This window comes from Didymosphaeria variabile (assembly GCF_027946475.1).
Source record: "Didymosphaeria variabile strain IMI 356815 chromosome Unknown scaffold_4, whole genome shotgun sequence".
In the NCBI taxonomy this organism is placed as follows: Eukaryota; Fungi; Ascomycota; class Dothideomycetes; order Pleosporales; family Didymosphaeriaceae; genus Didymosphaeria; species Didymosphaeria variabile.
This window is the reverse complement of record NW_026611623.1, coordinates 3,594,530-3,821,602: the sequence shown is the minus strand read 5'-3', so window position 1 is coordinate 3,821,602 and position 227,073 is coordinate 3,594,530. Positions and strand designations below refer to the sequence as shown.

The window sequence follows — 227,073 nt, the reverse complement described above, 5'->3', positions numbered from 1 at the left end:
GACCGAAGGCCCTGGAAAAGGAAAAAGAAATCGATGCGCTGCTTCTCCGCTGCCTCAAGACTGCTACTGTGACTGTTCGGTTCTATCCTTAATCATATCCTACACCTCTTACAGATCTGCGCGCACATTACGGCATCGTAGCGCCCGTCTCGTTGTCTTTGCGCCGGCCGCAACCTCTTCCTTGACCCACTCGCTCCCCGCCACCACAACGGCCGACAGCAGCTCACCATGAGCGCCATTCTCTCCGCAGACGACCTAAACGACTTCATATCGCCGGGCGTCGCATGCATAAAACCTATAGAAACCCTGCCTGCGGCAAACTCGGAGGATAATTCTGTAGGACAACGCTCGCGTGCACATGCCGTCATCGGCCCATACTGACAAATGCTAGAATGCATACGAAGTAACCACCGAAGACAAAGTCGCAGCCTCACAACCACCGCCGCCCGCTACTATATCGCTTACAGACTGCCTGGCATGCTCAGGATGCGTGACCAGCGCAGAGGCTATGCTGGTCTCGCTCCAGTCGCATACTGAGGTCCTTACTACGCTCGATACCTACCGCTCGTTACGTGCGCCGTGGGAAACAAAAAATGGCAAGAGTAATGGGATATCAAACGGCGTCAATGGACATCACCATGAGGGGAAGCTCTTTGTGGCAAGCGTATCACCGCAGACCCGCGCAAGCTTGGCCGCGGTATTCAGCGTCTCCGAGTCTGAGGTGGGCAACATGATCGCACAACTGCTGAGCGGTCCGTCTGGGTTGCAGTCTGGTGGGCACAATGGTAGCGATTTCATTTGGGTCATCGACACCAATGTCGTCCGGGAGGCGTGTCTTGTTGCAGCGGCTGATGAGGTTGCCATGGCCCTTTCACCCGAGACTTCGAATGCGCCCTCCGAGCCTGGTTCAGAGGGAGCGATCAACAACACGCCGAAGAAGCCCATCCTCACATCGGCTTGTCCTGGGTGGATATGCTACGCCGAAAAAACACATCCTTACGTCCTCCCACACCTGTCGCGCATGAAGTCCCCACAGGCTTTGACCGGAACACTGCTCAAGTCGGTACTGAGCCAGCGTTACAATGTTTCCCCCTCTCAGATATGGCATCTAGCGATAATGCCATGCTTTGACAAGAAACTTGAGGCCAGCAGGAGCGAGCTCACGTCCTCCGTATGGCTTCCTAATCATGACTCCACACATGACCCCGTACGAGACACCGACTGCGTCATCACTGCCCGCGAACTGCTGCACCTTGCTGCTGCGCGCAACATCAACTTCGCAAACCTCCCACGCACACCTCTCCCATCCTCCCAGCGAACACCCTTCCCCGATCCGAAGCTCGACGCTTTCCTCTTCCCACCTTCGCGCCGAAAGAACCAGAATCCAGACGCTGGACCATCGGGCGGTTATCTCCACCACATACTGCACACGTATCAAGCTCAGCATCCCGGCTCAGAAATCGTAGTAAAGCAGGGAAGGAACACAGACGTAATCGACTACTCGCTTGTCCGTGGCTCAGAGACTATCGTCAAGATGGCGCGGTATTACGGTTTCCGTAACATCCAGAACCTCGTGCGACGACTGAAGCCCGCGAAGATCAGCAAGATGCCAGGCGCAAGAGTGGGCGGAAGCCGGAAACCGAACGGTGCGGCAGTGGAAACGGTGAAGGACTACGCGTACGTAGAAGTTATGGCATGTCCTGGCGGTTGCACCAACGGCGGCGGCCAGGTCAAGGTTAGCGAGGTGGAGGAAGTGCGAGCGTACGAGGGTGTTCAAGTTGTCAACGGTGACGTGGTCTCATCTAAACCTGGTCCCAAGGAGCAGAAAGAATGGCAGGGCCGGGTAGATGAAGCCTACTTCTCCGGCTCAGAGGACGAAGTAGATGTCGACGGCGACCAGGAGATGCAGGACGTCGATGTCAACGGGGTGAACGGTACCGGTGACCAAGACGTTGTCAACGGTATCTCGAGGAAGTACATCCAGGGCATTCTGAGCCATTGGTCCGCCATCACCGGAGTAGACACACAGAATCTGGTATACACCTCCTACCGCAAAGTAGAAAGCGACGTGGGCAAGAAGCAGAACGACGTGGAGAGGGTCGCTGGACTCGCAAGCAGCATTGGCGGGGGTTGGTAGTCTATCCACGATGAACATGATTATGAACAGGATATAGAACGGCGTTACATACGAAATTGGGCATTTACAGGCGTCAGAGCCTTCGTACTCGCGCATAGAAGACAACAATGAACAATGTACAACTAATCATCATACATTAGCAAGGTTCGCTCAATCACGGCCGATATCGCTTCGATACATCCCATCTCAACAGCACAACTTGAGCAAAAGCTCTTCCTCAAGAACCTGTCCCAAGTCCAACGTCCTTTTCCAAGCACCCTAGCATCGCCCCGCCAGCCACATGGCTCATCCACGTCACATGCGCACGCGCTTTGGCGCAGTTCTGCGCTAGCCCAGACCCGCCGCGACTTCCCGAACGTGGTACACTAAAACGCGCAGCCGCATTCGCACGCAGCGGGCCGCTCCCTCCCTCGCATCCAAGCCCTGCGAAACGCCGGTACCCTACCTTTAGAGCAACCACACGGGTGTGCGCACGACGACATCCCGTCTGCCGTGCGACTGCGGGAGCATGCGCGCAAGGACGTTGCACCCGTGCGATGCGCAGACGCGTGGTGCGCGTGGTGGCGAGAAAGGGGGATCCAGCGCCAGCCATGGACGAGGTCTTCTATTTCGCTGGGATGATACCTGTAGGTAGGGGAGGCGTGATCGCCGTGTTCAATTCACTCGAACTCAGTGTCTCCAGAATCTGGTATTAGTCTTGCATTACGTTCCGTTCCAATAGGTGGAACCGCCGTCCGGTCCAGCCAGAATGTCTGTCTGCTATATACACGCTTTCCGCCCACCCATTATCGATATATGAATCTTTCCGATCCATGTGGTATCTCAGTATTTTTTTTGCAATCCCCAAACCCAAATATAGATAGACGGCGAGTAGCTTGGACCCTGCCACGGAACGTAAGTGGTGAAGTGTACAAGGTACGACATGCCAATCCTGGGCAGTCAGAGTGCGTATTATAAGATTACAAGGTACAATCTGGGAGCCATTCAGGCAAGGAAAATCTCCCGGAGCCGATCCGATCCGTCTGCTAACGCAAAGCACGAACAAAGGAAAAGAGGAGAGTAGGTATCACAAAGGAGATATGTAGGGAAGTGTGGTAGTCTGGAGGGGACGAAAGCAAGGAGAAATGTTGGCTCTAGCTACAATGGTTTTGGCTTTTTGCCTCCTGTCCCTCGTCGCCAATAATCCAACTTCTGAATCGCTCAAACCGCTCAATCCAAGTCGAGTAATGTGATGTACTGTGGTATGGTGATGATATGCGGAAACGCAATATGCCAAATTTGGGGGTATTCGCCAATCGAGAAAGGAAATGATCCAAGAAACAACGCGCGGTCTAGCAAGGTATTCTTACAAAGCGGTCGCTGTCGAATGAAACTGAAAAGGAAATTGGGTGATTATGCGGCGGGGGTCCGTCCACGCGCGAACAGACGGAAATGACCACAATAATTCCCACTCCTGCAAAGAAAATCCTTGCTGAAAATGCAGCTTAGATGCTGTACCCTTGGAAGATCAGAAAGCGAGCGAAAGCTGAAAATGTTGGCTGAAGTGCGGCAACACCAAATGACGAGTAAAAAGCGAGTGGATGAACATGATGCAGTGCGCCCCAGACACCATAAAAACAAAATTGCGGTTGTTGTTCCGCTTTTCCAGATGCGACGTGCGTGCGTCTAACAACCTCCTTGACTCGTGCACCGTTCCTGACGGGTTGTGGTCGTCAACCGTGAATGTTTAGTGCGGCGCGAGCCCCGAATTGTATCCGACGATAAACGGTAGTATATGAAAGCCGCAGAGAGACCCGAGTTACACTGATTATAGAGCTGAAGAAGGCGTAGAGAATGTAGATCCAGGTATATATGGAGATAAGAAGGAGTCGACGATGATCACCTGTACATGGACTGGGTGGCCATAAGACTAGCTGCCACACTTGATGCCCAATCATTGGGATCGTCGGGCGGTGTGGCATACTTTGCCGAAGCCCCTTGGTCTTTGGCAGAACGCATCTTCGAGATCTCGAGCGGCTTGGTAGGAGTCATATAAGGCGATTGTCCGAATCCCACGCCATTGCGGTTGGCGGATGGTGATGGAGTGAGATAGGAGGCGGCAGCGTTGCCATCAACGTACGCTGGTTGCTGGGCGGCCTGAGAGTTCCTGTCAAGCTTCTTCACTGCCTTGTGCGTAGAGGCAAGCACTTCGCTCAAGAGCTCTTCCTCCTCATTGGGAGTTTCGTAGTTGTTTGAAGGGTTGGACTTGGTTTGGACAGCGCGCCTTGTCCTGCTTGAAATCGGGCCAGGTCCTTGAGTGGAGCCGGGGTGTGATGTACGGTTCTCTGATCCGTGGTTTAGTGAATGGCCTCGCTTGAGCATCGGGTTGGCAGCAACGCGCTGTGTACTCTTTGTCACGTTGCTGGGTTGCGGTGGGCCTTCCATGCTGCATCTCACATTTTGCAAAGCCTTGTCGAGATCAGAGAAATCAGAGTTGGTCGATGGAGTCGGGGCAAGAGGTGGGTCTACCATCATTGACTGTCGGTTGTTGCCAGACGCCCAGGGTGCGCAACCCGCATTTGCTTCGATATCATCCGAGTTGGGTGACATTGGCGTTTGGTACCGTCCAGACAGACGGCGGGCCCGTTTCCGGAGATGCGAAAAGAAGCCCTCTTTCTGTCCACTTGACGGTGACGCAAGGCCTGATTGGCCGTTCAAGGCTCTCTCCGCTTCTTGGCGGTGGATGTCTGCATAATGGTTACCGTGCGAGGCAACGGAGAGTTGGCGGCCAATCTTCTTCGCAGCCTTTTCGTCGCTTTCTGCAGCGCGTACGCTCGCTTGCGCAGTCACTTCTGCCGACAGAGGTGATACTGGCCGAATCGAAGGCAAGATTGGAATGGGCGCTCCGTTAGCAGGGACTCCATTCGTCCACGTAGCTCGCTTCGTCGGATTAGGGCGCTGCTTGGCTGGTGCTTCTGCAGGACTTGCGTGTGCAGGTGATGGCCGCGGCGACCCTGTCTGCGTTGAGGTGTGTTGTGGTACAGCCGGAGCACTCTCTCGTGCCACAAGTGACCGTCGTAGCCATGAAGAGGTCTTGGATGTTAGACTGGGAGACGCGTCGGGTGAGTCCTTTCCGGAAATGTCGGACTGCTTGCGTCCCAGTAAGCGGGAAGAAGACGACTTGAGTCGGAGAGGATCGAAAGCGTCCTGGAAGTATTCGTGGGACAAGGCCTGCGTAGATGTTGGCCTGCCCCGTGGGTCCCACATGAGGCACCACGTGACAAAATTGGCCAAGCTGGCGGGCCATTGCGGCGGTTGCAGGATTGTGTCAAGAGAGTGAGGTGCCATCTTGGGGAATGAGAAGCCGAGCTTTTGAGCGAGGCGCACACCGTCCTTCCATTCACCACCGCCCACTCGATGGCCATATTTGTTGACCCAGCTACCTGGGCTACCCATAATCTCGCAAACCCGCCACACCTGGTCGACCTCATTGCCGCCAGGGAACAAAGGCTTCAAAGTAGCGATCTCAACAGCCATGGCGCCGACTGCCCAGATGTCGACCGGTGCGGAGTAGGATCCTGCGCGTAGCAGGACTTCGGGTGCGCGATACCATCTTGTCGAGACGTATGTAGTGTATGGCAACTTGGAGTGGGTCTCGCGGGCGAGACCGAAATCAGCGATCTTAATTGTGTACACTGGAGGCGTCGATGGAGGCGTCATAAGTGCAGAGTACCTCCGGAAGGGATGCGACGTATCGTTTTGTTGCGAGGTTGATACAAGAATGTTCTCGGGCTTAATGTCGCGATGGAAGAACTCGCGCTGGTGGATGTGTTCCAAGCCCGAGAGGATCTGGAAGAGAACGCTCTTCACACTGTGCGCGTCCATTGGCTTGTGGTCCCGCGCCTTCATCAGTTGGTACAGGTTGCCGTCCATGAACTCCATGGCAATGTGAAGTCGCCTGCTGTAAGGGTCCAGAAAGATGTCCAATGCGGGAACGAGATGGGGGTGCGGAGGTAGTGACCGGAGGAAGATCACCTCTCTCAACTCCAGGCAAGACTGAAATGAGTCGAACGTCTTCTTCATTGTCTTGATGGCGACCTATCCATCATTAGTTACTGGTCCATGCAATCATGATCGTGATACATACGAGTGTGCCACGACGAGCAACGTGTGCGCCCGCCGTCCGTACTCGGGCAAGAGCGACGCTGCCGAAGCTGCCGTCGCCAATCTCCTTCATCACCTCATATCTCTCCTCCAACGACGCCCAACCCTGCGGCTGGCTTTGCGTGTCGGGGTACATATTAGATGATTTGGAGAACTATACGAATCAGTTTTGTTTGTTCGAGCCAGTGAGGGGCGCGTACGCACCGCTGGTAGCGTTCTTTTGCGATCAATGACAGATTCTACAGCTCACTTTGGTTCATCTCAGGTTGGTGTTTGATTAGATTGGATGTCGATGGTGAATGAAGGTTACACGGCGGGGAGTCGAGTCCAGCTGAGGGGTGTGAAGTGCTTATCGACAAGTCAAGGTTCGATAGCAGGAGAAGTAAGGGTCCAGGTTGACGCAGATGCGGGAGAGACGAAGAAATGAGGGACGACGGTTGGAAAAGGGCGTGCGGTGGACGGTCCAGGGACACGGTCGGCGGATAGGTTCCACGGGATAGGATCGTTCTAGCGGCAGCAGAGGAATTACTTGTTGACCATAGCTCGTGTGGCTTGTAAATCAGGATAAGTGACAGAGGACGTGCGTCCGGGGAGAGAGGCAAGTGGAACAGAACTAGAAAGGAGGTCGGAGGGCAGAGTAATGCGCTCCAGTCGATCGTTGAGAGGCCGTGCTGGTGTGGCGGTCAAACAAGGTCGGCGACGTTGTGAATGGCCAAATGGGGCGTCGGCGCACAACAACACGACTGTGTTGACAGAAGGAGGGCCAGGCAGGTGCAATGCTCTGTGATTGATGGAGGGTTTCCTGAGGGAAAGCTACGCGGCGGGCCTGTGGGCTTGAGCATGAATCGGTAATGGCAATTTCGGGTAAGGCCAGGGCCGTTGGGCAGATTAGAGGGGAAAAGGAGCGGCGTGGCCAGTTGGTAAGAATGGAGATGGTGAGGCTGCAAAGGGTAAAGCTGCGACGAGGCCAGGGGATGGCCGTTGCTGAGGAGAGCAGCTGGCGGTCGCGGCGTTGGTGTGCTGGCACGCTCGCAGGCCGGTAGATTTGGTGAGCCGCGGCGAGACGCGCTGCAGGACGCGGCAGGGCAGCGGGACAAGAGAGCAGGTTAAGAGAGCGGTGAATGCTAGCGAGCGTTGGACGGTGAAGGCTAACAGTACAGTACCTTACGAGGGACGTTGGGCGTTGGGCGCGAGGGCCATGGCGACGTCGTGGGTTTTGAGAGGGGGCGTGGACAGTGTGCACGCCGGCGCAGGCTCTCGTTGGGGGCGCGAGATTGCGTCGACGGGGGGCTGAAGCTTCGCGACAGGCGAGGTGTTGACTGAGACTAGACTACTACCGACGGGGATGCGAGGAAGGAAGGCACAATCGGCTGGATCCGCCTGCCACGACCCAGCGCCCTAGCCCACACCATGCTTCATGTGCAGCGGCGTGCAGCCACTGCTGTGCCCACCAACCGCCGACGAAATGTTCGACGAAATGCGGCCAAAAGGCACCCGCGCCGCCCGGCTCATTAGCCGTCGCCGGCCCCCCTTTTTGCATTTATTGACGCTGTTTCCCCTTTGGCGCCCGCTGCGGTTGTGCACCCACGTGACGCTTATGCCAGCCGCACGTACTTGTGCGCTGCGGCGCGTCCAATTTTATCCCCTCGCACATCTCTGCGCTGAGCCCAAGGCTGACCCGACGTGCGTCGAGCGCAACAGCGACGGCGCGCGACGGCCACGGATGGGACGGCGCGTCGTTCGCTCGCGCCCTGGACGGCGTGTGTACCTGTCTGCGACGCGGGCGGCATCGCAAATTCAGCATGACATCGCGGGTGCGCCAGCCTGCTCGACCACGTTTCTGCTGCAAACTGACAGCGTCGGCCCATCTGCCCCTTTTCCCCTCGCACCGTCGCAGCTCGGCGCCCGGGATGGCCTCTGCTCTGCAACCTTGTTCTGGACGCTGTCCCTGAGCGGCCTGCAGCCTTGTTCGCGTGGTGCCTCGGCGGCCACGCCTGATTGGCCGCCGCCGTCCATAGAGTTCCGCGGTGGTGGTTTTGCTCTCGAGGCGTCCTCTAGTGCACCTCCGGGAGCCACGGGAAAGCAGGCGGTCGTGCTTGGTCACAGGAACTGCCGGCGATGCGGTCATCTCACCGACGATCACCTGTGACCGTGACAATTCTCTCTGCTGCAACCATTATTGTTCACGCCATGGACGATGATGGCTGCAATGTAGTCCTCCGTCATCGCATGTCCACAGTGTATTGGATCGACTGAACCAGACCCGGCAACTGGCGCGCCGACTGGTAAGGCCCGAACCGCTGCAGTTTGTAAACCACCACAAACAGGCCTGACAAAACTCAATAGTAGTGTGTCTTAGAATCCCTTTTGCAACATTCACCACTGGACAGCAGCGAACTCTCCGTCTGTCCAGCACGAGAGAGGGGTCTGACGCAACGGCGACATGTTCGTACGTCTCCTGCGTTGTTAGCGTCGTCCCTCCCACTATCTTAGCGACAATGCGCGCGTCTTTGCAACGGCCGCCTCCAGTGATTTCGCCAGCTGCTACGCAAATCTTGCTTTCAGGTTGCGTTTTGATATGCCTCCACCATTACGGCTCTGTGCATTTCGCACCCCCGTCTTCTAGAAACCTTCTCCCGTCTGCGCAATCCCCGACCTCCATCAAAATATAGTACCTACCCACCTTCACCCCCGGCAGGATTGCATCAGCTCTAGCTAGCCAAGTTTCAAAACACCCAAGTACGTGACTGTGCCTTTGGTACATCTGCAAAGCCCTACGTCACGACTGTTTCGCCTGGACTGTGCGAACGTGCCGTTGAAAGGCTTGAAGAACATTGCGCAACGTTCGGTGAGGCCGCTAGATATCCAGGGATTGATTGCGTAACGTCCGGATGCCTCGACTATACGCGCATTCAGGCAGTAGATCCACCGGTAATGACAACCATCGTCGACCAATCAGTCTTGACAAAGATAAAGAACATCAAACCGAACTGTCCAGCTCCCCAGCAACGGACGTTGCATTCACACCCTGGACCCGATTGCATGTGCGCTCACGCTGTAAGCACGAGATTGGCTCGTCACTACCGTTTACACGGTGTAGATCCTGCAGGCCACTCGTAAACAACGCCAGCTCACTCCATTTACAGCTTTCGACGGCTTCCTCTCCCTCTTTCGTCGCTGCTTCGTATGCTCCGTTCCTATTTCGGCCCGCAAGCCACCAGTAACGTCTTCTTAGCATTCACCAGCCCGTGACGCCGGCTATTCCTGCTCCGCCAACGCACACTGCAGGAACGCGTTCGTATGCCATGCCAAACCTGTTTGGCGCTCCTTCTCACAAGTCTACCCCGCTTGCCGAGGTGTTGGGCGCATCACCACCAACATCCTTCGAACGTGTGCCCGGGTTTTCGGCGAGGACGAGGCCGCGAAAACAGGACCTGGAAGGCACGAGCAGCAAGGCCAGCGATACCTGCGTGCGACGTCTCACCGCGACGATAATCGTAGGCGCGTGTCTGCCATCTCCTCTTCCAGCAGTCAGCTCATGCAGTGCTCGAATAAGCAAGAACGATTACGCACGAAAAGCAATCTCGTGGGATGAGCGCTCAGGACCCGAACACTGCACTAATGTCACTCCAGTAAAGTATGTCTAGAGCACTGTATCCGCCGAGCGTGGGATGTAAGACCGTCCTCCATCTATGCTCACTGGACACCAATATTCTTGTTCAACCACTCATCGTAGGACAGCGTGGCTGAGGCCAGTACCCTCGAAGGTACGCGAATGCAGCTGTCATCGACCCTCGCCTTGCGATACTGTCGATCGACAACTAAAACGTGTCCCACTTAGATGACGACTTTCATCTCTGTCATGATGTGCTGACTGTACATCCGCCTTGATATCCTGATCCACGTCGTGGGCAGCCACCAATCCAATCCATCCCACGCGCAACAGTCCGCTAGGAGCCTGCGTACCGGGCCATAAATCGCCTCTAGGAACAGCATCCTTTGACTCAATTCCAAGAAACGCTCCCACACCAATTTGTCTCAGGCCATCGCGCATCTACGGTCTCCGACTCACGGGGCGCCCATCGCGCCTTCCTCCTCTACCTCAGATAATTCCACCTTTGTAGATTACGCCGCACCGCGTAAACTTCCTCCACGCACGGTAAGGAACATTCCTCCGGCCCCATCGCAAAGGACCGTCCCGAACGATGAGATGTGGACTCACTACTAGGGGCTTACGTGGGATGATCCCCGATCTGACGTGGTCGTGAGGCACACCTTCAGGAACACCAGCCTCGCAAGGCGAAGAACCCTGAACATCTGCAGAAGGATATTGCTGATATGTAGGGCCGGTTCATTTGCAGGGCTGAATTGAAGTCGAGAGGAGTGCAGTGGTGAGCGTAAGCCTGTACGATGCCCTCTGACCTGAGGCAGTACAATGACCAGGCCAAGGGAGGCCGGAGTTGCAAACGAGAACCGAATGCGGATCATCTTGGTGAATGTTGTTCGGGTCAATCCAACGCATTGGAGAAGCACGTGGGTCCCTGATCGAAAGGTCCGACGGTGTCGCGTACTCGCGCGAGGCGTCGATTTGTTAGACATCACGCCGTATGGTCTCATTCCAAGACCTGATACTGAACAGTCGACTTTACTCTTGACAGATTTAGATCGCAGCCAATTTTGCCTGGCTTTGTGGACGAAGGTCGCCTAGATGGGTTTAGCACGTGTTCAACGCCTCGTGACATTTCCGTCCATGTAGCGTTAGACATAGTTGACGTGTCGATGGGAACTCTCATCAAATAGCCACCGTCACACCAAGCAAGTATACAGCGAAGAAATCAACGGGCATTCCGATTTTATATCGAAATCTCAAAACTTTGCCTAACAGCTGAACCGGATTATACCTTGAGCACTTGAATCCATCAGAAGCACCCGACGCCCGTGATCTAGACTTACAGATTCGCACTCCAACTCTACAAGGTCCACTCTATGCTTGCAATTCCATTGTACAAGCATATCGAGCAACCTCACGATACTCCTCAGTCTTCAGCCACACTTGGCCACCCAATCGTCAAATTGCTCCCGTCTACTAGTAATGTACCAGGCACTGCCCATCATCGCGCTTCACACAACTCCGCATACATCCCACTCCCTCAAGCTACAAAGTCCAATAAAGAATAGCCCGCCCTCTCCCGCCCCTCCACTCATGATACACCGCTGTCTGTTTCCACAGCTACCGCCTCTACCTCAGACTACTCCACTGTGGATACACTAGCCAAAAGCAAGTATATACCCTTCGCAAGCACGCACGCAACCGCGCATACGCACACTAGCATAGCACACGCATTAGCCTCCGGATCCTCGCTCACAAAACAACTGTACTGTACAGTACCGCTAGCGCGTCGCGTTGCTGTGGCAGAACAGACGTGGCCGTTCAACTGACCGCCTTTTGCTCGCGAAAAAGCAAGCGAGCAAGCGAGCGAGTCTGTTCCAAAGCGGACTTCCCCCACCGAACACCGACAATCGCAGTTCGAGACCAACGTGGAGAAAGAGCGGTGCGGGAAAAGACGGGTAGACGGGGACCAGGGCTGGATATAGGTGTGTTAGGCGTCACGGAATGAGTGGGTACGTAAACAGACGAAGGCTCCACGGGTACCGACATCGAGACGAGACAGTGCCACGCTGGCATGCGCAAGATCTGGAACATATGCACGATTGACTTGATATTGAGATACATGGACTAAACTAGGGATTATAGTGATATTGCAATCGATGGCTCCTGTGGTACTGAAAGACCTGATGTCCGTTAGCGCGAATCCTCACAGTGATGGCGAGGAAAGCGGGGACAGGAGAGGGTATCAGTTCTCCAAGGTGATTGGTTTGTTTCTTCAACGATGAACTCTGTAAGAACACAGCGAAAAAGGTTGTTCATCAGGTGAGGTGGGTGGGAGGTGGAGATGGGTGTACGTACCATTTGAGAGGATTAGTATTCTAGCATCACATACGGTGTGTAGATATCTGCGATCAAATGTGGTCAGCTGGGAACTGAAAAGTTGATCGGTCATTCTCGTTGGGAAGAGAAGGTAGCCTCCATCTGAGATCAGCCTGCTCCCTGTTAGCTGACGCGCATCTCAGATATCGTGCGCAGCTTACCTCATTAAATCAGATTTGTTTGTAAGATCAATACGGCAGAAACCGCTCACACAGTGTGAATATCGAAGTATCATCATAACATAGATGGAGCACCGAGCATAATAGCAAATTGAGCATACCTACAGCTGAAATTAGCCTGGTATCATAAAGGTGCATCAACCGAATCTTGTGGTATGCTGGCGATCAGAAGATGCGTTATCAACAAGCAACTCTCCTCCCAAACACCCACAGGTTTGTACGTCCTGTTGTAAACGAGTGCCGGTCGAAGAGCGCAATCTGTCCGCCCGTTGCATCGGAGATGTTTCATCAAGAAAGAGCGAGGAAAGGTGGCGTAGTAGAGGGATATGTACCTGTGAGACGCGTGGTTAGCTCGCGTCCAATATTTGTGTGCGATAAGTGAGAAAGATTTGAGGGCACAATCAGACAAGGCTGAAACTTAAGTATGACAAGATCGACATCGTATATTCAGGTCGAGGAATGCCTTTCCGGTGTCACAATATCATCACTGTGCCGTGGGATATGCGGAGCGAGGGATGGGGAAGCCGTACCTTTTGAAAATATTCAACGGACGCGGTTTACGCGCGTAGATCGATAATTGTGAACCTATCAGCGCGTTAGCAACGTCTCTCAACTAGAGCTGACGACCATGCGGTGGGGCAATGTGCATCATTGTAATTCTAGAGTATTTATGTCCATCACGGAGCTATAGGAGTTGGATTGTTATGAAGTGTAATCTTCTGCTTCGGGACCGATGGGCAGAGAGGAACTTACTGTGCGCTGTAGCTGAACAGCCAGAAGTAGTCAGTGAGTTATATTCACACAGAGATCAAAACAGCGCGGGTGCGCGCGTTGCGTCCTCGGTGCAAACATCCATGAGGTGTGGAAAGCAGAAGTTCGTGGAGCTCGCAGAAGTTTTAGGGCAAGAGCGGGGCCGGAGCCACTATGAGCCGAGGCTAATTACGTAATCGAAACACTTGCTTTTCACGACCCTTCCCCAACACCAGATATTGATCAAACATCAGAGTTGTTGAATCCTAAAATGCTTAAATATGATTAGTGCTAGTACGGACTGCCGATTTGAGTTCTCCCTCAAACATAGGTAAGATCTTCTCTTGACACCTTACTAACGCTCTAGAGCAGCCTTTATCGCGAGATCTTTCTCTACCTTCCTCATTTCACACGTATATGCTCCGTCCCGCTCTAACTAACAGGAGAATTAATTCTATGCTGCCGACTGGTCTGCATCTTTCATTTGGCACTCAAAGTAGTAGTGCAAAGCTCTCACGAAGCCTACTACCATATGTAGGGACGACTGATAGTGTAGCGCACTATACTGGTACTGGACTTAGGCATTGTACCGCGTGTTTGCCTATGTGATAAGAGAACCGTTCGCCGACTCAGCCTCAAACTTTAGTGGTGTCCACGATACGTCGCAGCTTTTTGCTGGTTATTCGTTGGACGACACACCTACTACGATCACGACTCTCTGTTTCCATAGACAACGATGGCTGTTCGGAAACTTGTTGCGTAGAGAAGGAATGATGACCTTGTACCGCGCAAGAAACGATTTTGTCACAAATCTTGCTGAACACTTTTCCAGGACCGAGAGAAGACAGTGGTTGTGGCATCGATGGGGCCTGACGGTCGGACTTGCTAATGCTGGTATTGACGTTCGACCCCCTGCGGCTCATTATCTTGAGCGTCTGCGAAACGACCGCCTCGGGAAGTCGAGTACGAATAGCCGAGTCACCAATAACATGGAAGCGCTCACGAGTAATTCAACTCTGCTTGGTGTAGAACCCCTTTCACCGCTACTGCCCAAACGGGCAATTCCAAAGATGTATGCCCATCTCTCAGGAAGACTCCTCCTATCATCGGAACCGTATTTATGGCGTGAGGAAGTATAATATCAACCCGCCAACGATGATGCCCGATTTTCTTCAAATTATAGTTGGGATTCCCCCATGAAGAATTGACGTGTGTGGCACGCAATGCTTTCTAGATGTCGGACCGGATGGTGGACGCTGTTAAATAATTAGCAGACACTACGATTGGCTCCGAAATACGGCTTTACAGAAGGAACTAGCGCGTGATATAATTTGGATTTGCTATTTGCATGGACCTAGTCTTTGGTGGTACGCTACTAGATGAGTCACGAGCTCCAATGTAAGTTTGAGTGGTCGCACACTTTGCAGCTCTGCGATGCTGTCCGCTTTTTATAACTATAGAATTGGACTTGCACTATTCTGAGGTGCCCACAAACTGTGCCAGGCGACACATTCTCTACAAACCTACAAAGTCTTCTCACAGTCTCTAATTTTGTAGGAATCCAGCAATGCATCCCGCAATGGCTTCTGGAATGGCTAGACCGCTGTTTCTCTTGATTTTCGCACACAGCGCTGGCATCGGAATAGATAAAGTCGTTCACCTGTCAGCTCCCAAAATTGATCCTCACTAGTAGATTGCGCCGAACATAAAGGACCGACCATTATTCAAACAATCATGTTTGTGCCACACCTGATCATTGTACTTCGGCAGCTATGTCGGCTCAAAATCAAAGAAACCCTGCACATCCAATAATCTCAATAGCCAAAGTATTTCGGAGGTGGATTTATTTAACAGGACTATCACCTTTTCAATCTACTGACTACTAGCATGCCGGTTGCTAGACCCTACACTACGCTAATCCTTAGTCGACTCAGATACAGTAACATTTTCCATATCCTCTTCAGCGTCGTCCGCATCGTCAACGTCGTCGTCTAACTTGTCACGGGACATGAGTTCAGTCGCAACATTAGGCAGTGCTTTTATCATCCCTGCATCCGCTCCTTGTAATGCAATTCCATCGCCATCGCCAACGCCTGCATCATTATTAACGGCAGAGTCGAAAGAAGACGCTTCACCTCCAAAGAAGATCAATGCTGTGGTCATTGCCGCCATCGTCACCCTTCCGACCGTAGTCACCACCATAGCCATCGCCGCCTTTGTAATTCTCAGGAAAAGATATTAGCAGTCATCGGGGAGTGTTACGATGTACAAGATTCATCAACCAGCAAACGAGCTACCAGCCCGTTTCTCGCGGACGTAAGCACATTCGTGTAACTTCTAAAGTGATGGATGGTATAAAGGCATTGATATTAGTCGACGGCTATGATGGAATGATCTTCTGAAGGACCAGGCTATCAACTCAGATGTTTGAGGCTTGATCCCAATACACGATCTAAAATTTCTCGCAAGCAGGCCGCATGTCTGGCTAACGGTCAGCGTTGCATTTCCACAACAATGTGACTTGAGACTTACCTAGCTCGTGTGTCCAAAGACAGGGCTTTTGGTTGTGCAACCACAAATAGGTCTCGCCGACCGCATCTGCGCTCATTTTCTTGCCTGTTTTCTGGTCTTCTCCATCTGCGTCCGCAATACCACCATTGGCGATAGTATGCACAACATGGACCCCCTTCTCGCTCATCTCGCGCGCAAGTGTCTGTGCAAGCTGGCGCACTGACGCACGACCAGCTCCATACGCAGCAAACTGCGCGCTGCAGCGGAGCGCTCCGAGCGTGCCAGTAAAGATGAGTGTCTGTAATATACGTGTCAGGTAAGTGCTGTAGAAGGAGACGATAGCCACTTACGCCCTTCTTTTCGCCACCCTCGGCCAGGCCCTTCTCCCCGTGATCCACAAAAAATCGCTTCAGTGACTCTTGTGAGAATGTGAACGCACCACCGACATATGACTCCAGTGAGTCTTCGAAATCTTCGCGGGTCTCCTCTAAGAATGGTTTCTTCGAAGAGTGTTTAATGCTGTAAACAGACATCTTTAGCTTGAGATCTTTGAAGCTTTGGTGTTTCTGGATCTCTTGAAATGTCTTCTCGAGAGATGCTTTTGACGTATCTGTAGGGAAGGTCTCTAGGACGGCATTGGGGCTTGTCTTGCGCACTGTGCTGACGACCTCGTTGAGTGACTCTGGACGGCGCGCAAGAAGAGCGACAGCTAGATTCCCATGCGACGGATGGGAGAGAATTCGAGCAATTCCAGTCCCCTAAAGAATATATCAGCCATGTAAAAGCGAGGCCGATGTGCGGCTCACAGTATTTGGGCCTGCCCCGATTAGAATCGCAAGACCTGACGGAGGCATTTTGCTTTTTCGTGTCGGTTTATGGATTGTACGTCTTTTTGAATACAGTAGCGGTTTCGGGTTGAGTTCACAATATGTTACTGTTGTTGCTGCTGAATATTCGATTACAGCATGGTGGACCCATTGCATCATCATCGAGGATGTACCCTATGAGCTATGTGCGGGGCTAATCCCGCGGGCCCTGGTGTGGGTATGCAACTTCAAGCGATTCAACACTCGACATCCGAAAGACAACCAGTTTTAAAAGCCCTACACAATGCGGACTTTGTCATGCGATACGTTTACTCTTTTTGAGTTCGTCTCCCCTTAGACATTGAGCATGACCGACGGAAAAAGTTCCTTGAACGCGAGTGATGTATTGCAGGTACTGTTACACAGATCTACGAATAAGGGCCAAAATCGACTGCTACAGAATTTGATCGATGGGGACAAAGCGTGCGCCATGCGTTGCAAACGAGAGAAGTTAGGTCATCGAATAAAAGCTTACGAGACTGTGGCTTCGTTCGCGTAAAGAAAGTCATTCACAACGAAGTCCGATTAGACTAGGCGATTGATGCACACCGTAGATGGTCATTTAGATTGACAATATCAAACGCTGCAAGATAAAAAAGGCGACGGAGACGGTGGATGGGTATATTAAAGCTCTGAGCTGAATGCATGGCGACGCTGCACGCATAGACCGGTGGAACACTGGCTGTTCGGGATCTCGAGCTCCTCAATGGTCCGTCGTAGGAAGATCGGTTGTTCCGGAGCAACTATGCGAACGTGATCGCTAAGAAGATACAGATAGCTAAGCACGCGTACACGTCCATGATGCCACCGAGTCAGTCGGGTAATTTGCTACGTGGCAGCCTGTAGGTCAACCGGGCGGCCAGCGAGTTTTCCTGAAGGACTTGGGTCGAAATAAGGTTCCATGCATCGACAAGGCGATCGGGTAAAACACTTGCATGTATTCCTGCAGGAAATCGCCATCATCTGAGCTGTATTTGGCCCTGCAGTACTCGTTGATCTTGTCAAACGCAACAGACTGGGAGTTGGACGATCGTGATTGGGTAGATTCACTGCTGGGTCGCAGGCGTCGCAAACCTTTTGGGATAGGTCGGAGGCCGCCCTCACGACGCAGTCCCGACCGTCTATTGACGTACGGTCTTCTGGTTTTAGTGTGTCCTCCGCGAACGCCGTATTACAAACGATGAGGCGGACAATGCATACGCACCAACAGAATGTGTGCACCGCACAGGAGGACGAGGCACCTGCAGATTCACGTGCATAGGCGGCGCCAACGTCTAAATATCACTGATCAGATGTGCAGTGGCACACAGAGCGGATACCTGCTCGCGCTCTATGAAACGAGAAAGCGCTTCTGGCGGTACAAGTCTGCGTTAAGGAAGGGGGGACAAGGCGAGCTGAGGAGGGACGGTTCCAAGGACCTGGTTCGAATGTTGGCAGCGCTCGAGCCAGAGCGCGGCAACTCCCGGCCCGTGCTTACGATACACGCACGCTAAGATCTTGTTTAGACGACAGGGCAACGTCTTCACCCCGCCTTTCATCGTGCCCTCATGATTCTTACATCGGAACGGCATCTTTTGCGAGGCCATGTGTTGTACCATTCTCTCTATGCCCCAATAATGAGGCTGTCGGGACGACGGGGCTGCAGGTGAGCCTGACCATCACAGCACGGGATGCAAAGCCTGACCGGAGGCCGCCCGTAAACTGATACGAGAAGGCGAAAGAGGTCGAGGCGACGCTCCTGGGTTCGAATCGTTACGCTAGTCCTCGAGGACATCAATCAGAGTGATCCGATATTGACAAGCCGTGGCTCACGACAGCCTAGCCTCCCCCCTCCCCCCGCTGGTATGTCTTCGGTAGCCGAAGTGCCAAAATGGATTCAGTGTGAAGCTATAGCCGTCTAACTTCTTGTTGCACGCCTGTTACGCATGGTGCATGACTCAGAAAGATAACGCTGGGCGTCGCTAGCTATGACAAAATCTCCCCAGACACAGATCGATCCAGACGTGCCGGCACACTGCCAGTCTACCGCGAGATGAGTGGGTCACGCTCCTTACATGTGATTGGTCAGTTTCTTGGAAACTCTTACTTTTCCGGGAAATGCAGTGAAGGGTCGTTCGCCGAAAACGTGTTCGATCTTCGGCATCTCGTATACAGCCGACGGTCGGGCAGCCACTTAGGACCACCCCTGACATAGCCACACGTGAATACAGGTGAATCTGTTGGAATCTGCCTTGAGAGAGCCTTGTCAGTGACGGTTGGGGGCTGGGCTGTTCTTGAATGAGGCCCGACAACGACTCCGCCTCCTACAACATATGTATAAGTGAAAATGTTCCCAGCACTCCGTGAAAAAGTTCTGCGCGAAATGAAAACCCGACGGTGCCAATATTTTCCAGTCTTGTCGCCGTAATTTCACGTTCAGTGATCGCCAAAAACCGGTCAAGAGATATTCAAGCTGTTCCTCCAACCATTTGGCTTTGTCAGCATCCAAGATACACATTGACAGAACCTCGTTGCCGGCGGCGTCGAGCGAAAGATACCGGTGCCGCCTCATTCTTTCCTCCGACCTCGCTTACGAATTCGGTGTGTCCGATCTGGATACCTGCGAAGCTCCCAATCTTCGATTACCCGATGCAGCGTGGACGTGTACCGCTCAATGTAACAATCAATCAACCATCAACCGCATGTCTGCAATCTCCCAGGTCAGACATGTGATTGCACGTTGCTGAGTCGCGGACAATGACCGCTAGGGTAAGCAAAAACCAAATCATGGCTGCGTGCTCACAATTGTCATGGCTGATAGCCAAATTTAGCGACGCACGCTAAAAGTTCTGCGACTAAATGCCAGGAACACTTCGGATATATTTGTTCCAGCAGGGGTCCGATTGGGAGGACTGTCATGTACATCGATCCAGTTTCCGAAGGTATTGGCGCCCGGTGAGACCATGCTCCATGCTTCGATATCCTCGGCGGTCCATCCTAGTCTGCACATCGAGCAGGGCCACCACTCCGATCACGAATCTAGTCAACTATGCCGAGTGAACCGTACCCGGGGCCCAACAGCACACTGCGGTGTGACCATGTCCTTGCCTTCTTCAAGGCGATTGATGGCGTTGCCCCTTCCTGTCGCACACCAATCTGGTCGCCGTATTCCGTTCGTGGATGCTGCTGTATCCGGAAGGAATACTTTCTCATGGGCGTGCGCGCGACGTACGGTTACGTGTCACTCGAAGGTTCGGATCGTAGTCCTGCTGCATGCGACGATTCCAGCGGGAATGAGGGCACGGCAACCCCCCGCAATGTCATTTTGACCTTCCCATGGGGAGCGGGCGGGATAAAGTCCTCCGCATACGCTCTGATTTATGTTCAGATAACCTAGACTGACGCCCAGATTGTGCAAGATGCGCTTCTTGGTTGAGCTACACTGGTCTTGCGAGTGAGTAACAGTTCGTACGACCCCTCCGACTACTCTCCATGCAAGAGGAGCTAGACTAATTGGTCGCAGACTCAGAACTTCTAGTCACAAGAGTATCGCCCAGCGAATCTCACACACTCCCACATCACCCACCAAGGAGTCTTACGCCCCGCCTCTGGATCCGCCGACTTACGACTTCGCTTCACCCTTAACAGAGCATTGCCTAAATCACGACTTGCATCTAAAACAGGGCTGTATATCTTTACGGACGCATAGTATCCGCAAGTCGCTCAAAAAAATGATGTCTCATTTCTCACGAGAGCGTTCTTCCAAATCCTCAGCAGACGCGTCCGGCATGGGTTCTTCAATATATTCAGCGCAGGATTACGGCCGCATAAGCCCAGTGGAATTACCGGAAGGTCGGGAACCTTGCGAATTACCGACAGATCCTTTTCCGGCTGCTGATCAACAGATGTATCGCCACGGAAATGCGGATTGTTATGCAACGCCGGGAGATGCCGTAGCTTGGCAGAGGCATCAACCTTACCCTTGGGTTCATGATAGCCCTACGAACGCCGATTCCGTATTGTGCACCCCGCCAACATCATCACGCGCTCTGACACCCATTGATACCTCAGTGAAGATGGTGCGAGCGTCGCCTTCGTATGCGAGCGGTCACTATGTTTCCCCAAGTAACAGCAACAGTCACCACCACCGGCCAATGAACCTAGCTGGTGCCTCTTTGCTGAGCCCTCCATCAGCTCTCAGCCCTTCTTCGTTTCATACATCTCCTTCCAAATCTGTCTCACCCAATGGTTCAGTTGTCTCTGATCCCGGGGATTTCAGCGCTGCAAGATACACCACGCATATAATGGCAACTGCGAATAGTCCCATAAAATACGGTTACGGATATGCCAACACTTACTCCGACTTGTATACCCACGGCCAACACCCTTACAATACTATCGCGTCCACTGTGTCACCCACTTCTCGCCATGTCGACAACATCGTGCTTGCAGATCATGTGTCTCATTCCCCACTCGCTACGACGACTATTAACTCACATTATCGTGCCAGCCGATTTACAGGTGCCTATGAACATTCCGTCCGTTCCTTTCATGCAGGTCAAAACCAGTCCGCTCCTCATCGATTACAATGCGCGCACTTCGGCCCCGCCAATGACTCCTTCCAATTTGCTCCGACGAGGCTCTTTGCTTCGGAACGATATATCAACGCCTTATCACCACATACTTCAATGGAGTCTCGTTATGGTGATTCAATTTCACAGCATACAACATGCGACTCGTTCAGCCTAGACGAGTCATTGCCACCTTATGAAGAGAGGCGGAGCGTGCCACGATACCTGGAAAATCAGGTGGCCCAGGAAGTTCAAGAAGGCCCCCGTCCGCTCAGTCGACAAGGCAGGTTAAAACGCACTACAGCCACGGCCGCTCGGGCACTCATGAAGGTGTTACCGCTCCCTTGTCCCTACTGTGGCGTACAGTTCAATGGAAAATACCAAAAAGCGAACCAGAACCGCCACGTGAACTCGTTCCATGCAAACTTGGAGCTGGGTGTAGATGATGGCAGAGACTGTCGGACCTGCCGCCAGCGTTTCAGGAGGGCAGACGCTCGGAGGAAGCATGAATGGAAAATCCATAGGACGGAAGATTGTCAGCCCATCAAACGACGGATCGAAAAGCGGGGCGGGGAAAGGAGGATATACATGGCACCGATGCCAGACGAACACTTGGATTGGCAGTGAGTGATTCGACTTCGCTCAAGTTCTTGTTATGCAGCTGCAGTTCTACACCCGGCCTGGCGACTACAGCTGGCACGGGCTGTGTCAAATCTGGAAGTAATATACGCAAGCCTTGCAATGCGACCGAATGTTTTCTCTGTTCTTGTATATACTTTAGGTGCTTATCACATGAGAATAAAGGAAGCGGAGCGACGCTGAACATGGCCACAATAATTACCCCTTCATCGATTCCAGTCAAACTCCCTAGCACTGTTTCTTCAACAACATCTCCAGCAGGCATCCCTCGATTGCGCAAAGACCTGAACTTCCAAAATCGGTATTTCACTATCGATGCATTAGAAGCCCTTTTCCGGAAGACGTGGAAACATAGGGCATAAGGTCGGGCGGACCGCCGTCGTCCTGCATGTAGGTGTTTCCGCCATGACGGTAAACGTGCGCATCCTATAGGGCTAATAATCGAATATAGGGTCGCGTCATACGCACAGAGCGCTATTAGTAGATCGAATGCCAGGGTAAGGCTGATGTCACGTGTTGCATCTAGATCAGACTCTTGTGTAAATCTCATAATTTTAGATATCCTCAAGTATAAGCGGTAACCAGGAAGGATCAACTCGGTGCTCTAGTGGTGGGAAATCGAGAAGATATAGTACTGCAGGTGTGCACGCGGTACATTTGCCCTGGGCGAGGGAAAGCGGAAGACCTTGACAATTGCGGCACAATTAGATCAGTGATCTACAATGTGACGAGCGAAGCATTGGCGCATAATTTGCAAGATTGGCCAAGAGATGGAGGACGATGGATTGACATCTCGAATGCTGGCCCATGTCCAGATTTTCCGGTGAAGCCCTTGCATATCCACACCGTACCGCATTCGAGCGGAAGGTCCGGGTGAATGTGAGAACAAGCTGTGACACCTCCGCCTGATCATGGACGACGCCGAGGCCTGATTGTTATGATCGGACACGCGTCTTACTCATGATGAGAACACTCAGAGCTGCTGAGAGCTGATGCGTTGCGCATCCTAGGGCAAAGGGGCGCGTCTGACCAGTATTTGTTTTGTTTAAACCCCGGGTACCGGTATACGAGGATTTTAGCGGCTCTTCGTTCGTTTTGCTCTCATACGAGGGGCAAATGGGGCAAAACAACCCCCGCACATGCGGCTCTGCTCTTCTCAATAGAGCAAGCTGGGCATTGCAGATGGAGTGCAAGCCCGGCCCGGAGCTTTGGCATGGAGTGCGGCATCGGTGACGACATGAGTGACACCTGCGCTACCATAGGTAGAAACTCGGACCTTGCCAGGCCGTGTTGACGACCACATCGATCCCTCCGGATGCGGCTCCGACATGGCCCAGACTACCCTGGGGTAACGCAGAGGTCCGGAACTGCCGCTCGTACAGCCTTGGTTGTTGCATACGTGTTGCGAGGTCTTGCAACCTGCAGAAAAGAGGGCTAAGATCACATGCGACAGAAGTATTGAACTCTTCATAGCCTACCATAGCATCCACGTCGGTTTCCTTACAATACGAGCGCAATGCCTTCTTGCAAGTACTGAGAATGCCCTCCATGTGTCGGGTGCATGCAACTCGGAGGTGGATGCACGTGACCTACCGGGCCGTTGCCGCGGTTCGGGGCTTGTTTCGGTGCACAAACGACGACATGGTCGCACGCGGCTGCAACTCGACATCACTTGATCAATCCATTTTGCAGCCTTCGCTAATTTTGCGCATTATTCCAAAGATGCAGATTCAGCCCAAATCCTAGCATCCAGATCAGCACTGCAACGATTGCTACCCGGAGGACAGCGGACGCGTACACGCCCGAGTCGCGCTAGCATTCACTATACCGATAAGGGACTGAAGGACCTCATGGTTAGGGTAACAGTTTCCAAATATATCAATGATAGGGCAAGCAATCTATCATTGGACTTGAATGCTAACAAGGAAACAGGTAATGGAGCTACGAGTTGATCATACATTTCCCCCGTGTTTCCAGCCTGCGCTCCGCCTCATTGTTACAGAAATTCTACTATCCGGTAATGACTCGATACGACTAAGCGGATATCTTGCATATAACCGCAAAAAATGGGGGCTGCACATTCTGTACGTCCGTACAGCCTTCAGACTTCTGTCACGTCGAATCATACTAACAGAAGCAGACCAGCCGGACGCTGGCCCTCCTTTGCATCAACCAGTCGCAGTGGCTGTCATCATATCTACGGCTAATTATATAGTTGTCTTTGTGGCTATGTCTTACGGTGTGCCATTGCGATGCTCTGTTTTCAGGCAATTCGTCGTGGGGCAGGAGACACGTAGCTCTCAGCAGAAGTTTCGGTACCCGTACCGAGACCAAAGCACGTAAAGCATAAAGGCTGAGCGATTACTGATGGTGTGTTGGGGTCCAACATGAACACTAGCGAAAATTAGCCCCCAATGATCGATCCAGGCACATCAAGTGAGGCTAGTATAAGGAACCAACATACTGCAATGATGGTTAAAAGTGGACGGATTTCTTCTTTGCAAATGCGGATTCTTGTTTCTTGCTTCTTTTGACTTCGTTTTGCGTAAAGCATCAAATACACTCTTGTTATCCCGTAATGGACCTCTGAAAAAGCTACACTGCGAAACGAGACGAAGGCATGTCACTCCTTCATTTGTGTGACAAACGCAGATTTCTGCCATCAGAATGACCTTCAGGCTTGTTCGAGAAGCAAAGATTAGAAACTTCCGCGGTCCTCGAGTATGTTTCCAACTGTAAAGCTTTCGCCCGTATCTGCATACAGTGTTGAAGCCAAATGAGAATTCGCCAGTATCTACCATCCTCATTACAAGCGCAGAGCCAAGTTACGGATTCAATACGTTTCTGATACATCAAGACTAAGTCTGTTTCGATACGTTCCCCCAACGTGTATCGGTTGGGGGTAACAATGGAAAAGCCCTCTGTCAGTGAAACCACAATCGGATCCGGACTGCTGCATTGGCATTGGGAGGACCGCTCCCAGAAAAACAAAAGCAGCTTGCAAACCGGTGAGAGCACCTGCATGTTCAGGGGTTTCGCGGTACACCAACAATCTCGCAAGTTTGCGAGCAGACTCTGGCCTGCCCACCTACCATTTCCGGCACAGTTCATGAACGTTATTTTACGAGCACCTAGTGCTTCGCCTTCGACGCGCAACCGTCAGGTCCTCCAGCTGCATATACTCTCCACCAATATTACCATATTGCGTCCTCCACGGAATATGCCACAAACATGTGGATTCGTGCGTGCGTCTACTACCGCACCGCACGCAGCTGCAGCTTGCTTCTGCCGCCATCACCAAAGAGTCCTCCGTCCACTCCACAGAGACTCCAAGCTGACAGACCCTGTTGTCCCTCGAGGCATACAGAGGTGGCATCGTACATGTCGCCGGGCGAACAGGATGCGGTCGCCACCCCCGCCAATCGAGACCCAACATACGGTCAATGTTTAGCTCAGCGAAGGGCGACATCTTAGCAGCAGTCCCTCGCCTTCGTCCTTTCCATTTCTTTGGGAAGCTGTTGCGTCTTTCTTCTTGGTTTTTGTGGTTGATCAGACGACGACGCTGGGATCATTGGCGGACGCTTCAAGCGAACACTCTGGTGGACAACTTGAATCAATCCTGGTGGCCAACGCTCTCGTCAGGCTTGCGATCTGATGCCATAAAAGTCCTCCGAATCTCAAACATCTTCTGATAACCAGCATCGGCCGCCTCAGATCCTACAATATGCACATCTTCTTCAAGTGTCCTGGCTTAACACTACAGTCTGTTCACCCTTTCTGCGGCTCAACCATGAATTGATTGCTGATCTTGATTAGGATTACGAGCTCTGGCCACAACAAGAGAAACGGCGGAGCCATTGTGTCTGGCGTTGGGGAACAAGCCTTAATCGTTGCCTCACCAAGCTCACCCCAGGGTTCTCTAAGCATTGGGATTGGTATTTGCGATACTCGCAGTCCGACACTATCAGAGACACCGAAGTCAACGCTGAAGCGCGATCCTTCTAGACGCCGGGAGACTGGAGAATTCGAGTTACCGGGGTATTCCGTCAACGAACTGCCTCAACTGCCTCAACGATACCAACGGTACCCAACCCCACGTAGATCTCATCCCTACAGAGACGAAAAGGCTGCTCAGAAGCCGTGGTCTCAGGGCTCTGTAAGTATTCGATGCTCCTGGGCTATCGTCTGAATTAAACTACATTGGGGCACCCCTTCCAACACGGAAAAGCATCGCAAGTTGGATATGGATATGCGATGGTCGCTGTGCTTTAGGCTAACCTCGTGTCTGCACCAGTTCTGTGCCGAACTCGAAAGCCCTGCTAAGAGCACTGATCAGTGCAATACACCCTCATCCACGACCATCCAATGTACAACCCCGAACATGCAAAAAGAAAAAAGTACTACAAGACCACCGCATCTGAGGGTGGATACACAGCCGCCATCGAACAACAGTTCGCCGATCCGAATGAATGGTGTAGTTGGCCACTCACCCTCGCAACACAGCAACCCAATCCGATATTCCCAGCTGCAGCAATACCACAGCATAGCCCCTCCACGAGACCCTTCAATAGTCTAGACTCCAATCAATTCGAATGCCCAGTGCCTAACCCATCCGACTTCTACAGCCCCTACCCGGGCTTTCAGCGTCGACATACTGTCCATGTACCCCAGACAATGGAACAGGACTATGGTTTCCAACAAGAAGTATACTTCGCGGCGAGCTTCCCACCTGTGATGCCTGCCCCCCAAAACTTGCCTCCAACCTTCAATTACGGCTTTTGGTCACCACCAGCAACGACGCCGAGTTCACGCACATCCATTACATCTTTACATACCGATCCATACCCACAAAGCCCGATGGCCTCAGACAAATACCCCAATCAGACGGCTCCCAACGCACAGAGCTCACCCGTGTCTGTTGCCCCCTTTCATACAGATCCATACTCGTACAGTCCGCCCATCTCGGACGGCTGTCCACCCCAGCCCCAGCTCGATACACAGGGCACAAGACCTCCGCAAGTGGATGATCCTGATGATCCTGAACCCATCATGTGTTATTCTCCAGGTTGTATGGCTGAGTTTACCGGGGAATATCAGAAAGGGAATCTGAAACGCCATATGAAATCAAACCATCCCGAGCTGCTGGTCCAGAACGGTGAAAGCCTAGGTGACCTAGAGAAGCTGAGGTGCAGGCGCTGCCCACAGGTATTCAAGAGATCCGACGCAAGGAAGAAGCATGAGTGGCGCGCGCACCATGTGCCGGGGACCAAGCCTACGAAGAAATACCGACCAGTTGTTTGAGACCGAACACGGCGACTTGGGGGTACGAGCAGGCTTATCGGTACCTCATCTCTTATGATTTTATTTCTTTTGGGGGAGTCGAGCTGGCTCTGAACTTTCCTAAAGTAGGTGCGAGACCTCGCTCTATGCGCTTTCCTCTTTAATGTCTCTTTGGTACCTTCCACTGTCGTGTCTTCTAATATCTCCTGTCTCCTAGGCTCTCAATGGAAGGGTAAATCCTCCGCAATGGTCGACGCGCGTTGAGTACGACTTCCTGTTGTGGGTATGTCGTCGTTGTCTCGTACGTAGCCATCTCATAGCTTCAATATCACATATGCTTGAATGACCCATCCTCCGCCAAACAACCTCAACCATCATAGCACCTCGTAAATTATGGGCACATCGCATTTACTTTGTTCCACATGGTTACCGGAACCCTACTGTCACTATAAACTTCACACGAAGTCTACATAAGCATTGAGGCTCTAGCTGCTGCCTATCTGCGACACATCCTATGGGGACGCAGGGCGTACAACTGGTTGCATGATCGGCCTATGGTAGTGCATGCCTGTCTCGGCACCGCTGCACACTGTATGGTTGCCTTACCGTGACTCTGTGAGGCTGCAGTGGGGTAGGGTAAGGCGCCTGATGGTTCGCACGTCGGTTTCCTAAGATTCCGTATTGGTATCGGTCGCAGGAGGGTATACTTGTAGTGAATTAGAAGCGTGCCTGCGCATGCGGTATTCACAAAGATCCTCTGCTTCTGTTAGCATAGACGAGTGAGTGATAGTAGACAACGTAGTGAATTCGACATGCGGAGAAACAATATTTCGAGGTCGACTTCGTTGGTACGAGAATTTTCTGCATTTTATGATGTTAGTTGTATAGTGACGAGATTGTATGTAGCGTTGAGGATCGCAACAAGCCCGAAGATACGCAAGCACGTGACACACTTACTGGAGCTTGCACGGACGTAATGAAGTGTGGCCTCTATCGTGTCGATATTGAAGACTTATCGGTTGCGATCGCCACAGTAGAATGTATAATCAAGTGCTCTGCATAACAAAGTTTTGGGCGTTCTGAAGATATTTGGCATTCTTGCTCAGGAAGATCTAACAAGCCAACGCCGAAACACCAGCCTTCTGCTTCCCAGTGAGAGTAGCGCGAAGCGGTGCGATGCATGCCGCATAATCGCAAAGACATTGAGTGCATACCAGCATTGAGCATGGCTAACATGTATGTATGCCACTGTACCACTGTCTCCACCAGCACTCGGTGCAGCATCACAAGCTTTTGCAGCGTTGTGTGGGCTCTGCTCCGGTCCGTCACTCTTGGCGTGCGGTTGAGGCGTCCTGTAGGTAAGTGCCCGAGGCTCAAGAAACCTCATAGCCCATTTCAGTAGCCATGCGATCCTCTTCCTTCTTCGCACGCGCTGCTTCCGTCTCTCTTCGCAGTGCTTCGAGGTTCCAAGCGCCATCGTCTTCTCCTTCAGATTCGTCCTCGTCGCCGCTGACCTGCCAGTCTCCCTTCTCAAACATGGCCCTACCCGTGGCTTCTCTCATCTTCTTGGCTTGCTCTTCCGCAGCCTTCTTGTCCATGCGCTCCTTCTTCCACTTAGCAAAGGTCTCTTCCGTGACGGGCGTGAGTGTTCCAGAGAGTTTATGACGTTCCGATTCCAAGAAGTCTTCAAGCGTAAGCGTGGCCAAGGGCGAATTTTCCATAAGTGCCTTTTCGGCAGCGCGCTGTTCTTTGGTTTTGAGTACGAAACTGAGAAGATTAGCATGTGGGCATCCAAGGCGTGTAACATGGGCACATACCCAGGTGGCAGCGAGTGCTTGTACATGCACTTGTCGCCTCCGTTCGGACATATCCAGAACCAGCCGTACTTTTGGTTCTCCACAGCGTCAATGAAATACTTGCACACTTTATCCGTCGTCGTCTTGGGATTACCATGCTTGCTCATCACCACATTCCTCAGCTTTTCCTCGTCCCAATCGTCCATCTTATCTTTCTCCTTCTCCTCCTTCTCAATCTCTCTATTGTCCGTATACAGACTCCTCTTCTCTGTTTTACGCTCCACCGCCAGATCGTGCGAGAACTTGCATTTGCGTCCCTTGTCGCAGTGACCTTTCTTGTAGAATTGGCAGAGCACAGTCTTCGGATCGACACCGAAGGGAACCTTCTGGGTTTGTACAGGCTTGAAGAGCTCAGCAGCTTCCTTTGCGGCATCCTCGGCAGCCTTCTTCTCCTTCTCGCGTTGTAGCTTTTCGGCTTCCTTCTTTTTCTCGGCGGGGGATTTGGCGCCTGCGGCTGCCTGCTGGAGATATTTGATCTGCTTTTGTGCGGCTCCACCCTTCTTATTTTTCATGCCAAACGACTAGCACCAGTCAGTATGGGGTTACCACAGCAGTGCAGCGTAGTGAACGCACCTTGTCGACGGCCACCTTGTTAGCCTTCGGCTGGTCCTTGCCCTTTGGCGGCATGTTGAAAGATCGTTCTCGCCCGAGCAAAAATTCGGTTGTTGCAGAGAGATACGCGGGAAGTTTAGAGACAGTGGGTAGAGTCGGTGGTGGGTGCCTACCGGCGGTTTGTCTTGAATATGTCGAGGCTGCGCAAAGTGAGAATGACGCCGTCGGTTTTGGTGGGGAGCGGAAGTGGTGGCGGCGGAAGGCACGGTCCAGGAACAAGCGCCAAGATGCAACCGCGGAAGCTCAAGGTGTCTTTACCATCTCCACAAAGTGCAGAATCCACAACTATCGTCTCTCCCAATTGAGTCTCCCGCTAGCTTTGACACACCCGCTACGAAACGTAAGTAACTTTGCATGTGTACCAAATACTCACCTAACCTCACCAGAACGATCCATCAACAAACACACATCTCACATTGCGAACGCGCGGCCAAGATGATAACAGACAACCAACTCTACACGCTCGCCATCTTCCTCGGAAGCGCTTCCATGCTCCTTATTGTGCTGTACCACTTTCTAGAAGTCAATTCGGAGGACCATGTTCCGGAAGAGAAGCCTCGGGCTGTAGCGGGCAAGGCGAAGGCATGAAGGAGCTATAGAGAGCGCATGATACCACGCGGGAAGAGCAGCTCATTTCCGTGCACCACGGATGGGCAGGGCGATCATGGTGATAACAGGGAGGCCAGCAACAATTAAATGGGCATTGACACGGTCTATGGGCGGCACAAGAGCAAGTGCTTATGGAGTCTGGAGTTAAAATCGCAGAAGCTGTAGTATGCTTCTAATTGATTATACTATTGCCTCGTCAGCCTTCCGAGGATGCGTCTACCAAATGGTGGCGTCGCCTCAGGATACTCTGCGCGACTTTTCACCCCTGACAATGCATATATGCAAGTAGTCAAAGACAGCTATAGCAAGATAGAGCGGTCCAAGACTACTATTGCCCTCCTTGCCTCTCTTGTTCCCTGGGCTGTGAAAACTGGATATTATAGCCTTCGCCCTAATCCTCCGCGTCGACGAGCTCCTCCTCCGAGTCGTCGTTCTCGATGAAGCCTCTTCGTCGCTTCTCGTTAACAAGCGTTGCGCCTCCGCGATCCATTCCTGGACCTCCAATGCGCCTTTTCTGCTGAACCAACCGCTTTTGTACATCTCCAGCCTCCTGTTCTACGTCATGCTTCGGTGGCCGTCCGCGACCACGGGTTACTGAAGGCCCTGGAACACTAGTACTATCGGGAGTATTGACGCGGCTGTTTTCGAGATAATCTGTACGAGGGGTGAGCTTCGGGGTTACACGACGTCCATGAGCATCACTAAGGTATGCTTCAGAGTCAGTCGCATCTATTTAATCTGTTAACATCAGTATCTATGCGCGGAGAAGAGTGATTGTGCAAACCTGATACTCCGCTAGCCGGTCCATCGCCCAGCTCCCAGGATAGCGGACTGAAGTGCAACTGCTCCAAATGTTGCATCCAGTTGGCTAGTGTCGTGAACGACTTGGGTTTGGGCTGCTCAGTGCGCATGCCAGTCATAGCATCCTCATTTGTCACCTCCATGGCGCAATTCGCCCAATGACACTCGATAAAGCCGCTGTTATTGATAGAGCTCCGATGCACTTTGGAGACGTGCTTCTTCAGCGTATCAAGATTGTGTAGTTCCGCCTTACAGCCTTGCCACGTGCAATTGAAGGACTGATATCGATTTGTCTTGTTTGGAACGCTAGGCGAGCGGGAGTCGATGCGAATTGGTTCATTGTCTCTCGAAGTCGGGTTGCGCATTGTACTCGGTTGGGAAGAATTTAATTGAAGCGGGCGAGGAACGGTATGTCCATTTGCGCTTGGTTGGGCTTGGGCTTGCGCAGAGCCATGGATATTCTTGCGCCAGCCGACCGGGCGACCTCGCTTCTTCGGTATCGGATTGCCATTGGCATCGTACTGTGTCGCAGTACGGAAGGCGGAGTAGCCGACCCCAGCAGAAGTGGCGCGCGGTGCGCTTACACTCATTGTTTTCGGGGGCGGGCGCGCCGGCGTCGATGGTGTTGTGGTTTGGTCAGGCCCGAAAGAGCTTCGCGGGGGACGGCCGGGGCGTCTGTGCTTCTGTTTGAACGGGTTGATTGCTTCAGCGAGCGGTGGCGCTTGGACCTTCTCCTGGTCTGTGCTCTCTCCTGACTGCAGGGACAACTTTTGCGACCGCGTGTTCTCGTCCTCTTCCTCTGAGCCCTCATCATCAGCGTCTTCGGCCAGACCTTGGGTACTGTCCCTGAAATAACCTCGCGGTGGCTTTCCGGGGTCGATGAGGTCCCAACGTAACGTGCTCAGGTCAGCATCTTGGTGTACCTGGGGCAGAGTCGTCCTCAGTATCTCCAAATGCTGATTCAACTGCCGCTGTTCCGGATGTCTACCACACGCCAATAATACATCTCGCGCGATGGTCTTGATGTTATAGGTATTACGACGCAAAGCCTTCTTGCGGTCAAGAGAGTCCACGACACCAGTGTGCCGTAGATCACGAGCGTGCGGCGCCGGCGGAATAGATTGGTGAACGACAGGTTGCGGACTGTCATGATCTGGAAGATGTATGCTGGTAGCAGGACCTTCGTCCAAGTCCATGTAATTGGGGGGACTGTAGCCAGTAGGGGTGAACGATGACGTTGACCCAATATGCGTTCTCTTTGGAGGGGGCCCGAAGTCGTCCTCGTCCGCCTGCGTTAAGTCAATAAGGTCACTAAAATCACGCTTTCTTGCGGCTTCCTCCTTGTTGGCAGGTCTCTTTAATTCTGGTTTGATAGGTACCATTTCCGCGACAGGAGCAGCGACAGGAGCCGCCATAGGAGCCGCCGGCGGATATGAATTTGGAAAAGGTGATGCAGGAGATGGTGCCGCAGAAGGGTAGTTCGCGATCGGGGTTGCGGGCGTGCCAATGTCTCGCTTCATGACAGCTGGACGCGCGACCGGCGCACTTGGGGCAACTGCTCCGTTGCTGGGAAGTTGCACGGTTTTAGCTCGAGACGAAGAGTTTACATCCGGTACAGCTGTGAGTAAATTCTTTGCAAAAGCTGCTCGGTCTAGCCTTATGCCTATATTCTCCAGTTGTTCGCATAATTCGATATACGATGGGTTTCCGTCAAGCATGATGAGAATTTGGTCAGGATGTACGGGCATCTGCGGATTTTGGCCATTCAAGTAGACAGCCGCCGCGGACGCCAGAGTCACCTTCTTTTCTGGAGGCCAGATGGTATTGCCGCCAGTCCGGTTGGATGCAATTGCAGCGGCAACAGCAGGTCTTGCCAAGTGTTGAGTGGTAACGGGAGTTGCTGGCTTTGCGACTACCACTGCAGATGGCTCTCTCACCGCGAAAACCTTTTTACTCTGGTTTGCAGCTTGGCGAGCGTTTGCTTGACTCGGCTGAGCTATAGGCACTGCTTGGGGTGCCGATTTTAGGGGAACAACTGGTGACTTGGGCGCCTTTGCTCGCCTTTCCTCTTCCCAAATGCGCGCCAGCATAGCCGGGTCCTTTGAATTTAGCTCCCTCATCTTCGCCATCAAAGCCCGGATCTCAGCTTCCATACCTCCTTCCATTGCACCATCCTCTGCACCACCACCAGCAGAAATGGCAGAGCTAGCCTCAGTGGGTGCTGCGGGTGCTGTTTGTTGAGACTTGCGGCTTTTCTGCGTCGGCTTGCTCTGCTTTGCCTGCCGTGACCTCTCTTCTTCTTCCTGTCGCATCCGCTCTTCATCCTTCTTCTCCTCCTCCTGTTTGCGCGTCTGTTCAGCTATTCGCTCTTCTTCGGCGCGTTCGGCATCTTCGACGGCTTTCTGCGCACGGAGTGCTTCCTGTTTCCGTTGGTATTCCGGCCATGGGTCGTAGACGGCCATTGGATCCACAGTAGTTGCACCTTGATTGTATGTATCCGCAGCATTGCTGTTAGGAGCTTGTGGGACTGGAGCTGGTGCTTGAGTGTCACTATAATTATACGACGAAGAGGCAGTTGCTGTCCCGCTACGTATGGCGTCGAGAGTGGGCAGCTGCCGATTGTTGTAATCATTGTAGTGGGAAGCCGCCGTCATTGCTGCGCTTCTCGCTGAACTGGCTGGGGTTTGCGAGTTGTGATTGTACTGGGCTTGCGCTTGCGCTTGCGCTGGTGACGCAGAGTATTGCGACTGCTGATTGAACGCAGTTGCCGCCCGCTTTGAGGGATATCCACTGGCCATTGCCGGCGAAGTAATCCCACGAGAAGTAGGAGTCTGCCCACGGTTGGCATTCACACTACGAGGCCGCGATTGCGATTGCGCTTGCGCATACGTTGACGAGGTCGCATGGGTTTTGTGTACCTGGTGCGAGTGTCCTTGGTAAGTGTTGCTCGAGTAACGCTGTGCCGTGGGAGCGTTTTTTGCAGTGAACCCAGCCTGGCTCACCGGTGTCGCGTCGCTTGGCGCAACGGCCGTGTTGCTCATGTTGCGCAGAACCTCAGCAGCTCGACTCGTTGTTTCCCGATTGCCACCATAGTTACTGCCGCCCCAGTCGCTGTCTAGAGTCCTGCCGTATGCATTTCCTTGGTCGTTGTGAGATTGCGCCTGGTATGACATATAGTCTGTCGCCTGCGAGGTGGCAGGTGTCGACTGGTACTGGCGCGACGACTGGGAGATATTGTTCGTGGCTGGCGCCGTTTGATATCCAGAGTACTGTTGCGCAGAGCTCTGTTGGTACGGGTAATTGTAAGGGTTGTAGTTGTTCGAAGCCATGACTGCAAGGCCTACAGAGCCTCAGCCCCGCCTAATACCCCTTCCCTCGAGTGTCTGAGCAAGCGCATTAAGATGGCGGACCGTGGCTAAACGCCGGATTGGGTAGATGGAGTTCGACGAGGCAGATTTTGCTGCAGACTGGTCGCCAGTCGGAAGCTTCGTATTATTTAAAGGTGGAAAAAGAAACAGATCGCAAAAATCAGGTCCAACGGGTGCGCGCGGCGCGTGCGATCGTTACAGCTGGTGCGAGTTCATCAACGCGTCGTCCGTTTCGCCGAAGAAGTCGCGAATGAGCGCCGCGCCAAGGCGTACCAAGCCACTTGGGCAGGTACGGCTAGCGCACCTTCTGTAAGCGAATTTTCGACCTTCGTCCACACACCACGACAAATCTAGCCTGCGGAACCCTCGTCACAACACCACCGTCGACTAACCACCAGCACAATGACCAAGGTTCAAGCAAACGTCGCGAGCTCGCGCCGCAAGTCGCGGAAGGCGCACTTCAGCGCTCCCAGCAGCGTCCGCCGTGTCATCATGTCGGTTCGTGGACCCCAGAGAAAGAAGGCAACGTTGGCAGGATGGTACTGACGTTGGCAGGCGCCGCTCAGCAAGGAGCTCCGCGAGAAGCACAACGTGCGCAGGTAGTTCTCTCCTGCTCAATTGATTGACGTATCGCTAATTTCAACAGCATCCCGATCCGAAAAGACGTATGCATCCTCGAACCACGCGTAGCCCCCGAAAGTATACTGAACAGTGCCAGGACGAGATCATGATCGTGCGCGGAACCAACAAGGGTCGTGAGGGCAAGGTCACCTCCGTCTACCGTCTCAAATACGCCCTTCACATCAACGGTGGTGCGTAAACATTCATTCACGCACGTTTGGACCAACACTTACAACGACACAGTTGTCCGCGAGAAGAGCAACGGCCAGTCCGTCCCGATCCCCATCGCCGCCTCCAAGGTCGTCGTTACAAAGCTCAAGCTCGACAAGGTAGGCTAATGGCAGACATGTCACAACGATGCAAACTGACGTTGGGCAGGATCGCGAGAACATTCTGGAGAGGATAAGCCAGGGCCGTGAGGCTCAGAAGAAGAAGTCGGAGGCATAGACGGTGGCGTGCTTTTCTCTGGTTGACGACAAATTCATGGCTGGGATGCCCGGGGAATAGGCGCGGGCTGTACCTTCTTACATCGAGCGGACGGAATGCATAACATGTCTTCACCACCTTCGATATGCCACAATGCATGGAAAAGTAGGGGCGTTATATCAGTTCAGCTCGGGCAATGGACACGCCTACGATGGCATGTAACAACGACATAGGTTACGATCATAAGCGATACCACCTTGAGCGTACCGTGCAGTCTCCCTTGCTACCGCCCGTTCTCATTGACTCCTCCCGCACGCTAGGATATCTACTTTTCAACCCTTCTCGATGGTTGCATTAAGTTATACGACTAGCGGAGATTGAATATCCATGGCTTCACAGAAGCTATGCTCGCCTGCAGACCGTTTCCAAGTTGACGATGAAGTTGCGGTTTGATGGTGAGAGACATTTGTTGTTGCCAGTGTTAGTGCTGTTGATCAGCACGTCATGTGACTGGCTGAGTAGGCACGTGGATTCTATGCTCACAATTGATTAGGAATATTCTGTAGCATCGACCCGAGGATGACACACGAGCTTAAACATAATCGCCCGATTGGAAGCACGAGAACTCGCTTTCTATGAGACGGGATCCATCATCGCGATCATACGTACGTAGCTCAGTAGCTATGGATGCACGAAGTTTGCTCTATTCGATTTTACTTTTTCTTAACAGCAGCGACCGAGGGACAGTCTCATATCGCTTGTCCAATACGCTCTAGTTTACATCCATAGAAATAATTACACCATGTTCGCAGAGTAATTCCACCAATTCGTCCAATGCAGTATATATGTGGGGCCAAAATGGTCAGCAAGCGAGACCTTCCAGACATGCTGCCGGATTAGGGATCCAGCCAATGCTCATGCTATTGTCGTTTTCATTGATGCATTACACTCAGTTCATCCATTCTTTCCCATTAGTAGCGGCGGGCGTTCTGGATTTCTGGATTTCCGCTCACCCCTCTGAGTGGTACAATCACTGGATGTAAACAGCTCACCCGACATCGGCTCGGCAATGTTATCAATTGGCACGGCTGGGAGGCGACACTACCCGCTGCGTTCTATAAAAGGTCTTCCGGTCCTCGTTGGAAATGGTGTTCTCCCATACCCCGCTTCTACCTCAGCCCACTGCTTTGGCAACAACACCATATCCGTTTCCACCACTTTCCTACTCGAATTGGACAGTCTCGAACATGACTGCGGTCCGAGACCTCCTCACAATTTTCTTCTCATTGCTTTTTCCCTGGCAGTTCTTAGGCATAGCTATATCGTACCTGCCTGGGGCCATCAAGCACTTGGTGCAAACGGAGCAACTCCAAAACATCACGCCCTCTCGAATTCGAGATGCTTGGTTCAATGCATTTTGGGCTCGGGCTGGTGCGAATATTCGAGTTGGGAACGGGCCACGCATTACAGCGCTTCTGGAAGGTCGCGTGAGTCAGGCGCAGGTGGTCGATAAGCCTGTAATCCCCCCGGTCAGTGGCGTTGTATTGGATGTCGGGCCGGGACCCGGATTCTGGGTTGACTTGTATGCGAAAAGCAACACTGGAGACCTTAAAGTGTATGGGGTCGAACCGAACGCGGCGGCACATTCAGAGCTGCGGATGCGGGCCCACCAGGCAGGTCTTGACGGCGTTTACAACATTATCCCAGCAGGAATACAGGACATCTCGAAAATCGAAGTTACTGAAATGGACGGTAGCGCCAGCAAGATTGAAAAGGGAAGCGTCGACTGTATCGTCACCCTTCTTTGTCTGTGCGGCATTCCTGAGCCCGAAAAGAACATTGCAGAGCTCTACCAATACCTGAAGAAAGATGGGAGATGGTATGTATTTGAGCATGTCAGAACAAACAGGAACTGGTTTATGCGTTTTTACCAAGGTGCGTGGCGTTCAATTTCCTCGCAGGTTCCCAGCTTACGTTTCGGTTAGCGTTCGTCAATCTGTTTTGGCCGCATATCATAGGAGGTTGCGAGCTTTGCAGAGGTAAGCTAGTCTATTTCGCACTCCACTGCAAACATCAATGAGACGCCTACTAATCGCATGCCCGTTCTCAGATACAAAAAAGAGCCTGATGCAAGCGGGTACTTGGGAGAAAGTTGACCTCGTGCAACCCCCCGAAGAGACATGGTTCGCGACGATTCCTCATATTTTCGGAACCCTCACCAAGTAAACCAAGTCTGCGCTACGTATCGGGTGAGCGATACGGTTTAATCTACGTTTTGTATACGAATTTTGGAGTGCATCGGTATGGTGGTTGAGCCATGGAGGTTGAGGTTCACTAGTGCACGCTCGCTTAACAATCGTGACGTTGCTCGGTCTCCGACCAGCTCCGTTCTGCGCAATACGTCTCCAAGCATTGCACCACCCCAGATCTTACTAAACAGCTGTGAATATCTAATCATCAAAGCCCATAAAGGTGTGACCTTCAACCTTCTGCCCCGCTCAAACATTGCTCTTCTGTTTTGCACTTACTACTTTGACCACTTTGCCTCATACCATACTGCCAGCCAATCATGTCCAAGTTGATCGCCATTGTTGCCGGTGTTGGTGCTGGTACCGGCGCCGCTGTTGCACGCAAGTTCGCAGCAACATACCCAGTCGTGTTGCTGGCAAGAAACCCAGATAGCTTCAAGAGCCTCGCCGAGGAGATCAATTCAAGCGGCGGCAAAGCCTTCGGTATCAGCACCGACGTCTCAGACTCAAAGAGCGTCCAGAATGCCGTTAATGCCATCAAGAAAGAGTTCGGATCCGATGTGGGAGCTGCAGTGCGTTGTTCCTACGCCTTCACTAGAGCCAGCAACTAAACTTGCAAACAGGCAGCCATCTTCAATGCCAGTGGAGGCTTCACGCGAGCGCCGTTCCTCGAGCTGCCAGAAGAAGCTTTCACTCAGTCGCTAGCTGTCAGTGCAACGGGCGGGTTTCTCTTTTCCAAAGCTACACTTCCCTTCCTCCTGCAGGGTGTGAATCAAAAGTCTCAGCACCCTCCATCGCTTATTTTCACTGGTGCTACCGCTTCTCTGAAGAGCAGCGCGCAAATGTCGTCCTTCTCGACCGGTAAGTGGGCGCTCCGAGCACTCTCGCAAAGTTTGGCAAAGGAGTTCGGACCACAGGGTGTGCACGTTAGTCATGCAATCATCGACGGTATTATTGACATCCCTCGAACGAGGGAGTGGATGAAAGAGGCGGGTCCAGATGCCAAGTTGAGCCCAGATGGAGTAAGTATCAGTCTTCAGCAAGACAACTCGAAGCTAATATATGCAGATTGCGAACGACTACTGGTACCTGCACACACAACCGAGAAGCAACTTTACATGGGAACTTGACCTGAGGCCCGCTGTGGAGAAGTGGTAAGATGCTCGCTGCAAGCATAGACGGGCGCTAAGGATCTGAGGGATGATCAACCTCAAATTCGTGAGCCCAGGGTTACTGATGCTCGATTGTAGTTCTAAAGTATAGGTCAAAGTCTGTTTCAACGTCTTGGAAGGTTCACGTTGTTTCCATGTGCGCATTCCGCTTCCTCCCCCGCATTCTTCACTTGTTTCAGGCTCTAGATCATCAGAGTACCCCTTGCATTGCCGTATTACGTACCCGGGCGCATCAGATCCTTGAACATTAACATCGCTCTACCTTTGCTACGCAGCGCTGTCTCTTTGTATCCTCCGCAACTATGCATCCTCTTCTCGTCCTTTGCGTCCTGCCTTTCACGACTCCCTCGCCTATAAAGTATCCACCCGAATGCCGCAACATCGAAGCAAGATCAGTCACTCACCCCTTGCCCCGACAAGATCCCAATTCAGATCCATACGCAGGCCCAAACTACACTCCATGTCCAGACTGGTCACCTATTCCTCAGAATCACACTCCCATTGCACTCGACCCGATATCACCTCTCAACGACAACGGTCGATCGCAAATGGTCGACAACTTCTTACCAGTGCGGAACAGCTACCCTGAGCGAGTACTCAACTGCGACCGCCGGCCAAGCGATTTCCGCTGTGCCCGAACTCTCTCTTTGACGGCGACCACGATTGTCCAGCCTACACTACAACCTGCAGGTGTGGGTGAATGGAAACCGATAACCGGCCAAAACGACTCTAACGTCACCGTTGCTGCGGGACAGCAACCCCCGCCGTGTCCTCTTTGCGAAACACCTTTGGATACCATATTTTGCAGTGAGGGGAAGATGCGACGTGGGTGCGAAGAGTTACAAACCTTGAAGTCAGGCCGTGTCAACGACACACTGTCGGACATCATTGCTGCGCAGATCAATACCACCTTGGTTACTTCGGTATCCCAAAGTCGTATTATCCAAACGTCGCTATCGACATTGCAAGAGAGCATCGTAACCTCAACGTCGGCATGGCAGGACCAGAGTTTCACGACGGCGAGAAATGTTTCAACACGTTCGGTATCTCAGGTAAGTCTTGTGCTACCTCTGCTACCTCCAAACACTGTAAGCATGGTTCTACCGACTAGGAGCGTTGCACATGATGATATGGAGCTGCCGGTTATGCCTGGTGGTATGGGAGCTATACATTTACCAGGAATACCGGAGGCACGGTCAGAAGCCAGCGCGGACTACGGTGCTGGAGTTGAAATTCTTGAGCGTGTTGGGGAGAACGTATGATGTTTGTGTCTATGTTTGAAGCTGTATTCCCTTTGGAGGCTTTTTATCTGACACACTATTTGCTGGACGTAGTCTTCGAAACTAGCTACATCAAGCAGTTCTCATTCGGGAAGTTGGACACAGATTAACGTCATGTGATTTTCCTGTATTGTTGGTTTCTCTGTTACTCAAGAAAATCCTGTAGTTTCACCCAGAGTTTCTTCTAGCTTTAGCAATACAGACGCTCAATCAAGCCACTGTTGACTATGCTCAACGAGCCTTGAACCTGTCAACACGCAGACTTTAGCTCGCCATTACGAAGCTTTATTGAGACATACAGGCTGACAAGGTCGGAAATAATAAGACCTGTTCTGCGGTATCTCGCTAGAGGTAGAATCAGCACTGAGCCTTTAGAATTGTTGAATCTCCACGTCGTTTACATCGCTGCAATCTTGTCCCCATATGGCTCCGTTGCCCGCCTTTGCTTGTTTCACGGAGTGTGAAGAGATGCATACTCCCGCCTCTGCAGATGTACCTTGTCCATGCTGCACACCCTCAGCTATCGCGGCGATAAAGAAGCAATATACATAATACAACAAAATCGGCGGTTTAGTCACATCAGTCTCGGGAAAAACCTTGTAAGGAATGTCGCTATCCGTCGGAAGACAGCATGTATTGATCGTGATTCAATGTTAGGATGCCCTTGAACGCGTGTTCCACGACCTTATATTGATTCGCTAACGGAGATTGAGTATGATAAGAGAGTGTCTCATTGCTGTCATTGGTGGAACCCCATGCCAAGAGATAGATCGGAGGGGGGATATTTGACCACAGACTTAGAGCCAATGATTCCGAATATGCATCTATCAATACAAGGTTTACATACGGGGCTGTAGTTTCATTGTCTGTACAGCGCCACGAAGGCACAATAGGCGCGCAAGCATGATAAGGTTGAATGCATCAATTCGGTATGCTGTATGAAGGAAGGGTATCATCGACAGTGTGAAAAGTTCCATCGTCCGTTACCTGCGACCTAGCTCAACCTGAGCCAACCCATCCAGAAACCTAGCATTCTGGAAAGCCTCGCTCATATAGAATTGCGTCATCGCTACCCACTCATCCTGCCACTCTTTCTTCATCCATGCCCGGTCTTCGGTCCAGATCTTCTCATGCACCACTTTCACATTCCCCCTCGTCATCTTCGGTCGGAAACGCGGCATTCCACTCCCTCTCTAGCAGCTGGGCCGGGAAAGCGCCATTGGGCTCGAATTGCCAGTTCAAGAAAGCTTGCTCGACCAGTTTGACATCATACTTTTCGAACTTGAGATAATTCTGTAGAAAACGCTGATGCATGCGCGTTGAAGGCGAGAACACAAGAGCACCTCCGTTGATGCTTTTGGACACGGGATTGAAAGGGTCTTGTGGGATGCCTGCGAACACAAAAGGCTCGCAGAAAGATGTACCGTCAAGCAGATAGTCCTCCGGGGTAAGTTTCGATTCTATGCAGTTCTGTTCAGTGGCGACATCGAATATACCATCGATGTTCGCGACTGGGAACGCATCAGCGTCCAGGGAGAAAATCTTTGAGAACTCTGTCTCTTTCCACATGTTGAGTTTAGCGAAGAGGTCTTTCCAGCGGTTCTGGATGCCCTCGACTTGAGGATTCCATTCAAGCATTTCGAGCTCTCGAACGATGGCACCGGCTCCAGCGAGGAGCTGCCGCTGTTCGGGTGTAACGAAGTCAGCGACATAGACAACGAAGGCGTACTTCTCGCTTCGGGATTTGGGAGACCAGAGAAGGCGGTATACTAGCGAGTGAATGGCCATATAGTAGGGGTCTTTTATCGAAGGATTTCTGGTCGCCATGAATGTGGCATACACATTTGTCTTGGGTCCATTAGGATCGTAGTTGTGCGGTTTGTTGTTGATGAATTGCTTCAGAGCTTCCACAGGTAAGTCTAATTCTAGGTCTTGCTGAAAGCTGAACTCGGCTTGAAAGCCTGCTTGTACGGGCTCAGCTGGTGGAGGTAGCTGTACTTCCTTCGGTGGTGACAGGCCTTCGTTGAGAGATGGAGGACTCGCTTCCTGCGGTGTCGCTTCGTTCCCTATTGGTAATGGTGGTGGGTGTAGCTCTGTATCCGAAGGCGCTTTCACAGCTTCCGAGTTGCTCGAGTCTGTTAGTCCTTCCTGCGTTTTGCCGCTTCCGAGCTCACGTTGTTCAGATTCTGTGAACGGTATACCAAACGAGTAATCATCTGATAAAGCCTCCTGATTCTGGGCGACAAAGTAGGTTATAATTATGAGTATGAGTGTCGCTGTCGCGACGTTGCGCCAGCGCCGCATGCTTGTGAAAGTGTTCAAAAGAAAAGCTAACGACTTTCAGATGCCTTGATGCATCGGACACGGCTCAATTTCGAGTCTAACCTCTTTCTATCTCGTCTCGGGCGGCTGAAAGAATGTATGTTGGCTGGGGTGAACGATCTCAACAATTTTGAAAGGGATCGGTAAACGGCCACTGCTATGAGCGACATCTGATGAGATGCACTTAAGTTTCCTGAGCATACTAGGGGAGCGATAAACGCCTTGGAAACCCACGTGAGATGACGATCCTCGAGATGCCGCGGCATTGTAGATTCAACATGCTCCGGATTCTCACGATTCTCGGATGCCCGACAAATACGTAGCGCATTGAGTGGCTGCTCGGTCATCCGTACCGAGTGACGATGCTGATCCAGCGGCGTAGCAGGGGCCCGTAAACTTACCCCGCTAACGGGACACCCCAAGGGGGAATGGGTATGGGGTATGGGGTTGTTAGCGCCGGACGCAGCACCGTTTATGGATAGCCAATAACCCCATCCCATGTTGGTGGCAGGGGTGTGAGCAATTTTCGAGGCTGGAGGTTGCGGCGTCCAGCCCGAATCATTGTCCGAGGTACATGTGAAATGGCGGCACACGAGCACATCGTACGTTATGCACGGGAAGTAGCGATGTCGGGAATCAGGGGTTGGCGACCCAAATCATGTCATTTCTATGGATTGTTTTCGCGTCGCTGAGATCAAGCTACAGGTTTCGGTGAAACAGGAGGTGCCAATGACTTGTTGTAGAGCCAGTTGGCGAACTTGACGCTTGGCTCATCAAACAGCTTGGTGGCCACTTCTGCTGCCCACAGTGTAATCGGGAAGATAATCAACTGTGCTGCCCAAAAAGCCACTTCCAATCCCATTGGCCCACTCTTGGAAATGGGGAACTTGTCCATCCAACCTGGAATGTTGTCCTTGTGATCGTCTCTCGTGAAGCCGACCACAGCGTAGATGCGGTCACCTAGAAACCATATAACCGGACCGTGTACGAGATAAAGCGCGAACGAAACGCGAGCGAGGTACTGACAGAAGCGGAGTTCGAAGAATTGCTTCAGCCATGGCAATCGTGGGATCGACGCGACGGTAAAAATAGCCGCCCAGAATAGGTAGAACCATTTTCCGTCGAAGACAGCTTGAGGTTTGAAATGTGACAGCCACTTCCAGCCTGGAGATTTCTTCAAGACAGTCACGAAGTCCTCCCCGTCACACGATGGCACTCCCCCAAGGTACATCGCAGCGATAAAAAGATGGAAGAATATCAACTCTTTAAAGTTGTCGAGCATCGAGAAAACGCGCGGCAATTTGTCGTTGAGTGCGAGGAGCTCCAGGTCACACAACAGCATCCCAGCCATAAACAAGGCGCCATACCATCCATCGACGATGTACAGGAAATAGAAGATGAGTCCTGTCTCAAGCCATAATCGGGCATTCCTGGTACACTTGGAAAGGGCCAACAAGGCGGTGTAGATAATGATCGATCCTTTGAACTCAATCGGAATTGACCATGAGTGCGGGTGAAACAGCAGAGGAAACTCGTACACGTTACCAGTCAGAAATACAAAACTGTAGTTCTTGAAGGTCGTGTAGTAGAGCCAAAGATCCTCGCGGAAGGAATCTTTCTTTTCACCATATGCGGCAAAGATGCCTGGATAGTGTCGCAAAATCAAACACAGTAGAGTGACCGCAATAACTGGAATGTAGAGTCGAACCCAGCGCCGAAAGAGGGCTGAGCCGACACTGTCCGCTACGTTCTGGTGTTGGCCTTTGTGGATCAGACTGAGTGACTTCACGGAGAGTACGTATCCCGAGATGACGAAGAAGATGGAAACCGCGAAATGGCCACCCGAGAAGAAGTGTCGAACAAAAGGCAATGCAGCGAAATAATGTCTGCCTTCAAAACCGAACGAGTTTTCGTAGACTGTGTTTCCGGTGAGTCCGTGTGCCCAGAGCTGATTGTGGTGGAAGTAAACGAGCAAAGCTGCAAAGCCTCGAAGGCCATCAAGCCAAGCTGTCGGTCGCAAACGTTTTTTCGGACTACTAGGACGAATAGTAAGGAATGCAGGTCGAACAACGTCAAGGCTCCATCGTCCTGGTCGTACGGATTTCCATGTTGCGGATTTCAAATTGACTTCCTGCAAGTGCTCCTGGTCGAGAAGACCTTCATACTTTGCAGGCATCGTGTAAGTGTTTGTTGGAGCGAGGTGCCAAAGATGCCGCAACGGTGGTCGGCGCTGGAGTATGAAGAGAAAGACCTTCACCACAGGGGACGCGATGAGATTGCGAAGGAATTGCAATGTCCCCAAAAGCTTTCACTATTCGATGGGCACGTTTGCTTGCGTGACAAGAGCATGGATTGCATGGTGAGGAGGCATAAGAGCGGGACGTTGCGGCCAGATGATGGTGATTGGTCGGGTTGCTGGTATCTCGGGAGGGGTTTACTGCATATGCGGGGATAAAGTTCGCTAACATGGGGTCAGGATCGGCGACAATTTGGCTCGGGCCTTCACATGCGGGACACGGACGCAGAGTTCTTCCAAGCATGTGAGTGGCTCATCCGGGCAGTCCCTGGCAGCATCACGTTGCCGCATTTCGAAAACGTTGTGGTGGCGTCCTGCAATCGCGGAGCCTACCCGTGTAAGCTTTAGCTTGGCGGTAGCACTATCCAACTTTGCTCATTGTGCCGATGGGGCCTGTGAGGTGTTAGCAGGCACATGCAGTGTTCGATGTTCTTCCTTGTCGGACGAAATAGTGACCTGCCTTTCACGTACGTACCGAGCGTCTATCGCTCCTTCATGGCCTTTTGAATCGACGTCATGCCACCGGCTGGCCGAGGCTCTTCGTCCCCGGACGCGGATCATGCTAGGTAAGGATTAGGGAAATGAAAGCTTGGGCAGCAGGGGCCTAGCTGTTGAATCCCCATTGCTCCTTGTATCTCGAGATTGGCAAAAAGGTGCATAGCTGCAATCTCCCATTGATACCAGCATGCCAAAGCGGTCCTTCAGACCTCCACCGCTGAAGCTCCATCTTGACACAAAGATGCCCGTCCATTCGCCAATTGCCTCACACTTCAGGAGCAGACTGACCACTCAAGTCCGAAGAGTGCTCCCGGCATACCTGGCTCTTTTGTTCATCTTCCTCTTCTTCGCCAATACCCATTTCTTCACTGCACCTCTTCGGGCGGCGCACAAGTACAGGAGGGAGCTCAAGTATCAGCAGCCCTTGCAAGCATCCACAACCACCATTCCAAAGAAGATATGGCAGACATGGAAACAAGGGCCGCTCGCCTTCGAACAGCGGGATTCGGACACAGCGAAGACATGGCCGGCAAAGAATCCGAACTATCGATACGAGGTCCTAACAGATGATAACGCACTTGAATACGTCGAGGAGCACTATGGCGTCCATGGATTCAACCGACCAGACATCATTGATCTCTATCGAGAGCTCAACATAACGATCATACGAGCAGACCTTCTTCGTTACCTGATCATGTATGCCGAGGGTGGGGTGTATGCGGATATCGACGTGGAGTGCTTGCGACCAGTCGAACGCTTCATCCCTGAGCGCTATAACGAGCTCGAGGTCGACATGATCATCGGGGTTGAGATTGATGAACCAGCTTTTGGGAACCATCCTGTCCTAGGATCTAAGTGTAAATCTTTCTGCCAATGGACGTTCGCAGCTAAGCCTCGTCTTCCCGTCATGATGAGGTTGATTGAAAACATCCAAGAGTGGATCCATGGTCTGTCCAAGAAGAAAGGTGTGCCCGTCGGACAGCTTCAGCTTGACTTCAATGAGGTCATCAGTGGAACTGGACCTTCGGCTTTCACGGATGCGGTCCTTGCGCAGATGACTACAATGAATGGTGGTAAAGAAGTAACCTGGGATCCTTTCCATAATCTGGCCGAGTCAAGGCTTGTCAATGGTATACTGGTACTGAATGTAGAAGCTTTTGCCGCAGGCCAAGGGCATTCTGACTCAGGCAACCACGACTCCAGGGGAGCGTTGGTCAAACACCACTACCATGCGTCCGGGTGGCCGACACTGCACCCACGCCGCAACCATCCTATGTACGGTGAGGTAGAGCAATGTAACTGGAAGCCTGAATGCGTTGCCGAATGGGTAAGTGTTACTCCTGCAAAGGTATTCCGTTTGGACATCTTGCTAATCTTCCGCATAGGATAAGAATGTAGCTGAGTGGGACAAACTTCCCAAAGAAGAACAAGACAAGGCTCTTGCAAGCAAGCCGCCACAACACTCTCTCTGATCGATGATCGTCTCTAGAAGATGGCTGAACTACTTTCATAAGACACCTCTTCCGGATGGAAACTGGTGGTTCGGCGCAGTTGGAGCGTGCAGCGGGTGCTGCAATATGGCTGCTGCGAATCTATCAGTGGAACAAGGCAGAGAAGGTATTGCAGGATTGAAGAGGCGGCTGCATTGTCGTGTGATAGCATGTTGTTGCATCGTTACGCCGAGGCAGGCGCTGCCAGTTTGGAGCGCGTAACTTGGGAGTTCGGGCGGCGTTCAAGGAGCAGACAGTTTACGGAGCCACAATACCCATACATGGAATACGAATACATATCGATCAACAATTGCGATGGCCGCGTTGAGATGTCATAAAGAAGGTGATGGCATCGACTGCAATGTAGCCTGTGATCAATTTGCTAGTGATGCCCCTCCTTACGTAAGGGTCTATTGTTATTCACTGATTGGCTCAATACTAGCGCCTTGTCGTGGAAACGTTCAGTCCACAACCATCATCGATCTACCCCCTTCCAGTTGACGTACAACATAGTGAATCATGCAGACTACTATAGGGAGAGTCTCTTTGTTTCTGCTTTTGGTCTCTCATCGCGGCGTTGGTCTTAGCATTGCTTATCTCCTAGCCGTGCCATTAGTTGAATCATCCTACTCGGTCTTTTGGCTCGCTACTATTCTCGCGATCATGTCAACAAGCCCGAATCCATACGATAGTAAATTGCTTGAGCCGCAAGGCGTACTGTACCGCTCATGGAAATTTTCGCAGGTCAACGAACTTCTCAGGAATCATACCCGGGCGCAAACAGACGACGCCGGTACAGCGCGAATACTCTCATTGAAGAGATATTCATCTGCAAAGTTCCGTCTTTCATATTTGATTCAATGCTCGCGGACCCCAAGAAAGTATGGTTTGGGGGTGTAAAACTGCGGGGTACTCAGGCAGCCGTGGCTGTGCCGCCAAGCCTGGGTAACAGGCGTACCATTAGGCAGATATCTCTACTTGGAGTCGACTCAAGCGAATGCATATCGTAATAGGCTACTGCCTAAAGTCTTCTTGAGAACGTGCCTCTCGATTGGACAGAAACGTACGTGTAGGTACCAGGCGTGGGTTCACAGATATTCCTACGGGTCAGCTTCTTATCCGTGCGAGTTACTATCGCCGTCTATAAAACATGAAGATCTCTCAATTTCCATCGAGTAGTTAGATATATCTCATTCGATCAGCAAACCGGCATTCTGAGAGTACTCATTTCCATGCTCTAGCGTCTGCATGATGCTAATCACGTATAGGGCCTGATTTGACAACACACGTCTTTCTTCACGATGACTCAACAAGTACAGGAAGTTCAGATCGGATCGATCCGTGCCGTCAAGAACCTTTACAATCACTCCACGTCCCGCTCTCGAAGCTCTGCGAAATGGTCAGAAATCAAGGATTCTATCCTCGAGGAGCGCCGGATCAAGGAGCTTGGCCAGTCTCACTTCATCGTACGCCGCTACTCGAAGCAGAAGACTGATGATGATGATTACACATGGACAATCTCTGCTATCGAGATCAAAAGCCCCACGCTACAGTCCTTCCTCGACAAAATCTTCCATGATTATCCGAATCCGTACGCAGATGACAGCCCGTACACTTTCTTCCCGCCATACAATCCTCTAGTCCATCGGTGGGAGGCAATCCAACATGCCGTCAAGGCGGAAGGGAACAATGATCTTCGAGAAGAATTGCACATGTTTCATGAGGAAATCGAGCCGCTTCTCACTAATCACATCTCTGCGCTCGCGGAAGTGAAGCGCACTTCGCTTCTGACATTTGATCAGCTGTGGCTTGTGCTCGCTCCTGGGGAGTTTGCGGTGTCCAACATCGGAGGCAATACCTGCTTGTTCAAGATTGTAGCAGCGAAGCGTTACAACTTTGGCGACGATGACTACGATGGCGATAAACTTGATAACGAAAAACCGTACTGGATCTTGACCATCGGACAGATCGATTGGAACGGCAGCCAACATGGCTTTACTATTGGATCCACCAAGCTTCGCTACTTCGAAGGTTCCAAGCTTATCCAGAAGCTGAATTACTACCCTTTTGAGTTCACTCCGGATCACGCAAACCTACGTGAAAAGCTCCTTCAGCGTGGACGAAAGTTTGAGTCACTGCGCGGATTTCATGTGACGAACGTTCACGGGAAGAAGTTCGTGCCCACACCTTGTGGTCTTTCTGTTGAGCCTGTAAGTACAGTCTAACACCGAGATCATAAAGGCAGGTTGACTGAAATCTGGTTAGATTGCTGGTCGGTTTGTCGTGGATGCTCACGCCTATTACTTCTGCCAAAGCGAAGTCGCTCCGAAATTGATTGACAGCATCCTGGAAGCCCCGGGGCAGAAGAATGAGGATGACAACGAAGATGACGATGAAGATCTCTGCGATGAAGATCTATACGATGGAAAGGAAGACGAGGACAGCGGAAAGATCACGCCAGCTGAAATCGAAGCAAGCAACGACCAGAGCCAAAGGAACGAGGACCTGAAGCCTCTCACTGATGATGAATGCCTGCTGGCTGTCCCTCGCGTGAAAGGCTTTGACTTGCAAGGAAAAGAGTGGTGTAAGTCTTCGGTGGATAACACTCCTATGATGTGCTGATGAGATTGTAGGTCTGGTCAATGTTGACGACATTCGGGACCCAGAGTGGAATGATCACCCCTACGACAACCTTGTCCTGAAGGAGGAGCAGAAAACGCTTCTGATGGCATTTGCGGACAATCAAGTTCGCAACACCGGTTTTGATGACTTCGTGAAACACAAAGGTAGGCCTCTCCTGCTAAAATCAGAGTAACAAGAAGCTAAACATCGGACTGTAGGAGAGGGAACGATTATCCTCCTTGCTGGACCTCCTGGAGTCGGAAAGACTCTTACTTCTGAGGCAGGCAAGTAAACCTTTTATCCTAGGGTCACATAAAGATAGCATATCTGACCATGCACAGTTGCGGAGAAGTCTCGAGTCCCTCTATACATGCTCAGTGCGGGAGAGCTTGGCAGTAAGCCTAATGATCTTGAGGCTGGTCTGAAACGAGCTTTGACTTGCTGCCAACTGTGGGGCGCTGTGCTCTTGATAGACGAAGCGGACGTGTTCATGGAGTCTCGGTCATCGAACAATTTGATTCGCAATGAGCTGGTTTCCAGTAAGTTCTCCAGATGTCACTTGTACCTCTCAAGTTACTTATAGTATTTCCAGTCTTCCTTCGGCAGCTGGAGTACTACCAAGGCCTGTTGTTCTTGACTACGAATCGACTCAGTACCATCGATCCTGCCTTTAGGTCGCGTGTTGACTTAATCCTCCCATACCATGATCTCGACGAGGCAGCCCGAAAACAAGTCTGGAAGAACTTCATTCGCAGGCTACCTGCAAATGACGTGCAGATGAACGACAGCGATTTCGACGAATTGGCCAAGACGGCTATGAATGGGAGAGAGATCAAGAATCTGATCAAGACTGCACTGGTGCTGGGCGCGCGTGACAAGCCTTTGAAGATGAACCATTTCAACGTGGTTTTGGGCATCCGTAAAGAGGTGGACCAATTGGAATTCGGCGGACGTGATTGAAAGTAATCGTAGACGTTCCATATATCGTTCTCCTAGTCTCTGGGTCATTGCGCTGATTTCCGTCATGATGTTTGGTCTGAATAGCTATACCAGTCTGTGTCATCTTGAATGCAATGATTACACAATGTCTCTGCGATTACTTGCTGGTAGTCTTTGTTGAAATCAGATCAAGTTGATCAATCGATTCATTCAATGACGAGCTCGATCGATGTACAAGGCATGGTCATCAAAAAGAACTCACTTCTAGCGAACGGGCATTCACCCTCTCAATCGGGACCACAACTTTCTGCATATCACTGATTTTCGGCTTGGCACCTCGCCGCGTTCCATCACTGTGCTCACGCATTGGATCTATATTCTGGTGTACGTCCTGTATTAGACTTTGTGTCGATATTTTGCATTGGATATCTTCATCCCTACTGCAAAACAAGACTGTTGCTGAAGGCCAGATTCCATGGCCCATCTTCGCATTACGTCTTCTTCGCAGCTTATGCTCTCCTTATCTCCCATTTGACATTCGTGATGCTCACTTCCTCGCCCGCCTTCTCGTCGTAATCGAACCATTCTCCCTCGGAAAGATCGATGGAAGCGAACTTGGTGTTCGAATCTGCTCCCTTTGCTTCGAAGTCGCCCTATGCCTGCTTAGCACTATCGCTGTCTCCCCCAAAGCATTCACTTACCTCAGCCTTGAAGTCAGTGAACTCCAACCCTCTGCAATCAAACTCCAATATGTTCACCTTCTTGGGTGGGTCGGACTGCTCATATGTTGCCGGCGCTGCCTTGATATTCGCTGAGTGTTCCCTCTAAATATACACTTAGTGCAAGTATAAATTACTGGGGAGGGGCAGTATCGACCTTACAATTCTTGCACTTCCAGACGAAGTTGGCCTCGCCTCTGCTACCGCTCATCTCATTCATGTCCTGCTTGGAGGTGAGAAGAGCTTTTGACGTTTGCGGGTATGAGCGGTCATACGAATCGGGTCATGGTGACAAAATTCGGGTGCGTCTCGCGACATGATGTACATTGCACCTTGAAGGTGTAGTGGAAGGGCGAGTCTTCGGTGTCGGTAGGACGCAGGTCGGTGACGCTGCTTTGTGTCAGGAAGATGTGATGAAGCGGGAAGAGGACTTCTTACCCGTTAAGCTCAGCGGAAAGCGCAAGTGCGAGCACCATGTTGGCAAAGATTGCGATTAAGCCGGTTCAGAGGAGTTTCACGGCGAGCTTCGAGCAATGAAGCTCTTTGCGGGGGCGGGGTGCTTGCTTGTGTCTGATTGGCCGCGGAATTTGGGCTTGGCATATACTTTCTCTGGCGACAAGCTCTCACCGCGCGCAACACCTACGGTCGCATGCAGCGATATTCCTCCACACCTTTTCACCTATTTACAGAGAGCACTTTACTGCCCCAATCATGAGTGTAAGGCCCTGGTTCAATTGAAATGTGCTCGTCGTAGCGCTAACCCACTCCCAGGCTCCAGTCGCGCCCTTCAACCCCCGGCCTATGCTCCAGAGCTTGTACGATATCCCCGTCGCCTACTCGATATGGACAGTCGCTGACCTCTAGCAGGGTCGACAAGGACATCCTCGTGCGCCTCAAGTGGGGCGAGACCGAATACAAGGGCCGCCTTGTCTCCGTCGACCTTTACATGAACATCCAGCTCAACAATACGGAGGAATTCATCAACGGACAAAGCTCAGGGCAATTGGGACAGGTGCTGATAAGGTGCGCATCCTCAAGATAGCTGGATCGCTAGGAAAACGCTCACGGTGGATAGGTGTAACAACGTACTTTGGATCGGCGCGGCAGACCAGGTAGAACCAAAGGCACCAAAAGATACAGCCATGTCGGGTTGAGAGGATCTCGTTGGCTCAGGCATATTTTCTTCGTCCAGAAAAGATAGTGAGGATTCAAGGTCGCCACGCAGAAACGATGTATGCAACAACAGGGTCTTGACACTGCAGAAGGCGAAGCACGAACGGCGACGATACGACACGCGAAAATACTTTGATACCACAAGAATAGTTGGCGTATGAGAGGCAAATAGGCGGCGTCAGTGGCATTGGGCCTACAGAGCCCGAAAGAATCTACTCAATCTCTTCTACAATTGGTCCCTTCCTCCCCGTGTCCCGTTGCCCCGACAGAGGCTGTACGTTCAGCCCTTGCAGGTTTCCCTCAAAACCGAGGTCAGGTCCAAGTCTCAGCCCTTCATCCCGAATTCTGTACAACTTCTTCATACGCCATGTCTCCAAGCCCTCGACCACATTAGTCGCATGGTCTCTGACCAGCCCATCTACATCCTCGTCTCTTGCCCACCGCAATACTCTCTCCACCTCCTCCGTCTGACGAGCTCCCAAACCAGCTACGCTCTCCTTCCCATCTTGAAGCAACCCATCCATGCCCCTCAATAGCCCCATAACGGCCAGCACCGCGGCCCGCCTCAAGATGCCCTTCGCCTCAGCAGTCTCCATGGTAACAATAAGCAGGACAATCTGCAACGCAGCATCCACCGTGACCTGACTTAGCAACTCAAGCCTCTTCTCCAGAACACTGCTGAGAACACTAAGCGCAGAAGCGCGAATTCTTACATCCTCTTCTATACCTGTGTCTTCCCAGCCCTGCACGATCTTGAACAGCGCATTGCGCTCCGCTTGTTCGGCAGGGTTGTCTGCATCTGGATCGAGCAGGTTCGGAATCGGACCGCCCCATGCAGCCTCGCCTTCTTCCTGCTGTTCGCGTTCTGCTTCAAAGAGCTCGTTGCGCTTCGCTAGCGTCTTCTTGCGCTGGCCGCGGCGTGAAGCAAGCGATAAAGTTGCTTCAACGATCAATTTCAGACTCGCATGTTTCGCTGATACAGCTGTGCTGGAAAGCCAAAACGCATCTTCTAATACAAAGTTATTTAGTGTTTCGCCGAGGCGGAGCCGGAAGTTGAGCGCTTCTTCAACTTCCTGCTCTTTCCTGAGCCGCAGCGAGCGCTCGTCAATGTCAACGAAGGCATCGACGATGATGCGGACGGTGGGGTTGGGGGCGCGGACTGCGACGTCGACGACGACGGGAATGGCGGCTGTGTAGACGTAGGATTCGGTGTCTGCTACGGATGCGGAGAGTAGCGTGTGTGTCATGGAAGGTACGTCGATGATGGGGAATGCGACAGGGTCCTGGATCAGTTTGCGTATCGTTGATAGAGCCCAGACACGGTTGGGTGGCTCAGGAGAGGTGAGGTCTGTAAGCGCGGTCTTCAAAATTGCGCGATGCTGAACTTGTGGGTCTATTGCAGGCGTCGGTACGGTGGCAGGCTGGATGATCTGAAGTATGTTTGTCGCCGCGTTACTGATTAAGGGCGGTATTGAAACCTCGTAGTTGGCCTGAGAGAGGTATTGTAGGGAAGGAAGCATCGCATCTATGACTTTGGCGATCTCTGGCGTTCGTTTGAAATCAGGCGATGAGATGAGGGTGCTTGTGATGCTGATGGCAAACGATACAATATCCTCGGAGCCACCATCATTCCCCTCCACTTGAGTTGCGGACGCGTGCTGCACGAGCTTGCCCAAGTTTGCTCGACTAGGCTCGTCTCTGTTCTTTAGATTCCTTGTTCTTGTCTGATGCTCTGCGACAAAGTTCTGCAAAAGCTGGCCCATGAGCTCAATGATATGCTGGGGACTGCGAGCAAATTTCTCTTTGAACTGTGTCGCCAGTGCTTCCGAGAACTTTGCGTTTATTAGGGCCGAAAGCGGATCCAGGTCAGGCTCGTTTGTCAACGACGTCGCTGATTGTGATCCTGGGGACAGCCATTGCCTGGTGGACTGTATGAATATCGCACCCGCAGTGGAGTCTTCAACGTTGGCTTCCACCAACAACGAAACGAGGAGGCCGACATATTGGTCGACATTGGCCATTCGTGCAAGTAGATCTCCCATGTTCCCCACGTCATCGTTGGCCTGAATTCGCTTTCGGATCTCGACACCGCCTTGGGAACCCGGCGCGAACGTCCAGTACGGTTTACCATGCCAGAAGAGATTCTTCGAAAGACGACCGATTCGTGGTACTTCGCATGCGAGCGCGAGATACCGGAGGATGATTGCACGAGGAAGCATCGACCATCCCTTGTCAAGGGACGGATGTGAAGATGTGTAAGTGATCAGTCCCCAAAGAGGTAAGATAATCGGGCTAACGAGTCTTTTCAAGAGACCACGGTGTGAGTATGAAGAAGTCAAAGTAGCCAATCGACTCAAAGCACGACGCAGATCCTGTTCACCTACAATGGTCTGTGATGCACTTTCTTCCGAGCTGTGTGCACTCGGAGAGATTGTCTCAAGTAATGGGGTGGCAAATAGGTCCCAACCAATCATCTTTGGTGCACCGGTGCTTTTCTTGTTCAGTATGCCTCCTGCGATGATCTGACCAGCTGCGCGGCTAAGCTCTTTACCTTCTTTTCCATCCAGCAAAGCACTTAATTGGGGTGCGAGCCGTATGAACCATTCATCCTGACTCATCTCGATAGGAACAGAGGATAGTAATCGTGCGGCTTGCGTGATGGACTCAAGGGGTAGCGGCAGCCTCGACTGTGGTCCTGAAGCGTCTTGCGGCACCTGAGAGTTCTTGGACAAGTATGACAGTGCAAGAAACTCGATGGTATGCCGAACTCCATGAGGACGAAGGGGGATCATGGTGAGCTCTTTTGTAAGCTGCGATTTCCACCACAGTGGGACTTCCTGTTGAAGCAGAGAAGTGAAGACGGGCAGTAAGCGGGAAACAGGTGTGATAGTAAGTATCCTCTTATATATTGGTGCATATTTGGCATGTAACTTTCCACTCGGTTGTGGTGAAAAGGAGAGTTCTGCAAGCGCGGATAAGACATCTGGAAAAATTCGCTGGCTCAGGAGCGGTTGCACGCCCGTACCATCTTGCTCAAGGATCGGGATCAAGACATCGATCACTTGAGCAAGAGGTCTCCGGTCAGGACTAGGGTGGATTGGTATGGACACCACTAGAACGGATTGCGGGCGCTGAGCGAAGACGGTGCCGCGGGAGAGATGAGGTAGGATTCCAGTGAAGGTGACCAGATCGAGCAAGCCGTAAACAATACCTACGAGGGACGCATCATACGGCTCGTCCGGAGAAGCAGCTTGTTCGGCCGAATTTATTGCTTGTAGATGGCCGAGCGACTCTTGAAGAAGGCGTGGAACATCGCTGGGTTCTTGGTGGGGTATTGTTCCTTTACCCAGGAACGGCCCAACGAACTGGATGGCTCCATCTATGGCGTCCTCTACCGCACCCATATCGTCGCGTGCGATTAGTGCTGCACTCTGATGAAGGTGTTGAAGCGGTGGCGGAGGACGGCGGCCGTTGATAGTTCATCTTACCGAGGTCTGAAATTGAAAGCGTGACGACGCGAACACGCTATGCCTAATTCGATTGGCGCGCTCCAACGCGTCCGCCAGCCACCCCCAGGGTTGATGCGGCGCTCCTGCTTCCTCTCGCCAGCAACAATCTCGTTCGATTCGACACTGCATGGCGTCTCTTCTCTGCATCTGTCGCCGCTTTCTCAATTGCACTGCTACTGGAACCTGGATCGCGACAAGTCATTGCCAACTTCTGACCATGTCAACAACGGTGGGACGGCGCACAACGACCTTTCCATTCACATTTCTTCTCTCGCTTGCAGTGCAAGCTGCTATCGCATGTCACTTTCCCTATAGTTGCCGAAGTCCGTCTTCCACTTGGAATGCTTCACGGCGCCTCGCGTACGTGCATTGGTGCGCACACACTCGAGCCTCTTAGTACGGCATCAATGGGTTGTCTGCATGCTTGGCCTTTGCGCTCTGGCGGCAACGCTAGGGTAGTACGTGAGGAGGGCGGGCTCGGATCTTAACCCTAATCATCTTTCGGTATTCGTCGCGTCTTGTACGTGCGCGAACAGCATCGCGGTCATGTCGCCGACCTTCCGATTAGACGCTGGACGGCTGCCGAAGTGCCTCACGGTGCAACGACATGCAAGAAAGCTCAAAAGGGAGACTCGAGGTACGGGAAGTCACGAGCTTCGAGATTGAGGTTTCATGTGCCTGTCGGGGTTTTAAAATTCTCACGCGAGAACCACGTCGACTCCTCAACTGTACAACAGACTCTGGCCAGTACGGATAGCTTCATCGACAGTCATCATGGCGTCCAAGAGGAGAGACCTGGAGGGAGATGCCGGACACCTCGTATGAGGATTGTCTTCGGGAACTTAAATACCGCAGGCGCACTGAACACTCTGTTTTGAAAGCTAAAGGGGAGCTGCGACACCAGGTGCCAACACAAACCATGTCTCCGTGGACGCCTTCGATGGGCCGGATAGGTGGAAGGAGAGCACAGTTTTGACCTCTCGGTCGAGTCTTACAAACAGACGCATCGAATTGGATACTGCAGAGATCCACTCGTCGGAAAGGTGTCTTGCATGCCCAGCGAGGTCTCAACGCAGTCCAGTTCGTTGTAGTCCTCTTTTGACAAACTGTCACGCTCCGGACCAGAAGCCTTGATCTTCCACGAAGAGTCGTTTCCGAGGTTCCACATGGATTTGGACATGGTATGCAACGTTTGTACCCTATAGTGGAAGGAACAGAGCTGTTTGTTGCGACCTCGATGAAGATACCCGTGCATCTGTCAGTAATTGGGTTCTATGCCCATTCTGATTACCCCAACATGGACGCAAGTCCTAACCCAGTCTTCAACCTTTTGCGCTATCTTGATGTTGCGAAGCCTGTGTCACAGATTTTATCACCGACACTTGTTACCCTTGGTAATATCCGGCCAGTCGCGTCAATCGCCAGCCTGTACGTCCAGCGTGCAGCTGCCTTGGCGAGCGTATACCTATCACTTCATTCGAATAGCTACCTCGCTATTACGGGTGCGACCATGCGGTTTTTGAGGATGTTATTTGTCCGCATCACATGCCCCCCAATACCTTACAAGGAACCGGGGAGGAAACAAAGACTAGTCTCAGAGAGTCATGCTTCAACACACAGAGAGAAGCAACTGCAGAGGGAAACCCTCAGTTGATGGCGTTTGGAAAGAGAATTGCGCGCTCGTTGTGCTGTTCTGACTAGGAACTTGTCAGTTGGTGCGTCACCGTCTATGATGACGAAGGTCTCGGTGCAATGAGAAGCAAGGCAGAGCCAGAGAACATGACGAGTGGCTTGTTCTGAAGCGTCGCGAACAGGGAATACCACCGGTCAAGATACGTCGTGCACTCTTCTGGGAAAGGCTACAACGACAAGGGCACACCTGCTGGAAGAGCGCGGTCGATCAAACACAACAGTCGCAACAGAGGCTTGCAGAAAGCAACAAGAGGCACAACGCACATCTCGAAGACCTCGGCGACGGGACCTCTCTGGAGTGAGGATCAAGGCTTCGACCTGTCTGTCAACGTTGTCCACGAGATCGTGTAGCCGCTTGAACTGCACCGCAACGCTTTCTGGACGAGACTATTTGCTGATCATCGGACCACACTTTCTGCTGTAAGCTTTTGGCCGGACCTGGGGTTGTGTCATCGACATATTTGGGACGGAGGTCATTGCTCGTGCGTTGGCGTAGAAGAGGGAGTCTGTGGTGAAGACTCGCGTGGGTCGTTCCACAAGCCGTCTGCGCACGCAGGCGGCAATGTTCTTTTTTATAAGTTACTCTTCCACATAGAGCAGATCCTACAGCTAACCTTCGTAGTTCGTATTTATCCCCTTGTCGCCCAAAAGTGGCTGCATGAGCGCGATGACTCATCACTCCCGCCTTATGACGAGAACATACACGTGTATATATCTTCAGCTCTCGACCAGTTGACGAGTTTTCTCTGCCATGAGTTCGAAACGGACAGTGCAAATATGGCCGCGGCTCCTTCTTACTCGATCGTGCGTCTCCCAAAATCACACTCCCACCCTCCAACCTGGAAAGCCCTCATCGCAAAACAGAAAACCCTCCGTCTCCAGTCCCTGCTCACCTCACCCGACTCCTTCTCATCAACCTACGAAAGGGAGATCGCCTTCACGGATGCAGACTGGGAAGCCCGCCTGCAGAACCCATCGGCCTACACTTTGATCGCCGTGAAGTCCACCGCGAGCCGCGCAGGGAATGACAGAGACGAGGGAAGACTAGATAGCGACTACCTCGACGGCGAGTGGGTCGGCAGCGTGGTCCTCGTCGGACCAGAAGAGAAGCATGGGAGTCCCTTCGCTACTTTCGACATCTGCGCTCTTTTCGTCCTGCCCGAAGCGAGGGGCACGGGTCTGGGCGGCAAATTGATCGAGAGCGCTGCGTCTGAAGCGCAGAGGCTCGCAGGGGTTGCCAGCAAGGTCTTGATAAGAGCTGGAGTTGCACGCGGGAACGAGCGGGTGCTGAAGCTGTACGAGAGAGCTGGGTTCTTGGAGAGAGGTATTGAAGCCGAGGCGGGCTTAGAGATGGATGCAAGGGTTTTGATAAAGGAGAATAATGCGTGATGAGTTTGATTTGGTCAGTTTCGTATACGCAGGAGCATGTTATTCTCCAGAGTTTCAGGAACGCAGATTTTTCGAGTAATGGAATTACTGGCTGGTGTCACCTTATCGTCCAACGACGTCCAAGATGCTGATCATGCTGTCGCGTCTTCTATATGGTAGTCCTCTGGTAGTGACCTACGCATTGGCCAGCCAAGGATGACTCCGCCTATAACGCAGCTACGACTTCTCCTCTTGTTCGTCTAGCCTAGCTCGACTCAAATCCTGCCGACCGGTCGATGCTGTACATTGTTCATGAGACCTTGCCCGCGTGCGGCAAGTGACAGAAAAACTTTCAAATGACAGCGTCGACGTTGGCTCAGTATGTTCTCAAGTGTTGCAAGTACAAAATCGTTGAATAGAAAGCTAATTGGTATCTACCGGATCCCATGGGTATTGTTCCCTGCTCATTAGATTACCACGCCCAAGAGGGCTCCAAAATTATACACCCGACGTAGCCGAGCTACGTCGAAGTTTTTGCCCGAAATAACGCCAAAATGCAACCATATCCATGAACACATGTCTAGCTCGTCAAGAACCTCCTGGTAATGCTGGCTTAGAGCATCAAGGCAGCCGCGAAAGCGAAGATGGCTGCTCCGCTGACTGCCACCTTGCCAGCGGCGCCTGGTGTGTTGGTAGGGCTGGAAGTCTGGGAAGCGGTCGGCTGGATAGGAGCACCAGTGGAGGACCCTCCAGTTGCTGTAGCGGAAGTAGTGGCATTGTGGCCCTGGCTTGCAGATCCAGAAGGCAGTGCGGTTCCATAAGAGGTGCCAACGGAGGTGACGGTGGTGTTGACAGCGCCAGGGGACAATTCCTTGAAGTTGGCGCAGGCGATGCGGGTCTTGTTGGCCAGGTGGACGACAATAGACTTATCGCCGAAGAAGGACTTGTCGTCCGTAGAGGTTGCAATGTAAGCGTCATTGTAACTGCGTAATGCGTTAGCTCGACGTGACTTGGTGAGATCAAGGCCAAGACTTACGTAGCAGAGAACGAAGTTTGAGTGATTTTACCATGTTTACCAGAGAGATCGCCCACTTGGCAAGATTCTGGCTTCGTAGCGTCACAAGCGGGATCTTCGCCGCGCTTGTACGGGTCAAGATGCGCGCCAGTGGCAGTGCAGTTGCCATCCTCAGGAACGGACTTCTCATGAATGTGGTATATGAAGGGGCCGCCCTCGGCAGGCAGATTGGCAAGGGCGATCTCGACCGAGACACCCATTCCAGCAGCACCACTGGCGATCTTGACGGAGCCAGAGACTTCGTATGGCGCCTTGCCCTTGATGAGGGCTTCGTACTGTGCGCCGACGGGATTGCTATCTACGACGGGAGCATCCTCGGCGAAGACAGCTGTGGCCACAGCGAGTAGAGAGAAGATAGACTGAGTACGCATGGTAGCGATTGTTGTGGATCAATGCAGAGAGGTCGGTATTATCGAGTCAGCAGTCGAAGAAGCCGAGCGAGTGTGGTCAAGGTTGGAGCGAAGGTAGGTCTGAGTGAAGAAAGCAGAGTGAGGGGGTGTGACGAAATAAAAGGCAGTGGAATGTGGGAGGTGGAAACGGGGCAGGGGCGGATGTAAATACGTGATGGGGCCTGTGAAGCGGTCGCACCTGCAGCACAAACGACCAGCCATGCGCCACACGCACCCCAGCCCGAGCCTGGAGGACGGCATTCCTCTGGCTTGTGGCCCAAGCAGCGGGCGAAGTCTGACGCGCCCAATTGGCATGTTTAGGCCTGTCTGGTCAGTGTCTTTCCCGATGGAATTGCCAACGACTTGGGCCGTATGGAATAAAACACGATGCATGGCATGCCTGTGCAGCGAGTTCCTGTGGCACAGAGCCCTCCGTGCCTCCCCCTGGCCTGTTGATCGCACCTCTGCCACGGATAATTGGCGACCCGTAGAGCACCTCGTTTCCCCAAACGACTGGTGATAGCGTTTTGGAACGTGAACTTGGCGCCCACCCCCATGCCACATGCACAATCAAGCTTTACGCCAGGGCCACAGGTTTCGAAACACGTCTAGCTCGACGAATCTGCAGCCAGGATGCTCAGCCCTGGTGGTTGGGGCAGCCCTTGGCGCTCAGCTGAACGCCCAGCAACAATGACAGCGCCTACAGGTGGCAGTTGGAGGAGCGCTGAGCCTCTCCGTGCGACACCGCCTCTTTGCGCGCGATTCATCCCGTAAGCCATGTTGATGCAGGAGTTGAGCATGGCTGGCGCAGTGGTCGTCTGGGAAATCAAGCTTCGGCTACTGCACACCGGCTGCTAGACTACCGGGCTATCTACATCTCCATTTACATTTACCCCAAATAGATCGCCGACGAACCACGCCCGATCGCTTCCCACCTCCGAACACGATGCTGACCGTGCTATCGTTTCAGCGCACGCAGATAGCACAGCCCGCTGTCCCTGAGGCCTTCGCACGACTGTCTCCGCGACGTCTCCACTCGAGTTGCGAAACTACCGCACGAAAAGAACGCGGATAAGACGGGCCATCTTCGAGCATCGCGAAATGAGCGCCGAGGCCGAGAGCTCGCGGCTGACGCAGTGCAATATCGATCCCATGCTGTGCCAATAACCAACAGATTAAATAAGCATCGGCGCGGGGAATTGAGATTGGCAGGACATGTGCATGTGCCGTGCATCGACATCGAGAGACATGCATCACGACGACGCCGTGACGACCGTTGTTGGTCACACTGGTAGGCGGCACAGCATGCAAACACCTTTGTCCGCGGGCCGCACGTGAGCGCTGCACCTCCAGGATTGGACAGAGCCATGCTACCAGATACGAACTGGAATAGGCTCGCTTCATGTTTTCTTTTGCGCGCTTCTGGGCTAACGACGCACAGTCATGAATGAATACATGCATGACGGTGCAGCTGGAGTAAACGAATCATCGTTCACTAAATCACAATGTAGTCAACGAACGCGCATTGAAGCACTACTGAACAGTGGGAAGACTAATTCTGGTCTGCTTTGGCTCAAGTCACACAATACAGTGTCCGAGCGGTACGTCGACACCTATACGACTGATATAGTACTCTCTATTCGATTCACCTTGAAACAGTCGGTACGCTCCTAGTCAACTCTTCAGCACCTTCCTGTTGGTCATCTTCTCACTTGCCCTTCATCACCCTTCGACCCTCTCTCATCCCTACACTTATAACTGACCCGCGCTCTGCAAAAACCCACCCTCTTCGCCGCCCCAACACTCACCAGATCTTCCCCCACAGCCTCAACGTCTTTATACGCCTCCGGCGCTTCCTCAAACACCAAATCCTTACTTTCGCACACCACCCACGTGCCTGTTCCTCCTCTCGGCTCGAGCAGACTTGAAGCCTTGTACTTGTGGCTGAGCGTGGATAGCGCTTTAGCCCGCGACATGCTTCTGCCGGCGCCGTGAGCGAGGGAGAGCGCATTCGTAAGACCATAGGAGGTTGAGGGGCCGAGTTGTGGGGTAAGGATGAGCGTCGGGGTTCCGCGGGAGCCGGGGAGTGGGAGGATGGGAAGCGGTAGGGATGTGGAAGGGTCCTGGGTTGGTGCAGCACCTTTGCGGTGGATGTAGGCGTGTCTTTGTGAGGAGGTGGAAGCGGTCGCTCCAAAAGCCGTCTCTTCGGCCGTGGATGTTGCTGGAGAAGTCGGTGGCCACTTGACGCGATCCACGTTGTTGTGCCATATATCGACCACGCGTCGAGCACAGAGTTCGGCTTTGGCGCAAGGGATAACATCGTGGACCTCCGCTACATCTGCGTCATTCTTACCCAAACTCCAGACTGGCTCTCCGGGTTCAAGACAACTCAGGAAACGTAGAGCAATGAGGTCGCGGTTCGCCTTAGCCCATCGACAAGCTCGATCATGTTCCTCGAGATACTCCCTTGCCTCCGCGCTATCCTCTTTCAAGCTGACCTGGCCTCCAGAAGTGTATTTCTTCAAGATACTCGACCCGAACCCTCTGGAGCCGGAATGAACCAACAGGACCTGCAAAATCAGCACACACCTCCACCCCACACGACGAGGGCCAACTCACCACCTCTCCCTCGTGAAGCCCACACCCTCCTCCGCCTCCTCGACAACCTGAATCTCCGCAAAATGATTCCCCGCCCCTATCGTCCCTACACTCCCATCCCACTCCTCCCCGCACCACACCCTCCTCCTCATCCACCAACCACGTTTCCCGTTCCTCTTGCGTCCGCCACACCCCTCCAACCCCTCAACTTCTCAGCAACCTTTCTCGCCTTATCCCCTTCGACCTGCCCCCTCGACAACCGCGTCCTATACCACGCCATCCCGCACCCAATATCCCCGCCTATCAGCGGCGGATGGATCCAGCCCTGAGAGACGAAGACCGCACCAATGGGGAACTTAGTACCAGGGTGAATGTCAGGCTGTCCGACGGCGTGAACAAGACCGGGAAGCGTGCGTGCCGTAGTCTCAAGTTGGTCAATGGAGAGCTTGTCGACCGCTGCAGCGTCGGCGAGGACATGCACAGGGCAGTTGGGATTTGCTTCCGCTATCGATAGACGCCTTGTTAGTCTTCGCATTCAGCCAGGCCGGGGAAATCGAAAGATCTTACCGTGTATGCCGGCGTCTCTGTTTACCCCGACGTACTCCTCTCCCGCGGATATGAGCAGCGACACATCGTTCCGTATGCCGCGCTTCCAGTCGTCTTCGTGTATGAGTTCTGCGCCGGAACCAGCGATGAAGATCCGCGAGGGCTTCTTGATACGCAACTTCGAGCATGCGGCTTTGAAGACTAGATTGCGGAGTGAGGTTGGCGAGTGTGGATCTGTGCACGCGCTGGGGGGTATGAGGAGCGGCGCTCTTTGCGACTGGTTGGTGTTTAGGGCTATTGTTATGCGTGTTGGTGCCATCTTTGTGGCGGGTGAGCTCAATCTGGGCGAGTCGTGGTCTGGAATGATGGATCGCTTTGTGTACTTGATCGTGAAATGCTTTCTGCACTCGAAAAGTGCAAAGAGGAATCGACTTATGCTGGTGTGAAGAGTTTGAAGATTGTGATTCACAGCCTCTTATTGTAGCAGTACATCTGTGGCTGTGCGCGCGACCGTGAACTTGCTCAGTTCGACTCATTTGAGGCTGAACGCCTGACCATTTCCTAATTCGGCAAATACTGTAGACGCAGCCACCGCAAGCGAGCGTCTGCACATTGACTGTAAAACAGTCTTGATTTTCATTTGATTGATGGAATGATATACAACACGCTACATTAAAACAAGTTTAGTCCGTTTAAGAAGTCCAGTGAGGCACCTGAGCCTTGTCGCCAATGACCCCATCCTTTCCATCCACACCATTGTCGATCTTCGCCGGAGTCGGTCTCTTGAAGTGCGGTTTCAGCGGCTCCCAGCTCTCCGCATTGTACCCTTCCTGCACCTTTTTGCACTTCTTCAGGCCCCAGTCAGTCACGCCGACCATCAGGCAACTCTCAAACATGAAGGCCATACTACCCTCGCCAACCTTGCGGGGCTGCAACTCAGCATTAGACGCTTTCTCATGCGTAGAAGCATCTGGACCGTGGCCGGCCATTACATTGTGGAGCGATGCGCCAGCGGGCTGAAACCCACCACCGGTTTTGGCGTCGTATTGACCTTGGATCAGACCCATAAACTCAGACATGGTGTTGCGGTGGTACCACGGCGGCCGGAATGTATCCTCGGCGACCAGCCACCTGGGTGGGAAGATAACAAAGTCTGCTACTGCCGTGCCTGGGTGGTCCGACTGCGCGGTCAATACAGTGTAGATGGAGGGGTCTGGGTGATCAAACGAGACGCTGCCCATTGTGTTGAAGCGAGCAAGATCGTACTTGTATGGGTAATAGAGACCATGCCATGCCACAACATCGAAAGGAGTATGACCCTGTCTGGCAGAGAAGAGGTGGCCAGCAAACTTGCACAAGACGTGCCATTCGGTCTCAGTGTCCTCGTCGAAGTCTGCTATGGGTGCCTGGAAGTCACGCGCGTTCGCGAGGCAATTGGAGCCAATCGGGCCCAACTCTGGCAGCTGGAAGTGCCCTTGGTATAGTTCAAGGATGTACCCTCGCACAGGGCCATCTGGAAGATCGACGCGATACTTGATGCCGCGTGGGATAACGGCGATCTCGTTTGGCCGTACTAGTAGACGGCCTAGCTCTGTGCGAATATCCAGCACGCCGTGCTGAGGTACTATGAGGAAGTCTCCATCGGCGGAGTAGAAGGCCTCTTTCGCATCCATGCTCTTTCCTGCTGCATAGATGTACATGCCAAGGCCCTGCTTCATTGTAGGATCACCAGCGCCAGCTACAAGATGTAGCGAGTGCACCCAATCCACCGTCTCGTCAAGGTCGAAGGGGTCCCATCGTAGCTGGTTTGGGATATGGTGGATCTTCTCGTATGGCTTGTTCTCAGGGTTGGTGTTGTATGTGGAGGATTCGCGGGGCTCGAAGTTGCTGTGCCCGCACGAGGGCAGCACGCGGTACAACCACGTTTGCTGGTTCTCATGTCGCGGTGCAGTGAAGGCAGTCCCGGATAGCTTCTCAGCGTAGAGGCCGTATGGTGGTTTCTGAGGAGAGTTTGCGCCGATGGGCAATGCTCCCTCTACGGCTTCTGACCTTTTCACGTGTCAGCCAATGTGTCAGTGGTGAAGTATGAACAGGAACGCACTCATGGTAGGAGTTGAAGCCATTCTGGTACCGATACTTTTCTTTGTGGGCGAACTGTGAGGAAGGCATGGTGAATGTCTGTGTAGTCTGGATTGAAGAACTCCTCGAGGTTGCGCTTGGTCAAGGGCACAGTGCTCTTGGGGACCTTCTTTCCGCGGATGGGCAGTTTTTTAAGAATCGTCTGCAGCTTGTTCCTCGGGTGCCGTGGGGTATGAGGATCGTCATACGCGTCGGCCGACGGTAAGGCCATGGTTCTTGGAATAGCGGCTTGGGGCGGCTTGAGATTCCGTACACAAAGCGGAGACGTGGAGTGTCCGGCAGCTCACGTCTGGCGCATGCGATGAGGCAGCGGAATTGTTGCGCGCGGCCCCTGCACTCATGCCTGCGAACCCTGGTCTAGTCGCTAGCGCCCGCGCATATCCCCCGCCTTCCACCGGCGTTCCGTCACCAACCGCCGTTGTCGGCTTGTGACAAGATGACCGCGTCGGGGTTGTACTTGTGCGAGGGTTGGCCTTCATGAAAAAGAATCAACCTACTCGAAACACAGCCGCTGCTATCCTCACCATGCCTGCTCTTCGCTCGTGGTTCAACATTCCTCGCGGCTCGCACTTCTCGCTTGCCAACATCCCCTTCGGTATCATCTCAACCGCGACTTCTGAATCACCGCGTGTTGCAGTTGCCATTGGAGACCATGCATTAGATCTCGAGGCGTTCGCTGCCCACAATGGCTTCTCGGCCCTCTCTACGATCCAGCCGTATCAAGCTGTATTCTCCGAACCCTCGTTGAACGCATTCGCTGCCCTTGGCCGGCCAATTCACTCCGTCGTGCGGAAGTACATCCAGAGCGTATTCGCCGAGGACACACCATATCCCGACGTGCTGAAGAACAATTCAGCGCTGCAAAAGGACGCATTGTTTGCTTTGAAAGATGTTCAAAACCATTTGCCGTTCAAGATTGGTGACTACACAGACTTCTTCGTGGGCATGAACCACGCCTACAATTGCGGCGTCATGTTTCGTGGGGCGGCGAACGCCTTGAACCCCAACTACAAGCACCTCCCTGTGGGCTACCACGGTCGAGCCTCTTCAATTGTTCCCTCGGGCACCCCGATTCGTCGACCGCACGGCCAGTTCCTGCCAAACCCAGCGGCAGAGGAGAAGGTACCCGTCTACACGCAGATAAAGAAGCTTGACTACGAGCTAGAGCTGGGCGCGTTCGTCTGCAAACCGAACAAGATGGGAGAACCTGTGCCGATTGGCGAAGCTGAAGACCACTTGTTTGGTCTGGTCATGTTGAACGACTGGTCGGCAAGAGACGTGCAGTCCTGGGAGTACATTCCTTTGGGCCCTTTCAACGCAAAGAACTTCGGTAGCAGCATTAGCCCCTGGGTTGTGCTGATAGATGCCCTTGAGCCTTTCAAGGCGAAGGGCATCCCGAATGACAAGGAGGTACTGCCTTACCTTAAAGAGAAAGATGACAAGACCGTCTACGACATTCAATTGAAGGTCGATCTGAAGAGTGAGCATCCTAGGCCATTCAGCCATAATCTTGACTGACGCATCACAGCAAAATCCGGCAGTACAGGCACCGTTGCTAACTCGAACGGCAAGCATCTGCTCTGGTCCTTTCCCCAGTGTCTAGCCCACCATACATCCACTGGGTGTAACCTACAACCCGGTGACCTGCTCGGCTCAGGAACGATAAGCGGCACGTCCGCAGGAGAATATGGCTGCCTGCTTGAGCAAACTGAAGGTGGCAAGAACTCTATCAAGGTGGGCGACGAAGAGCGCACATTCTTGCAGGATGGTGATGAGGTTACTTTCACAGGTGTCTGCGGTACTGATGAAGAGGCTCTGGTTGGTTTCGGTCAAGTCACTGGCAGAATAGAGCCAGCGCTAAACCTTGGCTACTAGTCGTTCTCATATAGATTCAACCACCAATAGATTCGTTGTAATACAGCATATACCTAACTTAAGAGCATTCCATAAAAGCTACCATCAAACATACACTTTAACGTTTACCGACCGTTGTTCCCAAAGCTCAAATAGGTTAGCCAGCGCATTGCTACAGACATCTTGCTGTCCGTCCACAACGTCGGAAGTTCTTCGCACGCCACGATATGCCTAGTGCTTGAGATATTTACCTCGTACGAACTTACCATCGCGTCTACGAGAGGCCGATGCGAGCAAGACACAACGCAAAACAAACGATCAGGGCCTTGCCCCACCACGTGCCTGTTATTCCTCCGCATCGCGCTAGTGAGCGGCCAAATTCCGTTGTAGCTCCATCGCACCTTTCCCCGCCTTTGAATGGCATCGGATATCATTCGGTCGCAGACGATCAAGGCGGCCATCCGAGGCCACAATCGATCAAATGAGAAGGCAGCAAATGCCCTTGAGTAAGGAAGCCGTGTTACTGTGTGCCTTAGCCGCACACTGACGCATCGGAAGGTGATGCCGCGAGGTTATAGCCAAACTTTCTCCACTTCACATTTGGAGACGGACTATAAGATCAAGTGGCCTCCTACATGGCACTAAATCCTTCAAGCCCCTTCGTATCTTCCTTTCTTTCTTTCCCCGCATTTTTCTCAGCGTCACAGAAGAGATCATGACTTTGGCTATCTACGTTGCGGCTGCGGCCGTGGTAACGTTCTTTGCATACCGTTTGCTCTATGGCACGGATACTCCGCACATCAAGGGACTGCCTGAAGTTAGAGGTCTGCCGTTGTTTGGCAGTCTGTACGAGCTTGGGGAAGACCATGCGAAAGTAGCTCAGGGATGGGTGAAGAAGTACGGACCAGTCTTCCAGGTTCGAATGGGCAACAGGGTACGTTCCTCCATCTGATTCCCTCTCGAATCTCCATGCACATAAAAAAAGTCCAACTCTAAATTCTCATAGAGAATCGTCTTTGCAAACACCTTCGACTCCGTCCGTCACTTTTGGATCACGCACCAATCCGCCCTGATCTCGCGTCCGACCCTTCACACCTTCCACACCGTCGTCTCTTCGTCCCAAGGCTTCACCATCGGAACTTCACCATGGGATGACTCCTGCAAGAACCGCCGCAAGGCCGCCGCAACCGCGCTCAACCGCCCTGCGGTCCAGTCCTACATGCCGCACATCGACCTCGAATCCATGGTCAGCATTAAAGAACTGCTTTCCGACTCAAAGGGTGGGGAAATCGACCTCGATCCGCGCGCGTACTGGCAGCGGTATGCGCTCAACACTTCACTCACACTGAATTACGGTTACAGGATTGATGGCGACAAGGATGACAAGTTGCTGCATGAGATCACCGATGTGGAGCGCGGTGTGAGCAACTTCAGGAGCACGAGCAACAACTGGCAAGATTACATTCCGCTGCTGAGAATCTTCCCGAAGAAATCCAGCGAGGCGATCACGTTCAGGGAGAGGAGGGATGTGTACTTGGAGTACTTGCTCAAGGGGCTGAAGGAGCGCATTGCCAACGGCACAGATAAGCCATGCATCACTGGAAACATTCTCAAAGACCCTGAAGCCAAGTTGAACGATGGTGCGTTGACCCCCTTACACTTTCCTCCTAATTGAAACGACCCATCACTGACACCTTCCCAGCGGAAATCGATTCCATCTGCCTAACCATGGTCTCCGCCGGCCTCGACACCGTCCCTGGCAACCTCATCATGGGCATCGCCTACCTCGCCTCCCCCGAAGGCCAAGCCATCCAGCAACGCGCCTACGCCGAAATCAAGAAAGTCTACCCCAACAACGACGCCTGGGAGCGCTGTCTGCACGAGGAGAAAATCCCCTACGTCACCGCCCTCTACAAGGAGATCCTCCGCTTCTGGACCGTCATCCCCATCTGCTTGCCGAGGGTTAGCATCAAGGATATCCCCTGGAACGGCGTGGTCATCCCTGCGGGTACTACTTTCTATATGAACGCGTATGCTGCGGACTACGATGAGACGCACTTTAAGAACGCGGAGAAGTTCGATCCCGAGAGGTACTTGGATGTGCCCGATGGTGCGGGGACACCTCACTACGGTTACGGAGCTGGCAGCCGCATGTGCGTCGGCTCGCATCTTGCGAACCGCGAGCTTTACACTGCTTTTGTGCGGTTGATTAGCGCTTTTGAATTCACGCCGCCAAAGGATCCGAGGGATGCGCCGATCCTCGACTGTCTGAAGGCGAATGCGATCCCCACGAGTTTGACGATGGAGCCGAAGTACTTCAAGGTCGGGTTCAAGCCCAGGAATAGGCCGCTGTTGGAGAAGTGGATAAAGCAGAGTGAGGAGGCAACGAAGGAGTTGATGTAGTTTGCGGTCGAAAGAGTGTATCAGTGTATCTTGTTCTGTAGCAACACACAGCAGAATATGTACACAGTTCACATGCATGTGTCTTCTTTGAAGATGATATCCTAGGTAGAGACCTGGGAATGAACCTTGTATTATACTAGAATCCATGAACGCCCTTATCCCCGATTCAAACCGATGACTGTTTTCGTCATTAGGGTATCATAAAGAGGCACCAAGGTGCTTGGAAATAGTCAAGAAGCTAGACACTGCAGCTCGCAAAGTGTCTTCGACTGTGGACATGGTAGCTTGGCCAGTGACTGGACGGTCAGTCATATATGGCCTACTTATCGTCCTCATCGTCCTCATCGGTCTTGTCGCCATCCATGTACGCCTCCATTCGGCGCACGTTGTCCTCGACATCTGAAGTATCCTCCCTGCCGGTCTTCTGGAACCTCGGGCGGTCATCAGCGACGGCAAGCTGAAGCTTCTCGTTATTGTATCCCTTGCCGTTGAAGGCGTTGACGAAAGCCTCGGCCTCTTCGAACTCCTTGAACCGAACAGTCAAGACGCCCTCTGGTTCTTTGTCATAGAGGACCACCTTCGTGACCTCACCAAACTGACCAGCCGCCTCGCGCATATCCTCCTTGATCTCCAGCACGGCGCCCGTATCCTCCTCATCATTGATCTGTTCGAGGGTGAAGGCCTTCTTGATGATCACAAACTTCGCCCATTTATTCTTCTTTGGAGCGAAGGTCTTCTGCACCTCCTCCTCGTCATCGTCGGACCACTCAGCAAGTTTGCTAAAGACTCATCAGAAAGGCGCTCAATCGGAACCACGAGGGCATCACTTACCGGTTCATCTCGGCGCGATTGCGCTCAGCAGCCTTGCGATCCTTGCGAACAAGCTTGTTCTTAACAACCTCGCCGTCAGTGATCTTCTTGTAAGACATGTCGGCCTCTTGGACCTTCACGACGCCCTCGGAGGTTTGGCCGGGACGGAACTCCCAACCGTCAATCCTCAGAATGGCCTGCTGGATGGACTCCTTCTTGAAGTACACAACGAGGACATCGCCATTGAAGTCGCCGTCCTCATCAGCGTATATCTTGATGCGGGGCTTGCCATCGACACCTTGCTCAATGATGCCGGCCTTCTTGAAGGTATCCTCGATCTCCTCAATGGTAGCATCGCGAGGGATATTAGTGGCATACACGGCTCGGTTCTCGATCACCTTCTGCTGTTTCTTGGAAGGAGCCTATCATGTGTTAGCCATGGGATGAAGAGAATGCCGTAACAACATACATCTCCGGTGGTCGGAGCCTCCTTGCGCTTGTTGCCAGGTCCGACATCAGTGCCATCTTGGGACACGGCGTTCTGCACTTCCTGATCTCCACCATTAGCAGCAACCGGCGCAACTAGATCTTCCAAGTCCTGACGGTCGGACATTTTGGATCAAGTTGGGGTTGTAAGATTTGGTTTTCGTTGCTTGGTCCTAGGGGACACGCGTGATATGAAGATTTGGTTTTTGAGCCCTCAGAAGGTATCGCTAAACGGCCTCGCGATCCTGCAGATTCACAGCAAGTTGCTCAAGTACCTTGCGCCGGCGTATGAGCAGCTGTGGTGACCCCACGAAAAGTAAACCTTTGTTTGTGATCGATTGACAGTCGAGTATGAGCGTGCGACGGAGAAAATTTGCGCTCGAAAATTGCAAGTGCGACTGCAAGCGGAAGGCAGCGAGGTGAAGCAGTCGAGCGCCGTTGCGATCAAAATATATGCGCACGGACGCTGTCGTAGGCGTGGCGACGGCAGTCACGCGTTTGTTTGGTGCCTGGTGGGGCCTAATCGTTCTGCGGCAGGCAGCGAGATGGATTGAACGTCTGTATACACTTAGGAGATGCTTTTGGGGGACGAAGGGGGTACTGACCTGAACTGAGGAGCTCAGTGGGTGGCTGCATGGCGGGCCTCCATCGTTAGTCAACTGAAGGGTGGATGCCGTACAGCATCGCCATTCCCGAGGGCGTAGAGGAACCTACACTGAGCGTCGCTATGCATTGAAGTTGTTCCGTGGGCTTCCAAGGTGGTAGGCTGACCAGTGTGTGTCGTCCAGCGGTGCGAGTGATGTGGAGAGGTCGGGCTCAAGCTCGCGCAAGCTCTCCCTCTGGGAAGGATGGCGCGCACGGGCGTGGGGTAGCGTCTGACGGCATCGCCGTTTCCGAGCTCTTCTCAAACAAGCACACGACTCGAACGTGAAGCTGCCTGGGTGCGCTTCCTGCGGCAGGCATTTAATGATCATGATCCGACCACCGTAGCTCTTGCTGCTCATCGTACTCCGTCCCTTCTACACAACACACTCTACCTCACCATGCGCGACCCTATACCGGCCCCTACGCTCTTCAGAGAGCTCACAGAACCCCTCGCTAATAAGCTCTCGCTGAGCACGTTGCCATACCACGCGCACGAGATTGCACTCGGTTTCTTTGGGTATCACTTCATCCTCTACTATCTCTCGCCCACCTTGTCACGGGTAATATGTCCGCAAAGATACAGTGGCTTCAACAAGCGCACCCGCTTGAACTGGGACATCCACTGGGTCTCCATGATCCAGGCTTTGTTCGTCAATACTGCGGCGCTGTATGTAATCTTCAGTGACCCTCAGCGCAAAGAGATGGACTGGAAGGGTCGGCTCTGGGGATATACACCAGCTAGTGGCATGGTGCAAGGTTTCGCTGCAGGTGCGTAAGCTCCCTGCTAGGATTGGCACGATTCGGAAACGTCTAGCTTTTGAATTGGGGAAACATGTCGGAGATCTTATCTACACATTCACATCGTGCTGACATGTGCCCAGGATACTTCCTTTGGGATCTCCAGATCTCATCGCAATACATTTCACTTTCCGGGGTTAGCGCACTAGTGCATGCTATTGGTGCTCTGGCAGTAACATGCATTGGCTTTGTATGTTTTCCCCTAAGCACAAGACACTTGATCTGACTAGCTTCAGAGACCCTTTGGAAATTACTACGGCCTCTCTTTCGTTCTCTACGAACTCTCCACGCCCTTCCTCAACATCCACTGGTTCTGCGACAAGCTGGATCTCACCGGCTCCAGGATTCAACTATACAACGGAATTGCGCTGCTCGCCACGTTCTTCGGATGCCGAATTGTCTGGGGAACGTACCAATCCGTACTGATCTATTCGGACATCTACACGGCTTTGACGACGTCCCCTTCGGATCCACTAGCATCGCCGTTAGATGAAGGAAAGTGCATTAGCAACGCAAGTTCCGTTAGTCCTGGCTATATCAGCGGTTGTGAGGCTGGAGAACTGCCGCTGTGGCTGGTTAGCATATACCTCGTTGGCAACACTGCTTTAAGTTTGTTGAACTTCTACTGGTTCAGCCAGATGGTGAAGGCCGTGAGAAAGAGGTTTGTGGCGCAACCGGGAAGCGAGGCGAAGGCGAAGGCGAAGGCGAAGAAAGGACAGTAGGTGTTTCAAGGGTTAAGGTAATATGAGCACTATCAGCCTACACCGTCTCTCAGAATCTGACCTGTTTGTACATCTGGCGAAGCCTGGCAGTGACAATCCTACACTACTACATACTCAAGCGGCAATCAATCGCAATCTTATTATCCATATCAGTGCGACCCTCCCATTGCAACCAAGTATGGACCTCCAATCTCTTCATGCAGTTAAGATAATGTGTCCCGCTTTACGAGTACGGCGAACTATAACTCGATGAAGGATAATTGTCACCCTGCCCTTCATATGTTGATGTGGAGTTCCAAATCATTGCATTTGAGGAAGCAGGCGTGCAGTAGAAGGCTGCCGCATATGGCATGGAGCTGGTACGCATCATCAGCAACCACCAGAGAACAGAAGTAGAACCACTCACATCTCTGAAGGCCCATCATAGGAGGATGCCGACTCCCAAGCAAGGGAACCTGGCGTATGCGACCTCATCAACACTGGGCGGATAGGGAATTGCGCCGGAGCGTTTGCTGTCGTCAAGAGCTCCGAAATACAGTCGGTTTCGCAGAATGAAGCTGACGACTCGAAGAGGTAGGACTGTGGATCCATATTGCCGTACTCGATTGACATCGGCAAGCTTGGGACACAGTTGCCCCATTGCTCCGCAGTCTTCTGATTACTGAACAGGCTACTACTCGGAGTCGCACTTTGGTCGCCGTCGACCCCGATCGCTACATGCTCGAAGAGATAAGGGCTCGGCGACCTCGCGTAGGAGGAGACACTGTCGTGCTGGAGGCGGGGCGTTTGGGGTAACGCGGGCTGAGATGAAAGGCGACTGTAACTTCGCGTAACGTCGGTTCTACCTGCGGAAAGCAGTTCAGCGAGAGATAGTAGAGAAGCGTGGCAAGAAGTATACCTGGCTGAGAACTGAAGGTCCTGAGATGCTGCAACCACTCACTTTTCGTCCGCTGGTTTCTTCCTCGAACGTATCGACAGGGCGTACCATTCCTATGACATCGCTTGCAACCCGGCTTTCCACCGTCGCACTTGACCTTCCTATCTCTGCACCGGGCACAAGCAACGTGCTTCATCTCCGGTACTACTGAGATCATCCTTTTGAAGACTTTCGATGGATCGACTCAAGTCATTGAACTATCAAGTATGGGTTGAATGAATCGGAGTGGAATCGTCCACGGGTCTCAAAATATCCGAATAGATTGCTGACACGTCCCTTGACCTCCAGCCAATGTTTAAGTAGGCAACCCTCATCCCATCTCATCGCAGCACTAAACATCTCAGACCCAGCACACTGGCATGGCAATCCATCTCGTTCTAAAGCACCCAGTAACCATAGGAACGCAGTGCTCTTGGCCTGAAGCTGAGCCTCAGTAAGCCACCACACCAAGGAATGAACAGGCTGCGGCTCGCATTGTATGTGGTTGAGTTTCAGTGCAGGCACCGTTGACCGCAAAAGGGACTCAGACCGACTTGAGGTCAGGTAGCATGCGGACCATGGGCCGCCGGGGCTTGGCAACTTCTTTGTGGCAGCCGCCTCACCGACTATGATGAGCGTCTGATGAGGGCTCGGAGGTATGAGCTTTGTTGTACGGAAGGTGCCAGCGGCTGGCTGTGCAGGGTGGAGGGGTCTTCAAATGTCTTTTGAACGGCGCTCACCGCCCCTTACTGCGGTGTAGCCGCAGCTTGTGGTACAGCATTGCTCGACGTGACGCAGCCCAAGGCCACGACTTGCGCACTTCCGCAAGCTGCAATCAAGACGAATTGCACGCGTGAAGCTTCGCGGTGTAGTACAAAGAAATATTTCACTTCAGACACCGGCCAGCAAGGATCCGACGTGTATGTAGGGAGCTTCTCCTTGGGAAGGTGAGATCCTGTGGAGGGGTCGAATATTTCAAGCTGTTCTCAAGAAGCAGGCGCGTCCCGTTGAGCTTGGAAGGTTTGCTATCCCAGTGGCGTCTGCATGGCACGTCTTTCTGGAAGGTCAACAAGCCGCCGTGTGACCACACGAGAATAGGACAGTGGGTACATCTGCGGTCAACATTTGCAGCGTGCAACCGCGCACAAAAACGGACTTCGTGGCAGAGATGTAAGATGCCCTTGGATCTGGAACAGTCAAGTGGAGCGCATCTTATGCCCTTTGTTGGTGGGTTATTTATCGTGATCGGCTCCTGGAAGCAGTGCCATGGTACCTTCTACCAAGCAACGCACAATGAGATTAGATCTGGAAGTGAAGCTGTGACACCTCGGAATGGCAATAGCTCGCTTCCCCCACAATGGGTGTTCAGCGTGGCGATAGTCGTAGGGCTGACCGAGACGGTGCCGCAGTACTCAAGGAGGCTCTGTTTGCTACGCTTGTGAAAGGTAGGATCAACGTCGTCAATGACGTTTAGGAGTAGCACGCGAGCCTGCGATGGGTGAAGCATTTGCTGGTATGATCTCGCTCTATGTTGCCTGCATTAGGCAAACATCGCGGCACTCGGGACGAAACCTTAGACGGGCCGTGGTCCGCAAGAGGTCTGATGTCCGTGGAGATGGTAGGCGCCATGCACACAGGCGTGAACGGGTGGATTCCAAAGTAAGTTGACAGATCGAGATTCCGGGGGCCGAAGCTTAAGTTCTGTCATCTCTAGCAGAAGAAGGCACGATGGGTACAGTCCGCTCTTGCGCCTGGAAGCTTATGAGGAGGATATGCAAAAAAGGGGCCGGAACTTGGTGCTTCGTTTAAGGCCTGATTGTTAGCTGTAGCCAATCATAGGAGACGATGTCCAATCCCAGGACTTCCTCGAGGCACGCGCGCAGTGATGAGCAAAGTGTTTCCTGGCAGAGCGATCAGAGCGCGAGTCAAGCAGAGTTCTCACCAAGGCACGGCTCGTGAATACACACTTCACATGCACATCATTCTTACCGAATGACAGGGGTCAGGGTATTCCACGACTCGCGCCAGTCACGGAAGATAACATGACACCGAAAGTAGGCGCGTGTTTCAGGATCTCTAGGGTATTGTCTGGTAGACAGACAGCCTGTAGGAGAGGTGATCTGTCAAGTAGTCTATTCCTATATCTGCCGGATTTGCACGCAACTGCGGAGATGCGAGATACGAAAAAGCTTATCCCTAGAAGCGTGCAGCGGCGCGCGCCTCCCCGCTTTTTAGATCTGCCGATCTTTCCAAACTTTGGTCTGTTTCAGGACAAGGCACAAACTTGTTCATGGTTTAGGCTTGAGAGTTTAGGCTAGTGGCAACGATGTGCAAGTTCATCAATCTGAGGCAACGAACACACGGGTCCTTGAGGGTCCGAATACAAAATGCAAAGCTAACTAAAAGTGGTATTCAATGTCGTGATAGGAATACAGATTGATGGAAACATTGACCAAGCACCAAATCAGCTGCCGCAAGGCCTCCAAAGTGAATGGTATTTGCCTATGCAGCATAGCAGCACTTGCAGCCCCCCAAAGCCCAAGACAAGGGCCAAGAAACCTTAACTCCATCTCCACTATCATGAGCTTCCGCGTCTAGATCTTACGGAAAACCTTTTCGTCCTGAGGATCCCTGGGCATCACGATAACGGTGTCGAGCTCGCGATTCGTGTCCTGCGATCGGCTGCGGAACCGTTCCTGAGAGGTCCCGCTTTTGAGTGACGCGCTGTCCTGCTTGAGGTCATGGGTACTTCCGTGCCCGAAACGGGAAACGATGGCCTGACTGGCTGTGAGGAACCAAGGAAGTCTGCCGTGGGGTTTGACTGCATGCACTGTTAGTCCGGCAATTGCAATTGACCAATTATGGTACTCACTTGTCCAGTACTCGCGGTGGTCCTCATCGTCGGGAACAAGGTGTCCACGGCTAATGATCTTAGTGATGTAGATCAATCCGTTTAAGACTGTGTACACCAGAAGCCCGGCAATCAAGCCGTACGCAGCGCTGTAGCCTAACGGGATGAACATGACAGTAACGAAGGCTGGAACAGCATCGCCAATGTATCGCCAATTGATCATGACGATCTGGCGCATCATCAAACAGCCGACCTGAGGAGGGGTTAGCGAGGATGGCTTGCTGATCTGGGGGTTGCGCTTACCAAGATCAAAGTGCAACCAGTGGCCCATGGAGGAATTGATGCGAAGATCGGAGCGAAGAACATAGAAACGAAGAAGCAGATACCGCAGGTCATGGCTGTCAAGCCTGTCTTTCCACCTTCGGCAATGCCAGCTCCCGACTCGATGAAAGCTGTGACAGGAGAAACGCCAAGGAGAGAACCGACGGAGATGCACAACGCATCCGTGCAATAGGCGAGCGTAGATCTGGGGAAATCTCCAGTGTCCGGGTCAACGACCCCGGAGAAACGCGCCATACTATAGAGTGTGGCCGTGCAATCGATGATATCGACATAAAGAAACGTAAAGAGTGCGAGTACGAACTGTGATGGGGCACTCGAAATGTTCCAATCCAGGACATTGAGGGTTGTGATGGGGTGGAAGTCCACAACCTTCTTAAAGAACTTCCAGCGGTCGTCGCCCTGCTCGGTGTTGGGAAAGTAGGTGAATGATGTTCCTCGACTACGAGCAGATCAGTGCCCTGTAACTAGAAGCAGGTCTCTACTTACGGCCAAGACATGATTGAGACTATCGCAATGCCAGCAATCATTGCGCTCTTAACCTTGTAGGCCATGAGGTAGGCTGTGACTATGCCTCCACACATGATACCAATCCACATCTACAGTTACTTGTCAGTTGCCGCGTTCGGTCCATAGATTTAGCCTGAAGCAAGCTCAAAGCCACTCACTGTTGGGGAAGTCATTTGGTGACTCAAGCAAAACCCGTTCTCATCCCTGTAGGCTTCCGAGCATCCCGCAATCTGAAGGGGCGTAGTTTTGGCACCTGATATCGCACCGATACCTGCAGAGTGACCTAGTCCAATCTCCGAGAGGAAGAATCCAATACCACAGGCGCTTGCAATCTTCAGAGACACGGGGATTATCTTGACTAGCCACTGCCGCATCCCGACGAGGGACAAGAACATAAAGATGAAGCCCTCGACAAACACAGCAGTAAGAGCCAGATTGTACGGCACAGAGCCACTGCCGTGGTAGCCCACGACTTGGTATGCGAAGTAAGCATTGATGCCCATACCAGGTCTGTGGGGAAAATCAGCGCTGACCTCTCGCAAGCTAAGCTATGGGCAGATGACATACGCAAGTGCAACGGGCATGTTCGTAAAGAAGCCAAAGAGAACGCAGCTGAATCCTGCTATAGCAGCAGTCGCTGTAATCAAAGACCGATGCAGGCCTGAGTCTGGTTAGCACGATCGTAGTAAAGGCATGAGATACTGTACCTTCTATGCAGAGTGCATAATCTCTATCCGTTGTGCAGAGAGGATCATTAGGGTCATTGCAAACGCAGTTGCCGCCCGTATCGGACAGCACAGTAGCCTTTTCAATGTCAAAATTCGTCTATAACTCTGATAGACACACCCACGTTCACGGAAATGATGTATGCCATGGTGAAAAATGTCGTCAAGCCGGCACGTAGCTCCGTTGTAAACTTCGTGTTCTTGATTTCGAAGTCCTGCAAATGATTAGTTACCACGTTCCACAAGAACTTGGGCCCTGGGGGTAGAGAACTCACATGGCCTGAACCTTCTAAGTGAAATATCCGCCCAAATGTAGATGCTGCTACCCGTCGGTTCACAGTGTCGGTTCTTCGTTTGAAGGCATTCATTACGAGAGGCGTATTAGCAAGATTGAAGACAAGGATATACAAACGGTATGAATGAAGAATTATTTGGTGAACCAAGTGTGCACTTCCGTCGAGGAAGGTTAAATAGATATCTTTGAGCCGAAGTTCATAGGGAGGAAGAATAATGAGAAGGGTTGCGTATGCAGGAGGTGCGGTCGATCACGGGGATGAAAATTAGCCTGCTCAAGAGATGTCTGCAGGGGACAGCGCAGGATAGACCGATGACAAGCAAGGGAGTTCTCGACTTTCAAATACAGAAGCAGACGGGGGTGAGGCTGCAGACAATAGCCAGCCACGAGACGTGGTGGGAGCAAGATGCGGGACGGAGGAGCTGTCAAATCGTACCTGACAGTACCGTCGACCATGGACAAATAATCGGCCACAGCGCCCTGCCATGGCGGCTTGCAGCTGCAGTACTGTGACGCTGTGGAGATTTAGTTTTGCTAGGGACGGAAGAGCGCGGTGGTGGCTGCGGGTACCGAGTCAGGGATCTAGCTTACACCCTTGAACCCTGCTTCAAAACCGCTCGTCAGGAACAGCTCGTCGATCTAAACCTTTACGGTGGGCGATCAACCGCCCCGCGTCTCTTCTAAAACGATAAACCTTGGAACTGTCCCGTGAAGCAAGAACATGGTCTGAATTGTGCTGCACAAGGTCTGGCCCCAAGAGGCCGCACCCACAGGGGCATTGACATTTCCCCGCTCCGTGGTTGTTTTGCAGTGAGGGTGAAGTGGTGACCGGTAGTTATCTCTGCAGGAAAACCCATGGCTAGAGGCCCAGCTGATCGTCCCCTTTCTTTGCCGACTGCTCTTGGGAGGGATTTGGCGGTCTCAGACCGTAGCAAACGCGGCCCTATATGCATAACACATGACCTACGGAATCACAGTGTATATGCACATCGCCGGATTGACTGGACAATTGGAACCGTGTCGACCGAAGAAGAGACATGTAGCAGTGCGGCAACGATAAGCTAGCCAATTAGTGGAGGTAGTACGACGTGGGCGCTTGCTTTATTGAGAAGCTTCGAGTCAATCTGCACAACCCTACGAGCTTGGCCCACGTGTAGGCGAAACTCTGGCGGCATGAGTTGCTCCGCGAAGCCGAACGATGCGCATGTTGGCTCCAACATCCCGCATGTGAGCACAACAGGTCAGGTCCCTGCTAGTTTGCTCGCTCCCTAAATTTTGGAGTCCTTGTAAAGACCCTTTCATGAACCGATAAAGCCACAGGCGGAATGTGCGACAGTCGACGTTCCTAGGTGTTCCTGTAAAAGAGCCCTCGTGCAGCCTGCCCTGACTTCTCCACACTAACTACCAGCTATCTGGCCAGCACCTGTACATTCTTTTTGTATCTGATAGCGTTAGCCACTCTTAATCTGTCTGATACCCAGCATTGTTCCTTCTTTCGCATATCTTTCTGTAGCTTCTAGCGCATTTCTACGATCAACGCCTTGTTTTGCTTGTCTGCATAATGTTCTCCGCCGATCTCTCTTGGACGGATCCGAATACAGAAAAGGTTGGTGAGCGAAGAGAACGAATCGCGAAAGAGCGTTCGCTGCACTCCACAACACCTTCCGTGACCAGCTCTAGGAGCTCGATAGCTTCCTCTTTCGCCGATGACCGACAACTGTGGTGGACGTCAAGCTTCCGAAAAGCCAAAAGTCTAAGACCGAACAAAAAGGCAAGACCTTTGACGAGTCGCAGCAATGTCACAGACGCCTCGCGGCGAGAATCCACCTGTCTTCGCTCTGTCGAGACAGAACCGAACCGGGAGTTGAAGGACCCATCACTACAACCGAGTTGGACGTATTCTTCTACCTTATCCGCAACTCTGCCGTCCGGTGCGCCTCTAGATCCTCCAGCACCTGAGTTCGAAGTGCCTGAATTAGAAGGCGACTTATCGTCTCGCGGAGCCAACTCTACAGGCTCTCGATCCTCACGTAAATTATGTCTGTCTCTTTGTTGTGTCGCAGCACTGACCGAACTTCCAAGATGAGCGACGCTGGAGCCTGAAGCCTTCCCCCAAGGTTCACATCGCTGATGAGATCGAGGAGATCTCACCACGCAGTCCTCGCTCTTTCATCACTCGCACAGCACAGCGGAGTTCCATATCTGCGCAATTCGACGATATCGCCACAATCACTCCGACCACGTATCATGACAACAAAAAACAGTCAGTACTCACCATCGTGCAACCGCCACGCTGAGACTTACAGTGTGACAGGCACCGCTCCATGAAATCTGATGGATGTATGGGACTCGAGCGCCTGAAACTGCAAGACCAACCTGAGCAAGACGTGGCACTAGTAACACCTATCGAGACACATCGGTCGCACGCCAACGGCTTCGCATCTTCGAAGTTGGCACCATGGATACCTCCTAACGACTGGAACATCTTGCAACCCCACGGTGCCGAGGAGCTGCAAGAAATTGAGAAGCCGCGAAAGCAACGGAAGGAGCTGCCGCCAACACCCGTATTGGATGGGATTACGATGGCTCAGAATAGCCTGCTGGAGCTCACGAGATTTCAGCGATTCATCCGGCGAATGGAAAGTGCGGGTCCAAAAGTCATTCTTGATCGGCTCAAGGAAGAGTGGGATGACCCTAATGACGAGGAGACCAACGAAGAGTTGCATCTGGAGAAGCGATTGTGGGTGCTGTAAGTCAGGCCCGCCGACGTACCCAGACCATTGGCCGGGACCGTATGAGACACGCATTGACTTGTTGCAGGACTGCATTCCAGCTCCAAAACACGGGAAGGCTACAATCGAATCCGCAACCGAAGTGTAACACGGGCAAGATTCTCGAGATGTACGGTGATCTAGGTAAGTGACACCTGGATGATACGACCGATGGTTTAGTTGACCGTTAGCAGCGGAAGTATATCAACTCTCTGCGATGCATCCAAGACACAAGGTTCAATACCTGACTACTGAACCTCAACGACCGATGCCGCTACCAGGAAATGTGTCGTACACTACGGTGTCACAGCTAGGTCTTATTCCATGCCCTTGGCCAGATGCGACGTTCTCCCGCATTCGTGCCTCGACGCTTCCCTCGCTGGTGCCGTCATCGAAGTTACCGGAACTGTTACGCGAATGTCACCGCTTGCTTGCGCCTGGAGGGGTGCTTGAGATTAGGATCATGGACGCTGCACCCGTCCGGAAAACTGCTGGTCCATTGTTGAGAGCATGGATTGAGGACCGACTGTCGATAAATTTGGAGAAGACTTTCCGTTGCTCAAAGCCTTGCATGCTTTTCCCCGGTTGGATCGCTGATGCTGGCTTTGAGCTACCCAGGGTCGAAGGCGTGAACCAGGTCATGCAACTACCGTGCGCTTTCGACGGATCCTGCGTTGACGCGGAGCTCCAAATGCTCGTCGGTAGAGCGCTTTGGAAAGACATTTGGGGTCCATACGTTGATGTTGATGAGACCTCCGATGAACCTCAGTTTTGGTGGGAGGTAGATGAGATCGTGGAGGAGTGCTTGGAACACCGCACGGTGTTCGAATGCGGAGCTATCTTCGCCTACAAGAAGTAGCCATATGGTAGAGAAGTGTTACCCTGGGTGCCGAGGCCGACTGATCCAGGATATACGAGTTGTGGGATGGCTATAACCGGGCTCGTTTTGGGGGATGCGCGCCAGGTCGCGTTATGAACTGAGGCGGAGTTGTATTCTGTACCATGATACCACGTCCTAGCTGTTGTTCACAATCAATGATTGAACGCCTGACGGAATTAATAGCATTGACAAGGTTTCCCATGACCGCATTGAGATGTCGTGCATCAAACCAGGGACCTTCCCCAGAGCGTTATCGTGTTCTAGCGCCAACACGTGAGCGCCCGTTCCCGCGTTTCTAGATCTGGACCCTCTACAATCCCGATACCACGACTGCGAGTCCGTGCGACACCTCCCGTTTCATCAGCCTCGCTCGCTACAAAGTCAGCTAGCAACACGTAAGTTCTCAGCTCACCACCTTGCGTTCTTCCTTCTCTACGTTCCCTCTTCTCCCTTTCTCCAGTACCCACGTCAAGCAACCGTAAATCCACCACAATGTTCAACAAGCTTGGCACTAAGATCGCTCTCCAAAGGGCCGGCTTGGGCAACGTATCGCTCCCGTCCTTCCCGAAGAACGAAAGCAAGGGCGGAGAAGGAGGAACAGGCTACGAGTTCTCGAATCCCTTCGCAAACGTACAATGGGGGAAAGCGTTCAGCTCGTGGCAGGCGCCCGCAGAAGGATACCCAGTCGCTGATCCCCCGACGATTGGTATTCGCGCTCCGAGCAATTCGAAATTGAGATTCCCTCCTATCGATGGCAGACCCTGCGTGATTTTGTTCTTGAGATTTTGCGGGTGCCCTTGTAAGTTTTACCTGAGGAGTAATGGCTATGGGAGAAAGGGAGCTGACAAAGATAAAGTCACACAGAAACTCTTCCTCCGCATGCGCTCCCTCGCAAACCGCCACACGGGCATCCACTTCATTGCCGTCTCGCACTGCACACCCGAAGCGACCGCCGCATGGACGAAGAAAATCGGAGGCGCTTGGAATGTCGACGTGGTTATCGACGAGCAGCGCGAACTGTACGCGATGTGGGGGCTGGGCATGTCAACCTGGGCTCATGTGCTAAACCCGCGCAATGGTATCAATCAAATCAAGCTGAGCAAGCAAGAAAATGCCGTGTGGCAGCCGGTAGGCGAGGGCGGCTGTAGGTGGCAAGTTGGGGGCGCGTACGCCGTTGATGACAGGGGAACGGTGAAGTGGGGTGCGCCGATGCAGAGTGTAGACGAGGACGTCATGCTTGAAGATGGCGTGAGAGCCTTGGGCTTCTCTGCGGCTGCACCAGGAGTATTCTGATCTATGTGCTTGGACATGGTGCTTTGGGCTTTGCGAGGCGTTTGTGTAGGGAGATATCCATGCTTTTCCAGTAGGCGAATTCAAATTGCAGTCAGGTTCTCGTGCTACTACTCATGGATCTGGCGGTGGCGTAAAGCGTAGAGGCGTAGCTGAAGACTTCGCATAGTCCTGCTGCTCTCATGGAAGCCACAACAGCCGCCCTCAATAGCACTGTCAATTGTGCGTGAGATCATCGACATCTCACGACCTAAGTCTTTTTTCAGCGATTGATTAACAACTGTCCTCTAGGGTTATCTGCACCATGCATAAAGGTATCATGCATACAGTGTGGAATTACCAATGAGAGCAGTGATCACGCATTCAAGCTCTCTCAATGCTTTGAATCATACACTTTCTCGCTATATGCTACAGTACAAGCCAAGCACATGTGCACTCCGCTTTTCCAACGATTCCGGAAACGCCATCGGAAATGCTTCTTCGTCCCACTATCCAACTTCAATGCGTCTATATATAGTACAGCTGGTTTACATGATCAATATACATACAGATGCAGACTTCATCTCGAGTTCCTGCATCGCCGTAGGCGATGTAGGCGACACTGCGGCGCATACCTGGCCTATGAAATCCTTGGCTCTTGATTCGCACACAGCATTGTATGTTCCCGATATAAAAGTAATGCGTGACCAACGAGTGAAGAAGTCGAGATTCAACTAGAGGTCCCAGACAGCAAGCATCACGAGCCCCTGCTGCGCTTAGTTGTCGATTCGTTCTCGTTGGGTGTCGATGGTTCGCCTGCTACTGCCTCGCCGAGCTCGTGTTCCATCCATACTGCCCATGCATCGGGCTTCTCCGTGGTGCTTTGTTTGCGAGGCTTCGCATTTTGAGGGATTGATCCTGCGTTTGGACTCTCGAGGAAAGGCGCTATCTCCGCTTTCGCAGCCTCGTTTCGCGCCATCGTCTTGCCAGACGTTGGTTCGCCGAGCTCCTGCTCTACCCACGTATCCCAAGGATCAACCTGCTCGTCGATGCCTTGCTTCTGAGACTGCGCATTACCCGGAGTCGAGCCTGCTTTCGATTCTTCGAAGAACGGTGCTGTCTCAGCCTCCGCAGCTTCACCAGTTTTCATATAGTCAGATACCGCGATAAGAAGGTTATCAGCGGTGAACGCTGGTGCAAGGTAGCCTTTATCTGGTCGCACCACATTCGTCATTTCCTTCACCGACTTGAGGATAGCCTTGCGATTGTAGCCACGTCTGATCACGTCGCTGAGGACTGTGTTGAAAGCTGCCGGTTTCTGTGCAACAGAGCACAAACTGAGAAATTGTGCGTACGCCTTGGCTAGGACATTGGGATTAACCCGTCCTTGGATGTTCGCGATTTCTTCCCAGACGATCTGGCCGCCTTGCCAGTCGGCACGATGTAGGCAATCATCCAGTAAGCGAGACAGACTGAGCAAGTCAAGACCCCAGCCATCCTCCTTCATCTCATAGTAAATGTCCATTGCTCTTTCGAAACCGGCGAACTTTAGGACTCCGTACATGAGAGCATGGAATACCATAGGTGTAGGATAAACCTTTTGGTAGACCTGCGTCTCGCTGATGCGGACTAGGCGGTTTCCTCCCGCTTCGTTCACAGTAATGTCAGGTCTTGCCATCATCAATGCGTCGCCGGCACCTCGCATCTTGGCAACAAATTGACTGAACTCCACGGGCCTCTGCATTTCCGTATAATGATCAAGGATGGCAGCGCAGGTGATCTCATTCGGACGGATTTTACAGACGTACATTCCTTTGATAACATCATCGACGAGGCGAGGTTGGTCCCACTTTTGGAATCCAGTGAGAAGAATGTTGAAGGTTTGCAGGTTCGGAGCGGCTGATGAGATGAGTAGATTGTGGCATATCTTCGCCGTGGCTACAGCGATGTACTCAGGGCTTTTACGCTTGTCGTGATATTCCTCAAAAAGCTTTTTGATGGCCACATTCAGCTGCTTAGTGATGTGGTGGAAATCACCGTCATTGTCCTGAAGGTAACGAGGCTCTGCTTTGAACTTTGGGCCCGGCCTAATACTCGTTTCATCCTCAGGCCATTCCTCCTTCCTGGTAGTTTGCACAGCTCTCAAATTCGCCAAGATCTCACGTTTGACCTTTTGTGTTTCGTGGGACGTAAGATGAGCTACGCTGCTGATATGCTGCGACAGCGAAGCAAGATCATCGTCAGACGACAGATACGCCCTAGAGTGACCAAGTAGATGGTGGATCAGCAAACAGATTGAGAGCTCTTGTATGGCCAATTTTTTTTCGAATCTGCCTGTTGCGCAAGGCCTTCAAACGCACTCTCTCTAGTGCCCACAGAGACTGAGGAGGCAGATTGTATCGCGATCCTGGACCAGGACCAGTGCTGGCAGGCCAGTCGAGTAGAGAAGGCCCATCAGAGCGGGCATCTGCATGCAACAAATCCCACAAGACCTCTGGGATTACAAGCGTGTCCGATTCTATCTGCCGTTTTTCGAACACGGCATCATCAATCATGTCCATTCCAATCACCTTGAACACATCGTCCCATTCCACATCGCTAGGTATCGCTTCCGCAGGGCGCCCGGTGTCTCGTCCGTGTACATTGCCAGTGGAATTTCGGTCTGCAGGCGTTTGCAGCGCACGCAATTCCTCCCGTATAGTCTCGAATGCGGAATCCCATTGTTCGTTCCGGCTTCGCTTAGCCTTTGCGTCTATTGCAAGACCTGCAGCGAATACAGTCGTGTAGACGAAAGTCGACGTTGGGGTGCCAAAAACCCATGCGCCCTTAAGACCAGTGGCACCGGCGCGTCTAGTCACGGCGGGCGTATTCGCACTGCAGGATATGCATCTACAGGTACCCGGGGTGCGAATTGCCCGGGACCAGAGTGCTATCATTGCTACCGGGACATGCTTCGAGCTTCGTGCGCTTGCGAGGGGAGATGAGTATGGGTGTCGCGAGCGTAGACGCTCTGCCCGGCGAGAAAGGCCTCAATTGGGGAATCGTGTAGGATAGACTGGCCAGAATGGCTTCGAGCCGCCGATACAAGCTCGTCTGGAGGTTCGGTGCTGCCGTCGCGTGGTGTGATAGAAAACTTGGCTGACCTAACGCGCCTTTCTTGGCGGCGGAGCGGAGCGGAGCGGAACTTTAGAAACGGGACCCTCACTAGACACGCTCCTCCAGATCTGGGCGCAGTCACACGTTCATTCATTTAGGACAGCTCGTTTGAGGTGCATTTAGCGCATCGTCATCAGTCACGCCTGGGAACCCGTCTTTGAGATGCAGCGCTAGACAACGCCATCACTAGTCACAGGCAACCAAGACGGTCTCTGCGAGGTGGGTCTTGTCAGTTTCGGTACAATATCGCTCGTCGAAACATCTTTTCTTTCAATTTCTACCGGTCAGGTCAAGCTGATCAGACACTCTAAAGACAGTTAGATGGCAGGATGCACAGAACGACACACTGCTTCAGACACGGGTGATTACGCATGATCAGCCAAACATGCTTCTGTTCTAGTCACAATCCAAGCGACAATATCGCAGTCAACGGCTCCAGATCTTCATGAATTGGCTTAGAAATGTACAATACTGGACGACGTCATGGGAGTAGCCAAAATTGCCACGCTGCAGCGTCACGATAGGGATCCGCGACTGAAGAGCAACATCATGAGCCACACACCATATTACACGCACGAAGCGTACCAAAGCCTATACACCCATTATTGCCCGACGGTATTCACCAGGCCGTGAAGCACTAGGCTTGGAGACGCCTTGACATCAATTTCTGCGTCCGGCTTCGCGACAAACATACGCCTCACACACCCGGACAAGCCATGGATGCTTGCTGGACGTTACTTGTGCACTGGAAGGCTCTTGCGTGCGAGCCTTAATTCGAACAATCACATCTGACGATAATAGCAAATGGTCACAACGACTTCGTCTCGGAGCAGGTCTAGAAACCATTACTGCCCTTTGATCCGAAGGCGGCTGACTCAAGCAGCTAGATAAACCCTGATATTAACGAACCTGTCCTTTCTGAATGCTCGCTCGCTACACCCTTAATTGCGGCGTTGCCAAGATCGGTCACTGCAGTCTGCTCAGATTAACCGCAATCTATGCGGCTCGCTTCACGGTCAACAACTTTGCAAGCATCTTTCACACCGTATTATCAAGCTCGTATACAAGACGAGCGAAAACATTCCAACATACCACATCACCTTCAATGTTTCTGAATGATCTGCAAGCCGAATCTTGAAAATCCATGTCATGTTTTTGACGGATATATGAGGCAAGCCCGGTCATTCTGAGAGTGACCTCAGGTCCCACAGTATGATCATCTTTCTTGCGCTATTTAAAGCTACGATCCTCACTCCTCAGCACCTCAATCCTTCGTATTAATTTCCAAATGTGTATTTGCTGATGAGTTCAAGCGCACCTCAATCAATTTGTCGCTTAACTCCAATGTCTTTGCACGAAGGTACCGTAAATAGTACCCTTACAAATGAACTCGTATCAGAGCAACGACATGGCACCTGCAAAGCCGTTGCGGACGGTCCACCCATGGTTCTGAACGCACTTGCATAGAGTATCCCAGACGTTGTGATTGGTACAAGATCGGTCGAAGGTCTGGACTGGCGATGCACAATCAAGATCAGTCCAGAATATGGGCGCACGCCACCTGCAAGAGAAGATCCCGTCGTGCATCGATGCGACGAAACCCTGATCAAGACCCCAATGAAGAAATTGAGGTGTACGTTGGGCACTTGCATGACAGCGAAATCCTACCTTGCCATATCAACGTGGACGCAGCCCGTATTTGTGGTCCTGGGCACCTTCAGTTGTCCTGCTTCATTTGGGAATCCCGGGCGCCGCAAACATAGTACTTGTTGCCCAGAGCATGGGCCCAGCCCTTCCAGAGACACTATTGCAGACCCCACATCCCTGCTTCCATCAGCTTCGATACAGACCGTTAGGGTCGTTCACCCACATGATCGTCGTGCCACCCATGTACTTCCGCATCAGTCATGCTCGAGAATCGTCGTTGGGTATCTCCCCAATGATCGCCACCCTATCAGTTGCCTGCCACGCCTGCAATCTCTCCCTTACGAAAACCGTCTAGTCTCTGGCACGAAAGGGACACATTCTGGTGGATGATGCGGCATGGTTTATCCAAATTAGCGATACGATAATGGTTGCTATCAACGCAGTGGCACACACCACGTTGGATAGTTCATCATCCTTTGAAGAAGGTGGCAACCGAGGCTCTCCAACGCTAAGTATATGAATAAGGGTCTCGTCATCTCCTGGCGTCGATCGGAACCATACTGGACCCTCTTCTGCTCATAAGCCCTCTTATATACTCCCAGCTCTGTGAAAAGCTCTCCAGCTACACTAATATCCACTTCGCATATCGACACTGAAGAAGGACGTTATGCAGTACAGGTTGGTTTCGGTGATCGCTGCTGGCGCTATATTCGTCAATGTAAGCGGACTGCCTATTGCGCAACCAAAGGTATGGACCCTTAGCACTTGTCGTGCCATTTATTCCACCCTTACATTCGATACTAATGTCTCACAGGTGCAAGACGCTGTCAACGCAACTCCACTAGATGACATCTCCCTTGGACCGCCCAGCACTGTCATTACCTGGGGCAAAGATAAGCGAGACTCACTCGCCCCAGCAGACGATATACAGCTAAGCCCTCCTACGACTGTAATCGGGTGGGGTAAGGAGAGGCGAGGCGAGGCTCCGCCAGACAAGATCGAACTTAGCCCACCTTCTACCGTGGTCACCTGGGGTAAAGAGAGGCGGGATGCCAATGCACCCACTCCAACCGACAGCTTCTGGCTAGGCCAGCCGAGCTCCATCGTAACATGGGGAAAAGACAAGCGTGACGTGACTACTCCTCCGGACTTTGGTCTCGGTCCGCCCAGCACAGAGATCGGCTGGTCGAAGCGAAGTGAAACACCTCCTAACACCATCGAGTTGGGTCCGCCATCCACTCACGTTGGTTGGGGCAAGGGGAAGAGGGACTCAACGAAGCCTAACGATGACATTGAGCTCGGTCCTCCTTCGACAGTGATCACTTGGGGCAAAGAGAAACGTGATACAACCCCCCCTACCTTTGGACTTGGCCCACCAGACTCGACGATCGGCTGGGGCAAGGAGAAGCGCGATATAACTCCTCCCACGTTCGGGCTGGGTCCGCCAGACACGACTATCGGATGGGGAAAGAGGAGCCAGACTCCACCGGACAGCATCGAGCTGGGCCCGCCATCTACAGAGATCTCCTGGGACAAGGAGTAGACTGCTGCATCTTCCATTGGTCTGAGTACGTATACTACTGTTCCGTGCAATTGGGGACATCGTCTGACGTTGAGACAGTTCCTTGTTCTGCCGTCGTAGTATGAGAAAAGCTAGAAGAGGGGCAGTATGCTCGTATGTACAGCAGAGGACTTTATGTGATATCCGCACGTTACCATCGTTCTCCCATTATCTTGTAGTCTTTAGTATGTAATCGCAGTAGCATGATCCATACAAAACGATGTTTCGCAGTAACCACGAAGATTGACCCAGCTCTCTACATTTGCTATGCCTCTTGGAATGGTGCCTGGCGAAGATGACGAATACCACAGGGGCTTCGTTGCAAAGCGTCGCCTGATACGGACCCGGATATTGTTATTTACTTGCAACGTCGTCCCAACACAAGGCATGTACGAAGCAGCCTGCGGAAAGAGGTTTGTTGTCTTGTTCGAATTTTGGCAGCCTGGAAAGTGAAGTACCGTGGCGGTGAGCATGCGGCTGACGAGTTCGCGATAGATGGAGGAATCAAGACAAGGACCTCGGGATACCGGCCATCACATGACGAAATGGGTCGAAATGGGTCGAAGACGACTTGTTGCGTCTTGAGCTCGTGCGATGCGCTATTTCGACCTGCGGGGAACAATGTATGTGCTGAACCCCGCGTTGGTTTGCACATGATGCAATTCGACGCGATGCTGCCCGCGTACACACAATGTTTGGAAACACATGGATACCTCCTTGAGCCGATTCGGCAAGGTGGAGATAGGCTGTGACGCCTTAGGTCTCTAGTGCACGCGACTGGTCCTGGAGGTGGGAACCACGGTGATCCGCGAACGTCGTTGCCTGCGACCCTGTTCTCCGCGCAACAGCGGAACCACAACGTGTTCTTTATCGCCAGCAACGCTCTTAAAGCAGTGTTGAAGCAGTGCTGAATAGCAAAGGCGCACCGCAAGCACCACTGAAGCGTTTATTATCGCGAACAGCCCGCCCTGCGCCGCAGTCACGTGTGCACCATTGGCTGCTGCTCCTGCCCTGTCGTCTTACTGCCCAGATCGGTGCCGCCGAGACTTTTCGCCGCCTCCAAATCCACAACGTCTCTTCTACCCAGCCCTTCTTGTACATCAATTAGATTGCATCCACGACCACCCCATCTCGCACCACCACCACGCCCCTTGAACTGTACCCGTAAGTCAACTCAAGCGCTCGTCGCTCGCCGCACCTGCCCGTTGTTGCCACGCGTTCGAGAGCGGCTACCATGGGGATAACAAGCCTCGACCGCAACCTCGCACCTGGCGCTCAACACCGCCCGCGCAGCCTCGGTACACTGCTCGACGCTGCACACGCAACACGTTCACTCGAATAAACACCTTTCTGACATTGACCTCGCGCAGGTTCAGGAGCGTCACTCACCGCCTCCCGCACCCCTTCACATCGTAGCTCTACACACGAGCACACACCGCAATCATGGGTCTCACATTCTCGAAGCTGTTCGACAAGCTGTGGGGCAAGAAGGAGATGCGCATCCTGATGGTTGGTCTCGACGCCGCCGGAAAGACCACAATTCTATACAAGCTCAAGCTTGGTGAAATCGTCACCACCATCCCCACTATTGGTGCGTGCACTCCGATCGCCGCAATGATCGGGCGGCATCGCTGACATCGCAATCTACAGGCTTCAACGTCGAGACCGTCGAGTACAAGAACATCCAGTTCACCGTGTGGGATGTCGGAGGCCAGGACAAGATCCGCCCCCTCTGGAGGCATTACTTCCAGAACACCCAGGGTATCATCTTCGTCGTCGACAGCAACGATCGCGATCGTGTTGTCGAGGCTCGTGAGGAGCTCCAGCGTATGCTTAACGAGGACGAGCTCCGGGACGCCATGCTCTTGGTCTTCGCCAACAAGCAGGATTTGCCTGTAAGCAGACATTGACGGACTGCCATTCATTGAAAAGCGACTAACGCGACCCTAGAACGCCATGAACGCTGCTGAGATCACTGACAAGCTCGGCCTCCACAGCCTCCGACAACGCGCTTGGGTATGTTGACCCACACAGATCGCACCGAACTCGCTGACAACTGCTACAGTACATCCAGTCCACCTGCGCCACGAGCGGAGACGGCCTGTACGAAGGTCTCGAATGGTTGAGCAATTCGCTCAGGAAGGCCGGCCACAACTAAGTCGAAGTCCCGACCGCCGCGTGACGACGATGCGGCCTGCCACCTTGCCAAGGTCTGCCCACAATGCGACCCAGACAAGCCTCTCTCATCCCCCGCTTACCATCACCCCTTAACGACCTCGGAAGAACCTCTACAAATGTGTCTGTGCTTGCGTGTTATTCAGATCGGATGGTGGAGCGGACAGATTTCCTTTTCACCACTGGAGTTTGTGAACTGCCATGATCGCTACATCATTAAATGTCACGGATTGTTTGGTGGTTCAAATCGGAAATAGTCTACCGGGTACTCTAGAGTGCTACTATCCAATTTGAGCCTTTGTTTTGCTATATATCGCTGCTCTTCAGGTTTCCTACGGTTGCGTGATCCGTCTTTCATTGTGATCTCAGAACTCATATCTTCAAAATCGGGAGTATAGCATGGGTTGCAAGATTGTTTTCATTCACAACGAGCATATCGTAAGTCTTCTATATCATGCCGAATGCAGATCATCCCAGTGAACCTGAACGCCCAATCCGCTTATGCGACCAATTTCTCATCTTATCGACTTCATCTCCAACGATACCGGCCGTGACGTTTTCCACTTCGGATCAACTTTCGGCTAACCATTCCAGACGGCAGCTCTTCCAACCAAAGTTAACCGGGCCAAAAGAGTTGGGTCTTACGCTGCTACGCCTGGCGGCAGACCAGCTGAAGGCGCACCCTCCTTTGAAGCCTGCGCGGCCTGAGGTGGCGGAGGCAGCAAACCCTTCACCAGCCAAACGTCAACGAGCGGCTGCATAGGCTCGATCTCCTTATCGGTGATGAGGTTGAACAGCTTACCCACGTTGATAAAGTGGACGAAGCACGTGTTAAGCTCCTTGTAAGCACCCGCGTGCCAGAAAGGGTCAAGCCAGTGGCCGTGGTAGATGTGCGCGTAGCAGCGCATCATCTGACGGTAGATGCTTTTGATGTCAGACTCAAAGGTTTCAGGGAAGCCTGAGCTCTTGCCAAGCCATTCGCGACCGGATAGCTGCGAGAGGGGAGCGTTGATGCTAGTTGGACCGAGGGGCTGGGGATTGGATGATGGGGTCATAGAGCCGGAAGCGTAGCTTGAAGCGGAGTCTGTGAAGCGGGCGGAGGTGGTGTCTGTGGGAAAGATGGAGGGGTCGGTTATTTTGCCTGAGATCCATTTCTGGACGAGGTTGATGTATTGGATGGCGGGGATCTTGATGGGCTTCTTGTTGTTGTCGAGCCATGTGTAGGTGTGGCCGCTTGCCGACATGGTCGGGCACACTTCTGGGTTGCAGCATGGCTTCCCAGTCCTCTCGTCCGGAACCTTTATGATGTTGATCATCTGTTCCAACAAGCGATACTGCTCAACGACTGATCACGCGAGTCAGTAAAGGCCACGTGACCAGATAAACCACGACGTACCCTGGTGTGCTAGCCATTCACCTTCCTCAACAAGGTTGGGCTTTGCAGCCAAAGTCATAAAGTTACCTCGAACAATCAAAGAAGAGTACTCCTCGCGGAAAAAGAACGGCGGCCTGCGCGAACCAGAGGGAACCCCCTCTTGAGGTTGGCTCTCGAAAGACATGGCGGAGGACAATGCGGGGGAATGGGGCATAGGCGGGAAACTTGGTGTCTGGCCTGGGGCCGTAGAAGGCGAATAAGGCCCACTAGTAGTTGGTGAAGGCGTGCCGTTACCGCCTTTGCCCTGCTGATTGTTGCTCTTGTTGGAACGTCCTGCCAATCCTTGGCGTCTAGTAGGAGAAGTTAACAAGCGGTGCAGGTATGGAGGGGAGATACGAAGGGCTTGGGTTAAGCGAGGAAGGTGGCAATCAGTGAATCTTGGAGGAGACACAGAGGGTGAGACACAGAACAGCGCAGCTGGTGAAACAAAGGTCGACTGAGCGATCGGGGAACGCAGACGCATTGCTGCAAGCAATTGGGGGGAGATCCATGCCAAGCACGAGATACTTACACGCTGGAAAAAAAGGACGCCATGGCCGGCTACAGATGTGGTGCGGCGGTCGAGAGGGGTGCAGGGGCTGTATGCACTTGATCCGGCGGCGTGAACAGTGTCTGTGAGGAGAGAAAGATGAGTGTGGACGCTGACGATACGCCTCGAATGGCCGCCGCCGTGTCGAGAAGGGGCGGCAGGGGAGCCAGCGCGCCTCCAGGGCGGAAGACGGGCTAGACTGCATCGGGACAGCGCGAAGCTCATTGTCGGTCGTTGGTCGTTCAACTTTCTCCAAGCAACGCATCGCCGCTGCCTCACTCACTCCTTCGTTAACTCCTTCGCCTCGACCCTCCGTTCTCACTGTCGCGATCGCATCTTGCTCAGTAGACCATTTGGCACCATTGGTTTTTCCTTCGGCGATCGGCTCAACCACCGCGACAATGAGCGACCTGTCGAATGCGCCGTCTGAGGACGAAGACTTCGCAGGAAGCGCGCCTGTAGCAGAAGAAGAGAACACTGGCACACCTGCAAACGTGGAGGACGACGATAATCTGGGAGACGATCTCTTTGGCGATGACGACGACGCGGACCAGCAGCCTGAGTGAGTTGCTCTGGAGCTTGTTTCCGTGCTGCGGCGCTGACATTACATACAGACAGAGAAAGCTGGACGATGAAGACCTCGATTCGGGCGACGATGAGGGTCGCAACGACCGCGCAGCGCGGGATACGCCTGATGTCGAGACGCAGAATCAGAACTTCACCTTCGAGGACGCCGAAATTGCGCGTCACGCCGTACCTGAACCCACCGACGGCGAGCTCTATCTCCTCAAGATCCCAACCTTCATGTCCGTCGATCCGACCGCTTTCTCCCACAAGACGTTCCAGCCTCCGACAACGGACCATCATTCAAACAAGCCCGCGTCAGACCACTTTTCTGCTTTCAATACCGCCATGACCACAATCCGATGGCGGCATTCGCCATCAGATCCCTCAAAACTGCAATCAAATGCACGCATACTGAGGTGGTCGGACGGCTCTCTCACACTGCAACATGCCAACGATCCAGTCAACCAATACGAAATCAGCGCGCAGATGCTTGCGCCTCCACAGTCCAACCCTGTGGTGCCTACACCTACCATGATCACAGGAAAGCGGAGAGACGACCACAACAAGGAAAGCTACACGTATCTCGTGGCACCTTGCGAAGGACCTAACGTCTTGCGCGTGACGAATAAGTTGACTACCTACCTGTCCGTTGCGCCAACCTCAAATACAAAAGACTCAGCATTGGAGAAGCTGCAAAACGACCTTGCAGCCGCCGCGTCCCGTGGCCGCGATGACGCCAACCAAGCCATCTCTTTCATCGACGTGAGCGAAGATCCTGAACTCCGCCGACAACGCGAAGAGGTGCAATACAAGGAGAAATTGAAGCAGCAACGAGCGAGAGAGAAGCATGCGGTCAGAGAGCAGGAGCGAAGTAATCGAGTATTGGGTAAGCCCAGGAGTGGCTACGGTCTGGATGCCGATATGCTCGAAGGTGGCGAAGGCCGAAGGAAAGGCGGAGCCAAGAAGCCGCGGGCTCAGGCGCGCCGTGGACACCAAGACTGGAGCGACGATGAAGACGATGCTTACGCTCGACGCGGGGCCAACAAGGAGGATGAGTACGACGAGTCGGACGACTTCATCGCTGACAGCGACGAGGAGCCAGAAGTCGTGGAAGATGATGAGGATGACGATGATGGGATCATTGAAGAGCCACGGAGCCGGAAGTCAGGGAGCCCGAAGCGGAGCAGGGGCAATGATGATGATGAAGATGACGATGTGGTCGCTCGATCGAAGAAGAGAAGAGTAGTCGTGGATGACGACGAGGATGATGAGTAAAACATGCGAAGGTATCTCGGCGGTCATTGCTTCTAGTACAACTAAATCATGAACATGCCCCCTGGTAGTTGCGAGCCGTCTCGATCCTAGAGACCAGGAGCGGATTGGCACGGTATCAGGAGTTGACAGAGACAATACGCTTGGGCACTATGGGTAGATGTTTTTTCACGCGGCTCGCGTACTGAAGACCATCTTGTGGAATCATTTACTTGTTGCATAGCCTGGAGTTTGGCTGTTGTGCATCGAATACTAAGTTATATCATGGATATTCAAAATTCTTGAAACGTTTTACCAAAGCTTTCCAACTTCAATCCCATGTGTATCTGGAGCGCAGAGATCTTCTGATTTGGGGCAAAGGGAGGGGTCTGTGTCACACATCCCACCTGGGCAGGGTAGCACGCGATACTTCTGATTCAGTTCTCAAGCGTACCTTCCGTGGCAAGGTGCCCCTTCTCTAGAATCTTGTACCTACTACTCTCACCAGAACTGGAGGCAGGAACCCTCCACAGACAGTAACCCCAGATGCGGAGTGTGTCTTCCTCACCTGTGCGACTTTGGTTTCACACACGCTCACCGTTTCAAAGCTCGACTACCCAAAATGGACCACCTTGACGAGATCGAGAAGCTTTCCAACCGAATTGCTAGTATGTCAAATATCCTTTCCAACGCTCTTGCTCACGCCCATAGGACACGCGCACGTCATCTACGGCGCCGCCTACCCCAGCGCACACACCTTCGAAGTCGTGACCACCTGCTATCCACGCGAAGCACCGGGTGACGCCGGCGGTAAGCATAAGGCCATGTACGAAGTGGATTTGTCCCAGCTGAATTATCTCCCCATACAGGGGGCGGGATGCGAGAAGTACCCAAGAATGATTTCTACACTGCCAAGCTCGTCGCCTATCTCGGTGACAACTTCAAGAACTGCCTGGTATTGATACAAAGCACTCCGAGGCCGTCGGACAAAGGCGCGATCGAGGCGTTGTGGGGGGATGTTCAGGCTTGTATGCTGGAGATACGACGTAAGTTCATTGCAACGTTGACATGAAGCTCAGCCACATGATCAGGATTCGGGCAGAGTTAGTCGATGTGTTACCTGATCTAGAATAAAAAGGAGGACAAAGACATCGCTGACAGGAAACAGCATTCACTACAGCGGACGGCAAGACATGGCTCAGGCCGCGAGGATAATGGTACGACCACAATCCGAACACGACCCTCGTCTGGAGTCGTTCGCAACAATAATCCCGCAATATTCGGCGGCAGTTTCTTTATAGCTTTAGGTTTGCGGATAGTACGAACCGGGCATCTATTATACAGCAACTTGCCTACAACATCAAATTTCCACTACAGTGTTTCCTTCAGTATTTAAATATTTCCAGCAATCATACCGTCTATTTTAGAATGACTTAGTATTACCATACAGCTGTGAAGCCCATTTAGCTCGCGGCTTTGCTGTCTCCACTACTCAGCATCATAGCCGCATCAGGGCTCTCTAGAGCGGTGCCAATCATACTCGCATTGATATCCTGTTTCTCCAGCATCTTCAAGGTAGCCAATTCCCGCTCGGCAGCAATCTCCATACCAGCTCCCGCTGCGGCTTTGAGACCGTCCGCCATCGAAATGGTGACTTGTTTCATTGCCTGCATCGTATCTCCACCCGCAAAACAACCTTTAACGCTTGTCGAATTGAACATCGGGTTGACTATCCTGATATGTCCACCCAAGGCGGGATCCACGCATTCCACTCCCAACTGATCGATCAGATCCTGTGATTTGTTCACTGTAGCTGATTTGTGTGCAATGAAGCCAAAAGTGAGCGTCTCGCCCTCTTCGAATTCCACTGTGACGCCTTCCTTGTGCGTGGGACCATTGTTGATGAGTCGCTTGATCCTCCTCGAATCGACCTTCGCGCCCCAAGCTTCGCAAATGCGCAATTGCTGCTTGATCGCCGCATTGACCGGGACAGGGCCGTTCGTCAGTACTGTGACGCGCGAATCAAAGTTCAGCGTCATATTGGTGAAGTGTGCCGTCTTCGGACTGCAATCGAGGACACCAATCGGTGTACCTCGCTGCTCAAACCCGTCGCACGCAAGACACTGATAGATATGCTGCGGCCAATTCTCCTTAAACCCCTCAATTTCCGGAAACACATCCCTCGACCCAGTCGCAAGAATCAACTTTTTCCCCTGGTAGCTTTTTCCCTCGCTGTCAGTCACCTCGAAGCCCTCGTACTTCTCCTCTCCTAGAAGCTTCTTCTCGGCTTGCGTGACCGTGACTTTCTCGAACCAGACGCTGGGGTAACGCGATGTGATCTGCTCGCGGGCTATGCTGCGGAACTCGTAGGGGTTGACGTGGTCGCGCGAGGGAACGGTGTGCATGTGTTTTATGCCTTCGTTCCGATAGGACTGTGAGTCGAAGACTATGGCTGTGGTGCGCGTGCGGGCGTAGGCTAAGGAGGCGGCTAGGCCAGCAGGGCCGCCGCCTATAATCAGGGCGTCTACTATCTGGGGGCGAAGAGGCATCTTCACTTATAGTTTTCGGTTGAGTGAGGCTTTGTTGGATCTTGAGGTGATAAGATCCTTGAAGCTGAACCTCTATAGCTGGGAATGCTGTGATGGAGATGATTTGGAGTGGTGGTTGGTATTGTGAGGATGCACAGCGCATGCTTTTATAGAAGATGGTAAGCACAACGGGAGCTGGCGAGATGAATTGTGAAAGCATCCGAGACAATCACTCTGTGAGCACCTTGTTCGTAAGTCTTGCGACTTACGAGCGGTTCAAGATGTCTCCGAAATATCTCCACGCAAATATGTAATGAACGGTATCATTAAGAGCGGATAAGCTTGCGAAAACTGGAGCTTAGTTTTCATGATCTGTAGAATCTCCTGTTCCGTATCGAAGATCTAGACGAAAGAGCGTGAGCGAGACGAGCACGAGGTTAGAAGGTCGTGTGAGTAGTTCGGACAGTGTACGCTAGAGAAGTCACCGTAGCCAATCGGGCGGTTTCTAACCTTTCTCTTCTTCTGGAATACACTGCAGCTCCACAATCATCATAGTACTTTCACTTGAATCGTGCGTGATAGAGAGCTCTCATGCGTCCTCGGGAGACGCTTCCCGGTTGATCTTGACGCTTATATGCCAGGTGCTTGGTGGGCACTGTTCAGGTCTGCGACCGCAGTGGTGGCCGAGTTCGATCCCGATATCTATGACGGATAAATATCTATCACTTCGAAATGCGACAATATAGCAACACCGTAGAGTGTACAAGTGCGTAAGAGGAGCAAAGGGTGTGGGTCGTGATCTGAAAAGCGATTGAATTGGCGCTAGCCGCGCTTGGAACATCAACGTCAAGTGACCCTTTCCGGCACTGCATCATGGCACTGCTGAACTACACTCGGCATCGGTTTCCTTTTTCGCAGCCTGCAGTCTCATTGTGAAGCCTCAGTCACCCAGCGTTTGCGGAGAAACATGTGGCACAGCCACTCGCAAGCGGACAGCAGTCTCCGCTCTGAGACCTTCTGCCTACGGTGTGCCAAAGACTCGCGTGACCAACATCATGGACAAATGCAAGGTGCCTGGGCAGGGCACGAGCCCTCATCACACGAGACTGAGAGAAAGAGAACATCATAGGCAATAGCTCCGCGTCGTCTCGTTAGCTACAATCCCATTTCCTTTTCGTTGCTAAAAGCATGAATGAACCGTTACGACCCGCATCGCCCGCGGAACGACTGCCATCGTATTATGACGACCTTTGCGACGAGGAGATACAAGCTGCTTTCCGGAACTTCGACGACGAGAGAAACTTTGATCTGTTCGACAGACAGACGCGCAATCCGCACAGTAACAACTTCATTATCGACTTCGGCGATGATGACGCATACTGTGCTTTCGACTTAGGTTCACATTCCGTCTCTCGGCTACTTTCGGCACCAAGGCCGGCAAATCTGCACACAAGATGGATCAATGTATGGGTACCGCATCTGCAAAAAGATGTGCTTCACGTTCTAGCCAAGCACTACGATTTCTCACCAAGATTACTGGGCCTGATGTGTTCTGACCCGCTGTCACCACGTTCGAGTGCCTTGCATGAAAGCCAGAGCTCGAACACGCTTGAATCAATAAGGTCGCGTAAGTCTCACCGGTCGAGGAAGTCCGCAGCGTCAAAGGAAAAGGAGGGATTCGATTCAGAAGAGAGCATCGGTATGACTGAGATGATGCATTCAACCCAGCTTGATATGGTGCGAGGCCTGAGTCACTATCACATCGTCAACGAGGTTTGGCACTGGTCAACTGTAGATTGGGGTCGACGTTGTAAGCTCTCTTCCCGATTTATCAACGCTCTTACTGATATCCGTCCAGTTGTCAGTATAGGGTATAACTCGCTACACGATGTTCGCACCAAGAAGCTACACAACCATGACGACGAGGTTGATAAGAGCCGGGACATGCCTTTGGCTAAGCGTGTCTGGAATTGGCTTCTTCTGACTGAAGATAAGACCGTCATAACCATTTCCGAAGATCCTTTCCCATTCACCAAGGGTAATCTGCAGTCATCCGAATTGAAGACACTGTATACCGCACGTAGGAATCTGGTGAGCGTCTTCCGACAATTGACCAAAGCACCCACGCCATTACGTGAGGCTTCCCTTATCATGCTACCCATTCGACATCGCGTAGGAAATAGCGATGAGGAGACCGCGCACAGGCCGACTGATGCGCCTGGTCTCCTTTTCTATTACCTTTTTGAGGACTGGTATACGACGTACAGTCTAGTCACGCGTCGCGAACACGGTTATGCTGCTGAGCTGGATCGTCTTGTATGTTCCCCATGCTCAAATTCCCGTTACATCTCGCTAAACCTACGCTAGAGACGAGAGATGCTGGTCCGAGCAAATCTTGAGCACGTCGATCAACTACACCACATTGGCTGCCAACTTTCGATCCTCAAGCGCGTCTACCTGGCCTACGAGATGATCATCGACCGCGTGCTTAAGAAACAAGAGGTTACACTTGCATCACTGAAAAATTCTCACATTGTCTCAGGCGTGGAGTCGTTGGCTTCTTCCATACCAATCAACGCATCAGGACCACAAGTCCCAGAAGCGGATAGTCTGCTAGGAGTGTCCCTCAGCTCGGCTTCTCGAGTGAGGTTCGAGCGCTTGAAAGACAGGATTAAGCTGTATGCGCTCAGCGAGATCCAAGAGTGCATTGATCAGAAAGACTCTCTTGTCATGATGGTACGTGACTTGCTATTCGATTACCTCCACGTTCGCGACTTTTGCCGCTAACTTTACCACCAGAACTTTAACCTCATTGCCATAAAGGAGTCTTTCAGCGTCGAGCGCCTCACTAGAGTCACGCTTCTTCTCGCAAAAGTGACTATGGTATTCATGCCTGTCACGCTCATGACCGGGTATTTCTCAATACAGTTCGCGGGCGTGGAATTCAGCGTCAAGAGTTATTGGTGGGCATTTGCATTGGTTTTTGCAATCAGCATGGTGCTATTGTTTCTGTTCAGTGTCTTTAGCGGCACGTTTGAGATGAAGATGATTACGAGATCGTGGAGTCGCATCATGTTTGATATCAGCAAGCGCTGGCTGGCGCATGAGAGGAAGCAAGGGAAGATGGTTTGATACCCTCTCCGATGTTAAGAGACGAGTGAGTACGTCACAGGAGGAACGCTGTGGCATGATATACCAGATCGTAACTCTATGCCCATACTGAGCCCTGCGTGAGCTCAATATATATCACAGATCCGAAGTCGATGACACTCGTGATCTCGTGTCATGTTTTGGCGCTCCAAAACAACGCCAACACTAAGAGTGGCCGTTGAGACTGGGTTTGTGGAAACCCAACTCAACGATTGTGAACAGTTCGGTCGTCTAGTTTAGCGTCCAACTAAGAAGGCTGCTCTTTCATCCATGGACTTCGTTGCGTCTGACTATTCAGAGTGACCGTCGGATCAGTGTCTCGATACCAGCAGAAGGATCCCACCTCATGTATGGCCTTGTCACCCTCCCCGCGCCTCTTCGTACCAAGGCATGCTGAAAGGACCGAGCGTCTCTTCGATCTTGTTTAGATGTAGTGCCCGCAGCGGGGAGCTCTCGTCGTCCTATCTTGCTCACTCAGTTCTGAGGTGGAATATTAAGTCACACATTTCTACCGGCCATGAGCTTCCTCATTACCCCAGTTACTCAAGCTATCCTGTATCAGGGCTCGTACAACTTATGGTCGAACGGGTTTTGGAAGGAGCTTTTCGACGATGTTGGTGACCTCTTTGATCTTGGCAATCGAAGTGTCGCTCAGGTCCTTCCTGATTGCCTTATGGCCCCCTCGTTAACCTCACCGCCAAATGACACTGAATGCATATACAAGGCAGCTAGCGGAGAGGAGTTTCTCACCATCCGCGATGTCGAATTCTATGGCGATGATGCGCTGGTCATCTGGGTAAACGACAGGCGAGAGAAGGACAATTGAGCCCTCAACACGGATCTGATGGAGAAAACTTTTCGTATCAGGCTTCCGTATACTTGTCATGAATCGTTCAGAAATTACAGAAGGGAAGATGCGCTGTGTTGTCACTGTTGTTGAAGGCGTTGTCATGTTGCAGTGCAAGTTGGAGACGAGGCGTAAGATCCCTCATGCGTTGTTTATCCAGTCATCATCATAGACAACTCTCCAGCCACAAGGGTATCTATTCATATATCCTGAGGCTCAGCTTCATAGTCGATCCCCCGCCCTGATTTCGAGATCGCTTCCGAAAAGGTAAGCGCATTCCAAGGTTGCTGCCGAAATGGGCCGCATGACGTAGGTGTTTGCTCAAACCAGCGCGGTACCTTTCACAGCTCGCGTCCCGCCTTTAAATCCACCTTGCCCGCACTGCTCGCCCTTGACACGCTTACGACCTCTGACACCTCCTTCAAAACCTGTATAACACTGTCATTCACCCTTCTGAAAATCCTCCAGCGTAAATATGGATGTGAGTCGTGGCAATGGCTGATGAAAGCGACTAGACTGCTGACAGTCGTGTGCCAGGTCTACTACTTCTACTCCTATGGCACCGCTGCCTGGATGGCCCTACAAGCCGCTCCTATGATCGCTTCGCCGACTATGATCACGGCGCTTCTCTCTCCAGAGGTTCGAGAGCCCTCGAGTACGCACCAAGATTACGAAGGATAATCGCGGCTCCCGCTGACCTCTTACCCAGCTCTGGAAATCTACTTTTCCCGTCAACTCGGTTTCTCCCCTTCTCGCTATAGGCGCACTGAATATCCTTCTCACGGGCTCCGTGCCGCTGTCTAGTAGGCTCACAGAAGGTACTATGACACCTCATGTCTAAGTCGCGCATTCGGCTGACACACCGCAGGAGCCACTACGTCAGCAGCGGATCCCAAAGCGCCTTATGCCCTTCCCACGCTCACAATCACGTCCTTTTTCCACGCTGCCCTCGCCTTTTACGGTTATACTATGTGGACCGAGACCGGCGTTTTCTCGTTTGCGCTTGGTACGATTGGAAGTGGCTTCTTCTGTGCTGTTGCGCTGTGGTGCATCTTGTTTGCAAGCAGTGATGGACGTATCAGCCGTAAGACAGGCGCCGATAAGCGTACAAGCGGATTTCCCTTCAAGAACACGCAGGCACATTCAGAGCAGAAGAAGGGCAGGTAAAGCGCTCGACTACTTCCGATCAGACGCACTTTTAGGGTGGAGATGCGGAGGACCAGCCTTTGGCAATATGCTATTAACTATGGCGAATGGATGGTATGATTGGATAGCCGCCATGTTATTACATCACGACACTGCCGCTTTGCGGGCAAATTTTTTGGAGAGTCGAGGCGAACACAGGATAGACGAAGCAACGATAGCCAGCACGTTAAAGACGGCGACATTGAAAGCATTTGGGTTCTGTACTGTAACAATTACCGAATTAAAAGCTATCCATGACCGACGATCTTGCAGTTTAGTTTCCATCCACTGGGCATCAGACCAGGTTCAACTCTCTATGCGTCTATATGTAGTATGGCTCAGCCTCTCCCTTGGATCTTTCGATCGAGTGTATGCAATGTAGCCGTGTCGGAGGTAGCAGACGGTCGACGACGCGCTCATGATCAATTTCGACAACCGTAATGAAATACCTATCAAGGGTCAGCATTGCAAAGAGCACCAGGCAACAGTTATGCGAGCTTGAACAATGCTATCAGATCAAGTGTAGTGAAAGAGTACTCCGCATTCGGCGCAGCGTGAAGCTTGCCGTTGGAATTGCAGAACTCAAATAATTCATCAGGGAAGTTGGACAGCTTGGAGTGCGACTTACAACTTAAGATCTCCTCTCCTTATTTCGGGACGCTTCCATCAGTACAATACAAGCTGTCAATAACATACTTGGGCGGAATTGCGCCTTCACTTGGGGAGTGGAGGAGAGTTCGTTGAAAGTTTCGTGGGTGGAGCTGGTTCACTCCTCCGCCGTGGCCTGTGCGCGGGAGCAGCATCCATCCAACGCGTCGTCCAGTGGTTCCTCCCTTTCTCAACAATCAACTCCACATCTCTCACCGATCCTTGACGTTTCTACAATGGATTCCCCGGCTTCAGATCTCTCCGACTACGCCAGCGACGACTTCCCTGATGAAGTCAAAGGTCGCCGCATCAGCGTCGAACACACTCCCGACCACGAACCTGCTGCTCGCCCGAGCAAACGTCCGCGCCTGCAGAATCGCGCACCCGAAGAACCGCCCACCGACATGCTACCGGTAGACGACCTTGGCGAGCTCTCGGAGGACACAGATGGCTCCGTGCCTGCATCACCACATCATCCTGGCATGTCAGCCGAAGACGACTTTGGCCAAGACCAAGTCACAGTATGCAAGTGGGAAGGTTGCGAGGCGGGCGACCTCGAGAACATGGACAGACTGGTTGAACACTTACACGACGACCATATTGGCACGCGGCAAAAGAAGTATAGCTGCGAGTGGAGCGACTGCAACCGCAAAGGCATACCGCATGCTAGTGGCTATGCGCTGAGGGCGCATATGCGCAGTCATACGCGGGAGAAGCCCTTCTACTGCACGTTGCCGGGTATGCCTTCATATTTCCCCTTGATCTACATCATAGCTAATCTTCGCAGAATGCGACCGCTCCTTTACGCGCTCCGATGCGCTAGCTAAGCATATGCGAACAGTTCACGAGACGGAAGCGTTGCGACCCTCTGATCCTGTCCCTAAACACCACTCATCGAACCCATCGAACAAGTTCCAGCGCATCAAATTGGTTCTGAGTGAAGAGAAGAGGTCCGCTGAGAAAGGCTCCACACCCGGCTCACCCTCGTCGCATCCGCCGAACAGCGCAACACTTCCCCCGGGCCCCGAAACTGATCAGTCGAACGACAACATTATATATATACAAGACCCTGTCACCAACGCGACTATGGTGCAGTTTCCGCCGGACGTGGCCTTTACACCCCAAGAGCTCTCCCTACCTGCGGATCAACTGTTCCGCCTGTTGCGGCGGCAGCTACACTGGGCGACTCAAGATGGAGAGAAACTCCGCGCTGAAGCCGACACGCTCGAGAAGCAGCGCAAGGAGGAATGGGCTGCTAAGGAGTTGCTCGTGGAAAATATTATGGAGGCCGAGCTTGAGACAGCCAAGCGCAGGCTTGTGGAGGCTGGACAGGACGAACCCGGTCATTTTGCACAGCTGGAAGCAGATGTCGCTGCATCCAAGAAGCTCCGGATAGAGTCCAAGGCTGGGAAGACCCCTTGGTGGCGCGAGCAGGGCTGGATACATCGTCAAGAGGGAGGTGAAGACAAGGCGGAACAGACGACTGAGGGACCACTACCCACATCATGAGCTGGAAGAGCTTGGAATCTATTCATAACCTAGGAGTTGCGGATCACGGACAGGATACCCTATTTATGTACAAACACAACATATCTTAGATGCTTCTCACCACTATCGCACATTCGCGCCCTACTGCTCGAGATGTCCCCGCATATGCTCAGGATAGCGGTAACCCTGAACAGGGAACTTCTTCAAGATGTCCGAGATTGTCGTCAAATCTTCATCACTAAGCTTGACCGGTGCTGCGTTCTCTTTGACCCTTGATTCTGTGGTTGCTCCCGGAATTGGCAAGATGTCACCGAGACCGTTCTTCCCGCTGTGAGCGATGACCCAACCAAGCGCAATCTGACCTGGCGTCGCGTTCTTCTGCTTCGCAATCTTCTCGACCTCGTGCAGCAGCTTGATGTTCTCGTCGAAGACGTCGGGTTGGAAGCGCGGCATGTGTTTCAACATCGAGTTTTCGGGGATGTCTTCGTACTTCTGGAATTGGCCAGTCTATCAAGCGTTAGCAGTGCACACGACAGTCCATCGACAACAACAACAACGTACCAAGAATCCTCGTCCAAGAGGCGAGTATGCAACAATAGGAATCCCCAACTCTCCACAAGTCTTCGCAACTCCATTGTCCAAGATATCTGTGCTCCACAGCGAAAACTCGACCTCGACCGCCGAAACGGGGTGCATGGCATGAATCTTCCGGATCGTATTCGCATTCACCTCGCTCAAACTGATGCCACCCACCTTGCCCGCCTTGACATACTCCGCAATCGCCCCAATCGTCTCCTCGACAGGGACGTTAGGATCCAGCCTCGCGACCTCAAACAGATCCAGAAACTTGTTGCCGTCGCCGTTCTTGCCGCCGAGCCACTTGAGGCACTCATCGATACTGCGCCGAACGTTTTTGGCGCTGCCGTCGGGCTTTGCCAGTGTGCCGGGGATGCAGCCACCCTTGATAGACAGGACGACTTTCTCGGCGTCCTCGGGGTATTTCTTGAAGTAGGCAGAGAGAACCTGTAGGGAGTTGCGTTCGGGCGTGCCGTAGAGTTCGCCGCCGTTGAAGGCGATGCAGCCGCTGGCGACGGCGGCGCGCATGGCGGCGAAGGCTTGGTCTTGCGGAGGAGGGTCGGCGCGCCATGTCAGGCCTGGGTCGTGTTAGAAACGTTTGTGTTGATATAGGGAGTGAATGTACCCATGAGGCCGTAGCCGACTTGGCCGACTTCTTTGTTGTTGAGCTTGACCATGTTGTATTAGTTGGTGTTTTGGTAAGGTGTGTATGTATAGATAGCTGCGAGTAATTGTAGGTAGATGTCTTGGAAAGCTGTGTAGACTTCTGATGGGAAGAAACCACTACCTAGACGCCTTCATGCTTTATATATCCTGAGGCTGTCCTCCGTACAATTCTACTGGGTACCATGGTATACGTCAACGAGGGGAGCTTTCAAAATCCAGCCCCGCTTTTGCCGCTTCCCTGCCTTAGCTCCGACGGCACAGCACCAACACCGTACCCATACAGCAAGAGCGGGTGAGTCTTTTCGAAGATTAGAAGTCCGCCTTCGGAGCAAGCGAGAGGCACAGCAAGGCGGATGAGAGGTGCAGAACAATATGGCACTGGCCCGTCGGGACCGGAGGAGAAATAAGACGATAAGCCGGGCGGGGGTTGGCAGCCCGGACTTAGGAAATAAGATGGTTTGGCTCCAACTATTTGCGCGAAACATCTAAGTCACTATCTATACTAACTCCTTGCTAGATGCATGCGAGGCTGTAATGCTTGCAACACGCTCCAATATTTCAATATCATTCGCTTTGAACGATGTAAAGTTCAAGTGAAGGTTCGGTGGCCAACGAGAGGATGTCCTACCGAGCCTTCTTGCCTGACGACGCGGCATCAAGGTTTCGCAAAACAGCATTGACGGGCCAGACGAATCCTTCTTCAATCTTGTCTGTTTTTCCATCTTCGACTGTAACCAGATACTCCACGACAGCCATGCCAACGTACGCACCAATGCCGGTCAAGATATGCCACCAGCTGGAAGGATGTTCATCAGCGATAATCCGGTGACAAGAGCTGCGACATGACTTACCCATGCAGCTCAAATACAAATGACCATGGCATCCCAATCGTGTGTTTCAAGGCAGTCACATACTCACACAAGTGCACATCGATGTTCCACAGAAAGTACCCGAACAGTCCAGTCCCTGCTCACACGTAAATCTCAATACCATCTTCGGGCCCGAGATCTTTGCCTTACCTAGTCCCCCATTCGCCAAGCTAAGCAGTCTGCTCCTCTGCTCGGCATTGGGAATGCGCTCGCGGACCAGCATGCGGATCTTCCTACCGCACAGGAGCACCATCGATGCGAAAGTGATTTGGTGCATGTAGATTTCATCTGCCCAGCAGTGATAGGCGGATACAGGGATGAGGATGCCTAGGATGAGGAGGGTCCTGGTTCGGCGGGTGGAGGTGGGTTTGTTGAAGGTCTGAAGTTGGTGGAGGAGGGCGCCGACAGCGAGAAACATGGAGAGGTCATCGCCTGAGTTGTTAGATTTGGCTCGTGGCCGTATGGGTCGAGTATTGAGTAGGATTTTGACTCACCCATCTGGCTGTGATAGTTCAACGTAGCATGAAACCAGGCAGAAAGTACACCAACACCGATCAAACCCCAGTAAGGAAATGCGAGTGTTGAGAGCAGACCGCCATCTTTGCGAGGACTGACCCTACGAAGGCCATGAATACCATAGATGACTGGCATCGAATTAGCGTTACTTTGCCTAACGCAACGCTTGCTCCAAATTTGAGGTATGACGTACCGTAGGTCAAATTTGTGAGCGTGTTCACAAACTCAGCAATGTAGTGCGAGACCACGTAGTCCTCCAGTGATTGTCAGTGCAAGAAGATGGGCGCATGTTCAGCTATGTCGTACCTCTTCACAAAAGCTTGAAGATGTTAATATATATTGCCAAGCTGATACATATGCAGGTACGCGAAGGCAACAACTCACTTCGAATTTGAGCTCGGTGTGCCCCAGGCGCCGTGCCCGGGGCTCTTTGCATACTCCCAGCGCATTGGCATTGTCGAATCGTAGAATGTTAGGACTCAGGCTCGGCTCGACGGTTTATAGCAAAGGTACAAGCTTTTGTTTGGTGTTTTGCACGTGGACGGAAGCCGCGGGCGAGTGGTGTAGATCGATTGGTGGATTGCGCTCTAAGCGAAGCTAGGAGGGCCGCAAACCTGTTGCATGCCGCGCGAACATCAGCAAGAACGTGGTAATTCTCCATGCAGATTGACGCTTTGTGGTCGTAGTAGTCGTAGGACTTGCACGTATTCGTGCTAAAAAACTCTCAAAAAGGTAAACTATGCGGTTCTACAGGCAACTGCCTCCTGCAACCATGCGCCAGCGCAGAAATCAATTCGAGCAATCTGGTACGGTCAGCTTTGCCTCACCATCAAATGCCCCAATTGTATGCACGTGTGATCCGATGCTACAACCCAAACTTGGCAAAAACAAAAAACGTGGGTGATCACATAGGAGGGGAGCTGAGTGTGAACCCAACACCTCACACCGCCAAAAGAACGGGTCTTACCGCGATTCGAACGCGGGGCCTCTCGCAAACGTGCTCAGGAGCTTGAAAACACTAAGGTGAATTTCCCTAAGCGAGAATCATACCACTAGACCATAAGACCGTTGTTCTGATTTGTTGAACAAGTGAACGTTCGATAAATCTATATACTTGACAAAAAGAGTATTTAATGCTGGGACAAACTCGAAACCTTGTCTGCGAAGGGACGGGGCCCATTGACAGTCCGGCGGCTTAGCCGAGTTTGGAGGATTCAATTATCGTCCAGTGAAAATGTTGTGGATCCACTACCAAGACCCATTCGGCCCGAACAACGCTTAGCAAACTGTACGTATGCACTTTCAATGATGGAGACTCGAGTCACATCACATTAACTTGGAGATAACTTATTCTTGAGCTTTGGAAAAAACAGTTGCAGTCAGGTAAGAAGGTTTTCCTTGATCTCAAGGTCAGCCCAGGCAATGCCTTGACACTGCCTTCCGCCACAAACACAGATTTAGTCGCTCCGTGATGCATAATGCGGTCTTTATCGTTGCGGTTGACTTTAAACGATACAGAAGAATTTCACTCGGCCGATGTTTTTAGCGCCAGTCGCAGGTAAACCTGACACGAAAACTCAACTGGCGTAGTTGCTGTTAATCCATGCGTAAATTATAGAGCACTCTGTTGGAGATGCTTGGATGTTACGAAAGATGAGTTTATCTGCCTGTCCTGAGGTCCGCGAATCGAACACTTCTTTCAAGTGCGATAGCAAATTGCGGCAGACGTGCGGTATGAGCATTGACGAAAGCGAGGTATTGTTCAGCTGAGACAGCAGAGGATGAGACTGAGACCGTGTATGGGACGGAGATATGTTTGCAGATGTTATTCAAGATTCACGAGTGAATCCTCGGTGTCTTTATTTCCATCATCAAAATGATTATGAGACGATCCTGGAAATACGAAAATCGTAAAATTTGGCATGCATCCGCCCTCTTTTCTTGAAGTTGCTCCTGGGGTCACCCAGGCTGTCTCCGGCACCCAATCGGTATCTTGCCGAACTACCCTGGCTCTACACAACTGCATTTGCTGCAAATCAGCAGGTAAACCGTAAGGACTGCCGCACCTGGCATGCTTCGGTTTAAGACTCCGCGGGACAAAATGTCGTGAGGCTAAGACGGTGCTCCCCGGCGCCTTAAACTGGGGCAAGAATTACCGACGAATGACGTCGCGCGGATTTTCACCCATGCGGACCGGCTTTCCCTCGACTGATCTTCCACACCACCGCCGATATGGCGGAGTCGTCGCTGTCGCCGCAGCTATCGCGTTCGCCGTCTTCTCCTCTCGGCGAACCGGCAAATGATCGCAGGAGCGAATTCGACCACGAGGCCGTGAAGGAGTTGGATGCCATAGGTTTTCGCGAAATCCTTGACCAGGATCCTCGGCCCACATTCGTGCTCGATTTAGACTCTGATTACCTCGACTATGGCGGAATCAAGACGAGCATTCGGCCAATATTTTGCAATGCAGCCCTGAGCCTACACGATCGATTGCTGGATAGAATCACCGGCTCGAGTACGGAGGATGTCCAGGCAGAATCTACTCCAACGTCGTATTTGCAGTTCAAATCCTGGGTCACGAGTGTGAGCGAATTTGACGACTCTCGCGATGTCTTTCCACAAACTTTTCTCTACGAAGGTATGCTATGGACAGGCTTCACGTCTCGGCAACGTTGGCGTTTTGTGTCTGGTATACAAAGCGACGCCCCTCATCATGTGGCGGACCACTCGCTCGGACCGCAGCAGGCCGGAAGCATGGAACGGAAGGCAGAGTCGAGGGCAGTTCTCGTCAGAAAGACCTTGAGATCATCTGAACGCACGACGTCAACCGCGGCTGCGGCTGCGGCTGCGACCGTGAGCGAGCCGCCCCTCGGTGTTACGGCACCTCAGACGGCGCTTACTATCAGAAGTAGTACTCTGGTATCAACTACTCCTTCGTTTCCTCACGATGGCAAAGCGCGCTCGTCCAACCCGACCACCTCAGGAAACACATCAAACAACACTTCGACAAGTGGAGCGTCCGTAACACTGGCCTCTCCAGAGGAGGGCGTGCCTGACTGGACAGCCGCAAAACCACGAGGAAAATTGACTGAGCATATGGTTTTCGCACGGAACGTCAATTGGGCAGCCACCCCGTTAGGGTCTATCGACACCTGGTCGATAGAGTTTCGCGAAATCGCAAACCTAGTTATGAGGAACCCACATCCATGCGCACTGTTCTGGGGCGAGGAATTAACTATGCTTTACAACGAACCGTATACGCGAGAGGTGGCCGGGAACAAGCATCCAGATCTGATGGGGACTGGCTTCTGTGGTCCGTTCAGTGAAGTATGGGACGCTGTTGCTCCAATTTTCCGGGAGTGCGCTCGAACGGGGAAAAGTATTCGCAAAGAGAACGACTACTTACCTATCGAGAGATATGGTTATCTTGAGGAGACATTCTTCTCTTGGTCGTTCACGCCAGTGTACGGCGGGACAAATCGCAGTATGTAAGCATCAAAAAGGACTGCGGACCGTCTAGACACCCTACGCAGCTTTGCGAAGGGTTCCAGAAGCCACCCGCATGATGTTCAAAGTTCTGAGTTGCACACTGCTAACTGGGTTTCGCCATTTCAGTCCTAGGCTTTTACAACGCACCCTTCGAAACAACTTATCAGACAGTAAGTCACCGAAGATCACAAACACTGCGACAGATAAGTGAGAAGCTCGCCGAAACGCGGTCTTCGAAGCACTTCTGGCAATGCGTCTTGGACGGTCTCCAAGATAATCCATGGGAAGTCCCTTTTGCTCTGCGTAAGTTTGCTGTCTTGTAATACCATACGAAACTCGTCAGACTGTGTGACGCTGTCTTTGGTGGATCTGTCGTTCACGTGCTGATCCTGACAGTCTACTCAATCGTCGACTCGGATGACACTGACACGGCTTCCCATTCGTCTGACAGCACTCTTTCCATGAAAAGCTGCCTTTTGGAAGGCGCAATCGGTATCCCAGACGGCCATCCTGCTGCACCGCCGAAACTTGATATGAAACGTTCGAAGGAGGGGTTTATTCCGGCATTCCGTGAAGCTATGCGAACTCGAGAGCCGACAATTCTTCACAGGAGAAACGGCAGTCTACCTGATCAACTCACTGAAGGGATTGAATGGCGCGGCTACGGAGATCCTTGCAAAGAAGCCATCATTATACCTGTGCGTCCGACCAACAGTGAAAACGTCTTCGCCTTCTTACTGTTAGGCGTCAACCCTAGAAGAGCATACGATGAGGAATATAATGCTTTCATCAATATGCTCAACCGGCAATTGGCCAATTCTTTAGCTTCATTTCTCCTTTGTGAAGAGGAGGTTCGAAGGAATAGAAATGCAGCGGAGGTCGCTACGTTACAGCGTGAGCAGCTGAGCCAGCAGCTTGAAGTGCAAGCTAATCGAATGCGACGAATGACAGAGTTGTCCCCACTAGGCATGTATTTATTCGGTCCTGATGGTGTTCTATTGGAAGCCAACGAACGCTATTACGAGATGACCGGGGACGGAAGAGACGACGACAGCCCGTTCGCGTTCCTAAAGCCAATGGACGAAGAGTCTCGACGTAGAGCAGAGATCATGTGGAGTGATATGATGAAAGATTCCAAAGCAAGGCAGGAGGAATATCATCTCACGAACACGGGAATTGTGCCACGAGATCTCGGTGGTGATCCTATCGAGTACTGGGTGCTTGCTACTTCTCAACCACAAGTCGGTGCCGACGGGGAAGTCCAGTCCATCATGGGATCCATTGCTGACATATCTCATCTGAAATGGGTCCAAGGTCTCCAGAACCAGCGACTGAAAGAGGCAGAAGAAACGAAACGCCAGCAGAACGAATTCATCGACATAACAAGCCATGAAATGAGGAACCCGTTGAGCGCTATACTAATATGCGCTGATGATATCCGGGAATCACTGTCACAGCACACGTTTGCCAATTCAGATGCCAAAGTGGTTGAAGAGTGTATCGAAGCCGCAAACAACATCGCACTTTGTGTCCAACATCAGAAGTCCATTGTGGATGACATTCTTACCGTTTCAAAGCTTGACTCCAACTTGTTGCTTATCACTCCCATTGCTGTACAGCCAACTGTCATTATACGTCGCGCGATGAACATGTGTATGTAACTCCCATATATGGACTGGTTCCATCTTGAACAAGCAAGGAACGACTCATCATTGTGCATCCGAGAGGATACCAGGTACCCAGCCCTAGCCATACTGATTCATACTGACTTCGTTCCGGCGGATTTAGTCAAGCCGGAAGTGGCAGCCAAAGAAATTGAATTTTCCTTCTGCGCGCACGACTCCTTACGCCAGCTTAGCGTTGACTGGGTGAACCTTGATCCCAGTCGCTTACTTCAAATTACTGTAAACCTTATCACAAACGCTATCAAGTTTACAGCAGGCTCGCAGAAAAGAATCATCACAGTTCACCTGGCTGCATCCACAGACAGACCCCAGGCTCATGCCAAAGGCTTTGAGTACGTACCAACCCGTGGCCCCCTTATCGACGTCGCCGCTGGTCAAGATTGGGGTGAAGGCGAGCGACTGTATATCCGTGTCAAAGTGGAGGACACTGGTGTTGGTCTGACTCCTGATGAGAAGCATCGCTTGTTCCAGCGATTTATGCAAGCTTCGCCGCGTACTCACGCTACATACGGTGGCAGTGGCCTAGGCCTCTTCATCTCTCGACAACTCGCTGAACTCCACGGCGGTCAAGTCGGAGTCGCTTCGACAGCCGGAGTAGGAAGTGTCTTTGGTTTTTTCGTCCAGGGTAGAAGAGCTCCTGTGCCGAAGCGTCCGGGTATCCTGGGACCAGCGCCACTGTTATGTCCACCGGAAGCAGCTGCAGCACAAGTCTCTATAAGATCGAATTCTAGTCCCGCATCGGTTCCAATTGCGGTGCCAGAGGATGGACCTTCCGCACACAATTCAAACCTAGCCATCCTTATAGTGGAAGACAACTTAGTCAACCAACGTGTTCTCTCCAAGCAGCTACGAAAAGCCGGATGCATCGTCTACACGGCTGACAACGGTCTTCTTGCGCTTGAAGTCTTAGCTACAACATCTTTCCAAAATCCAGCTGGTCGGCCGCTCTCTCTAGTCCTCATGGATTTGGAGATGCCGGAGATGGATGGGCTTACGGCAGTCGGGCGGATACGAGATATGGAGAGGGAGGGCGTGTTGGTGCGACATGTCCCGGTTATTGCGGTGACCGCGAATGTGCGCGATGAACAGAGGCGGGCAGCGATTGAGGGTGGCATGGACGACGTGGTGTCAAAGCCGTTCAGGGTCCCGGATTTGCTTGAAAAGGTTCGATCTGTGTTGGCTAGACTCGGTGGTGGGTGACAAACTGGAGTCGTCTGAGCGGCATGTGTCGCAGAATTCATACTCGTCTATACCCTAAGTTTAAATCAACGTTCTTGCGCGTCTGAGATGCGAAGTCTAGATCGCCCTTCTGGAATACGAGGGCTAAGGCATCGGTATGACGGGTGCTCCAGCGTAGGTTTTGGCGGGTGAGTGACTTGAAGGTGTGAAGAATACTTTCAAGTAAAAGGTATAAGATAAACGAACATGATATCAGAGTTGTTCCGATGCACATGCTAACGCCTACGCCTCGCTATGAACCAATCTTATCCCGAACGCGATGATGAAAGCAGAATCCTAATGCCGTATCCCTCAAATCTACCAAGCCAAAACCTCATTATTCTCGGAACAAGAAAGGCCATTACAGAAGTCAACGTCCTCATTCGCTTCACTAGCGCTATCGGGTAACTTCTGGCGTGCAGGCCAAATCTCCCGTTTCGCAACCTGCTCACGTTTATGCCAGTTGACGACTTCCTCCCTGCACATCTTTTGGAAGTAGAGCGGGCCCTTCTCCATATGCGGGTGGAGCTCTCCGTTGACAAAAACACCAGCGTTGAGGTTCTTTTGTGCAAGCTTGCAAAGGCCCTTGTCTTCGCTCATGATGCGCTTGAACATCTGGTTGACTTCTTGGAAGTCTTCCTCTGAGGAGTGGCGGTTACGGAAGACCTCGTAGTAGATGTTGGTGGTAGTTGTGCTGGAGGGCATGAACTTTTGCATGAAGAAGAAGTGTGGTCTAATAATGGTCAGAGAATATATGTTTTGTCGGCAGCATGTGGACTTACGAGACGGTCATGGAGGCATAAGGCCAGTAGTAAGTGCTGACAATGTGCATGCCGTTTTTCTTTTGCTCTTCTGACGCCGACGCCTCATGGTCGATATGCTTATCCTTGGGGGTCACGTCGTAGGTTTCGAGATTAGCTACTGCCGGAACATCAGGATGGGTGGTTGCGCAATGATAGCATTCGTTGTAGTTGTCGGCGGCGATCTTCCAGTTGTACTCTGCGTCAATCTTCCAGGTATGATCGAATTCGTAGTTGCCGAAGTCGAAAGATTCCAAACGATCCTGGACATCGACGCCTCCAAAATCTGACTCCCATGGAACTTCTGGCTCTTCCTGAGCATCGAGGTTGATCCAAACGAACCCGTTTACGTCGGTTCGAACATGAATTTTGAACAGACCGTTCTGTTGCTTGTCAAAGCCAGGGATGTCTTGGTATCCAGGAGCCTTAGCAAGCTTGCCGTTTAGGCCGTATGACCAACCATGATATCTACATGAGAAGATCTTGGCGGTTCCCTGGTCCTGCTCGATTACGGGATAGGCACGATGCCTGCATACGTTGTGGAAGGCGGTGATATTGCCCTGTCGATCACGAGAGAGCACGATGTCGAACCCGGCGATCTGATAGCGGAGGAAATCGCCTGCATTCTTGAGACGGAGAGAATGGGTGATGAGAAGCCATTTCCGTGAAAAGATGGCACGGCGTTCGAGCTCGAACATCTCAGGAGACGTATACCAGTTGGCCGGCAGCGCACGAATAGCTTCCCTCTCAGGGGGAGAGGCGGGAGCCTTGTTACCACCCAGACCGATTCTGTTGAGTATAGCTGCCATGATGTGAGGCAAGGTAAGAGCTAGGATAACAATAGGTATAGTAGGTGAAGAAAGATCTTCTGCAATACGAAGAAGTTGTAGTAGCGTCGAGAGGCCTTCATAAAGTAGTGCTGCTCTAACGGCCGCGCATGAGGATACGATGCAGTTATGTCATGGTAAGAGCATCGTGATACCTCCTCACTTGCCTCGTGCACCTCCCTGTTCACGTCTGTGTTTCCAGCCCAACACCGTTATCATCGCGCCTTAATGGGGAACCCATTCCATTTGTTTATCCTGGTTCTGGGGTAGTTGCAGGACTTTTGACCTAAATTAGTTTAATGCCACCGGGAGTTGAGCTGGGTCAAACCTAAAACGGACATTTGATCCATCTTCTGGACCCTGACTCCACACTATCTGCGACGACCATAACATGTGCTGAGCGCCCCCAACTAATGTTGGCGCGTACACATGATTCAGGTAGTCCTAACAAGGCCAGTACTGATCTTATCGGAACGCGCTGTGTGAGTGAGCGAGCAGATCGCCCAGAAGATCCCAAATACTGAAAATCATCATGGCACCAATAAGCCAAGCAAAATACACTCTTGATAAACTGTCATATACCAAAATACAGGTGGTAACGTTTGGTGATAGTCCCAAAGCAGTCCTTGGCGCGTTCGAATCGATGAATCACGCGGGCTTATGAAGCGTGGCAGTCGGGTTGGTCTCTAGAGCGCATGGCTAGTCGACAGAAAATGCACGCAGTTGCTTCACTGCGTGATCATAACGCCAATGAACCCCTCACACGGAAGATGTTGCGTGTTTCCACCACACCCGTGATTGAGGTCGTTACAGGGAGGTTTGCCCAAGATGGGATATTTGACAAAGCTGGCGGGTATCTCACCCGTAAGGAAGATGGTTGGTTGAGAAGAGTCATACATCGGACTTGACGCAGCTATGCGGACGTCCTCTCCGAGTGATGACAAGAGGATAAACTTGCCATCAGAATCATTCCTCTACAGGAACGACTACAAGGGTACTTGAACATTGAGCTGCGAACGGCAGCATATCTCAGATTGTAATCATCGTCTTTTTCGTCCACGGGCTAGGGTATCTGACTATTATGTGGACCAACTGCTCAGGGTCGCCTTGTCCTCCTGTCAGGGAGGGCGGTGGTCAGGCTCCGGTACGCGGCTAGGAGACCACGTCCGTTGCAAGGCTGTCTCCATTAGCAAAGGACTATGAACAGTTGGAGATTTACCCTTGATTGTGCAGATAGTGTTCTTGATTTTCATTCCGTATTCCCTAAGCTGCCAGCACACGATCTTATGTCTTTCATTGAAGGCTACTTAGGCATAGGAAAAGAAGCCCTCGAAACTGGACGTGCTGACGATCGTACATTTGTAGAGATGCCCGCGACTATAGGTATGCACATTCTTTCTATGTGTGACAGCTTGATGCATATATTGCGAATCCTGAGATAGTGCAGTGTACCTCTGTGATGGTGTTGCGCGACGGAAAGAACATGAGAGCTCCGTTGGGGCTCGGCTTCAAATCTGGCGCTAGTCCATTTTCGCCCAAAATATCCATCGTGGGCCTCCCGCACTTCGTTCGCATCAAATGTTCCCACACGCCTTCTGCGGGGCGCAACGCGGTTTCTTTCGGCTCTGGTTCTGGTGAACTGTAGAAGGTAAAGCTTTACTTTACAAGATGCTGTCATTGCCGTATATCGGCGCGATGAGTTGCCTTCAAGTAGGCTTGCTCCCCGTATTTCCTTCAGGAATTCATTCACAACCTTAATCATGGCGATCTCACAGCGCGTTGTTATTATTGGAGCTGGAATTGTAGGTGTGAACCTTGCTGATGAGCTGGTCTCCCGAGGATGGAAGGATATCACGGTAGTTGAGCAAGGACCGCTCAACATGCCTGGTGGTTCGACTTCGCATGCACCCGGCCTCGTATTCCAGACGAACCCTTCGAAAACGATGACAAGACTTGCGAAGTACACAGTGGAGAAGTTGCTCTCACTCAAGAAGGATGGACAAGGATGTTTCAACCAATTGGGCGGCCTCGAGGTTGCAACAACCCCGGAGCGATTAGAGGAACTCAAGCGCAGACATGGCTACGCTACTTCTTGGGGCATTGAGGCGCGACTGGTCAGTGGGGAAGAATGTATACAGATGTACCCTCTACTCAACAAGGAGACGGTACTCGGCGGTTTACACATTCCCACCGATGGGCTGGCTCTGGCGGCACGAGCCACGCAGTTGCTCATAGAACGGACACGCGAGGCGGGCGTCCGCTATCTTGGTAACACACCCGTGACGGATATAGAAAGATCGAACGGGCATGTCACTGGCGTTACAACTCCAAATGGATCTGTACCAGCCGATATTGTTGTTTCCTGTGCCGGTTTCTGGGGTGTCGAGATCGGAGCCATGGTCGGACTGCAAGTACCGCTCCTTCCCCTGGCACATCAGTATGCCAAGACGACAGCTCTTCCAGGTCTCAGGAATCGCGAAGTCAACTCCAGAATAAACGGAATGAACGCCACACTTCCCATATTGCGGCATCAGGATCAAGACCTCTATTACCGTGAGCACGGTGACCAGTTCGGTATCGGCTACTACGGCCATCGACCCATGCCTGTGGTCGCTGGATCCCTCGGTCTAACTCCAGAGCACGTAGACGAGAAGAATATGCCATCTCGTCTTGATTTCACTTCCAGAGACTTTGAGACTGCATGGAACGAATCCGAGAAGCTTTTGCCTGCACTAAGGGAAACGCACATAGCTGATGGGTTTAACGGTATCTTTTCATTTACTCCGGACGGCGGGCCCATCATCGGACGAGCGCCGGACCTGGAGGGCTTTTATGTTGCAGAAGCCGTATGGGTGACACATTCGGCCGGCATTGCGCAAGCTGTCGCACAAATTCTCACTACAGGCCGGTCTGAGATCGATGTTGGGGAGTGTGACATTTCAAGATTTGAAGAGATCCAGCTAAGCCGCGAATACGTCTCCGAAACCTCACAGCAAAACTTTGTCGAAATCTACGACATCATCCATCCTCTTGCCCCTAAGGTCTCGCCGCGAAATCTACGCATCAGTCCTTTCAACGTTCGGCAGCGGGAATTGGGCGCATATTTCCTCGAAGTTGGCGGTTGGGAGCGGCCTTTCTGGTACGAGGCCAATGCGGAACTGCTCAAGTATCTGCCTGCGAAATGGCAGCCAGTCGAACGCGACGCATGGTCTGCGCAACATTACTCCCCGATCTCCGCCGCAGAAGCCTGGAAAACTCGGAATGCGGTTGCGATGTACGACATGACTGCGTTCCATCGATTCGAGGTTTCCGGTCCTGGCGCCTTGCATCTACTTCAGCGTCTGACTACGAGTGACCTGAAGAAAGAGCCAGGCTCGATAACTTACACTCTCTTGCTTGATGACGCAGCTGGAATACGTGGAGACATCTTTGTTTCCAGGATAGAAGATGAGGTGTTCCAGATTGGCGCCAACTCTGCCACCGAGTTTCACTACCTCTCCCGCGAAGCTCGTTTCCAGCGGCAACAATCTCCCAGTCAGTGGGTACAGGTTCGCGAAATCACCGGAAGCACTTGCTCCATTGGTCTCTGGGGTCCACGCGCCCGAGACGTCATCGCTGGTGTAAGCACAGATGACTTCTCGAATAAGGGCCTTCCATATTTCGGCGTCAAGAAGGTCCACGTTGCCGGAATCCCAGTGCTTGCCTTCCGAAAATCGTATGTTGGCGAGCTAGGATGGGAGCTCCAAACGAGTGCGGAACTTGGGCTCCGGTTGTGGGATGCGATTGCCCAAGCAGGAAAGCTTCACGGCATCATTGCGGCAGGTCGCGCAGCCCTCAACTCGCTGCGTTTGGAGAAGGGTTACCGAATATACGGGGCCGATATGGGCACTGAGCATGATCCACTTGAGGCTGGTGTCGTCTCGGCTGTTGATCTGAAGAAAAAAGATGATTTCGTTGGCAAAGCAGGCCTCTCACGGCGGCCCAAGACACCTGCTCGACGACTCCGGTGCCTTGCTATCAACGACGGTCAATCATTGGTCCTCGGTAAAGAACCTGTGTTCTACAAAGGCAAAGCCGCGGGCTACATCACCACTGCTGCTTTCGGTTTCACTGTGGGTAGACCCATTGCATACGCCTGGCTCCCCGGCAGTGTGAGCTTAGGTGAGACTGTCGAGGCCGAATACTTCGGCCGCCATATTGCAGCTACTGTCGTGGCTGAGCCGTTATACGATCCTCGAAACAGCCGTCTTCTCGACGACAGACCGCCACTTCAATTGGAGATACAAGCACCATTGAGGTCTCGCCTATGAAAATGGTCTTTCATATGTTTTCATTTCTTACTTGCCTTTAACGAAAATTCGATTAGTCACGATCTACTTTGTACATAGCAGCATTATCTCGTACCCATGACGAGCTGGGGTCACGGACGATTCTTCATAGCCATCCAACTAATTGATTACGTCTCACCATGAGAGCACTGCGGAAGGACCATGCAAATTGCTTGATGTTTCTACTACCTATTTCATTCTCGTTTATGTGTGTATCCATACTACAATACTGGCGTTGCTTAGTCTGAGGATTAATTTCCATCCCACACCTTGGGGCCTGGCACGACGTAAGACTTGGGGTTGTTCCCTTGAAAAAGGTCAGTTTTTACTTTTTTGCATCGAAGCTGTGCTTACACTTGTTGAAGGCAATTCCCGGGTCGTTCGCCTTGTAAATGCCAGGAATCTTGTTCAAGGGTCCAGGATTGCCTCCTCCGGAACCTTCAATCTTGAGCTGATAGCACTCGATGTAGAACTGAGCCTTGCCCTCATGTGCTTGGTGAAGACCAATGTGCTCCACGCGAACAAGGTACTCGCCTGGAGGAATGTTCTTCTGAATCGTCCATTCCAACCGGTCCTTCTGCCATGAGCACCAGTTGTTGTCCGTTCCGGGGTTGCTGCCGCACAGAGCGGTCTCGTAGACCTTCACCCAGTCGCCACTGCCGTCATAGTCCTTGACACCAGACTCGGGTGCCTTCGAAATGTAGACGAACCCGGGGCCAGGGTGCTCGATGAACTCGTTGTTGAAGAGCTTGAAGCCGAGCTTATCTCCGGCTTTGACAGTGTACGTTGCGGTCGATCCTGCCTTCGCACCTTTGTTGCATCGAAGGTCGTTGGAGTTCATAAGCTCGCTTGTAAAGGCGGGATTGTAAGAGTTGGAGTTCTTTCGCGTGTACGCATACTCTCCGCCGATGGAGGCGCCATTGACAATCAATCGATTGAAGATGTAGTGCGCCTGAGCAAGGGGCGCAGAGGCAGCAAGGATTGCCGATAATGCGAAGACCTTCATAATGTCGATTTTCTCGTAACACTCCTAGGTGATGCTTGTCTGGAAGTATGGCGAGCTGTCAGCGAAAGCGACACAATGCTACGATACTTATATCCCTTTTCTTCACATTCATCTCAATCATGGCCATGCCTTCCTTTCATCTTCATTGGAGGAAATACTCTGTCATTTGATCAGACTTGGCTGTGTTATTCCTAGAGAGCATCGCGAAAAGCGTGCCTTTTATTCGCCTCCCTCTGTCATACAAAGATAATTGCAATAAGGCACATTATCGCCAAGGTACAGCCAAGCTCCCGGGTGTTTTCAGGTAAGCCTGTCGTTTCGATGCGCCAAGATCCGGGGAAACAGAGATTAAGTAGAATCTTCTACCGGTGACTGGGCGACAGGTGCCGAAGCCTGGGGTGCTATGTCGGTAGTGGAACGCGTGCAATCCTTGTTTATTCGGACATATCTCGCACAAAAAGAGGTGCGGACGAGACAATTTTGCTTAAGCCAATGTCGTCAGAGATATGTACAAGATCTTCATTGATCAAACGAATGGGTAGCATTGGACGAAAGTGTCTTTATATCGATAATTATTGTAGTATAGGATTTGCTGGCGCGTGTTAATTATCTCCATGGTCATTGTATATACCATCAGGTAATCACGGATTGGAAAGAGCCTGTGCCTCTTGAGCACTTACCCACCCGCCCTATTCAGGCTTTCATCGCTATCAGGTCTCGCAACGGCAAAGTGTGCGGTATGCATGACCGTGAAGTGGATCCTGTCACTTGAAGCTTCTAGAAGAGTTCTCGCTTTCGTTGCGTCTAATATATCATCTGAGCTGCCCTGCACCCACTCTTTCACTGCTTAAATGTGATCGGATGTGAATCGCTGAGCGTTATTTTGACAAAGATAGTGAAAGGAGTCATTTGTGAGAGGTCGAGCGTCGAGGCGCTAGTAGTAATGTGGACGGAATTGTGAGATGCTTGTGAGATGTTGTGAACAGCCACGGCGAGATCATGTTCACGTGAAGTAGAAATCATCGCTGATTTGTGTCAGGCCTGGGTAGTCCTGCGTTTAATGAATCCAAACTAATTACACTGGACGACCAAGAAGAGACAGCAACGATTACCTCTCTCGCTACCTTCTTTTCGGATGCTGAAGTATAAACAGCGTTCGTGTGCTTCGCTGTGAATGTTAGCTGATTTTAGCCGTTTCAAGCTGCCGCTCGCCACAAGTAGATTAACGCACTAACCACCTCAAGCCAAGCTTCACTTTATACCATCAATGTCTTCAGCCTAATAAGTTCATATCGAACTTATGCGGCCCTGCGAGTTCATACATCTTCAACATCATCACTCAACTATGAAGGCCACAAAGGAAGTGCTGGACGAAGAAGAGGAGGCTTTCCTATCGAGTCACCATGAGCAACACCCTATCAACGAACAGCGCAGCACCCGATGGCGAGCTCGAGATTACATCCGACTGTTGGTCGAGCTCGCAATGGCGTGTACAATAGCAGTCCTGCTCGTGCGCCAGTCCAACTCCCCTCCATCCCCAATCCGCAAAACACCAGTACCGCAACTACCACGGAAACTCTACACCTTCCAGAGCAACCCGCGATACACACCAGACAACATGTTCACCAACAAATCCACCACCCTTCACGCCCTCCATAACTGGATCGAGCTCTCAAGTGCTAGTCGTGGCTACGTTCTTGCACCAGAGAACCCGGATGCCTACGACCTCCCCAAACCCTATACCATCGCTGTCGACCGGCACAACGACGGCCATGGCTATATGGTCTCTGCGTTCCACCAACTTCACTGCCTGTCCTATCTTGCAGTGCATTTCCAGGAGGGGTACGATGGCGTGCCATTAGATGAAGAGATTGCGCATCATTCCGTGCACTGTTTCAACTACCTAAGGCAGGGGATCACGTGCAATGCGGATACGACGCTGGAGGGGAAAACGGAGGCGGGGCCGGGAGAGGGGAGCGAGCATGAGTGTGTGGACTATGAGGCTTTGTTAGAGTGGGCGAATAAGCATGCGGGGATGAGGTGGAGGGAGGGTTTGTTGCCTGAGGAGGCGACGCTGTGATGTTGAGCCTGAGTATGATTAATACCCACCTATAGCTCTTTGACTTGAGCGCACAAATCTACAGATTTGAGTCCAGACAAGACGGGCCGTCACGCTTCAAAAACGTGGTGAAAAGTTCTGCTTACAAGTATGCCGTGCAGGTCATCAGAGATGATGAGAAAGTTCCGTGGATGTCAGATGATATCCAACGTGATCTTTTCCAGCCCCATATCCAATACCTCTCCATCCATGACCCCGTCAACATACGCCTCACCAACTAACTTGTACCCACCCTCGGGTACTTCTCTTAGGATAAGTGGAACCTCGGCTCCAGAAACAACAACCACGATATCACCCTTTCGCATGTCCTTTGGACCTAATCCCAGATAGCCGCCCCTCGTGATAAACGGTCGCCTGCCATTATGGCGATATAAGATATCCAGACGGGAAGCAGGCAGTTCCCAAGAGGCCTCGAACCCACCGCTCTCATCTGTAGCATGAGCAAGTTCACCGTACAACTCACGCCGCAGCCGGGGCGTCGAGCGGCGGTACTTGATATGGAGATCTGCACCCCAGACAGGTTCAATGTCCGTAACACAAGTTCTGAAAAGGTTATCCCATCTGGAACGTTGGAGTTCCCACAAAGCGCGGTAGCGCCCCTGGAGCGCGATTTGGGCGCGCGGAAAGGCGCCGGGCTGGAGCACTTGGTCCATGTCAAAGGCAGGCTTTGTCGCGCTGACCGTGTCGAGTCGGTAGCCTTCAAGGTGGAGGACCATGTGGCCATTCCTGGAGCTGAAGCTGACATCTGGGGTGGAGCTTCCGGAGGCAGAGACTAGATTGTGGAAGTTTTGGGTTAACGATGGTTGTGCGGAGGGTAGGGACACGTACAGATAGCGCTGCCAGAGCCATAGCCGGAGTCACCAGAAAAATATCGGCGATCCGACTGCCAAATAGAGGACCAATCTGGGACCCACGAGGGAAGTCCCGCAAGCCGACGTGGATGAGAGCATAGCCACAAGGTGCGTAGCCGGCCTTCCGCGAGGAAACATTTCGCAACCTCAGTATAAACTTGTGCGACCTCTTTAGTGTAGTCGGGATACAAATACTTGGCCCCAGCATCCTCAGCAATCCCCGTAAGAGCGTATATGAAATCTCTGTTGTCTGTAGACAACATGCCAAAGCGCTTCAGCGTCAGAAGTTCCCACAGCGGGAGCCGTTTATGGTCCTGCATAAGCGCCTGCCTTATGCGAAAGAGACGTAGGATCCCGCTCATGCCATTGATCTCAGCCATTAACTGTCGGTAATTTTGGCTACCAATATTTCCTCTCCAGCCCTTCTCGGCCAGCGCTCGCTGAAACCTCTCAAGCGCTTCCAACGCACCCAAGCAAGGGCCCCATGAGAGCTGGACGTCTCCACAGAGAAATACGACGTCTTTGGCAGATGCGAACTCTTGAACGACCCAGATGCGTCGCCACCAAGATCGCAACAGGAGCCCCCGTACGGAAGGTGCGAGCTCGTAATACAGTCTCGAGAGTAGGTGGAAAGTGTTTAGCGCTGCATTGTCCAGTGGATCCGAACCGGAAGCGACTGTCAAGCCTACATGTTCAAGCACCTCCATAGCTTTATCGCTATCGTTGGATGACGGGCCCAACCATACCAGGGCGTAGCGAGCTGCGGAGAAGATGGCGTTCATTCTCTGAACTTGCCAACTCTTCTCGATCTCGTCATTTTGGTTGATTGAGATGGCATCAATCCAGAAGAGTTTGTCTCGAAAAGTCGTGCTTTGAACTTGCATCTTGCGGATCTGACGGAGCGCTGCATCGAGGCTCGCAGTCGCGCGGAACGCCCGGCCATTGAGCAGCAATGGGCGTGTGAGCGTTGTGTCGCCCCAAGCATAAGACAATGCGATGTATTGCGGGTTGTCATCCAGGGAGACGCTAGTGATCTCGCAAGCAATCGGATCGTCCTCGTTTGAGGGCTCCGACAAGTTTTGCGGTAGGATTTTGATCAACCGTGTTTCATTCGTTGCCCAGTTTAATCGATCGTGGCCAAATGACGCCGGAGTCTTCTCCCCCCTCTCAGTAACAATTGTACATGAATGGTCATAGTACCCTTTAAAGGGCGACCCGCGTGTTTCTCTTCTCTTAGCCAGACGCGCCTTCCAGAAGGCGAACAACGGATTCTGCGGTCTGTGTTGCTTGGTGAAGGTTGGCGTTCCGAGCCATCGCCATTTTAGCCTTGTCGAGGGTCTTCGCATCGGATTATCTCATCCAGACAAGTATGGATGCTGGTGCGATCATTTTGGTGATGCAGAGGCTAGTCGAGCTGACCGGATGTCGTGACCTTCGAAGAGGCACCGTGGGAAAGATCATACCCATGACGAGTCTAAGCCTAATCTGGAAACCGTGGGGGCTCAACACCTTGATAGCAGTCGCATCCAGGGTTTGATCGTGAGGGTCCGAATACTTGATATCTTTGCATAATTAGGGCAAAAGATGTAGCACAAAGGAACAGGGAGTTGCAAGTAATGCCCTTGTAATGTAGGGTGCACTAATGTGTTCCTAATGAACGAAGTATCTGCTAGGAGACCAAAGCCTTCGCTATCTCTTACAATGTAGAAGAAGCCCAAAGACAACCCGGTGGTATAGCCAGGTCTCTTACGGGAACGGATTTTTGGGATCTAAACACGGACTTAAAATTTGCATAGCGACAACGTCTCTTGTCGAATTTTGTTCTTATTAGGTTCTTTGTGATCGCACGAATCTATAGAGTTGTCTAAGAGAGCTTGTGTGTAGGGTTTCCTTGGTAGGGAGCGTCTAGAGATCTCAGAAAGTGAATGCGAAGAAATGACTAATATCCAGACCCGTGTGCCAGGTATACCTCAAGACATTTTCTCTGTCGAATTAGGTATACCAAATGTAGGGCTTCCTTGATTTGAGGCATCGACTTCATGACGTCTATACTCTGTAGCAAGTATTCTCACCTGACCTTATGCTTCCTCTCGGATAGGCTGTTCAGAAAGAGGCCCGATCTGATCTTGATCGTTAGCCATCCTATATGCTATACAAATATTGATGGAGCCGATGAATGAAATGACATGCTGTTATCAGCGGTGCAATGGTGATTCTGACGAGGACTACTCCTCTTCGGTTGGGACATATACACCAATGTTGTGAAGCAGGATCCTAAAAGCAAGTATCGACATGTTCGTCGACCTACAGAAACCCCGGCCATAGAGTAAACTCCACCTTTCGCCTAGCTCAAGTCATCAACGGTCTTCTTCGTGCTGACTGGCTGCACAAGCCGTGAGTCCCGGAGCGTGACGATGGCCGCCAATACCTTGCGATCAGGGTTTGAACAGGGTGCGAGCAGGGTGCGGGACAAGGGATTTCTCAGCATACCCGGGAATTTCTACCGCTCCAATGCATGAATGTCCCCTACTAGCGAGACGGCATGCAGTCCCGTCAAACTACGCGGATGTATAAGCAAGCACAACACCCAACCGAGCCATTCCCATACCGTCCTAGAACAGGAGAGATGGCGACAAGGCGCGTCCAAGTACCGACTCCCAATCTCGGTATCAGGATGCAGGGCTGTGGCGCATTCACAATGATGTAACCGGAGGAGCGCGCCCTGCATAGACTACGATTCTAGTCTACAGGGCATACCGAACAGTCTAGCGGAAGGATTCCCGATGCAGAACAGCGTTGTGGTTGTGAGGCTTGACTTTCTGGTCATTGCGCGAGAAACTTACAGATAGCGAGATTGAGGACCCCTCTTTAAGCCGGCATGTTCTGCCGCTGAACTCAAGCCCTGGAACGGCTAAAGATATCTCAGCCGCTTTTGTAGGATCCTGGCGAACCCTGCAATATGATGATCGCAATTGCTCCTCGGAGTTCACTTATTCCGTGTGTGGGTAGGTTACGTGGAGTAGAAGCGCGTAGTGAGTGAAAACACTGCTGCTGGACAGACACTTCGGACGAACGGTTCGACACGAGCTCCTGAGGTTTCCTACGTGGGTTTGAATGAAGCCCAACCTTGGCCGCTTACAAGAAAAAGATGGTGAAGAGGGTCAGTCCGAACGATGTCGGGCTTAGCTCCGCGGAAGTCGGGGTCCAGACCCTATGGCCAACCGCGAAAGCCCCACATTACGTACCCTGATTTTAGCCCTCAGCTAGTGAGGGGTCATGGGATTCTATTTCAAGGGTATCGGATTCGTGAATGGCATGGCCTGATGCGGGACTGTTTCGACAATATGTGATTTGGTGTCTTGATAACACGCTGTATAATCATTCTGTCTTTGGGGTGGAGCTTTCTTTTCGGCAAGTGCAAGGTGAGCGAGCCGATGTACGAGCCGTTGTAGATGTGATGTGAAGAGTTGGGCCGACAGTGTGGGTACCCCCCCATCGCGTTAACCTTGAAACTCAAAGTTTCGACGGTCGTAGCGATGCCACCGAGCGACGCGTAACGCGACATGATTGGATGCTGATTGGCAAACGGAAATCCCCAAGGTGGATAGTCAAAGAGTCTGCACAAGAACTAATCGGTTCTCCCGTCGTGGGGCATCGAAAAATCAGAAGCAGGGCCTGTGGCGCAGAGTTTTCGGGGTTGGCGCTAGAGGCAATGCGGCGTTCAGAAGCGTTCGCTTAGGCTTGGCAGTCACGACTTCCGATCTCACGATCCATGACATCATTTGGATGGAATTTGACCGAAGTAGTGAAACGGCATCGTGTGATCGCCCGGCCTAATGCTGACTGGGAAGGAGAGAGCGTGCCTACTCAAATGATTAATGATTGCAAACAGGTGCATGCATACTGCCAGGTTTTTGCATCGTGAGCCTTGGCGAGGTCGGTGGTTGAGGAGCCGGTCCTTTTCATCACCAAGACGCGCTATTCATAGGGGCGAACATGTCGGATTAGTCGGGCTGGACTCGGATGCAAAGACCGCGGCGACGTTGCTCAACGGCGGAACGCGCCCGTTGTGTTCTTATTCGACACCACACGCGCGGTTCTACTGACGCCGTTCTTTGTCCAGGCGACCGATTAGCATAGGGGAAGCGGGACCTAGCGTGAAGGCGCTTAAGGCGTTGCCAAGATCTGGGGACACCCAGCTCGTCGGAGTTGAGACCGAAAGGCGGATAGATGTCATTGGAGACGAGGGTGAGGAGCACAAGATTCCAACCGGTTACTGATCAGAACATTATCACAATCACATCTCATGCTGACTTTCCGCGTTTGGAAGCAGAAACGAAGGCGCAGCCCAATCAATCGCCACGGTCCGATTGAAGTTCTGGAGCGCCAGATCGACCGTTGCATGAAGAACCGGAGACTGGCTGGCACCCGATATCATGAAGCTGATCCCTGGCCACTCCTTGTACATCATCCGACGCTGATTTAAACATTGCGCCAGTTCTGTGTTGACACATTTTGCGATCTTACGTGTCGGTGCTGGGATCCGGCTTGCTGCGGTCTGCAAGTATCAACTCATGTTCAGTTGACAAAGAGATGTCAAATCAGTCGATAGCAGCAAGCCACTGGATGCTATACGAGACCTAAACCCACTTTCGAGTACCGTAACAGAAGCCGGAATTCGCGCCGCAGGTCAGTCTTCAGTGCCAGTTTGAGGGATTTGCATGTGCAATCAAAAATCCAGCGAAGTGGAAAGTTGACTTTGGGAGATCTACCTCCCCAAAGCGATCTCCCTCAAGCGCATCTTTAGATACGCCTTCTCCAGGCAGATCTCTGGTTCCTGCGAATTAGGGCTATCCCACCGTGCTGGTAATGATGCTGGAGGTGCAACACGATTGGTCTCCCTTTTCGAGACAGCGCTCTGTTGACCTTGAAACCCCTTTGAATCCTGCCGTGAAACCCTTATGTCGACTATGAAAAGGACGCAGGGCTCGTCCGCATCGGGGCGCACATCCAGGGCATCCAGCTGGCGCGCATTAAGATTGCTGCCACGAGGCCAAGGCACAAAACCTGAAGAAGGATCGCGATCTAGGGCAAAGTTGACGCTTACGGCGCCGAGGATCTCAATATCCGCGTGGCTCCGCTGAGGCCTGTCGCGATAGCGGTCTGCTGGGTTTTTCTCAGACCACCACGAGAGGACGTTCTGGACTCTCGTAGACGTCTGAAAGGGGTATGGCGGTGCCCGCAATCTCGGGGTGGTTCCCTGGGCTGTGATTCGCAGACCCACTGACGTCACCCGCTGTCACTGGCTGAGGACCAAAAAGGATAGGGCGGTCAGGGTCATGGGCGCTGCCCTGCATGAAACAGCACGGGTCGGACAGCAACAGCCAGAACAACAACACGAACAGCATCGACAAGATGAAAAAGCAACAAGAAGGAAGTCCTGCCCTGGTCGCAACAAGCGCAGGCAGCACGCTGAGGGACAACAAGGCGCCGGGGAGCGCATATCGAGGTTTGTAGGGAGCCATCGCGATCGGGGCCGATCTGTTGGACTGCCCGCGTGGAGAATGGTGAAGGCCCGCGCGGGCAGGGGCTGTGGCTCGAGCTGCGGTGTGGTGAGGGCAGTGACGTCGGCGCTGGGACGTGTTGCGTCGATGGGCTGCGAAAAGCCGATGGCGCTACGATATGTGATGGCCGGCATGGGTTAGTTTCCGACAGGGGACGCCGCAGGGTCCAGCTTCGCATCAGGCGACGACGTTGGCGAGGCGGGAGCGCATTGCCCTGACTTTGTTGCGCTGGAGATTGCTGCAGCCTGCGTGTGCGCGGCCTGGTGCGACCGTCCTCGCGCTGCTTCCAGTCAACGGCCATGCGACACGAGGCGGCCTGCCGTGTCCGGTCGCCTGTGTGGGTAGCGCCGTGTCTGCTCGCAACAGCCTTCTGCCCAGGTGCGCTGCTCCACTCCATCAGCAGGCGCCCTGCGGCAGGCGGAATGCTCGGAGCTAGACAGTCACGGCCGTGAGTGCGCTCGATCTCGATCGATCATCGCCAGCACCTCAGCAGATCCGAGCGTGCGCATTGGCTGCGGCTTCGACGCCGTGTTGGAGGTGCCAGAGAAGCGACTCACGCCCGCGCCCACGCAGCGACCTGTCAGTATTACACGCACCCGCTGCATTGTCTCACGGCTTGAGAGGCGTAGAGTCCAGCCGTTCGCGAGGTGCATCCGCGCAGCGCACAGTAGCGAGGCGGCGAGTGGCTTGACGCGTGGGTCTGCACTAGGGGCCCCCGCGGCGCGCCACGCTAGCCACGGGCGCATGGGCATGCAACAATTCCATGCTCGTCTGGCTTGTCTGAATCTGATGTGCGCCGGCCTGAACTGAATTGCCATGAAGCCGGGATCTCCAGCCTTGGTTTCCACCCCTGCGCCGTTGTTCCAAGGGACCTGGCAACAAAGTCCCTGCGCTACCCATAAAGCGCCCATCATGTCCCGCCGTAAGCTTCTGCGCGCTTCGTGACTTCACTACAAAGCCTCCTCCCCGACCCCAACTTCCCATCCCGAGTGTCCGGCGTCACCTCACGCTCAACGGCCCCAGCATCTGCCCAAGTCTCCCAGTTCCCAAAACCATCTGCCTTCTACAAAAACGCTACACGCCCGCACCTTCCCATTTCACCCGCGCATTCACGTGCACCACTTCGAGCCTGGCTGCATTCCGACCACTGGCGCGTGTTTTGGGCCCTGACCACTAGCAAATCATGGACGGCAAGAACTCCTCCGGCCGCCGAATTTCTCTCTTGAACGACAGCGCAGAGCCTCAACTCCCCACCCGCCTACCTTCCTCCCCGCCATCCCTGCGCTCAAGGACCTCCAGCTACACCTCGTCACCCATCGCCTCGCCCGCCACCCCCCAGCTAGTGCGCAGTCATTCGACAGATTCGGCAGGCACCATGCAAACACCTTCACCCATCACGCCAGAATTCGGCTTCGATGGTCTCCCCCCTCAGAATCTAAACTCTCCCGTTTTCCAGCAGAACAGCTTCTTCCCAACACAGAAGGAGCTGGTCTCGGCGTATCCGCCCCTCTCCCAGAACACTGGCCCGCTTCCTTACCCCGCAAACAACCTCCAGCAGAACTACTTTAGACCACCACCGCCAGCCGAGAGCCACAACGGCGCCGCCTCTGCGAATCCACGCTCCAAGAAGAACAGCTACCCGTGTCCAGTAGCAAAGCAGTACAACTGCGGCGACCACTTCACCACCTCAGGTCACGCTGCACGCCACGCCAAGAAGCACACGGGCAAGAAGGACGCCTTCTGCCCCGAGTGCAACAAGGCCTTTACCCGCAAAGACAACATGGAGCAGCACCGCAGAACACACCAAAGCGGTCGCAGTGCCGCAGGCAAAGGCACCGACAACAACATTAAAAAGGCCAAAGCCCAGGCGAAGCGACCGAAGCCCGCGCCTCTGCAGTCCACCTTGCCTTCATTATCCGGACTTTCCATGATGGATCCGGCTCTCCCAATCAGCCCCTCACAAAGCTTCATGGCACCGGCAGTCCAACCCACAGACTCCTTTGCCGACTACACTCAACGATCACCCTACCCCGACCCTTCCCAATACGCGCTGGCCCACGGTTTCAACCCCGGCTCGTCGTACGGCCTGGACGCCTTGGCCATTGCCGCAAGTGGAGAGAAGCGCAAGTACGAGGTCTAGCTTCTGCGCCCGGTTACTCAACGTCCCAATTCACCTCATCTCGAGGGTTCCATTTCCTTGCACCAAAAACTATTACGGGGTTCACGTAAAAGACGCATTAGCCGTCAGGGCTACGAATCTACGAGGCGTTCTTCGGGTTCGTGACGGCTCTACCTGCCGCACGCCATGGGTTCTCTTCTCGTATTGTATTTTTTGTATTACCGCCATGCGCCGGACCTTGCCTAGGCATGTTGATTCGCGCTGGCTAATTAACCTTTGTTCTTGTTTCATCTCATCTAACTACGGGGGTTGGTGTGCTACACTTCCATATCGGTACCGATGTCCACATTTAGCTGGGCGTTTTTCTACGGGGGTCGGCTTCATTGATCAGGGGTGACGGTCAAGGGACCTAGGATATCAGGGCAAACATGGATACCCCGCCCTTATCGAAGGTGCACATCTTTTCTGGTTCTATCTACACTTTAGCAACACTGCGGGGGAATGCGGTCGCTCAGCAGGAGTGACAGCGGGCGTGGTGACTGGGTCGGAACGAATTAGACAGCTCAACAACACAAGTCAAACAATCAATTGAGTTTGGACCCAGCATATCGTATTCGTCACATCTGTCTGCCGTGAAGTAGTTTACTTTGGTTTGTCTCACACTGCCATGTTGCTTTCGCCTCGACATGCTCGCCCGCCAGCATCAGCGGTGCCACTACGTCCAGCTGGGCCGTCTCCTCTAGGCAATGACAGCTCGTTCCCAACAGTTTCAATGGGCAGATGACCTTTCACTTCCCCGTCTCCCAGCCAGTGTCGCCGTCGGCGCCCCGCCCATGCCCGTACCCGACTAGTGCAACGCCGTTGCTGCTGAAGACAGGGCTCGTCAAGGCAGACAAAGCCAGGGAAAATGCATTCACCTATTGCTGCATGCCCCGCAGACAGCCGGTGGGCTCTCCGTCCGCCGCCCCCCTAGCCTCCCACCCTGCGAATGAAGTTGCACTGCGCGCGTCCGCCTGCTCCCGTCGCAAGCGGCGACAGGCATGTGGAAGGGCGAGCCATTGGTCAGAGACGCGTCAGTGCCCGGCGCGCCTACGATGTTTAGTTGATGGTCTGGTTAGCTACGGCTCTGACGGCTCTGCGCTCGACAGACGTTCTGAAGACGTCCGACGACCCAAACTCTACCGTGGAAAAGGTTGCGGGCGAAGCTGGGTAACGTTGCCGGCCAATCGTGTCGAGGCGTCAGACCCTGCATGAGCGACGGACCCGCCAACGATCTGCAGGTGAGAACCCTCTAGCCATAGTCTCCCGCGGAGGAAAGGACGCCGTTGCGGCTGATTGGCGCTGTCAGACCACACTCGATCCGGCGCCGCCCGCGGAAGGAGCCATACTGTATGTTTGTCGTGACGACGACTGCCCGGCGACATTTTGATGTTGAATTGGGCTGGGCTGAACAGTCTACTTTGAGTTTCCCAGTCCCCGCATCGGTCCAGAGCTGCGTCGCCCCGCCCCTTGCCCCTTGCCCCTGCCCTTGGGCTCCGACGACATGCTGTAAGCTCTCGTTGAGCCCTCAATGTAACACGCAGTCTCCACGATGCACAATTGCAGGTGCAATCAAATTTTCGTTGGCGGCCTGAAGCGTTCTCGACCAACTTCGCCCCATGCATGTTGAATCTACAGGACGTCGTCGTCGAAACTTTGAGAGCTGGCCACGACATGAGCGTACAAACGCCACGGGGAAAGCCACGGGGTTTCGCCTCGACTCTCCCTGCGGCAACGCCATGCTCTTTGACAGGATGACTCTGCTTGCTCGCGTAACAGCTGTACAAAGCCACGCGACGTCGGGGACACCGGTCTATCCCGACTAGGCTGACTCGCTCTCCCATCTCTCACTTCACTTCACTTTACTTCACTATGGCGTGATCTTGAAATGGGACACTTCCGTCTTGCTCAAGTCGAGTTGCAAAGGCCGTGTTCGTTTTTAACAATTTAGCTTCTTGCCGTCGGAAAGTGAAATTCAACTTTTGCACTACCATCCTCTGTGCATAAACGGCCATGGCTTCTCGGCCTGCAGTGAAAGCACCCTCGGGTATAAGAGGTTGGGCTTGCAGTTCAACCGCCATGATCCCTGATGAGGCATGAGTGTCTCTGCTTTGCTTCTTCGTGGCTGATTCGCCGCCAGGAACCGGGCCCTGCTGAGGTTGCTGCCGTGCGACGTTCGTCAATCTGCCCGCAGATCTCAAAATATCTCAACCAGCAGGTGGGGGTGCATCTGCAGAGCGGCAGCCATGTTTCAGCATTGCAGATGCTCCGTCTTCCCCGGACCAGGTCTTTACGCGACGTGCAGGCAAGGATTGACAGGACGCAAATGCGCGTAGCCAGGAACTGTTACCGATCAACCATGCTCTTTTCTTTGCGAATGCGAGAATGGAACCATGTGGTCTGGGGGTCAAATGATCACCGCCCGAATCTTCATTTCCTTCGTCCTCCTTTTTTGTTTACTTTTTTCTGGTCTGACTTCGCTTCGTCCCCACATTGCAGCCCTCGCTTCACCCGTGATACACAAACGCCATGTGTACGGTGCAACAACACCCGCTTCTGTCTTGTGCTCGTAGCACCGTCTCACCCTGACACGAATACCTTGGGAATCCTGGTCGCTGGGCATGCGCTGCAAGATGCGCTGACCGATGGCAAGGGCTCGTCAGCACGACGAAAAAGGCTTATCGCATACTTGCATACTTGAGGAGCACAGTGGCATCTGTTCAAAGCCAATCAGGACGCTCGTAGCTACATCTAGCATGTACCACCTCGGGCTATCGTGGGAATTCTGGTAGCGAGCGACAACAAAGGGCAGGGGACGGCTCAGTGCAGATCTGCGAGTAAACGTAGCTCAACGGCTGTCACTGGCTGGTTTCGACGATTGTGCGCGCGCAGGGGCGTCGTACAAGTAGTGGGGAAATACTGCATCGGGACGCTCTCACAATCAGGCCGACAAACTTCAAGTACAGCTGACTCGCATCCAAAATAAACGGAAAAACAAAGTTTTGATGCCCAACCTGGAGCAGTGCTTCTGCCCCGCTGTGTCCGAGACATTGACGTGGTTGCCGGTGCATGCCATCGGTCCCTAATGTATCCTTCCCAGCTCTTTCTGCATAGTCGGCGCTCGAGTGTTTCAGTGTCCCTCGTCTCCGCATCTCATACTAGCAATGAATGGCTAGCGAGCCACCACCTCATCGGTACGTTGCTTCCGCGCCTTCTGCAGAAGTTCTAGAGCTTTGCTCAACAAATGTCGGTTCATGGATCGAGACGGAGCCCGATGCTGCGTGACATTGCTGTTGACAGATTCTCCGTTGCATGCTCAGCCGAGATTGGCCTTGTGCACGTACCGTGCAAAGCTGAAGTCTTCTGCGGAAGGTCCCGCGGTATCATTGAGGGCTTGCTGATACCGCGTCTTCAATCCTTGCTCTGGATTATCGTAGTCTTCGTCTTCGGAATCATCATCATCGACCTGCATGCCCTCATCGCTGTTATCCTCAACATCGCTGACAGTCTCGGGATCGTCCTTCTTCTTTCCCTTGCCTGCGCCGCCAACGTTCATGTCCCTCATCAGCTTGTCCAGCTCCTTCTGTCGCGTGGCGACCTTCTCCTGCTCCCGCTCAGCCCTCCGTCGCTCGAGTTCGGGTTTGTAATCACGCTCGAACTCCTCTTTCTTGGCCTGTACACCCTTGAAGAAGTCATCCATGCCATCACCAGTCATTGAACTGACTCCGACCACGCTCAAATGCTTGTAGAACTCCTCGAGAACCAGTGACATGCTGTTTAGCAGACTGCCCATGTAGCCACTTCCTCCACCAATGGCGCTGCCCTCGCCTCCGAAGCTTCCGCCTTCTTCTTCGTTTCGTAGTGCGTTTTGAAATGCCTCAAAATCAGTCATCCAGTCTTTTGCGAATTGAGCATCTTGCGCATCTGTCTTGTTGAACACCAAAATCATAGGCAACTTCGTCTTGTACAATATAGAGCAAGCGTAAAGCATATTGGACATGAACGTCGAGGTGCTTGTAGTGCGCGGTGTGTCGATCACGTAGGCAATCACGGTGGGGAAAGTGCTCGCCAAGCTGCTCAGCAGGATCTCTCCGCTGGCCGACCATACAAAGACCTCAATTTGTCCGGGCGTGTCGACTAGTATGTGCTTCACCTGTGCTGGCTGCTGGGTAGGCGGAGTTGTCTTGCCAGAGTTTGTCATGAACTCGACCGTTGTCTGCTCCGGCTGCTCCGCGGGCTCCGGCGGAGCAGTTCGCTTTTCCAGGAGATTGATGACTTGGTCAATCTTGGTGCTGAACAGATTCAGACTGGTAAGAATGCCGCCGTTAGGCCCGAGGTTGAACTGCTTCATGACCTCCTTGTAGTTGACCGAGTCTCGGATGTCGATGTTGGGTGTGAAAGGGACGTAGTGAACGGCAGGGTCGAGATTTAGAATATATGGCGGCGCGGCTTTAGTCTTGGAATCTGAGGGTTCGGGTTGCGTAGGGTCGGCATGTGTGTAGAGGTGCGAGACAAGGCGCTGCATGAATGTCGTCTTTCCAGAGCCCGCCATGCCCACACATACGATGGCGACGGGTGCCTCGGACGCCGGCGCGCTGCCTGTGGTTGGAGTTTTGTCGGTCATTGCGGGTGGTGAGGAGGGTGTAAGTGAGTGTATCGGTTGTGGTGTTTGAAGGAGCGTGGTAGAAGGTAGAACTTAGTGGGGCACGAGCGTTCGGAATGTTTTGGTACGAATTTCTTTAGACTAGCGGGGCAGGCAGTGATGTCAAGCTTGGAAGGAGGTCATAGCTGCACCTGCCGTCTGAACCCTGAAAGTTTATCTCGACTTGCACACATTACACTACGAACGCGACAATGGGCCTCGATGACTTTGAGCGTGAGCTTGCGGCGAGCAAGGCGAAGGAATCGCGCAAAGAGTCGCACAAGAAGAGAGATCGGAGCCGCAGTCGCGACAGACACCACCGGCACAAGCACCACCACTCGTCGCGTCACGACGACGGTGATGAAAGACACCGACACAAGCGCTCGAAACATCACCGCGAAACGTCCGAAGAACGCTCACGCCGGAAGAGACGCGAACGTCAACGCGACGACGATGGAGACGGTCGCTCGCGGCGCAATGAACAGGATCGCAGGAGCCGGTCGCCCTCTGATGATGAGGACCGCCTCACCAGCAAGCGCAAGTCTCGCCATCAGATGTACGAAGAGGACTCTCCTTCTGATGATGAGCTCATGGACAAGGACTATCCTCCGCCCAATGACGACTTTCTAGACCACCAGCTCGAGGAAGCGGCGGACGCAAACCTACAGCGCGATGACTGGATGCAGGCGCCCTCGTCTATGGACGTCGACTACGTACAGCGAAGGAAGAAAGAAGACAAGAGCACCTTTGTGGGCGCGTCGGCGGAGCAGAATCACGCGCGCAAGGTACACCAGGCTGAGCTCAACCATCACTTGAGAGATGTACAGGATGATGGCGCTACAATTGAGGAAGAGCCAGTGCAACGGGAAGTATCATATACCTTTGGCGACTCCGGATCCCAATGGCGCATGACGAAGTTGAAAGGCGTGTATCGGATCGCAGAGCAGGAGGGTCGGCCAGTCGAGGACGTTGCGCTTGAAAAGTACGGTGATTTGCGCGACTTCGATGAAGCTAGAGAGGAAGAGATTGAAGTTGATCGGAGAAAAATGTATGGCCGAGACTACGTTGGAAAAGAGAAGCCTTCTGGGGAGCTCTTCGAAGAACGACGACTGAAGGCGGGCATCCACAGGCCTCCTCAAGAGCCTTCACATCCGGCGGAAGACCTACCACAAGGCCAAGTCGTTCCCGATCCTTCGCCGACAGGGAACACCGTGAGGCTCAGCCAGACAGAGCTCAACAAACTGAAGGCGCAAATGATGAAAGCCAAAATGAAGGGCGCTGCTAACGCAGCCGAGTTGGAAGCACAGTATAACGCTGCTCTATCTGGTGCTGCCAATCGCGTCGAACCGGACGTCATTGTCCTCAACTCGATGGACAACCGTATGTTGGCAGGCGGTCGTCAGGGCGAAGTCAAGGAATTGACCAATAAGAGAGGGCGAGAGCGTGGCCTGGTAGTTGAGAATGATGACATGTCTGTCGAGGATATGCTAAGGCAAGAACGACGAACTAAGGGACAAGCTGGAGGCGAAGGCATGATGCTGGCAGAAAAGATCGCCAAAGACTCCAAGTTCGATGTAAGCATTTCTTCATTCCGCACACCATAGTGCTAATGAACATAGAACGACCTCGACTACATCGACGAAAACGCAGAAAAGCTCGCAACCCGCGCTCCGAAGTCCACGATCAACCTCCGCAATCAAGCCATCTCCGACTATCAACGCACAAACCGCATCCTCGACTCCTGCCCCCTATGCCATCACGAAGACAAATCCCCTCCACAACCCCCTGTTGCACCAATGGTCTCTCTCGCGACCCGCGTCTTCCTCACCTTGCCTACTGAGCCCGAAATCAGCGATGGCGGCGCCGTCATAGTCCCAATTCAGCACCGTATAAACCTCCTCGAATGCGATGATGACGAGTGGGAGGAGATCCGCAACTTCATGAAATGCCTCACGCGCATGTACCACGAACAAGGACGCGACGTCGTCTTCTACGAGAACGCGGCGAATCCAGGGCGCAAGTTGCACGCTGCTATGAACGCTGTACCTATCCCATTTGAGCTTGGCGAGACGGCACCGGCGTTCTTCCGCGAAGCCATACTGACTAACGACGACGAGTGGTCGCAGCACAAGCCTATCATCGATACCTTGAAGGCCTCGCGCTCCGGTCAAGGCAAGCAAGCGTTCAGAAGGAGCTTGGCGAAGGAGATGCCCTACTTTCATGTATGGTTCGAGCTTGATGGTGGAATGGGGCACATAGTTGAGGACGAGCGAAGGTGGCCGCGTAGCGATCTGTTTGCGAGAGAAACATTGGGTGGTATGTTGGACGCAGACATCGAAGTTGTGAAGCGACAAGGGAGATGGGTAAAGGGTGATAGACGTGTGGATGGATTTAGGAAGCGGTGGAGCAAGTTTGACTGGACCAAGGTGCTTACTAGTGGATGATCAGATGAGGGCTCGGAGTATCTGAAGCACGGGAATCGACGAATGAAGATACTGCAAGCGTTTCCTGGCTTATTCCTCGCGCTGAAATGCAGTGCCAATCGTGAACATGTATCATCTGCTGAGTCACCTCAAGCTAGACTTCGCAGACAAAAACCTCTGTATGCAACCAATCGCACAATACCGGTCATCCGCATTAAACCTGCATGATCTCGATGTGGAGTTTTATCGATTGTAGTACGTCACCAAGCGTCCGTGTACAACAACCCTCGGAAGGTCCTTTGCGGGGTTGGTCATCCCCGCCAACACACCCCGTATAACCATGATTCTTGTGATAAACAATACACCTTAATTGTAAATTGACCATCTTAGGCCGCTTCAGACTGCTCTACTTGGGCTTTTCAACAACATAACAATGTCCTCTCCTGATCACAAATCCAAATCTGTATCCGCGTCAACCTCAATACCTGCCATTCCCTCTCCCTCCCGCACAGCGCAATCCCGTCTATCCGCTCTCCTGGCCACCGTTCAACCTCCAGCAACCCGCTATGGGCGTACCATGCCAGCATGCTGGGTCCCGATGCAAGACCAGCCTCTTCGACATCCCAGAAGATTGCGGGTGGTGACTATGGGAGGTGGTATCAGTGCCATGAATCTGGCTTATGAAGTGATGCACGGGTATGACGAGGAAGCAGGAAATTTGGAGGGTATAGTAGAGCATTGCGTGTACGAGAAGGGAGACGTGCTGGGGGGAACGTGGGTTGTGAATCGGTATCCCGGAGTTGCGTGTGATGTGCCGGCGCACATATATACCTGTGAGTGGAAGCCTTGTTTCAGGGGTTATTGAAAAAACGCCTGGGATTATGGCACCGGTATGGGAAGAAGATCTCCCTACAGCCGTCACGCCTAGTAATTGGGAGATCCTCAAGCACACCAGACTATTCATCCACGACCATCTACTAAAGTACCTAAGAAGTCCCCTTCGAGCCCAACCCCAACTGGAGTGCCTTCTACGCCGGCGGACCAGAAATCCAAGCCTACCTCACTCGCACAGTAAAGAAGTACAATCTCGACCGCGACGTCAAACTCTCGCACGAAATCATTCACGCAAACTTCGACGAACGTGAAGGGATTTGGAACCTCAAAATCTCGCACAAAGGCAACGTCTTCGACGACTGGTGCAACGTCCTCGTTTCAGCAACCGGTTTCCTCTCGCACTGGAAGTGGCCCGACATCCCAGGCCTACATGGATTCAAAGGCGTCAAAGTGCACTCTGCAGCCTGGGATGAGGACTTTGATTATAAGGGGAAGAAGATCGCGGTGATCGGGAACGGGAGTTCTGCTATCCAAATCATGCCTGAGGTGGCGAAGAGTGCGGCGCATGTCGTGAATTTTATTCGGAGTCCGACGTGGATTACGCCCGGATTGGGAAGTGCAGTTATTGGAGGGGAGGTGAACAGGTTGTATGGCGAGGAGGAGAAGAGGAGGTTTAGGGAGGAACCTGGGGAGCTGAATAGGCATCGAAAGGAGATACAGCAAGGGAGTAACAAGGCTTTTGGTTTGGTGAGTCTGTTTCAGTTGCATAGATAACTCCGTGCTGGTTAGGAGTGTCAACGAGATTCAATGTTTGATTGTCCCCGCTGTAGACAGTCACTGACGTCAATCCAGTTCGTCAAGGACTCAGAAGCACAGAAAGCAGCCTTCGAGTCCACATCTAAAATGATGCTGGATCGCCTAGGTGGCGACGAAGAGCTTGCAGCAAAGCTCACGCCCACCTGGGAAGTCGGCTGCCGTCGAGCGACCCCAGGTCCAGGCTACCTCGAAGCCTTCACACAGTCCAACGTCTCCCTCACCACCTCCCCAATCAGCCTCATCACCCCATCCGGCATTCTGACCAAAGACGGCACCCACCACGCCGTGGACGCTATCATCTACGCAACCGGCTTCGACGTCTCACACCGCCCTCCGTTTCCCCTTCTCGGCCTCAACAACCTCGACCTCAGAGACTACTGGAAAGACGAGCCTCTCGGCTATCTCAGCGTCGCCTGCCCTCATTTTCCCAACCTGTTCTTCTACTCTGGCCCCAATGCCCCCGTCGGCCACGGCTCCCTCATGGCCGCCCTCTCATGGATCACACGATACATCTCTCTCTGGCTGCGCAAAATCGCCTCTGAAGACATTCTCTTCGTCGCCCCTACATCTGAAGCAACCGAGGAGTTCAACGCCTATGGCGACGAGATCATGGAGCGGTTTGTGTGGAGCGGCGGGTGTAGGAGCTGGTATAAGAAGGGGAGGGTGGATGGGAGGGTCACGGCGGTTTGGCAAGGGAGCGCGATTGGCTTCAAGGAGGCGATTGGGGAGTTGAGACCGGAGGACTTCAAGATTGTGTGGAGGACGGGCAATCGGTGGAGGTGGATGGGGATGGGAGGGCGAGGGTGGAGGGGATAGAAGGGGCGGATTTGGCTTGGTATTTGAAGAAATAGAATGGAAAGAGACGCAAAAAACCATTTCCTCTAAATATTTGCAGAGTTCATCTGGACATGAGTTTAGAGGTAATGAATACTAAAGTAAGCAGTCAATTGTGATATTCATGCCTGTGAAGTGCCGTAATCGTATGACTTATCACTCGATGGGAACCAATCGCAAGAACACTGATTTCGAAGATGCGGCCGCATGAGACGCTGATAATGTACTAGTCGATCCGAAACCCATCCATTAAGCCTATGCTCCTAACAGACGGCAAAAAGCCGTTAAGTTTATTGTGGGGGCACAAAGAAGTCGTAGAAGAAGTAGAAGCAGAAAAACCACATCTAGACCAAGCCCCCTGACATGAGCCCTTATTGTTGCCCATCCGCTGTTTGTCATCCACCACGCCCCAAAAATAGTCGATCTTTGGCGACCCGTTCAGTAATCGGTGGCTGACCTGCCCCATCGCCCGATGTGTAACGTTACAGTCGCCTAGCCTGCAGCACCGACACCGTTCGTATCCATGGGGCTCCCGCCTCCGTTGCCTGAGCCGTTGGTACGTTTCCTCCTCGCTGAAATCTTCTTTCTGCTGTCGACGGATTTGCCTTCTGCTACGTCCACCATGTTGAGATCGTCATCATGTGGTCGATCTGCGTCATCGGGTGGATTCTCCCAATATCTCCTTGTCTCGTCCAGCTCCGTCACGTCTGCCGGCTTCATTCTCAACCATTTCATCCTCGGACCTGACTTCGCCCTCTCGCTCACCCTAAATCCGTAAATGCGAGGTTCGTAGATATTGCCCGCACCTATCCCAGGTGCCAAGTTATGAGGTGCAATTCCGTTTATAGAAGTGACATTCGCAGGGGTGGTGTTGCTGTTCTTTGCGTTTTCAGCTTGTATTTGTATAAGAGCCTGTGCGGCGGTTGTGGGGTTGTTACGGATGCCGCTTCCAATGTCGAGATCCGTGAATGTCATGAAGAAGAGCGAGGGGAATGTGGTGCCGAAGAAAGCGCCGTCGACGGTCTGGAAGCGCGAATTAGGCGGAGTATAGACGTCGAGACAGGAAGGACAGAATAGTTTGACTGTCTCGTGACCAGGGCTGTCGTTCAGGCCGACCGGCAGCACTTTGGTCGAGTTACAGTGCACGCGCGGGCATGTGCCAAAGTGCTGTAACTCATACTTCTCCGCCATCTGCTGGATTCCAGGTCGTGAAGTTATGTAGCGCTGGTGTATCAGACCGTACAGCAGCTCGGCGGAGCTTTCTATCACACTAAGATCGGAAGCTATCCGGAGGTGTCTTCGGTCGCTGGCCCTTCTATACGGCGTCGGTCTCTCGTCGCCCAGTATCTCGTCGTCTTCTTCATCCTCCTCCTCCTCCTCTTCCTCGTCATCATCGTCTTCCGGTTCAACGTCCAGTATCATTTCCAGCGCTTCTTTGTACATGGGCACCTGCGACTGCAGCCCCGTAAGGTTGAAGTCGTCCTCAATAAAATCTTCGGATACTTCGGCGAAGTATTCGTGGCCTAGAAGCCCACAGAACGACGATATCCATGACTCGGTGACCTGCGACGACGATGACATGGTGCCTGCTTTATGGGGAGGTGCACGCCGATAAGGCGCGCTTTCCGCTACCTCTCGCAGAGGGCGATCGTAGAGAGAGTCGGGAGACTGCGAGGACCGAGAGGTATGGTCTCAGTGTCGAAGGTTCAAGCCCAGGGAGGCCTGGGCGTTGGAGGGGTCGAAAATAGGTTATGTGGGGTGAACTCGCGATCGAGACCACACGCGTGGAGGGAGAGAGTTGGAGAGGAAGGCGCGTGTACGTTCAGTGTTCGGTCATTGAGTCGCGACTGCAAGCGGTTGTGCGTGAGCAGTGCGTTGTCGGGCGAGGCGCAGGACAGCCGTTGTGTGGAAGCTGCAAGCGCGGCCAAGGGTGGTGAGAGGTGTCGGATTAGAGATAGCGATGGGCGCGACGCGTCTATGCTATATGTTCAGTAAGGGTTTGAAGTAAGGGGTCAGTCTGTAGCAGACACTCGCATGTTTCGCGGTGTCGGGTGTTTCTGGTGATGAAGTCGTCGTAAGTCTTGGCTGAATCCCCGCGATCTGGGCACGTGATCTCATTTCCACCTGGGCACTTCCAGACTTCACATGCGCCAGTTGTGCAGTAGTCCCTGGACGGACTTCAGCGACTTTAGTAGGATAGATTGATTCGCTTATAGTACCGCCCAGGGCAACTTGCATGCATGATAAGTCTGATCTTCCATGGAAAATAGCGTCAGGACATTAACTCTGGGAATTCTTTGTGTCTGTCGCACCACATTGTGTTCAAAGTGCAATATGATATCGCACCTTCAAACAGTTAAGTCATTACAAAAGGGTATACCTCAAGCTTCGTACACCGCCTGAATGTCAAACCTCCCTACATAGGTAAAGTGTCAAGTATCCACCCGTCAGAATAGATCGCGCATGATCCGCGCCAGCTCATCGTTCTCATTCCCAAACGCAGACACAAATTCCCCATGCGCCAATTCAGCAGAAGACAACCCAAATCCGTTCTGCAACATCGGGAAGTTGCCCGCAGCCTCAAATAGATTCGTAAGATCCGAAGCCATCCCATGAGGCGTATCAATGTTCCCATTCTGTCCGTTCGAGAATATAGCCATTTCGTCCACCTGGTGTCCAGCAAGACCAGCCATGGCGACCGCCGCAGAGGAGTGTGCATCTGCAGCATCATTTCGAACGTTAAGCCCCAGTCGGGGTCCGACTTCTTTGAGCATCTTGATCGTTTTCCACAATCGTTTGGATACATATGAGTCTGATGAAAGACAACGAACGAGGTCCAGGGCCTGGTAGAATTCGTCTCGGCACTCGGCGCTGAAGTCGGCAGGCGCGTGAGCGACCGCCAGGAAAAGCACGGCAAGAGCTGATATGAGGAAGTAGTTGAATAAGATCTGCTGGGCTTTGTAGATGTCCGACGTCTGGTTGATGTATGTCAATGTGCGGATGGTGTCTTTTGCTACTTTGACAACGGTTTTCGCGAACTCTATGTTCTCCGCTATCGATGTGGCCGTGTGTAGCACAGGTCGATATATCAGGATGCGCATCTGATTCGCTCGGAGGTAAAGCACAACCTGGTGCCGAAGTACCGCGCGGGGTTGGTTGTTCACTTGCCGACCGCTGTCCGGATGCACGAATTTCAGTGACTCGGGTATAGACCTGTGCCAATTAAGCACTTGGAAGTCGAGAAAGCTGATATCCTCATTCTTGATCGGTGTCTGAGAAGAGTCGGTATTGCCGACAGACTTCCAAACTTTCGATCCTATAACGCTGTAGGATATCATCGCGTTGAGATAGGGAGTGGAGTCGTCCTGCGAATGAGGTCAGTAGACATACAGAGTACAAGCTGGGTTTGATCTTACCGGCCTGGGCAGATTTAGGTCAATGTCGGCGTCTTGCAAGGCGAACGGCATGCCTGTTCCAAAGCTCCAACGTCTGTCCAAAACATACACAGACCAGAACGTCCTGATAGCAGATGTGCGTTCATCTGGATCAGTAAATGAATCATATGCCTCGCGCCGATGCAAGCCCAGCTCGAAACATTGGCGCGCAGCTAGACCGATGGTACGCCAGGCAAGCACTTCATCGTCCTTGTGAAAGTGGAACATGGCCTATTTTGATCAGTGAGGTCAAACATACACACATGGGGACTCACAGTCAGAGTTAATAAGCTGATGCTCTTCACGTCCACGGGTTCTGAAAGGGTCCTCTCCACGACCTTCTGTACATTGTTGAAAAACCGATCTCCAAGCTGGTCTTTGCCATTGCCCCTTAGGATTAAGGCTGTAGCAAGTATCATCTTGAGGATACTTGTCTTCTCGTCCTCGATAGCGTCTGCTCCTGGAAACGACCCCTGCATTAGTCCTTGTCGGGCAGCAGCTTCGACAAAACTGAACAAGCTGTCGGCATAGCCAGTTATCTCGTTGATATCTAGAAACGGATACAACGCTCCGTTCTCCTCCTGCCAGAAATGTATCAGACCTATAGCCTCTTGTTTGGAAACGGACCATATCGGGTCCTTATCCGCATGAAGTGGTTTGGGCAACATAGCATTCCCAAACGGCGGACTGCCCATGGGAGTGGCATCCATCGTTATGATCCCTTCATCTTCTCCATCGCCAGGTCCTGTTATGCCCATCGTTTTTAAGCTTGTCTTTGCGACACCGAGATTGAATGCATTGGAGGCCGGTCCTTGAAATCGTGGGCGCTTCGCGTTCGACTTGGAGCGCTGGCGTGCGGGCGAAGGAGGAATGCCAGACAACTGGCTAATCGACATGGATCGCGTGAAGTCTGGAGGCTGGAAGGGCGTCCCGATCGAACCCATGCCTTGAATATCGACTTGGGATTTCAATGCGCTCAGGTTTGCGAAGAGCTGGTCAACCTGGTCTTGAAGCATCGATATCTGCCCCGACATCTGCTTGAACTCGTCGGACTCTTTGAAGTTGTTGCAGCAGTTGGGCGCGTACAGGCATTCGAGCGAAAGGTTCCCGCATCTTTGGCATGGCGTCTGTCTGTGAGGAGTGAGCTCGAGCCTAGGGCGCACTTCACAACAGACCTACCCATTGCACTTGATCTTCCTACGCTTGCATTCATTGCTAGCATGCTCGTCAGCTCAATTCTACATGTCTAGCCTGGTATGCGCATCCTACCAAGCTATCGAGATATAGCGATTGCGCTTAGCTCTCGGGTGCGGAGCTCCGTCATCATTCTTCCGCTTCTGCGCGCCTCCGCCGCTCTCCTCGGTTGGGCTCGCACTCATCGTATTGGGGGACGTCGTCATGCGCAGGCTTCGAGCGCACCCCTCACTGTTGCTCAAGGCTCGTCGAGTGATGCAGCGGAGGAGGTGACGGCCAAGGTCCCGATCGGCCTGTTTGCGACTGGTCCGAGCCCTTGTGGCTGCAGATCCGCGCGGGGTCTCCAGGGGCGTTTCCCACCCATGGAAGCAGAGGCACGTGAGGCTTGGTACTACATGTTCCGCCGACCACTTAGATCGTTCCCGATGACGCCCGCTACACGACAACCTAGCATACTGTACAATCGACCTTGCGCTGCGGTGGGAAGACTCACGACTAGCCTACCCAGTCGTCTATTTGACCACTCTTCGCGAGTAGCCCTCGAATTTCAGAGCAGAAATTCGAACTTCCAAGACAAAGTCATATTTTCCTACTAAGCCCTAACGCGAGTTCCTCATCAGCTTGGGATTGAGTGACCAGAGTGTACCGACAGTGACCAATTGATAGGGCTCCACGCGAGGCACGCTCGCCAGCCTCTGCTGTAAGTTGCATTTGAGAGGACGGAACGACTTTGCGCGAAATGACGTGATCTTGGATGCGCCTTTCTATACAACATGTTAAATTTGTAAGTGTTACAAACACGCGATCATGGACGCTATTTGACCGTCGCACTTCACCCACCATACCGCAGAGTGCATCTGCTGCGTTGTGTATTTCCCACACCACACTCGCCGAAGTCGACGATGCAGTGCAGCTCGCCAAGCATATATCGCTGGCCGCAACCAATGCAACGCGAAATTGGTAGCTGAAACCCGAAATCTAGTAATACAAGCTAGCCAACCCATGCACACCGTTTGAACGCCGAGTCACTCTTCGAAAACGCCGTTCCGCCTCAGGACTCCGTATGTTCGCGATGCGCGTCGATCCTATTCCAGGGGTATCCTGCTCCTACACATCACCCATTTGCTGATCGCCACTTTCTGCAGCTGGGCCCACGATACCGACCAGCTTCGCATATGGTACGGTGATCCCTTGAAGTTCGCGGTATTTTCCTATTGAGTATAAGCAGATCGACACGCAAAAGGATGCTATGTGTCGACTTACCAAGTATGACCACTGCTTGTTTCAGTAGCTCCTCCCTCTTCCAGCCGGCAATATCTTGATCGCAGGCGGCATCGTCCTCGTCTTCTTCGATCAAGCCTCGTGATAGATCACGTAACAGCTCCTCTATTTTGCCCCTTAAGCCTTCAGCTCCAATGCGCTTAACGTACATCGAAAAGTATATCTTGAACTCAGACTTGGCGCCAAGCGCTCTCGCAGCAGCGACACGATTCTCAAGGTGTGCAACAGAGGTACATGATTCGAAGCTTTCGTAGCCCTCCGCCGAAATGAGCACCTTAATCAGTCTCTGAAGGTAGAATGCGCGGCCGGTCAGAAGGAATTGATTCGTAGTGTTACGTTCAAGCATGGGGATGATGCCAGCCGAGATGTTCTCGATGGAGACTTGGTCGTGCTTTTCTATGCCAGCTGCGCTGCTATCGGACTTCGAGGTGACGTTGCCAACGGACGAATCGGTGGTGTTCCAGTACTGACTGCCAACTGCCCACCAAGGCTCGGATATGCGTTGCCAGACGTACATTGTTGGTGAATATGCGTACCCGTCGCCGTTGGACATAGCAACGATGACACGGCCTTCAGAGTTGAGGCGCGCAAAGACGATGCCGGGTGACCTTGTCAAGTGAGGTCCCTGAGCATGTGCTGCAACGTCTAGTATAGGCGCTAGAGAGATGGGTGGGTGAGGTGCAGACATATTCTTCAGGTTCCAGACATAACACATACCGACTGCGCTTATTGCTAGCAACCACCATCCGCGACAGTCCATGATGACAGGCTGTGCTTCGAGTATCAAAGCATTCAGTGTCCTTCGTCCCGCAGGAGACCAGGCGTAAACGGATCCATCCTCACATGCGGCGGCGAAAAAATTCGTGTTGCCTGTTACGAGGAGTACGGGTTTGGGTAGGAAATCTTGCCAGAGCATTTTTCCTTCCTTGGAGCAGGTGATCCTGGCTGGATCGTGGTCTTGCGCGCGTCCTGTTCTTGAAGGCGCTGTAGCGTTCCTGGCCTCTAGTATCACTGTATCAGTATCAGCTTTGGCGCCGTTTGGCTGTGGCGGCTCGCTGCCATCCGCCGTCCGAACAATGATGCTTCTTAGTTTTGGGACAGCCATGCGCACTTGGCTGACGGTGAGCGCTGGGTTGACGATTGCGGGACGCAGAACCTGTGAGGGACCTGCGTCGTTTGGTCTGACAGCATTGTTCGCTCCAGGTGGTACGAGCCCATTCTCGCTGTTCAGTACAATCGCCGCCCCACCAGGTTTGGCTGAATTTGCAAGGCGCTTTTCTACCTGGTGATCCTCGTCACCCTCGATCTCTGCAAACTTCCTTTTGTTTCCGGTGAGCATGGCGGTAAGACCGCCTTTGGCATAGCCGTCATATGGTTTGGAGAGATCGAGAATGCTGTGCGGGTTGCTGTTGCTACCACCAGCTGTAGTGTTCGCCGAGATGAGCTGCGTCTGTGGAAGGGAAGATGGTCCAACCCCAGATGAAGACGATACTAGCATGGGAGCTATGCGCTTCTTGCCGTTCTTTATTGTAACGCGCTGTTTGAGTTTCTCTACACGTTCATCGACAGGTGGTTCGGCGGGTAGTGCGGGTTGCGCTGTTGACGAGCCGTTTGTAAGTGAAGGGGCGCTTGGCAATGCACTGTTGCCATTGGTGATGGGAGGTTGAACTGCGCCGCCGTCGCCCATGAGAGCGCCCATTCTACCCTGGACGCCCTGTAGTTCATTGTTCTTGCTGTTTTCTTCTAGGAGTAACGCATCGGTGTTTTCGATGATTCCCGCTCGCCTACCGGAGCCATATTTAGACAGTGATTTCTCATTCTCTGATAACGAGGCCGGATATCCAAGCTCTCCAGGCTCAAATACCAGCGTAAGAATGCTGCCATCCAAGCTCGTCACAAACAGTGTCTCCCCATTCGGGGCCCATGCTAGGTCTGATATCGATTTCATAGCCAGCTCTTGTGTGAGCATGAATGGCCGCGCATAACTTGTGTTCCAGATACTGAGACACTTGTCCTGGCCCGCACACGCAACAAGTGTGACGCTATGAGGTTGATGGCCATTCGGATCGGGATTAGGTGGTTCCCGGTGGAAAATCCTGGGGGAAAACGCGCAAACCTCCACTGGTCCTTCGTGGCCGACTAAACTAGTATCGCTGTCCCATGAACCACGCGCTACTATTGCTACTGTGCTAACGGGGCCATTGGTCGCATTCGCAGCCGCTATATGCGCTCCATCCGGCGACCATGAGCAGCGGCGGAAGTATGTCGTAAGGGGCGAAGTCTGGAACGGTGCAGTTATGCTCTTTTCGAGCGTGTAGTTGTTAACCTGATCTTGCGCGGTAGCATTGGGCCCGGGGGAGTTGAACCGAAAGACCTTGATGGTGCGGTCGTCGCTGGCGGTCGCAAAGTATTTGTTCGCGGGGTCAAAAGTGATGCCCTTAACATGGCTGCTATGCACGTTTGATAGCGTTTTCAGCTTCTCAAATGTATGGCCAGACCAGACCACAACCTTGGAATCCAACCCCACCGACACCAGAATCGAGGAGTCCTGCGCCCAGCCAAGATCCTGCACATCGTTGTCGTGGCCTACTAGGCGGCGGAACACTCTCCAGTTCTCTACGGGCGGCACTTCGTTCGAACCTAGACCTGCGCGTCAGCTGCCGACCAAGGCCCAGCTTGTAGCTCCTTAACCCACCAAATGCAACATGCGCCGGCGCATTTGGGTCGAGCGCGTATACACAGACAATCTTGTCGTCTGCACCGGACGCGAGGTACTTTCCGTTCGGCGAGAAGCGCACCGTGTGAATGGTGCCCGAATGATGATTTACGGCGGCCAATTGCTTGGGCTTCGTGTAGTTCGGATCGTGCGAGTTCAGGATTGCTTCGGTGGACCATATGCGCACGTAGCCGTCTGCAGGCACCTTGTTAGTCAAGAAGTGCAAGGCGGCGCACGGCGGGCGAGGTCCGCAAGAGCGACTGCACGGTGTGGGAGAACGAACCTCCGGCGGCCGTCACCAGGCGCGATCCATCTGGCGACACATGGCAGCTGTATACTTCGAAGTCTTTGAGATCGCCTGAGTGTAGAAAGAAAAGTCAGCGTTGCGTGTCCTCCATGGCTCGAACTGCTGAAGCTCTGAATGCGGGAGAGGTGACCGTACCTGGGTGGGTTAACCACTGTGGCTTCACGAGATGCATGGTCGCGTCGTCGAGTCAGAAAGCGAGTGCATGCTACGACGCGGCCATGTGCAAAGGCGGTTTATATCGAGCGTGAGGATGCGTATGCCGGGAGCGTGTCATTCGTTAAGTCGCGGAGAGCGTTGGACGCGACGGGCAGCAGCTTGGCGAGCGACTGCAAGGCTGAACCAGGGTATGCTGATCCGCACCCTAGCGCGAGTTGTTGGAGCCAGGCGCAAAGAAGCAAGGTGGAGCACATGCACGGTTGGTTTAGACATTATCTTATTTGGATAGGTAGATAGACTACATGTGAGGCTGTTTTCTTTGTGTGAATGTATAGCCTTGTTAAAATGTTCGAATGATGGTCGACGGGATGCCTGTAGACGACCTTGCGCTGTGCCATGGTGCAATCGACTCGAACGAGAGCAGCATTGGCCCATCGTTTCCTCGCAGTCAAATTGGCATCTTTGGTCGCATTGTGAGTCTTGCCGAGATCGAGTATGCGATGCGCACTCGGGCCGTGCGTAGAGTGGGATGGAAAGCAGCTCTTCAATTTCCAGAAGGGTTCACTTCGCGATCTTCTTCCGCTTCTTGAATACCACTGCCGGGGTAGCCCCGGAACCCTCTTCTTCTTTCACCAAGGCCGCAGCGGCGGCATCATCACCCCTCTCCTCTTTCTGTTTTGCAGCAGCCTCCTCTACAGTTGGAATATCCGCCAGTGGTTGCAGCTGAGCCTCTCCCTTCACCACGTCTTCCCCCTTGACCTCCTTTTTCAACTCCGTGTCTTCATCCTTGATGTCCGGTTTCCGCCTCTTAAACAACGCCTCGATATCATCATCGTCGCCTCCACCCTTTCCAGGCAAGCTCTTATACGTCTGTCCCCACCCTTTCTTGCGTGTGATGGTTTCACCCGCCAGCTCTCTCTCCGCCTCCTCCTCATCCACCTTTCTCTTTCTCACGCCCTTGTTCAGCGCCTTAAATTCTCCATCCTCTCCTACCTCACCAACAACTTCCTCTTTGACCACCGACCACTCGCCCTTGAGTGCCATCCCACCCCTCGCCTCATCCGGCACCGCAATGCCCATCGCAGCGAGCTGTTCCCATTGTTTCTTTCGGTCCTGCAGCGTCGCTTTCTTATCCTCTGTTTTCGCGAACGTCGGCTTTGCTGGCGCATCGGCGGAAGCGGACGAGGCTGAAGGGACAAGCCCGTTCAATCGCGCGACTTCATCTTTGGCGCGTTGCTTCTGGCGCTCTTGGGCGGCTTGTTCGCGGTGGAGTCCCTTGAGAGAGCGCTGGATGTTAGACTGGTGGCGGCCGGTTGCCTCGTGTTGTTGGCGTTCGAATTTGGTGTCTTTGACGTAGTCTTTGCAAAACTTGCACCAGTATTTTGGCTGCGCTAATTTAGTATATGGAAGATAGAGATAGGACATTAGGACTTACTATCGACTTCCAGTACTCCGACATGATTGTAGTGTTGTTGGAGACTTGCGCGGTTTGCGAGAGTGAATCGGAGATTATGTAACCCCGCAAGTTGCGCGCGAGCACGTGCCGTGATAGCTCCCAACAATCGTTCGCGCAAGATCGTAGTGAATTCACCTCATGATAATGTAGACCACACAATGAACATCCATCTCTACTACTACAATATGCACGGAGTCACATCTGGCTGTATCATATGTTGGCTCACTCGACTAAAAGATCTTTACCCAGTAGACTCATGGTAGTCCAAGCAGCCTAGGATATCGATTGACCGCCTTATAACAGCTTCAATATCTATGCGAAACTTGTGACCATCTTTTAGTAGCTACAAGAGCTGGTTTATCCTCGTATTGTGCGAGCCGCGCTGCATCAAATCAGGCATGACGTAGTCGTGAGTTGAGGGTCTTCGACGTAACGGCCGCCACCAAATAGGCGGATGCGAACTATGCGAGGCGTATGGGCGCATCAAGTTAGCTGGTCCAACAGTATAATCGAAGACACGTATGCATCCAATCACGTATCTGCAGTGTGCTACCGCTGCGTGCCGCCTATCCACTTTGGGAAAATCTCAAATCTCGCATTATACGGCGACCTCAGAGGCGGGTTGAATCGATCCCGACCGCGACTACGTCCGTACACATCGGTGCATCTACGAAGCTGGACACATCGGACGTCACAATAATCTACCTTATATAAGATCACGATGAGTTCACTCCAGATGGACAGATCCATTTCGAAACTCAGAACAACATTCTCGCCTACAGACAAACCTCATCATTCCGTTGCGCTCAGTTACCATCATGTCGAGTGCCTCATTCCATCCCGAAACGTCCATACCAGATCTCTCTGGACGGGTTTATTTTGTCACTGGAGGTATGTATGGCCGTAGACTATACCAAAGTAGTTTTCACTGACCTTGTCTTCAGGTACAACGGGGCTTGGAGCCGGAGCTATCTCGTTGCTCGCAGCCAAAAACCCAGCCAAGATCTTCTTCAGCGGGCGAAATAAATCAAAGGCCGACGAATTGATCGCCAAATTGGAGAAGACATCCACCTCTACTGAACTCGTATTCGTCGAATGCGACCTCTCAAGCCTCGCCTCCGTGCAGCAAGCAGCCAAACGATTTCTTGCACAGTCAACTCGCCTCGATGTCCTGATGTGCAACGCTGGTATCATGGCCGTACCGCCTGGTCTTAGCAAGGATGGTTATGAGATACAGTTTGCAACCAACCACCTCGGTCATGCACTCCTCATGAAGCTTCTTTTGCCCAACTTGCTCGAGACTGCACGTCAGCCTGATTCAGACGTGCGCATCGTCAATCTATCATCGACCGCACACTCAAATACGCCAAGTGGTGGCATTGAATTCAGCACGCTAAAGACGGAGCAAGCATCCCTCGGTCCAGTATACCAATTCAGAAAATTCACACGATATGGCCAGAGCAAGCTGGCCAATCTGTTGTACGCTGCGGAGCTGGCGAAGAGATATCCGAGCATTAAGTCTGTCGCGGTACATCCAGGATTCATCAAAACAGACATGACGACGGGTACGAGCTTCATGAACCGCCAGATCGTGGCCATGGCCAGACTAGCGAGTTTGGCGTCAGGTGGAAGGAGTCTGTCGTTCGAGGAAGGTCCATATAACCAGACTTGGGCAGCGACTACACCGAAGGAGAACCTTACAAATGGAGCATACTACGAGCCGATTGGAAACTTGACAGTTCCACCAACAAGCTATGGCAAGGACAGTGCTTTGGCGAAGAGATTATATGACTGGACGGAGAAGGAGCTTGCAGCCTTTGAATGATTCCTGATATTTCGGCTTTGTCTCTTAACTGTTGCCCTTATACCCTCGTTTACGGAATAGATGCTTGACACAAATATAATGGGACGTTCTTTGAAGATGCGAACGCTTATGTAGTGTGCCTCGTCTCATCATCCGAGGGATAGCCTAGACCAGAAGTTTTGGACGCTCTTGGAAGCTTTCTTCTTCGAAAGTCAGCGAGCGAAACGAGGAACCCCTAGTATTAGGTAGTATGCCTCGAGTCGAGACATGGTACCATAGGTATTTAGTTTGTAGGTATCATCGAAATCCGACGGCGAGATACTAGGCCCGCGATTCTCGTTCGTGGGTTCTCATCACCATCAGTAGCAACAGAAGACGAGCTAGAGTAACTGTATCACTAGCGCGAGTATCATTAGGGTGACAGCTGATGAATTCGATTACGCGGCTCAATTCAAGATGCTTCAACACGTGCGAGGAAGGTGTTTTCGCTGCAGTTTCTCTAAGCGATGTTTGGTGGCTGACAGGCAGCCCCGCTTCTGCCAAACGCCGTACGCCGAGAGCGGCACTCGGATGAGCCTTGTATCAAACTCGCAGTCGCACAGCTCGCTCACCATTTCCACGTCGCTTTAACTAGACACTACATGACCGCAGCGCGAATGCGAATATGGGCTCCAAGACACCCGACGGTCATCACCAGGGACCTAATGGTACACTCGTATATATCCGCATCCTAGTCGAGTCTAACACGTGAGCAGATTCCCCTGCACACGCTGCAATTGCCTCCACCAACCCTCAAACGCCAGCTGCAGCACGCGGCCTCCTTCAAGGTACACTCGAAGGGGAGGAAGAAGGTGAGTAAGACCCAACAAAGGTATGGTACGTTAATCTGATGTTCGTGACAGATGGAGACGACGACGATGCCAAATGCGGAGCTAATGGGGAAGTGAATGATGCCAAAGGAATTCAGAAGAAAAAAAGGAAGCGGAGCAAGAAGAACAAAAGCAAACTGCCTGTGCACCAAACGGTTCCTCCCCGAGTTGCCTTGTCCAATCTCTTCCCGAACCTGCAATACCCTGCAGGTGAAATTGTGGAGAATATCGTCGATGAGAATCTTCAGCGTACCACCGCCGAAGAGGTCCGTCACCAAGCCGTGTTGGACGATATGGATGACGAATTCCTGAGCGACTATCGTAAGGCTGCCGAGGTGCATCGCCAAGTCCGAAAGCACGTCCAGACCATCGCAAAGCCAGGCATAACCATGACCGAGCTTGCACAAGAGATCGAAGACGGTGTGAGAGCCCTTGTCGGCCACCAAGGCCTTGAGACGGGCGATGCTCTTAAGGCTGGCATGGGTTTCCCCACAGGACTTTGCCTGAACCACGTTGCTGCACATTGGACACCCAATACTGGCAACAAGGAAGTTGTCTTGCAACATGACGACGTTCTCAGTGTGGACTTTGGTGTGCATGTTAGCGGAAGGATTGTCGATAGCGCCTTCACCTTGGCTTTCAATTCCGTCTACGATCCCTTACTCGCGGCGGTGAAGGCGACCACCAATACTGGACTGAAAGAAGCCGGTGTCGATGCCCGCATGGACCATCTGAGTGAGGTCATGCAAGAAGTGATGGAGAGCTACGAAGTCGAACTCAAGGGAAAGACTATTCCCGTGAAGGCCGTTCGCAGCATTACCGGTCATAACATCCTACGCTACAAGATTCACGGTGATAAGCAGGTCCCTTTCTACAAGACCAAGACGAATCAGCGTATGGAAGAAGGCGATATCTTCGCCATCGAAACATTTGGCACCACAGGCAAAGGTCGGATGATGGACGATGTCGGCGTTTATGGTTATGGACGGAACGCGAACGTGAGCACCGCGGGCCTTCATCATGCATCTGCCAGATCATTGCTGAAGACGATTGATGCGAACTTCGGGTCCATAGTCTTTGCTAAGCGCTATCTCGAACGCATTGGAGCCAAAAACTACCACCTTGGTATGAGATCGCTCGTGCAGCACGGTGTGGTCGAGTCGTACGCACCGTTAGTCGACATTCCCGGCTCGTACGTAGCCCAGTTTGAGCATGTGAGTATTCTCCACAAACTAGAGTCCAAGACCATTTTAACTTTTGACGGCAGACTGTTCTACTACGTCCCAATTGTAAGGAGATCATCTCTCGAGGCGACGATTACTGAAAATGGTGACGTACCGGGGGCACTGGACTGGTCAGGTCATGATTCTTCTTTGGTTTAGTACTGTGCTTTTGACTTCAACAGTCATGCAACGCGTATCCAAATTATCCCTGGAACGCGAAAATACGAGGATTCAACATCGCACATCTACTGCTGTCACCTAGAAAAGTGATGTCCAATTTCCTGTACGGAAGATGAGCTTAGGTGAGTCATGATAAAAGCCGTCTGTTAAAGTTTGGCAGGAATTGAGCATCAAGCTGTAACGAAGCGATACGGATCTCTCCGTTTCTTCACCGTAAGACTCGTTACGTCGATTGACTAGGATGGAGACCACGGATGCTGTTATGCTAAATGAGATGGTGTTGACCTAATCAGTTCAAGCTCATCCAAAAAAAAAAAAGACAAAACAAGCCTAGTAAGGCAGTATATAAATCTGTATTCATGGGTAAGAGGTACGCCAGGATATATCGGATACTTGAAAGCAGTGATGGAACGGAGTAGAGGTGGGAAGCCAAAAGCAATGGTATACTTACGCCTCCACAGCCAGGGACTGTACGAGCGATGGAGGCTAGGACTGCCGACATCCGATCGCCGTACCTAGTACTAAAGGATGCAGTTCAATTCAGGCGCACGTGAAGATTATGTGCAACTAGAATGAAAATGGACGATGCTTCCCAGATAGGAGCAGAAACGAGAGAGTTCCAAAATTGGTGAGTTGCTGCCGGGTGGCGATCCCGCAGATGTGATTGGTCGGTGAAGCGCATAACTTCAATACTTATCCGCAGCCATGCTAGTCGATGACAGCACTACAGTTTGTCGGACCACGGCGACTCCACTTCAGTATCGAGGTCAGAGCTAACAGACACGATGACGATCTCGACGCCAAAAAGCTTTGGTGCCCATACTCTTACCCGCTCTACAGCGCAGGAACTGCTGACGGCCCCATGCATCTAGTGAGCCTAATCAATAGCCGTATGTGTTGGCTTGACTGTAGTGCAAAACAACTGAAGCAGGCTGTACTCAGCTCCTTCGAGGTGCTGTGTACAAAAGCCCTCAGCGGCCCCGATTCGGTAGCGACCTTTCACCTCCATTCTCATTGCTTTCATTGTTGATCATGGCGTGCGCTCGCTCACTTCGTCTGATCGCTGCGACGGCTTTCCTTTCACTATCAGTCGCCGACCCTAACAGTGTGTGTTATTCTTACGGAGTTGATTATGTCGATGAGGGCAGTTACTTCATCAACAAGAATTCGAATGAATCTTTTACCTGCGTTTCAACCTTTTCAGGTTGCAACAGTGGGCCGGATCCTGCAGAAGTCTTATTCGTTGACCCGGGCGGTGATGAGTTCCTTTGCTCAGAGGTGCAGACCACACCTGACAACACTCCAATGCTATCGACATGCCCTTTCACGAAGAATGAGATGATATCTGGTCACAACATGATCTTGGTAATCGGAAACAACGACGACGGAGAGCCATTTGCATGGCAAAGAGGTAAGTCTACCGTCTCACGTGAAATGCATAGGGCGCTCATGAAAGGATAGACATCTACCTCACTGTTGGAACTCAGGCTACAACAACATACACCCCGACGGTAACATTCAGTGTTACTTCTGCGCCTGTAGTCACCTTGATGACGACCTCTACGTTGGGTCTTACATCAACAATCAATAACACCAATATTGTTACGCTTCCATCAGCGACCGCAAAGAAGACCCAGTCCATCACTCCCCCAGCAGTGTTCACGACTAGCACCAAGACAATCACACGTACACGCCGAGCATGGACGAAACACCTGAGCATCACAACGGAGACAAGCACCGCAACCTGCATGACTCCTGCACCATGGATGCACAAGCAGGACAAACCTTGCTGGTACTCGCCCACTCTGGTCCACCCTGCCGCACTCGAGACTCCCACCGGATCTCCGAGTTACAGAAACATGCACAAGTCTGATCGAGCCGTGTCCGTTGCATACGCCCGTGCTCGTATCGAGGCGGCTAAGGCTCGCCGCGACCAAAAAGCTAAAGTGGCGGCCCATTTCGATAAGCGCGCTCCGGACCTCCCAACAATAACTGTCAACGCCACAATACCAGTGAACGCCACGATCACTATCACTGGCAGTCCAATTACCACCACTGAGTCTACAGCTGTATCAACTACTGCTACGATCACGTTGCCACCGTTGACGGTCTATTCTGGACGATACACGCCCGTTACGACACTGCCAACGCCAACAAAGACGCGGCTCTCGTTTGTACGCACAACTACGACGAAGACCAGGACCATGAGCGCTACGTATACGAAGATGATCGTCGTAACGCCATCCGCGTCATTGAAAGCTTGCAGGGCGCAAGGCGGACACTACTGGAACAAGTGGGATTAATTTCGATATGATTATCTTGAGGTGGAGACATTGTAGCATATCCGGATTTCCGTTCTATACCACCTGCTAGCAACAACAGAAGCATTTTTCTAATTCATATATACACGCATATCTTAGTCTAATTTTCAGCATCCGGATGAATGTGCCATCAGCTATCCAAAACGCATTAATCAAGTATTCAAGTGGTCGCATCCTGATTTTCCGTACGCCACAAGAAGCATATAAGCATGTCGTACGTGAACATTGTCAGCCACCAGACGCCTACATGCAGTGATCTGCTGTCACCCGGTCATCAAACCCGGACCTTGAGTAAATCTTCGAGACTACCGACAGACTGCGTCAGGCAGATACGACGCTAAGGTACGAGCCCAGGCCCCCCAATTCCAATAATCTCTGCCCTGCGCTTATGCGCAACGCTTCGATATGCGGGAGGAGACTCCAGTCGTCTTCGTCCCAAGGTTCGGTGCCGACCGTACCACCTTTAGCTGGCTGTTCCTGCAGCTCATTCCGAGCGTCACACAAGATTCGCGTGGCATTTCTCCTTTGTGTTACAACAATCATTTGTGTGACAACAAAGGTGAACGTCGCCCACTCCACTCCCGTAAACAAACCCAGAGTTTCGGGCTCCCCGCACGTTCCGAAATAACGGCAAGCCGCTGCCCCACGTCAACACGAACCGATAGTCTAGCGTCCAGGACCACGCTGCTAAACCGTGATTTGTACAGCCTTGTTAGTTAGCGGGCACGACTAGGCAAAGACCCTGTTCTTTGTTTTGCCATTACAGCCTCGTGTATGCACGTTAGAAGCCGTGCAGCCGAGGCCGACCCCTCCACCCGGCGCGTCATCCGTTAACCTCCAATTCCCGGAGGCTCGCCTGCGAGTTCTCAATTTAGCACCAGGAGGCCGATCTGCTGGGCTAGCATTGTTTTAGGCTGGACCAAGTGGATGGTAGCGGTTCCCGCAACTACTGTGTGATTGTTCCAGCGATTGCTATCCTCTCTGTAGAACAGGTCTTACGCTGCCATAATGCACTCGCAACGAGATTGTCCAGGTTCATCCTTAGAATGTCACGGTGAGCGCATCGAATCTTGAAAGAAGCCTTATTCTTGAAAATCATTCAATGGAACCCCGGAACCTATGGAACACACGTCGACTTGGGCGTGTGAGGGTCGTCAAGTCTACTCGGGCTGTTGGAGAATTTGCTGATGTAGGGAAGTGCAGGCCTGAGGACATACCGCCGCAGGCTAAGGACGGGGAGAAAGCTCAAAATGATAGGATGATGATGGAGAAGATGCTCAACAGGATTCACTTTTCGCTTCGTCGCCTCTATGCACCGTCTATGGAGACATTCTCGCGAACTCATCGTGGTCCAGAACTCAAATTTGTCTGAGCTTGCAGGTTAGAACGTAATTGAACGGCCACACTGTCTATGCAACGGCTCGCTGCGCACATACGTTGACTCTTGAACATGTAATATTACTCTCGGCTTCAGCCAGAACTTACACACAGAATTACCTTAGACGTCGCCTCACCTATCAAAGGCCCGCGACTGACGGAGCTCGAGATGGTGAACGACACGACCGGTTGAAAATCCTTCCTGAAATAAGCCTCGAGACGAGGCATCATGCTTTTCCATCGAGAAACCTGCAACAAAATGATGATGATTAGAGAATCAGGAGCGGGAGCATGAGTATGTACTTACCTGTAAAAGAACAAGAAGCTTCACGGTGTGAAGAATACCATGCAACAGACCAAATCAAATGTCCGTCTCCAAAAACCTTTCCTGGCTCAAGGCCCAACTCCGTCCATGCCTATGCAACCAAACAAAACCGCTCCATAAAAAGCAATGCCACGGCAAAGGGAAGAAAACCACCAACGGACCCACACCAGGTGGAACATACGTACCTCGTAACGAAGTAGGCTCAAGGAGCAATCTAGACGACACTGTAGCGTCCGGTTGGTCCACGAACAGCAGTGTCCTCGGCAGACATGGTCGCCTCCTTGAGAAGTCGAGTAATCTCCATCATAGCGTCAGTGACCACATTTTCGTTATCACCCTCGACAAGGATATAGAGCTTCGGTAGCTCATTCTCACCAGGTTCTTTACCTGGCGCGTAGAAGTTGCCCTTGGTGGTAATGGAAACACCCGTCGTATCCAAGATCTTTACAACATTGGTGCGGTTGGTGACAGCCCAGCGTGCCTTCTGTGGGAAATCGTTGATTTCAATCGTTGAATGGAAAGCACCGGCATCTGGGCCTTTGTTGTCAATGGGCTGGCCGTGATGAATCATACCCTTCTTGCTCAGGCGACCATCAACCTTGCTGGCAGCTGCCAAAGCCCTCTCCTTAGCAGACATGGGCTTCGTTGGGCCAGTTGCTGCAGGACGCTCTGTCTTACTGACCACAATCTTGCTGGTAAGGAGTCGCTTCCATGCCGGTTCATCTGCTGCAGGTTCGGTCTCTTTGCCTGCATTTGCTGCAGACACCACCTCAGGCAGCTTCTTGAGAGCGGGCAACTCCGGTTCATCATCACTGACCTCCTCGCCTTCAATATGATGCGCTCGTTTCTCTCGTCTCTTCTCCATGGCGCGTGCCGCATCAAGTTTGTCAAGACCCTTGCCGCCAAACCCAGGATCGAACCACTTCTCCTCACCAGCTTTGATCTTAGCTTTGAAGTCTTTCGAGATATTAGCAAGATCCTCGGGGACGTCCTGCTGACTATCCCTCAAAGCCCTAGCGACATGCATGGCAAAGCGCTCTTCACCCGGAATTTGAACTAGCGTGATGGCTGTACCTTTGTTGCCCGCACGACCAGTGCGTCCGCAGCGATGCACGTAGTCTTCCAAGTGCGTCGGGCAATCGTAGTTGAACACCATAGCAAGGTTAGGAACATCTAGCCCGCGGGCAGCCACGGAGGTAGCGATTAGAATGGGCAAAACTCCCTGTTTGAAGTCGTTAATGGCCTCACTACGATCCGTTTGATCCTTGGCGCCGTGAATCGTGTTTACGCCGACATACTTCGCTTTCATAAGCTTGTGTAGAAGATCCTCGGCAGTCTCTTGTCGCTCCACAAACACAAGTATCTGTGCATTTTCATCCTTGGAGAACAAGAGACCCAATTGTCGGAGGAGCTCTTTCATCTTTGGGTCTTGCCCAGGTGGTACCGTTATCACTACTTGGTGGACATCCTTGGTAACGACGCTACGGCCTCCGATCGTCACTTCAGCAGGATTCGTAAGTCCTTTCTTCGCCAGAGCGTTGATGTTCTTAGGCATAGTAGCGGAAAAGAGAATGGTCTGCCGATCGGGCCGGATGTTGGCCATGACTTTCATGACCTGTGGTTCGAAGCCCATATCAAACATGCGGTCAGCCTCGTCTAGAATGAGATATGTAACGCGCCTCAGGTTGAGAACACGCCCTGAGTTACTCTGAAGAAGGTCAATAAGGCGACCAGGAGTTGCGCACAGAACATGGATGCCACCACGCTTAATCATCGCAATTTGCTCCGAAATGGGCGAACCTCCATAGGCGCAGGCAATATGCAGATTCGATGCCTTGAGAAAGGGTCTCAACTCTTTTCCGATCTGGTCGGACAGTTCTCGAGTGGGGGCAAGAACCAGTGCAATTGGACCATCTGAGGGCTTGAGTGGCTGCTGATCCAGAATGTGGCGAATCATGGGAATTCCGAAAGCAAGGGTCTTTCCAGACCCAGTCTTCGCTACTCCGATGAAGTCCAGGCCAGACTCAGCCATAGGAATAGCCTGTGCTTGAATAGGCGTAGGCTTGGTGAAACGCAGCTTAGCGAATACGTCCATCGTCTGCTGCAGAAGACCCATCTGAGCCCATTTAGTGACAGGGCGGGGCACGTTAGTACCTTTTACGATGATGCCGTCAAGTTCAAAACGAAGATTGCGTACTTCCTCTTCGGTCATGTTTGCGATCTCCGTAGGTTCGGTGTAGAAATTCTTACGGAAAGGTTCATACTCAACTTTTGAATGGTCGGTAATAGGAACCTCCTTCTTCCTTTTCTTGGTAGCAGCGAGTGCCAGGAGATCCTCACCTTCGACGGCAGTCAAGTCTGGTTCGTGGTCGTCATCAAACATGGTCTGGCCTTGTGGTCGACCCCTGCTTGGCTGCGTATCAGTCAAGCCTGCCATGAAGGCTTCGAGGGGATCGATGTCGTCTTCTTGAGCGCCTGCGACTTCGTCAACGTCCATCTTTTCAGCGGACTCTTCGGTGACTTCTTTCATCTGCGCATCTTCGTTCGCTATCTCCGCGCGGCGTTTCTCCAGTTGAGCTTGGATTTCCGCTGCGTTGTCTCCCTCGGGGCTGTCCATATCATCCATAACATCGTCTTCCTCGGCATCGGGTGCATCGGGTACATCTTGATCAAGTGGGGTAAAGTCGGGTAGTGCTTGAAGGGAACGCTTGCCCGTGTTCTCTTCATCGTCCAGTAACGCCTTCTTCGCGGGCTTGTTTGCTTCTTCACCAGATTTAGCTTTGTTCCCGAAGGAGCCGATGTTACCGTTTGGTTTGGTTGACAGTCCGCCTCGACCTGTTTTCGTTAGCCGATGTGAAGATGCAGGGATGTCACACATACTGGGAACTCCAGCACCGTTGCTAGTGGCACCGTTGATCTTAGCAAACGGCGCCGGGGCAGCGGTCTCGGCGAGCTTGAAAGGCTCCTTCACCTTGGTCTGCTTGGCTTTCTTCTCTACACCAAGCTTCGAGGGAGCCGGAGCTGCAGCCTTTGAGGGGGCGGCCTCTGCATCGCTCGCTACGGGCGCCGAAGTAGCTGTCGGTGTGGCAGGCGTGGCAGGAGCTGGCGATGAACCCGCAGCGGGACTGTCAGTCTTGTCCGCCTGCTGCTTCTTCTTCTTCCATGCCTCAAGACGAGCGAGCGTGGCAGCTCTCTTCGCTTCCTCATCTAGCTTCGGCTTCTCGTCAGCACGTTTGTTCTTGTCTTGCCTGTTGTCGCTGGCTCTGGAGCTGGGCCTCGCGTCCGCGCCGGGGGTGGCCGACTTGGAATGGCGAGCGCGGTCATCGTCACGTCGACGGTCGGCCCGGGGATCGTGCCTATCCCAGCGATCATCGTGACCGTAGCGCCTATCCTCTCGGCTGCTGCGATAGCTGGAGCCGTGGTGCCTATCTCGTGACCGGTCTCTCTCCCTATCGCGGCGAGGCGAGCGGCTGCGACGGTAGGTATCGCGGTCGCGGTCACGATCCCGGCGGCGTTCGTTGCGGCTGCGCTCGTCGTCGTAGTAGCGGCGGTCGTCGCGGTCTCGATTGTCGCGTCTGTCGTCACGATCGCGGCGGGGTGCGGGCTGGCGACCTCCGCCTCGTTCGTCGTACCTTGATCGATCAGCGTGCCGGGAAGCCATGGCGGCTCTCGGAGTAATACTGTGAGTTCTGTGCCCGCGGCGGCTGTGGTGTGCGGCAACAATAGCGGCGGCGGGTTTTCTTGACGGCCGTTGTTGTTGCGCGTTGTTATGTTCAGGCAGAGGAGAGAAGTAGTTAACGTGCTGTTCAAGGTCAAGGCAGGAACGAACCGCTAGCGCCATGCCCCGTGCGTCGGTCGTCTCTCAAGCTTATCGATAACAAAAACTTTCGAACGTGCACTTTACCAGACAGCAGCCGAAGCGCAACTTGCATTTCGACCCTGCACGCCACAATGGCACCGAATCCACGCAAAAGGAAGGCTGTTACTCGCGATGTGCCTGCCGCCAGTAACTCAGAGGAAGAGCTGGCCGATGGCCTGCTGGATGGCATCTTGTCGCACAGCGAAGGCGAGTCCGATGCTGATCATGAAGAAGATGCAGAGAGCGACACCAGCAGTGTCATAGAAGGCTTGTCCGATGAAGACGAGGAGGACGAGGAGGACGGTGCTGCCTTCTCCGACACTGACCCCAAAGACGGAGAAGGGGATATCCGCGAACAGATGCGCAAACTAACCACAAGAGATGCAACTGTGCGGCTCAGTGGTGTTGACCATGCCCTCGATCGCGACTCTCGCCCGCTAGCGGATGGTGAGCTGGATGAGCAGGACGACGAAAGCCTTCAACGCAACTACACCGTTACGACCGACGCAAATGGCAACCCACGCTATTTGTACAGAGAAATCGACCCCGTTTACGAATCAGACGACTCAGATGCCCCGGAGACGACCAATACGATAGGCAATATCCCGCTCACATACTACGACGAGTATCCGCATATCGGTTACGACATCAATGGCAAGAAAATTCAGCGCCCTGCAAAGGGCGAGGCGTTAGATGCTCTGCTAGATCAAATCGACATACCAAAGGGATGGACTGGGTTGACAGACCCCGCCACCGGGAAGCCGCTAAACCTTTCGGAAGAGGAACTGGACGTCTTGAAGAGGCTCACCAGAAATGAAGTGGTTGAAGATGGCTACGACCCCTACCCAGAAATGGTGCACTACTTCTCCGGCAAGCTGGAAGTCATGCCACTAAGCGCTGCACCGGAGCCAAAGCGGCGTTTTGTGCCTTCCAAGCATGAAGCCAAACGGGTCATGAAGATTGTGAAAGCAATCAGAGAAGGCCGAATCCAACCTTACAAGCCCCCGTCCGAGGAGGAAGAGGAAGAGGAGCGGGTGTATTATGATGTTTGGGCCGATGAGAAGCCGCGTCCCGAGAATTCCATGCACCTCGCTGCACCTAAATTGCCACCACCTGGCTACGATGCAAGCTACCACCCTCCTCGGGAGTACCTTCCCGATAAGAACGAGGAAGCTGCTTGGCTGGCGGCTGACGAGGAAGATCGGGAGAAAGATTATCTTCCCAAGAATTACGAAGCTTTGAGGAAGGTGCCAGGCTACGAACGTTTCGTGAAGGAAAGGTTTGAGCGCAGCCTTGATCTGTACCTGGCCCCGCGAGTACGGCGAAATAAGCTCAACATCGATCCAGAGTCGCTCCTTCCCAAACTTCCTAACCCAGAGGACCTCAAACCGTTTCCCACAACGTGCGCAGCTATTTTTAGAGGCCAGGAAGGCCGCGTTCGGAGTGTTTCCTTCGACCCCCAAGGTATTTTCGTCGCCAGCGGTGGCGACGATGGCTATGTGCGCATTTGGGAGCTGCTTACTGGTCGTCAAGTGTGGAATGTCAAATTGTCGGACGAGGACGCTGTAGACGCGGTCAAGTGGAGGCCAACCAAAGATGCATCAATTTTGGCGGCGGCAGCAGGAGAGAGTGTCTACCTGATCGTGCCCTATTCCATTCTGTCGCCCGATGTGGAGCAAGCAAGTCGCGACATATTGGACGCGGGCTGGGGTTATGCAGCATCGAAGCCATCTACCACTACGAATGGTGTGACGAAGGAACCTCCTGGCAAATGGGCTCGACCTGGAGGTAAATTTGAGTCCAAGGGCGTGCTGGTACAGGCCACAGTCCGTTCGATGGTCAAGATCATCAATTGGCACAGAAAGGGTGACTATTTCGCAACGGTGTCACCTCGAGGCCAGAGTTCGGCAGTTGCTATCCACACCTTGTCCAAGCATCTCACACAATTACCGTTCCGGCGGCTCAAGGGCATTGCTCAGACGGCACAATTTCACCCATCCAAAGCAATCTTCTTCGTGGCCACTCGCAACACTATCCGAAGCTACGACCTCGCCAAGCAAGAGCTCGTCAAGATCTTGCAACCAGGCGCGAAGTGGATATCGTCAATCGACGTACACCCCGGCGGAGACAACATCATTGTCGGTACTTACGACAAGCGATTACTGTGGCACGACCTCGATCTGTCGACGAAGCCCTACAAGACGCTTCGCTTCCACCAGGAGGCGATCCGCGCGGTGCGATTCCATCAAGGCGGGCTGCCGCTTTTTGCAGATGCAAGCGACGACGGTAGTCTGCAGATATTCCACGGCAAGGTGGTTGGCGATTTGATGGAGAACGCCACCATCGTGCCGCTCAAAGTGCTGAAAGGGCACAAGGTCAAGAGCAGGTTGGGGGTGATGGACGTGGACTGGCACCCAAGGGAGCCATGGTGTGTAAGCGCAGGGGCCGATGGTACATGCCGGCTGTGGAATTAGATACCAGCATTGCGTTCAGTGTTATATAGAAAGGCGCTTCGGAAGAGAAATACAGCTCCAACTCATGGCCCGCCTCGCTTCTCGGCAGCCTGACACAGGTCGTGCTCAACACCACGCCAAGTGAAGATATGGCCAGATACGGCAACCTTTTCGAGGCATGTCGAAGGTCTCGCCACTGGACCTGGGGACAAGGCGCGCGCATCCCGCGCACGATGTCTTATGTCACATGCGAGGGTAGGTTCGCATGAAAAGGCTGCGTCTCGCCAGCAGCTCTGAGGAGGCGGATAGGGACACGTGCTCGGGCGAGGCGCACCTATCGGAATGTGATGGACCCAATGTTGAGTTGACCGAGCAGGAGGGGCAGCTCTGGTTTGTGTGAGCACGAGCAAGACGGTCTCGGGCTGAGTGGCTGGCGTGGGAGAGTCTGCTCGAAGGCGTTGTTGAGCGCTGCCTCGTGCCCCCCACAGCTTCCCTGATTGGCCCCAGTCGGCGATGCAACCGCATGCCATTCACAGCACGCGACACCGTCGATGCTGCCCGCCGCAATGTTTCCAATGCCTCTTGCTCGCCGCCCTTCACTCTGCGCTCCTGCTTGTGCCCTCGCGCTCGAGCTGCGACACCCTCTGCAACCCGACGGCCTTCTGCCTCCCCGATGAGTGCCCCAGCAGGCCAGCGACCCATCATGCCGCGACCCAGCTTTCCTCCCACGCCCGCACCCTCGACTGACATCACGGGCAAGACCAGTGCGCATGTAGGCCACTTGGACACGACCCAATTCTCCCTGCCGCCTGCCGCCATAGGCAGCACCCACGGCAGCACCACCGAGAGCTCTTCTTCCGCCTCGAGTGCCTCTGATTCTTCCTACCGGCCCTTATCTCCCGCCTCTCCTTCGGCCACTTCCAAGACGGCTCCCGCATCGCGCAAACGCCCGAGTTCGAGCCAGAGCGTAATCACCAAAGATGACTACTCACTGCCTCCACCGCCGACTCGCTCGCGCAAGATCATCCAGATGAAGCCGAAGGAATCGCAAGAGCAGCCCAAGACAGCAGCATCGCCGACGTCAGCAGCCAAGTCGGCACCCGCTGCTGGCGCTGCGGGCAGTGCTGGCGGGAAGAAGAAGCAGTCTGGAAACACGACTGCGGCAGGGAGGAAGATCGCTCGCAAGACGGCGCACAGCTTGATCGAGCGTCGACGGCGGTCCAAGATGAACGAGGAGTTTGGCGTGCTGAAAGACATGATACCCGCATGCGCGGGCCAGGAGATGCACAAGCTCGCCATCTTGCAGGTACGATTCCATGGTGCAGGACATAACAACTCGGCTTGCTAACATCATGCGCAGGCTAGCATTGAGTATATGCGCTATCTCCAGCAGTGCGTGGATGACCTGAAGGCTGCTCATCGTCCAAGGCGAGCCTCCCCAACGCCCACATCCCCACTACGGGAACCACCCCCTCTTGCCGTTGCAGCAGACGCAGTGGACGAGGACGACGAGGAAGAAGAAGACGAGGACGAGGAAATGTCTGATGCCGTCTCACCAAAGCACACTGTCCATGCCCAACGGACAGCTAGCTACCATTTTACGAATGCCTCGCCTGCCATTTATCCCTCCGACCGCAGCGTCTATTCCACCACGACCTCGCCTGCAATGCACCCAGGCGACGTCCAGAACTACTCCGCGACCATGTCACCTGCCCTGCAACCCTCTGACCCTCACCATTACTCATTGTCTTCTTCAATTCGCTCTACAGCTACGTCTCCCTTGATCCAAGCATCGCCGGCATTTGGAGGGCAAACTCCTTCGCAGGCGCAATTTCAAAATCCCTTCCCCACGGCTCCATCGAGCAAGAACTCGCTCTCTGGCCCTGCCGGTGGTGGTTTTGCGCTCACCTCTCCCGCATTAGGGCCACAGGCAGATCGTGAAGACCACGAAGCTACTGAGGCCCTGCTGATGCTGAATACGGATCGAAGAAGCTGGCAGGGCAGTAACGGTGGCCAGGGTGGTGGACGTGGTATGAGCGTCAAGGATCTTCTAACCGGATAGACGACTGTAAACTTGGGTAGGACATGTTTCGGGGTACATTTTATGATTTCCACTGGCGAGGGGAGGTAATCTGACCGTAAGGCGTTGGAGGGTTTTTGCTTCGCGACTTTTCGCTCCTCGGAGGCCATGCGCGCTGGGTAGTACGCGCTGTCGTGCTTGGGAATTTTATGGCTTATGGTTCGAGATAAGTAGGCGCTCCACTAGTTCGTAGGAAAAGCGCATCAAAAGTGCAATAAAGCGTTTGAATCTGCGAGTTTCATCAATCATTCCCGACATACTGCACTCCCAGTCAAGCATACTTCTCGTTGCTGCAGCACGGGTGCTTTCCCCTGTACGGCAGGCGGAGAGCCGGGCCCACTTACCAATTCATACATGTTCGCATCTTCTCCCCTTTGCTCACCTTTGCAACAACGCTTCGTACATGTTCAGTATTTAACATGGCTCTTTAAGCTATTGTCCACGCGTCTCTCGGCTGGCACGTGGCATGGTTTCACGGCTGCTGACGCTTGGTTGCCGGTGTCAGATGCTTCTCTCGACCACACACGCAAACCCTCATGTACGAATGTGCATGGCGCAATCTCGGATCCGAGCTCCCATCTCCGCAGGCAGGCGCCAAGGATTACTGGATCCCACCTGAGGATCATAATGGGATGCATTACAACTCAGAGTCGGCGTTAACCGTCGGTGGTAGGAGGACCGCATAGCTGCGGGTGGATACTGCGTGCGAAACGGAGTCATGCCGCTGCATTGGGCGTCGATGTAGGGCTGCGACCATCAAGAGGTATGTGAGTAGGCAGGAGATGCATATCAAAGAGATAGATATGGTGTCTGAACTGGTCGATGAGGCCAGAGTGTTTTGCGCGTTGCCATGGTCGTCACGCCTTCTTAACCTCAGTGCTTCCGAACGTCTTTTTCCTCTCCTTGTCGTCCTGGTCATCTTTTTGTGCACACTAGTTGTCTTGACGGCACGGGTCCATCGCGTAGAGCCGTAGGCTTTGATGTGTGCGCATCCCTGCCGTCGGCCTTCCAGACTTCGCGAGGCCGAGTTTAGGGCTGGAGCACTCACTTCATCCGACCCCGTTTTCCTTTCTCAGACTCAGGCTCAAATCCACAGGCTGCAAAAGATTTCTAAGCGACCCACTTGGTCATAACATGCGATCGCATCTGTCGCTCTTCGCGCCTGTTAGAAGCTCCGCGGAGCCTTGCCGGAACGCAAAGCTGCAACCCCTGTGGTCGGCGCTGCCTTGATAGAGCAACCTCGAGGGCGCTATGACCCCGCATTCACCTCGCTACCGCTACGACCGCGTGCGGCCGACCTTGACTCGGGCCCTTTACTTGGTTGGGGTTGGCTTACGCGGATTTAATCCCCCTAAAGTCCAGTTATAACTTGGTATAATTGAGATGCATCCCCTAGCCGTAAATCACGTCCCGTGCCAACTTCGTCCGTTCACGTTTCAACAACGTCTTTTCGAGTTCCTCTTCGACTACAAGAGACACACACACATATCCTTATTCGTTGACCATTCTACATCAGGATACCCATCACACCCATAAGGATTCTGCAACATTAGTGAATGCCCACATAGAGATCGTCTACCTGCAAGCACGGTTGAGGCTGTCGGAACAGCATGTCGCTCGCCGGAGAGACAGCGGCACCTTCAAGAGAAAGTTCGGAGTACGAGCAGAACACCGCGGAGAGAGATGTCGAGAAGGCCATGATACCAGAAGAAGAAGTACAGAAGGATGAACCTGAAGTATGGCCGATCTGCTAAACAATCATGCGTCTTTACGCTGACCACAACGTAGAAACTTAAAGATCAAGATGACATAGGCAGCGAGCTAGAGAAACATCTTTCCCGTAAGAGCACGCGAAAGCATCACCTAGCGCCAGAAGTCTTCCCATTGATGGACTTGGAGAACAACCTGGTCGGATGGGACTTCCAGGATGATCCTTTAAATCCTCGTAATTTCCCAGAGAATAGGAAGTGGTTTATCATGACACTTATATCGGCGATCACATTCTTGTGCCCGTTGACATCGTCAATTTTTGCTCCGGCTGTCAGCTTCATGAATGCGGACTTCCACAATACGTCACAAATTCTGGGGGCTTTCGCAGTGAGCGTCTTCGTACTGGGTTTCGCGGTAAGCCGGTCTGCACGTTCCTTCGTTGCACCACAAACTAATACATCTATAGGTTGGCCCTCTGCTGCTGGGTCCTTTGTCCGAAATATACGGTCGTCGTATCGTTCTGAACGGAGCAAACGTCATCTTTTGTGCATTCGACCTCGGATGTGCGCTAGCACCCAACCTCAGCGCACTCATTGTAATGCGATTTCTCGGTGGCGTAGGCGGATCAGCTTGTCTGACTGTTGGCTCCGGTGTCATTGCGGATCTCTTTCCTGCCGAACAGCGCGGCAAAGCGATGGCCGTTTACTCCACCGGTATCTTGTTCGGACCTGTGCTAGGTCCAATCTTGGGTGGCTTCATCGCACAACAAGCTGGCTGGCGCTGGGTTTTCTGGGTCGTATTCATCGCAAGCTGTTGCATTGCTAGTGGCCTGTTCATCTTGTACCGCGAAACGAACCATGTGGTCATACTGGACTGGAAGACGGCAAAACTGAGGAAGGAGATGAATCGTCCTGAGCTGCAGAACGTCATGACATATCAGAAAGATGCTGCGGCACGCTCGCCTGCGACTGTGCTTAAGCAGGGTATCATTCGCCCGCTCAAGATGCTTACCAGGTCGCCCATCGTCTTCTTCCTCAGTATTTACGTGGCATTCATTTTTGGACTGCTATACCTACTATTCACGACGATCACAGAAGTTTACATCACAACTTATGGCTGGTCTCCGCAACTCTGCGGTCTCGCCTACCTTGGCCTCGGCGTTGGCTTTTTCGTAGGACTCATCTTCGTGGCACGGACGTCAGATGCCACCATCATCAAACTCACCAAAAAGCACGGTGTCTACGAGCCGGAGTATCGTCTGGCGCCTTGTCTTATGTTTGGTTTCTTCATCCCCATCTCGTTCTTCTGGTAAGATACTCCGACCCTCCAGTACTTACAGGCACGGCTAACACCACTTTACAGGTATGGATGGTGCGCGTATTACAAAGTTCATTGGATTGTTCCAATCATCGGCCTAATACCCTTCGGCTTTGGCTCCATGGGTGTCTTCATGCCAATCCAGACATACATGGTCGATTCGTACCCACAGTACGCTGCTTCCGCTATGGCAGCTATGACCTGCGTGCGTATGCTATTCGGCGCCGTGTTGCCGCTTGCGGGTCCGAGTATGTATCGCAGTCTGGGATTGGGATGGGGAAACAGTCTCCTAGGTTTCGTGGCTGTGGGAATGATTCCTGTTCCCGCGTTGATATTCAAGTACGGAACGCAGCTGCGGAAGAAGAGTCCGCTCAAATTGTGATTGTTCTATTTGAGGAAGAAGGAGGAAGCTGATAGCGAAAATAAGATGTATCACGGCGGGTTTCTTCTATAAGATTAGCATTGCATTGGGGGATAGACGCATTAGCATATGAAGAGGGATAAACGCAGGGAAGGATGCCTCGCCGGCTTTGGGACACATAGCATGTTAGTACGTACCTATCATACGTACGCTCTAATCAATCACCTCTCTCCAACCACTCCCTGCACGCCTCATACACCCTCTTGAACCCCTCATCCAGCCCCACAAGCCTCTCGAACACTTCGCCATCGACTATTTCCAAGAACTTCAAATAAGCAACAAACATGAAATCAGCGTAACTCACTTCCCTCCCCAGAAAGAACGGCCCACTAGCATCCTGCCTTAGTAACCTAATTAGCTCTTCCGCAGACACACCTGCTTCCTCCCAGCATTTCTCCGTCGCATCTTCAGCCAGAACCCGAGCAAGAGGCTTCCCAAACCTCACCTCCCTAGTCTCGAGAAAGTACTTCGCGCTCCGGGGGTTCAGAATAGCAGGCACCTTTGGGATGACGAAGGGGCGGATGGGGTTAGAAAGAGAGGTCACTAGGTCCCGGACTTTGATGATTACCGGATTATCTAGATGAAGAGATGGGGTCGGGTGGAGGCGTTCCAGTGTGGGGGCGATGGCCCAGGAGTCCATTTCGTAGGTAGAGTCGGAGTGTTTGATTGCGGGGAGGAATAGGGGACGGGGTTTCGGTGGGAGGGGTTGGAGGGTATGCCGCTGGGATGGGGGTTAGTGAGTTGAGTAGGCGGGAGTTGGTTTCAATCGAGAAGTATATGGTGTAAGATGGGTGCACGAACAGTGATGAGAGCGTTGGCGCAAGGTCAGGATATTCGACCCATTGAGTGGTGTAAGGGATGGACTTGTAGTTGAGGATCATTCGTGCTGTGGACATGTTACATTGAATGCAATGGATACAGGAAGATTACTTACTTTTCCATGGGTTGAGGGACCATGAAGTGCCTTGTTGGCTTGGCAAGTCATAGAGAATCACCTGGGATGACATTATCAGAATTATGGGGTGAAGAGTGACGTTTGGTCAATACTGTCGCAAGCAACGTGCGGATGACAAGCTTTCAGTGTTTCCGAATTACAACGCTGCTTCCGCATCGATCTAATATGGCAGTATGCTCTCTGAGCATTCCGCGGCCGTTCTGCGCGACACAAGAGCTAGGCTGTATTCGGCGACTTTCCAAATGAAGTTAGCGGCGATGTGATGATACTCGACCACGGAACTTATTTTCTGATGAATCTCAAGTGATGGGATTGACACAGTGCAACCAGTATGGTACATTGAGATGATCTGAAGGGTTCAGGCCATGCTGTCAATTATAGATCCCCGCCCGCGCCTCGCTGTTGCATTCGGAGGACTAATCGTCTTCATCAGCTTCATCCTCCTCGTCTGACTCTCCATCGAACTCGCGAACACGTTTCATGCATTCACCCTTTCTGTAGGCTTCTCCTGGCCAGCCACACTCCCTGAAAATGGCTTTCAATGCATCACCAGCAGTGTCAACACCTGGTGGAAAGCGCCGGAACTCGACCTCTCCCTTCGGGTGTGGCACAACCTCCAAGTCTTGGAACTGCTTCCTCAACATGTCGAAGAAATCGCCTGTCGCATATGTGGGATGCTCTCGCCAGTGCTCCTTCAATTCTTCCCCTGTATCGCTGGTACGCGTGAGTGCTCCCTCCAAATTGTCCGGGTTCTGACTAAGCTCTGTGCCTCCTTTACCTCCCTTTTGGAAGTCGCACAGCGTTGCGGTACCACGCTTGGTGTCGATGAAGATGTAGTGACCGTTGCGTCCGGGTGTGAATCCGAGCATCGCCACGTGAGATGGTAGCAGAGTCTCCTCAGGAGGTGGATCGATGTTGTGCGGTCCAGTCCCTTTGAGGTAGGTATAATTGACGGCTGTACACTTCTCATACATGAAGATTTGCTCCCAGTCCTCAGGAGGCTCCAGGTACGGAAGATGGCGAACAAGATCGAGAACGGTATCGTCTTTCTCGGGAGAGAAGGTTTGCCGTTCGGGAATGGACCAACCTCCTGGAGGCGGGTACATGATGGAATGTTCGGGCAAGTACATGCGGATGAGAAATTCGTAATAAGAAGTCACCGCTGCAACGGTAGCGTCACGGTCGTATCCCAGAGTGGACGCCATTCTTCTAGTCGATCAATCGCCTTGCGCGAAATTCTTTGACCGGTGGAAGTTTTAGGCAGTGTAATTCTCCGTCCTGATTGAGAAGCCGTGCCAAAGGTGGGTTATTGTAGAAGGGTAGCCAACCCGTGCGATTACTGGATGTGCTCGCGATTTGACTTGGATGCGGGCTAGTCCGAAAGTGGCCACGTCACACAGCTGGTTGGAAAACGTCTCACTACGAGACAAAGAGGAATACAAGTGTGGCACGGAAAGGGCAGCAATCGGGTTCGAACATGTGGTATACTACAAAAGGCCGTTCAGCTGAAGTGATGGGACTTGGGGGCTGTAAGACGAGTGCTTTTTCTGGTATAAAGTTCTGGATTATACGCCCATCGTGCTTGCACTTACACCGCAAGTCGGGAAGGTATTAGTGAGACGGACTTGGAACATCAGCACCAGCTTTGGCATCTGTATATCATTGGAGTCTCTCTGGATCGATACTCCGACCAGTCGTACCCCTGCTCCGGACCTTCAATCAGAATAAGCGCCCAAGACTTTGAACTCTTCGTATTGCATCTGTTCACCTCTAAGATAAGATTTCATACGACATCATCAGCAATGAGCACACCCGGTGGCTCTTCGTTTCGGAGATGCGACGCTTACTCACTGGAGATTCTGAAAGCCTCTTCTCAGCTCCGTTACTGGGTGTAGGTAATGATGCTACCTCCGAGATTATAAGAAAGATGCTTCGCGAGCGTACAGAGCACCAGGCAAACACAGGCGTAGCTCGCCTGTCATATCTATGTTCAGTATTTTCTTTCCTGTCATTCATTCTATCTAGACTGTCATTTCAGATCAGCCAACTATTTATCACTCTTTCGTTTCATTAGATTTCAGCATGAAGTCCGCAATATTTTATTATCTTCTCGTGGGCGCATCACAGCTTTCGATACAGTAAGTGGACACAACTTCCATATGATAGGCATGAATATCGCCTGTTCCAGATTATACAATGTACTGAAACTATCGTGCCAGTACTGTAGCTTCGCCCATCAACGGCGAGAAGGACATTCGAGATGCTCAGCCCGGCGCATTCAATCTCGGAGGCAAACCTCCGACGGTGATTCATAACGATGTGGACAAGAGGCAATTGGAAGTACGGGTCCCGAAAGGGGGTCGAGGTGGCGGCCGAGGTGGAGGTGGAGGGAGCAGACCTACAAGGAAGGATCCACCGTACGAAGCGCCCCCCGGGTACATGGTGCACGTGTTCCTGCACGCAGGATAGACACCTCTTCGCACACAGTCAGAAGATCAGAAATCTTCATACCTTCAGCCTGTGCACCCATCCCGGTTTTGCAGATTACCAAGACTTCGACATCTGTACTGTTGCCGGAGATTATCCGTACCAGTTCCCTTCTTTTTGACCTACACTGACTTGGTAATCGTGATTCTAGTCCACCACCAGCAACTTCGGCTGCACCGCCGCCCCCTCCAGCGACTTCTAAGGCTCCTCCGCCCCCTCCGTCGAGCTCTGCACCTCCTCCGCCCCCTCCATCGAGCTCTGCACCACCGCCCCCACCGCCATCTTCTAAATCAGTACCTGCTTCACCGAGTTCGAGCTCCGCCCCAGTGCCCAGTTCGAGCTCTGTACAGTAAGTGTGGAAAATATCTCGTACAATTGGCCTAGTCATTGTATATGCTGTCGTAACGCACTGTGCTAAGATTCCTATCTTAGGACTGTAGCAGAGCCAACGCCCAGCATTGTTTCGTCCAATGTCTTAAGCTCTTCGAAAATCGCTTCGAATACTGTTTCCGAGTCCACGGCACCCTCTGTCCCTGTCCCCTCCTCGGCCACTGCGTCAGGTTCTAGCTCTGGTTCCATTACTGCTTCCGATATCGCATCGTCTATTGCTTCTTCTATATCCGGCTCATTGCTCAGTTCGGCGTCCTTGTCTGGGTCTGTAATTGGCCCCACTTCCCTTACAATTTCGGCTTCCAGCTCCATCACCAACACAGGGTCTACTGGGAGTTCTGCCTCTATTACTTCTTCGGCATCCCCGTCCACAATTACCGATACCTCTTCGAGTATCGTTGCCTGTCAACTGACGCGCGGTAACAATGGCAAAATGTCTATTGACAAGCGCAACGGTGGCTGTGATCCTACACAGAGTACTGTTACTGAGTGGCAGTCCAAGGCTGAAGTCATCAAAGGCAATCCCAAAAGCTTCGTTTGCAAAGGCAAAGAATGGCCGCAGGCTTGCTACCATTACTACTCCGTGATCGAGAATAATCCGAAGTTCGCATCATTGACGTGCCACAACAACGCTGACCGCCACGACGGTATCGCTACCGACGACTGGAAAAAGCAACACACGCTACCTACTTTCACGAAGTCGTACATGCCCAAAGAACTGATCAATGTGGACGTGCGAGGGAACGGTAAATCAGTGACTACTGTCCTGTGCGATCGCGATGAATACCCTCCCGCCTACTTCATGCCTAACGTACCTAAGGCGCAAAACACCGGACAGATAGTTCGATGGCTGCCACAAGGCGAAAATAAGGGCGCGGGCAGTATCTGGAAGGAGTTCTGCGAGAAGTTCGATGGTGGTGAGGGCAACGGGCGGTTCCACAAACAGGACTCGCCTGGAGGTATCAAAAAGGGTGATCTCAACATGAACAACGTCGAAACTAGTGTCGGCGCCATCAAGAAGAGGATAGGAAACGATAAGAGTACCACTACGACCACGACCATTCATGCTACATATACGCGCGCTGTTTTCAGCATGAAGTTCGACAACAACTGGCCTTTGAAGCCTGACAAGGCCAACAACTGGGGCCTTGAAGAGAACCCGTGTTGGCCGAAGGCTATTGTACCAGAAGATCCTGGATTCGTTCTACTCACTGACGATAACTGGTATAAAACGGCCGACGGCGCCTGGGCGGACATCGACAAGGCACGCGCCAATGTCAAGGCAGAACTTTACGCTAAGAAGCCGAAAGCGAAGGACCAGGCCGCGCAAGCCGCCATGAAAGCTCGTATTGCTGCTGCTGATGCAATCAAAGCGACCTGGAAACGTGGCCTTCCTTCTCTTGACCTTGAAGTCCTTGATGATGGGTTAGGCATTAGGAATGCTAACACCAGCGAAAGGTTAGACGCGCGGAAATACGAGGTGATTGAATGTGAGACAGCAGATTGTGCGAATGAAAGAAGGGGATTGAACGCTGATGAAATTGCGGCAATTCTGCCAGGACGTAATGCTGAGCTAGTCGAGCCAGTTCCTGCGGATGCTGTGGCGACATCAGTTCCTCAGACGCTTGTAAAGGTTGTCAGAGCGGAGACGGGCAGCGGTGTGAGAGCAGAGCTGCCGAGGGCGACGGCTGTATGAGGGTACTGCAGGTGAAGAGGACAGCAAAGACCACTTCTGGACAGTCTTGCTGTCAATTGTACTTTTATCTATCGTATCTATCTAATCTTTATCCTGCCTTCAAATTCCGGTGCGCAACAGAAGCTGCGACATGGCAGGTATCGAGCACTGCCACAGACGGAGAGAACAAGGAATCGCGGCATAGATACTGACGTAATGATCAAAGTGACATTAAATGGACTTATACGAGGCCATGTACGTGGGTATATCTATTCATAAAGCATCCGGACGCCCCCATCCTAGAGCTCGACTGGTAGCTTCGGTAGCGGCTTATTACTCGCATTTGAAGCCTGCCTTGAATGTTGACCAACCGCCACCTTAGTAACCCCATGACACTGGAAACTCATCCTTTCATCACGTTCCTGGACACCTAACAGTACCTCCACCTCTTCCTCTCCCTTTTCTCTTTCCTTGATAATCTCACTCGATGGTATTGTTTGCAAACTCGGTCTTCTAACCTCTGCACTCGCACTGCGAATCTCACTCCCGCCCATCTTCTGCAACATAATGTCGTCTGTACTTTCTTTCATGTTGCCATATCCTCCAAACTCTCCAAATCGCCCTTTATCAATACTCTTGCCGCTGCGATGCTCATTGCCACCAAAACTAACCAACGTCCGTGATCCATTGGTCGATGTCGCGCCTCTAGAATCTGATCCCGAGCGGAACGCGCGCCGGGGATACGGTAAATTGACCACGCTGCCTAGTTTTTGGCTGAGAGTTTTTGCGGAGGTGATGGCTCGGCTAGCTGGAGGGAAGAGGTAACGCGTGAAGAAGGGTTTAAGCGCGGGTAGAGAGGCGCAAATGAAGGCGAGGTTGCCTTCGTTTACGGACCAGAGCATTACGTCGTAAGCAACCCCTGGTGGTTGGAGTGTTAGACTTGCGTGGTCTGCATTGAGTTGAGAATGGAAAAGGGCTTACATGTAACATCTGCATTGGGGGTCGTGGCCATTTTGCCGAGGTAGAAGGTGCGTGCGATGCCGCATCCTACTGTTCTGTTATCTGTCAGCAAATTTACTGTGAAAAGAGTTTCTGTATCCATCAACCATATCACCACTACATCCTATACAAAGGCAAGAAAGGCAACTCACAAAAACCCCACGGCAAACACTGCCCAAAGCGCCATCTTCTGCCTCCTGGGCATCTGCAACGTCCAAAACAACCAACACGGTAACAGTACACTGTACAAATCTGTGACCACGCTAAACGTCCCCGCGAGCACACTCGGTACCTGCCCGTCCATGCACTTGAAATCTGACCCGTACGCGAGGTCGTATTGTCGCCAAAACGCCTCTGTGGGGATGCATATGAAGACAAGAACGAGCAAGAACACCACTATGTATAGCACGACAAATGCGATGGCGACCTGTGTGCAAAGTTTCCAGATGCGGTTGTATGAGCCCGAGGAGAGGCGGCGGTAGAAGAGGAGGATGGAGATTTTGGTGAGGCCGGTGGTTATGAGGAAACAGCCTTCGCTTAGCCAGCCCATCTATTTTTGAATCGTCAGTTATGGAGGTGATGATTGACAAGGGAAGGCGGAAGTTTTTTGTTACAGTATAGGGCAGTGATGTAGGGTGACGCGTACCAATGCTGCCGTTGGGGCTTTTCCCAAGGGAACATCCCAGGCGTGCATCCCGAAGCCGTTTTGCATTGCTAGGACACCGTCAATTTTGATAACCTGATAGCGAGGGATGCTGCCTGTTACAACTCACCGACGATGATTAGAGCTGTGTTTATTACGCCAAATATCTGGATAATTGTTAATGGTCATGTACTTTTCAGATGATGGGAACTTGCAAATTTCGCATACCCAAGCTGGAAGAATGATCGCATCGTCAAGTGCGAATCCGCCAGACTGCTTCTTGTGTCTTGACCAAAACCTCGCTCCAAGTAGAATGGTGGTCACCGCAAGGAAGAGACAGGCATAAGGAATCAGCCACGTCTTCCTCTCAGGATCGATGCGATTCGGCGCAGGCCAGCTGAGGAAGACTGGTATCGAAGGGCGCCCAAGTCCTCGTATCGTCAGTGCCGATGCCGATGCCAGCGGCGGCGTACTTGCTGGCATATCCGGGTGTGCACTAGACGAAAAGTGGAAGGGAACCGAACAGGTTGATTTATCTCTTTAATCTCCTCCAAGGGACAATGTCTGATATCCGAGAGCTTCAGCACGCATGCATCGGACAGCACAGAAGCTGCGGTTAATGTATGCAATGGTGTCTCGGTGATCAATGCGAGGGGTCCGTTTCCAGATAAATGGAGTGACATGTACATGTGCGATCATGACATGCGTGCCGAGTCCCATTGAGCATGGCAAAGCTAACGTCCTCCACGCGAGGTGAGGCAAACTTACCACTGCTTGACCTCGTCGGGAGAGAAGCCCGTTGTACCACCGCTAAACATTGGTTGGATACTGCCTAGGGTTTCAGGTTTGGAAACAGGTGACTGATAGGTTGTTGGCAGTAGGACATGGTGGTACTGAACTCAGGATGCTGTCATAACCCCTGCTAGTGCTAGGTGCCAGGCGTGAGGTGTGGCTGACAGGTGGGAGGGGACCAATTATACAGGGAAGTGCCTGTGATGAGAACTGTTAGCGTGAACTTTCTTTTGTCTACCGCCCTGCTGCTCTAACGCTGTTGTTCGGATTGCACTTGAAACGATCTTTGACACGGACGGTTCGTGGGGCACATCGGTTTGCTATGCCGTTGAACTCCCTAGATGATCTGCCTGGATCTGCGTCGTACCTTGCGGGTGACGGCTAAGCCGCACAGGCCGTGGAATACCTTTTCCGACCTTGGCCATAGGAAATGGACCCTCATTTCCGTGCATCTTGTGTCGGAATGGTGTTAGAGGTATTGACATCGTACTTCTGCCTGCTATAGCTTGATGGCGGACACGGCAGAGGGATCGAAAGCTACCTAGACTGGCAGGAGGATCGAGGACACCATTCCAAACTGGATGTATCTTGGAAGCGGGTTGTTTATGCAACAGATCGGAGCGACTGCCGAGTGAACACCAGCGGCAGGCCGGGTCGGCATCGTACCATGCTACTGCACCTTTTGTCTATCACAGATCAAGCTACCCACATGCTTCTGTATTCGTATCTGAGGTCAATGTACGCTTTTAGGAAGTAATCGACTCTGTGCTCTCGCACTATGCTGCAAGTAACTGCGATAGCTCATCAGTACACTCAATGATGTCTTAGAAGATCGCAAACTTTCCACGTCATTGCAGCGGCTGTGCTAGTTTACAAGATAACGACTTCACGTCGATCGAGACGTCCAGTGAACACATGCGGGGATCGGAAGCATGGCGTGGGTATCCCGGAGGAAACGCACGTGGTCGCATCGTGTGGCGTCTCTTTCCTATTGGTCAAGCACCATACATCCCTACCAACGATCAAACATCACATCAAGGAAACTCCTCGGTACATTCATCACGCTTTTCCTTTTGGATTGACCCAAAACAGAATATCTGCATCTGGTGTTACCACCGTGTTTCGGTATTTGCGTTCAAACCTGGTGCTGTTGTGACCATCACACATTCTAGTCGACTTGTACCCAATGTACATTAGTGATCAATTGTCAGGAAAGTAGTCAGCGATTTTTGAGAAGCAGAGTAGGCCTCGGTGCCTGGGCGAAAAGGTACCGAGATGCTACTAGCTGTCAGTTTCAGTTGTAGCCATCTTCTGTTTCTTCGATGCCGGCACGAAATTCTACCCGAGCCGCATGATTGCCACGCGCCTGATACGCACATTACGAGTCTTTCAAAGTTATCGTAGGGCACATTCCGCCGTTTCTTCGGGAATTTCTTTTAGATCTCCGGTAACAACTAACATTGACCCGCACTAGTAGCTTCTTGACCTCACTGAGAGAACATACTCCTAATCTCGGCATCCTCCTCCTCAAACTCAGCCAACTTCTTCCCTGGCAGCCTGACCGCTCTGTCCAGAGCCACAGGTAACCCTCTATGCCTGCCTCTCAACATGACTAAGATCATAATGATTTTGCTCCCTGAATACATCCCGCCACTGAAGCTATACGCCTGATCTGGCAGCCCTATGCTGATCCCAATGGTTGTGTACCCTGACACGATCTCGAACAGTATCGTGAACACACTGTACGTCTTAGGATCCTCAATGGAATGATGCGTTTCGATCAGTGTGATGAGGAACAGGGCGAGCGCAATCCACCATACATCGTGCGATAGCTGGCCGCGGACTTGCTGCGAGATCAGAGACGGTGGGTGCGTCGGCGGGTGCGCATTTAAGCTATGTATTGAAGTTGCGCGGCCGAAGTCCATGGTCGCTGATCTCTTCAACATTGTAGGCGTCGTCGTCGTCGTAGGACCGGCCACGCCGACGCCTTGGAAAGCCGTCATGCGATGCTGAATTTGACGCCCTATAAAGGCGGTACCGCGGAGCCCGACGTTGCCGATCGTTTTGATTGGTGTGCGTGTTGGTTTCTCTGGGATTGAGGTAGAAGGAGGAAGCGCGGCGTCAACGTCGAAGAGGGAGCTAGACGCTGAATGAAGCTGTTCTACCTCTGCTTCATCCCCCGCATAGATGCCGAGGGAGCGCTCTTCATATACGTTTGTCTTGCGCATGGTGATGATGTGGGGATACGCCGCAGTGTAGAAAATAACCAGCCATAGTACCTGCACATCAAAATACATGGCGGATGGAGAAACGATAGCATAGCCTCCGGATGGGATAGAAAAGCCTTCGAAGAGAGAGATGAAGATGCGGCGACCCAACGGTATCACTTCCATAGTGGGATTTCCTATGCTGAGTATCAGGATCAGGACCCAGTCTGCAGCCACGAATGAGCCAAAGGTCGCGATGAACAACCATGTGTCTCTCGCCGGAAACATGCTGGTGTAGACCCGACGTGGGAATTTGAGAATGAAGTCGAAGCCCTCTTTCCACACGCCATACTCTTTGTTCTTGGAGAAGAGATCGAGGAGAAGAGACATTGTCCAGATAAGAAAGCGTACGAACACCGGGAAAGCCGCTGGGCCAGCAAGCGATAGGATCGCCACGACGGTCAGCACGTAGTACGAATCCTGGAATGGAATGAAACCTGCATCTAGCAGGGTGAACCCGGCGTTGCTGTACGCAGAAATGGCGAGGAAGGCGCCTGCCCACCACGGATTCTGCGCGTTCACAGCAGTAGCCTCCTTTTCATAGACGGACATGTACGCACCGAGCGCGATGGCACCGAACATCTGCCAAAGTATAAAGTACGCAGGCACGAATACAGAGAGAAACTTCAATGCACGGTATTCGACTCCGCCAAGGTACTCTCGCTGGTCTGACGACAGGTTGAAGAACTGCCCGTTCCGGCCGATGTTGCGCTTTTGCTCTTTAACGAAAGATTGAACGTTGAAATCATCCCCAAATTTGGATTCTCCCGCCAGTGATCTTCTTCGACTTGAGACGGTTTGCTGAGTCTGTACGTTGTAGATTGAATGTCCGGTCGTTGCTGATTGTGGTCTGTCATGGGACTTCCGCTCGGGTATAGGGTCTAAGAAGCCAATGTGTTGTGGAGGACTTCTTCCATTAGCAACAGGAGACTGTCCAATATCAGCCTGTTCCTCTAAGATTGGTGTGCTGGGAGGTGGTTCGTTCGTATCCGTTCCGGCCGCCCCCGTTGCAACTTTCAATCCCCGCGGTTTACTTTGTCTCCTCCCTTTGCCGAAAGAGCTCATGACCGGCAGACCAAACATTGCTCCAGTCATTCCCACCATAGTCCCTGTAGTGCCCTTCTTCGCTTTCTTGTTCTCTTTCTCCATCTCCACGATATCCTCAAACCGCTTCTCGAAGATATGTTTCCTGAACGCCACGGTGAAGTACGAGACCAGTATCTGGCTTCCCAGCATCATTAAAATTGCCAACTCGACTTGTTGAAATGTGGTCAGCTGACTCAGGTTCACGGAATTCAGCCCGGCTGCAGTGAGAGCCGACATGACCATGAACATGCTATCCCACCATCCCACACTTTTTGCCGGATGTGATGCACCCCAGAAGATCAAAGTACCAACAATGGTAATCCCAATGAAATAAGCATAGTGCAGTGTGATGAAGTTGATTGGCGGAATGTACGGTTTGACAGCGGCCGCTATCTTCTCCACTCGAGGGTGCTGTGCCACAAAGGCTTCCCATCGATCTTCGAAGTCCATTGCTGTAACGGTACAGCGGTTGGTGTAGTCTATGTCATGTCGCGTGCGCGATCGAAGAATTGAGGAAAGGAGAGACGCTCGTTGCTTATCGTGCGTGTGCTGGCGGCGTAAGCCCGAAAGGGGATGAAACAGCCAGGATGGCGCGGGCCTCCCGTCGGGAGCAACGGCACCAGCCGGCGGCTACTTCCTTGTCGCACAGTTCTCTTTCGGCACATTATCACGTGCTGTTAGCTGCGTTCGTGGGAATAGATGTATTTCGACTTGTCGTTGAATCGTTGAGTGGTGATGCCTAGCATGGAACAGTGGTACGCGAAGGGGCTATTAGCTAGCACTAAGGGCGAGGTCAACCTCTGCATCGCCATCCCACTTTTGTCCTACATCTTCCACAACCTTGTCCACATACGTACGTTGTCGCATAGTGATTGCAGAGCTGGGAACTGTCTGCGACGCACATTTACGTTCGTCAAAAGCGCCAAATGCGGTGGTTTAAGCCTGTGATCGATACGTGAAAAGAAAACGAAGGCCGTGGAAGGCAGTGCGACAACAGTAAACGAGTGGCCTGCAAAGACTCTCCCGGTAATTCTTCAGCAACTCGCACGCTGTTCTCAATTGCGTCGAAGTATCGAACCAAGGAAGCCAGATATGGCCTCCCGCCATCTCCATGCAGCCCACGCGACAGCCACTGGTGCTCCGATACTTCCACCAGCATATACAGCCATAAGCGCCCACAGCCCCCTCACCCTTTTCTTCATAGCTTTTCCATCGTTCGCCCAAGGGTACGGCTCGCTCGGCACGTCCTTTCCTAGAAACTCGCAAAGTGGCTCCCACTCGAATTTCGGTCCAAACTCAAGCAAATTGTCGTTGGGCACAATGCTCCTGACTAGTGCGTAATGCCTGTCGAAAGCAGCTTTCGCTTCCGGAGTATTCTTGTATTGAGAGTTGCTATGTGCTTTGAAACACGCATGATTGAAGCGTGTGAAATCTCCTAGAGGCCATGGCGCGAGATTCGTGGCACCGCAGAAGTACGACAATTTGCTCCCGAAGATCCACCAGATCGTACTCTCCATACTGCGTGCCCAGCTGTCGTAGTCTCGGTTCGTCAAGACAACCTTTGCATCTGGGTACGCTTTGACGAGTTGCTCGGCGTACAAAGCACAGGGAAAGTCGGTCACGGCGTCGTAATTGGCGAGTAGCTTGTCGAATTCTGCGCGACCGTAGGGTGGTTGGCCGCGGAGGTGTACCTGTCGTTGTTGGTCCGGAAAGAAAGTAACTTCGACAGCTTCCTGCCAGTACGGCAATTGGGTCGGATCCTCTTCAATCACGGCGTCCATATGATGAGTCTTGTAGCCCAGCTTTCGAAGCGCCAGGCGAATGGAGGATGTTCCTGTGCGGCACATACCAAGGACGAGTACGCGCATAGGCTTCGTGCGCACGCGCTGGTCGCGGTCGATAAGCCGAGTACCCGAATTCTGTTCTCTCCTTTCATCATCTTCAATTTCCAAAAGGGACATCTTTGACATGTTTATTTCTTCAGAACTTGGCATTGGGGCTGAAGGGAATGAAGAAAAGAAACCGCAGGTAGTCACCCAGAAATGATGCACGTCGTAGCAGGCTTTCTGCTTCCGCAACGATCGGGACCACGTATATAGGTATGTAAGCGTTCCCTGAAAGCTTTTACCGGATTGGGTTCGGAAGCCTATCCTCTTGGGCTTGACCACACGAGTCATGAGATGGGGGCCAGGATGTAAACAAAGCCGGGTCATCGAAAAAGACACACCGTTCCGGCATGGTCCGGACCAAGCCTTCCGGATCCTTGATTCGTGCATTGAGAGTATTGGCTTTGCTCTGGATTTCATGTGGATTGTCCGACTGAGATCAAAAGCTGCGTTGCTGGGGCATGCAAAACATTTCCTCCCACAACGTCTCGGTCAAGGTGGACTGTAAGCGGGTCAAATCGATTCTCCAAACCATCTCTTGCTGCATTGGCGTACATATCAAGCAGTTGGCATCTTGTTTGGCACTGGTGGCTAGGCGTGCAAGATGGTTCAGCCTTTTCGGTTGGCTTCTTCCCACAACTGGTCGTTCCACTTGATAATGAGATGATTCGTCAACGCTTGCAGCTCCCTTGCGCCTGTCGAGCGCGCCTTTGGGTCCGCTAGCAAGCTTGTCTCGAAGCCTTTGTTCGCCCATAAAGTGGCTGGTTTCCAGTCCTCGATTCTTGCATGCGCGATGGCGGCAACGTGATATGCCTTGACATAGTAGTCCGCAAGGCCCTCCTCTTCGAGCTGTTCCACAAGCTGTGCGCTTGCTTTAGCGTTCTTGAGTGCCTTCCTCTTGCCTATTGCAGACTTGGGGACAGAGAGGGTAAGCTGCGACTCAAAGGCGGCGAAAGCCTTCTGGAGGTCCTGTCTGCGCTGGTCGCTGGCATGTCTTGCATCCCTTTCAAGCGCGCAAGCGTCACATGTGCACTTAAATCCATATTGGTCGAGCCGTCTCTGGCGTGCCTCATGGCTGTGCAACAAGGGGATGTAGGTAGCAAAAATCTCTTCGCCCTCTTCGATGCGTCTGTTCGCATATACGACGCGACGACCCAATTGTGAGTCCCAGTATTGACTGGTATTGGGGCGGCAGGAATGATTGATGCGCGCTCCTTTGGGAAAGAGTCCGAGGCTGTTACCGGTTATATATGCGTTGCTGCGAATGATAGCCATAAGCGTGTCGTTGGCATTGTCGACTGAAGTCATATGGGCGTGAAGGGACATGACTGCGCCCTTGTCTTCTGGCGAAAGCCCATCGAAAGAGGATCTTAGGAGTGTATGGATATCCGATAGAGGATAGGCAACGCCATCCCGAATTTCCGGAGGGGTTAGCTGGATCATTGCTGGCTCAGACAAGATGATATCGCCAGGCTCGATAGCTCTTGACGCGTAGACACCAATGCCCTTTCCTGGACTGGGTCGCGCCTCCCATACTTGAGGTGGTCCAAGGCAGGACCGAGAATGGGTTATCCATGACGAGCGGCTGCAGGATGTCGCGGTGGACGCGAATGTGATGAGGATTAGCGCGACGCTGGTCAACATAGTGAAGCTGAGGAGATGAGATAAATCAGGAAATTGAGAGGATGGTTGTGCATGTGCTATGGAGTTGGACAGAAGCCGGGAGAACCATAGCTGTTGTGAATATACAAGAGCTGCGAAAGTTGAAACGCGTTTCAGCACCAAATGTCACAGCTCCTTGCGCCAGCCGGTCCTGATGAGGATTTTGTAAGAGATGAGGCAACCAAGCTGAGGTCAGGCAACTCTGGAAACTCGATGACAGTCACTTAACATTAGAGGCGTTGCTATTACCGGAATATAAGTACATCGTGTACACAGAGAAGGCGGTCGGAGGAAGGCGATGCTAACAATTGGTCGGAACAAGGCTGACTGCTCTTCGTGCATCTTGTCTGTCCGAATTTTCGACTACGAACAAGTTTGCGCAATGAATCGAGCGCGCCTCTACTCAAGATACGTGGTTGATGGAATGAGGATGGCGTTGGTCGTGCTGGCACAGTGGCGGAGGAGTGCGGAAATAAGCCGTGTTCGTTGCCGAAGCCGCAGCCGCTTTTCAACACGCCCAACAACGTCAATCCCGCAAGCTTTCCCCGCGTTGTGAGTGGGGCATTTCCAAGCATGCAGCTCGAATCGCGCAAGACCGCTCGTGCTATGTGGGAGCTTCGTTGGGTGCCCGAGGTCGTGGCCACTTCGTGTTCACCCGTCTGAGAAGTATATAGCGGATAGGAGATCCCCTGCGGCATTGGAAGCACGCGATATTGGGCACAAGTCCAGAATTCCTCCGGCATCATGGTGTGAGTGGACACCTTCCGAGCAGCAGGCATAGTAGTGCAATTCTGACAGAACACAGTTATACGGCATCTTTCGCTTTCTTCGAGGCCATCTGGGAGGCGGGCGTCACGCATTGCTTCGTGAACCTGGGCTCCGACCATCCGAGCATCATTGAGGCTATCGTCAAGGGCCAGAATGAGAAGAAAGGCCAGTTCCCTAAAATTGTCACCTGTCCAAATGAGGTATTTGACCCGTCGTCTACGAGAGACGTGTGCTAATAGCGTGTAGATGGTGGCTCTTTCTATGGCCGACGGGTATGCCCGACTGACCGGCAAACCACAATGCGTCATCATTCACGTCGATGTCGGGACCCAGGGCCTCGGTGCCGCTGTACACAACGCCTCTACCGGGCGGGCGCCTGTATTGATATTCGCGGGGCTGTCTCCCATCACAATCGAGGGCGAAGCGCGTGGGAGCAGGACCGAATACATACATTGGATACAAGACGTGCCGGACCAGAAGCAGATCGTTGCGCAGTATTGTCGGTATACTGGCGAGATCAAGACGGGCAAGAACGTCAAGCAGATGGTGAATCGCGCATTGTCTTTTGCTATGAGCGATCCCCAAGGCCCTGTATACCTGTGCGGTGCACGAGAAGCTATGGAGGAGGACCTCACCCCGTATCATCTGGATCAAGAGTTCTGGCGTCCAGTGGAACCTGCGGGCCTACCTTCATCGGGCGTTCAGACCATTACAGACGCGCTTGTAGGCGCCGAGGAGCCGCTCGTCATCACCGGATACTCTGGGAGGAACCACGAGTCGGTAAAGGAGCTTGTAAAACTCGCAGACAACGTGAAGGGGCTACGGGTACTTGACACTGGCGGCAGCGACATGTGCTTCCCTGGTAAGCCACCTTGAAGTACCTATCAGCGATCCTACTGACAATATACAGCTGATCATCCGGCCTGGCTCGGCCTGCGGTACGTCAACGAAGCGCGAGTCAGATCTGCCGACGTGATCCTCGTACTTGACTGCGATGTCCCTTGGATAAACACACAATGCAAGCCTAAAGACGGCGCAAGAATCTACCATATAGATGTCGACCCGCTCAAGCAACAGATGCCCGTGTTCTACATCAAAGCACTTCAACGTTACCGCGCAGATTCTTACACCTCTCTTTCTCAGTTAAACTCGTACCTTGACTCAAGACACAAAGAGAGGCTATCCGGTAGCGTCTTTTCCGACCGCTGGACAGCATTGCAAGACTCGCACAAGCAGAAACTCCAAGCGATAGCCGCCGAAGCTGTGGTAGATGATAAAGGTCACTTTGGCACGCCGTACCTGATTCAACAAGTACGGAAAAGCTGCCCCAAGGACACGATCTGGGCCATCGAAGCCGTGACACAGACTGGTTTTGTGGCAGATCAAATACAAGCCACACTACCAGGCTCATGGATTAACTGTGGCGGAGGCGGCCTAGGCTGGTCTGGCGGCGGTGCCCTAGGTATCAAGCTCGCTACCGATTATGAAGGCAAGAAGCGCTTCGTATGCCAGATCGTGGGCGACGGCACCTATCTGTTCTCTATTCCGGGCTCTGTCTATTGGATCTCGAGGCGCTATAACATCCCAATATTGACCATCGTGCTCAACAATAAGGGCTGGAACGCGCCGAGAAAGAGTATGCTGCTTGTTCACCCGGATGGAGAAGGCTCTAAAGTCAACAATGAAGAGCTCAATATCTCCTTCGCGCCGACTCCGGATTATTCGGGTATTGCGAAGGCCGCGGCAGGAGGTGATATTTGGGCTGCACATGCCAGCACTGCGGACGAGTTGGCGAAACTGCTGCCTGACGCCATTCAGAGCGTGTTGAATGGGAGGACAGCTGTGCTAGATGCGCACCTTGAAGGTCCGGGGGGAAAGTATGTCGGCGGAAACGCAAAACTGTAAAGGATGTCATCTCGCAATCACCTTCCACGGTACATGTGACATAGCAAGTTAATCGAAGCCGGTTTACCATCACCTCGCATTTTACTACTATGCGAAATTGTTGTGCACGTGCTTTGAGGCAAGCACAGCCTCAGCGCTGCGTAAACACGCCCCCAAACTTTCGTAGCTGCGGTCTCGCCCGAGTCGCCCGGCTGAATTCCATTGGAGAAGATCGACCGCTTATATGTCAGAGACGCATGGCTATGTGTTCCTTCTAAACAACTCAACGAGGGCGGACGAAGCGCTTGCGGAAGTTGAGAGCGGACCGCACACAATTTTCAATCCAGTTGTTACCGGCATGCCATGACGCCTCTCAACGTTCGCTAGACCTGCACAAACTATCCATGTATGTCCTGATTCTGCTTGCTGGTTCTACGGCCTGAAAGTCTTTATTGTCCACCATTGATTGCGTGGACACCGAGTACAGGACCAGGCGGAGCGCACGAGAAGAGCCTTGAAACACCGTCTTGGCGGGGCGGAAATCCTCCCCGTAGAACCATGTCAAACAGCGGAAATGTCCGTTCAAAGGTTGTATGTCGCAGAATAGGTCAGATTGATATTGCGATAATACGAGATGTAGGTCATTGCATTTGATTGCCTTTTCATCTCTCGTGGGCTGAGTTTATCTATATCTCGCAAGATTTCCTTCATACGTTCCCTTACGACTGTCACTCGTTCTTGTCCTCTTCTGTCGTTTTCGATATCAAGCCTTTTGCCATTTGAGTCCACCTTAGAAAGATACCTTTGCGTAGTAACGATTACTCCGGTGCTCACAATCGCATTCGCAACGATGGCATCCCCTCCTAGCACCGACTTCTCAGGCCTCGCCTGCTCTTCCATACCGCTCGGTATAGCTGGCGGCGTCATCACCCAATATGTGCAGGCTGCGGCCGAAGACGCAGTGTCGCAACTCTGTGGCCGTCCTACTGATGACATGTACCACATCAATCCCGACTCCGTCTCTGTGTCCTTCGGCACCGAACTCGTGGACCTGACCATTACTATACCTCCTGAAGGTGCCACTCAGGGCTCTGTTAATTGCGGGGCCGCTTTCTCGTACATCGTGGCGCAATGCTTCAGTGGGGAGGAAGTCTGGGGCGGTGATTTCTACGACGGCGACTTCACTTATTCGATCGCAAAGGCTGATTCCGCGGATAGCCTGATTGAAACCCTTGAGAACCAGTTTTACGGTCAGCAACCGGATGTGCCAGCGAGCGGTTTCCCATCTGCCACAGTCGAAGCCTCTGGTATAGCCTCAGGGTTCCCCGTTGAATCTGGCATCGCGTCCGGCTACCCTACGGATGACATCATTTACTACCCTACACCTACGGCTACAGCGGTCGCGTCTGGGTTCCCTATCGAGTCTGGCTTCACTCTTCCACTTCTTCCTTCGGGTCTTGTTATCGGGCCCGGCTTCGTTCCTTCTGGTGTTGAGTCGGGCTACATTGCCACTGTGACACCAGAGGCTCCGGTTTTCCCTGGATCGAGCGAGTATAACGCACTTGGAAAAGTGCGCCGTGGGAGCAGTGACCGGGAGGAGGTTGATTCTGAGAAGCGTCCCAAGGCGAGATGGATTATGGGCTGATTGGGCCCGCAGTGGATACGGGTTCGGAGTGTGATGGTCTGCAGGCGTTTTGCGGTTCTGCACAATAGACGGTCAGGTCTGGTTTTGATTCGCCGGCAATACGTACGAAGTGTGCAGCATGTAAGCATGCGTTATGCCTGGATGTGGCACTGTTTCGCTTCTTGGGACCTGTACCCCACTTTACTTGCATACCTCGTACCATAGGTAGAATACTTTTTTTAGGTACATTATCTCTATTTTACTCTTGAGGTGGTAATGAGCTCGATTCGTGTGACCCGTGCAACGCAATCTCAGCCGTGACTGCAGTCCATTTAAAAGTGGTTTGCACCCTGCTGAGCCTCTACACCAAACGCTACTTTGAGCACACTCTCCACGGAGAATCAACTGTGCCGCCGCAGTATCTAGCCGCGGGCCGTTCCTTCGCAATCGAATGAAACTGCCGAATAGCTCAACACGGAAATATTCGCGTTATCGCCCCCCAGGAAATGCAGTCTAGCCTGGTCCTTTATTGACATTGTCACATCGCTGTCCAATGATGTCCTGACTAGATTGGCGAACAAAGAAATGGGCACCGCCACCCCGATTGTATGCACGCCTGATAGCCTCGCTACAATGCGGCCCAGTATCGTCGTCCATTCATGTGAACGTGAAGGCAAACAGATCTCTCTCAAGTCATGTAATGTGATTGCGAGAAGCGGATCCCTACTCAATCACAATACAGCTGCCTGTGAGGGTATATAGCACCCATGAACCCTAATGCATATCTTCCATATCGACTTCCACTTCCCGGACTCTTGGGATCACAACTACACCAATACCTCTCACTGCTACTATACGGGACTCCATAAATGGCTTCCTTCACGCCTTCAGGCATTCCTGTCATTGATATATCGTCTTTGACGAAAGGAGATCGGTCTCACAATCATCGAGCCGTAGCCGACCAATTCGCTCGGCACCTCCCAAGCAATGGCTGCATTGGCATCACTGGCCATGGCATATCTCTAGAACGCCTCAAGGAAGCCTTCAGCGTCACTAAATCACTTTTCGATCTCTCGTATGAGGATAAGATGAAGGCACCGCATGCCACAGCCATAGTCCCTCATAGTGGCTACTCCAGCGTCGGCAAGGAGCATTTGGGCAATCAAGACTCAAAAAACGGTGCCAAGTTCGAAGCGTCAGACTATAAGGTATTTCCCCATAACGAACGTTCCTGTTCTCTGTGATGAGGCTGATTTCTCGGTAGGAGAGCTACGACATCCGCAGCGAGGAAAACAAGATCGACTACAACATCTGGCTCCCTGAGGAGGTCCTTCCTGGCTTTCGCGCCTTCACTACCAAGTTCTTCTGGGAGCTGCATCAGCTGAGCGACAAGATTCTGGGCGCTCTGATCCTCAGCCTGGAAGCCACCGAAGAGGAGGCGAAAGCCGTGAAGGCGCTATACACCGGGCATGAGAATGATCTCAGACTGGCTCATTACTTCCCAATCGAAGATGCGGAGAAAGGCAGGGGCCGCTTGGGCGCGCACACTGACTGGTCGTAAGTTGTGAAGAGGGAACATCAGAAGATCAGGTCTAACGGAAGATTTTAGGATATTTACTCTACTGTTCCAGGATGAGAATAGTGGCCTTGAGTTTCAGGATCGGAGGACTGGCGGCTTCCTGGAGGCCACACCGCAGGAGGGCGTTATCTACATGAACATTGGTGACATGTTTATGCGTATTTCAAATGGTAAGACCACCCCAGCTTTTCTGGGTAATAACGATCTTCTGACTGAATGAATACCAGGTTTCTATCCATCTGCACTACACCGTGTCGTTGCCAATGAGGGTGCAACCCCAGATCGATACTCGATCCCTTACTTCGTTGTGCCGGACAGGGAGGGTGTCATCGAACCTTTGCCTTCAAGGGTTAAGGAGGATGGGAAGTCGGTGTATGAGAGCGTGAAGTATGGTGAATACATGATGAGTATGTGGGAGAAGGTCAGGTGAAGTGTGGCGGCTGATGTTGGAAGAACAGCTTCCGGATACTGATGTGGTAGTGTTGATGGATATAATCGGTGTGCACGTCGGTAGACAGCTACAATGTCCACAGGCTTGGGATCTAAACTTTCCGAGCTGGGTATCGATGCCGTGCTACAATCGTCTTTGATTCCCACCGCCCGTGCACTATCAGCGTTGGTTTTCTGAACAATATCGAGAAACAAATCCGATATAGACATCGTTCAAGGCACTTGGTCCAGTGACAGGGCGCCACCCCGGCCCTGCAGGCGCTTGGCCACAGGCATAGACCAGATTCCATTCCTGAAGTGCTCCGAATGCTTCTCCCTTGCCGTTTCTGCGACCCTCATGGAAGATCAGTGGTACTCCACAGTCCAGCCATCTTCGCGTTCCCTGCAACAGCCTCCCTCCACTTTTCGTTTTTCAATATGAATCGCACTCTGGCCTCCAGCCACTCCGTATTACCCCAGAAGCCCCAGCTCGCCTGAAACCTCAACCAATCTACCAATGCAGTCTCCCAGTGATTCACAAAGATGTCCCACTCGTACTCCTTTTTAGACTCCTTCTTCAACGTTACCCAATACCGCTCGAGTAAGTTCTTCTCGCCGTCTTGCATCGCCAGTTCTCGCGGTACTGGTCTATCGTCGACAAGCATTTCCAGTGGCACTGAGCAAGTGAACAACTTCGCCAAATCGCATACGCCCAGTCCGAGTCCAACATACTGAAAGTCGTAAAAGACGACTTCCTCTCCGCTTTTGCTCGTAAACAGATTTTCGCTCTTTACGTCTCCATGGATAAGCGTAGTGTACTCCTCGATGGGTGACCATCCGCTTTGCTTCGGCTCCAGCACACTCGCGACGAGCTCTGCGATAGAGAATTCATCCTTCTCCCAGTCCGTCAACGACCACCATTCTGAATCGTGATCAGCTGCGAGGCTTGCGTACTCGGAGCGGCGTGTGGCAAGGTACGTATACCCGCCATTCAGCCACACTGTCTTGTTTCGCGCGTCTTGGCCGTCGGCTTTAACTTCCTGCAATGGTGGGCGAACAAGCTTGGTGCGGTCGAGACTAGGGATGCGCGGCCACCAGAAGCCATGGAACGAGGACAGCCAGTCGACTGCAGCATGAACTTGAACGCTGTTCAGGACATCTCGCTTCTCACCTGCTACCGGGTAGGCTTGCTTGAGGTCGGTGATGATCATGGCCATTGATACGCTTCCATCGGACTGTGGCTCATATATGCTTGCTAGGTGTTTCGCTACGGGGATGCGGGGTGGTAGTTGGGGTGCCAGGTTGGTGTAAAAGTACTGTTCAACTTGGTAACTCAAGATCTTGCGTGTGTGGCCTTCATTGTTTGCTTTTGTCGGCGGAGGCGTGATGAGTTTCAGTATGTAGGACTGGACTTCCTGCGGAGTGGACACACTAGAAGTCGTCGTCGATGCTGTTCTTGATGTTGCACCTGATGAGCTTGGTGACGCATTTGGGGTAGCTGTGATGCGGCAAATTTGGCCGTAGCCTGCCCATAGCGATTGCAAAATATCAATGGATCTAAAGTGCAGACCTTCGGTTGCTAAGAGTGAGGATGCGACCTCTTCTGCTGACGGTTGCGAAGGCATTGTGTGCGGTGTAGAGCTTGAGAAGAAACCGACGTAGCGAAGTAGAAGCACCTGCAGGATCGCGCACACGAGGTTGAGTCGGAGTAGTTGTCGACGATTCTGACGGAATCCTATCAAACGGGGCATGTATACCACGTGTGGGTTGTTTCTGACGGTTAGAAACAGTGCCACTCGGTACTTCGGAAAGCTGAGCTTCGCGCAGCATGGATGTTTGCTTGTGGTGGACCTGTCAGGGTGGGTTTCTCAGTGAGCCATTGTGGCTGTGCCCCTCCTCAGCCACACTCATTCCGGAAACTGGAGCCTGAAAAACAGTCCACTCATCCTCGTGTCTGCAACCTCAATGTCGCACAACTTTGTCAACACTCAGTAATTGATTCACTCGGTTTTAAAGCCTTCGAGGAAGTTACTGAAATAGTGTCCTTCCTTCGGCATCCCTGGTGATTCCGCAATGCGCAAGAACCAACCCAGGCTATCTCACATCCATTGTGATCGCTGTATTGTGCGTTGTAACGTATGGAATCTTTGTCCGAATAGTACGAAAAGCACATCTCGTACATCTGGATGACTTCGTCCTGGTCCCATCACCGTTGACCTAAATCTGCTAAAGGGCCACATGTATGCTAAGACATAACATTGTACGTACCACAGGTAGGCGTTGTTGCTGAATAATTTTGAGCGTGCACAATGTCATTACTTCGATCAGTTATATACCTCACAATCCCTAGCCCGCGCACATAAACAATCTGGTCGTGCCCTAGTCGCCTCGAAATCATTCGCTCCTGCTGGTTCGGAAGCATGGCACCCTTTTCTGGCATCCACTCTTTCAGCACATTGAGCGGGTTCGTGTACCCTACACGATCAACACACGCGCATCCAAGTGAGACAGGCTCTTGCTCCTTACAGCTAATGAGTTCTACAGTTAACAGTCCTTTCTCTAAAGTGACTTACACGGCTAAGGCTACTTCCGCTCCCAGCGAGTCACATGCGGGTGCATCCACAGAGACCCCCAGTCGTGTGGAGAATCCGACAGATTCGCGACATGCAGCTGTATCATATTCAAGCGTCACTGTAGAACCATCTTCAACATCATTGACGACCGCTCAGTCAACACTATCCTTTAACTCCGCACTGAGCGGCGCCGATCTACCATCTGCGACTTCAATTCCAGAAGAAGCGCAGCCTTCTCTGGCCGACCACACCAGCACAAAAATCGGTCTCGCTTTCTTGGGTGTGGTGCTTTTATCGTTGGCTGCCTTGTGGGCGTATTTCGTCTGGCTGCCGAAATACCGCAAGTATCAGGCTCGACGTAGAGCAGTGAAAGACGCACAAGGTCGCCAGCGGCAATGGTGGGCCTGGATCAAGTCCGAGAGGGAGAAGCCCTGGGTCCGGACACGAAGCCTGAACGATGAACTACCTCCAGTGCAGCACCTGACTAAGGATACACCAGCAGTGCTGGGTGAAGTCGCGACGATCTCGCCGCGGCGAGTATCTTGGGCGACATTTCGAGCCTCATGGCCCTTGAGGAGCTCGCCTGCTCGGTTAGCATCTCCAAAACCTTATACTGTATCTACGCCATTTTCGTTCGAGACTTTCGGGTCTCCTCGTTCCAATCGCGTGCCGTCTAGCTCGCAACACGATAGCATGCGTTCGTTCGAAACGTATCGTAGCGATATTGACCAAGTATATGTACGATCGGATCGCCAGTCATCTACAGTAGTTCTAGGTGTCGAGAATGCGACAGGTGTACGTATGCGTTCTGCGTCGCCCGATGTGGTTAAGATCACGAAGAGCAGAGCTCGAACCGATCATGCTGCATCTATTGACAACGATAGCGACAATCGGTTCGAAGAGGTGGATCTGGGAAATGGTAAGTGAGATCATACCGCAGATTTGGCGTTAGCGTTCATAGTCTATTTTATAATAATGAGATGTTTGATATCTTGCAATTCATTGGCCTTCTGTGGAGCAGTTGAGCCCTGGTACTAAAAGGCTGTCTTGATCTGGACGATCAGCACTCCGCTTTTTGCCATCTCTCGCCTCTTAGTTGCTCACCTCGAACCATCTGTAGCATTGTGCATTCTCAATGCCATGAACAGTGTGGCACACTCAAACATCGTGAATAGACATTGTAGAGCCTTGCGTACTATGCTTGCCTCACTCTTGTACAAGAGCTCGTTTTCTTCCCCAAGCTCCTCCATGACCGAAACTTCTGAACGCTTTCAAGTCGTAACCGCAGTGCAGCTCTTGCGCACCACAATGATGGCTTACAACGAGACCACTGTGGTTTTGACCGTTACGGACTACACGACTGTCCATCCAACTTCCTCACATCAATCATCTGTGGTTGTGACCATCACGGACTACACGACTATCCATTCGACTTCCCTCCCTAAATCATCTACTCCTATTGCTATCCCAACGCTGACCCGTCCTTCGCTGGCTCATACGATTAGTGCCATCTCATCGACTGGCGCAACTTCGTCATCTAAGTCAGCCCAATCCTCGCTTCGTTCGTTGACCGCAAGCCTGACAACAAGCAGCAGGCTGACGGCAAGTACCTCTTCATCCACCGCATCAGCGTTCAGTACTTCCAGCTCTAGTGTAGCTCTTCCGACAGGATGGCCAACACCAGCTCCGCAAGAAGCCACCGAGAAGTATCCCAACAACACTCTACCCATCCTCATGCTCCTGTGGCTTATCTTCATCGCACTTTTCTTCCTCGGTGCACTGATCTACTTCGCCTGGCGCCTCGCTAGAGGCCATTGCCCAGACTGCGAATCCAGAGATACCGAGATCGTGTGGTTGAAGAAGCGCCTTGCGAACAAGGAAGAGATCACGCCGGCGATGGTCCAGCAGAGGGAAACACCGTCCACCAATCCATATCGCGCCAACAGGGTCGCTATAAGTGAGGAAGATCTGAAGAATGAAGTCACTGTTCGCACGGAAGATCTCGAACGGGGCATCACTGTCATACGGGGTATGAAGACGCAACAACCTCCCTCTTCTAGCCAGTCACAGCGATCAGACCCTTTTGTCTTGGAGAACGCGGTCCCAGTCAATTCCCGCTTCTCTGACGATACGCTCGAGACTCTCTCTATAAAGTCCCCGGAGCTAATGCGCAAGCGTTCCGAGGCCTCTATGTTTCGACATGGATTGGGCATGGAACAAAACCGCTCGTTGGCGATGCACGAACTGACAAGGCCTCCCTCCAATATAGAAGAAGAGTACTACGAGGATCCTCCACTCCCATTCTGGAAACGGACTCTTGCGCGTGTCGGTCTAAAGCGCAAAGAGACTGAAGACCTCGAAGAACGTAACCATCAACCTATGATGCGGACTTACACCGACGAAGGCCGCGCTCCCATATCTGAAGCGATTCAGAGGCCCTTTAACCCACCGCGAACCTATTCGCATCCAGGTCCTGCTCCCGCGCCCCCAGTCCCTGTTCCTCAGCGCTCCGATCATCACCGTCCTGCTACCCCGAATCCGTACGCCTTCAACCCTAGATCCGCCTACTTCGAGAATACAGGCGACGCGGATAGTGGTCGTGGGAGCAGTGACGCAGTGCCTAAACGGTACCCTCAGCCTGCACGTGCAGAATTTATCACTGTGGGTCTGGACGATCAGGTCTCTTGGGAACAGGAACAGCAACGAGCAGAGGAGCTTCGCAACAAGCGCCGGACTGGGGGGTACGGAGGGATGACGCCTATGGTACCTCCTGGTATGGATGGAGACGAGTATTATCCGATGCGTGTCTGATCTGTTTCGTGGAAGCCTTGGTCGCAGGGTGGAACTGATTAGCTCGCGGGTTTCTCTTCTTTGTATTTTCCTCGGGTGGCATGGTGTTTTTTTCCCTCTCACGTAGCGTAGCTTGTGTGTGTAAAGTAATTGCGTTTGAATATTCCTTTGAAGCAAAGACAATTTATTAGCACCCATCGTGTAATCACTCTCACAACTCCTGACCCGCGTCTCTGTCTAGATCCCCATACTGCCATAACTTTTGGTCCGCAACGCCGTGCCTTTTGAACAACACTCTTAGTAACAACCACCCTTGAATGGTTCCTTGAAGCGCATCTGAGGATACTCCCCGTCTTTCTTGTACTTGTTTTCAACGTAGAAGACCCAGCCCTTGTCGTGTGCATCGATAAGATCAATCTCATCATCTATCGTAGTGCCGTTCACGCTCACGTAGTGGAGCTGTTTGCCATCATAGCCTTTCGCGCCACTTGATGACGGAATCGTCTTGTACACTTTCTGTAGGTTGCCGTTTCCATCTCCCTTGCCAGACCATTTAGCCACATCAATCTCCTCGGAGACCCACTCGCCGCCCATGCCAAAAGTTCGTACGCCGCATTTCTTGCAGAAGTACCATCCGATTTTCTCGGAGAAGCAGCGATACTCACCCACATCTTCGATGTTGGAGGGCGAAGTTACGATAAAGTCGTTTGCAAGGTCGTTAGGCCGGCAGTGGAACATGCCCATCTGTGCAGAGTCAGGCTCCCTGGAAAGTGAAGTTGAGGCGACATCCGCTACAGACCTTGTGGCATGTACTACAATTGCATTTGTAGATTCGCGTGCCTTCCCTCTTAGCTGCGCATTCGTGATATAGATGTGAGTCGCGCGATGTTGAATGGCTTGACCGTAGGACAGGGGTTATTGCATACCATCAAAGCCGATCGTATCGTTAGGTGGCAAGGTCAGACGAATCTGATATCCGATGTTACCGCAATGGCATGAGCCGGAGTAAACTTGTGTCGACATTGTGTATAGTGAGATATACGGTCGTGATTGTCCGGGCCTTGAAGACTTTGCAATTGGAATGAGAAGAGAGAGCTAAGAGATGGGCCAGTAGCAGGCTTTTAACCAGCGAGAATCCAACCCCGGAGACGCGATCGGAGGATGCGATAGACACGAGATAGCTATGCCGCTTGAGAGTGCTGCCTGCTTATGCATTCCCTTTTGCCGCTTGGTGTGACCCGAACACGTGATTAGGCGTCAGCACGCGTTGTGCGCGGCCGGGATCAACCAGGCGTCCCGCGTTGGAAGGTACAGCGCGTCCAAGAGACATGCGGTGACGACAGCTTGTTGAATTAGTTGGCATCCCCTTGAGCTATCGACGTCATTCCGAAGAGCGAGCAATATCACGCACAATGGCATCCAAAAGTCCATCGGGAATCGAGGAAACAAGCGCCAGCGGAGTCGAGTCTTGGCTGTTGTAGTGGGGGTCATAATCCTGCAGCTGGTAAGAGCTCAGCCGTGAGGATACCACTTTCGATGCTTCACAATTGTGATTAAGGATAGCAAGCACCTCTGCCACTGCCCTCTGTGTGCTCTTCGAGTTGCTGCTTGCTGGCTCTCACAGGTGAAAGCTGGCCACACCCTGCATCAGTACGCAAAATTCACACAAAAGGGCATTGCGACAATTTCGATGCGTAATTAGGGCAAACGAATGGCATCTAGTATGATGGCTGATACAGGTCGATGGAGGATAGAAGCCGTAGGCACAGCGTGCGCGGTTCTGAGTGATGGTGATGATGCTAACCCAAGGCGGTAAGGCGCGGGCGGTCAGAAAGCCGCGACTTCCATGCACAACCGGACAGATGCATCAGCGCATCATGTCGCTTTACAACGCCATCGTGATACCGCTGTCCGTGATAAGCGGACTTTGGATACCATGTACGCTTCTATGCTGCATCCCGTGGGTGCAGAAACAGTACGTGTCAAAGTCTTCCCGGCACCACCCGCTGACGGCTCAGGATGTTGTACCTCCATTGGGTGACCTTGTTTCCCGGCAAGTGGCTCACCGAGCCCGAAAGAGCTGGCTATCTCAGTATGGCTGTAATCAGCAATGCTGGATGCATACGCTGATGAAGAACAGAGAATCAGGTGGCACCCTTTCGCATCCCAACGAAAGACGGAGAAAGGCTCTTTGCATGGCTCGTCACACCTCTGGGCATGTATGCGCACCACGTGCAAGACTTCATCCAAGAAATCCCAGCAAAGGATGACATAGAGCAAAGGCGGGCATTCAAGCTACTGAAAGAGGATCCTGAGGCGCGATTGCTGATATATTTCCACGGCAACACCGCGACCGTTGCCCAGGGCCGAAGAACAGAGGAGTATCGTATGTACAGCTCTGGTGCCTCTGACAAGATCTTCGTTCTAGCATTCGACTACCGCGGGTTTGGAAAATCTACAGGGTCGCCATCAGAGCTAGGCTTGATGAATGATGCGGAAGCGGTCGTGGAATGGGCTCTCGGAACCGCAGGCATCGCACCGGATCGCATCGTTCTTTTAGGCCACTCACTGGGAACAGCGGTCGCAACGGGTATAACTCACTATTACGCCAACCTTGCAACACCAACTGAGTTTGCCGGGCTCATCCTTTGCGCAAGCTTCACGAATACGGGGAGCGCTTTTGCGTCCTACGCCATCGGTGACCTCATACCCGTGAGTCCCCACAGAACTATAGTATATCGCACAGCTGCTGAATATCGCCGGGTAGGTCCTAGCTCCCGTAAAGCTTATTCCGCCTCTACAGGTTTGGTTCAGACGTCGGTTCAAAGATACCTGGCGAACTGATCAGAGGCTTGCGTCGCTCACAAAGCAGTAAGTTGCTTCGTTGTTTCGAAGCAAGAGCTGACGAGACGTGTTATTTGCAGATGCGAGCATCTACGACTGGTGCTGGTTCATGCCGAGAACGACGGAACGATGCCCTGGGACCAGACAGAAGAGCTATTTAAGTCCACATTGAGAGCTGCGACGGAAGAGGTGGGTCCGGATGTCAAGGTCGCGAATCTAGGCGAGGCGGGGAATCAACAAGTGTGGCGCCAGGGTACACGCAGCATCAGCAAGCTCATTGCGAAGCACGGCGGTAAGTTGCCTTCCCGTGACGCACTCCATGAATGCGCGAAAGGCCCTATCCTAACAAATATAGACCATAATACGATGATGAAGTGGGCACCGATTTCGTTGGCTGTGCTCGAATCTTTCGGCCTCACAAATGTGAGCGTTGCGCGAATAGCCGAAACACCTTACGAGTAGCCTGTCTCACCACGTCCCCAAGCCCCACAACAAAGTCCTGTGTGACGCAAATCACACAGCGCCGCATGATGTTGCGTTTTCAACGCCTGTCAGCCCCAGAATACAGGCGGCTCTTCACACAAAGGCTAGACCCACGTGCGTGCTCCGCTTCACCTTTGAACGACCGCGCAAGCACCGCTTTGTCTATTCACCTATTGAATCACCATGTCATTGTCGCCTGGCGCCGCGAACGTCTTTCTTTGTCTCTCGTGATGCGTGTATTTCATAACGACTTTCCTTGACTCTTTCTTTTCTACTGTGACTCCAATTCAGGAAACTACGTACGCGCGCCGGACGCTACCTACCACACAAACTCTTTCAATCACACACCAAAGAACTTCATCAATACCTACACAGCCGCGTCCGACCAACCACGATGCCGCCGCAAGATTACCAGGTGACCGCTGCCCTCGCAGCAAGAGACATGCTCGACTCTACCGCCGGCTCCGCCATCAACGGCAAGAGCATCGCCTTGATCATCTTCGTCGCCATTGTCCCCGTACTCATCGCCGCCGGTGCGGTAAGCTGGCTCCTATGCTGCTACAGCCGAGGCCGCGGCTGCGGACGCCGGAACAAGGACAACAAATCAAAGGCAAACCCAGCATCGCCACAACACAAGACCGCGTCGGGCACGACGGCACCAGCAGCGCAGAACGCGCCCAATCGCCCCGCGCCGGCGCACACCAGGAACGATTCTTTGATGAGCAAGAACTCGAATGAGAAGGTTCCGACGCTGCCAAAGGGTTTTGTTTGAGCGGGCTTGCGGGAGGGAGACGCACGTCCACATCTCGGTATCATGATTTTATGACTTTTCTGAGCGCGCAGGTCGTCGGCCACATGACGACGGTGCACGGCTGGGCCTGCCAGCTATGAACGGACAGCACAGAGAAAGAGGGAGACTATTGTTTGCGTGTACGAGTCACACTTGTTAGTCGGCGCACTTTCGGTCTGATGACTCAGTTGAGTTGAGGTCTCACGCGTCGTGACTGCGCCTGAAGCTATGCTGAGCAGCTTCGAATCATCACAGCATAACTACGTTTGGCGCTTGCCCAGTGGCATCTACAAAAACTTTCCGATGCAGTGATATGTTGTCCTCAATCAATGTTATCAACTGGTATGCCGGTACATACCGGAGAATTATATTACATCAAGGTGTTCCAGGCCGGTACCTGGGTCTTGTTATGCTAGTGAGCTATTACTACAATGATACAATCTATGTCCGATCCTAAAGCGGAGAACCTGCACATAAGGCGCATGTGTCTTTCTTTGTCTCTTCCCTCCCCCATTTTTAAGAGTGCTGAAATACTGCCTCCTGGGCAGACTAAAACTGCACATTGGATAGCCGCTTGCTGGTCCGCAGCCGCTCGCCGTAGATCCAGAAGAACAGCGGCACGGGTATACACGCCACAGCAACGAAACCAAGAAGCGAATTTCCCCATCCGACGCCCAGGGAGTCGTACATCGCGTTTCCGGCCAGCGGAAGCAACGCACCCACCAACGAGCGGAACACGGTTGCGGCTGCTGACACGGACGCAGCGTAGGTGGTGTATGCATCGATAAGGTACGTCAGTCCCGGCATCTGCGTTCGCGGTCAGCGTCAAGTCTTTAAGAAAGCGCACATGGCACATGAACAAGTACGTACGAAAGTAGTCATCATCGCTCCACCCAAGATCGCTGTGCCAATAACCGGTGCAATCCAGTGTACCTTCCTCTCGGCAGCCCATCCGTACAAGAACAGGCCTACAGGAACTAGTATCGTACCAACCAGCATGGTAGGCAACCTGTATTCAGGCTTTGGCTTCCCGCCGTTGTAGCGCTTCGCGAGATGGTTCAACAGGCGGTCGGAAATAGCACCGGTGAACACGAGGCCGAGAAGCGAACCCACGCCGACACCGAGGTATACGAGTGCGATGCTTTTCTCGGAGAAATCGTATTGTGAGCCGAAGACGCGCGGGTACGTTGTCAGCAGGAGGTACAGGTAGCCGTACACCTACGATCATTTAGCGTGGATTTTCCAAGGAGTGAAGAGGAATACGAACAGCTGCCATCACTAGGGACATAAGAAAGACGATTGGGGAGAGAACTAGCATACGGATCGGCCGAACGATAGCAGTCTTGAAAAGTTGCTGTGGCGTTCGACCGGTGTCGAGGGCGGAGCGTAGCTCAGTGTTGCCGGTTTCTTTCTGGAGGCGTGCGGTTTTCTTTTTGAGAAGTACATATGCGTATGTCTCGCGGTTGAAGACGAAACTGATGATGCATGCAGCGCCGGCCTACGAACGTGTCAGTACATGAGCGGCTTTTGAGGTGTGAACTAGTCACTCACGAGGATTGTGACGAGCCAGAACGTCCATCGCCAACCTTTGGCTTGTGCAAGATATCCTCCAGCTGTCGTGGATTAGTCAATTTTCGCACTCCGGCTGCGTTCCGTCTTTGTGAGCCTAGATGCGATTGAGCACTTACCGACAGGCCCAACGGCTGGCCCAAACAAGGGTCCTAGAATCATACTGGACATAGCTTTACCCCTCTTCTCGACTGGATACAGGTCTGCCACCGTTCCACTCGAAATAGTAATTGCGCCTGATGTCGTGATTAGCAAACGCATGGATACATACGACGTTCCTTTTTCACTCACAGCTTGCTGCTATGCCTGCAAAGAAACGAAATGCAATCAAGGCGCCAAGATTGTTTGCGACCGCGCATGCGATACTAAAGATGAGAAATAAGATGTTGCAGATGTTGTAGATCGGCATACGGCCGTAGAGCTCGGAGAGCGGAGCCCAGGCAAGTGGCCCGAAGGCATAGCCTAGGATGTAGACGGAGGTTACAAACGCGCCGAGTGTCTCATTGGTCGAGTGAAAGTCATCCATGATCAACGGGGTGGCTGAGGCACTCATAGTAGATGCGAAGGGTCTGTGAAGGGGTTAGCTATAGTCAAGCATAGTTGCAAAGCATCGCGGTCCGGCGTTCAACAGTGTAGTACGAATTCCAGAACGACTCGAGGTACGAGCTACACTGCATCTCCAAGACCACAAACTTGAACTGGAGGTGGATAAGGCTGCTAATTGAGTGCTTGTACTTACGATAGCATAGTAATGAATGCGACAACAGCTATGACGCCTATTTTCTTCGAGGAAGGCCAGTTCATTGGGTTCTCTGGATCGTCCACGTCCCAATTTACAACATTAGGGTCCTCCAAGGCTGCCTTCTCCGCTGTATCGTCCATATCCCCGGCATCGTTTGATTGGCGCTCTACGTCTTTCGTAAAGATCGCTTCGTCAACATGGCTCGTATTACGAGAGGTCTCGGGCTCCTGATTGGTGAGTTCCTTCTCCGAGGCCATAGTGCGTTGAGACGCCTTCGCGATGTAGTACTGCGTGACCAGACTCGGCGTTCTTTCCCCTGGCAGCCTTCGCTTGTGTATGGTCGCTCAAAGTGGTACGTACGGTACCGCACAACGAAGGGATGAAGTGATGGGTGGTAGGCTGAATTCTTGGATGATAGCTAAGCCATTAATGTAGGTAGACAGCCTTGGAGACCGATTGGCTCCTGACTATGTGCTGCACGACTCATCGGAGTTAAACGGTCTTCCCGTGTCGCGACTGCCGCCCCCATGGAGTCTCCGACTACCATTCGCGCTTGCGCAACGTTTGCGGTAGGATAGGCAGCCTCGAGCCCCACGCCCCTTTGATTTGCTGTTAAGTTTCCCTGGTAGAGCCTTCAAATGTTAGTTGTTTTGACGGAAGCAATTTAACATGTAATTCCTGGCTCATGTGTGCACCACGAAGAACCAGCCAGGCAGAGGAACTGAGTCCTGGCTTGTAGTCCATTCCTCATCGCACATCATGACTTATGTGACCACGTTCTTTACAAGGAGGACTCGAAGATGCTCGCGGCTGATTGTGCGTCTTTCGCGATACGATCACAAGCATTTACAAGACGGTAGCTAGGAAATAAGCCGCGCCGATAGTGGTGGAGGAACGCTAGTGTAAGACGGACCAACCTGTGCGGGGCATCGGCGGAGCATCGGAGCTGTGGTCCATCAGGGATCCGCACCTCCAAACAAAGAAACAGCAACATTGTCGATGTTTGACCAAGTTTGCTCCTACAGGCCTCTCGACATCTGGGATTGCACATGAGCAGATCCGCGGCATGCCCGCCAGGGCCATTTGTCACCTACTTGACAAGCTAGCCATTTTCGGACGTAGGGCGGAAATCCTCCGTGGACTTTGCGCGGAAAGCCGTCTCGCCCGGTAAACACCTCCGCTGTCCATCAGCCTGCGCGGCGATTCCATTCTCATGCCCAAAGAGCCACAGAAGGTGGGAGGGCCGCGCCAAAGGCCTGTCTCCTGCAAGTTCTGTAGAACCCGCAAGCTTCGCTGCAGCCGAGACGCACCTTGTTCCAACTGCGTGTCTCGTGGCATTTCGTGCGAGCTCGAACAAACGACACATAGTGGCTCAACAACCGACGATGGCGACAAGGCTGAGTTGCTCGAACGGATTCGGAAGCTGGAAGCACTCGTGGAACAAAACACCGGATTGACGACTATAGCCAGCCACAGTTCACCGCCGCCCGCCGCAACTCCTGGACCCAATCCTCTGAACAGCCAAGTGTTGGGCAGGTTTGAGGACGTCGCCATACAAAGCCATAAAGATTCTGTCCCAACTCCAACTGAACAGCTGGATCGTGACTTTGCGTGGCTGGAAAGCATCTACGATGGCACAGACTGCTCGGTAAGTACAACATTGAGTTTGCACAGCATTAGGCGAAGACAGTGGGAGATGTGCAAGCGTGCTCTATCTTGAACTACCACAGAAGATCGGAAGTACAAGCCCACGCATGCGGGCCTGTACAGCCGTCGCGCTTATAAGGCTACACAGCCTACCTAAGACAGGATAGTCCCCCTTGCACGTCTCTGCTAGACTTCTTGTCCTTGAACGCGCTATCTTGAACACAGTGACTAATGCTCAACAGTCGGATGTAATTCCCTCCACGAAAGTTGGATTCCGGATCTGTTCGTTCCAGCTCGTGGCAGAGGTGGAGCAATTCATCACAGGATCTTCCTCTTCGGATCCTTCCATCATCTTTTGGCTGCCGGAGTACTCAGAAGCCAAAATCCTTATGGACAAGTTTCTGAAGGACATCGAACATATGTATCATGTGGTCCTCACTCAAGATCCTCCAGTCGTCCTAGAGCGCACCTATTCTTCTTTGACTCGGCAAAGTCAAGTCAAGTCAGGAGACATGATTCTCCTACTCAGCATCTTTGCTGCAGCCATGCATTCGTGGACTAATGAGGACTGTCGCACGCGTGGGCTTTTCACGACTATTGCAGAGCCACACAGAAGATCAGCTCTCTGGGTGAAGGCAACGGAAGACTTGCTCGACATTGCACACCGCACAACGCGGATCTCCCTCGAGGGAATTCAAGGAATCATCGTAACGACGTTCGTCGCCGCAAGTTACAGAGGATTTTCAAGGAGGTGTTGGTTTCTGATGAACAACGCACTAGCACTTGCCCGCGAAATTGGTCTTCATTGTATCGATCATCCGTCAAATGCTGATCTTTCCAACACGGCAGAAGCAGAAGTTGGGCGTAGAGTGTGGTGGTATTTGGTTGCATCTGACTGGTAAGGAAATGTACTTCCAGCGAGACCTTCCTATCTGTATACTAACATCCTCGTAGGGCCATGGCTACTAAATACAACGGATTAGCTCGCGGTACTTATCAATGTCACAAACGGCATATGATGACGAACAAACCTTTGCATCTGAACGACGAAGACGTTTTCGATGGCATGACTCGGATGAGCAGACCGTTGTCAGAACCCACTTCGATGACCTACTTTGTGATGCGCATCCGGTTGAACGAGATCGCGCGCACCATCGTCGATCGTGCGCCTCTGATGACGGCACTCGCAAGCGGCCCAAGCTACGATGTTGTCATGGACATCGACACCGAGTTGCAATCGCTACTGAACGACATTCCGCCATATTTCTTCTCAATGACGCCCTTCGAGCTTGCCGGGAGATACAAGCTCAGCGACGAGCGTGCCAGAGTCATCGCCCGCCAAGGCAACGACTTCCGGACCATCTTCTACGCCACGCGCGTCAAACTCCATCTACCCTACGCTCGCCGTGGCTTCACTGAATCAGAGTACGCCACTTCGCGTATCCTGTGCCTCGATTCTGCACGACTGATCATCCAAACGGAATCCGAGTACCAGCATCTAGGACTCGACAAGGAATTCGCACGATACAAGCCCCTCTTATACAGCATGACGGTGTTCCTCGCGTGCACCGTGCTCCTGATGGAGTACTGTCACCGCAAGCAAACCCAAGCCCCAGACCAAGAGAAGTCTCGAATGGAAATCTGCCAAGCATTGAGAATGCTAGAAGCAGCGCGCTCCGAGAGCGACATGGCCTCCAAGTTCCTGGACTCTCTCGTCACGGTGCTGCATAACCATGGCATTGCGCCACCGAAGAGACTAGAGCAGCAACAGATGCCAGCAGCGGTGCCTGGTGGTGGGTTTGTGCCGACACCTCCGTATACGAGCGCGGCGACAAGCACGTTGCCGACGACGCCGATGAGTTGCCCGCAGTTGGCGACCTCGGCCGTGGGGGGAGAAATGACTTGCTCCGGGGGCTTTGCCGCTTTGAACACGGGATCTGATTTGAATTCCATTGTGAAATCACTGGACCAAGGGTTGGATGTGGGGATGATTGAGTGGGATGATATCTTCCTTGGGCTGGGGGAATCTTCTTTCATGTAGACGATTGAGCGATTTATATATTCCCAGAAGCGGGGATGCTCTTTTTGGGACTGAATGAGAAAGTTACGGCTAGTGGGGCAGTCACTGCGCCGCAGCAAAAGTACCAGGCATCTACTTTCTAGAGTGTAAGTCAGCAGGGAAACAAATGGATAGGGTTGTCCTTAGAGAACACAACACAGGTGATATCTGTATCCGCTTCATGTAACGAATGAATGAGTTGACTAAGAATTGTGCGAGACCGCATGATGCGTCTCGACATAACGACACCAGGCTCGTCCTGAGACGTTCACACGCACATGCCTTAGACGCTTTCAATAGTAACCCTCAAATCTTCCATATGATCAAGGTATATCCAGAAATACTGTAAAATAATTCCAACGCTAAGGTATCATGGCTCACGCCTTCAACCCCTCCATAAGCGCACCCTCCTCCTTCTTTCCCACCAACTTGAACGCATCACCACCGACATCCACACCCTTATCCGCCTGCTCGTACGCGGCGTCGCTCCGATCCAGCAAGATTTCCAGCTCCTTCCCGCTAAGCAACTTCGCACCATCCCCCTCCTCAACGTCGAAGCGCTCGCCATCGCTCTTCCGCAGCAGCTTCTGCAGCTCTTCGAGCTCCTGACCGGCTTCAAGCTGCTTACCGCGCAGCTTGTCGTTGCGCACGCCGCCCTTGCGGATGACCAGTTTCTCGAGACGGCGCTTCGCCTCTGCGGACTCGAGGAGCTTGAGCTCGACGGTGTTGCGTGTGGCGAAGCGGTAGACGACGACGTTGCGCGTTTGTCCGATGCGGTGCGCGCGGTCGATAGCCTGGAGATCCTGCTGGGGATTGAAGTCAGAGTCGAAGAGCATGACCGTATCGGCGGAGGCAAGGTTGATGCCCTGGCCGCCCGCACGCGTGGAGAGGAGAAACACGTTTGTGGCGTTCTTTACAGAAGAGGGGGCGTTGAAGGCTTTGATCTGAGAGTGGCGGTCGGCTTGTGCTGTGCTGCCGTCGATGCGGGCGTACGTCCAGCCGCGCAAGCCGAGGTAGTGGCTCAGTATGTCCAGCATGTTGGTGAATTGCGAGAAGATGAGGACCTTGTGGCCGCGGCGAAGAAGCTCTGGTAGTAATGAGTCGAGGAGCAGCATCTTCCCGGACGTTGTGACAACGGTCTCGTCGGGCTCGGTCTCCATTGCGAAAGTTTCCGCACCTGAAGTTTCAGCTTTGAGGAATGGGTTGAAGAACATGTAAGGAGAGTTGCAGCAAAGGCGAAGCTGCATGTACGGATTGCCGAGTTTCTTTTGTTGGAGCTGACGCTTTGCAAGCTCGAATGTAGCTGTCTGTATCCGCTCTTCTTCTGCTTCAGAGTCGAGCAGCTCCTCGGTCTCTTCGGAGCCACTGTCTTGCGTTTTCAGGTCGGAGAAGAACTGGCGGTCACTGACTTCTTCGTACGTCTTTCGCGGCCGGCCTCGACCGCGTTTCGATGTTGTCGACGCTGGGGTACTTTGTCGCGATGTCTTCGCACTTTTGCTTGGGGTGTCGATATCGTCGGCCAGAGCTTTCCGCTTGAGGCTTCCGTTATTACTGCGCGTGCTCAGAGGGGTGGCAGTACCGCTTGCAATACCAATGCTGAGCCTTTCGAACGACTTCTCCTCAAGATACTGACGGCTAGTGCCGTCAAGAATGGTCTGATACAGCTCTCTTTGCATAGGCGTAAGGGGAGCGAAGAGAACATACTCCCGCTTTTTCGGCATGAGGCTTTCCACGTCAGTCTTTACCCTGCGCAAGAGGAACGGCTTCAGAACAGCATGCAGCGACTTCACCAAGTACTGTTGTCGTTCTTCTGAAAGAAGTTGCTCGTAGCTGTCTTTGTCTTTCAACCCAGAGAAGTCGAACCAGCTTTCGAATGTAGATAGCTTATCAAACACAGTAGGTAGGAGGAAGTGTAGCAGTGACCAGAGTTCTGTGAGATTGTTTTGCAGAGGAGTTCCGGTGATGAGCAGACGATTGGCGGACTGGTATTGCTGGAGCTCGCGAATCAGGCGACAGTCAAGGTTCTTGATGCGGTGGCCCTCATCGATGATAATGAACTGCCATCCAAAGTGGGTCAAAAACTTGCGATCGTTCATGCATATCTCATAGCTCGTCACAACGATGGGGAACTGCTCGGTGCCAGGGTGTTTGAGTTGCGTCTTGCGCATCTTCTCGCGTTCCTTCTTGTCGCCATGGTAGAGTAGAACTGGGATGCTTGGTGTCCACTTGCGGAATTCCTCAACCCAATTGCTGGTGGTGCTTAGGGGCGCCGCGACTAAGAACGGGCCGTACGAGCCCATCTCCCAGAGATGCGCAAGTAGTGCAATGGTCTGGATGGTCTTGCCCAAGCCCATCTCATCTGCCAGGATGCCATTGATGCCGTTTTCGTATAGCGATAGCATCCACTCCAGACCCTCGAGCTGGTATGAGCGCATCGTGCCGCCCGTTACGAGCTTTGGTTGCCGTGCAGACTTGACATTCTGGAACCCGATGTCGCCGGTCTTTACGTTATCCTCATCCGCAGCTTCCTTCAATGCTTCGGTTACACTGGCTTTGTTCGTCCGATCTTGTAGGTCTTCCTTCTTGAAAAAGCTGGAGATCTTTGCGTCCTTCGCTGTGTTCTTCTTGGCCCGTCCGCGACCTTTCTTTGTCGGCGCAGGCTCGGCAGCCGGTTCGTTGCCTGAGGCTGATGCGCGTGTTGCCCGTCGTTGCGTCTCGGCGGCCGCTAGTTCTGCCTTTTGCTCGCGTTTTGAGGTCTGCCCTTGTGTCTTCGCATCCTGGGCCTTCTCCTCATCCTCCTGACGCTGCATCTGCGCGAGCATGACGCTGGCATACAGCTTGCTTTTGTTCATCAAGAACTCCAATTGCTGGAACTTCTTGTCCAGAACCTCCTTTCCACTCTCGATGTCTGCCTGCCGCTCCTTCTCGAGCTTTGCATCGCGTTTCGCGTCTTGTTTCTCGCGCTGTGTTCGCATCCGATCCTCCTCCTGCTGCAAGCTGCTCGGCACTTCATGGTCCTCGTTCTTCGGCTGGTCATCCATGTCGGCTGGCGGCGGAGACGAAGCAGGAGTGGTCTTTTGCGAAGCGGAGCTGACGACAGACGAAGACGACATTGCACCTCAATCCGCGAATGTATTGTTGTGGGAAGATCGAGACGCAGTGTAACTAGCGCCAGGGGTGGTGGCAACTATGAACAAAAGGCGACATCGATGACGGTGAGTAACGCGGTCGCGTCGCGCGCTCACGCGCTACTCAAAGTGGCGCTTTCGGAATGCACGTCCTTCAGCGCAGCCCTCATGAACACGGTGCCTTCGATTGGATTGTCGTAATACTTGTCCACTTCTTCAAAGCCATATCGCACGTACAGCTTTCGTGCCGCCGTCATGCTTGCGAGTGTGTCCAGCAGCATATAGTCGTAATTCAACTCCCGCGCTTTCTCAATCGCTGCGTCCATAAGACGCTGCGCAGCACCCATGCCTCGAGCTTCCGGTACAATGTACAGGCGCTTCAGCTCGCAGGTCTTTGGTGACGAGAAAGCGCGCACGGCGACACACCCAATGATATTGGCAGGTGAAGTGTTGGATCCATGGGCGAGGAATAATGTGCCACCTTTCTCGGCTGCATACTTTCCTGGCAGCCGCGAGAGCTCGTCGGCAAAGCTCTGAAAAGACAGGTCGATGTTCAATGACTCCGCATACGCTGCGAATAAGGTAGCCACGACCTCTCGATCGCGAGGGAATTGAGCGGGCGTGATGATGATTGTCGACATGTTCTCAGGTGGGTTTCCAGGTAATTGCAGTGCCCAGAGTGTTGAATACGCGCAGAGATGCCACAGTCAGTGACTTCGCTGACTCTTAATGACGCCGCCGTTACCCGCTGATAGCCCACGCGATGTGAAGGTACGACCAACATTCGAAGGACCAATGACCTTTATTTTCTTGCTAATCTTGGTTATCCCAACAACATCTGAATGAAGCCTCGTCCAGCTTTTCTACGCCCAGCGTGCCTTTCAGTTTCTAACCTTAGGTTTAACCATTGATGGACTCAAAACTGTCGCGACGGTAGCATAGTACCAATGCATGCCCCATTCCGCTTTCCCTGGACCGATTACCCAATTGATAATGTTAGTCCGGCAGGTTCGACTTCTGCAGTCGGCTGCCTATACCCAACATTTCTGTGGTGCTGTATGGCAGCGCTTCGCGAAAACCTGCCCCTCCGCAGTTCAGCCCGCGCTATCGTTTGATGGCCTTTCCAAACGCCTCAGAACCTGGGACGTCCAGGTGCGGCTACAACGTGCCAGTGACAGCTAGCAGAACCAATCACACACCCGGTCATGTTCCCACCTCGTCCATTTTGGGCATAGTCGCTCACGATGAAACTCACCACACGCGTTCATCAAGACAACCACACATCGTGATACACATAACGCCAAGAGAAGGGTGCGCGTGTTGCTTCAGGCTGCCGTATACCCGCCAATATGCCGCCTCACGAGGCTAGAACAAGGGTTGGGGTAAATCCTCTCGCGAGTCTTTCTAGCATTCACTTTCTCTTCCTTCGTTGATCGAACAATTATCCATATACATATCATCGTGAATAGAGAGAGACCATGGAGTTCATTAAAAAGAACCAGCAGTACAAGGAAGTTTCATATTCAGAGCGAGAGGAAGAGGAGTACTTGTCCAGCACCGAAGTCGAGTCCCAGCATGGCGCCGACGAGAAACAATCAACCATCACAAAGACTGAGCGGCGGAGACGGTCAAGACCACGACGATCGAGGACGAGTCTGTTCGTAGCGGAGTTCCGTCGCTTTCGCTGGCTTGTCGATTTTGTACTCTTGATTGTCAACATTTCCTTGTCCGTGGTCCTCTTGCGGGGTTTCAATCAGGAGAATGCAACTAGCACGATGCAGGTCGGAAGCAATTTCGACGGGACGGGACCTGACTGTGAGTGCATATCCATTGAAGCTGGACGAATGAAATGCTGACGGAAGTAGTTCCAACCAAAATAGTCAAGTTCGAGGCTGACCCGGCGTTCGTGCCCAACGACACAACCGAGTTCTTCTCAGCAGCAACGCTCGAACAATGGAACACGATGATGCCCGGTACTTTCTTTGAACCTTCCGCCCAAAACATCAGACTAATAGCAATACAGTCGGCACAGGTTGGGGTGCCGAAACAACAGAAACTTTCTTCACGACCTCCATGACGCACCAACTCCATTGCCTCTTTATGATGGGCCGCATCTACGCCGCATTTACTGGAGGCATGACTGAAAAGCTCCCGAGCGACTACCACACCCATTACCTGCATTGTATAGATTATCTGCGCCAGGGCATCATGTGCTCTGCGGATTTGACGATGGAGCCGCATGAGCAGACGGATCCGGATGATAATGGCCCGAAAGATGGGAGCTGGAACGGGCATCATGTATGCAAGGATTACGGGCATGTCATCCCGTATCTAGAGGGTGAGTTACACACATCAAATATCGCGATAATAGGCTGACGAGAATAGAACAAATCGGTGAGGGCATACGGAAGGTGTTGCCCATCGACGACTAGCACCAATTCCGCCCGCTACCAAAGCTGTATATATTTTCCACAAGAGCACACCTTCATACCACGCTTGCTTCTCATTCTCACACCTCTACACGAACTAACTAGCTTCATCACGCAATCTTTAGATAACCATACCAATCCCTATCATCCACAACCGGCGGCTCACTCCCCGCCTGCCTCCTTCCCACTCCTCCCTCAGCATCCCCGCCACCCACCTCAGCAAAAAGTACTCTCCCGCATTCCCGCCCCAGTTATGCTTGAAGAACCACTTTGTGCTCCCTCCGCGCCTAAGAACACGCCAGGCACCCTCGTCCCATTCACAACGTGCGCGTACGGCTGCACACTGATGCCGGCCTCAGGCATCCCGAAGGAGAGGAGTCCTGCCAGTTCTCGTCGGCGGCGATGGATATAGGGACCCAGGATGTGTCGAGCTGTGCTTCCAGAGTGGAGGAGGTGCAGCGGAGGGTTATGCTGGGGTTGAGGGCGCCGAAGGAGGGGTTGGGCTGGGGTAGGGTGATCTAGGTTATCTTAGTTGCGAGGGATCGAAGGAGGCGGGTGGTGGGGAAGGGCGTACGAAGCCGTAGCGGTCTTTGCCATCGTTAGTGAATGAGACAATGCTGGCTTCGCCGCCGTCGATGGAGGCACCGGTCGAGTCGGCGACGAGGGGCCAGGGGCCGGCAGTTTGCGTCGTAGCGTTGTAGAGTGGGAAGGCGGAACAGTCTATCACGAGGGGTTGGATTGATACTGTGGAAAGCGCGTGGGCGCTTAGGGCGAGGGAGGTGAGGGTTGTTGGTGAGGAGATGCGCATTGTGGCGGCTTGTTCGCGATGTAATACTTCAGAACGAGTTGTGGGAGTTACGGAAGCTAGAGAATTCCGTGTATCGTAGGGTGTAAGAAATACAACGACTGCGTCTCCATGCATCCGAAGATTTCATTTGCGTTCATTGTGTCGTGCATGGCAGAAGGCCGGGTAAAGATGGTGCAGCATTGTGTACCGTTGTGACGGAGACATCAGAACGAGAAAGCAATCTAAGCTGCGTGGTAAACGTGACGTTCAATTCAAGGATGCATCTTTGATTGGTGTTTATTTATCTGGCTTGATTCATGTTGTTGAGCTTTGGTCCTCGTGTATACTGCATCTTCTACAAACCATCATTACGTGCTCTGTGGAACCATGCAGAAGCGACCGGTCTTTCGTAGACTTTACAACGTTGACCACGCCGCATCGATAGGCAGTAAGGCACCGTTGACCATTCGCGCCTCGTCCGATGCGAGGTAGGCGATGCCCTTGGCGACATCCTCAGGGGTAACAACTGGCACAGGCTGGCCATGCTCATTTTTCGCAATGTGCATTTGCACAACAGGACTATTGATGTCAGTAATTAGCAGGTTAATGAATAAAGAAGAACGTACAAGAAGCTTCCGAAGCCTTCCTTGTCGAAGCAGTCCATGTTGACTGAGTTCTGGATGTTTGTCGCAACTCCTGTTAATGATCAGTCACTATTGATGGAATAGGTGAGAGTATACATACCACCTGGGAGGACCGCATTGCAGCGAATGTTATCATTGTGGAAACGCCATGCGACGTTCTTTGTAGCACCAACCTAGCTCTGTCATTAGCACCCAGCCCTACAAGCATCACCTGTCGAAAGGACTCCAAACTCACAAGGCCATGCTTCGACGCCGTATACGCGATACCAGCTGCAGCACCGCTCGTACCAGCCTTGCTCGCAACATTTACAATAGCGCCCTTCTTTTGCTCCTTCATAGCCGGCAACACCGCCGTCATCAATCTCACCGGCACCGTAAGATTGATCGCCATGACCCTTTCCCACTCAACATCCTTCAGCGTGTCTGCGCTCGACCAGCCATCCGAGATGCCAGCGCAGTTGACTAGGACGTCTATTCTAGGTCCGAAGATGGCGGTACATCGTGCCACTGCTTCCTCGGCGGCTTTGGGCTCGATCAGGTCCGCCTGGTGGAATTCGAAGGGCTTATCCTTGACAGTTCCTTCATGCTTTGTGAAAGGTGCAACATCGATGCCGAAGACCTTGGCTTGGCGGTCCAGAAAGAGCTGCGTGGTTGCGAGGCCGATTCCGGAGGAGCAGCCAGTCACGATGACGACTTTGTTGTCGAAAGATGCCATGTTCACTTCTCTTGATTGTTACTCAATTGAAAAACGATTATAATGGAATTGAGAGATACTGTTGCGGTGCGAATCGTCCTGCTAATGTAGACATGTCAAAGACCGCGGCACAGTATGCGCAATGACATTTCCTAGCGTGGTTTACCCCACTAAAATGGAAGCCGCCAATGAGAATACGGGCAATACGGTCCCACTACCAAACCTCATCTCGCACCTTGTCGCTGCTACGGCTGGGCATCGGTATCGTGGCAGGTTCGAGGGCGAGGCTGGCTCCATGCGCATGCACCTGTTATAACTAGACGCTCGCATGGCTAACCGGAAATGGGCTTACGCGGGCATCCTGCACACCCGGGGGATTTCGTCCGATAGGCACGTGATGCGACGCCGCCGCCGGGGCGTATCACAACATAGGCGCGTTGTGAGCTCAATGCAGGTAAGCTTAGAAATCGAGAGGGAGTGGCAGGAAGTTGCGAATCTGAATGGTCGAAGGTATAAAGACCGAGCTTGGGAGGTGTTGTGACATCCGGCACGCAAGCAAGATCACTCCTCAGCCTGACAGCTTTTCCAATCTTTTTGACCCAAAACGTAATTCTTGAGCCACTTTGGGGACAGCAGCTATCCAATCTGAAATGTCTACTACTATCGCCGTCGCTGGTGGATCGAGTGGTCTGGGTCGTGCAATCGTCGACGCTTTGAAGGAAGACGGCCGCTATGAAGTGCTGATCTTCTCACGAAAGGTACTTTCATTCTCATACCAATTTGATAATAGCCCCCTTGCTGATCATGTCTATAGGAGAATCCCGAAGTCGAAAAGGACAGCGGCGTCCGCGTCCTCGCAGCCGACTATTCGAGCGTAGACGCACTTGTAACGCTCCTTGAAGCAAACAATGTAGCAGTGCTGATCACAACCGCCAATGTAATGGTAGATCCGACGCCGGAGTTCAATATGATCGAAGCGGCTGCACGATCGCGCGTCACGAAGAGGTTCATCCCCAACGCTTGGAGCGCGCTAGAGTTCAAAGATGAGTAAGTGCACACCTGCATTACGTTGGTCGAGGAGGAAATTGCCCTTAGGATTTGTGTACCTAACACTATGTACAGGCCCAGGTTCCAGAATTTTCCCCTTGCTCAGGGCAAGCTCCAGGCTTTTGCGCAGTTGAAGAAAACCGATCTAGAATGGACGGCCATCTACCCAGGTCTATTCATGGAATACGTTACAGAAGGCCTCCCCTCCACCCTCACGATCAATACCCTCATCATCGACGTCAAGAACAACGCCGCAGGCATCCCGAACAATGGCGAGGGCAAAATCACCCTGACGTACTCTCGCGATATCGCGAAGTACATTCTCAAGCTCCTGACTTTGGAAAAGTGGGAACAGGCGTACTTTGTCGTGGGGGACGTCAAATCGTGGAACGAGATCGTTGCTGCCGCTGAAAAGGGCAAGGGCGCCAAGTTCAGCGTGACCTACGACTCCGTTGAGAAGTTGAAGAGAGGTGAAGTGACGGAGTTGCCGGGACATGCTAGGTCGTATGAACTGTTCGGTGGGAGGGAGAACGCTTTGCCAGTCGTGCAGGGGCTGTTCGCGCAGTACGGACTGTGGATGGACGAGGGCATCTTCACGTATCAAAGCGGGGCGATGTTGAACGACTTGTTCCCTGAGATCAAACCTTTGAGACTCGAGGAGGCATGGAAGATCGCTGGCGGAAAGGCTTAGATAGTCTTAAGAGTGGTCTGTCAACGGAGACACAATCTTGAGATGTTGTTTGAGGTAGGTGTAAACGAATGTATCCCTTCTTCTGTTGGTGTAATCAAGAGACTCCGGCCAGAACCAAGCACAGTAAACCTTCTTTACGAAACAGTAGCGACTATCTGCAAAAGCGAGGTACATCGCCAGAGGCCTTTAGTACCCGCTGCCTCTTTCTTGACTATCCCAGATTCAGGTCGATTTCGCCTTTCTGTCGGTCGCTGCCGCGAATGTTTTCGGTCTCGATGCGCGTTCCAGGGAAATAAGCTCCAATTTCCAGATCAGTAAGCAGCTGAGCACCCAAAGGCAGAAGCCAAAAAGCCAAAGCTTCGGATGCGCTTTTATAGATCCAGTGATTGTGAATTCGTTTCGATAAGCAAAAGTATCGCTTTCGTGGAAGTGTGACATCGTTGAAGAAGAGAACAATTTCCTAGCCGTAGCACGTTGACAGATGATGATAGGATCGGTAGAAGTTAATAATCAAGCCGAGGGTTGTGGACCGGCTTTGGGGCCATCTCCTTTTTATGATAGTGTTGATGTTGGCAGGCGCAGTAAGAGGCACAGCTTACGGCAGGACCCGCGCGAATGGCAACGAAGCTATGTACGAAACAGGAAACAGTGTCGCAATATTAGGCGACTTCAAAGCTCCATGCGGTCTAGCAACATATACACGATTACATTCTAGGTCCCGTCCTCCAGTGGGTCTACGAAAGATAAGCCTTCGATCGAAAGGCGGTGGAGGATGGTTGAATGGAAGAATACTACGGCAACATTCGACTTTCCCTCATACAGGATGCTGGGTTGGCTTAGATACCTCCATATCTAGAGAGTTTTGCGTCAGAAAATGGAGGCCTCAAAGCTAGCGAAATCTTAGCACAGGAGATTCTCAGATCCATAACTAATTCATGTTCATTACATAATCGTTATTAGGTATAAGGAGCCTTCCTATCTTGGTTTTATTTCACCTAAAATATCTTAACCCTTACTATCCTTTTCCTATCTAATACCTTCTTATGCACGGTACAACCATGCCTCTACTATACCTTTTTACTATTTATCTTTATTAGCACGAAGCTAAATATACCTATATAAGGCTCTGGTTCTACATTTTACTAATAGCAACTTTAACTATCGTTAATTTTTTCCCTTAATAAAGTAGGGAGCTGTTACAATTACGGTAGGACTAAGTAAGGCGAGTAGGGAGGATTACACTTAGGATATTAATAGTAGAGGTAAGCTAGATTAAGCCCTATAGGCTAGCTAGATAGGTAGCTTATATTATCTATTACGTAATAAGGTCTAGTATAAGTAGGAGACCCTAGGGACCTTAAAGGCCCTAGGGACCTTAAAAGGTCTTAGGACTTTAGAGTCTAGATAGGATCTCCTAGATAATAAAGAATAGTATATAGTCTAAAGGGACTTTAGAATCTTTTCTATTCTTTATAGTTAAAATTCTATAGTTAAAATTAGAGCCTATTTTCTATACTAAGATCTATTAGTCTTCTTATATAATTATTATCTTACCTTTAAAAGTAAGGCTAAGATATTCTCTTACCCTATTATTATTTATCTACTCTTATCTACTAAATACCTATAAGGTCTAACCTAGGTTAGGTACGTAGAAACCCCCTTATAATACTTTAACTACCTAAAGGTATAAGACGTAATAGTAACACTAACTAGCTTATAAGTATTAAGAGTAGTACCTAGAAGCTCTACCTCTAGACCTATAACTAGTGTAGCTATAGTTATAGCTAATTAGGCTAATTAGATTTAATAACTCTAAGAGTAACTAGCATAATTAATAGAATAGTTCTAGGGATAGGTAATAGTTACTACCCTAGTTAAAGGAATATTTAAAGTCCTAAAACTCTTTAATAAAGACTAAAAAAAGTTAAAACTATTCCTTACTAATATAGAGCTATATAATTACTCTTATAAAGCTACTATAGGTAAGAAATAAGACTAGATATTAGCCACTAGAATATATATAATAGGATAAGCCGCTAGATAGATGTAACCCCTAGTAGATAATTATATAGAAAATAAGAATAATATTAAGGAATATTAGGAGGATACTAAACTAGTCTTTAAGAATTAGAAGTTATTCTAAGAATAGATAACTATTATATTTAGTAAAGTTAATAAAGTAAAGTAGGCTAAGTAATAGATCTAAAGGCTAAAATAAACTATATTAATAGGTAAGTATACCTTAATATTTAAGTAACTTTAAGCTAAAATAGACTAGGATAATATACTACTCTAATTAGTATTCTATAATAGTCTAAAAGAGTTAGTAAAGGATAGCCTTATACACTATATAGAACCTAATAACCTAGAAGCGCTAATAGAACTAGCTATATGCATAAATAACTACCTATATAAGTAAAACTAGGAGAAGTAGGAAGTAACTAAGCCTATATACTACTAGAGAGCTAATACTTAAAAGAGGCATAACTATAGGAATAAATAGAATAAGGATAGTAATATAATTATAGGGGATAAAGTATAAACTAAGAAGAAATATACCCTATAGTAAAAGAAGTAGGATAAGGTCTACTAATAATACTTTAAGGATAAGGCTTACCTAAGTTATAGGAAGTAAGGGTATTTTAAAGCTAACTACCCTAACTATAAGAAGTAAGGTAAAAGAGCTAATATAATTAGAATAGCTATAGTAACGCTATAACCTAAAATACTAGAATTAGGTAAAGTCCCTAATAATACTATAATACTAGATTCTAAGAAGGAATTTTAGGAAACCTAACTAACTAATCCTAAGGGGTCTCTAGATAAAGATAGCTACTAAGTTACTAAGGGAGGTATAGTAGTATATAGGGTAACTAAGTAGTAATACTAAGTCTATAGGGAACTTAGACACTAAGTAGAGTAATACTATATAAAAATAAAGATTATAGAACTAGATATATACTAGATATATAAATAGGTAGTAACCTATTAGGGGAAACTATAGAACCCTATCTAGTAACTTAAAATAATTAATAAATATATATAGAAGAAGTTCTAGTAATACTATATAATAGACTATTCCTACTACTAGGATAAAAGGAGCTAGGTATAAGAAAACCTAGGGGATAGGAAATACTATAGGTTAGATAAAAATAAGTATAAAGATAGGAATTATTACGTATACTAATTTAATATCTAGAAAAGGGACTATAGGCCCCTAGTATAGGAGGTATACTATATAGATAACTACCCTATCTATTAGAACTAGAAATACTTAATAGATAATTAGCCTAAGGGCCCTAACTAATATAATAAAGCCCTATAATATAAATACGCAGATATGTGTCTAAAGTAGAAAGATATAGACTATATAGGAACCTAAGAATAGATAGACTATAGAAGGTAAAAGTACCTTAGATACTTTAGTAAGAAGGAATCTATAGTAATAGATCTATTAGATCTAAACTATAAGTTTATACTATACTAGAAATGCATAATAATAGGCTATTAGTAGTATAAAGAAATAGGTAAGAAATTAGAATACCTATGTATACTTATAGTAAACTAATAATAGAGGAGAGTAATAATAGAGTACCTAAGGGATACCTTAGAAGTAAAGTCTAAAGTATAATACCTAAAGAAGAAGGTATTAAATCCCTTTAGAATAGTACTCTAATAACTAAGGACTAACTACCTACTATATAAATAATACTACTATAAAGGCATATATAATAGAGAATAAAAATAGTTAAAAAACTAGTACGCTACTAGGTAGGGAGCTAAGCTAGTAAAGGTATTCTATAGGCTTATAGGGTAGAAGCTAAAGGCACTATAAAACTATAAATAATAAAGTAGATTATAATTAGAGGATTCTAAGTAAAAGCTTTAATAGACCCTAGTGTAATAGAATATCTAATATTACTAGAAATAGTAGAAAAACACAATCTACTATACTAAAATAAAGAAGTACTAGCCTAGTTAGAAATAGTAGATAGTACGCTTTCCTAAGGCTATAGTAGAGGCTAGCTACGCCTAGAAATAATACTACTACTAGTTAGAATTAAGGGATTTAAAAGCTAATATAGCTTTATAATAATAGACCTAGGAAGCCTAGAAGCTATTATAGGATATAACTAGCTAGTTATATATAACCCTAATATAGATTAGGTAAAATAGACTATAAGGAGTTAAGGAGTAACCTTAAAGATTACTAGAGCCTAATATACTAAGTAGGTATAACCTATAACCCTAGAAGCTCTAAATAAGTAGGTTAAAAGATAAACTAGGGGAATCTTAGCTATCTAGATAGCTAAGATCCTAAAAGAAAACCCTAGGTAAGTAAGAATTATCTAAATATAATACTTAGATCTCTAAAAAAGAATAAAAAAAATAACTATTCTACTAGAGTATAAGAAGTATATAGAACTCTTTAAAGAAATTAAGGGAGAAGAACTCCCTAACTACTAGAAATAAAATTATAAGATACTACTAGAAGAAAGTATAAAACTATAACTAGAATAGCTAAGGCTAATATCTATAGATTAGGAATAGGAACTAAGGGAGTACTTATAGAAAAACCTAGTAAGAGGTTATATCTAAGATAGTTAGAGCCCTATAGTGTTCCCTATCCTATAGGTACCTAAGAAGAATAGTAAGCTATAACTCTATATAGACTATAGATAGCTAAATAATACTACTATTAAGAACTAGTACCCTCTACTACTAATAATAGAGCTAATAGATAGGCTCTATAGGACTAAATAGTTTACTAAATTTAATATATATAATAGTTATTATTACGTATAGATAGCTAAAGGCTATAAGTAGAAGACTATATTTAGGACCTAGTTTAGTCTCTATAAATATATAGTTATACCTTTTAGACTAATAAACGCGCCTATAATATTTTAGGCTATAGTAAATAAGGCACTATATAAATACTTAAATATATTCTATATAGCCTACCTTAATAACGTACTTATCTATTCTAGTAGGACGCTAGAAGAATATATAGAATACGTAAAGAAGGTACTTAAGAAAATAAAGAAGTATAAGTTACTTCTATACCTAGATAAATATAAGTTTTATATTATAAAAATAGAGTATCTAGAATTTATTATCTTAAGGGAAGGAGTGTCTATAGACCCTAAGAAGATAGCTACTATATAGAAATAGCTAGTTTCTAAGTTAGTAAAGGATATCTAGTCCTTCTTAGGGTTTACTAATGTAACGGGGCCTCTAGGACTCTGTCACTAGCCGTGGCCCTGTTGGGGTTCTGGTGAGAGATGAGTAGCGTGCAGGGTTGTATAGATTACGTGTGGTGTGAACGTTAATTAATCACTACTGTGAGAGTATGTTGCTAAAAGCTTAATAGTAATCTTCCGCGAGGAAACTGGATGCAGATAACTGTATCGTGGATTGACGATGAAGGCTTACCTAGTGGTAATCCGTTATCTCTATATACTGCTATCTAATGGTGGCTCTGTAGGCTCTGCCTACAGATCCTACAGATCTAGGCTCTGTGGCTCTGTTCCACAGATCCATAGATCCAATCACGTGACTCCCTCACGTGCCCATATTGTGCTCAGCATCTGACCCGTAATCGTATTCTTCTCCCACATAATCCGATTGGTTGCTGCTGTCATCGACGTAAGTCCTATAATTCCGTTGCGGCGTAGCAGCTGTAACAACTAACTTCTACTAGAAGTTTATTAAGGATTATTCTAAGATAATAGCACTATTAATAGACCTTATAAAGAAAAAGAATAATAAAGCTATCTAGCTAATTACTAGAAGGCCTCTAGAGGTATTTAAGAGGCTAAAAGAAATATTCCTTATAGTACCTCTACTCTAGATATTTAACCTAAGGAAACCTATAAGGGTAGAAATAGATATATCTAACTATATAATAGGAGTAATCCTCTTATAGCTAGATAAGGATAAGAAGTAGAGACTAGTGTTCTACTATTTATAAAAGTTTTTAGGAGTAGAACTTAATTATAATATTTATAATAAGAAACTACTAGGGGTAGTAGACGCCTTTAAATAATAAAAAGCTTAACTTATAGGAGTGCACTTTAAAACTAAGGTATAGATAGACTACTAAAACCTTACTAGCTTTATATTAACTAAGAAGCTTAATAGATAATAAGTATAATAGATAGAGTTCTTAGTAAACTTTAATTTTACTATCTACTATTAACTAGGAACGCTTAACGGCGCTATAGACGCCTTAAGTAGAAGATTAGACCTAATAGAGAATAAGGCTAACCTCTATAATACTATATTATAAGCGCGTAAAGACGGAACGCTAGAGTATAATTAACTAAAAATTAAAGCTTAAGTAGCCTTTTTCTAGTATATAGGACTAGAGGTATATAATTTATAAGACTACTTCTAACTCTCTAGGGAATAAAGAGAAGAGTATAATCTATTCTAGAATAGTTTTAATAAAACCTAAAGGGACCACTAATAAAGGATAATTATTAGAAACTAATATACACCTATCTTAATTAGGAAGCTACATAAATCTAGGGAATAGGGATACCTAGGTATTAAAGAAATAACGTATTATATTATAGATAAATATGCTATCCTAAAACTTAAGTAAAAGGTTATAAAGGAAATAAGTAACTATTTAGTATATTATAAGAATAAGCCTAAGAGACATAAGCCTTATAGACTCCTATAACTACTACTATTAGTAGAAAGGCCATAGTAAAGTGTAATAATAGATTTTATAGTAAAACTCCTAAGATCGTGTTAAATCTAGAAAGGGTAGCTAGTCCTAAATAGGTTAGGGTTAGTTCTTAGGCAAGACTTACTAAGGGAAGGAAGAAGGGGTTCTTATTAATATAGAAGTATTTTATAAAGTGTAATAAGTTAATAAGGGAGGCCTAAGTAAATCTAAATAATAGATTAAAACTTAGGTTAAATATAAGAATTAATAGTAATTCTTCTATTCCTATATACATAACTAATCCTATAATATCCTATAGTTTTATAAAATTCTAAACATAGGATCTATAGGATCCTATAGTATATTATATAACCTTCCTATTATATAGTCCTAGTGTCCTAAGGCTTAGTGTATAGAATACTATAGGACGTTACCTAATCCTTTAGTAGGGCTATAGCCGCCTTTTATTATAAGTAGCTTTCTTCCTATATTAGATTCTAGATTCTAATATTACCCCCTTTCTCCCTTTTATATACCCTTATATAATAATTAATATCCTTCTATAGTACCGTCTATTATTATACTATTAGTAATTAAATAAACACTATTAGGTAGATTACTATAGTGTCTTATAAATATTACGTTAAGAAGGGTTTAGTATGTAGGATATTATTATTAAAGGTATAGTATAGGAATTACTATAAGAATAGTATTTCTAAATATAAGCTATCTAAGCTAGTAGTTCTAAATTTCTCTTAGATTAATTCTAAAGTTAATTATCTTAAAAAATTAGAGAAGGCTATAGCTATAGAAGAGAAAGTAGTAATTACTACTCTATAAGCTATATAAGTAAAGTATAATTATCTATTAAAATAGAAGCGTCTACTTAAGGAGTAAGAAAATAAGTTACTAGAGAATTTAATAAAGTTTATAGAAGAGATTAAGCACCTAGAGGGGCTTAAGGCCCTAGGGTAGAACATTATTTAGTTAGAGAATAGTCTAATACTAGGTATTCTTATATTAAACTAGTCTACTTATCCTCCGCCTATAGATCCTAATACTCCTAAGATTACCTCTTAGGTGTGTTTTTTATAGTACTATTTAATTTTCTATTAATAGTTATTTAGATTATTAATTAGTTCCTATGTATCCTCGCTATATAGGTATCCTTTCCACTTTATAAGATATAACTATTATTATTAATTATAGTCTAGAATTATTTTAACTTCGAATTTAGTTTCTTCCTCTAGCTAGTAGTAGAAAGTAGCTTTAACTAGTGTCTTAGGGTCTACTAGTTCTAATAGTAATATATGGAATATAGGGTATATTCTTATATCTAGTAGTAATTCTAATCTATAGTTTACTAGCGATATTTATTTAGAAATGTAAAATAGTCTAACCTTAATATAATCTAGTTTCTTATGTTTTTTCTTCTAAGTTTAAAGGTTCTTTATAAGTAGATATACTTTATCCCCCTTCTTTAGCTAAGGTGCCATTTTTCGTTTCTAATTTATATAGGAAATAGCTTACTATTAAGCTTTCTTAAGGTTTTCTTAGAGTTTATTATATATATTTTTTATATTATCTACTATATCTATGGCTTCTTTTGCGTTAATATTCGTTGGTAGTTATTAGTTAAAGAGATTTAGATATTTTCTATATATAGTATAGTAAGGTGTTTGCTTTATTACTATTAATACCTTATTATTATGTGCCAGTTATGCCATAGGTAGTAGTAAAACCTAGTTATTTTTCTATTTATTATAGTATATTTGTAGATATATTTCTATAGT

General features: G+C 51.8%; 77 protein-coding genes and 1 non-coding gene across 78 annotated transcripts; 40 read left to right on the top strand and 38 right to left on the bottom strand.

The window, feature by feature from the left end:
- Window positions 1-228: 228 nt before the first annotated feature.
- Window positions 229-2,137, top strand: NAR1 (Cytosolic Fe-S cluster assembly factor nar1; the record flags this gene model as incomplete). The annotated part of the gene is made up of 2 exons (XM_056214918.1): window positions 229-336; window positions 392-2,137. The coding sequence occupies 2 exons, from the start codon at window positions 229-231 to the stop codon at window positions 2,135-2,137; spliced, it is 1,854 nt and encodes a 617-aa protein (XP_056072185.1).
- Window positions 2,138-4,015: 1,878 nt separating this feature from the next.
- Window positions 4,016-6,416, bottom strand: IME2 (Serine/threonine protein kinase; the record flags this gene model as incomplete). Its single annotated transcript, XM_056214917.1, has 2 exons — window positions 4,016-6,214; window positions 6,264-6,416. The coding sequence occupies 2 exons, from the start codon at window positions 6,414-6,416 to the stop codon at window positions 4,016-4,018; spliced, it is 2,352 nt and encodes a 783-aa protein (XP_056072184.1).
- An 8,696-nt stretch (window positions 6,417-15,112) lies between these two features.
- Window positions 15,113-16,242, bottom strand: N0V89_006145 (uncharacterized protein; the record flags this gene model as incomplete). The annotated part of the gene is made up of 3 exons (XM_056214916.1): window positions 15,113-15,291; window positions 15,731-16,007; window positions 16,060-16,242. The coding sequence occupies 3 exons, from the start codon at window positions 16,240-16,242 to the stop codon at window positions 15,113-15,115; spliced, it is 639 nt and encodes a 212-aa protein (XP_056072183.1).
- Window positions 16,243-28,417: 12,175 nt separating this feature from the next.
- On the bottom strand, window positions 28,418-29,527 carry TMA46 (Translation machinery-associated protein 46; the record flags this gene model as incomplete). The annotated part of the gene is made up of 3 exons (XM_056214915.1): window positions 28,418-28,811; window positions 28,862-29,421; window positions 29,474-29,527. The coding sequence occupies 3 exons, from the start codon at window positions 29,525-29,527 to the stop codon at window positions 28,418-28,420; spliced, it is 1,008 nt and encodes a 335-aa protein (XP_056072182.1).
- Window positions 29,528-30,512: 985 nt separating this feature from the next.
- Window positions 30,513-34,251, bottom strand: N0V89_006143 (uncharacterized protein; the record flags this gene model as incomplete). Its single annotated transcript, XM_056214914.1, has 2 exons — window positions 30,513-30,850; window positions 30,906-34,251. The coding sequence occupies 2 exons, from the start codon at window positions 34,249-34,251 to the stop codon at window positions 30,513-30,515; spliced, it is 3,684 nt and encodes a 1,227-aa protein (XP_056072181.1).
- Window positions 34,252-34,692: 441 nt separating this feature from the next.
- RPL26A (60S ribosomal protein L26A) lies at window positions 34,693-35,358 on the top strand (the record flags this gene model as incomplete). The annotated part of the gene is made up of 6 exons (XM_056214913.1): window positions 34,693-34,788; window positions 34,846-34,889; window positions 34,937-34,955; window positions 35,009-35,102; window positions 35,155-35,240; window positions 35,290-35,358. The coding sequence occupies 6 exons, from the start codon at window positions 34,693-34,695 to the stop codon at window positions 35,356-35,358; spliced, it is 408 nt and encodes a 135-aa protein (XP_056072180.1).
- A 2,548-nt stretch (window positions 35,359-37,906) lies between these two features.
- Window positions 37,907-38,744, top strand: N0V89_006141 (uncharacterized protein; the record flags this gene model as incomplete). Its single annotated transcript, XM_056214912.1, has 3 exons — window positions 37,907-38,158; window positions 38,210-38,608; window positions 38,655-38,744. 3 exons carry the CDS (start codon window positions 37,907-37,909, stop codon window positions 38,742-38,744), a joined length of 741 nt encoding a protein of 246 aa, XP_056072179.1.
- A 2,422-nt stretch (window positions 38,745-41,166) lies between these two features.
- On the bottom strand, window positions 41,167-42,342 carry N0V89_006140 (uncharacterized protein; the record flags this gene model as incomplete). The annotated part of the gene is made up of 1 exon (XM_056214911.1): window positions 41,167-42,342. The coding sequence occupies one exon, from the start codon at window positions 42,340-42,342 to the stop codon at window positions 41,167-41,169; it is 1,176 nt and encodes a 391-aa protein (XP_056072178.1).
- A 712-nt stretch (window positions 42,343-43,054) lies between these two features.
- N0V89_006139 (uncharacterized protein) lies at window positions 43,055-44,536 on the bottom strand (the record flags this gene model as incomplete). Its single annotated transcript, XM_056214910.1, has 1 exon — window positions 43,055-44,536. One exon carries the CDS (start codon window positions 44,534-44,536, stop codon window positions 43,055-43,057), a length of 1,482 nt encoding a protein of 493 aa, XP_056072177.1.
- Window positions 44,537-45,341: 805 nt separating this feature from the next.
- N0V89_006138 (uncharacterized protein) lies at window positions 45,342-46,544 on the top strand (the record flags this gene model as incomplete). The annotated part of the gene is made up of 1 exon (XM_056214909.1): window positions 45,342-46,544. One exon carries the CDS (start codon window positions 45,342-45,344, stop codon window positions 46,542-46,544), a length of 1,203 nt encoding a protein of 400 aa, XP_056072176.1.
- A 1,401-nt stretch (window positions 46,545-47,945) lies between these two features.
- On the top strand, window positions 47,946-50,226 carry N0V89_006137 (uncharacterized protein; the record flags this gene model as incomplete). Its single annotated transcript, XM_056214908.1, has 5 exons — window positions 47,946-48,854; window positions 48,910-49,228; window positions 49,278-49,430; window positions 49,608-49,805; window positions 49,859-50,226. 5 exons carry the CDS (start codon window positions 47,946-47,948, stop codon window positions 50,224-50,226), a joined length of 1,947 nt encoding a protein of 648 aa, XP_056072175.1.
- Window positions 50,227-50,714: 488 nt separating this feature from the next.
- On the bottom strand, window positions 50,715-51,400 carry N0V89_006136 (uncharacterized protein; the record flags this gene model as incomplete). Its single annotated transcript, XM_056214907.1, has 5 exons — window positions 50,715-50,858; window positions 50,907-51,029; window positions 51,082-51,147; window positions 51,200-51,314; window positions 51,363-51,400. The coding sequence occupies 5 exons, from the start codon at window positions 51,398-51,400 to the stop codon at window positions 50,715-50,717; spliced, it is 486 nt and encodes a 161-aa protein (XP_056072174.1).
- A 235-nt stretch (window positions 51,401-51,635) lies between these two features.
- On the top strand, window positions 51,636-52,078 carry N0V89_006135 (uncharacterized protein; the record flags this gene model as incomplete). The annotated part of the gene is made up of 4 exons (XM_056214906.1): window positions 51,636-51,641; window positions 51,696-51,739; window positions 51,792-51,947; window positions 52,000-52,078. 4 exons carry the CDS (start codon window positions 51,636-51,638, stop codon window positions 52,076-52,078), a joined length of 285 nt encoding a protein of 94 aa, XP_056072173.1.
- A 231-nt stretch (window positions 52,079-52,309) lies between these two features.
- On the bottom strand, window positions 52,310-55,501 carry N0V89_006134 (uncharacterized protein; the record flags this gene model as incomplete). Its single annotated transcript, XM_056214905.1, has 1 exon — window positions 52,310-55,501. One exon carries the CDS (start codon window positions 55,499-55,501, stop codon window positions 52,310-52,312), a length of 3,192 nt encoding a protein of 1,063 aa, XP_056072172.1.
- A 2,574-nt stretch (window positions 55,502-58,075) lies between these two features.
- Window positions 58,076-58,687, top strand: N0V89_006133 (uncharacterized protein; the record flags this gene model as incomplete). Its single annotated transcript, XM_056214904.1, has 1 exon — window positions 58,076-58,687. One exon carries the CDS (start codon window positions 58,076-58,078, stop codon window positions 58,685-58,687), a length of 612 nt encoding a protein of 203 aa, XP_056072171.1.
- Window positions 58,688-59,279: 592 nt separating this feature from the next.
- On the bottom strand, window positions 59,280-60,112 carry SOD4_2 (Cell surface superoxide dismutase [Cu-Zn] 4; the record flags this gene model as incomplete). The annotated part of the gene is made up of 2 exons (XM_056214903.1): window positions 59,280-59,649; window positions 59,703-60,112. 2 exons carry the CDS (start codon window positions 60,110-60,112, stop codon window positions 59,280-59,282), a joined length of 780 nt encoding a protein of 259 aa, XP_056072170.1.
- Window positions 60,113-61,663: 1,551 nt separating this feature from the next.
- N0V89_006131 (uncharacterized protein) lies at window positions 61,664-63,593 on the bottom strand (the record flags this gene model as incomplete). Its single annotated transcript, XM_056214902.1, has 4 exons — window positions 61,664-61,702; window positions 61,939-62,672; window positions 63,074-63,232; window positions 63,296-63,593. The coding sequence occupies 4 exons, from the start codon at window positions 63,591-63,593 to the stop codon at window positions 61,664-61,666; spliced, it is 1,230 nt and encodes a 409-aa protein (XP_056072169.1).
- A 373-nt stretch (window positions 63,594-63,966) lies between these two features.
- N0V89_006130 (uncharacterized protein) lies at window positions 63,967-65,443 on the bottom strand (the record flags this gene model as incomplete). The annotated part of the gene is made up of 2 exons (XM_056214901.1): window positions 63,967-65,323; window positions 65,376-65,443. The coding sequence occupies 2 exons, from the start codon at window positions 65,441-65,443 to the stop codon at window positions 63,967-63,969; spliced, it is 1,425 nt and encodes a 474-aa protein (XP_056072168.1).
- Window positions 65,444-65,938: 495 nt separating this feature from the next.
- On the top strand, window positions 65,939-67,288 carry N0V89_006129 (uncharacterized protein; the record flags this gene model as incomplete). The annotated part of the gene is made up of 2 exons (XM_056214900.1): window positions 65,939-66,893; window positions 66,942-67,288. The coding sequence occupies 2 exons, from the start codon at window positions 65,939-65,941 to the stop codon at window positions 67,286-67,288; spliced, it is 1,302 nt and encodes a 433-aa protein (XP_056072167.1).
- Window positions 67,289-67,828: 540 nt separating this feature from the next.
- On the top strand, window positions 67,829-69,670 carry N0V89_006128 (uncharacterized protein; the record flags this gene model as incomplete). Its single annotated transcript, XM_056214899.1, has 4 exons — window positions 67,829-67,890; window positions 67,967-68,201; window positions 68,274-68,907; window positions 68,970-69,670. The coding sequence occupies 4 exons, from the start codon at window positions 67,829-67,831 to the stop codon at window positions 69,668-69,670; spliced, it is 1,632 nt and encodes a 543-aa protein (XP_056072166.1).
- Window positions 69,671-69,989: 319 nt separating this feature from the next.
- N0V89_006127 (uncharacterized protein) lies at window positions 69,990-71,093 on the bottom strand (the record flags this gene model as incomplete). Its single annotated transcript, XM_056214898.1, has 3 exons — window positions 69,990-70,449; window positions 70,502-70,902; window positions 70,950-71,093. 3 exons carry the CDS (start codon window positions 71,091-71,093, stop codon window positions 69,990-69,992), a joined length of 1,005 nt encoding a protein of 334 aa, XP_056072165.1.
- Window positions 71,094-72,009: 916 nt separating this feature from the next.
- On the top strand, window positions 72,010-73,131 carry N0V89_006126 (uncharacterized protein; the record flags this gene model as incomplete). Its single annotated transcript, XM_056214897.1, has 3 exons — window positions 72,010-72,379; window positions 72,493-72,599; window positions 72,640-73,131. The coding sequence occupies 3 exons, from the start codon at window positions 72,010-72,012 to the stop codon at window positions 73,129-73,131; spliced, it is 969 nt and encodes a 322-aa protein (XP_056072164.1).
- Window positions 73,132-76,641: 3,510 nt separating this feature from the next.
- On the bottom strand, window positions 76,642-78,250 carry N0V89_006125 (uncharacterized protein; the record flags this gene model as incomplete). The annotated part of the gene is made up of 4 exons (XM_056214896.1): window positions 76,642-76,868; window positions 76,920-77,151; window positions 77,202-77,679; window positions 77,940-78,250. The coding sequence occupies 4 exons, from the start codon at window positions 78,248-78,250 to the stop codon at window positions 76,642-76,644; spliced, it is 1,248 nt and encodes a 415-aa protein (XP_056072163.1).
- A 2,078-nt stretch (window positions 78,251-80,328) lies between these two features.
- Window positions 80,329-82,397, top strand: N0V89_006124 (uncharacterized protein; the record flags this gene model as incomplete). Its single annotated transcript, XM_056214895.1, has 5 exons — window positions 80,329-80,797; window positions 80,850-81,030; window positions 81,082-81,516; window positions 81,588-81,682; window positions 81,733-82,397. The coding sequence occupies 5 exons, from the start codon at window positions 80,329-80,331 to the stop codon at window positions 82,395-82,397; spliced, it is 1,845 nt and encodes a 614-aa protein (XP_056072162.1).
- Window positions 82,398-82,910: 513 nt separating this feature from the next.
- N0V89_006123 (uncharacterized protein) lies at window positions 82,911-83,711 on the top strand (the record flags this gene model as incomplete). Its single annotated transcript, XM_056214894.1, has 2 exons — window positions 82,911-83,217; window positions 83,275-83,711. The coding sequence occupies 2 exons, from the start codon at window positions 82,911-82,913 to the stop codon at window positions 83,709-83,711; spliced, it is 744 nt and encodes a 247-aa protein (XP_056072161.1).
- Window positions 83,712-84,444: 733 nt separating this feature from the next.
- On the bottom strand, window positions 84,445-86,623 carry N0V89_006122 (uncharacterized protein; the record flags this gene model as incomplete). Its single annotated transcript, XM_056214893.1, has 2 exons — window positions 84,445-85,902; window positions 86,048-86,623. The coding sequence occupies 2 exons, from the start codon at window positions 86,621-86,623 to the stop codon at window positions 84,445-84,447; spliced, it is 2,034 nt and encodes a 677-aa protein (XP_056072160.1).
- A 2,534-nt stretch (window positions 86,624-89,157) lies between these two features.
- Window positions 89,158-90,033, top strand: N0V89_006121 (uncharacterized protein; the record flags this gene model as incomplete). The annotated part of the gene is made up of 2 exons (XM_056214892.1): window positions 89,158-89,238; window positions 89,305-90,033. 2 exons carry the CDS (start codon window positions 89,158-89,160, stop codon window positions 90,031-90,033), a joined length of 810 nt encoding a protein of 269 aa, XP_056072159.1.
- A 1,461-nt stretch (window positions 90,034-91,494) lies between these two features.
- Window positions 91,495-92,209, top strand: ARF1 (Arf GTPase arf1; the record flags this gene model as incomplete). The annotated part of the gene is made up of 4 exons (XM_056214891.1): window positions 91,495-91,642; window positions 91,702-91,946; window positions 92,002-92,067; window positions 92,117-92,209. The coding sequence occupies 4 exons, from the start codon at window positions 91,495-91,497 to the stop codon at window positions 92,207-92,209; spliced, it is 552 nt and encodes a 183-aa protein (XP_056072158.1).
- Window positions 92,210-92,867: 658 nt separating this feature from the next.
- Window positions 92,868-93,785, bottom strand: N0V89_006119 (uncharacterized protein; the record flags this gene model as incomplete). Its single annotated transcript, XM_056214890.1, has 2 exons — window positions 92,868-93,571; window positions 93,623-93,785. The coding sequence occupies 2 exons, from the start codon at window positions 93,783-93,785 to the stop codon at window positions 92,868-92,870; spliced, it is 867 nt and encodes a 288-aa protein (XP_056072157.1).
- An 806-nt stretch (window positions 93,786-94,591) lies between these two features.
- On the top strand, window positions 94,592-96,032 carry LEO1 (Paf1 complex component; the record flags this gene model as incomplete). The annotated part of the gene is made up of 2 exons (XM_056214889.1): window positions 94,592-94,752; window positions 94,805-96,032. 2 exons carry the CDS (start codon window positions 94,592-94,594, stop codon window positions 96,030-96,032), a joined length of 1,389 nt encoding a protein of 462 aa, XP_056072156.1.
- Window positions 96,033-96,630: 598 nt separating this feature from the next.
- On the top strand, window positions 96,631-97,080 carry N0V89_006117 (uncharacterized protein; the record flags this gene model as incomplete). The annotated part of the gene is made up of 3 exons (XM_056214888.1): window positions 96,631-96,676; window positions 96,720-96,818; window positions 96,878-97,080. 3 exons carry the CDS (start codon window positions 96,631-96,633, stop codon window positions 97,078-97,080), a joined length of 348 nt encoding a protein of 115 aa, XP_056072155.1.
- Window positions 97,081-97,471: 391 nt separating this feature from the next.
- On the bottom strand, window positions 97,472-98,557 carry N0V89_006116 (uncharacterized protein; the record flags this gene model as incomplete). Its single annotated transcript, XM_056214887.1, has 1 exon — window positions 97,472-98,557. One exon carries the CDS (start codon window positions 98,555-98,557, stop codon window positions 97,472-97,474), a length of 1,086 nt encoding a protein of 361 aa, XP_056072154.1.
- Window positions 98,558-99,724: 1,167 nt separating this feature from the next.
- N0V89_006115 (uncharacterized protein) lies at window positions 99,725-101,668 on the top strand (the record flags this gene model as incomplete). Its single annotated transcript, XM_056214886.1, has 4 exons — window positions 99,725-100,346; window positions 100,395-100,852; window positions 100,904-101,272; window positions 101,336-101,668. The coding sequence occupies 4 exons, from the start codon at window positions 99,725-99,727 to the stop codon at window positions 101,666-101,668; spliced, it is 1,782 nt and encodes a 593-aa protein (XP_056072153.1).
- A 535-nt stretch (window positions 101,669-102,203) lies between these two features.
- N0V89_006114 (uncharacterized protein) lies at window positions 102,204-103,700 on the top strand (the record flags this gene model as incomplete). The annotated part of the gene is made up of 5 exons (XM_056214885.1): window positions 102,204-102,482; window positions 102,762-102,800; window positions 103,171-103,188; window positions 103,243-103,351; window positions 103,402-103,700. The coding sequence occupies 5 exons, from the start codon at window positions 102,204-102,206 to the stop codon at window positions 103,698-103,700; spliced, it is 744 nt and encodes a 247-aa protein (XP_056072152.1).
- Window positions 103,701-104,602: 902 nt separating this feature from the next.
- Window positions 104,603-105,875, top strand: N0V89_006113 (uncharacterized protein; the record flags this gene model as incomplete). The annotated part of the gene is made up of 2 exons (XM_056214884.1): window positions 104,603-105,104; window positions 105,154-105,875. 2 exons carry the CDS (start codon window positions 104,603-104,605, stop codon window positions 105,873-105,875), a joined length of 1,224 nt encoding a protein of 407 aa, XP_056072151.1.
- Window positions 105,876-105,995: 120 nt separating this feature from the next.
- On the bottom strand, window positions 105,996-107,107 carry N0V89_006112 (uncharacterized protein; the record flags this gene model as incomplete). Its single annotated transcript, XM_056214883.1, has 3 exons — window positions 105,996-106,361; window positions 106,416-107,008; window positions 107,056-107,107. 3 exons carry the CDS (start codon window positions 107,105-107,107, stop codon window positions 105,996-105,998), a joined length of 1,011 nt encoding a protein of 336 aa, XP_056072150.1.
- Window positions 107,108-107,720: 613 nt separating this feature from the next.
- Window positions 107,721-108,383, bottom strand: N0V89_006111 (uncharacterized protein; the record flags this gene model as incomplete). Its single annotated transcript, XM_056214882.1, has 2 exons — window positions 107,721-107,892; window positions 108,073-108,383. The coding sequence occupies 2 exons, from the start codon at window positions 108,381-108,383 to the stop codon at window positions 107,721-107,723; spliced, it is 483 nt and encodes a 160-aa protein (XP_056072149.1).
- A 1,056-nt stretch (window positions 108,384-109,439) lies between these two features.
- Window positions 109,440-109,548, bottom strand: N0V89_006110. The gene has a single exon. It is a non-coding gene; the product is annotated as a tRNA-Pro (tRNA).
- A 1,165-nt stretch (window positions 109,549-110,713) lies between these two features.
- N0V89_006109 (uncharacterized protein) lies at window positions 110,714-114,855 on the top strand (the record flags this gene model as incomplete). Its single annotated transcript, XM_056214881.1, has 4 exons — window positions 110,714-111,969; window positions 112,179-112,273; window positions 112,367-113,623; window positions 113,714-114,855. The coding sequence occupies 4 exons, from the start codon at window positions 110,714-110,716 to the stop codon at window positions 114,853-114,855; spliced, it is 3,750 nt and encodes a 1,249-aa protein (XP_056072148.1).
- Window positions 114,856-115,191: 336 nt separating this feature from the next.
- Window positions 115,192-116,482, bottom strand: N0V89_006108 (uncharacterized protein; the record flags this gene model as incomplete). Its single annotated transcript, XM_056214880.1, has 2 exons — window positions 115,192-115,606; window positions 115,656-116,482. 2 exons carry the CDS (start codon window positions 116,480-116,482, stop codon window positions 115,192-115,194), a joined length of 1,242 nt encoding a protein of 413 aa, XP_056072147.1.
- A 1,778-nt stretch (window positions 116,483-118,260) lies between these two features.
- N0V89_006107 (uncharacterized protein) lies at window positions 118,261-120,810 on the top strand (the record flags this gene model as incomplete). Its single annotated transcript, XM_056214879.1, has 1 exon — window positions 118,261-120,810. The coding sequence occupies one exon, from the start codon at window positions 118,261-118,263 to the stop codon at window positions 120,808-120,810; it is 2,550 nt and encodes an 849-aa protein (XP_056072146.1).
- A 269-nt stretch (window positions 120,811-121,079) lies between these two features.
- N0V89_006106 (uncharacterized protein) lies at window positions 121,080-121,834 on the bottom strand (the record flags this gene model as incomplete). The annotated part of the gene is made up of 2 exons (XM_056214878.1): window positions 121,080-121,135; window positions 121,183-121,834. The coding sequence occupies 2 exons, from the start codon at window positions 121,832-121,834 to the stop codon at window positions 121,080-121,082; spliced, it is 708 nt and encodes a 235-aa protein (XP_056072145.1).
- A 1,345-nt stretch (window positions 121,835-123,179) lies between these two features.
- N0V89_006105 (uncharacterized protein) lies at window positions 123,180-123,914 on the top strand (the record flags this gene model as incomplete). Its single annotated transcript, XM_056214877.1, has 1 exon — window positions 123,180-123,914. The coding sequence occupies one exon, from the start codon at window positions 123,180-123,182 to the stop codon at window positions 123,912-123,914; it is 735 nt and encodes a 244-aa protein (XP_056072144.1).
- A 173-nt stretch (window positions 123,915-124,087) lies between these two features.
- Window positions 124,088-126,124, bottom strand: N0V89_006104 (uncharacterized protein; the record flags this gene model as incomplete). Its single annotated transcript, XM_056214876.1, has 3 exons — window positions 124,088-124,725; window positions 124,782-125,961; window positions 126,068-126,124. 3 exons carry the CDS (start codon window positions 126,122-126,124, stop codon window positions 124,088-124,090), a joined length of 1,875 nt encoding a protein of 624 aa, XP_056072143.1.
- A 5,427-nt stretch (window positions 126,125-131,551) lies between these two features.
- Window positions 131,552-132,508, top strand: N0V89_006103 (uncharacterized protein; the record flags this gene model as incomplete). Its single annotated transcript, XM_056214875.1, has 1 exon — window positions 131,552-132,508. One exon carries the CDS (start codon window positions 131,552-131,554, stop codon window positions 132,506-132,508), a length of 957 nt encoding a protein of 318 aa, XP_056072142.1.
- Window positions 132,509-135,842: 3,334 nt separating this feature from the next.
- Window positions 135,843-137,150, bottom strand: N0V89_006102 (uncharacterized protein; the record flags this gene model as incomplete). Its single annotated transcript, XM_056214874.1, has 1 exon — window positions 135,843-137,150. The coding sequence occupies one exon, from the start codon at window positions 137,148-137,150 to the stop codon at window positions 135,843-135,845; it is 1,308 nt and encodes a 435-aa protein (XP_056072141.1).
- Window positions 137,151-137,380: 230 nt separating this feature from the next.
- Window positions 137,381-139,612, top strand: cwf19 (Pre-mRNA-splicing factor cwf19; the record flags this gene model as incomplete). Its single annotated transcript, XM_056214873.1, has 2 exons — window positions 137,381-138,742; window positions 138,788-139,612. The coding sequence occupies 2 exons, from the start codon at window positions 137,381-137,383 to the stop codon at window positions 139,610-139,612; spliced, it is 2,187 nt and encodes a 728-aa protein (XP_056072140.1).
- Window positions 139,613-140,472: 860 nt separating this feature from the next.
- N0V89_006100 (uncharacterized protein) lies at window positions 140,473-142,057 on the top strand (the record flags this gene model as incomplete). The annotated part of the gene is made up of 3 exons (XM_056214872.1): window positions 140,473-140,518; window positions 140,583-141,172; window positions 141,278-142,057. The coding sequence occupies 3 exons, from the start codon at window positions 140,473-140,475 to the stop codon at window positions 142,055-142,057; spliced, it is 1,416 nt and encodes a 471-aa protein (XP_056072139.1).
- A 510-nt stretch (window positions 142,058-142,567) lies between these two features.
- CKB1 (casein kinase 2 regulatory subunit) lies at window positions 142,568-143,656 on the bottom strand (the record flags this gene model as incomplete). Its single annotated transcript, XM_056214871.1, has 1 exon — window positions 142,568-143,656. The coding sequence occupies one exon, from the start codon at window positions 143,654-143,656 to the stop codon at window positions 142,568-142,570; it is 1,089 nt and encodes a 362-aa protein (XP_056072138.1).
- Window positions 143,657-144,522: 866 nt separating this feature from the next.
- N0V89_006098 (uncharacterized protein) lies at window positions 144,523-146,692 on the bottom strand (the record flags this gene model as incomplete). The annotated part of the gene is made up of 4 exons (XM_056214870.1): window positions 144,523-145,440; window positions 145,492-145,740; window positions 145,785-146,622; window positions 146,673-146,692. The coding sequence occupies 4 exons, from the start codon at window positions 146,690-146,692 to the stop codon at window positions 144,523-144,525; spliced, it is 2,025 nt and encodes a 674-aa protein (XP_056072137.1).
- Window positions 146,693-147,810: 1,118 nt separating this feature from the next.
- On the bottom strand, window positions 147,811-151,179 carry HIR1 (HIR complex subunit; the record flags this gene model as incomplete). Its single annotated transcript, XM_056214869.1, has 5 exons — window positions 147,811-147,914; window positions 147,967-150,624; window positions 150,680-150,895; window positions 150,984-151,058; window positions 151,143-151,179. The coding sequence occupies 5 exons, from the start codon at window positions 151,177-151,179 to the stop codon at window positions 147,811-147,813; spliced, it is 3,090 nt and encodes a 1,029-aa protein (XP_056072136.1).
- A 545-nt stretch (window positions 151,180-151,724) lies between these two features.
- Window positions 151,725-152,622, bottom strand: N0V89_006096 (uncharacterized protein; the record flags this gene model as incomplete). Its single annotated transcript, XM_056214868.1, has 2 exons — window positions 151,725-152,549; window positions 152,599-152,622. The coding sequence occupies 2 exons, from the start codon at window positions 152,620-152,622 to the stop codon at window positions 151,725-151,727; spliced, it is 849 nt and encodes a 282-aa protein (XP_056072135.1).
- Window positions 152,623-153,437: 815 nt separating this feature from the next.
- Window positions 153,438-154,444, top strand: N0V89_006095 (uncharacterized protein; the record flags this gene model as incomplete). Its single annotated transcript, XM_056214867.1, has 2 exons — window positions 153,438-153,510; window positions 153,564-154,444. The coding sequence occupies 2 exons, from the start codon at window positions 153,438-153,440 to the stop codon at window positions 154,442-154,444; spliced, it is 954 nt and encodes a 317-aa protein (XP_056072134.1).
- A 643-nt stretch (window positions 154,445-155,087) lies between these two features.
- Window positions 155,088-156,616, top strand: N0V89_006094 (uncharacterized protein; the record flags this gene model as incomplete). The annotated part of the gene is made up of 4 exons (XM_056214866.1): window positions 155,088-155,130; window positions 155,179-155,274; window positions 155,326-156,506; window positions 156,560-156,616. The coding sequence occupies 4 exons, from the start codon at window positions 155,088-155,090 to the stop codon at window positions 156,614-156,616; spliced, it is 1,377 nt and encodes a 458-aa protein (XP_056072133.1).
- Window positions 156,617-160,932: 4,316 nt separating this feature from the next.
- On the bottom strand, window positions 160,933-164,379 carry PRP5 (pre-mRNA processing RNA-helicase; the record flags this gene model as incomplete). Its single annotated transcript, XM_056214865.1, has 1 exon — window positions 160,933-164,379. One exon carries the CDS (start codon window positions 164,377-164,379, stop codon window positions 160,933-160,935), a length of 3,447 nt encoding a protein of 1,148 aa, XP_056072132.1.
- A 290-nt stretch (window positions 164,380-164,669) lies between these two features.
- On the top strand, window positions 164,670-167,051 carry ERB1 (Ribosome biogenesis protein erb1; the record flags this gene model as incomplete). The annotated part of the gene is made up of 1 exon (XM_056214864.1): window positions 164,670-167,051. One exon carries the CDS (start codon window positions 164,670-164,672, stop codon window positions 167,049-167,051), a length of 2,382 nt encoding a protein of 793 aa, XP_056072131.1.
- A 652-nt stretch (window positions 167,052-167,703) lies between these two features.
- On the top strand, window positions 167,704-169,092 carry N0V89_006091 (uncharacterized protein; the record flags this gene model as incomplete). The annotated part of the gene is made up of 2 exons (XM_056214863.1): window positions 167,704-168,336; window positions 168,391-169,092. 2 exons carry the CDS (start codon window positions 167,704-167,706, stop codon window positions 169,090-169,092), a joined length of 1,335 nt encoding a protein of 444 aa, XP_056072130.1.
- Window positions 169,093-170,720: 1,628 nt separating this feature from the next.
- N0V89_006090 (uncharacterized protein) lies at window positions 170,721-172,519 on the top strand (the record flags this gene model as incomplete). Its single annotated transcript, XM_056214862.1, has 4 exons — window positions 170,721-170,846; window positions 170,899-171,234; window positions 171,287-172,128; window positions 172,183-172,519. 4 exons carry the CDS (start codon window positions 170,721-170,723, stop codon window positions 172,517-172,519), a joined length of 1,641 nt encoding a protein of 546 aa, XP_056072129.1.
- A 1,410-nt stretch (window positions 172,520-173,929) lies between these two features.
- On the bottom strand, window positions 173,930-174,718 carry N0V89_006089 (uncharacterized protein; the record flags this gene model as incomplete). Its single annotated transcript, XM_056214861.1, has 1 exon — window positions 173,930-174,718. One exon carries the CDS (start codon window positions 174,716-174,718, stop codon window positions 173,930-173,932), a length of 789 nt encoding a protein of 262 aa, XP_056072128.1.
- Window positions 174,719-176,823: 2,105 nt separating this feature from the next.
- On the top strand, window positions 176,824-178,086 carry N0V89_006088 (uncharacterized protein; the record flags this gene model as incomplete). The annotated part of the gene is made up of 1 exon (XM_056214860.1): window positions 176,824-178,086. The coding sequence occupies one exon, from the start codon at window positions 176,824-176,826 to the stop codon at window positions 178,084-178,086; it is 1,263 nt and encodes a 420-aa protein (XP_056072127.1).
- A 3,900-nt stretch (window positions 178,087-181,986) lies between these two features.
- Window positions 181,987-184,756, bottom strand: HKT1 (Sodium transporter hkt1; the record flags this gene model as incomplete). Its single annotated transcript, XM_056214859.1, has 2 exons — window positions 181,987-184,482; window positions 184,751-184,756. 2 exons carry the CDS (start codon window positions 184,754-184,756, stop codon window positions 181,987-181,989), a joined length of 2,502 nt encoding a protein of 833 aa, XP_056072126.1.
- A 151-nt stretch (window positions 184,757-184,907) lies between these two features.
- N0V89_006086 (uncharacterized protein) lies at window positions 184,908-185,846 on the bottom strand (the record flags this gene model as incomplete). The annotated part of the gene is made up of 1 exon (XM_056214858.1): window positions 184,908-185,846. One exon carries the CDS (start codon window positions 185,844-185,846, stop codon window positions 184,908-184,910), a length of 939 nt encoding a protein of 312 aa, XP_056072125.1.
- Window positions 185,847-186,347: 501 nt separating this feature from the next.
- Window positions 186,348-187,382, bottom strand: SET5_1 (SET domain-containing protein 5; the record flags this gene model as incomplete). Its single annotated transcript, XM_056214857.1, has 1 exon — window positions 186,348-187,382. One exon carries the CDS (start codon window positions 187,380-187,382, stop codon window positions 186,348-186,350), a length of 1,035 nt encoding a protein of 344 aa, XP_056072124.1.
- A 762-nt stretch (window positions 187,383-188,144) lies between these two features.
- Window positions 188,145-190,073, top strand: N0V89_006084 (uncharacterized protein; the record flags this gene model as incomplete). The annotated part of the gene is made up of 4 exons (XM_056214856.1): window positions 188,145-188,149; window positions 188,206-188,368; window positions 188,415-189,030; window positions 189,079-190,073. 4 exons carry the CDS (start codon window positions 188,145-188,147, stop codon window positions 190,071-190,073), a joined length of 1,779 nt encoding a protein of 592 aa, XP_056072123.1.
- Window positions 190,074-190,902: 829 nt separating this feature from the next.
- Window positions 190,903-191,697, top strand: N0V89_006083 (uncharacterized protein; the record flags this gene model as incomplete). The annotated part of the gene is made up of 1 exon (XM_056214855.1): window positions 190,903-191,697. The coding sequence occupies one exon, from the start codon at window positions 190,903-190,905 to the stop codon at window positions 191,695-191,697; it is 795 nt and encodes a 264-aa protein (XP_056072122.1).
- An 848-nt stretch (window positions 191,698-192,545) lies between these two features.
- N0V89_006082 (uncharacterized protein) lies at window positions 192,546-193,685 on the top strand (the record flags this gene model as incomplete). Its single annotated transcript, XM_056214854.1, has 4 exons — window positions 192,546-192,884; window positions 192,941-193,233; window positions 193,286-193,425; window positions 193,483-193,685. The coding sequence occupies 4 exons, from the start codon at window positions 192,546-192,548 to the stop codon at window positions 193,683-193,685; spliced, it is 975 nt and encodes a 324-aa protein (XP_056072121.1).
- A 355-nt stretch (window positions 193,686-194,040) lies between these two features.
- Window positions 194,041-195,309, bottom strand: N0V89_006081 (uncharacterized protein; the record flags this gene model as incomplete). Its single annotated transcript, XM_056214853.1, has 1 exon — window positions 194,041-195,309. One exon carries the CDS (start codon window positions 195,307-195,309, stop codon window positions 194,041-194,043), a length of 1,269 nt encoding a protein of 422 aa, XP_056072120.1.
- A 2,088-nt stretch (window positions 195,310-197,397) lies between these two features.
- On the top strand, window positions 197,398-199,068 carry N0V89_006080 (uncharacterized protein; the record flags this gene model as incomplete). Its single annotated transcript, XM_056214852.1, has 2 exons — window positions 197,398-197,404; window positions 197,915-199,068. 2 exons carry the CDS (start codon window positions 197,398-197,400, stop codon window positions 199,066-199,068), a joined length of 1,161 nt encoding a protein of 386 aa, XP_056072119.1.
- Window positions 199,069-199,344: 276 nt separating this feature from the next.
- On the bottom strand, window positions 199,345-199,791 carry N0V89_006079 (uncharacterized protein; the record flags this gene model as incomplete). Its single annotated transcript, XM_056214851.1, has 1 exon — window positions 199,345-199,791. The coding sequence occupies one exon, from the start codon at window positions 199,789-199,791 to the stop codon at window positions 199,345-199,347; it is 447 nt and encodes a 148-aa protein (XP_056072118.1).
- Window positions 199,792-201,066: 1,275 nt separating this feature from the next.
- Window positions 201,067-202,353, top strand: N0V89_006078 (uncharacterized protein; the record flags this gene model as incomplete). Its single annotated transcript, XM_056214850.1, has 3 exons — window positions 201,067-201,139; window positions 201,188-201,759; window positions 202,009-202,353. 3 exons carry the CDS (start codon window positions 201,067-201,069, stop codon window positions 202,351-202,353), a joined length of 990 nt encoding a protein of 329 aa, XP_056072117.1.
- Window positions 202,354-202,604: 251 nt separating this feature from the next.
- On the top strand, window positions 202,605-203,146 carry N0V89_006077 (uncharacterized protein; the record flags this gene model as incomplete). Its single annotated transcript, XM_056214849.1, has 3 exons — window positions 202,605-202,610; window positions 202,666-202,673; window positions 202,750-203,146. 3 exons carry the CDS (start codon window positions 202,605-202,607, stop codon window positions 203,144-203,146), a joined length of 411 nt encoding a protein of 136 aa, XP_056072116.1.
- A 567-nt stretch (window positions 203,147-203,713) lies between these two features.
- N0V89_006076 (uncharacterized protein) lies at window positions 203,714-205,732 on the bottom strand (the record flags this gene model as incomplete). Its single annotated transcript, XM_056214848.1, has 7 exons — window positions 203,714-203,971; window positions 204,035-204,382; window positions 204,432-204,662; window positions 204,716-204,777; window positions 204,853-204,969; window positions 205,025-205,302; window positions 205,473-205,732. The coding sequence occupies 7 exons, from the start codon at window positions 205,730-205,732 to the stop codon at window positions 203,714-203,716; spliced, it is 1,554 nt and encodes a 517-aa protein (XP_056072115.1).
- Window positions 205,733-206,688: 956 nt separating this feature from the next.
- N0V89_006075 (uncharacterized protein) lies at window positions 206,689-209,163 on the top strand (the record flags this gene model as incomplete). The annotated part of the gene is made up of 3 exons (XM_056214847.1): window positions 206,689-207,123; window positions 207,365-207,837; window positions 208,077-209,163. 3 exons carry the CDS (start codon window positions 206,689-206,691, stop codon window positions 209,161-209,163), a joined length of 1,995 nt encoding a protein of 664 aa, XP_056072114.1.
- A 395-nt stretch (window positions 209,164-209,558) lies between these two features.
- On the bottom strand, window positions 209,559-212,294 carry IRC5 (putative ATPase; the record flags this gene model as incomplete). The annotated part of the gene is made up of 1 exon (XM_056214846.1): window positions 209,559-212,294. The coding sequence occupies one exon, from the start codon at window positions 212,292-212,294 to the stop codon at window positions 209,559-209,561; it is 2,736 nt and encodes a 911-aa protein (XP_056072113.1).
- Window positions 212,295-212,422: 128 nt separating this feature from the next.
- On the bottom strand, window positions 212,423-212,950 carry N0V89_006073 (uncharacterized protein; the record flags this gene model as incomplete). Its single annotated transcript, XM_056214845.1, has 1 exon — window positions 212,423-212,950. The coding sequence occupies one exon, from the start codon at window positions 212,948-212,950 to the stop codon at window positions 212,423-212,425; it is 528 nt and encodes a 175-aa protein (XP_056072112.1).
- Window positions 212,951-213,787: 837 nt separating this feature from the next.
- Window positions 213,788-214,741, top strand: N0V89_006072 (uncharacterized protein; the record flags this gene model as incomplete). The annotated part of the gene is made up of 4 exons (XM_056214844.1): window positions 213,788-214,124; window positions 214,175-214,282; window positions 214,333-214,647; window positions 214,695-214,741. The coding sequence occupies 4 exons, from the start codon at window positions 213,788-213,790 to the stop codon at window positions 214,739-214,741; spliced, it is 807 nt and encodes a 268-aa protein (XP_056072111.1).
- Window positions 214,742-215,941: 1,200 nt separating this feature from the next.
- Window positions 215,942-216,884, bottom strand: N0V89_006071 (uncharacterized protein; the record flags this gene model as incomplete). The annotated part of the gene is made up of 4 exons (XM_056214843.1): window positions 215,942-216,104; window positions 216,152-216,221; window positions 216,270-216,342; window positions 216,405-216,884. The coding sequence occupies 4 exons, from the start codon at window positions 216,882-216,884 to the stop codon at window positions 215,942-215,944; spliced, it is 786 nt and encodes a 261-aa protein (XP_056072110.1).
- A 629-nt stretch (window positions 216,885-217,513) lies between these two features.
- N0V89_006070 (uncharacterized protein) lies at window positions 217,514-218,601 on the top strand (the record flags this gene model as incomplete). Its single annotated transcript, XM_056214842.1, has 3 exons — window positions 217,514-217,621; window positions 217,678-217,910; window positions 217,986-218,601. The coding sequence occupies 3 exons, from the start codon at window positions 217,514-217,516 to the stop codon at window positions 218,599-218,601; spliced, it is 957 nt and encodes a 318-aa protein (XP_056072109.1).
- Between the last annotated feature and the right edge of the window lie 8,472 nt (window positions 218,602-227,073).